Source organism: Anopheles moucheti, chromosome 3 (genome assembly GCF_943734755.1).
Source record: "Anopheles moucheti chromosome 3, idAnoMoucSN_F20_07, whole genome shotgun sequence".
Classification (NCBI taxonomy): domain Eukaryota; kingdom Metazoa; phylum Arthropoda; class Insecta; order Diptera; family Culicidae; genus Anopheles; species Anopheles moucheti.
The window spans coordinates 4,283,249-4,569,841 of NC_069141.1; the positions used below are offsets into that span (position 1 = coordinate 4,283,249).

The 286,593-nt window shown below is 44.3% G+C and overlaps 20 protein-coding genes across 24 annotated transcripts in view; 6 read left to right on the plus strand and 14 right to left on the minus strand.

The window, feature by feature from the left end:
• Positions 1-494, minus strand: part of LOC128301406 (outer dense fiber protein 3-like) — a 1,563-nt gene extending 1,069 nt beyond the window's left edge. Inside the window, exon 1 of the mRNA XM_053037856.1 lies at positions 1-494. This exon is cut by the window's left edge and continues 182 nt beyond it. Coding sequence (XP_052893816.1) covers positions 1-160 — 160 coding nt within the window. The 5' untranslated portion in view covers positions 161-494.
• Positions 495-503: 9 nt separating this feature from the next.
• LOC128301405 (uncharacterized) lies at positions 504-6,754 on the minus strand. Its single transcript, XM_053037855.1, has 10 exons — positions 6,632-6,754; positions 6,317-6,530; positions 5,128-5,430; positions 4,328-4,426; positions 4,152-4,250; positions 3,875-4,075; positions 1,571-3,646; positions 1,283-1,381; positions 1,103-1,204; positions 504-887 (listed from the first exon to the last, which is right to left on the minus strand). The coding sequence occupies exons 1-10, from the start codon at positions 6,632-6,634 to the stop codon at positions 526-528; spliced, it is 3,558 nt and encodes a 1,185-aa protein (XP_052893815.1). The 5' UTR covers positions 6,635-6,754; the 3' UTR covers positions 504-525.
• Positions 6,755-16,571: 9,817 nt separating this feature from the next.
• LOC128301931 (tyrosine-protein kinase Btk29A-like) lies at positions 16,572-82,442 on the minus strand. Of its 2 annotated transcripts, XM_053038608.1 has the most exons (14): positions 82,128-82,442; positions 71,637-71,732; positions 71,425-71,557; positions 71,213-71,356; positions 23,998-24,416; positions 21,968-22,096; positions 20,932-21,012; positions 20,598-20,857; positions 20,325-20,518; positions 20,079-20,250; positions 19,841-20,009; positions 19,534-19,771; positions 19,323-19,456; positions 16,572-19,241 (listed from the first exon to the last, which is right to left on the minus strand). In XM_053038608.1, the coding sequence occupies exons 1-14, from the start codon at positions 82,281-82,283 to the stop codon at positions 19,143-19,145; spliced, it is 2,424 nt and encodes an 807-aa protein (XP_052894568.1). In that variant the 5' UTR covers positions 82,284-82,442; the 3' UTR covers positions 16,572-19,142. The 2 variants fall into 2 exon arrangements, with proteins under 2 accessions (XP_052894568.1, XP_052894569.1); XM_053038609.1 differs by lacking the exons at positions 71,213-71,356; positions 71,425-71,557; positions 71,637-71,732; positions 82,128-82,442 and adding an exon at positions 37,615-37,782.
• Positions 82,443-85,900: 3,458 nt separating this feature from the next.
• On the minus strand, positions 85,901-87,292 carry LOC128303643 (dolichyl-phosphate beta-glucosyltransferase). The gene is made up of 3 exons (XM_053040681.1): positions 87,056-87,292; positions 86,817-86,991; positions 85,901-86,758 (listed from the first exon to the last, which is right to left on the minus strand). The coding sequence occupies exons 1-3, from the start codon at positions 87,125-87,127 to the stop codon at positions 86,022-86,024; spliced, it is 984 nt and encodes a 327-aa protein (XP_052896641.1). The 5' UTR covers positions 87,128-87,292; the 3' UTR covers positions 85,901-86,021.
• Positions 87,293-87,496: 204 nt separating this feature from the next.
• On the minus strand, positions 87,497-92,820 carry LOC128301711 (putative RNA-binding protein Luc7-like 2). 3 transcript variants are annotated; one of them, XM_053038306.1, is made up of 6 exons: positions 92,662-92,820; positions 92,429-92,523; positions 89,601-89,699; positions 88,936-89,519; positions 88,815-88,859; positions 87,497-88,752 (listed from the first exon to the last, which is right to left on the minus strand). In XM_053038306.1, exons 1-6 carry the CDS (start codon positions 92,720-92,722, stop codon positions 88,596-88,598), a joined length of 1,041 nt encoding a protein of 346 aa, XP_052894266.1. In that variant the 5' UTR covers positions 92,723-92,820; the 3' UTR covers positions 87,497-88,595. The 3 variants fall into 3 exon arrangements, with proteins under 3 accessions (XP_052894266.1, XP_052894268.1, XP_052894269.1); XM_053038308.1 differs by having other exon boundaries at positions 89,601-91,537; positions 91,652-92,523; positions 92,662-92,710; XM_053038309.1 differs by having other exon boundaries at positions 89,601-91,346; positions 91,423-92,523; positions 92,662-92,710.
• A 301-nt stretch (positions 92,821-93,121) lies between these two features.
• Positions 93,122-93,992, plus strand: LOC128301713 (uncharacterized). Its single transcript, XM_053038310.1, has one exon. The coding sequence runs from the start codon at positions 93,396-93,398 to the stop codon at positions 93,894-93,896; it is 501 nt and encodes a 166-aa protein (XP_052894270.1). The 5' UTR covers positions 93,122-93,395; the 3' UTR covers positions 93,897-93,992.
• A 2,694-nt stretch (positions 93,993-96,686) lies between these two features.
• Positions 96,687-99,899, plus strand: LOC128302262 (TBC1 domain family member 20). The gene is made up of 7 exons (XM_053039045.1): positions 96,687-97,323; positions 97,393-97,512; positions 97,920-98,164; positions 98,237-98,430; positions 98,753-98,969; positions 99,052-99,161; positions 99,234-99,899. Exons 1-7 carry the CDS (start codon positions 96,945-96,947, stop codon positions 99,448-99,450), a joined length of 1,482 nt encoding a protein of 493 aa, XP_052895005.1. The 5' UTR covers positions 96,687-96,944; the 3' UTR covers positions 99,451-99,899.
• Positions 99,900-100,298: 399 nt separating this feature from the next.
• LOC128305001 (phosphopentomutase) lies at positions 100,299-156,726 on the plus strand. Its single transcript, XM_053042270.1, has 9 exons — positions 100,299-100,456; positions 100,621-100,638; positions 151,071-151,470; positions 151,589-151,851; positions 152,512-152,757; positions 154,278-154,688; positions 154,761-154,966; positions 155,250-155,796; positions 155,944-156,726. The coding sequence occupies exons 3-9, from the start codon at positions 151,405-151,407 to the stop codon at positions 156,044-156,046; spliced, it is 1,842 nt and encodes a 613-aa protein (XP_052898230.1). The 5' UTR covers positions 100,299-100,456; positions 100,621-100,638; positions 151,071-151,404; the 3' UTR covers positions 156,047-156,726.
• LOC128305004 (acylphosphatase-2) lies at positions 100,446-104,149 on the minus strand. Its single transcript, XM_053042273.1, has 3 exons — positions 103,867-104,149; positions 102,349-102,475; positions 100,446-101,195 (listed from the first exon to the last, which is right to left on the minus strand). Exons 1-3 carry the CDS (start codon positions 103,934-103,936, stop codon positions 101,081-101,083), a joined length of 312 nt encoding a protein of 103 aa, XP_052898233.1. The 5' UTR covers positions 103,937-104,149; the 3' UTR covers positions 100,446-101,080.
• Positions 108,523-112,451, minus strand: LOC128305002 (uncharacterized). The gene is made up of 4 exons (XM_053042271.1): positions 111,402-112,451; positions 110,254-110,406; positions 109,698-109,881; positions 108,523-109,616 (listed from the first exon to the last, which is right to left on the minus strand). Exons 1-4 carry the CDS (start codon positions 111,945-111,947, stop codon positions 109,153-109,155), a joined length of 1,347 nt encoding a protein of 448 aa, XP_052898231.1. The 5' UTR covers positions 111,948-112,451; the 3' UTR covers positions 108,523-109,152.
• On the minus strand, positions 114,938-121,862 carry LOC128305841 (uncharacterized). The gene is made up of 5 exons (XM_053043459.1): positions 121,427-121,862; positions 119,623-119,777; positions 117,642-117,644; positions 116,370-116,852; positions 114,938-115,003 (listed from the first exon to the last, which is right to left on the minus strand). The coding sequence occupies exons 1-5, from the start codon at positions 121,860-121,862 to the stop codon at positions 114,938-114,940; spliced, it is 1,143 nt and encodes a 380-aa protein (XP_052899419.1).
• LOC128305003 (START domain-containing protein 10-like) lies at positions 123,694-142,987 on the minus strand. Its single transcript, XM_053042272.1, has 5 exons — positions 142,856-142,987; positions 134,800-135,101; positions 126,715-126,853; positions 126,337-126,607; positions 123,694-126,146 (listed from the first exon to the last, which is right to left on the minus strand). Exons 2-5 carry the CDS (start codon positions 135,089-135,091, stop codon positions 125,649-125,651), a joined length of 1,200 nt encoding a protein of 399 aa, XP_052898232.1. The 5' UTR covers positions 135,092-135,101; positions 142,856-142,987; the 3' UTR covers positions 123,694-125,648.
• Positions 149,580-150,170, minus strand: LOC128305006 (uncharacterized). The gene is made up of 2 exons (XM_053042274.1): positions 150,053-150,170; positions 149,580-149,955 (listed from the first exon to the last, which is right to left on the minus strand). The coding sequence occupies exons 1-2, from the start codon at positions 150,114-150,116 to the stop codon at positions 149,747-149,749; spliced, it is 273 nt and encodes a 90-aa protein (XP_052898234.1). The 5' UTR covers positions 150,117-150,170; the 3' UTR covers positions 149,580-149,746.
• A 252-nt stretch (positions 156,727-156,978) lies between the features above and the next one.
• On the minus strand, positions 156,979-201,307 carry LOC128305000 (cGMP-dependent 3',5'-cyclic phosphodiesterase-like). Its single transcript, XM_053042269.1, has 12 exons — positions 200,481-201,307; positions 198,648-198,764; positions 186,420-186,515; positions 179,477-179,736; positions 179,279-179,388; positions 168,361-168,491; positions 167,066-167,208; positions 166,050-166,116; positions 159,051-159,209; positions 158,644-158,978; positions 158,141-158,558; positions 156,979-158,074 (listed from the first exon to the last, which is right to left on the minus strand). The coding sequence occupies exons 1-12, from the start codon at positions 200,790-200,792 to the stop codon at positions 157,715-157,717; spliced, it is 2,508 nt and encodes an 835-aa protein (XP_052898229.1). The 5' UTR covers positions 200,793-201,307; the 3' UTR covers positions 156,979-157,714.
• A 2,019-nt stretch (positions 201,308-203,326) lies between these two features.
• Positions 203,327-207,115, plus strand: LOC128301033 (serine/arginine-rich splicing factor 7). Of its 2 annotated transcripts, none has more exons than XM_053037332.1 (3): positions 203,327-203,602; positions 203,693-204,186; positions 205,709-207,115. In XM_053037332.1, the coding sequence occupies exons 2-3, from the start codon at positions 203,795-203,797 to the stop codon at positions 205,992-205,994; spliced, it is 678 nt and encodes a 225-aa protein (XP_052893292.1). In that variant the 5' UTR covers positions 203,327-203,602; positions 203,693-203,794; the 3' UTR covers positions 205,995-207,115. The 2 variants fall into 2 exon arrangements, with proteins under 2 accessions (XP_052893292.1, XP_052893291.1); XM_053037331.1 differs by having other exon boundaries at positions 203,789-204,186.
• A 51-nt stretch (positions 207,116-207,166) lies between these two features.
• On the minus strand, positions 207,167-207,933 carry LOC128301034 (thyrostimulin beta-5 subunit). The gene is made up of 2 exons (XM_053037333.1): positions 207,544-207,933; positions 207,167-207,465 (listed from the first exon to the last, which is right to left on the minus strand). The coding sequence occupies exons 1-2, from the start codon at positions 207,931-207,933 to the stop codon at positions 207,355-207,357; spliced, it is 501 nt and encodes a 166-aa protein (XP_052893293.1). The 3' UTR covers positions 207,167-207,354.
• A 1,699-nt stretch (positions 207,934-209,632) lies between these two features.
• LOC128301035 (thyrostimulin alpha-2 subunit) lies at positions 209,633-210,221 on the plus strand. The gene is made up of 2 exons (XM_053037334.1): positions 209,633-209,726; positions 209,800-210,221. Exons 1-2 carry the CDS (start codon positions 209,633-209,635, stop codon positions 210,069-210,071), a joined length of 366 nt encoding a protein of 121 aa, XP_052893294.1. The 3' UTR covers positions 210,072-210,221.
• A 349-nt stretch (positions 210,222-210,570) lies between these two features.
• LOC128302373 (elongator complex protein 3) lies at positions 210,571-212,463 on the plus strand. The gene is made up of 3 exons (XM_053039184.1): positions 210,571-210,655; positions 210,721-210,962; positions 211,030-212,463. The coding sequence occupies exons 1-3, from the start codon at positions 210,634-210,636 to the stop codon at positions 212,410-212,412; spliced, it is 1,647 nt and encodes a 548-aa protein (XP_052895144.1). The 5' UTR covers positions 210,571-210,633; the 3' UTR covers positions 212,413-212,463.
• LOC128302374 (uncharacterized) lies at positions 212,272-213,738 on the minus strand. Its single transcript, XM_053039185.1, has 2 exons — positions 213,090-213,738; positions 212,272-213,018 (listed from the first exon to the last, which is right to left on the minus strand). Exons 1-2 carry the CDS (start codon positions 213,728-213,730, stop codon positions 212,544-212,546), a joined length of 1,116 nt encoding a protein of 371 aa, XP_052895145.1. The 5' UTR covers positions 213,731-213,738; the 3' UTR covers positions 212,272-212,543.
• An 8,093-nt stretch (positions 213,739-221,831) lies between these two features.
• On the minus strand, positions 221,832-228,590 carry LOC128304863 (uncharacterized). Its single transcript, XM_053042102.1, has 4 exons — positions 228,142-228,590; positions 224,840-225,140; positions 223,568-224,017; positions 221,832-223,499 (listed from the first exon to the last, which is right to left on the minus strand). The coding sequence occupies exons 1-4, from the start codon at positions 228,588-228,590 to the stop codon at positions 221,832-221,834; spliced, it is 2,868 nt and encodes a 955-aa protein (XP_052898062.1).
• Between the last annotated feature and the right edge of the window lie 58,003 nt (positions 228,591-286,593).

The window sequence follows — 286,593 nt, forward strand, 5'->3', positions numbered from 1 at the left end:
TGTAGGCTGGCGCCGAACGGATCGGCCCTTCCTTGCTCGAACCGAGCACGTTCGGGATGTGGTATTCGTTTGGTGCTGGTAACGTTCGTTCAGACATATATCGGAACAGGAGTACAGAGAAATCGGAACGGGAATAAAAAGAACAGTCACGTAAATGCATTATGGGTCCCAGGAATCGAATCCTGGGACATCGTCGAAAGACCCCTGGAGAGGAGTGGATTTCCCTCCACACAATAAGCCAATAGGGTGGTATTGAGAACTAGACCAACACGGGAAGATGCAGGTGCCAATACCACGATGCACGTAATCACAATCGGGTAGCAGAAAGCGATTAGGAACAAACGAAAGCACAGTACAAACTACAACAAGGCAATATAGGGCACTTTGCCTTCAAAACGCTATCAACGTAAACTACTAACTAATGCAAGACAAACAAGACTACTGTAACAGGAGTTCGTGCGTCCTTGGTGGACATATCCGGATGACAAACGTCGCAATGAGGCACGATCGATGATCGAGCCGTCTTTAGGCCCTGAAATGACCGGTGCACACCATGCGCTGATGCTGAACGTTGGCAAGCTGCTTGACGCCTGCAATACAGTTCGGTACAAGCCCTTCGCCGATCGCCTCAACCGTGCCCGACGAGCGTTCCTCGGTAGTGGTCTTCCGCTCGCGGACCATCTTCATCGAACCGCCAGATGTTCTCGTGGTTGTGACGGTCGTGAACGTGGCCTCTCCATTGTGACCGTTCTGTACCGCGCTGGTACTGGTGCTGGAGGTGTTGGAGATGTTCCTAGTTTCGCTACGATTGGCAACGGTCGCGCTGCCATTGCTGATCACCATCGCTTTCATAGCAGCAACCGCTGCCGATTCATCACTGGTCACAACTGGACATGCACGAAACGTTATCACAAACATTCACATTCAGAAACGGAAAATCATACGGAATCGAATACAGGGAACCAAAAAAATAAAATAAAACATAGAAATAGAAGAGAAAAGATACGAGCATTCGATAACATTCATGCAGACATCGAAGTAACGACAAATCGCATGCGCAAGACAACGCAACGGATGTGAAATAAGCGCAAAAAAGCATTACCTGGACCGTCGTGAGTGATCGTTTCGTGATTTACCTTCACGCCGAAGCTGTACGCTGGGGAACAGTCGGTTTTACACTTTTCCGGTTGATATGCCGATGGTGCTGAGATTCAAGGCGAAAGGAAAGAAAAGCATATTAGTCACCAACGATCAGTAACGTCTGTGTGTTTCTAACTCTTACCCGGTGTATCTCTTAGCGTTTCACCTTTATGCTTAATGCCAAAACTGTACGCTGGTGAGTGGTCCAGCTTAACTTTATCAGGATTGTAGGTACCAGGAGCTGTAAAACATGAAATGATGTAGATTAAAGTATATCCTCAAACGATTTGCTTCCTAATGTGCATAATTCTTTCCAGTAACAAAAACTCTGTAAAACTCATCAAGCTCTACGAGGTAAGCTCCAAAAGTGGATGATGAAGATGATGTTCTAGCTGTTCTTAAACTACAAAGCTACTGCCTATAAACCTACCTGGTACATTATTCGGCTTCTCACGGTGAACCTTCATTCCAAACGGATATGCTGGCGAATGATCCAGTTTAACCTTTTCCACCGAGTACGTGCCCGGCGCCGGTGTCATATCAACTTTATCAATAACCGGTTTCACACCGAACGTGTAGGCTGGGCTGTTGTCCAACTTGACTGCTTCTGGATTATAAGCTCCAGGAGCTGGAATAATATCGATCTTGTCGATATGTGGCTTCACACCGAACGTAAAGGCTGGATGGTGACAGACGTACTTCTCTGGTGAGTATGCACCTGGGGCAGGCGTTGGGTTCACCTTCGTCGTCTGAGGCTTCACGCCAAAGGTATAGGCCGGTGTATTTGAATCCTGCACCTTGTCGGTGTCGTACGCTCCCGGGCCGGGTATGGCACTAGGCTTCTCTACATTTGTCTTGATACCGAACGAGTACGCTGGACAGGATCGTTCGATGACTTTGTCCGCATCATACGCACCCGGTCCGGGTATAATGTTGGGCTTCTCAACGTTCGTCCTAATGCCGAACGAATATGCCGGACAGGACTTGTCCGTGACCTTGTCCGCGTCATACGCACCCGGGCCGGGAATAACATTGGGCTTATCGATGTTTGGCTTAACGCCAAAAGTAAATGCTGGGGAAGACTTGTCGATCACTTTATCCGCATCGTATGCACCCGGCCCCGGAATGGTGCTGGGCTTTTCGACGTTCGTTTTAACACCGAACGAATATGCAGGTGAGAACGTATCATTCATTTTATCCGCATCATAGGCGCCTGGGCCGGGAATTACATTCGGCCTCTCTACGTTAGGCTTCACCCCAAAGGAATAGGATGGAGTTGATTTATCGATCACTTTGTCGGCGTCATAGGCGCCTGGGCCGGGAATTGCGTTGGGCTTTTCCACGTTCGTCTTTACACCGAAAGAGTATGCCGGGGAAGACTTGTCGATCACTTTATCCGCATCATAAGCTCCAGGTCCTGGAATTGCATTCGGTTTGTCCAGGTTGTGCTTGACGCCGAAGGAGTACGCTGGTGTAGTTTTATCATTCACTTTATCCGCATCGTACGCTCCTGGACCGGGAATTGCGTTCGGTTTCTCCAAGTTCGTCTTAACGCCGAACGAATACGCCGGAGCTGATTTGTCGTGCACTTTATCCGAATCATATGCTCCCGGTCCCGGAACTATGCTGGGCTTATCCACGTTTGTTCTGGCACCGAACGAGTACGCTGGTGACGTTTTGTCAACCATCTTGTCCGCATCGTACGCCCCCGGTCCGGGTATTACGCTTGGCTTATCTACATTAGTCTTCACACCAAACGAATAGGCTGGAGATGAATTGTCTTGCTTGTCTGCATCGTAAGCACCCGGTCCGGGCACTACACTCGGCTTCTGTGCGTTCGTTTTCACCCCGAAAGAGTATGCCGGGGAAGATTTATCCATCGCCTTGTCCGCATCATACGCACCAGGTCCAGGGATTCGTTCCACCTTGTCCGTGTTAGTCTTGACACCGAACGAATACGCCGGCGTAGCATGATCAACGCGATCCGCATTATATGCTCCCGGGCCGGGCATGTTGTTCGGTTTGCCAACCTCTGGCCGCAATCCAAACGAATACGCCGGTGACTTCCCATCCACCATCTTGTCCGCATCGTACGCTCCCGGACCGGGATTGGCACTTGGTTTCTCTGGTTTGGAGCGCACACCGAAGCTGTACGCTGGACTACTATCTACTTTGGCCTTCTCGGGAGAATACGCTCCAGGAGCGGGTATATTGTCCGGTTTGTCGATTGTCGGTCGGATGCCAAAGCTGTACTTCGGGGTAGAATCTTGGTTCGCCTTCTCCGGGCAGTAGGCCCCCGGGGCCGGCGTAACGTTCGGCTTGGCCACGTTCGTGCGCAACCCGAAGCTGTAGGCCGGCTGGTGATCTAGGTTCACCTTCTCCACCTGATATGCGGATGGTCCGGGCGTGTTGTTGGGCTTGTCATGATTGATACGCATGCCGAATGCAAATGCGGGTGAGCTATCGATCAGCTTCCTGGCCTTTTCCGGCTCGTATGCGCCCGGTGCTTTGGTGGCGATGCGTTGCATATGCGGATGAACGATGTGCGCGTGCCGGTTATGGATGAAACGTGCCAGAAAAAATCAGCCAAATGAAGCAGCCATGATGATGGACAAACGGAAAAGAAACATAATCGTACCAAATTGTTAAGCGTTGTTCAGTTTAATGCATCTTTTCATACTAGTGCAATGATCTTCTCCACAAACTCCGCAAGCTTCCACATTCACACACTTACCAGGGTTGGAGTTCGGCTTTTCGATCGCGGACCGGATGCCGAAGCTGTACGATGGCGTGTTGTTTATCTTCACCTTCTCCGGCTCGTAAGCTCCCGGGGCCGGTGTGTTGTTCGGTTTCTCGACGATCGTCTTCAGCCCAAAGCTGTACGCCGGTTTCTTATCCAACGCAAGTGCTTTTTCCGGTTGGTAGGCACCGGGTGCTAGAAGATACGGCAGGGCGAAATTAAAACACCCACTCAGTTCACAGTCCCAAGAGATCCCAACACCACAACTTACCCGGCGTTTCTTCAATCTTTTCCGGTATTACTTTCAATCCAAAGCTATACTTTGGTGATTTGTCTTTCAATACTTTCTCCGGCGAATAGGTACCGGGTGCTAGAAGGTGAATAGGTGGAAATCAAAGCCAGACACTAGATTGCGTACCTACTAGCCTTCCTCGTCTAGGCGCTTACCTGGTGTGTTGTTGCGTATCTTACTCTCGGTTTTGATGCCAAACGAAAACTTCGGGGTGCTATCAAAGGTGACGCGTTCTGGCTTATAGTCTCCGGGAGCTAAAAGATATGGCACGGTGTATGTGGATTTTCGCATTCTCAACAAATGAAGAGTTGATAGAACGTGACATTCGGTTAGGCATAGGCAAGCGACCTACAACATTAATCTTCGGACGGTGAAGGTATGGGATGAAGGGTTACTTTTGGATAGGAAAATCTTTTAAAACCCACCTACTATCTACTACTATCACACAGCTACGCAATACTATGCTACAAACGGGTGCAGTAAATCTCACACCAATCTTCAACCGAAAAGTGCAAATTCATGTCTTAATACAGCTTGTTTTGGGGGAAAGAACACTACTACTCTCTACGGTATCAGATAAGCTAGCACAAACCAATAGTATTCATCTGTCCGCTGCATTGTGTTATCTAGTTCTCAGTTACTATAGGCTTATGTGTGGCAAAAGGACCTCAGGGCGGATGAGGGTGATGATGACGAGTGTGGGTGAGTGAAGCGATGACATATGAAAATGCTTCTGGGGATGCACTAATGTAACGAATGTCTAATGACATGAGACTGTTCGCTTCGGTATGGTTCTTTAGCCGTTGTCTGTGTCCAATGAATTCCACAATGAATGAATGGTGCGGCATGGCCTTTCCTGAACAGTTGTGATATGATAAGCGAAACCTTGGACTCCCGCTGGAAGCAACAGTGGAAATCATCGGAACAGTCCACGTCCACGGGTACGAACGGATACCTGGTGTTTGGCTGGTCGGATTTGGCGGCTTCTTCACGCCGAACGTGTACTTCGGGGCGGATTTCACCAGCATTTTGTCCGCCTTTTCGATGTTGTATTCACCCGGTGCCGGTGTTAGATATTTGGGTATCTCCTTCGGGCGACTCTGCAGGCAGTAGGCCGGTGGAGCATCCTTTCCCTTGCAGCCGAGCCCGGTGATGTTGTAGAGCGGCCCCGGGCTGAACGATTCCGTGCGCGGTTTGTGTCGCTGGCCGAAGCTGTAGGCGGGTGCGGCTTGCCGTTTCGAGTCTACCACTTTCGTACCTTTAGAAAAAAAAAATGGAGAACCAAAGGTGTTTTGTAAGAGTGCTTCCTAAAACGGATGCTCGCTCGTCATCCATCCGGCTAATCTCTCATTGTTTTGCAGAGCTGTTTTGCCTTTCGCGTTTCGTGGCGATGATAAATATTCGCAGCTAGTTATACCAACGGTTATATTGCAATATCAAACACTCTTTGATCGTGGGCGGACCGCGGTCGTCGGGCGGCGTCGCGCCTAGCTTTACTCATCCATTAAGTTGTAGATAATTTCACAACAACAAAGCAAAAAACGATCGTCGTTGCTCGGTCTTTTTGTATAAATATGGTAGCAAAAATAAATATTTATTACCAAATGACCATATAGACAGGAAGCGAAGTCCGACGCCACCGAATCCAGATGGATCAATGCGTGAGTGTGACGTCGCTCATTTGTGGTGTGTTCGTCGCTCGCCTCACCTTATAAGGCAATGTGGAACTTTTTTGCCGAGATCGAGATTGCGGCGCGTCCATACTCTCGGGGGTATTATTGCGCACTTGTTTACTCTGTTTTTTTGACTGCTCCGATCATCAACACACGGGTTGCCCTGGTGGATTCCCCACACAAACACACAGTTCAACGCCCACCAACCTCCAGGGGTTGAAGTTTCTGTTCCGTTCGGGTTAAGCCAAAAGCATGGCCTTCACACAGAGCAGGCGAATCACGGATTGATCTTAATTCGATTGGACACCACACCGATGTGCAGTTTGGAGCACATCGGAAGAGAAGTACATGTTCACTCCGGACGAGAACCTCGATCCCGGTCCAACCGCTATTAACCAGCTGCGCAAGATGCTCGGAACGATTGGGTCGTGGCAGCCCACGCAGCGAACTTCAACTCCGCCAGTGACTCACCGAGTAGTTGTGGTAGAAGATATTGTGGCCCTGGGCCACGGTGTTCCGCCGCGATCGGTCCCCGCCGCTTCGTCGGTGTCCAGGGACGCTGCTCAAACCCACCCATCACGCGATAGGAATCTCTGTACCGCTTCTTGATGGTAGTGCTCCTTTGCCGGTAGGTGGTGGTCGTTGTCGATGACAGATGTTTCGTTTTCGTGCTGGCTAGTACAACCTGCGGAAGTGTCCGGAAGCAGAACATTACGCGTGAGCAAATATCATTGGAACCGGGGTGCTACTACTGGGAAGGTGGCAATCTTGCACATAGACTATTACCATCTCGCTTGGAACACGCGGGCGCAAACGGGTCACAAAGAAACTTTTATACTTTCACAAAACTTAAACTTTCGTAAATTCTGCTTGATTATCCCCTGCAACAAGCTGGAATAATTGTGAGGCAAAATTTAGACAAAAATAAAAACCTGCAAAAACGAATTTGTAAAATTTTGCTATTTTTCTTGATATCTTGACAGAATGGCCTGCTGCGATTGTTAAAACAGGTTTGTAGTTAGTATAGAAAGGAGTCAATTTAGATCGATTCTCTATCCATCTGTCATTAAATTAGACATAAAATAGAGTAACACAAGCTGACATAAAAAAGTATAGAAACTGAAGTTAAGAAGATTTTGTACGTCATTCTTTTATAAATTTTCCAACTCTTTACCTCAACAAAAGGCGTTAAAACCGTAGCAAAGCATAAGGCACGAAACTGTAATCGGCCACAAATCATGAGCATGGTTAAAATGGATGAAGTTATAATTATGGGAAACACACGACGGGAAACGGGCAAGGTTTATTGCTTCCTTTACCCGGAAGAAAGTCCCCAAGGAAACTATGGCTGGGCGTTGCATGTATATGCAGCTATAAGAAAAACTTTTCCCACTCCATTCCGTCCTCCTTTCCTCCAGATCCCCCATGGAGGCATGGTTCAAGGATGTTTTAAAAAAGAAAGCTTCGGCATGCAATCTTGCAACAGTGGTTCTGAATGGGGCAATGGCATGGTGCCGTAAACAAGTGCAATGATTAGTGTGTACTGGTGCACAACGAACGGCACAAGCACGGAACGAGTTATTCTGCAGTTATTTGTAGAACGGTGAGAATGGCGAGTGTAAGCATGTCGTGATGTTATATTTATGTTTCGTGTTTGCAGTAAGTGGAGTGGCTTTTTTCATGCATCTTTCGCAGCGATCCCGTTTTTTAGCTCATAACCATGCTCGTGGTGAAGAAAATGGCAAGTACAAATTTATATTTGCCGTATCAGGCTTTACATTGATTGCATCTCGTTCTTTATCTCCGGAGTAGCCTCGAATTCTTGGCATTCCATTCGTATCGGCGCACATGATTCCGTGAATTTTCACATGTTTATAATTGAATTGCACACGTCTCATCGAAGCTGCCGAATGAATGCACTCAATTGTAGCCGTTCCGTGAAGGGCCGGTTCGGATAAATAGGTCACGAAGTCATCGGCGCGCTGTACAGATGCCCTTTCGTGGCGTCACGTCCATCGCGTTGCTTCTTGTTCGTCTGCTACAGGCGACGATACACAAAAAAAGTCGACCCAATCAGACAAGCGCACGTGCACGTGTACTTATACGATCGGTCGAGTCCCATCTTTCATCTACCGAGACGGTTACCTTCCATCAGAAGAAGGTTGAGCATCGTATCGAGTACCTTGGCTTTGGCTTTGGTGAATAAATTATTGCACCCAGCATAATATGTCTCAGAGGGCAGTTTCTGTTCATGTAGCTGCTGATGCTGCTGCTGCTGTTATTGGGATATTGATTATGTCACCTCGCATGCGTTCAAAGCAGCGCTGGAGGTCTGCTGCCAGCCGATCAGTCCGAGCCACGACGCTCGAATGGACAGGTCCGCACACACCATCGACGGTCACTGTGCATGCAGACAGATCATACGGCTAGTGCCGGCATTTGTCCGTTTGCCCTTCTGGTGGCTCCATACATGGCGCTACAGCTTCTCAGCCAGTTCTGCTTCGTCCAGTTCCCTCCCGCCCCCTCCCTCGCAAAGCACTATCATCCGCGTGATATGTCCGCACCTTTTCGTTCGCGTACGAGACAGCGTTCGGGTATGTTTCGCTGCTCTTTTGATCTCTTTTCGAGGTTATTCTTGGAGCTATTCCTATTTATTCGATATTCTTTCCTTGTACGGTGAGGGCACGTTGCGAATAATGGATATCTGTAGCCGACCGAATATAGGCAAGAATGGTTGGTGTGGGTTTCAACGGTGGTGTCGATGTGGGGGGTGTTTTTTTTCAGTATTGATTCGAAAACGTTGTTAAGAAAAACCGAAATCATCCCAAAAATAGCTAAAGGTTATTGTGAATTTAATGGAGTAGCATGATGAATGGAAGCTTCACGATGTAAACAAACATGGCGAATAGGTGAAGTTGGCGAGAGCAAACATTGAAGAGGAGTGCAGAAATTCGTCCAATGATTTATGCAACTCACCCAACATGCACCATAATTCTCACGCTCGTGCTTACATAATACAAATCAACACCGATTTCAAACGACAAAACCAGAAGCCACTCTGGTCTCAATATGGGAATTCTTCGAAATTACGTGTGGTTATGCCTCTGATTGACACAACTTCTCATTGACGAAGACATCAACGGCACTTTATCGCTCCATTGCTGTAAGCTCCCAAAACCGGCCAAAAGCAATTACGGGCGTGAAACAGGTTGAAATTCTGCACAAATTCTCACTAGACGCAATCCGTGGCGCAATCGCTGTCCAACGATGCCCTCAGGAGATAAACGGCCTCAATTTCTTCGCAACCATGTTTTTGCTTATCACCGAAATGTGTTGGTGTTTGCATTTGTTGGTAGTAAATCTCACTTTGTAAGCAGCATCCAGCCATGCACTAAAGAAAAAGGAAAGGCATCGCATTGTAAGCGCCCACCGTACAATCTCGGTCAAATGTACGGCCACTCCGATTGCATTACCAACTATCGACAACTCTTTTATTGGTGCAATTAAGAGAATCATTAGCAGTGGGAATACGCCAATGGTTGGATAGCGCACTATAAAAGGAGAAAAACAATTGGAGACGAGTTCTGCACCTTACCCCAAAACCTTCTGTGACTGATCATGTTTCATTTTCTTCGCGTGTCAAGCCGGAGGTTTGTGTCGGTGAGGTCAACAGTGATCCAGACTATTAAACCCCAAGCAGTACAATACACGGGTGACTCCTTGCCGAAGGACACCCGGTTTTTTTTTGCAAAGGGAAGCGTGCCAATACGGTGAAACAAATGCCATTCGGGCTGGTGCAATGGTGCGGTAGCAACTTATGGCCCCATGGTTACGATGCCGTCCCAGGGGGAGAAAGCCACACGAGAGTCCCAGGTGTTTATTTATGTAAATAAGAAATGGTTTTCTTTGCGCAACTGGACCAACAGAATGGAACATACGGTTCGTCCTTGGTATGGGGTCCGTTTGGGGTAGCAGGACAGCAGCGACAAGGTTCAATGTCGGATGGGAAGAAAACAATGCAGCCCTCATCAAGGTTGACACGCTGCCCTGGTGACAGGAAGTGGATAATTTATGCTGGGCCCTCCGTGACAAAATATTCTCGCTGCTTTATCACGCTGAAGGAACGTCGCATTTCCAATGCGGTATAATACTAGGGAGGTATGGTAGGAGCGTAGTACACCGAGAGCAATACAAAGAAACACCGAAACCGAACATTAATTGATCTTTGACGTGCCGAAGGAAAGGCATCATGTTCGATTCGGATTGTGCGTGTCGGGATCAAATCGTGTAGGATGTAATTAAAAGCGTGTTTGTCAAGCCTCACTTCTTGAATCGATTAAACCGGGGTCCTTTTAAGTTGTTGACCATTTGGCCAAAAAATAACTCAATACTATTTCGTGACAGATGTTTACCACCTCCTTAGTGTGGCGTGATTTTACTTCCCTTTTGCAGTGATTATTTGCTCACAGCGGACGAATCCATTAAATCCCACGCGACCACAAAGCGAACGCACCTTCGTTCGGGGGGGTATAATGCCTTGCGGCACGCCGTACACAAATACCGTCTGCTAATTACCGTTCCCTACCCGCATTCGTTCTTCCTGCTGACTGCAGATTAATCAATCGAAATTAGTCTCCAGTGAGGGTGTTGTTGGCCGGGCGTTCGGGTGAATTCGTCTCAGCGATCAGCGGCGCGACTTCCGCAATGCAGGCGAACTGCAAACAGCGGACCGGGCTGTGAGTGAGCTGATCCTTTCAATACCACCGGGCATCGTGGGCGCACCGCCAGCCATCACCACCAAGTGGCCACCACCCGCGTGTTGTTGTGGGTGGTCAGTTAGCATAAGCATTGCGCGGGTTTAACGCCGCCGAACCGATTCAACCACGGCCGCAGGAGGTTTGACATTGATCTTGACGGGCGCAATGCACAATTGCGTGACGGTCGTGCATGTTTGCCATATTGCTGTTTTCCTCTTTTTTTGTTATTTTGCTACTGCTTGAAATGGATTGTAATGCCAACATGCTAAATTTTGATTGCCAATTTTGGTTGGAATTGGAGTGGTTCCGGTGTTCATAAAAAGGGAGCAAATTCTAAAGGTTTTTTCTCCTTTCATTAAATCATTTTTCTTCATTTCTTGATACACAAAATAAACAAGATGAAAGACCTACTTTTTAGTAAAAAAAAATCACCTTCAACTCCAACTTTCAACACTGCATGCTGATCAATGACCGTGTTTGATTCGTGAGAATGTTCTGACCTCTTTAATTGTAATGGCTTGGGGATGTATTTCAACCCCTGAGACGACTGGCACTAAGTTGCAAAGCAACTAACCATGTTTTATAGCCCACGAGCACCCACACGCTACTGATCACGTACGACGGCGCACGCAGCAACGTACTTGTCAAGTGAAAAGGTGTTACACAGATTTTGCCTTACGGTTATGATTTATTCATTTGGATGTGTCGCCACTTTAAACGCTTTCCCCAATTGGGAAAGGATGATGTATTTAATTAAACTTATTTGGATCGTTTTCCGTAATAATTGTCACAAATAAAAAAACTTTTTTTCCACGGGAGTTCGTCGCTTTCGCCCCCGTTGCAGTCCTACCGAATCTGTCGCCAGGTGGCGATTTACATAATCTCCTCACTGTCAACGTTCGCCAGAAGGGTTAATTGGAAACTGGAACGTGTGCTAGGCGTTCGGAACTGGTTTGCCAACTCCACGGAAAGCCTGTGGAAAGGAGGGGTGGTTCTACGGTGTCCAATTCTAGAGCAAAACCACCCGCGGTACGTTCTAAATGCTGTTCGTGCGTTCAAGTTGAGGAGCCCATATCGAGTCTCTTCACCGAGCGAATCATTTACATGGGCGATTAAAGGGTGATAAACAAAAAGGGTAAAATTCATTAGTGTAGTTTCTGAAGTATCATCGTCCATTACTAATCGACTAGCGAGCAGAAAAAACAACCTTTTACTACTCCACTATTTCCCGAGTCTCTTCCCTACAAACGGGACTGTTTCACTGAGCAAAACAAACTCACGGTTTCCCTTCACAACTTTATCTGCAAATGTTGCGTAGGTTTTGCCTGTGTAACTCTGACCTAGTTCCACTGTTCCCGCAGGCAAAGCAAAAAACCACCACCGCCCCGTGTGCAAAGTGCAAAGACTAGACCGGAAACGGGAATTGCCATCCGCAACCTATTCGAAGGTCGATCGTTTCATGTGTACAGCCAACACACACACTCTGCACCCTTTCGATTACCAACATGACAAGGGATGCCAGGGAAACCACTGTAAACAAGAGTGCCCCCTCGTTAAACCAATTCCTGCAGACAACCAAAATTGTCTGGCTACAACATTTCCCTACGGCCAGAAGCAACAACAACAAAGCAAACAAATACCGATAGAGTAATATATGGGGAGCAGAAAACACATTTGCATCTGCTTACGAATGAAACATGCTAAACCGGTCACCGCGCCATAAAACCGGACTGTGGGATTGATTATTTGCAAACAATTTTTAACACCAAAACAACCCCAAAATTTTAACAGTTTCCTTTCATTTACCCTTATCGCGCTTGCTGCTTTTTTGTTTGCCTAATGAGATGAAACCTGTTTCGAGCAGTTGTCGAACAACTTCCACCATCCCAAAAGGCACATCGCGAGATGTGGCTGAAGAAAATGTTTCCATTTACGGCCCCCTGCCATTTATATGATGCAGCCGTTAAAGCTCCTCAGTTTTTCTTAAAGAAACTCGTGAAGAAGAGAGATTAGAATACTAATTTTTTGATTCAAATCTTCATCCATTTCGACAAGGTTAATAGTCCCACCGATAGCATCTCACTGTCACGGGTTTCCTCTTGGCAGGCGAATAAATTGGATTAGGCAAACGTTTGGCGACATAATAGCCTGAGAACAGTACCGCCAAAGGATACCGTCACGAGAAGGTGACTCCAACGCTCGCCAGAGCTTTACTGCCTTTAACAGACGGTTTACAACACGCCACAAACGGATCCGTACGCGTGTTGAAACATTGTTTAGATCGCTATCATTTTGCACGATTACTTGCGGGGCAGAAATGTTTTTCCCCATTAGCGCTGAGAAGCTCCCCCACGAACTCGCGAGGAAGTTTGGGTGGTGCAAAAACAAAACAACGAAGGAGAGAAATTTAAAAATTATGAACGTTCAAAACAACATAAACCACACAATGAAATCGAAACCAAAGGGAGACAGACGAGCCTTCGCTTGTCGATTAAAAATAGACGCCATGCCTTTGGCGAAAAAGCCAAAAATACTACCCACTCAACGTACGAGAAAGTTCGCGTATTGTAGTAGATTGCTTCGTGTTTTTTTTTGTAGCTCGCTTTGGCTCATCAATGTTCCGCTGTCCTGGCAACAGGACGCCGTGTTTTCGGTTCGGTAGGTCGATTTGGTGTTTGGCCTACCAGGAGGGTCTTCCTTTTTTCCCCTTGCTATTCGCTGCATTTTTTTGTACGCTATTTCGCGTATTTTCATAAAGCTCGCGTTCCTGTATCCGTGACATCAAGATAAATCGATACGGAATTCCGCTGGCAGTAGAACCTCCCTGTTGGGGAATGCCTTCCGTGCGAGCGCCCGCTCCAACGCGAATGTGTCTCTGCGGGTGCACAAAATTGCACCCCTAACGCTGCGGGTGATGGAGGCAACCAGATCTTTTGTGCGAAATGCCTACGGTGCAGGCAGCTCGCAACGGTGCAGTTTGGTGCAGCCGGTGTTAGAGCATTTTCGGTTAAACACATTTGTTGAACACACCGAACACGAAGGGTTTAGGGCAGCTGTTTGTTACCGACACGAATGCGCACACGAATGTTGCAAGCAGAAGATGATGGAGTTTGTTTTTTGTTTTAGCAACACACCGCAGTCAATGGGGAGATGGGTTTGTTGTCGTTTTTGTATGAGATAAAGCGTCGTTTTTAGTATAATTTCCATCACTTACCACACTTGATTGGGCGGTGGGTGTGTGCGTGTCCACCTAGGTTTTCTCAATATAATCTTTCCTTCGTCTGTGGCACTGTGAAGCAAAAAAAAAGGAACACAAAATCACGGTAAGTTACTAGCACTGGATCGCAAAGTCTTTTGTATCTGACTATGGGAATTTCTTTCCATAATCCACTCCTGCACAACAGTCCTCCAACACACTTTGCAAGCTATTTGTTTAAATCACCTTCTATTGCTTTTTAACACACCTCTAGCACACACTATGTTCGAAAAGCACTAACACACTGGGGTTCGATACAACCGTTTCCAACCGTCACCAAGAGAAGCGTTTCCGTCGATTCGTTCGTTTCCGTTCGCAGTGAATTCAAAAATGAATCGCGGCCCTCGTCGGCTGAGTACTAATATAGTGGAACTCGCGCGCTGTATGTACACTGCGTACGGTATGTTTAAGATCGTCTGAGCGCGTTTGAGATGTCTTGTTTTGCTTTTTTTTTGCAATATGTGTTACATGAACCATAATGCTTTTTAATTTTGGGTTGAATGGTTTTATAAAAAAAATATTAAATTGCAAATAAAAAAATGTATTATTGATTTGTTATTTCTGTGACGGGAACGTTGTATTCAGATGATCGTTAGAAACCTACAATTTATTCCCTTACAGGACCCGATGGACACATTGAGGCCTTGCCCAAGGGAAGGAGTACACCCTTTGGTCTTGAAACAAAAAATATGATTGGTTAAGAAAGATCTCTCTAGTCCCAACGTCTGCTTGATAACAACTGATGATCGATCTCGCGCCCGGGGATGTTCAGCTTTATTTACAACTTTATTTTTAGTTAGTATTAAAAACTCTGAAGCAAACAGAATTAACACGAAAACTCCGCTTACAACCTTAAGCATATTTCACACAGTGTAACAGAGCATCGCAAGGAAACAGCAAGCAACTCACGCATCGAGAAACGGTTCTCACTGTTGCGTGTATACTAGAGCGTGATTTTATGGTCGTCCCACAGTGGCGATGGTACGCAAGACTTTTTCAAGCTGGCTTTCCATACCCGAAGCAGAGCAGAAAGGTGGCTAAAAAGTCCAAAGTGGGTAATTCGTGGGGAACCGGTTGTGTTATTTCGTCTTACGAGATTTGTTGTTTCCAGTAACGCTTAGGAGAGGAAAAAAGCGAATGCGTGAGAAAAAGCCCGTTGAACGTGAGTTGCACTGCGGGTTCTCAGTTGTTTGAGTCATCGCAACTCAGCGCTGAGTGCTGATGTTTACTTATTTGGTGATGTTGTCGGAATTCTAAATATAGCAGCAAATAATGCAAAAACTTCTATTAAAAGTACGTTATCACTGCAATATTCCTGAAATTTTAAGGTAAGGTATTCAAAAAAGTACATGAAATATAAAATTCAAAAAAATCTTTAATTCAATAGAATTCTTATAAAATGTTGTATGAAACTGATTCTATGAAATCTAGTATTGGTAACTATATGGAAACAAGAAATCGTTTAAGTAGAATGTTTTCTGGAGGAAGAACATAGTTTATTCCTCTTGCTAAATTTATATCGTTCCATATATGGCCAACGTTTCTTCAGTTTGCAATATAGAAACGTGTAAGTTTCGTCTTCTAATTGTGTCTCCCTCAACTAGATCCATCGTTTGTTTTGTGCCATCGAAGGTAAATACTGTTTTATGGACTTCCTACCCGTCACACCTACACGATCTCCAGAACACCTTGGTGCGTTGGGTATGACGAAAAGTTACCCCGTTACTGCTTAACTAGATTTAAGTCAATTTTACGATCAGACGACCGCGACACACCGAAATTCCCTGTCCAACCCGAGTGTGGTGGTGTGCATTTAGCAAAATGCGCGGTCAGCAACCCTCTCGGGGGAAGCCAATATGCAAAAACCTGAATTAATCCAAGGCACTTCCTTACCCTGCAGGGGCCGTACCGTGTCTAATAACCGTCGCGTGTAGGTGGAGACAATTCCGTGGCCGGATACTCGCACAGTTCGCCTACTACGGCTCCTAGACATGTGGCCTCCTTCTTCGCGGGTCGTTTTACACCCCGGGCACGGCGGTTCCGGTAACGAAGTGTAAAGTGGTTAAGCTTTTACGATCGTGGTGGAAGTGTGGCTCGCGCGTTCCAATCTCATCAACCGGCCAAAAACGGATCATCCTGGTGAAATCAACAGCTCGCATTGGGCTGGGAAACGATTTTCTAACCATTTTCGGCAATTTCTGTCGATACGGTTTCCGTTACGGTTCCCTGTCGGTAACGAAATGTTTCGTAGCTCTAAGGGAGCAAGAGAGATGAGTTAGACGCATGATGTCACGCGCACATTGTTGGTCCGTTTTGAGTCGTTTGGTGCATCTTAAGTTATACACGCCTCTGCAGCAGACAGGTTCACCATCCCACTGCGACCGGCCTTATGTGAAGGTTTTACCCATTTCCTTTAAATGAAACGATGTAGCAAGTTTTGCATCGTGTGTATATCACTGGAAGATCCAAGTCACCGTGAGTCGATGTCACCTGGGTACCATAGGTTGGGTTGGGACTTTCTACAAATGGATGTACAATAAATCATTTGTATTGAACCAGTACACACCCGCAACGTTGACCCACTTATCCACGGGGTTAAAGTTCCGCAAAACAAATCTACTTTTCTATACAGATTGGCTCTGTAAATATTATAGAATAATGTGATTTTATCACCTTTCGTTCACGGCTTCATCATTCGATTTTTTTCTTTTCATTTCATACAAGACATTTTGCTTTTTGTTTATTTGTAGTGTAAAAAAAATGGATCGACATCTATCCAATAAGATTTCCATCGGTATCGGCATATTTTGTTTTGCTCCGCTTTTTTAAACCCTTATTTTGCATTCGAACGCTCTAACGCTACAGTGGTTTGCATTGTTCTGCAGGTCGGCAATGTTCCACCGCAATCCCAAACGACAATCGGTTTGAGTATGCGTTGTTAAACTTCCTGTTTTGCATAAACAGAGCCTGTCCACTTCGGGTTCGTTACAATTACTCCGCCAATAATTAGATTAGCTCTTTTTTGTTGTTTTTTGCTCCTTTTGATATAGTTAATCCACTGCATATGTTTTCTGTTTTACTGTTTCTTTGCCTATCTTTTCTTACTCGCTTATCCGTTGAGTTTGTTTGAGTTTTGTTTCCTCGATACCTGCGAATGCTTCGTACGCTACTCAACACAAACGAACGAAAAACGTTTTAACGACTATTAGCTGATTAGCTTGCTTTCACGTAAATGGTTTTGTTATTGTATTCTGCATTGTTGTTTTTACCGCGTATGCTGACATTTTGATATCTATGCTAACTGTAGTTACTAGTTTATACTACCAACGCTTTAACGGCATTGGGTATTCTCGTGTGTTTCGTGTGTGATTCTTTTCTTTGCATTATTACTATTACCTTTCGTATCGATATTGCTATCTCACCGTTACATCCCTCTCCTAGCGGATATTACGTTTGTTTTTGTTCCTATGTTGATTTCAAATCCATTTAACACCATCATCAGCGGACGTAAATTACAAACCATCGATATCTCTACTGGTTGACCTGGATCTGACTTGTGTCTGCATTATTTGCTGAACATCAAACAAAACAAAACGAATGGCATTTCGGTTCCTCGCTCAACAGCATCGTAGCGATCGGTACGTGTTTGATTTGATATAAACGGGTTTGCTTAGTAGTAAAGGTAATAGTAGTAGTTCATAGTAATAGTATTAGTAGAAGCGGAGTCTTAACCACTCTTCTGCCAGCTACGATGATGGATCGCTCCACTAGTTTGAGTTTCATCGGTAAGTTGTATCATCATATCGGGCAAACGTACACTCATGCCATTCCTATCGAACGAGTACGATGATTAAATAATAAAACATAATTCTATCCATGGTAGTCACACCACAGACAACTTGCTCCTATTTTCATCCCTACTGTCGTTTGCAAGTGTTTTGCTAAATTGAATGATCAAACGTTTACCGCTATTATCAAGTAAATCAAATGAGAAAGATACATTTCGCTAACGGTTGAGGTGAGAAGTTAGCCACAGCACAGGACTGTGAGCACAAGAGAAGTTTGTTACATTAACTAAATAAAAGAAGAGAAAAATAACTAAGTCAGCTCATTTCGCATTTCCCAAATCAGTAACCTATATACAATGAAGTAAACTCAGGATAGGAAATGCATATCCAATACAATACACCCTTACGCGTGAGATGAAATTGAGAACAGAGAAAACAAACGTACTGTTTGTCAGCGCAAGGGGAAACAGGTAAATATAATCTTAAATATCACTTAAATACTTTCCTAGAATGTTCCCATCAATGCAGCATTGTGGCTGCTGGTTTGCGATTAGTTCGTTAATCTAGCTTAGCAGCGCTTAAGAACAGCAATGGTGCTCCGCCGCATACGTTTGATTTCACTTTTTCCTTACATTTTCCACGCTTTTGTTTAGGTTTAAGAGAACTGGTATGTTACGATAGGTTTTGTGTTTTTTGTGTATGTTTTTGTTAGGTTACCTGCATAATCTAGTACCGCAACAACGGTTGGAATACTCGCAGCATCATGTGATGTCGTGTGTTGCTCTGTGTGCCTCCCTTCCAATCACTTTATATCACTCGCGAAATTCCCAACATGTGCCCACCCGTCGCATTCGCAGCGCAGTTGCAGTTGTGTATGTTATAGATAGTATATCATAGCTTTACGATATAACGATAGTAATGTATTTAGATGCAGACTTTGCCACATAGGAAGCAAGTATACGCACACGCATTATTATTGTATTCGCTATCTTCCGTTCCTACTTCAGCTCTTAGCTTCGCTCAGTCATTTTAATGCTTCCATTAATGTTTCAAACGCCCATTCTCTTACTGCAAATCAACCGGATATTATACCACACAATGCCTTCACCCGTACACACGGAACCCAAACGTATACTAGAACATATAAATCTGGCACTCTGTCTTCGTGTTCACTTTCAATTCCTCCACCCAGTGTCTTGCTGCAACTCTGTAAAAAGGTTACGTTAAGAGATGGTAAGCTAAAATAAACGGTTTACGGTAGCAAGATCAACTCGGGCTGCCAATTACCTCGTCAAGAGATACTATTTTTTACAAAAAAGAAGATACTCAAATATTTGTAATCCAACAAAGGAAGATTAAAGAGGAGATTAACACTTGCCATCGCTTAGTTATCGCTTCAGACATTTTCGAGCTAGGAGCTTATCGAACTAGCTTAAACTTAGACGCATCCAGCGAAACGTAAAATGCCACTCTATCAAATCAAGAACGGCTATTCTCTAATCTGTGAGTCCTTGGGCGACGGCAGCGAGCTGATCTTTCAGTATTCGGAATCCGGGACGATCCTCGGGACTGTGGGACCAGCATTTTTTCATGACCTAAAATAAAACAGAAGGGAACAGGTATTGGTACAGTTTCGTACAGAAAGAGTGTAAGCTTCGCGTTATATCAATAAGTACATCATAAATTTCCTTTGCGCACGCTTTGGGCTTCTCCAGTATGATGCCGCGCTGGACACGTTCGACAACTTCAGTATTTTTTAGGCGACCGTACGGCATCTTGCCACACGTGAACACTTCCCACATCAGCACACCTGTTGAACGAAGAAAAAAAAACGTACTATTAGGAACATGTTCGTTACACATTTCATCATCACCGGGAGTAACTTACCGTATGCCCAAACGTCACTCTTGGAGGAGAATCGCGTGTAGTTGAGTACCTCCGGTGGGGCCCATTTGATGGGGAACTTGGTACCACCGGAGCTGGTGTACTGATCGTCCAGCACATACCGCGCCAGGCCAAAGTCTGCCACCTTTACTGTGTTTTCCGAACCGACCAGACAGTTGCGTGCAGCCAAATCGCGATGTATGTAGTTGTGACGCTCCAGATAGGACATGCCCTTGCAGACCTGTGGATGAGGATGTGCAAAGGGTTCGTAGAAAGCCATCGGTTTGAACATGGCAAGTCTCTATCTTACCTGTATACACATATCCAGCAGCAGTCCCATGTTTCCAATCAGCGATTGCTCGTGCCTTCGTAGGTAATTCAGCAGAGATCCATGCTTCATGTACTCGGTGATGATGTAGATGGGTCGATGCTTGGAGCAAACACCATACAGCTGCACCAGATTGGGATGTTGAAGTTTACTAAAATCGAATGATGATAAAAGCTATTAAATGCATTCTTCTATATTGTCACCGGTTAAGAACACTTACGTCATAACTTTTGCTTCCTCTATGAAATCATCCTCCGACATGGTGCCAACCTTCATCATCTTCACTGCCGTATCGATCGATCCACGCCATTTGGCACGCCGTACCACACCGAACTGTCCCGAACCGAGCTCCTCTAGGATCATCAACTCCGAGGGATGAATTTCCCATTTGTCTGTGGGATTTAATTAAGGTTACTATTTTTCTTCCACATTACGGCAACTACTGCAAGGGAAACGAGTAACTTACCATGAGATAAACCAGCCGTCGGTGGCACTGGACGATCGCACGGTGACGTCTTGAGGCGACAGGCAAGCCCACCGGAGTTATGGCGATGGTAGTTTATCAAATCCGGAATCGTTTCACAGCAGTGCTTTTCGGATAGGTAAAATTCACTGCGAGCATTCTGTTTGATATGGTAATGCTTCACGTGCGATTGTGGTCTGTGATGATAAGGGATGCAAAGAGGAAATTGCATGTTATGTACAACTTGACGAGATAATGTTAACGAAAGTTACGTACACTTTGGTATGTAGCGATAGTGTGTAAAGACCCTTGGTGGACGATTTGCGCACAACAAAGCAGCCTTCCTTGTCGTTCTGCTTCAGGAGCGATTCCGCACGCTGCCGGGACATATCGCCCACGTACCAGTCGTACTTTTGCAATCCGAGCAGCTCCTTCTCCTTGACGTAGTTGCTCGGAATGTACCCGATTGTGCCATGCTGATCCTTTACCTTCCACCAGTGCTCCTGGGAGTCGTCGATCACCTCATATTCGGCATTCTGCGGAGAAAAATGCCATAGACGGAGTAGTTAGATATCGTGTTATTTAACTTGTACTACGGTACGGAACTCACCTTTTCGAGGGAAAGATCACCACTTTCGATTGCCTTGAAGGGGTAGAGCGCAACGACGATCTTCACCCGTGGTGATACATCCTGTGTAGAGGAGAAGTTAAAATGAACAAGATCAATTAAAAAACCGGAGAATAATAATCTCGTTCCAGTCGTGAAACATTTTCAGCATATTAATTGCACTAAGTAGTGTATCCGCTTGCATCAAAAGTCAACCAAAGCGAATTATATTAAATCAACTCAACTCATCATGGAGTGTTGAAAATGGAAAGAAGCATACATAGCAAGCGAGCATCGCAAAATGTAAGCATCAGCTGCACCACAGGAAATTGCAAATAACGAACGATTAATTAGGAGTCAGAAGTTTTTTGTTTGTCTCTTATATTATACAATCTTCTTCTGCATCAAACGAAGTGCATCCACAAGACGCTCCCCGAAAAAAAGATTCAGCTTTAGTGGAACAAAAAATGAAGGGCATTAGTTCGGCATGATGCGCGCTTACAATGCATCGTCTCAGACACGCGTGACGCGACGATCGGATGATGATGATGATGATGATGGGTATCGCCCATCTTAAACTGACGATGACAGCCGCGCCTCGATGGATGGACATCTTTTGCAAAAGGCTTACATCGCGCGCTAGCTGAACCGCATCCGATTCCGGGCGTCAGCGTGTGAATCTTCTCAGCAAACGAGGGTCTTCTTTAGGCGGTGGCACAGCCGATTTGAATGAATATTTTATATTTCGGTCATCTAATGCCTCCTCCTTTGCGCGATCGCGATAAATAAACGCAATAGTTACAATATTATTAACGATGAGAAACTTTTTTTCTGGATTGTGAACCAAAAGGGTGTGTCGTTGTCTTTCTGTGCTGAACGAGCTGGGCAGTTGGAGGACATTGGGTTCAAAATTCTGCGTTAGGTTAACGCTATATCAAACGTTTTCCGTTTCGTTGCATCGCGTGAGTCGTGAAATTGAAACCGGAAACGGATGACTCGGGGACATACGCAGACACACACGCACACAATCAACACTTACCTTTGCCTTTGTGTTCGGTGTTCCAGGCGTTACTGTTGGACCACCGGGCATATTTAAATCCCCTCCTCCGTTCACGTGCAAACCAACACCGTTGAGGGACGCCGTTTTAAAGGAATTCACAGTCGGAGACTGACGGGATGATAATGCCGGGAATGTATGGAATGAGAAGACAGAAATAAAATTAAAATTAGAAGAGGAGGCACAACCGTAAAGAATTTCGGGTGCCGTGCACCGTTGCGCTAGAACCCGGTGATTATAAACTTCACCAGTGGCAGCACCCGTTTTCCCACTGGAATCAAAACACAAAACCCATTATTTTGTCACTCGCTGGTATGGTCGAAACTATCATTTTCCAAAACATATTCGTGCAAGTCACACTGCGCAAGGTTAATGTGCCTTTTCCCCATGTGCTATGATGCTTTCCCGAGGAGACTTCATAATTGTTAACAGCAAGATGCACAAATTTGGGTACATTTGTTCAGTTTTTTTCTTGATAGCTTTCAACAACGATAATCAATGCTAATGGACAGAGAGGGTCCACATCATGAGGGCGCATTTCAATTCAAATTATATGCACAAAACGCCCGATTGCTTAATTGATATGAAATTCGATTCAATGATGCAACCGTAACAAAAATATATCGTAAAATTATGTATCGAAGTAAAAAAAACAATCCGTCGTAATTGGTAGCTTTTACTTCCATTCAAACGAAACTATTTCCCTACATTGGCACAGACTATTAAATCGACACTTGAAAACGCATAACCAACATAATTCCGAATAATATTCACCCACTGGAAGGACGATATCATTAGAATAAACGGAGGAATAATTGAACGTTTTACGACTTCGGAATGGCTGAAGCCAAAGATCCTCCCTTCAACATTTCATGGGTTTTTGTTTTCTGAAAGGGGATAGGAAAACTCTCCAAACCCCCAACAACAACAAAAACCGACCACCGAATTAACGTTCGAACGTGCCATTAAAAGTGCTCACCAAAGGCAAACGCAAGGCCAATCCCTTAGAACCGAACATAATTTCAAGTGTTGTACGGTTGCATCCGATGCGTGCGATAAAACCATAAGTCATTCTACCAAATTTCCAAAACCGATTTCCAAACGAAGCGAGACAACATAAAACCCGTCCCAAAAGACGTCGCGACAAAATGACGGTACGCGACCGACAGCAACAGCATTAACAAAACAAAAAAATCCTCCTTCCAGAGCTCGCACTAATAAAATCGTGAGAAAAAATTCTCCCCATTTCGTTATTCGCTCCACTTGCAACCATTGACGGTACCCTGATGTTTCCTTCTGTGCAAGGAAGGATAGACTTGGAAACGAAAAGACGCACGAATTTAACGAATTTAATAACACAACCTAATCGTCCGTTCTCCTGGTGCTGGTTGTCGAGTTGGTGCTCTTTTCTTTTCTTGTTGATGTTTTATGGTCTGTTCACTTTTTGTTTTTAATTCTTGCACAGGAAAAGAACATCATTCGCATCGCGCGCGAAGAATTGTAAACATCAGCAAAGCGTTATACACATCTAGCATCATTTGGCACGATGCGCGATCCGAAATCGACAGTAATTCGGTGACCACTCCCCTTGCCAGTGATCGGTGATCGCTCGGGAAATTAGGCACCACCATTAGGCGGGAGCGTGGAAAATCAATCCCGTGCGCGGTGCGCAATTTGTAGTAGGAGATGCGAACGAGATCGACCGAGAAGACGAGATAACGATCGGACACACATATTCACCATCGTTCGGTTTATTATACGGAGAACGATCACGCACGGGGTAGTTTGTGTGTATAAATATCAAATATCACCCTTCCGGTGCCTTATTACGATTCCCACCCCTAAAGGGCAAAAGATGAGCATCCCGCAGAAGTTCGTTTCATGTGATCCTATAATAATGCGTTGCTGCCACTGCCATTGTGATGGCCGTCTGTGCCGTCCACAACGTGAAGCTTTGCTTATTTTTGGGAGGTCAGTATATTGCCTAGGGGCCATTTCTGTCCTGCCCGTACCTGTGGCTGTGCGACGAAGGTGGGCGTTATGTTGCCTAAGCTGCTCGAGCTGCTATTAAGATGATGGGATGACTGTTGCGATGTTTGCTGCTGCAGTTGGGGCGGTTGCTGCTGCTGCTGCTGGAGGACTGCCTGTAGGGCCGCCTGCTGCTGCTGCTGCTGCTGTAGGTGCACTTGCTGTTGAGCCGGATGCTGCAGCGAGGGCGAATGGGACTGGGAATGCTGCTGCGGCGGGTGCTGTGTGGGCTGTGGTGCCTGTTGCTGGTGCGCCTGGAGCACCGGCACCGTGCCGGAGTGATGCTGCAGTTGCTGCTGCTGGGGATGAACCTGCGATTGCTGCTGCGGCAACGGCAGGTGACCGTTCGGCACGTTGGGGCTGGTACTTCGGGTAGAATTTTGGGCAGGAGAGCTTCCAGTACCTAAAAAAAAAAACACGAGAGCGTAGAAAATATTCTATTAATAAATGTAGTCTTTGATATGGGGTGATTAAGCGTTACGATTAATCGATGCTGCGCTGCTAAAATATGAACAGGAAATAATTACTTTTCTGCGGACCATCATCAAATTTCACAATCATTTCATGCCCTTTTTATGGATGCAAAATAAAAGGATGCATCGCGGCAAATGCCCCCAAGGTATGCACGAAGTTTGCCTCCCGTAATCGGAGGGATAGGCGGAAGGAGAAAAGGTAAAAGTTTGGAATGTTTTAAGTGGCACCTCGTAAAGGATTCATAAGGCATCCTCCGAACGGAACGAGACAGTATCATAATGCACGATTAGACGACGGGGATTTCCTTCTCATCCGGGTGTTGCTCCGCTTCGTCCCTGCATTCATTCATGGTATGCATCCGTACTAAGAGCTCGAGTTCATTCATTGCCTCTGCCCAACTATCAAATCGCAAAAGCTGAACGATCACGGTCCAGCACGGTTCTGCAGTGAAGCAGAAAAGAAAAGCACGCACAAAGAAATGTTTAATGCCCGGCGGCACCAAGTTATTGCGCTCCCGGTAAGAGGGAAATACAAGCTTCAGGAGTTCTTTGTTTACCGTGATTCGAAACATCGCACAAATCCCCAATGCCCGGGAGTGCGTTTCTGGAATGGTAAGATTTTTCATTCAGAATTTTATTGCACCGCAACTGCGTAAAGTCCGTGTACCGCGCATAGCGTTATTACCCGTCCAATTCCACACCGTGGGAAGGAAAGGGCGTGGCAACGTAACGCTCCTTTCGTACTTTTCGATGGGACCTGCTTGCAATTTAGACGATCTTCAGCTCCGGGACGACATCCACGATGCGTAATTGCGTGTGGAATGTTTACATCGCAACATGCAACCAATATCCTGTGGACGTTGGGGCTCTTTTCTTTCGTGCCTCCCGGGGGTGGCAGGTGTGATTGATCACTCAGATGGTTCGAGTTTCAAACTGGAACCCCTTGGTGACTGTGTCGATGAGTCACACCGTTTTGCTCTTCAGGACGCACACACTCGGGCTCACCCGAATGCAATTGCCATGCAGTGCAAATAACGGATCGCCACATGCCAGTGGAAGAAATCACCCTTTGTCCATCAACGCAAGTACCCCCGCGAAGGAAATGCCAGTGAAATTGCATAGTTTTTAAAGTAATGGTTCATACATCTCTACCGCACTGTGGAAATGGCACGCCACATACACCTAAAACGCTGGCTAGGCTCTAACCAAGGCATCTTCTCCATCTAACTGGCCGCGGGGCAGTTGTTTTGGTCAGTCGGCAATTAAGATCTAATTTATTATCCACACGGGCAATAATGGCGCCTTTGCGAGTAGTTGCGGTACGTGGGAAAATTTTCTTGGCGGAATCACAACCACCAACACGCGCCGGTTTACCTAGAACAATGAGCACAAGAGTAACACGCGCTAAGAACCGGAGTGCGCCCTTTTTTTTTCCTCTTCGGTGTGATGGATACTTCATAAACACCTCAGGAGTGATAAACTAAAGCGGCCGCTGTTTATCATGGCAGTCGCTGAGGAGAGATTGCATTATAAATTTCGTCATATTTCATTGCACCAATGAAGGTTTGGTTGTTTGTAGCCTGGTGGTGTTCGTATGCAACACAGAGGGCTTAGTTCTAGAATACTTAAAACAAAATTATGGCAAGCGGTAAAGATTTCGAGTTAATGTAGCGTGAAGAGCTGCTCGTGTAGCAATACAACCATTGCATAAACTATAAGTGAGAGTTTCACCGAAACAATTGCCTATGAAGACTGGTAAGAAAGCTGACTTAAGCCATTGGAAGGTGTCTGTTTGTACGTCACCGGTTAAGTGTCCATCCTGACATGGTTCGTCTAACTGAGGTTAGGAAATAAGATCGCTACCCTAGAAATAAAGCGAACGTAACAAACGCTACAGGCTATGCTAGACCCCAAGCAAGAACTACCTCGGCAGCATTCAAGCATGCAAAAGAGACTAAATGCACCCAGCACGAGCGACAGAAAGAGAAGTGGTTTCAACAAAAATCGAAGTAAAACACACCTTAGCATATTGGACGTGGACGCAACTTTGCTACATCCGCTGCCAGTGTGTCACGTTGATGACCGGATATGTCAAACAGTGCGCCGCGGATGGATACGCGCGCACCAATCGAAACAATTTCTATTTTCACCCGAAGAACTTCTCGCTTTCAAACGGTGTATTAAATTTAACTACGTCTTGTTTGCTGCTAGTGATTGAAGTCGCACGCATGCATCGAGAGGGCACGGTAAACAAGACCGGGGGCCATATCCGTGAGAGGTTGAGCTATGAATGAGCAATTTCGTGTTTCCTGCAAAATAGAATCCACGCGCGGCATAATCACGCAACGCGCGCATCGTAAATCGACCGTGGCTTCCTGTCGGAACTCGATGGTACCAAAGTGCCTTCTGGGCGAAGAATACATTGGTTTATACATTTCGTTTGATTTTAGTTCTAATATATGAAGTAATAGTAATACCTCAACGATCATTTCATAAAATTGTTCATGATGAATGAATCACATTAAAATTTATTTTGAATATAACAGTTTGAACTTCATCTTAATACTTTGAAAAACAGAAAGAAATCTCAGCCCTGGGGCTTCTGTACCGAAATTCTTGACTCGAATCTTATCTGGACGTTAGTTTTATCCAAACAAAAACTGACCTCAAGCCTCAACACATAAAAAAAATCCTAAATTGATTCTCGTCTAGACCAATCCGCGCTTTTGAGATCTTCTTCAAGTAATTTCTGTTGCATTAAGTTATTCCCAGTTAAATACCAACTTTATCTTTACCATCGCATGCAGTTTCAAATCTTTACACCTTCAATTTTATTCCCCTTTTATACTATTATCAACAGACACAGATACAGCTCCCCCCGAAAGTATCTTCATTTGTACCCACGTTTCCAAAAATACGCACCCGCGCATCGGGTGACGGTAGACAAAATTGCTTTTAATTGTTTTTTGATTGCATCGTACCCACCTCCACCGGCTTCAACAGCGCGTCAAGTAATAAATACGGCACACGGTGAGCTGTGAAAATCTCCCATGCTCAAAAAGCAAAACAATCAACAACAAAACCCAAAAAACACAGTTTTATCGCGATCGGAATGTTCACGAGACTAGAACACGTAAAGGTGACCGCACAAAAATGCGAGAAGCATCGCAGACCCCAAAAGAAACAAAACTGGAATAAAATAAACAAAACTCGCTGGAAGCAGCAGACATGAGATCGAGGATCGCAAGCAAGGATGGTTTTTGTTTCGTTTGTTGCTCCCTCGGTCATGTTTCGTACGCGATTGAGGGATGGTTTCTGTAAGTCGGACGAATCGACCGTGCCGTAGAATGTCGACAGCGAAAAGACGACGATGCAAAGCAAACGGGGCGAACTTGAAGACAGAATGGTAATTAAGCTATTGATGGCCGGAAACTGCTATCGCGAGGGTTTGATCTTCAAAATTCATTTGTTTCTAATAACGCAACCAAGCGAAGTAACGAATTTCGGACACCGCGTTCGCACACATACCTTTTCCCGTATCGAGGACTTTTTTACCACCTCAACCACTGCGGCGGCAGTTTTGATGGAAAATTCTTAGAATGGCATCGGAAAGGCAAAAAAAAAACAGGGCAACGAAGGATGAAACCAACTCCCGTAACAAAATGTCCAATTTGATGGAGTCGATGAGAAAGTGGGTCCTATCCGCCCGCGAACCGAACCCATCCAGTGGTTGGGAGCGAATTTAAATGGGCACGATTAGATATGCAACCATTTTTATGCCATGCCAAGTGGACAGGTCGCAAAGGGGTAACAGAAAACACAAAGCACACAAAATGAAGCCATTCGGGTGCGCCAGGGATGCGTCCGCGCGAATGGATCTGCCCCCGTAGCGAGATAATTCGAACATCATTTCATTTAATACGTTGTTTTGGGTATTATATTTTTTATGTTAACAAACAGTTCACATGGTCGTTTTTCTTTCCTTCATCTTACGGGAAACTCGCACACAACACAACGCCCGTTCCGGGTGGGTGCGCCTGTTTAAGGGTGTGATCCCTTTTCTTTCATTATTAAAATTTCCTAACGTTGATGCGTCCAAATGGAAAAAGAAGCAAATTTAAAATGCACCTTAAAAACATCCACACATCCATGACGAAAAGCTTTGTTAATCGTTCCTACGCCGATGATCCACCCTAATCGCGGGTTTTAAGGTGTCTAATTTAGCAAGCGAATGACTGGTAAGAACGCATTCGTTCTGCTTTACTTACGACATGGAACATAACTTAAGCAACAAAAAAGAATAGATTGCAAATTTGTCACAGAAGAAAGAACAGAAACATTGAATAGGTGGAGCCCTTTTAACCTTGCGGCGAGAACGACGAGTAAGGTGTGAACGTTCCGCTTTCACACGATGGCAAACGATGCGAAGGAAAAACATAACTTGCGCCACACTCTGGTAATAAAATCAAATCCAGACCAGACCAACCAACGTAAAGTTCATGTGAACGCTTTCAAAAGATCCTGTTCTTAGCAGAGATTAAAACACCGCACTTTACGAAGACTACACATTACGATCATTTGTTTCGTAATAATTAAAATTCATACAAACTGTGCGACTGGACGCAAAGTAATGGTCACCGGGAGACTCGAATGTTTCGATGCTCTTAAACTTCAACCAAGAATAGTCAGATACATATTTTCTTAAAGAATGACTTTTAAATGTGCACCACTCGCCTAAAAAAAAATAAATGTACACCGATAATTAACCGACCAGTGAAAGGGAAATGTGGCGAACGAGAGTGAGTGAGAGAGAGAAGAACCCTTTTGCGAAAGACAAAACGAAGGAAACAAGTGACAACATGCCGGTAATTGGCATGGTTTCGGTTGGCCGAGAAAGTGAACACCAAGAGGCGTTATCCTTGGGCAAGGTGGTACGCCCATCTACTATCCCCTTCTTCAACCACAGGGGGAAACATAATCACGCAACCTTACAGCAACAACATCAAAAACCCCTCAAAAGCCGAAAAGGGGTCCGTTGTGACATATTGGGCCAGCCCCAAGCCCACATTCATCATGAGAAGATCCTGTTTCGGGTGGTGCACCAGTTGGAGAAACCTGTTAGCAAGACAACAAAATGGTAGAGTGCACGCGCGATCGTTTCACACCAGATATGCGTCCCATTTGATTGCAAGTGGTTAACCTTACCCGACAACGGGAGCTGTAAAATGGCTAATCCGATGACAATGTGCATGAATTTGGGGAGGACATCTTTTCAGAAAGATTGGATCGTAAAGCGATTGAAACGTCTGCTTCCAGTGGACGGATAGATGATTAAGGTATAGACACCAAGCCAAAGCGGTGGCTAAATTTTAAACCTTCAGCAAACATGCATCAGCTTGCGTATAGGTTTGAGCCGGTTTCAGGGACACGTCAGAATGACACTCATAATTATGCGTTACCCAGCCAACAGTGTACGGCGGCATTGCAAGATGCAACCTTCGCATGGTGCTACATTCTAATTTAATACCATGACGCAAGTGACTTGAACACAGCAGGGTGGCAGCAATGGTAACCGAAAGCTCATGCCAGCAAACCAAATGGAGAATACAAACAAAAAACACACACAGAAATCCCCACTCAACAGAGCGGTGATCGTGGTGGATTCGCTGCGTTCTTGATCCTCTCGCTATGGCTAAAGACGGATATAGACTTTTGGCGGTGATCGGATACACTCGCTTGGTAGCACCCAGTGTAGGCAGCAACATTTATTGCCCCCTTAATTGGGATCAGCTTTTTTACGATCGTCTTGATCTTTTTTTTCTGCTGTGATGCTGCAACAGTACCATCTACGACTAGGATCACCATCCATCTCCCGAACAGGTACTAACGAGTAATCTCTTCTTCGGCAGTGGTTCCAGTATCACACCCTTTGTGTTGACCTCGGGGCAATATTTCTATGAGGAGTTGCATGTAGCAAGAGATATTTAAAAGAAACAAGTTAAATTTATGAGAACCTTTTTATTTCTGGGCACATTTTTAGCTTTCGGAAAATATGACCTAACCTGGTTAGTAAAATGTTTTGTTTTGACATAAGCATTTTAACTTGGCTTGCCAGTTTGTCTGGGAAGCTGACAGCGACAGTCTCTAAACGTCAAAATGCATTTAAAAAAACTAGCTCAAAATATCATCTGGCCCAATGTTAACATTCTATGGCAAATTAATCTAATCTCGCAACCAAAAACGCTAAAACCATTCATTCGCTCAGAGCTTATTTGCATCAATTATATCACAAGTCATTTTACTGTTTTATAGCTTCCAAAAAATGAAAGACACGACGTTATCGATTGTGTCCGAGCCCGAAAGAAACTAATAAAACTTAAAGATCAAAGGTACAGCACCTGCCAGACATTATAATTTTGACTATGCCCGCGTATCGAAATGTCAAACGTTCACGCGCTTATTGGGAACGGCTTTCCCAGAGCCAAATCTCCGCTCGACCGTTCGGTTCTTTCTGTACCGTTGCAGCGGTGGGGTAGCAACAAAAATTAACTAACCGTAATAAAATCGAAAACTATGAAGAAAATGTAGCTTTAATAAGGCAAAAGAAGCGAAAACGAAAAAATCGACCGCTAGACTTTCTTAAGGGTGGCAGCTACAAGCTACCGCTACCGTAAACAAACCGAGTCCACTTTACGATTATGCGTGATAATCATACCGAAGGAAACGCAGCACAGTAACACAAGAAGAAAAAAAGCCAGTGGCCCTCGTAAAGGTGGCATACGTATTCGTATGAAGCCGGCGGGTCTACTACTCGAAGGCCATAACGTATGGAGGCTGGGAAGGTGCGAACCACCCAACATTGCACCGCCAATCGTCGTCAACGTAGCCAACGCCGTCGTGAGCAATGGATAAGGGAGTGAAATGAAAATCGTTTCCACGAAAGTGGCTGTAATCCGCTTAGCCGTGGGCTTTACGTTCCGCAGTCAGCGAGCCCTACTTTGGGAAGGTGTTGGAAAATTTCCGTAGTGCGCTGTCTGGACGACTCATCATGAAGGAACCTAACGGCACATATTCCTTCATTTTGGGGCAAATAAATACGGCAGCATTTTACAACCGTGGGAATGCACCGGGTTGGGCAATGGAAGATGATGCGCCCACGGTGAATTGGGTGAATGATTTATCATCCTTACCTCATGGTGAGTGATCGTTAAAGCTTCAAAAATTGATGATTTACAGAATGTTCTACAGTCACCTTTAAAATGGGCACACTAAAGCAGAAACATTTGATGTAAATTGCATTTGAACGATTTAATATGCAAATTGCTAGCATCATTCGCTTATATTTTTAGCATTATACATTAACGTTTAATAAATTCAATTCATAATGATGGAGTGGATTGCGTGTCGCTTAAAATCGTTACCCTGCAGCACGTGCCACCCAGCAATCGTATTATTCAAACATATTAATATAGCCATATTGCCAAACTGGCGGTAGGTAGGTCAGCTGGAGGTCACACCCAGCAGCAGGTGGAGACCCAAACGAAAAGGGAACCCAGGCGAATTTTCCACCCAAGCTAATTTCATTCAATGTAAATGAAAAGCAAGCCCTCAAGCGAAACGATACGAAACGCTCAGCAGCTTTAGCAACACCTCTTGAAGCGCTTGGCGTGCTTCTTTGGCATTAACTTTTGCCACCAGATTTGAAGGTCTTGCGTACTAGTGGCACTGCTACTACGTGCCCGCAAAACCACCCGAAACAGGTTGCCCACTGGTGGGGCCGGTGTGTCCTAGTGATGAATTTTGAATCTTAATAAATCATCATAAAACACTTCAAACTCATTAAACAGCTCCGTCTTCTAGCAACTCCACGAAGTCCACTGCGATATTGAAACATTTTCAATGTAAACCACTCGGACACAGTAGCAATCGGACACAAGTGCTTCATCTTCAGCTTTTAATGCGTTCTCCTTCTGGCTGAAACGTTTGTTTCTCTTTTATGACTCTGATTTGAAATTTCAAATCGATAAAACGATACTGAGGATCTAGGTCTAGGTCTGAAGCACCATTTAGTTAAGCCGGAAAAGTGAGAACTTTCGCAAACATCGTCGCACCCAACAATGGACCAGCTTTAAAGGCTTAAGGCGCTAATGCAATCAACACGTGTGTGAGTGCGTCTTGAGAATGTCCTCATGGGAGGAATTATTGGTCATATAAACGTAACACAACGTGATCATGCGATCGTTGTACTCATCGTGGTGGAAAAATATTTGAGAAAGAGAGGAGAATTACACCAAGATATTTTGACTTCTTTAAGGAGAAGATTTTTTTATTTTTTGTGATAAAATACATACGATGCAAATTGTACTCATACTAGAAGATGTCATATTGCTTCCACCTAAATTGAATAAAATTGTAGCAAAAATAAGTTGCTTTAAGGCATCGATTTTCATTGGGCATTTAATACCCTTTTACGTAAAATCCTCCCAGCATATATTGATACCCGATTCACAGCATATACAGCACAATTTCACCATCATCCGTCGTAAGAAAGTACAACCTGCACGATGTTAAATGTTACTGTTAACAACGCACAACACCACCGGGGGATGTAATTTTAACAAGCCTCATTAAATATTTGTTTTCTATTGTGCAATTGGTGGACGGTCGGCGGACCGCCTGCCTATACCCCCCGGATACATTCCCATATCGGTGTAGTACCGATGGAAGGTGCTATTGAATTTTCATTCACATCCAAACCCAACCCCGACACACCCCACAGGTGCCTGGGTTACAAAAGCCTATGGTAGGCATTCGATTTCCAACCGTTAAGTGTTGTGATGGGTGAAAGTGAAAATTAAATGCCATAAAGCAGAGGAGCCAGATATGCGCAGATCCCCGGGGTGAGGTTATGTACACACACGTGCAATGCCGGTCAATATGCTGGTTCACCCCCACACAAACAACACAACATCCGAGCCGCGATCGGAGTGATCGAACATGAATGAAGCGAGAGAAAAAAGTCTGTTTTTTCCGGCAAAGGAAATTTCTCCAGCGTTCCAATAAAGTGACTTTTCTCCACAAGATGCGGTGGATGATGTACGCCGGGGAGACGAAATCAATTGTTTTCTCCTCTCGATCGTTCAGCCGAAACCGCGAGTGTGTGTTTGTCTCGAACAAGCCATGTCTGCTTCGTTGTTACATGAAATGAAAATTAACACAGCAAGACATAAAACAGCACTCGCCGCACAGCAAAACGGCGAGTCGGCGAACGGCGTCTGTGTTTTTGAGTGTAATTGATGCTAGAATTATAATGCGGGCTTTACAGGCAAAGCGCACGGGTTGGCTGGAGGTGCAATCAGTTGCCAACTTCAGCGTCGTACAGCGAACTTCCAACGCTCCCTACTCCCCGATTGTCAGAACCGTTTAGCACACCGGGGTGGTGGCTTTTCTTCTACGGTGGAATTAGATGCGGCTTGCGCAATTTATATGCACCGCTAAATGGATGTTGGTAGCGGCTTCTGGCCCTACCCAACCGTGATGCGGGTGTTAGTTCCCTACTGCCACATGCCACCCGGGGTTCCCGAGACTTGCACACTGTCGCTCAGGCTAACTATTAAGCGCGTCACTCACAAGGGCGTGGCTTAACGATGTAAGCGTACATGCGAAAGGATGCGTGAGTGCGTGAGTGCGTGAGTGGATGCGTGCGAAAGGAACAGGTGCGAACGACTACTCACGCATCTACTATACGTTACTAAGCGAGCCGACTGCATCGGAAGTGCATAGGCACAACAAAGCGAGCGAGCTTAGCGCTAGGGATGTGCAGGATCAAATCCGGTAATTGTCAGGAGTTAGGACGAGTTATTTTTGCCGAATTAATCGACATGAAATTATTAAGAAGGAAGACAGGAAGGAAAATGTTTTTCCTTTTATGTTAAAGATACACATCACTAAAACAACATGTGTAGAAATAATGACTAAGTTTGGAAAATAAAACATAAATTAGTAGCAAGGAGAAATTGAGTGCAGCTAATTATTTCGACCGAAATCTTTCGCAATCCTCGTAAGCCCTCTAATCCAGACGAAACCCTACCATAGGTAATTTTGTTTGGACACTAGTCGGCGTTCAGGCGGTGGTCACTCTCCTCTCCTTCGCAACCAAGGAGCTCGTCCCGAGCGTTCCGACCTGCTGTGTTCGACATTTGGCAGGGTTCCCCTTCCGTCCGCATAGGCCCCCGCAAGCTTGGGGCAACTAGCTGGAAGGCAGTCGCTGCGAAGCGCGAACCCTGTCGGTGAAGACACCGTAGAGCGGCGACAATCGGCGGGCAATCTTGTTGCTCGGAGTCTGGCGGCACCGGGAGACCAGCAACCTTCGCGGCTGGTTGGTGCACGGCGGAACCCGGACAACACACACCGTTCCCACAGTTAAGTGATGTCACATTATCCTATTATTATTGTTGTCAGTCACCGGTGCAGCTGAACCGCTGAAGGCACGGCTTCGCTAAATCCACGGAACACACGCTTCCATTGGTCGGTCCGGAAGGTTGTCACTGCTCATTAAAGTAAATAGAATTAATTGCCCGGCTGGTAATGTGTTCCATAAAGGATTGTCTCACCTGTTGCGCACAGGTGTGAAGGTGATGGTCGGGAAACGTTAAACAGGCCATCCGATTAGTTTGGAAAGATTGCCTTTTAGCGACCGATCCGAAGAACCACGGTGAGCCAAATTAAGGCAAAACATGACATTCAGGACATTGACTTGTCGTGCTGGACGTGCTTACACATGTTTTTGTAGCCATAGAATAGGATAGGTTTTACATGTACCTGCATCTGCGATCGAGGATCGATGTTTTCGTCTACAGTAGATAATAATGGCGTGCGTACAGGATAAACGGTCTGAGTTTCTGTCCTGCATCGACACTAATTGCAAGTCGTCTCCAAGGTTTCAGGAAGTGTTGGAAAACGATCATTAAAAGGACGATAAAAACAATTTGCCCTGCAGCTATTACATGCGGAGAATAAATTCTTGATTTACGTCACATTGTTTGACAATTATTTCTGAGCAATTAGTGATTAAGGAGGATTTGTGCCCATAGATTGATGTTTGTGAGCTCTCAAATAAGCTTCAAAACAAACAATACATAATTTCTATTAGAGTATAGTAACTCTTTACAAATCTTATGTCCAACAAACGACATTTATCGTTTATAAATGTTTTCTATTGTTGTTGACCGCTCGTAACCTCCACAATAAATCTTGCATCGAATCTTTTGCCTGTTGGCCCCGGAATCACCGCTACAGCCCTTAAAAAGTATCGAACAACCGCTAACGAGACGTGATGGACAGAATCAATTAGGGTAAATTGCACTTCATTAGCTGAGGGCATAAGTAGAGGATCGCTCACCTAGGCGTTCAGATTGATTTACCGAGCCGTGCCTCAAAAAGCTAGCAATCGAACGGAAAGTGAAACAAGCGCGCGATCGCGATTCAACAAGCCATCTAAAATGCTAGCCTGGCACATCGTTCACAACAAACAGCCACATACACACACAAACATGTGTTCGAACGTTGATGAAATTGGTGGATACAAAAACAAAGGTTACCACCGTACCGTAGTACCTTCCATTTTCCATCGCCGTGCCGAGATCTCCCTGACGCAGCTCAAAACTAGCTTTTAATTTCTCTGCACTGAAAGTGAACCGTTCATCGGGTACGATCTCATGACCCTACGATCACTCGCACCGCAGCCTGATGCGGCCGTCGTTGCCGAATGGCACGGGAAGCCACACTGACGGAAGCCCACCGCAAAACATGGACGATGGTAGCATTAAGGGACGGCGAAACCATTTGACCCCGTGGATTCGGTGGGGGAGTAGCGTCGGGGATTGGAAAATTGGCACACTCATAAATCCTATCGATCTTGAATCTCGGCCAAATCTCGGCGCACACGGCGACACCGCAATCACAATTGATTGGTGTACGAAAGGCGAACAGAAGACCCACGACGCGTTAGCTCATCGGAGGTCAAATCGTGGTGGTGATGGCGATTGCGATGGCCCATCGATTACTGTGGGACTTTCTGAGGTTCGGTTCACGGAGCAGAGACACCTCACCTCCTCTGTCAGGATCGATGAACGGTATGTGTGTGTGCAGGCAGTTGGGCGATCGAAGGGAGATTATGAAACGGAGTCGTGTTGTAAGGAGAAGCTCGACTCGAGCTACTCTGTCCTATACGGAGACGAGCTGCCTTCTGGAGCTGAAGCTCACGCTAGAACTCAACACTGGCAAGACGCATCGAACTCGAACTCGGTATGCAAAAGGTTAATTCGTGATTTTGATTTCCATTCCAGCATAGCGGAGTGGCCGGACATCATCGCTGTGGGAGCGTGCTGAAGGCAGCGCCAGCAATGCCCGCTTACTAAGCGGACCTATCTGTGGCAGAAGTTGCACGTAGTGGCATACACAGACACGCCACCGTATCCAATGCAAACGCGTCAAGGACTGTTGTGCACCCAACACGAACAGGTTGTAAGGTGACTCCAAGTGCCGTGTACCAACGACACCTGTGGGGTAGAGCATGCAGTCGGTTGCATTCTGAGATGATACCCGCTCAGCACCCGTACAGGGCCTTAGAAGGCTTTGCGCCAAATGCGGATCACCGTGAGATCGAGGTGCGACAGCTCGGAGGTTGACATTTTCCCCTCCGAGTACAGGCAACCCTTCGCCGCGTCCTCCAATTTGGGGGGAAACTCTTGTCGAAACAATGGCATCGTGCACAAGTGTCGCTTCCAACAAAGTGACTGTGTGTTGTGAGGCGTGAAACAGCGATCGTGGTGGCTTTGTTGGCGAAATTAGTAACATTGTTGCCAATAGTCTAGCTAGCTGGACGCCTCCGGGTATGGAGGCCCCGCACGTCACGTGCTGGGGTAAATGAGTTAAGTTTTGTAGGATACATTTGCATTAATTTGATTTCGAAATGTCTCGCGAATATGACGACTTTGGTGCATATTTGGAGCACCATTTGTTTCTTTCTTTCTCGCTTTTCGTAGCTCCGCATCGAAAAGCTCCACTTGAGGTGGATGTTGCTGTCACCACACCGTACAGTTGCGGCACCTTCGCGCACAGTCTTACCTAGTCTCCAGACCGAGAGCAGCGTCATTGCTTCGACGAACGCTCCGTGCGCACGGTTACGCTTGAGCACTGGGCGCCTTCCTCTTCACCTGTTCGTGGACCACCACCGGTTCTGCCCTCGATGCGGAACTTCTTCGCTTTTGCCGCACAACACACTGCTCACAGACGGCGGTGCCGTATCGCTTGGATATTGATATTGCAACAGCGCGGACCCACGGAACACATATGCAACACAAATGCACGTACACAAACACACACCAGCCCCCCCCTTCGAAACACGACCACCCACTTTCACAACGGTGTGTTGGTGGTTTTGGAAAAAAAACAACACAACAGCAAACACAAAACAACGAAGAGATAAATATAAAAAAGCACACAACCAGCGCGACAGACTGCAAGAATAATGATACCACCCTACACTACACTACCGAGACCCAGTTGCTGCTTTTAATAGGGCGCCGATTCGCCAACAATAATAATGTGCGGAGGGTTGTTTACTGCGGGCACTTCTTATCAGTTTGCACCACTTTACGGGACGTCCAGCAGACGCTCCTGCCTGTCAGGGTCACCCCCGTCAACTACTGCAGTTTGTGGAGGCGCACACACCGCACAGATACACTGAGAGACAGTTACGTTATCGCACAGCTAGTTCTGTAACATCTGCCTCAAAAGGTGATGGCGAAATGGTTCCAAAACTTCTAATACTGGATGTCCACGAGTTGTACCGAGTTGCGGCAAAGAAACTCTGACGTGGGTAACTGCATAGTACACCAGACGACGAACGACTAATTGCCAATTGCAAACACACTGTCGCACGGTTCCCGCCAGCTTGCATTAGAACATCCACCGCACTAAATGGGTATCCCCTTCACTTTCCAAGACCAGACACTCGCAGCTGACCGAGCGTGCAGGTTGTCGCGGGCAAACAGGTGTAACGCGTGTGGCCAAACCTCAACACGTCAATCTCTAACACTGACTGGTGCGCACAATTGCGGGATGGCGCACCGTTCAAGAACTTTTATGATACTGGCGACACCTCTCGCTGCTCCAATAAAATTTTCCACTTGCTCTAGAAGGTGCTGTATTGTGTGAGTGTTTACGTGCTCGTACTCAAGGGTAGCAACCCCCGGTAACACTGGGTGATGTTGGGATGATGTTGGAACAAAACGATCAAGATCGCAGTAAATCTAAAACATCACTTTCCAGATCGTGCACAGAACAGATTGATACGGTAACCGCACGGGAAAACTAAGCCGAATCCGAGCTGAAAGATACACCAACGTCGTTCCACACGGTGGAGTCGCTCGGTGGAAACTGGCCGAGTGCTCACCAGCTTTTACTTTTCGACATGGCATTGTTTCACTCCCTTCTGCTGACGCTAGATATCTCTCTAGGCGCTTGCCACTCGTTTGTTCCACTTCTCGCTCACACACGCCAACAGCACCCACCCCCTTCCTTCCCACTCCCCTCGATCAACCGTGTCTTACTCGCGCATCCAATGTGCAAGATTTGGTTTGGAAAATGTGCTCCACCACCGCGCGCACGTTTATGTATTTCCTTTCTGGAAGGGGAACGGCGAAGCTGGCCCGAAATGTTGCGCACCACGGCTGTGGAAGGTGGTAACACTACTACCAACAGAGCCCACGGTAAGAAGCAAGCTAGAAGACAACAACATGCATTGAACAACCAACTCGATCGTGATGAGAAAATGGATCGTGCGTTTAAGGGAGAACAGAAAGAAAAAAAACAACAACACAAGACAACCCAAGATGCATCTGCAGTTCGAACGGTTTTGGAGCACCAAATAGCAGAGCAGTGCATAGCAAAACACTGGTACCCTGGTAGTGGTGTAGCAACAACCATCGAAAAGAATAGGTTGATGTTATTGAAATGGCTGTTTGGTAGTGATGGTTCGTTCGTCAGAAGGGGTGCGCGAGAGGTTGCTGCTGCTGGAGTCTTCGGTAGCGAAATATGGCGCCATCTCATAATGGAAGATGTAATTTTTTTTTATTCGCTTTTTTGTGTGCGCAACTTGGGGGTTGGTACTCAATCTAGATACATTCGGTGTAGTGGGTATTGAATTGAGTGCGCGCATGCATTGCTACCGAGTGTTCCAGTGGAGAAGATATGCAAAAGCGTACGCCAACCGGGTAAAAGTGAATAGGATGATGCTGCTCACCTATCTATCGCCAGCAAAATCTTCAACATACACCGTGTCTGCGCTGGGTATGAAACTGGACATGAGTGGTGACGACACGGGGGAAAGACATTCGAGATATCTCAGACATCTTGAGTGGCTGCTCCTACTTGCACCGAGCAGACGGCGCTGGAGGGAGATAAAATGAAACGGAAATTGGCTTGTGCTAGCTTTCCTTAGCTTGACACAGAGTTCTTGAAGAATGTTTGAGTACATCTATCGAAGCGGGGCAAACCACTCATCACTCCATGACACCTTACCACTTTACGACGACTTCACGGGGAGCAAAACTATGCATTAAAGGATGTTAATACAGGGCAATAAATTAGCGCCCCAACAGCAGAAACAAATGCTTCACATGGTGTCCTCATTAGCCATGCAATCACATCACGTATTGCCAACATTCAATTTGATCTGCGCTCGATAATGTAGCAACAATGTGTCGCCGCTTTTTCTGCGAACCACTTATACCGCTCCGGACGGCTTCGTCACAGATAAAGATCTCTATTCATCACGCCAATCAAAGCGGTTGAATAAAATAATATTCCGATTGTGTATCGCACACCACCATTTTATCAAACTGATTACACACCATCAATCGACGCATCTGCGAAACCGAAAGGATGCAGTTCCGGAAAAGAGAAGCATTGCTATTGCTATCGGGAACCGGGAACCGTTTTCCACGGTATGTCTTCCCACTTTGCGAGGCGTGTTACTGTGTGAACATAATTAAGCCGCACCTCTGTAGCTGCCACAAGTTTGTCCTCTTTCTTCTGCTTGCAAACTGCATCGTTAGCATTATGCTGCACTTATATTTTCTAACCCCAACCGCTTTGACTGAGGTTTATTATGATGCACAGAAGAAAGGCACCGCAGGAATGTAATGAAAAAATGCCGCACCTATTGCACATCCCTACATTAGATGGACCTCGTGACCCCAGGAAAGTATGTCACACGTCCACTCCGGAAGATGGTTGATGGTATCCTTTTGGTGAACACTACACCTGCCTACAGGTCACATTCGTGCATAGCTCTAACGAGATGCGCCGGTAAGATACATGACCCTCATCAACAGCGAACGTACAATAAAAATCTGCACCGTGCACTTGCAGTGCAGTGCAGTGCAGAAATCACCATGGTGTCCTGTTGACCTTTTAAATGGGAAGTTCCCGCGTGGGGACATCAGATGAGATTAAATTGAGGAAAACACACATATTGCAGTTTACGTTTGGGTGGAGGAAAATTAAAAATTCTCCCTCCAATGCTGCACAACCCCGTGGTGCACAAGTGGACTGATAAACGTGACGTAAGCCGCTTAGCGTCCGCTGACGCGCTCTCAAATCCTAAACTGGTCGAGGAACCATGGTGACCTAAAATTCGGGAAAATAGTTTCAAAGAAAGGTGAAAAAAAACATCCACCATCCACAATGTCCAGCACCCCATAATCATCGCTTTCCACAACGGTGGAAGGTTTCCAACCATGGACATTGCCAGAAACTGCTGAAAAACCACTTTCCCTTTCACCCGTGCTCTTTTCCAGGTGCGTGAGTGTGGTGTGGCGGGGTGTTTATGCCAAAAAAACCCCGAAAAGGTCTTTGGCATGGTTGGATACCTGATGGAAAGGCAAACAAAAAAAAAACAGCCATCCATCGAAGCGAATGCCAAAATAGCAACATCGCATTCATATGCCCGCGGAAAAACCCCGTGACAGCAGAAGCAGAAGCCATGCCAAAGTCGGTAGAAAATTGGCATAAATGAACCCGCTCGAGTGGGGGGGGGGGGGGGGGGGGGGTGTGGCAAGAGTTCAAAAGCACTCCCGCCTTTATCAGTCGAATGTATTAAGCACCGAATGTGCGCCCCCAAAAAGCTACCCTCTCCAAAAAGCACCCGAATCACACTCACACTCACATCAGTTCTCTGCAGTGGGCGCTCACACGCTAATTGGCATCTTGAGGGGGTTGTTTTTCCTTTCCTTCTTTCTTTGTCTACTATTTTTCTCGCAATGTGTGTTGCTAAACGTTAAAATCGGTCCGGTCAGTTCATCACCACTGCCGGGAGATGGTTTCGGGCGGACTGTTGGAGTTCGAATCATCCACCGGTCCCCGCGTGGAGAAGAGACTTGAAGGTGAGTTACAGCTCACAATAACGCAACGCACACCTTCACCCGGCGAGAAGAGGGTGAAGATGTTGTTGTTGAGGTTGCGTTTTTGTTTGGATGCTTATTGTTCACGCAACACCTCACCCCTCATGGGTGAAGACTTTTTTTTACCTCACGGGATGATAATCACCAGTCAGAGAAAAGAGCAAACCGTGGCGGTCACTGGCATCTCGTATAAGAGACTGAATACATATTACAACATGCTGTACGGGTGAGCAGTGAAAAACATAGATACACTCCAGTACAGCATCAATCTGCAAACCTCCTGTTTGCATATCCCATCTGTCATTTGGAGGAGCTTACAAGTCACAAGGATGAAGAAGCTACCACTCAATTACTAACATCTTCAACTAAAAATGCTTAGGCCGTCTCAACGCCATCATTTACCTTCAACTGAATCAACGCAAATGGATCGCAAAACGGTGCCTAAACGTCAGTTTATCCATCCTCAATGGTACCGGAGGACAACCTCCGAAAAGTGCGCGCGCGAGAGCTGGCCGCGATTGCCGGCAGCCAGATTTGCCAGGCCAAAACACACATAACGTTCATTGCAACAGATTGCTTACAAATTGAACACCCCGAACACATTTGTGCCTATATCAATCTAAATTACTTTTTTTCTGCAGGCTTCTGTGCTGCTGGGCTCAATTGTGACGTGATTCCATCTGCAATGTGAGAACTGTGTCGTGATGAAACGCTCTCATGATTGCAATCAGACAACATTACGGATGTTGTGATAACGCGGTGCACCGGGAAGATTGGAATGGTAATTCACTGCCGGACTTGAGGCGATGGTTAGCGCAATAAGAAAATAGTGTCCTTACTTTCGCTTACAATGTTTAAACAGCGTCCGATTTGTATCTGGAGGGTATACGATACGCTCACGATCATTGCCGATCGTAAAATGTGTCGATAAAGATCGATTGAAGCTATCTTAATGTGACCATAAAATGGAAACACAGGCGGCATGCCTTGTTGAAGAAGCATTAAAAATGACATAATCGGAAGCATCTTCACAAGATTTGGACGAAACTGGATCTCTGTTGAACGAATTACTTAAACCGGATGGGAATCTCCACAAGCACAACGTGAAACTGAACCAGATAAGGGATAATAATCATTCAAATTCTACCGCACCGATGGCGTTGCTTCTTCCGTTCGTCAGCTGTCATCGGAAGAAACACATTCCGACCTTAACAAAACATTCTCTTCGATCCAGACCCCAAAAAAAACACATCAATTCTTATTCTTTTGTCTGAGCTCCTTTCGAACGTTCTCCAGCGTTCGGCAAACGAAGTTATTTGCCTTCCTTGGGATAAGCTGACCTTTAGGCCAGTCCGCCCATAAAAAGCAACACCAACCCAGAATACATGTTTCCCCGTTTTATGTTACTTTCAGTGGAATCGTTCCAGGAACGACCCGATGCATCCCGTTAGTGTTGTTTCCTCCGCGCTTCGATTCTGAGATGTAAGACAAGATTGCGACCCTGCCCGAGTCCGGCTTTTGTTTGGATTATGGAGATCTCATAGCTCTTTTTAACGCGCAGCTTTCTTTCACCCACCATTTAACAAATGTGAATCCAGGGTCCGGTTGTGTTTCTCATTGCACGTTCTCCTGCTTTTTGTCATGACTTTCTTCACATCGTGCTCCCGCGCGCATCGACACGCATCTTATTTTGAAAAGTAGATTGAAAGGTGTCGATATCGATCGACCCCGGATGGTGGAAGCGTACCCCGCCGGTACCGTTCGGGGAAAAGCATCCCCCCAATTTTCCTCCGTTGTGTGACGCATATCGAACATGCAGTTGGCGCTGCAGTCGTTTCGATCGCGCACACCATACACTCGCACGCACAATAACAACGTAACGCGCAGAGCGAAGCGCGATGATTGATGGATGAATGGGTGTTGTTGAGGCTGAAAGCAACAGCAGAAAAAAAATCTCACAATCTGAAACCATTCCTTCATCTCGTTTCCTTTTACTATTGAACACATGAGCGCCTGCCGCAGCGACCAACTGTCCGTCTGAAGCATAAAGAGAGGTCAATGTTTGTTCTACGGATAACGAACAAGAACATCAACGATGCGGGGAAAAGGATTCCAACACACCGAGCAGAGAAGATTACAAGACAGTTTCTCAGTGCCGTAACCTTTCAGGTTCGTTTCCTTGTCAGCACAAAAGGATGAAACTAGAGCTGCCGAGTAGAATGATATCTTTGACAGCGAGTCTGTTCCTCACCTCGCTTGGATTTGTTTTTCACAGACCAAAAAATATGAAACATCATCGTTGAATTTCATTCATAATAGTTGCTCCTTTCGGACAAGACTTCACTGACATGAGTTTGCAATTAAAAAAAATCCATCCAACTGTCGCATAAATCTTGCCTTAAACTAAGACCCAATGAATAACCTCAAATCAAAGAGGATAAGGAATACAAATCTCCAATAATGCTCCCCCATATACTGGCGACAAGCGCACATGCTTTACATTAGCGCCATACACCACACACTGCCGTAAAATGATCGATTTATTGTTTTATTGGGTTCCACCGTCGGACACGCTTCCTCGCACCCGGGTTTCGGTTCATGCCTGTTATCAAGCACTTCATCGACGTAGCTATCACCCTTTTCTTCAAAGTTACCCCAATTGCCCGGTTTGCCACACCGCTATTTTCTGCAAGCCGTAAAGGTGTAGGATGTAACATGACTCAACAAGTCAATCAAGAATCGCCAAGTTTACAGTGCCACACGACTTCACGGTAAGTGGGGATTCCCTTATTGCAAACCGAGAACACGACCCCCGGTCGAACCTGTCGATGCGTACGCGGTTACCCTCCGCGCTTCAAAAAGAGTATGTCAGTCAACCCGATTGGGTCGAACCCAGAAAATAGAACGTGAGGGCAAAGCGGTGACATTTTTATTGCTTGCACCGAAGGCTTTTTACCTTTGCTGTTCAGTTGCCCTTACCTTTCTGCCCCAAACGTGTTATGTCAGCAGAAGACTCCCTGCAGGGGTGGCCACATGCGTAGCTGCCACTGCCGAAGGGTGTTGCTACAGGTGTCAGCCGAACAGACAGCGGAGCTAACCACCGTTGATTGGATTTATTGCGCTGCAACACCTGCGGCGTGTAGCAGGTGCAAAAACCCTCCAAAACACACCGTGCCACGAAATGCCTACATTTGGGCGTTTTTTCACATTTCATCGCTGGAGTTACATCGAAATTTTCACCGAACGGGCGCCGGACGTCGTTCGATCAAGGGGTCTGCTGATACACGATACCGACAGGTGGAGAGATTGGTGGGTAATGGTGGAGATGGAACAACGCGATCGGCGGTAAAACCGGTGAACGTTTCAATCGCCTTCATCATGGGTGTTACAATGCGGTATTGAAAATGGTACAAGCTCTAACGAGCCGCGAAGCGTATCGTGTGGAAACCTACGTCCACATATATGTATATATGCGTGAAACCTGTCCGGTGCCATCTATCATATTCGTTGCATGACATATAAACCGCCATTAACAGTAATTACGCATAGCGGCGAATCGGAATGATGCCGTGATAAAACTAGCATTTTACGACCGACATTCGGCGGCGATCGCTGCTCATCCTTTCATATTCTACCGAACCTGTGCTATCCTTCGCTCCGTATTCTTTGCATCCCCTTTTTTTGAAGCACCCCGGCAGATGGACATCAAACTTACCTAAAAAGAGAAAGATCAATAAAAAATATCTACGTTAGTGCTATTCAAGATTCAAGGCAGCATCGTACGGAAATCAACGTCCCAGCCCAGCTTCTCAATATAAGCCACCCCGGTCCCGCAAAAGGGGTTAATCGTAAAGAACTAATGCCTGCTGCTAACGAGAAACGCGATGAGCTTCAGGCACGCGCACGATAGACACCAGACCGGCACGGTTACATACGCTTTTACCCCGCCCGATCCCTATCGCTGCATACATTAGCATTGGAGCCCTCCAGATGCAGATGGAAGCCCGTCATTAACCTCACACGTGAAACGTGACAACTGCAAAATGATGCTTTGGGGACTCCAAAGATCTACCCTTCCCAGGTACCTCCGGGGAGGTCGCTCATTCGGCTGTCACTTCGCTACGGGATGAGGACGTGTCTGCGTTGCTGATTGTTCTCCCCACGCTAGTGGCATCCGATTTGCATATCTTTACCGCTCGGTCCCGCATTGATCGGCCAAACACTGGGACCCAAACGCGATCGATACACCGCGGGAATGGTGTTGTTAAGTGGCTGGTTAAAAAATAGACACTTCACACCAGGTGCATATCTGCTGCGCATCTCAGTAAATGGGGAATTGGAATGGGGAAGCTGGATGCCTGGAGGATAAGATGATGGGTGCGATAAATTTACAGCGATTCATAAAACGAAACTAAGCGTGCGATGAATGGCGGCTGGGAACAGCTCAGTTCCCCCGGTGATACACCGATCGCTGGCATGGCTGTGGTAGAGTTACAGCGTAAGCAAGCAACAAGTAAGCAACAGAACGCTTCAACCCGATCCGAGACACAACCTGTCATGGGAAATGAGTTAATTTGCAGTTGCTTCCAAGTCTACTCCTTATTCCACGCCAAGCCGCTGGGATTCTACATCTCCGGTTGGTGCTCTATAAATTGTTTTTTATTTGTTAACACACTGCTCGACGGAGTTCCCTTCATTAGACAACACGTTTCAATATTGAATTTAAGTGCCTCAGCCAAGGTACAAGAACGCATGAGAGCATGGAACTAATCGTGCCACTCTGCCAGGTCGAGTAGTAGACACTGGCAAAGGCTTTAACACACACAACATTGTGCCACACAGCTGTTGCAGGATGTGGGTGTTTCTAGTGCTATCGATTAAACAGCGTTTAGCTAGGAAGCGAAAGAAAATGAACGCGTCCATGGTGAAGGATTGAAGCGCACGCCATGGAATGAATTGAGGATTTTTGAACAGGACCAAGGCGAAAGGTACCAAATGGAACCATTTCTACGCGTTTGCAGTAGAACGACCCAAGCTAAGCCTACGGATTGCCACTGTAGTTCGATATTCTACGCCACAGAATGACAGGGCATGTTTTAACCTTTACCTCGTTACCGAAGGCGTACCACTGGAAGCCTGTTCTGGTCCGTCATTCATAATTCCAAACCATGCATACGGCCGCTCGTCATTCATCGACCATCGTACGTTTCCGGTCGAAATCAGGTAGATTGGAAGGCACACCATATAATAGCTTTACATTAAGTGGAAATTGTTCTACATTTTGGTTCCGCTACCGGAATACATTTAGCGGCGGGAACGATGTAGATTCATTCGAAAAAAAAGAACGTGTACAGACGGGAACGAAGACCCTGGTATTGTTGGTGATGGAGCTGAGATCTTCATTTCGGGAACCTTCAAGTGTGAAGGGTAATTTGAAAGCAACTTACTGAAGATTCGGTCTGTTAAACACGTTCAAATAAACTCAAAACTTTCAATTAGTTTAAATATTTAACAGCTGATGTCTGAAAAACAAAACTTACGTATTGACAGTTATCACTGGACGTGTTTGCTTCTTCTTCAGGTGTCAGTGCGCCCTACTAACACTTTCTAGTTTTGCACCTCATCTAACGGCGCCATTTGGTAATGGAGCAAGAACTGATCAAAGAAGCTTCGACGCGCACAATTCTCCACGGTTCATCGATCCGCTGTGTCCAGTCCAGGTTTAAATCCGACTAAGAGATGGAGTACCGTTAGCGTGGCCACGATTATGCAAAACATGCACGGTAGAGTGTGGAGCGATTCGACCACACAGCCCGCCGCAATTTGCCACCCCCCACGGCAAACCCTTAGCAACACCGTGTGTGTCAGCTATTAGACAAGACAACAGACGTCCGCCGACAGATTCCGCCAGCAGGAATATATCTTGGGCTTTGGCCACTAGGCAGCTGATGTGCACACGGATGTACATACACACATGCTCTTTCTCTTGTTCGATTTGTGTATGTGTGTCCCTTTTGCTCCTCAGTCCGAAAAGACCGCGGGTGAATCGAATCGACCATCACACTGGGGCACTCTACATATCTCAGGCCAGACCGGGAGAATAGGGCCCTTCTTACCGAAGCGGGCACCATCAGTGTGCGCGCACTCGATGAAATCGTAAACCATGTTTCCCGATGTCTGCATCGTGAGCATGGGTAATTGATTTCAGATAATTAATGACTGCATCGCACCTTCCTTTTGACCTCCCGCGCCCGAGCCGCACGCGGAGAAGCTTAACGGGTCCTCAAGGGAAGACGTGTATTCGCTTCCAACCGAACCTCCGGTTCGTGAAAGATCGATTCGCTTGCGCAATGCCAGATCGAACATGGAAATCATGGTTGATGGTGGAGGTTGGAAGCCATCTCTCCCTGTAATGCTCCCGTTTATGTAGGCACGCCTGGACCACCCTCTCAAAGACGGCTCTCAGAACATACGTCATCGTGGCTATTAATATCAGCAAGGGTATTTAGTCTTCCCCCTTTCGATAATTGAAGCTCGCCCAGAGAGACCTCAAATGGAGGCTAAATCTAAGCATCAGCTCAGAAAGCACATTAAATTAATCCACAATTACAGCGGTATGGAGGCGAAGATGTGCACGATTAGTTTATTTTCATTGTACCCATTACCAGACGCTTATCGATCGTTGATGATACCCTTTGAGGAATGGCTCGTCTATTCGGCATGATCATCACGGTGATCGGTTTTACCACAATTAACTGCACTCATCAATATCTTTTCAAAAGGCTCTAGTTATATGTCTACTTCCTGAGCACTACCGTTGCTACTTCCTGAGCAACCTTTCCTTCCGGGACACTTACCCTTATTGCTACCGAAGTTCAGCGTTACATTGTTCCAGAAATTTAAGCGACACCCGAACACGCGCATCTCTTTAACGCGTTCTTTCATATTCCCAAGGACACTGCTCTCCGTGAGACTCACGCACGGAATCATCGGAAGTGTGGGTTTCTGGTGCCCAACAACCACCGGGGCCACACTAAACCAAACCCACTACTCTGCACAAACGTACACCTTCTGTATGGTTGAATTTTTTCCACTTCTTTCGTTCACTAACGCACTCGGACGATTTGATGGAAGCTGGCTCTTCTCATACGACGTGCACGTTCGTTGTTCACAAACAGTAACACACACTACGCACACGCTCGATCCTTCGAAAGCTGCTGCCTATTCCGCTGCAAAAGTAAAAGCTGATAAATTTGTGGTGCATAGCACTGAGAAAGAAGAATTGAAGCAGCTACCGAAAAATCTTCACATCATTCTAACACAGCATGAAGATCACTTGATGCACCTTTGATTTTTGCGCACATTATTGTTAAGAGTATAAGCTGGCACATTGTTTCTCGGCTGACACACAAACACGCACACACGGTTACCGTTCACAACTAGTTCCAAACGAAAAGAGTGCTGCGAAAACCTCCCCCCCTACAAGGAATTGGTGCGTCCTTCAGCGCATCATTAACACATTCTCACCGACGTGGTGGAGTTCGATTCGCGAAGTTCTTCTGCACACCGCGAAGTGAACGCTCCCGATTTCGCAAACCACTGTTGCACGCTAATTATGCGGATGGGGAACCAACGATACTGGGCAATGGGCAGAACGTGCGCATAAAGGAGTAAACGGGAGGTTCACGAACCGAAAACAGGTTTTACAAAAATTGCTTAATCTCCGATGCCTTTTCTGGTGTGCGGGGCTACTACTCCGCAGTAGATCGATCCCGCTTGCTGATCTGGCGCGCGAGGACCGAAAGAAGAGGTTGAGTGTTCTTCACAGCGAGGATGCTGGTTTTGTTGTGGATGGACGAAGATAGGACATGCGCATGCAGCATATCTCAAACCACCTTTCACAAATCTCGATCGCCTTGAAGTTTCTTCGCCATGTCGGTTGGTTGATACAGAATCTTTCCATTGAGGGTGGATTTGTGGACAAGAGAGGCACTGTGTGTCGACCTATCGGATCCGGTTCGATATTCTCTGGATATTCGTTACACTTGGCGCTGATGAAGTTTATGCATTTCGGTATAAACCGTAAAGCAGTTCGAATCAGTCTTGAACCGACACTAATAAATATTACTGCTCCTGCTTCTTCGCGACGCCAAATACGAAACTAGAACTTTCGGTCTGGAACAACAGATAGGTGTGAAAAACTAGTCTCTGCTGGTACTGCTGCTACTGCACTAGCTGTCTACAACACCACCAAACCGATGCATTGAGCGCTAGCACACTTCGCATCATCTCACCATTCGACACGGGGCTTAAGAGTGGTGCGCCACGTCTGGAACGGGCTGGATTGTAATGATAATGCCCGCACTTCGCACTTCACTAGACCCTTGACGAAGATGGATTGATCGTATACGCCACGGGTGGAGTGTTTCGTGAACGCGCACATGTGGAGTAGCGGATTGCGCGTGCTGCATCACTTCACGCGTGGTGTTCCTATTAGTTCCACATTTCTCGACTTAGTTCGGTCATTAGCTCGCACAAACCGTGTTACCATTCGGTGAGGAAACGTCCGAACTCTTCACCGGCGACAGTTTGAAAAAGAAACGGGGATCTAGCACGCGATTAGGGCGCTGTTGTGGTTTAGTGGTGACACTAGCATTCGTTCCCGGTGTAAAGCCAACACCTTTGGAGTTTCAGTCTGCAGTCCCCAATGGGGAAACCCTTGCCCTTAGCTATTAAGCGCAATTTAGACGGAAGGTTCCGTGTAAATAATGTTTAATTTTATGTAACGCTTGACGCGCTACAGAAACACCCAGCGGTGTACAGTGATGTGCAAGGAGCGATTTGAAGAGATATGCTGTTCTGTGTTGTAAGAAGAGCACCTGTTTCGTCCGTTACATTAATGCAGCTTGCAGGGCGATAATTAAAAGCTCGTATAAGGTTGGTTTGGTTGGATGATAAGATTAGAAAGAATGCATGTAAACATAACCTTTTGCTGTAGAAATGGAGCACGTGGGTAAATAGTACTTATCGGACAACGACACTTTTGGAACGGTTATTGTTTTTCATTTGCGTCTTGTTCGTTGCATGACGAGTCAGTTTTGGATGTACGCAGGTGTTACTTCTTTTATTTACTTCGGCGTGAGTTGTAACGATAATTGAGTTTCCATTAGACCTTTCGAAACTTTCTATTAGAAGATCTCTGCAGCTAACAGATGGCTAGCAGATGCTTCAAAATAGTAGCATAAACCTTCGTATCACTTCGAGACAGGTGTGTCTGAGACTTTTTTAACATTTTCTTTTAAGCGTAATAAACAGATAGCCTCACCAAATTAGCTATAATATATTAATCATGTTATGATCAACCTGTTCATGCTTCACTATATCCTCAATACAGAAAGACACTTCAACCAAGCGTTCGTTGATAGCTTTTCCCACCAACATAATCAAACGGTACAGCTGCAGATCAATCATTGCAGTCGGTCTACACCTTCCGAAACCCTCCGGGAGTAATCAAGTGCCTTTTTTCCTTGATCGCTGCAAGTCCGTGCACTCCCATAACCATCACCTATCCTTGCCTCGTTTATCTTACAGGGAGTGACTCTTTTTTCAACGCCACACACAATCACTCGCAACAGAACACTCATCTTGAAGCGACCACTCCCCCAAGACCCCTAGAGGTGGTATACGCCGGTAATGGTGGCCTACTTTCGGGATTGATCTTCTTAGACCAACCGCGCCTCGGTACCGGTTCTGTGCTGATGCAGGCGAACCTACCACTGGATTAGCCGCTTGTGGCGATGTGTACACTCGACAGGCGACACGCTGGCGCAGACGTCCTCCAAAGACTCCAAACATCTTTAGAAGAACGACGTGGTGAGAACACACAGCACAGGGGTGGTGGTGTGCAAAGCAGTATAATAATAGTAATGATAATTATATTCATTACCCATTAGCTAGCTTCACAGCCCCAACTGAGCAGTGGTTGACTTTGGAAGCTGCAGCAACGTACACATACACAAGTAACGCATGGTACTTGTTGTTCCCTTTGGGCCAAGAGTCTCGGCACAACGTGCGACTTCGCCAGCTGCGTAACAACCGAGAGCTGAGCGGTGGTTTTGCGAGTCTCAGCTAATGCCAGCAAGAGGTTTTTGCTTGCATGGTGCGTAAATTAGTATGCACTAGCTGCAGGGGTATAGACCGATGTGTGTGCCACATCACGAACAGTTGGAATAGTGAGTTATTGACTCTTGCCGGGGGACTCATTTCGTGAAACGTTTAGATAAAAACAGACACCATCTGCTCCACAAAGAAGATCATTGTAAAACGTTTTAATAACAACGAGAGTTACGTAGAAAAGGAGAAACCCTTTATCGTTCACATTTCTTTTCCATCTGATCGATTGAATCGCTTGTAAAACATGATCTATCTTAACGTCCAATCAAGCAGTGTGTGTATTGTAGGAGATTTTTCATCCTCGATCGTGAGATTAGAACATCTCATCTCAGCTAAACGGAACGGGCGAGACATCCATGATAAAATCGTTGCGGTTTTATGATTATGTGTTTCCATCTGTTTTACGACAGAGAAAAACGCGTCCAAGATGCACAATCTTGGAGACTACTATCTGGTGCAGCTAACGCTATTAAAATGATGGTTCTCGCATATGGTCTTGTGCAAGACGTGTGCAAGAACTCGTTTTTGGAGAAGGGAGCTCAAAAATTAAGCTATGTAAACACATTCACGCCAGCGGAGCAGAGTCGTTCATCAGTACAATACACCTCCAGAAGATGAAGATGAATACGTTGTACAGTGTGGGGAGAGGTTGAACAACAACAACTACAAAAAACACAGGGAGCTTCAGGAATTAGTGAACGTGATCGAGCAATTATGAAGCGCGTGGTCCGCGGACGGTACCGGCACACGATACAATCACGCACCCGCTAAAATAAAACCCGTTTTTATTAAAGGTGAGCGTTTCAACCGCACACAATCTACATCACACGAACCCCGGGTGCCCATTTATTTCCAGTAAAACCCCATAAAGCGCGGTACGGTACACGATCGCCCTTAAAGAACGCACCGTCGTCCGGGTATCGTTGCATCATTGCATCACGCGCAGCATCTAAGCAACATCGCAGACTCGCTGCGTTCGGACGCCCGTTGTGGCGCACTACTGCAATGTCCACACCGGACGGGGTGGTCTCGTAAAAAGGAATACTACAAAAAAACTTAATTGGAAAGCTCCCCATAACGCGTTTCAGGGAGTTTTTATTTCTTTGAGCAATGAGGGAGGACGAGGTGGATGGGGAAACTTGTCATCACCCCACAACAGCACCAGCTAGAACCGATGAAGGACGTGCACGTTGGAGAGCTGTACCGTTGAACTGCACAGCCACCAATTTTATGCACCACGAATATTTATTACCCTTCACCGATGCCAAATCATTTGCAGCTCCGTGCTAGTGGTTGGTTTTATTCGCGTCGGTTCGCCCGGTGCACCTTTAATCAGGGCTCTCGCTCATTGGGTTGCTGGTGCGGAGATTTTGCGAGATTCGCGACAACCACATCTCCGTCGCCATCATTCATCACGCAAAACAGAGAGCAAAAGCAAGTGGCGCGAGACACCAACTGATCGTTCGAACCCGTCGCCAATGGAAGTGAAGATATTGATCTTGCTGCGAGTGGTGAAATGACTTTTCACCAAGACCGCAGTGTACTTGGAATGGCCGAGAGATTGAAATGCGATTAATACGGGAAAAATAATGTAACACCGAAAGAGTTACAGGGTGTTGCAAAATCTTACTGATCGTAGATTGGAAAAGGGAGTTTGCCCAATTATGCAGTCATTTTTGCTTTTTTTTATTTAAGAACACAAGTGTTGGGTGATACTGATACAAATTCATGAATTTCTATGAATCTTTGAACTGAAGCTATCAATCTGAGTCTCTATTCAGTCGAATATATATATGAATCATCTGGAAGCATTATTTAAGGGTTGTTTTTATTATTTTGCTTCTGAAATAAGATGTTTTGAACAGAAGAATTAAGCTCGGTTAATACAGAAATTCATGATTCTTTGAGGATTTATGAATCCCTAGGCATTCTTGATTTGGAATCAAGGATAAAAAATATTATCCGAAAAGGATAATATTGAAGAATTAGCAATGGACAATTATCCTTTGTTGGTAACCAGTACCCACTAGCATCTGTGTCGCGTATCATCTGACACGTTATTATTTTAACAAAACAGGAACACATTAAATGTATCTTAAAAGGGCACTCCCTTTTCGTGCCTCGTAAAACCACAAACCAATGAATCCTTTAACCAACACGCAATACAACCTTCCAGGCAACCAGCCAGAGCCGATCCTTGCGTGTGGTGCAATTTAGCGAATCGTTTCTTCGCCAGTTTCGTTCGCTGTTTGTTTACACACACACCCGCCCGCTTGTGCATATGGACGGTCCCACTCCAGAACAACAAAAGAAAAACCACAAAACGCACGTATTCAAATTACAGGTTGCATTAACACGCTTTACAATACGGTCGGTGCCATCGATACTTGATCTCCATTAGCATGCTGCGTTCATAAAGAAGGGAGGGCTTTTAAACGAGACATAATAACCCTGCTGCACGTCGGTGATCGCATTTCCGCCACCAAGGTCAACTGTGCGCGCACGGTCGGTCGGTACGCAAAAATATTATTATTATTCTTTCACTCTTCGGCTCACCTTGTATCATGATCACTTCGCAAAAGTAACAACCCGAGAGACAGCTGCCACAATTGGATCTTGTGGAGCCGTACCAACAAACACACCGACCACGAGCCATCGAAGAACGAAGGTGACGATGAAAGCATCACCACACCAATCGGGGGGATACCGGATTTGAAGGACAAGTGGAGCGAGTTCTAGTGCCATGATGAGAAACAAAACATCCGAGTACGCACGCGCATATAATGATGGACTTTCGGGTCGGATCTAAGTGACACCGTCCGCCATCTATTCGGCCCACGGAAAGGCACCGCGTGGTAGTGTGGGGTTCGAAATTCGAAACGTTCCCTTTTTCGAATGCAAATGCAGAGGACGATCGAATAAATCGAGCCACCAATTGAAGGTCGGTGACGGTTGCATTCTGACCCGTTTCGAGCTGAGCGCGCAGGAGACGCAGTAAGACAAAAGATTTCTTGTCTACCTGCTTATTTGCATAACAGCCGATATTTATTTGACATGCATCCAATCGTCGGGGTGTGTTGAAACGCACAATTCCAACCAATACCACACCCATTTGCTTGCTCGCCTAACATCCTCAATCGCTCACAAAGCGTGAAAAGCCATTTCGCACCGACGAAATGGTGAGGACCCGTACTTCCCCATTAGCCCAAATAAACAAACCGGCACAGATAGAGCATCCATTGAAACGCACAGTGAAAAGCTAATCTTCCGCAATATCCGTATTTAGGGGTGCTGCGACCGCACCGATGTAAACAAATCGGCAAAACAACGGATGGAGAAAGCCAAAAAAACGACACCATTTGGGCCCTGTTTCGCAGTCGCGGACTTTCTTTTAGACGGATGGGATTGAAAACGTAAATTACTTTTACTTTCCTTCCTTCCCTATCATTGGCTTGATGGTGAGCGTGTGTTTGGTATGGGTACTTCCCTTAATTTTTCTCCCGACAACCGTGAACTGATCGCTACCGTCATCATCATCATCATCATCATGTCTATTAAGGGGTGGGATCAATCGAAACTACCACCGGAATCAGCAAATCCCACTAAATTGTCCACCCCCGGAGGTTTGGATTGATACCCGACGTTCCAACACCTCCTAATCCGGTAGCCATACAGGGGTTCAACGGACTGTGGACAATCATGGCGTTTCGATGAACGTTGGCGTTGGCGGAATCGATTTACAGTGAGTCTAATTTCCAATCTAATCGACGTGCTGGAAGAAGCAGAAAGAGTGAACGAAACGAAATTTTGGAGTTCAAAAATTAACTCCAACTCCCTCGAATGGTAATTCAAGGTGGGGAAAATCGGTATACCGATACTACCCACAGAATAGACGAAAAACCCACCAGCTCCAGGAGGTAGACTTGCCCTACGTTCAATGAACGATGGTGGCCTCTTAAGGCCTACGGGAACAATTTTCCGTCTATTCAATGCTTCACCAAGAGTATGACACGTTGTTTATTTTCCCAACCCCAATATATCCACAGCAACGACCTACTTTCAGGGCCTGCGGAAGCAAAAGAACTCCCGTCCACTAGGGGGAAGCTATCTGGGACGAGCCCGGGTGCGAAAAGTGTCCGAATAGTACGTAGTTCTTTTTGTTTGGGGCGTTGTTTTGATTCAAGAAGAACAGTTTTGTGAGCGTCTGGAGCAAAAAAAATCGGGTTAGACCACAACTACCCCAAACAACAAAACTTCCCAAAAGCATAAGCGCAATTCAATCGAGCTGCTCGCTAAAAAGCAACTTAATCTTTTCTTCCCCTGCAAGAAGAGGGAGCTGATGGAAGAGAGCGTAAGACAAGTTGTTTGGTCAATGTATCTACCAGCCGACTCCCGGGCGAATGGTCACCACTTTCAGGTCGCGTACGATTCGTTGTGGCGAATTTTCGCGCGTAAGTAAGGCTCTCTCCCGCTCGCCAAAGTTCGTGAAGTTGTTCCAAGGCTTCCTCCCCCCAAAAAAAAAACCCCAATAGTCCCGAGGTTTTACGTCCGCTCGAATGCTTCCCGAAAGACCTCCATCTGTAGACGTACAATACACATTTACACAGTGTGAGGGGTTTTTTAACTGAATCACCGTGCAAAACTCATTCCACCACCTACATTCATGTCTAGAGATACTGGATGAAGCATCAAAGGAAAGCAACAAAAAAAGCCCGATTTCAGGTTTGTGACCAGTTCATGAATTTTGTCAGCCAAGAAATGGGGTCAATCCGGAGGGGATTTATCTGGTAGGGATGTTGATGGTTTTTCGGCTCTACAGAACTGCCAAAGTGAAGCCCCGCGAAGCAGCTATTAAATAAGAAGTGCTTTATTAACACATGTAAAGCAATCACCTTTTTAAAGCATTCGCTGCTACATAAATCACTCACTAAGCTACTCGTATAGGCAGTGTACTTCGGGATAATTTATTAAACAGCGCACCACATCTTTATTCACCGCATCATTACGGGATTGAGAATTTATAAAATCCCATCATTTGCCGTACGTTAATGTTGAGTTGATAATTTTGAGGAACTGTTTTATTTAAGCTGTCGGCGCCATTGGTTCATGCGCAACTTTCTCTCACTTCCGCAACGAGCAGAAAGTGAGAAGATAAAAAGCGACAGTGTGTCCACCAAATTTGCTGACACTCGAAATCAACGACTCAGGCCCGCGAAGTTGAAAACACACATACATCAAGCAAATCTAAACCCAAATCAATTGCACACCAGCGTTCGCTGTAGCTTAACTTTTTTTTCCCGAAACGACGATCGTAAAATGCGTTAGATTAAACTGTGTGGAGAGTGAAAAAAGCAACATTCAAACCACCATCCAATACCACCAAAAATCCATTTGCAAAACCCGCGTGCTAATAAACCGTGAAGCGTGTCCTAATTTTCCACCTCGCCTTATTCGCGCCTCCATCCGGATGGATGGTTGAGTTTTTCATCAAAACACAAACACATTTACAGGAAGGGTGCAATGTGTGTGTGGAGGGCGGAGACATTTAAAGATTGAGGTTGAATTAAACATGATCGAAACAATCGAAAGTGATTTTCCGCCCAAGCGACCAAAATTGCATCGGGGAAATGGAAATGATCGTACGCAGCGCGGTAGTGAATCGGAAGCGAAGCAAAAGGGAAACCGCCAAGTCGAGATGGAAACAAAATGAGAGTGTTATATTGAATAATTTTCACGAGTGGTAAACGAACAGTGCCCGAACGATCATCATTGGTGGATCGTTTTTAATTTCCACGTGCAAACAAAAATGTTCCGATGATCGCCGTTAATTAAAGAAGAGCATTGTTGGCAAACGTTTTATAACGATTGTGGTTTCAATTGCCCGAGTCTTGCATCATGGCTGCAGGTAAAACGTTTCACATTTTGTAACGAAACGAAAGCGGCCAGTTCAAGCTTTCCTTCCTTGCGTACAGCATCTGGGTATATGTTGTTTTCTCCAACGTCTTCAAGTGTCTTTCTCGACACGATGACCTTCAGATTTTGCGCATCAACACCGCACCAGACCACAATCAAACCAGTTCCAAGATATCGTTTATCGGCCAGCAACACGTTTTTGGGGTGGTTTTGCTTGCGTGTTCTGCACCCCATTTTAGCTTCGATGACCGGTTTGGTGAGATTTCGTGAAGATCCACTCAGACGCAGACAGCAACGGAGTGCGTCTTCTGCTTCGGAATGAAAACCTGTCGCATGTACCATCCGCTTTTAATTTTGGATGCTGTGCTGGTGTGCCGAGGGTTGTTTTTGCTTTGCCATCGTTATAAGGTGCGTGACCTTCACACCAGTCGTTTGTGGGGTACGTGATTGGCATCTCGAGGCGGTTGAGGATGGGATTTCCATACGGTTCACATCCACTTGGCCGGTCTGGTTCGGTTGAGACGCTCAAAAAACCCCATCTCAGCTAGAGCATTATTGTTTGCTACGGCTAGGTGGCGGAGCTCGGGATGGCGCACACTGACAGCACTATCCTTGCACGTTTCATAAAATACCAAATAAAGCGTTTCGTGTTATTATTTCTTAAGTACACCTCAAGTATTCTAGTGACTTTGAGGGTTTTATTTTTGCCATCCAACATTCCACAGGCTAGCATCAGTGCAATAGTAATCGCAGTAAAAGGGACTTTATTGCAAACATCTCACCCCCATTTGACAGGTTTCACTCTTTTTTTATTGCAAACCCTGCTTGCAGCATTCAATTCCACGCATTTGCTTATCTCAGAATCGACGGGACTGTAGCTCACATCTTACCAAACCGCACCACCGACTGACAGAACTGGCTCTTTCAATCAATTATACCTACACCATGGTCATCTGAAAAACATGGCCACGATAAAGCCCACTTACGTCCAGTTTGCAGGTAAAACGTCACCGTGCGAATGCATTTTGGGTCGCTGGTCCGAGCTGGTCCCGATATCTTGCAGCGGGGTTTATTGCGGATCGAATCGCCAAGTTGCTAAGAAAAAGGCTCCCCCTCCCTTTACCAACCACAGCTGGTCCAAGCGTGGCGAAAGAACCTCAACCACTGCAGCGAACGCAACGTCCGTACGCAAAACACACCTTCCCCCGGGTGGGTCACTACCAATCGGACGGGGTGGTGGGGGGATGGTTACCTGAAGCACACAGTTCCCTTCAGTTCACCCTTACCCGGCAGTTGTCACGTTTGTCCCGTCACATAGTCCCGTGTGCTAAAGGTACGATCGCCGGCGGCAAGATCATTGCTCAAACGCGATATCACTCACTGTCCGCCGACTCCGGGCGGTTAAAAGGCACAAAAGTGCGCATTGTTTGCCCTACGGAGCTCCTAGCTGGAGTTGGAATCATTTCTCAAAACAGCCACCACCAAACGGGCCCCTCGTGGACAATTGGCCTCTAGGAGGGTTCCACTCGCAATGAGCGACACCAACGACGCTAAATGTGCGACACCGTACACTGCACGGGCCGCTCCACACGGAGCCACGATCTACGAATCTTAATCGTCTTATAACCCTCGCGGAGATCGCGTAATGCAAGGAATGGTTTTTTTTCTTGCTATTTGTTTCTCTTACCTACAAACAAAAATATTACATTCGCTGAGCCGCACACAAAACCGGGTAAACCGCGCGGTAACGAAAATGATCACCCCAAAACCAAAAAAAAAAACATAAAGAAACAAAACCTTTTAGTCTTATGGCGGTCAATTCGAGCTGACAATTATGAGCCAAACTGCAACTACACGTTGCATAAGCAATACGGTGGAGTGTTCGAACTTTTTCCGCCCCTTGCTTCGTTGCACTTGAAACTGCACTCCGCTGCAGTTGTGTACTGCACACGAACTGGAACCGGATGGTCAAAAGCAACGCTTAAACGCGCGCTGTGTAAATTTTTATCACGCAACACCTTCCACGCCCGGCGCGAGAGCCTTATGACATTTTCCGAAGATCATCTCCCGGCAAAAAAAAAACAGACGGCTCGCAACAACCCGTTTTGCGATTGCGTTGTGCCAAAGCGATGCTTTGGCAAATTTGCATACAGAACAGATCCACCAACCGTCTAATGGTGCAAAGGTAGCCAGGCCATGGGGTTCTGCCCGCTTCCTCCGGTAAGCTCCAGAAGCGTGTTGTGCAAACAGGTACGGTGTCACCAGCAGTGGGCCTGAACAAACGCAAAAAAGCAACCCGCTATCGTTCTCGGGGCGACATTTGCCTACATCTGCCTCACCTCCCCAGGGTTTTCGTACACACATTAACCGGTTTGCTAGGTTGCGCGTGTTTCTGTTTGTGTACTGTTTGGAATGGTAGAATTTGAAGTGGCAAGAAGCGGGGCCCTGTAGTGCTGATGTGTGCTAGAAAAGAAAAACGGTGCTTTCACCACTGTCTTTGAGCTCTTTGCCATTTTACAGGACTTTACACATTAAAAAACTTTTATAAGTTTTGTGTATGGTCTTTCCTAAATTAACACGTATTTTTAGTGTTTTGAGTATCCTAGCGATAAAATCGATCCTCTGAAGCCATCTTTCGGTGTGAGAGTTGGGAATAATCATCAGAAGACTAAGCTCAGAATTTTAGTCTTAAACGAATCTCAAAGATTCTTGTTGACAAGGTTCTTAATTCTTTATTATTATAAACTTTTCAAACAATACTCCCTAGAAACAAATAGTTCGCCTGTGTCCAAATCGACGTCATACAAAGACATTAGCCTAACTTGACCTGCTGAGAAAACCTGTCCCATCGTTTCGGGGGTGCTATCGCTGGTGCAACAGGTACGACCGACGCAAGTTCGCCACGCATATACTCACACGTACAGAAAAAAAAACCGGCCATGTAGCCCGCACACACAACTCTAAACCTAAACACACGTACCTCGCCAGCAAGTGTGGACAAGTTTTGGAAAAGAAAAACAAAATAAACCCAACGATCGTATAAGCGCCAGCTCGAAGGGAAGAGAATGATCGACTTCAAAAAGGAAGATACCTGGCTGGCTTTAAAACAGTTTGAACCAAGACAGACGATGGGGAGGAGGGGAGGGAGGGATAACGACAGGGTGCAACAGGGGTTTTAGGAACAGTCTCACGCTTAAAACTACACATCATGCACTCTTTTCGCTGGTTAATCGTGTCAGCGCGCCGCAAAGCTTCAAACTGTCCGCAACGCAACGCACGCAGTAAATAACACCACTTTCATCTGTTTTTTTTTTCCAGCCACCCAAACCCACATTGCACTTTGGAAGGTCTTCGCACACAACCTGCAATTAGCAAGCGGCTGCGGCGAGGGCCGTTTTTGTTGCGGAAGGAACAGAAAACTTCAACGACCAGACAGGCGACGAAAGCCAGCGCAACACGCGCAAGAGAGGGCGTCGCACGGCGAATCGATCACAATCTCACGCGAATTCAATCTGCATTGCTGGATTGACGATTTTGTTGTCGTTGCTGTTTGTATTATGTGACACTCTTTTCACTTTGTACACATATTTGTGTGCGTGTGTGTGCAACGGCAAAGGAGCGCGAGATGATCAGTGTGCCGATCTGGACTTTCGAAATCGAATCCCACAAAATCTTGATCTTTCCGTTGTTTTTCGTCATCAATTTTCAATTCGGGAACACTCCACGGTTTGGTGGTGAGGTTTTGACACTCGAGGTGGGCCAGGTGATCGTCTGATCATCACTCTCTTTTTCCACTGGATCTCTCTCCCTCGCCGATGCACCCAGCGCGCCGTGTCACCAATTTTATATTCACTTGGGGTAGCTTTTCTACGCCTGCTTTCGTTTGCTAAACATGTTGTCACACAGTTTCTGCAAGTGGTTCTAAGTACCGAGACATGCGCGCACACACATACGAACACAGAAACTAACCTAACTGGGAACAGGACCACCAAACGAAGGGAACTACACCACGATCGACAAACAGACGGACCTCGACGGTAAGTACGTCCGAAGTGTACGGCAGAAACGCAACGACTAAGCCCACAACATCAAAAACCCGTGCCATCAAAACATGGGCACTCGTTCGCTTTCTCTCTCTCTCTCTCGCTCTTGGGCTCTGTATTCCCTCTCGTCTATACAATCATGCTTAAACATGAACGCGTGCGAACCACTCACACATATACATAGGCAGACCCAAAACCCGTACCCGGAGCATAAAGATGGATGGTAACGTCACAACCACTAGTTCGCCGCGGCAGCAGCAGCAGTCAGAGAGTGATCACCGTGTTCCAAAACTACCCTCTTAAGAGATCCCAAACACCAAACGGCCCACCGTGCAATAGCTCCCTAAGATGTCTAAGTACTCCTCAGGAAGAATCGAGAATTGGACAAATCGCAGGGGTCCAGGGGGTAGAATCTTCCTCGAAGGTGGAGAAGTTGCCGAAGGCTCCCCTTTCCCAGGGCTTGGAAGGGAGATCAAACTCGCTTAAACAAGTCTTGTTCGATCGCGTTCGATCGCGCTTGGTGGTGTATGTAGCAGGGGATGAGCTCGTCTCTTTGTCCGTGTGAACGAACCAAGGCGACGGCACTGCCTGCAACAGGTCGATCTTTCTCTCCCGTAGGGGTTCGTTTGGTGGCATAAGGGTCACACACAGTGAGGGTGCGCGTTTTGCCCCCTTCGAGGGTTGCTCTTTCTTCTTGGCCCAAACAAAAGAGCATAGCACGGGTTCACGAAAGAAAGAACGAGCGAGCGAAGAGCGGAGAGTGTGTGTGTTTGTGACCGAATTAAACCCAATTTTACATAGCGCGGGTTAGCATACGCGGTGTGGAGCTGGTGTATGCGTGACTCCCGCGGTACTATCTATACCATTTCAAATGGTTAACCACCCTGTCCCTGTAAGGGCTGCACCAAACTGGCGTGGCAAACGAACACATGCAAACGAACCCGCGAAACAGAACAGGTCTTCCGCGGTCGAAAGCCGCCGCAACGAAAAGTAAGTGCACCGCGCGAAGAAATGATGCTCCGTCTCGCTTGCACGCGCATTAATACGATCTGGAGGCTGCGAAATGGGGAGGATAGTACGAGGGGGTGAGATTACAATAAAAACATGATCTTTCATTGTTGTTACCGCTCACAACGAGAAGTAAGCGCTTGCGTAGTGAAGTGTGTGGTACGAGCATGATTAAGTGATTGTCACACAAAAAAATGGTCAGAATAAAACTAGACACGTAAAGATAAATAGAAGCATGGGTACAGCGAAACATCCACGAACCATTTATCTTTTACGAGTGATTTTTTTAGCATTTTGAAACTAGCTTGAAAGGGTCACTGTACTCGACGGATTAAATGTGTACAAAACCATTTACTAAGCATCTCAATAAGTGTTTTATCTAAAACATAATATTTTTGTACGCTTTTACTGAAATAAATGCCCAAAAGTGGTATAATTCTCGTATGCCACTCTAACCTTAACCGGGAACCTTAACTCATGTGAACACAAAAAAACCCTCGCGAAAAAAGGGTTCCATCCCGGCGGTTCTTTGTGTCTGGAAAGTATGAAGATTCCGTCTTCGAACCAGGCCACTGACCTAACCCGCACACTCTTCGTTTTGCAGTTACGATTGGGAAGGTTTATTTCCTTCTTAACTGAACTCGGCAAAACCCGACACACGCACGCACAAGGTAAAGCACAAAAAAGGAACTCAAATGTGCAAATATTATCATCCTCAGATGTTCACCAGCCCAGCCCCAGCAACCACTCGCATACCGTCCCAAAAACCGGGCCGAACCGTTGATCATTGTTATTAACGGCATTGGAGACCATTCGTTGTGCAATGGTGACGCGCTGCATAATAAATAATCTTACCGTTTGTGACATTTATTCTTCAGTGTTTGAGTTGTGAACTTTTACTCAATTTTTTTTTTTGGCAACTTTTACTGTAGTGAAATTTGAGCCCTATAAAATATGGCACCCATAAATTGTTATTAAGCTATTATGATATGCCAAATCAATTGGTACAATGAATCTCAATCGAACAGTATAACCGCAGTCAGCTGAGCATTGCCATTATATTGTTCACGATCACACTTAAGGATCGACTGTAAATTAAGTGCTTATTGATGTCCTTTAATATACTTCAAGTGGCAACAAATGCATTATGGTTATGGCATCCAAACAAACTGCTGGTTACACAAAGAAAAACTATCAATAAAAGCTAGTAACTGGTAAAGCGAATAAAGTGTGCACACCTGGGCAAAACATTACGGGGTTGTTGCAGCAAACGAAACCGCTCTTGCAGCTCTATAGCCCTATACACCGTGGCTGAATAAGAACCAACAGGACAAACTAAAGGTTGCAACAAAAAAAAAAAAAACAACAGCACCAACCGGTACAGGCAAATAATTCAAACAAATGTCTTGTGCAGTAATGCTGAAGGTTTCTGTAATTGTACGTGTAACTTTCTGCTCGATTCGGTTGTCCGGGGGCAAGCAGTGCTGGAGCTAACTAAATTGTTATGAGCTGCTAATTGGGAGGAAAATGCGAATGTACGCGGTACGTACCGGACCGGACTGTGCCCGCTGGGTGATCGCAATGATAAGGCACTTATACAGGAAGGAACGGTTTGTATGGTTAATGGTAATAATGGTAAAAGGGCGGAACTGACAGAACAACAAAGAATTTGCACAGCCCGGGTGTTTAGGGGGTAAGGTATGCTTATGCACAGATCGGACCAGTCCAGGGGTTAAGATAAGTGGTGTCGGCGAACAACAGGCGCTGTATCACAGTGCCGAAGAGAGAGAGGTTCTTTTGGACTAATTTACCTCGCAAACAGACTGATGTTGCCGACGGGAGATTTTTTCGCAAAAGGTTTATATCGAATTAATTAAGAACAAAAGTCGACAATGATATAATCATGCTCTTATTGGTGGGACCAATATAGTGTTGTATATTATGAGGCCAACAAAGAGTGTGAAAGAGGACAAATATTAGGCGCATAATTGTATTGGACAATCTCTTCTTTCTTCCAAAGAAATTGTAATCCTATCTTCTTCTATGCGCTTATCTGCCTACTTCATACAGGACCATAAGTGAACGCATAAGGTCAATAATACACTACCAGCGACAAGAAGCAACAAACCAATCCTTTCTTCGTGTGCTTTCGTGCGAATCTTCCTCAATGCAACCGCAACCCAACATCACAAATCCTCGAATGATGCTGGCTGACGTCAATATTCAATACCGAACGATCTGCGACAGTCCGGGGACCCCGCTTTGCTTCGTTCAGCCCACTGTGTATCCCACCGTCGAAAACCGGGTCGATCCACACGAGAACCGGACCGGGAACATCACGACTAACCGTCGGGCCACGAAAAACGCTCCAACCGAGCCGACCGGGAAAGAGTATTGGACGATCATTTGAATAATTTATTGAAATTGATTTCACAACACCTTGGTGTACGGTGCAGGTCCCACGCCTTGATGCTTGGCGAATGGAAAAAATAGCCCCTGCAGTCGTGCAAAAACCCAAACGTTTGCGAAATAGAAAGACACAAAATCACAAACGAATTCTCATGTCCGGCTGGGTTTGGTACGAGCGGGACCGGGTTTGATGGGTTTACTTTGAATCTGGGCAGATTGGCAGAAGCGATATTGTACGAGAGCTTATCGTGTAGAGCAATGATTGCAGAGTATTGGTACGTTGCTAAATAAATAAATTATCGGAAATCAGCTCGGTAAGAATAATTTCAAACATAAATTTAATTTTGTCTTCAATTACGTCTATTCATGACTTGTAGGGTCAACGGACCATTGAACGACATATGGCTGACACGTGCACTAGGAAACTTCCACTTCGTTTCGTTTCGTTTCGAAATATAGTTCCCTTCCGATGGTAACTAAGCAGGAACGAAAAACGAAACGAAAAACACCATCTTCCAACCGGTAAAGAAGGAGAAACATAAAGAACAATTTCCATACAGCTTTATTTCACTTCAGTTTCGTTCTGGTGGTATCGGAGATGGGGAAAAAGACCCGATTCAAACGGGAAAGAAGCACCATAAATGTCGATCTTCTTCGATGATGCGCAAGAATGAACTTTCTTCCCGATTCGTCAACCCCGTTTCTGCCATTCCATCGCATTACATTCTTCTCCCTCCATTGCCAGCACTGTTTTTAAAACGAACTGATAATAATCTCACGCGTTGCACAGGTCCACACTTAACAGCTCGGCTTTAAAACTTCGCGAGTCGGTCGCTGTATGACCGTGGCGGTATTCGAATTATCCTCACCAAACAAATCAACTCGCCCGAAAGCTTATGAAGCCTTCCGGATAAACACCAACTGGCGTTTGGCCTGTTGGAACGAGGACGCACCCGCACGGATGCCCATCAAACAGCACAACACAATATCCCGATGCTTTACCCACCCAACAGGCAAAAGGGAACAGCAGTACGGTAAGCGTCACAGCATGCATCACCCCTTTGGGGGAAGAACAAAATGTGCTATGAACAAAACATGCGTACAGTCCCTCACTGATCGCGCCTTGGCGCAAACCACAATGTGTGGAGAAAGAATAAAATATATTACTACCACCCGTAAAAAAACCCTTTTTCCCGGGGGAGCGACAGTTGGAATGGGACACGGCCGGAGACCTCAACGTTGACCCGAACGAACGATAAATTTCAAGGCATGCATCAGTGACGAACCCCACCAAAAACGCGAGCGAAACCCTCAAACAACCGACCGGCCGACGGTAGTAAAACTCATCGCATTTAAACATTTTCGATTTTATTCCACCTATCCACCTCCGTCCGGGGAGTTCACCTGAACACCTGAACATACACGGACTCCCCGGATTCGTCTCATTTATTGTCGACGGGTAAAGGCGTACCACCGTATTTCTTGGAATGATTTTCATGTTTCAATTCCATAAAATACGATCAAACCTGGAATCGTTGAACTTTGGTGGCCGCTTTGTTTTGTGCAGAGCAAGAAACGATGAAGATCTTCCGATCGGGCAATCAACGCAACAAAATGCTGGGATTGATTAATAAAGGCACGGTGAAACATCTGTTATTTTAATGGGACTTGATCTAAAACGATATAACACTGTGAATTAAATTTAATAATATGCAAATCGTTTAGACTTTATGAGATGAATAACGAATGGATGAGCTTGTTGACGTCTTCCCAAGGTAAGTCATTTCGGTTATTGGGGTTAAGGTATTTAAATGCATTTAAAATTAAGCTGATAATTACGTCGTCGAATGCCGAAATTGCTTACAAATTAACAACAACATGCGCACTGTGAAGGACTTTGTTCTGGTGCATTTAGGAGCTGCACTGATGTCGTCCGTGCCAAACCCAATTAACTTCTAACTTCGCGCAACGCTTCCGGCAGTGGCAGAACTGGCCGAGAATAAAATGCTAATTGAAGCAACGCAACAGGTGCACACACAGAATACAGTTTCCGGTACTAAACATCAAATCACGGTCATGCATAAGAAACCTTTTCTTCCTTTCCCCCTTGCCTTCGCCAAAAATTTCGATGTGCAGATGGTACATAACATTGTTACGTACTACTTGGTTGTGCCCTCCGTGCATATTCGTTTGGCCAAAAGTAGACGTACGGCACTGCTCGCCATCATTAGGTTTTGCCGACAGCATCAACGGACGCGCTGGAATCGTTGGCCCAAACGCCTAATGACGCTAATTAGAAAAGCCGTGGCTGGGAGACAGCATGTTTTGGCACACGACCCTTTTCCGGTTTTATGCTTTTGCATGCTCCTCCAGTGCACCTTCCTGCCGGGTTGCTGGGTGCGAAACGAACCCACAACACATGTTGCCCTCAATGATGGACACGTTCGTCAACGAGGTTAAAGTCGTTAAAGCTTCTTTGCGGTGTACCACCAAGAGGGAAAAGGAATTTCGTCCAAATAATCGATCGACCCTTGAGGTACGAATCGGTTGTTTCCGGTTTTTTTGGTGATCGAGTGGATGTGACTGATGCAGCAATTTGCAAAAAAACGCAATTAAAAAACGAAACATTGCAGTATTCATTCTTAACATCGTGCAATTGTCGCCCAAATGTATTCAATTCGCACTACAGTTTTTGATTAGGATTTATTTTTACATAATTAATGAAATAAATTATTGAATTCCGGTCACTCCTTAATGTGATGTACCATGTAATGTAATCTGCACTTTGTTCAAATCCTCTCTCTCTCTCTTCAACTACTACTACTACACTACTTTATCGCCAATTGATGAATGAAAAGGCAGAAAGACAAACAAAAAAAAAAACACTTTCGCCTCTAGCCATGATTGATGTAACGTACAGCTAATCAAAACGCACGATGATGACTTCCTCTCACGACTCGTTTCTGACCTGCTCCGAGAGCGTACGATTATACCTTTTCCGTGCGTTGTTGAACAACACCGATCGGGACGGCGAAGGATACGGTTGATGCGCACGATTAAGAAGCAAATTACTATTCATTGCTGATAAACTTACAGCGAGTTGATTTTTTTTGCTGCATCTGTTGCATTTCGGAACTTAACTACTTCCCAGTCGTGGGCACGTGTGTGCGGTCGTGAGTCATTAGGAGGTGAGAGAAAAGAGCAGCAGCGAAGTTGCAAACCCGCGGTTTTCATGTAGTGCGTGCATCTACAGATGAATGTTCGGCTCGTCGTGGCCACCTGTGTGTGCCCCATAGATGGGAAATGGATATGCCAACAGACCCGTTCACTCATCACGAACCAGCCGGCAAGCAACCGGAAAATGACACGATCAGTCGGAACAGGGACGGAAAATCACCCACCGTCCTTTACATGCGCGCCGCGTAACAGGCGCAACAGTGCGCGAACGGGGAAGTAAATAAGCTGGAGTAGTTACACTACAACCGGGCGGCACATTGCATGGTTGCAAACAATTTCAGAATTTATGCCATTTCGGCCGCATACTACAGATCGCTTTGGGTGGGAAACGATCACGCCACCGGTTCTGGTGCGTACTGTGGGGAATAAAGTGATACATTGTGTTGTGCGCTATTATCAATGCAAATAAGATACGCGTTAATTGGTTTATCTGATTGCAGGAAGCAGCACTTGACGGGTTCATATGAATATTCAATCTGAGACGCTCAAAAGTAATTCGATTTATCTTGTTCGTTAAATGTGCCCATTCAAGTAATGGATTCATTCAAAAGACATTGTAGTTATGGCATATTTCTGTGAAAAAAATAAGGGCACAAGCTGTGACTGTAAAGCCACACCTAATTATCCACATTCCTAAGTTATCGCTAGGAGGCTTCTTGCTTTCCGTTGCTTTAGGAATCCAGGGTACCATGCCGAATTGATGTCCAAAATCCATCAGCAAACAAGTTTTTTTCAATTACTGCGAGAGAAAGAAAATGGAATTAGTGATTGAAAACTTCTTCAAACGATCCTTCTTTCTTCCTTGAAAGAAGTTCGTATTTGGAAAGACATTTGTCACGGATTCTTTGCATGTTTGGTGCCATTTCATTATGGATAAATTAGTTCCGTTTCAGGATAACGAGTAGGAGAATAGAAAAAAATGCGATACAATGTTCAGCCCATCATTGTTCATTCAAGGAAGAATGTCTACCAAGAATGCGTTTCTGTATATTTTATTCTACTTCTGGGCACATTCTATAGCAGCGAGACAACATGCCGTGCGCTTCGGTACGGGCACCTTAGAAGCAAACTTTCCCCTCACAGGCGAAGAACGGTGGAGAAGAGAAAAAGGATTTCCTACGCTCATACCTGCCGAGGATAAACGGTTGCAATTGCCGCACGATCCTCTACAAGAGCAATATATCTAGAGGTTATGGCGAGAGAGAGAAACAAAAAAACAACCGACCCTGTCAGTAGGTCCACACTCAGCAGCCCCGTTGACCGAATACCCCGGAAAACTGTAGAACGGTTAAATTGGGTCTAGGGTTCACGAGAAGGTGCAGATAAGAACCAACGCCTGCGAACGCTACGAACACGGCGCAGTACCAATGCGGTAAGAGAGCCTACCAAAGCGATGCACTTGAGCACGGTGCAATCTGCTGCCGGGACATCCGGTGTAGCAAGAAATAGTTTTTTTCATCCTTTTTGCTACAGAGGCCTACAGCAAGAAGAGTATGGATTCGAAGAAAGAAAAACGCACGAGCGCACTACCGAGCTGCGGTATAAATTAATCCCTCCTGTTAGATAAATATGGTGGCACTGGATGGCCGGTGGGTAATAGAGTACACACTGCCAAACTGGTGGCACTAATAGGAAGCAGCCAAGCAGGCAGCTTCTGCAGAGGACAGAAAAGAAAGCATAGAAGGCAACTGGAGAAGCAATAAACTACACTTCCAAACGGAGGACAGAACGGCAGGTAAGTGGTATCGTAACGCCACCACCTACAAAACAAAACACAACAGGAATAGGGGAATTAACCTGTCCGCCTGAAAGGTTCTTGCCCATTCACCTTTTTGGGACATTTTTCGTATTTACATTCGGTTGCTCATAAAACGTCCACGTCGTTAGAAGGCGATTTCGCCACTGACCTTGAGGGCTGGCTTTGGAATAGGGATGAAGTTAAACAGCTTAAAAAAAGCTAACCCCAAAAACCTATTACTACACGTGACAGGTGGTAAAGCAATTGAAACGTCAGTTGGACGCATACAAACGGAATAACAAACCAGAATTCTCAAGAGATGTTATGTTTTATGTCCACGCACGCAGAATTGGTGTTGAAAGAAAATAAAACAATTTGCTGTCCTTCAGAGACGATTTGGCTTTTATGTTGACAAACAAATGCGAGATACTTTTTTCTCTACAAGTACAGAGATCCTTTTTGCAGGGTATAGAAATCAGTAATTGTACGAAAAAAACCTGTGAAGAGTGTCAATATTTTCGGCTTACTGTTAGTGGTATATGTTTATTCTTTGACACCCTTCAGGTGCTATTTTAACTGTAACTCAAATAAAATATCCAATAACTCCAATACATGTATGCACACATGAGTCTCTCAAAGATTTCCCAACAATCCAATTAGATTTGCCAAAAACCTCGGGCATTGCACATCAACCCTCTAGCTAAACTTAAAACAACTGCATCATCGGGGCCACTTACTTGGATTATTGTTGTACTCCGGCCATACCGTTGCCACCTGACATCCGAGTGCTCGTCGATTTAAGCTTCGGCAGCAGGACCACTTCCTGCCCTGCCAAAGTCCCAGATGGTAGCTGAACGACTTCGGGCTATACTCTTCACAGACTACGGATAGAAAGAAAGAGTAAATATTGCATTAAAACTAGGCACCAAGTGGCAGAGCCCATCCTTACCTTTACGTATCGACGAGATCCACTCGGTACGTTCCTTTTCACTATCCGCCACCAGATACAGCGTATACTGTGGCAGTGTCGTTCCAGGGAAGATGCCGTCACTTTCGCAGTAGCCTACTTGAAAAGGATAGCCCTGTGGAGAAGCCGAAAAAAAGGAACGATGATAGTAACGGTTGAATTGTGATGCGGCAAAGAGCACTGTGAAAACTTACATCCGGTGCTGCTGCATCACCGCCTTCACCGTGCAGTAGAGCTGGTTCCACGAGCCGCACTCCCTTCACACTGATTCTGCCCCGTTCGCGCCGTTTCTAGATGGTCGGAACCATAATCATGTTTGTCATTTCAAAGTGGGAAAAAAGAAGTTAAACAACAATTAGCAAAACTTTGTATTTTTTGCTTCCAAAAGTTTCATTGCACTTAATAATGCACACGGCGCGCTTGCCAATACCCAAAAACCGCAGAATTAGGGCAAAGTATTGTTAGAGTGAACATTAACGCAAGTGATATTAGTAGTACTCGGTGCTCGGTTAAGTTAGCTGAGGCGCTGTGAAGCAAAACAGTTGTGTGGTGCAGTGTTTTGGAAATGATGCAAGATGAAAAGCTTGTTTAACGCTCAAGCACAGTACTTGATGTCACATTGAAGCGGAAGCGAAGAGCGACAGATACACCAACAGAAGCGATTACATCGGATAGCGAAAGTGAGAGCGAATAAAACGGTACACGGACAGTTATTGAAGAAAACATATAAAAATTATTGAAAATAAAATAATTAAAAACTAACAAAATTATAACATATTTATGGAACCATTAAACTATACGAACATTAAAACATGCACATGCACTAGATACAGAATGATGTTCGACTAGAACACAACCAGGACTACAATACGTATATTCAACAATCCAAGAAACGATAAAGTAATTCCTCGCAATAAAACTTCTCGTCCGGAAAAGCACCCATCAAACCCATCCCAGCACGGACATCTTCGCAATTCCCTGCATATTTCCTGCGAGCAATATAGAACAGTGCCGGAAATATCACTTTTCTGCAACGTTCGTGCATAACCGAACGTGTCTTATTTCCTGTCTTCACTACGTAATCGAAACGAAGGCGTTTGTGCTTTGCAGAACTTGCTTCATGTACGTGCGCGCCTGCACGTACAAGGTGCAAGGTGTGAAGGCATGAGGCATGAGAGAACCGCTTACGCTTCATCATATTTTCTAATGGACGGTACACGTCACGCTGCCACCGGCGGAATTGTTTCGGGTGGAACGAATAAGGTAATATTTTAAACCGCAGCCACAGAACTCTATCCGTTCCGGGCAATCTATCTAAATTATTCACCGTGCACAAGGATTAGAGTCCGATGACCTTTGCGGGGTGAAGTTTTCACCCCTTACCGGAATGTGCTGCCGATCATCGCGGACCATTTATTTCGGCAAGCGTCAAGACCGAAGGAACGGTTCTCAGGCGGGTTCTCGTTCCAAATCAAGGAGCTTTACGGCTTGCATCCTTTTAATCATTACATTATTTCAAGTGGTCATCAAACGTACATTAATTATGCTGGTGGGATCCTTCAATCTGAAGGCAGAGAGTACATCTGGGCTGATCTTCTAACCATCCAATCGGTATATTGGGACCAACATTCCATTCAAACTTCTTCAAACCCCTCAATTTGTCACTCAAAAAGGGATGTTCAATAAAGCCCGACCCGAGAAGAAACAAAGCAACGGAATACATTCTTGCTGGACAATATCCCTTTCGGAGGTCATTCAGGCTACAAATAGAGCGCTAATGCAGGTGTAGAAGCTATACACACACACATATCCATCGCTCTCAATCAGGCCCTGAAACGCGACATAAATTAATCATCGTTTCCATCTCATCCTAAAGGGATTCATTTTGAAACCGCTTGTTCAATTTGGAATAAACGAAAAAGGCCCGTCCGTCCGTCCTCGGAGAGACTCCGTCTCCAAATACGGCAAATGAAATGTAAACTGAATGTAACAATAGTGTTAGAAATACAGACTCCAACCCCAGCTCCATGTCTTCGGTATGTAACAGAAATCCAAAAGGTTTCCCTGTGAGGGCTTCCAGCGGATTCACCCATCCCTTCCCATGCCCACAAAAAGGGATGTCTGAGAAATGGGACACTAATAAAGGCGAGGATCTATCGAGACCTCTTTAGCTTCCATTCTTGTGCTTCCATTGAAGATTAAATTTAACCTCCCGTCAGACACAATCCTTCCGTGCATTCGTCTATCAACAAGCGCATCTCTCTATCAACTTCTATTACATTGTCAAACACACAAGATTTGTAGCGTTCTATAAATCATGCTGCACAGTCCATCCTCACCCACCCACTGGATCCTTTTCACTCGCCGCAGCAACACAATCGATCGACGGAGCGTCCAAAACTCAAGCACGGCATAGGGTGTCGTGTTACGGGACCATCCCGTCCCGCGCAGAGTCCCGTGAAAAGACATGCATTAGTCGATTCCTGCCCTGAGGGTGGTGCCGATGCATTGTCGATGGAAAACTAGGTCCACTCGGCGGATGAAGCCATTCATGCCTCAAGTTTATAAAACGAGGGTGAGAAAGAACTTTTGAGCTACGGTGGGCTTCCGGGCAGAGTGGACATGCACTCCACCCAGGAGGGTTTGTTGTTCCAGCTGATAGCTGATTTATGTCCCCGGACCGTAGGAACGTCGCGGTAAGTGTAGGGAGACGGTACAATGCCACCGGTTCGGGCATCACTAGTGATCCAAAAACAAAAGATGGTGTACTTCCTCCTACTGCCTACATGCCGACTTTAGGGATGCCGATTGCGCAAAAAGTGGGCTACGAGCGAGCCATCGGGAACGATTCGTTCAGAAACAAAAGCCTTTCGATTTCCGATCAAACGACGTACACACATCTGTCATGCTTTGTTGTGGGCTGGATTCAATTAATGCGGCAGCATTCAACCAGCATTGAGACCAATCGGCTCGAAAGAGGAAGACTTTCCCTGCTTGATAAAGGAGTGCCCTCAAAGGGGTTAATATTTAAGTGCCAAATTCACAACCATTGAAGCACATCCGAGTGAAAGTTTCAACTGTTTAACTGCCTGAACTTTAATTCAACAAAGTTAAAACACTATAATCACCAAACTATCGATACTAATGTACTTTTAAATAAGATCCACCACCAACACACGTATGAAAAGGCACGTATCTGGGTCGTTTGCCGTACTGGAGACAGGTCCAAGGTTCTCCGCTTTCGTTCGGGCAGGTTGATTGGCCAGCTGCCAACACTGTGTGCCCGGATAAGCAGGGTGAAACTTCTTGGAAGAAGATTGAGTGCCTTCCGGCTAAATAGGGTGTTTGCAAGTGCAAGCTGCCAACAAAAATTATTTTCCACTCCGTGCGACTGCGACTGGATAGGATCATGCAGGGCATCCACAAATGCAGCCCGGAGCAGGCTAAAGCTAAAGGACTCTAACCAATAAAACAAAATGCCTTAAACGGATGTACGAGATGCGGATTGGCTAAAGCTGCACAAATTCAATTTAAGCAATACATTTGCCGTACACGGGAAAGGAAGATGAAATAAATTAAAAAAGTCGTTAAATGTTATAGCTTGTTTTCAAAGATTAAAATTAAAAACCTCGTTACCACAATTAACAAAGCACCCGCACGTCTAACATACCTCTTTAAACCCTAATCAAGTACGCCCGAGCACGCCTGCACGCGCTCCCGTCAACAGTTTCGTCTCGTAATCCAAATCCCAAATCGAAAGTTCGTTCGAAACGCAGTTCCAAAACCCAGTCTAGCCGGCCAAATACAAACACACACACACTGCCGACCCGCAAACGACCCTTTTTGGCTTGTTTTGAAGGGTGGTCCAGGGTGGAAAACGCACCGTACTCTTGGGGGATGAATTCTTGTGTGTCCACCCCGAAAAACGGAACACAAACACGCACACCGATGGTCAACACACGCACTAAATCTCTCGCACACACACACACGCACAAACACAGATCCGTATTTTTGCGTATCGAAAAAAGCGCACACACACACACACGCGACCTCCACACACAGACACACCCACACGGCTTGTCAATCCCAAATCCTTTTTTCGCTTTGTTTTGCCTTTACTGCGTTAAAAGCCGCTTTGTGTGAAATTTGCAATTTGATTTGGAAAGAAAAGCACGTACCAACTCATGGGTGGCTTGCGTTGCTGCGTGATGAAAATTTCCAAAAACCCACTTCCACACGGATTACTGATGATTAATCCAATTTATTGAACAACGCGCGTATGCTACTCGACCGCTGATGAGTGAGATCCTTCGTTTGGCGCTTCAAACTTCCAAGCCCAACATCTGGAACCACACGGGGAAAAATGGGAGAATGAAGATTTTCCACAAGCGTAAGGACAAGCCGTATCGGAACACACCGCCCAGAGGCTTTACAACTTCACACCAACATTCTCTCTACTTCACCCGCACCAAAGAGACTAAATCGAGCCGGAAAATTCTGCTCACTTCACATCAGGAAAGCATAAAATCACCACAAAATTCACACCGCATTGACGATGTTTGTCGGGAGGAAAAGAGCTCTGCCGCCTTGTCGCGGATTACAACAAAACTAACACCTACTGGGCCGACTATTCGTGCGGCGTACCGTACCGAACGACGTTTTGCAACGTTTGACGCTTCTGGGTGCCCGTTCCAACACGCCCGTCTATCCCGTCCCGTGGTCACGTAAAAACAGGATTGGGCGGCTCCTGGGCAATACCGTGGTACGGCTGTTTTTTCCCGACACCACCAACACACTCGCATCAGCGGGCACGCAAACGCGCTTTTCCAGTCTCGATGGATGGCCCGCTAAATGGGGGAAAAAATCGGGAAAACTCGGTTCCTTGCGGAGGCGCGACCATACCAATACAGGAGCGTGCGCGCGCGCACTTTCTATACTGCAACCAACTACCAGCTGATGTATGGCACCAATACAGTGTGCCGCTGAGAGAGGAGTGTCCCGCAAAGGATCGAGCGCGTCTGTGTGTGTGTGTGCGATGGGAGAGTTTTCCGACCCCGCGAACCCTTACGGTGGCGGGCGAGAAAATTCTACATGCACCCATTAAGGGGTGTTGAACAGGAATGCAACAAGGGTTGGTACGAAGAAAAAAAGAAATTAGTGCGATGGGAGGACGTTCGGTATTTATTAAATTTAATTATTTTATAGCAAACATTCAAAAATAAAGGTAAGAAATTACATTAAACAAAACAACTACTTTAAATTATGCGTAAAGGAAATTCTAAAACATAAAACAAATATTCACACATTGAAGAATTTCGACGACGACGTACTTTTTCGTTTATAAAAAAGGGGAAATCCCGACTCTTACTTTTTACACCCCTACCTAAGGGTGTGGTGAATCACAAAAAACCCGGCGCCCCATTAATCCCTTACATCAACAATAATGCGGCCCATCCAGCGAGTGCCGCATCCTTAATCAAATTCAACCAACACACGCTGGTGTTGGTGGTGTTCGCATTCATCAGTAGGGCCATCGATACTAATACAGTGCCCGAGTATGTCTGGATAAAGCATATATCCGTGTCTTATCGTCACCCATACGTGAAACGCAAAACTAGACTCGATAGGCGAAGAAAGGATGCGCAATAGCGATGATCCTTCCGCCGTGAAGAACTTGGGTCTGAAAAATCACATTAAATTCATTTATTTCTTTCATACTATTTATATGCTGTATGATATTTTAAGGATCTTGTTAATGTAATGTGCTTCAGTACATTCACGCTATTCCGCAACCATGCGACGAAAGTTCATAAGAACTTTATCAACTTTATTACACCAAATATAACAAAGTATTAGTTTGTATCTGTTAGGTTTCCAAAGTATGCTGAACGATTCGCATGCAATGCAAAGAATTCCCTTCCTGATGACTTTTCCCTCCCTTTTCCCATCCTCTTGTCCCTTTTCCCTCCCAAAAAGTGTTGACCAAGGTGGGAAAACTTCCTAGCGCTTCACTGTCTATCTAACCGTTTTGTGTTCGAGTATCCTCTCCCTGTATTGTTTGCCAGTTTCGTTATGTAGCCCCAGTACAGTACAGCAAAAATGAATAGAAAAAAAAACAGTGTGCGACACAACCATGCCAACACCATAAGACCGTCGACCTCATTTCATTTCTACTTCTTCCAGCAACGACAGTAGTTCCCGCTTTTGCCAGCGCGCTTCCTGGTTCAAACTGCAACCGGTAAAAGGGACGAACCACCACTTATCGCATAAATTGCGCACCGAGTGTGCAGTTATTATTACTGCTGCTGGGCCGCGCTTGGTCTGTTCGACGCATTGGGGTGGGAAGAGAAATGCCACCCGGTCGGTTCCACCCACCCATTGGAGCGCGCCCGGTCCGCACGTGAAACATAATGAACGGCACAACATTGTGACGAAGGGGCATTTAAACCTCAGCCCCAAACAGGGAGCACAAACACACACACACAAGACACAGGACAAATGCGCGCCGGTGGGTCAAAAATAAAATACAAGAGAAGGTGAGTTTTCTTGCACAAAACGAAAACAAAAGGATAGTGATATGGTGTGAGATAGAACGAAGAAGATGTTTTTTGTCCAATAAAAGTAGTGGCAAAAATAAAATAGAGTGAAAATAAAGTTTTATAAAAAGCGTTTTTTCATGAAGGATGATGTTTTAAATTTGAAATGATAAAGGAATGTAACGAATGATAACTATATAACAAACTGCACAAAACATGATTAATGACAGGACACAACCTTAATAAAAACTGAAACCAATAAAATCAAAGCACCAATAACATAAATCATACAGAATATTAACAATAACCATAAAACATGAATGAAATCAATTTGAAGAAAACACCTCACACAGTTCAAAACTAAAAGACCGCCGTTTAAAACGAATCTGTCCATCATAAATCACCATAAACAATACGAAAAAGGGTACCAGGGTTGTTCCCGAAATAAGCTAAAACTAAAATAAAATGCCCCGCTATTGTTCAGCGAAACAATTAAACTGAGTATGTTAATTAAATTGCATCGTTCGACAAATATTTAAATGAGCTCCGTGTGACAATAAACATGTCCACCCGCCGCCGCGGCCAATCGCGGGGTGCGCGGATGAATCATGGCGCAAGATTCGTAGAAAACTCTCTCATCACCCATCATCATTCCCAATGCACCACGCCAACAACACGTCCGGCCGATCCGGCCGATCGTAAAAGTCGATCGAGCTGTTCGTGGGAATGTGTCGCTGGCTGAGATCACTCCGGAATCGAACCGTAAGCGTAAAGAAGGGGATAAATTATCACCGACGAAAAAAAAATGTCTTGTCGTGTCAAGATGTGTCCTTTGGTGTCCTCCCGGTTCGCATCACAACCACACACCGGGGCCGAAAAGGTAAATACTGGCCGATACATTTAAACACAATCAAGGCGCTGCTGCTCGCGTGCAAAATTCCTCCCTCTCCGCGTGGCCGGTTCTTAGTAAACGGGGCAAATTATAGGAAACAAACAAACTTCGCATATCGCCGTGGCGGCAAAACGACCAAAGGAAACAACAAACCGCATCCGCTAAAATATAATCACCGCTGACACTCGGATTTGGACCACCGGCGGAACGGAACCTGGGTTTCAAGTACAGCGTCCAACGATGGTTCGGTGGTTGCGTTTTGTTGCTTCTCTACCGCCATTTTATCGGTGCGTTACGATCACCGATCGCTGAGCTAAATATCAAATTTATTAAGCCGCACTTTTCACACAGCGGATCCCGGTTTCGTGTGCCTTTTGCCCCCGCGTCGTTCATGATGATATCAAGATGAATCATTACCATTACCGGGGCGACTAAAATCTTGCCGATTGTGCAGATTTCGGAGGGCGGCAAGTTGAAAACAAAAGCTTCCTAAAGGCAAATAGACAAAAAAAAAAGGTTGCATCGGTTGGTGTTGCGTGTACGGGGCGAGCGTGCCTCCACAAACCAGTGGTTCTCACTGAATGCGGACACCCAAGACAGCCCCCGACAAGTCCTGCGGGGGGGCGCGATGGAAAATGTGTGTGGATTTTGATGTGTGTGGTTATTCGTTCGTTCGTTTACTTCTGATTTCACCTTTGCCTCCGCCCAGCTCGATTCCGCGATTCATCCGTTGTCGAATAATGTGAATGATTTGTTTGCCGTTTGTTGGGTTAGGGTTTTGCCGCCCCTGCGTGTGTGTGGGGTGAAAGCGGATAGCGAAGCAGAACCGTATGGGAAGGGCAACAAATATTCCAACAACGTCAAACGTCTTGTTGCGGCGTCTTTAATCAGCTTGTTATAAGCGCGCGCTGTGCTATGCGGTGGTCGGGGTATTGGTGGCGATCTATGGGAAAACGCTCTATCGCGCCATACGCTGTCGGATTGGCTTATTATTACAGGCAAAGAACGTCCGGAACACGCGTTCCGCCGCGATAGTGTGTGCGAAATTTATTCTCATACATGCTGTTAGAAGATATCTCGAGCGAAACCCCCCGGTAACATAATACTTACGGCAGTACAAAACTACCGCACGATGGAAGATCAACTCATCTACAGCACAGGGAGGATGTGAACAAATCGGACCAATCAAAACCGAACGAGCCGCGATGTGGGTCAAAGCGGCAATGGAAGAAGGATGTGTGAGGAATATTGAACTTTTGCTAAATGAGACTATATTTTAGTAAAAACATTGCGCTCTTGCCTACGTGCAGATATAATAAAATGAAGTTATAACAATTTATATCAAAACAAAAATGCCTAAATAAAAACGATAAATGTGTACAGTGGTACCTCGAGATATGACTCTTGGGGTGTAAATGATGGTTCCTTTGTTCTCATTTGAGTTTACGGAAAACACATGTCTATCCTTTCGAGAATCCTGAGTCGGGAGTTCGGAAGTCCTTAAGAATTATTGTCCAGTTCTATTACAATATGCACCTCAATCTCAGCCTGGAAGTTGCCTGAGGAGTTACACGTGAAGGGGACTGTATCTAGGCGAATCTGCAGTAAAGGATATTGTCCCAATGAGAAAATCCACAGGATTTTAAGCGCCTGGGAGACACATGAACGGACTCGTCGAGGATCAGTCAGAGCAGCTGACTACCGAGCAAATAAGGGAGACGATCGTTTAGTCGTAACATACATCTTTTCTTCTACGAGTTTATGAAATGAAAAGAAACACGTATCTAGAGGTACCACTGTACAACTTCTCTTTGCGCCTAAATATATGCACTTGATCACTTTGCAGTCTAAAAAACCATAACTGTGGAGTATTTGGCTTAGATCAACTTTATATACACGATGCTACGGATTGGATGATAAAAAATTGTGTAACATGTGAAAAAAACAAAACGTTAAACATTCATATTACATACCTTAATTGTAAACAATCCGAAAAAGGAGCTATTATATTTTAAACCTTCTAGGGAGAAACTAGACTCTCTGGCACATGCAACATCGCGCTGTTGCCAAATGCTTGTCTATGGCTAAAACTATACTCATACACATTTACCACACTCACGCACTAACTGTAAATGATGGTTAGTAAATCAATTTGGAGCACAGGCTTTGGATTTATCAAACAAATTGTATAAATTACTGTTTTATAAAATCGCCATGAAAAGAAACTAAGTACAGGAAATTGTTTACAACACAACGAAAAAAAAAACGATAGTGAACAGAATAAAATAAGGAAACAATAACGAATAACATATGAATAAATTCGGTGCAATTTTATCGACTCTGCACTCTAATATCGAAGTCTTTTTGTTTTTGCACATCGCTCCTCGCAAGAACTTGAAAGAAGAACCGTAAAACAAATCAAATGACACTGATTGATGACGGTTTTGTACGGCAATCGGTGGTTATCGTTGTGCGACCACGTCTGTATTAGTTCGGGCCGTTTTGGGTGGTAAACATCTTGCCAAGATTAAGATACCCTACTTCCGGTACGGGAGGGTACATGAGCGGAACAAGACGGAGAAACTCTCGAATGCACAAAAAATCCATAAAAAGAAACACAGCACACACATACACACACACACACTAAACACGCAATTAGAAGCACTACAGTTAATTGAACGGGGCGACGACATGATTGTTTCACTCCCCAAAAAGCTGATGACAATGATCGATGGAAGGTTTCCGATGATCATGCGCTGATGATGGTAAAGCGATTAAATGACTTGTTGTGGCGCACCGATGACTGGTGAATTAGAATGATGATGTCAGCGAGCATTTGGGGTTGTTGTTTTGATTTGTGTGTGTTTTTTTTATGTTAAGAATATATCGAGGGTGTCGTTTTTTTGAGGTTTATGTTATGCTCCGAATATCCACAACTCTGCACTTCCAATGCAGCATAGTGTGGGACGTTTATGAGTGTGGTTTTAAGACTAAAAGCATATCCGTTAAGTCGAATCGTCACCAGACGGTTTTATTAGTAATTTTTTTTTTGGTTTTAAGTTAAATTAATCGCAAGAGGACACACACACACACACGATTAATATGTTAGAAGACATCACACATCAAAGCACCCTTGAAGCGGCGTTTCGTTGGACGGGTTAGATGCATTTCCTTCACTGCTCATTCGCCAGCCCCATTGACCCGACGATGGTTATGCTCCCACGGAGGGGATGCCCGCGCAGACAATGCAAACTTACCTCCAAATTTCCAATATCATAGTAAGACAGATAGAAACGCGTCAGCTCGAACCAGCGCGTCTTGTAGTTGACCGGTGTGAAGCGTTTTTTGTTTTGGGATCGTTTCACCATATAGCCGGACTTTAGCACGAAATCGCTCCGCCGTTCGGTCATCATCTTCGCGCACGTGGACCGCTGCCGATGGACCGATCGCTGTTAATGGCTGCTGCTGTACGACGACTCGTGGCACTTGTTTGCGGCATCGACTAGCTGAGTGTAAGGCCCAAGACCTTCGTATAATGGACTAATGCCGTTTTGGGTTGTGTTGAGCTAGAATGGTTTCCCTACTGCACGGCTTTCCACATTATGGCCACCCACTTGATACGAGTTGATATTAAACTAAACCAAAATTTGACGAAACGTTGAACACACTGATGACCGAAACAACACACACACACTTGGAACAGAATATTCTCAATCTGGTTTCATGTTTCTAAACTGCTAAATCAACTGCACTGCACTTAGTGTTACCTTCAAACGAATTCAACGACAAAGCTGATCAATCACGCTTACGACATTACTTTCGCAATTTTTTGGTTACCCATAACCCTATGCTTCCAACGTCATGATTTACGGGTGATTTACAATCTAATCACCAAAGACCTTAAAACCGGTAGATAAGATCAAGTTACACGCTTATGTTCTTCAGTATGTCACATTGCAATCGAAGAGCGCAACTGAATTTATACGGAGGGTTTGTTGTTTGTTTCGTGAACAAAAAATAACTTTTAAGAACGAAACACAAATTTCATCAAACAAAAACACATTACTCCACAAATGGACAATCAAAAAAATTGTAGAAAAACAAAACTTAAATTATAAAAAAAAAACCCCATCACAAAAACAAGATACGCGACAAAAAGAAAACGTTCCCGCCACCGGAACGCAGTGCGGAACCGGTTCATTTGCATACAGACATTAGCGCGAAAAAGGCAATGGTCAAGCCGTAAGTTTTGTGTGGTAAAAGCCCGGGCACAACCGGTGGACCTCCCGCCCCGTGAATGGTCAGCGATTCGGTTGCGGTGCGATGTAGGAGACAACCGTAGGTAAAAACGCACAACAAACACCCGCTCCGATATTCCCGATACAATGGCATAATTAATTCTGCCAACGTACCCATCGGACCGATCGTACCGATCGGCAACAGGACGCGTTACGCGTTGCGCGTTCGTGCTGCTTGCGCCAGCCGTAGCGTAATGGAAGCACGAAACGAAATGATCGCTTTTTTTGTTTTGTTTCGTTGCTGTCGGGTGAGATTTGCTTTCTTGTTTCTTCAGAACCCGTCATCGCTTCGGTTCTCAGAATCCGAGGGGTTGGGTATGCTGTGGATCCGATTAGGAAGTGTCCAGTATTTTTTTGCTTATGAACAAAGGATTGCAGCCGATTTAAAGCGACTAAAATTCAAATTTGTTGGCAAAAGAATGATGTCGCCTTGAGACTGGGATGGAAATAAGCGCGTTGTAAATGGTGCTAAAAAGAGGAATAAAGCTAAGATTAGTTTTTTTTTTCGGGATCAAGATGAACTACAAATTAATCACCTGCACCTCTCGGATGACAACTTTGCCCATATTGTTCCATTTAATTGCCACTATTGCAATTTTGTAATCGAAATGATTGATCGTGAAGTGTACTCCTTCGAGCAAAATTCATTACACCACGTTCACACTTTCTCGCCAAGATGATTCACAGAACATTCACAGCTCTGGTTGGGATCCTCAAATTAATACGTCCAATATTTAAATTATTCACACCAAAGTACTTTCGAAATGGCAATCTAAACCACTTCAAGCTTGACCCACAGAAAGTTATTTAAAAATCAAACAAAGAAGGTCCCCATGGTCCCTATCATGACTCACCGGGATCCAATCGCATGCTATTATGCCCATCCAACATAACCATATCCCGGATCGTGCCCGTTGTTGATGGAATTTATATAACCACACCGCACCTGTATCCCGGTATCATTGTGAACCTGTGCAGAAATGCATTCCATGCGCATGATATCACAATGTTAAGGTACCCGTCATAAAATGCCCTTCACTGCCATCCGGTTCTTCGGGAGGCGTATTTTGAGATCAATCAAGCGTGCCACCGGTACCGTGGCAAGAAAAAAACGGTGCCGGTGAGTCAGCTGGGTTGACAGTGAATGGTGTAACCTGCCGTCCAACAGCCGCTTTCTTTGCCTCTTCTCAATGAACCATATTTTGTGACCGCTTCTGTCCACGGGACAGTAGGGAAACCGGTCGGTGAGTGATAACATCCGGAAATGTTTGCCATTCCGTTGACTGTCAATCCGGTAATACGGTGCTATACCGAATGTCCTGCCGAGCCCCTTTGTTTCTACTCGATATTAAGCGATGATTAGACGGATTCTCTTTCAAATCTATAGGACAGCTAGGGTGAAGAAACACCTTGGAAGATAATTACTAAAAGAGAAAAAGAACAAGTGAAAGTGATCTGCCTTAATTGAAGGGAGCTGGTGCTGGAGAAAGAAATGAGTGCGATGCCAGCTAATAACTCATTATTTACAGCTGATTCGAAAGGGGTTCGCGAAGATCCACAATCGAATAGAAACGTTAAAGGGTATGATCAATCGATCGGCTTTTCTTAAACGTTTCCGCGCCTACTCTTCTCATGTTTTCTCTACTCTCTACTGTCTTCCGGCACAACACTTTGCACATGTTTCGCATGTGTACGCGCGCTTGCCAATGTGCCGATGTTTAACTAGATTAAGTGTACCACAACACTAGCTGCACCGTCTGTACACGATCGTAAATCGTCACAATGAAGCTGATTGTGCTGCACGAACCCACTTATCGCCAGACGAACCTCGCACCGAAACCTGCGACCCGCGACCCGCCGAAACCTTGTGATCCTTCGCTATGCCCTACGACCGGCCTTTCCGGGGGTGAGTTTTGCGATTCCCGAGGCAAACCGGAACGCGGCGAGCGATCGATCGCGACAAACGCGAACACTTACTGTCGTCATCGGCGGCGACCACGTTCTCGTTAAGGACTTGGTTCCGCGGTCAGCCTACACACGCAACTGAACTTGGAGAACGACAAGACTTCACCGAACCGCGACCGAACGATTTCTTTTTTCGCGTTCTGCTTGTATGGTACGATACGCGACACGGATGGGTATTCCCTTGATTTTTCTCTTCTTTTTGCTACTGCTATAAACACACTCATAGCAATACCGGAACGGAGTTCGGAGTTAAGTGTAATTTAACATCACATCACATCACTCTTTCCTGCCTGACATCGTGTACATGATCGCATGTGCTGGAACTTACGCACAGAATGCAACAGATAAGGAATGCGTGCGGGACATTCTATGCCATTACAATATCACTGCCACTTACACGGTACTATTTGCATTCTCACACGCATTCGACCGAAGCACTTTGCTGCAAAACACTAATTTATCGTCACCGAAACAGGCATCTTACCGAAAAATGCAGGCAAAGAACAATGTTTTTCTTCGCTGCGGTCGCTGTACTGAAGTCGCGGTCTGTTTTGACAGCTGCTGGCCTGGGGGGTTTGTTTACGTTTGAAAGAAACGTCAAATCGGACCCAGTACAGAAGGGTTAGTTTTTGGGGATGGTAAAAGTTTTCTACAGTTAATTTGAGAATGGGCATATTTTTTTTTAATTCGGACAGATTGATCATCTAGCTGAATCTGCACATCTCAACATTCGTCCAACATTAATCACTTAAAAAGTTTACAGAAGCTACCATTTCGCTTATGTTTATTCCATCTGTTTCATCTATGTCTACGTTTAGATCATTCTGTTTCACATAACTAATCTATCGGGAAAGAAAATGTTTAAAAACTAAACCTCCTCTACCATCTTTAATTCACATGCTCTTTTCGCAACTGCCACGCACCGATCGCGTACCGGAACCAGATCAGCATCAAATCTCGGCCCATCTGCAACCAGGACCAGAACGGCGTCAGTTTCGAGCCCTCGATCTCCGTCCAGTTTACCGCAACTTCCTCGATCGGAATATTGTACGATTGTGCAATGAACAGCAGCTCCACATCGAATGCCCATCGTTCAACGTGCATCACCTGAAACAGCTTCCGGGCGGCCGAGCGCGAAACCAGCTTAAATCCACACTGTGTATCCCGTATCTTCTTCACCGCGAATGTCCACACCAGAAAGTGAAAACCGTGCATTAGGATCGTACGGAAGATTGTTCTTTGCGCTGTGGCTTCCTTCTCCAGATGGGCACGCGAACCAATCGCCAGCGCATCGCGCTTCCAATCGGCGTCGGTCATTTGTACCATGCTGCGTTCAAGTTTCGCATAGTCGGCAAACTTTGTCGCTCCATCCGCATCGGCAAACAGTAGAAACTGACCGCGACTACTAAGCATTCCGAGACGAACCGCACCACCCTTGCCACGGTTTTCTACCAAATCCAAAACGCGCACCTTTTGTACACCATGCAATTCGACGTACTCCAACGCAACTTCCACCGTCCGATCGCGGCTACCATCGCTTACGATGATCACCTCGTAGGTGAAGTCTTTCTCCTTTTCGGCACGTTTTCCCAGATAGTCTAAGCATTCATCCAGCATAAGAGGCACTGGAAAAGAAAGTCATATTACTGCAGTCCATTTCTACCATTTTTGCGAACCACTCACGTCTGTTTTCCTCGTCAAATGCCGGAACTATCACACTCAACTTCAGCGTAGGTTTGTCATCTAAAGACGCGAACAGTCGATCATCTCCCGTAGCCGGATCGATGTAGTACTCTTCATCCCTGTGTCGCACAATTGTTGGAAACGGTGTCGTCGTCACCTTTAGCACTATCCCTAGCTGAAAAAGGGTTGTTTTATCAATCAGTTTCCAAGTACCCTTTCCGCTGCATCCGTTTACTTACCACAACGAATAGAAAAAATATAGATCCGGAACCAAACAACAGCGCCAGCTGGACAAACTCGGTGGTCAACATCGTTGCAACTTGCAAATAATCTTGATCAGGAGTTTCTAATGTTGCATTATCTTAAAATTCCGATAAACTAAGGTAAAACGCGTCAGTCTCGCGTTGGAATAGTGCGACGCTTTGTAGCTTTACACTTGTTTTCGCCACAGCCACTGGAAAAATGCCGACGCCGACCAAAACATTCAAACGTCAGCTGAAACACGTCAGACACCAGCGGCCAGTGTTGCCATCCGTGATTGTTGTTGCTTTACAGTGGCCAACACAGAAATTCACACGCGCCACATATTGCCAGATAAATTTATCTAATTTTCGGAACCCTCCACAACGTTCTGTGGATAAAAATACAGCGCAGAACAATGATTGACATGTATTCTCGATTTTATTTCATCTATACAGCTACAAAATCTGTATGGAATGGTACAGACTTTTTTATTTAGGGTATGGTTCAAATGCTTATCTGCTAAATTTGTATTTGTCGTAATGCTTATCGCTATACAAAACCTTACGTGTTGTGAAGTTCCTTAATAGAAATAATGATCCACCCGGACAAGCGATCCACTTTGCCATAGAGCAACAGCAGGCAATGGTTGTCGTTTCATGCAAAAGGTGAAGAAATAATCTTTCACTTACCAAAAGTGCAAAAGCACAAACATATTTGAAGATCGCAACATTAAAACGCTGGACAGTGTCTGACGATAAAAGGATAGACTCATATGGGTGAAATGTACATATTTTAAATTTCTATTTACTTGAAATCAGAACTAGGACAGAACATTATACCAGGTTCAATTATCGCTCATCCGAACGAATATCTACTATTCTCGGGTTATTCTTTTTTGTTTGTGTTTTTTACAGTTGGTTCTATCCTACAATTAGACACTTAAGATAATTTTGTATAACACGCTTTGAAATACGTACTCAGAAGAACCGCCAATTTTGTTGCTCACCCTCTAGGGTCGGAATCGAAGCAATTTTCGACGATACAGCACAATATGCAATACACTCTCGCAACTAATTTCGCACTACAAATATCGTATTGCAGCGTTGCTCTTAACTCATTTTCACCATCAACACACTTCGCCCCGGGAAAGGAAGATAATTAAATTTTGAAAGGAAAACAAAGAATCATCATTCTATTAAAATCGCTCTAGCGAGTGAGAAAACATTCCCAATGGATACTTCGCACTGCTTCCTATTTGCCAAATCAGCATGTAGTGTGTGTGTGTGTGTAACAAATGTGTTAAAAGAAACGTTAGGTTTAAAAGAATGACAGTAAAGAAATACTATGCTTACAAATTAAGCGATGCTCCGGTCCATTCACGGCACGATCAGATGGATCATCCACCGCGTCGTTAGTTGTTGCAGATAAGTTTGTTTATTAATTGTTGCGTCCTACATCCTCACGATCGATGACATTTCAGCTACCTATCCTCTAGTACCTGTTTTTTTATTAGGATGTCTACATGATTATAGATGCTTACCGTCTAGATCTTTCGCGCGAACGCGATCGTCTCCGGCGATCGTTGTGACGATCGCGCTCGCGGCTACGATCCCGGCTTCTGGACCGCCTGTTACTGCGATCGGCTGAACGGCGTCGTTCACCACGATCGCGTTGATCACGGTCACGGTCACGACTGCAAATGGAGAGATATTATAAGTGTAAATGATATTTTGAACCACTTCTATTTAAACTAACCCTTCATTTCGATCCTTCCGCTCATCTGCAGGTTTAACCTCACGACTATAGATAAAAGAGACAAAAAGCATTACAACAAACTTTACAGCTAAAGCACTTTGTTAACTAGAGCCAAACCTACCCAACTGTGTCCTTGCGATCACGACTACGAGCCAATGCACGGGAACGACGATCGAGTTCCCTTCCACCGACGTACCGCGAACGACTACGATCCTCATGATCGCGATCTCGACCCGTCTTGCGTAACTCCTTCTGACGCGGCCCAGCCGTTTTCTCCAGCTCGGCCAACTTTTCGCGAATGGCTAAAAAGCCAAGATGAAGCTTACCGCCAAAATGATCCGCTAGCCGTATATCGTTATCGTGTATCCCTAGATAGGCAGAGCAAACTTCACACACGCGCAGCTTCTGCTGCTGGTAGGTACTGGCCGGTATCGAACTACGGTACTCCTGCTCGGCACGATTCTTCTCCGATCGGAGCTCTTCAATTTCCGACATCAGCTTCATGCTTTCCTCCACCTGTCCCGCCTCACCAAGTGCCTCCGCTTTGGCAAGCTTCTTGCCTATCTCCTCGGCAAGCTCGTGAACCGCATTTGCCTTCGCAGCCACTTCTGCAGTCAATTCTTCCTGTGTTTCAGCGAGCCGTTTCTTTGCCGCTTCCGTGCGACGGTCGCAATCGGCGATGAAAGCTTGCAGATGTTCCATGGCCTATAGGGAAGATCGAAGAACATAAACAATATATTTGTTTGCTTATACGGCAAAAATGTGCGTATGCGGTAAAAAACTTACATCAACATCATAATAGTAGTCCTTGTTCTTTGACGCATTTTCGTAATCAGCTCGCAGGGCCAGATCGTGCACCTTTGGACATTCGCCAAGGTCCATACGCTACACACCGTCAAAGAACGGAGGGAAAAGATGGAAAAGAGGAAAGAAAAACAAAACACTCGATCGTTTAGTACGGGCGGCACAAACATACATTGACACCAACAAGGCCAAGAGACAACGCGACTTAATTTAAATTCTATTCTTATGTAATGTAGCCATTTGCGAATTGCATCGATAAAATTTGCCCTTGCACTGCACCATTCAATCGCATACATCAAACGATTTAATAATTCATTCGAAATATGGTACAAAATTATATCACTCGCATTGATGGTGCAGCCATGCATGGAAAGCAATAGGATGAACCTGAAAATCAAAAAGTAGCTTATTTTGGAAAAAAAGAAACACAATACTACTATCGAAGGAAATCGATTTTGCGTAAAATCAACCTAGGTAAAATGTACATTGGATGATGGTTTGTTACTCACCAAAATATTTAACACCACACAGCTAAATAATGAAAAAAATACGTCCACAAATCAACGGTGAAATTGTTTGAAGTTTATAGATGTTGAGATATTTTCCTGGCAATTTACATCCTAACTCTATGCATATCATCAGCATTATTATTAAGGTTGCTTGAACAATCAGCAGATATTTCAATTCCGTCGGTTTTCTGCATTTCATAATGCTATTAAATTGCTATTTAAGAATTAAAAAAAGAATTCCGCAATAGATGGATAAGCCGAGCACAACTTTTTGAATCGTGCAAACGATTAAGCTGGACTGAACGATTGATAGCGATACATAAACAACTTTACTGACTTAGTAAATCTGCATACGGAAGTACACAGCTTAGTGAATGCCAATTCGGCCAGGCATTTTACACATCGCCGTTGCCATTTCTTATCCAATGAATCTGAATTAAATTGTTTGTGTTTCCATAAAAATCGTTTCGTTTTTATTATTTTATGTGCGCGCCATACCATATTTATTGCGGATTCCTGTAAAGGAAATAAAACAGTAAAATGTTTGAAGGAATACGTATAAAAATGTCTATGAACTCTAAATTATTGTAAATTAAAATATGAATAACTTGTAAATCTATCGCTGTCTATCTATAACTTGAATTGAGATAAAATAAAAAAAGACATACAAGAAAAGTGTCTGCAAATCTTTTGCAATCGATTATTTGTAGCATTTCTATGGAGCTTTACTATCCTCTCCTATTCTCCTGTTGGTTTCATTGGTCTTTTCTGTACGCAATAGCAACGTTTAACAACGATTGTTCTGTAAAATTGTGTATCCGATCCATTCACGTATACACAATGTTGTGGTTTCAGTCACATAAATTATTTACGTACCCGTAAGCGCACCAAGGACAGTACCCGTTCGTCCGATGAAGTCAATAGAATAATCTCGCGTGTGTGCTTTTGGTTTCGTTTCGTTATTAATACGTACCCAAGGCCGATTGATTACACTAAACGCAGCCCAATGAACAATACCTGGGAGGAGTGTAGGAGGGTGCACATAACTAGTGACACCCATACGCATGATTCCTCCGTGATGCGTTCAATTTGTACTACTAATACGGGGATATTATCTTGGTTTTTACTTGATGATTTACTATGGGAAGAAGGTGAAATCGATTCGCATAATCCGCATCATCGGGCAAAATACAACAAAATCAGATTATCAGATCTATCGCTGGTAGAGTAGGTTGAGAGAATAAGGAATATTGATATGTTGTTTTTGTTTGCGTCAAGTAGTAGGAAACACTTACGGTACACGGCCAGGAAGCAGCAGCAGCCTGTATACTAAAATGACCGCAACCCCTGTTTTCGGTGGTTTTTCCTGCACGAAACCGCCCTTTGTGGGCTAGTAGGTAAAGTAGGGAACTAAACGGTTGGCCATCGTTGGAGAGCGGTAATGAGCGGGTGAACAAGGTGGTACTGGTTAAAGGAGTTCTTTAAGTAGCACAGGTGAAGATGAGCTGGGTACAGTGTACTTACGACTCTGCTTCAGTATATTATCTCCTATCACCAACCATCTCCCCCTCTCTCTCTCATCAAAACCAGTGCTTCATCACTTAACGTGCGTTAGAGTAGCTTGTGCTTTGTCGGACGGACAAGAACTTGTGTGTTACCACCCTGGGGCTAGGAATTTGCTTTTCAGTTTTCGTGTTTATCATACGCATTAGTCAATCGAACGAACCAAACGACAACCAAAACACGGACCGGGCTCCCTAAGCGAAAGATGAGATTGATTTTTGTTTATATATGCATGGCACATGCACATCTAGAATTCGACAGATTTTGATATTTAGCTTACGGATTGGTGTCCACGTTTGCGGTGAGAGCAACTTACCAATCACACGCACCTTCACTTTCCCATTACTCATTTTTAGTGTGGATATGCTTTCTTTGCTTTAGGAAATGATTTGTTTGTTTATTTGTTTGCTTGGAATATGAGGAAAAAGCGACTTGTTGTGACCGTCTGTAAAATAGAACAGAACCGACAAGAGTGGGAAAATAGAGTAGTACGAGCAAACTGTTCATAAAACGCGCAACAAAATACCACAACCGTCTCCGTGACAAAAGCTATGGGTATGTTTATACATGTAATCTACTTGTACTTGAATCTCGTTTAGACGATTCTGGACAAACACTTTCAAGTGGGAAGAGATGTAACGGCATCGACATGGTTGGATATAGTGTGTAAAGTAGTGGAAGACATTGATACCTAAAGCGTACAAAACGTATCGGACCACCCCGTTAGCCATTACTTACCGTAGAGGCCAAGATCTCGTGCGGGCAGCAGCCTAATAAAAAACTCTTACATACTTTGCTGTCGTAGAACTTCACCGAGTACCGATTGGTTTCGCCTGATGGGGATGGGAAGATAAATTGTTGATAACATTAAACAATCAGCACTTCGCACAAAAACAATCGCCACCAACACACATCGCCATGGTTCCGCCTCCCGGAACCACTGTCGTGTTGATGGCACAACTTTAGCTTACCATTTCTAGCCGTTCCCATCAGCTGATCAAGCATTGCCCGCATTTGATCGTGTGCCGACATATTGCCGTTTGTTTTTAAGAATCTTTCAGCAACAGCAACACAATTTTAATGTGAAAATTTAAGTAAAATTAAGCACAACACGATTGGAACACAAACTATCTTTCTTCGCTTGTGAAAATTATGACAGCTGCCAGTTGTGTTGCTTCCCCATGTGACAGCAGGAAAATGCAGGGCTAGTGAACTAGTTTAGTTTATCGAAAGATGACATGTTCATGTTTATAAATTTTTGTTTGATTTATGTGGATTTTTAAATTATATAAACGATACATTTCAAAAGCAGAACAGAACAGATAAAGCAACAAATTGTACTTAACAATAACAGTTAAACAAATTTTGCCGTTTGCGTGCTTCCAACCCTGTATTGACGAACGATCTGAAATTTGACATTTCACGCACGAAGCAATCATGTTTACAATCATTGTGGATTCTGTTTTCTGTGCTTTTGCGGGCATGAATTATTGAAACTGGTCAAGAGAAATGCTGTTTGGATAATTTAGATGCAATAAAGGTATGATTTAAACGCTATGCAGCTGCTGCTTCTGCTAATGGGTGTACAGGACCTTCACCGATGATTCACACCGATTTGTTTACATCATACCGATGAAGCGGGGCGCGATTTGCATGATAACAAACGAAAGTGAAAGTGAGCGTCTTCGATAAGAAGAGGGACACGATGGAAAGTGACGATAAAAGTGATATCAAAATCAAGGAAAAACTCAACCTCCACGTGAAGAAGCGTTTGCAGGAAACGGTCAAAGATTCGCCACCCGATAAACATGAACCCAAGGACAAGAACAGCTCTACGGCGGGAGCTAATGCAACCGGAGCTCCAAGAACGAAAAGACAGAAAACCAAGAATGGATCTAAAAATACATCAAATACGCCAACAACGGCAGTCGTTTCATCTACCCCTGCTACGGCTATTCGAACAAACGATCTGCTTCTGTCGCCTGGTGCAGCAAACAGTAATGATACAACCAACAGTAGCATCAATTCCACCGATCAGGACGGAGAGTTGAACGACCGGGAAGCGTGTGACAAGGGTGATAGGCCGGCCAAGTCCAGCCAACGAATGGACATATTTGCGATGATATTAAATCAAAAGAAAAGCTCACTGATGTGTGATCCTGAGGTGATCCAGTTTATGAAAAGTCTCACCGAAAGCAAAAAATGAAGATCTTATCCTTGACATCGCTATGTGTTCAGGTTGCCTATGTAGCCGTTGCTTTTGTACGCAAGTCATTATGCTGAAAGGCTCAAATATAAACAAAACGGATGATAATTTTTATATTGGTTTTATTTAAGCTTAATTAACAAAACTAACTCACGATCGCTTCCAGACGTAGCATAGATGTTTTCAAATTTATGTTTCTACGTCATTTACAGGGTGCCTCAAACATAATTCCCCAGGTAACTTTACATTAGGGCTCATACAATTATTACGTAACGCAAAAATTGTCAATTTTCGACCCCCTCCCCCCCAATTGTAACAAAACGTAACACTGGACGCAACCCCCCTCCATTAATTACGTAACATTACGTTGACACCCCCGCCCCCCCTTGTTTAAAAAATAAATAAGTTTTCTTAGGTAATCTATGTAATCCAATCGTGTTTCGACTAACGCATAAATATACAAACATACAGCCTATTAAATTTACTACTCACGCCAGGTTGACTTGCTTGATCGTTGCTAATAATTTAAGCGGTTTTAGAATCTACTTCAATCTATACAGCTACGATTCTGCATACGATACTTCATCAACCATGTTTATTTTCAAGATGTCCGTATCTTTCATCAATATAATTCATAATTGGCATGTACAAAGTGAACTAAACCTAGGCTGGATAGGTTCTGGATAATCTTCAACACCACAGATCCCAAACGAAAGATTCATTCGCTAATCATACATTTAAAAAGTTTAAGAAGCTGGTTTGAGAGTTTACATTACAGTTTACATTACATAGTATCATGGCGAATCGATGTAATCTATTAAGAAAAAGAATTCGTACGTAAATTATTTATCAGTACTATTCATTTCTTATTTATCCAGCAACCTTTCTTTTGCCTAGTTGTCTTCTGTTCATTCTCATTATTCATTTACTTTACTTTTGACTAACTATTTTTTATAAAACACAGATTTATAGGATCTAAAAAAATGGCGAATGTATTTGTCGATAAAGTAGATTTAGTAAATAATTTTCAGTTGAACGAAGCTGGGAGTATATGGAACTTATATAGCCCTAGTACTTACATACACCAGTGAGACATGGTCTTTGTCCAAAACCGACTAAACCCTCTTAGCCGCGTTCGCGAGAAAGATGCTCAGAAGGTTTTTTGGCCCCGTATGTGTGGAAGGACAATGGAGCCGCTACAATGATGAGCTCTATGAGTCTGAGCTTCGGTGGGCTGGTCATGTCATGAAAATAACACGGGACGACCCTGTCCAAAAAGCCGTTTTAGGTCATCTTCATGAACAGAGGAGGCTTGGTAGGCCCTTATTAAGTTAGAGGGATGCCGTTGATGAGTCCAACAGACATATCGGGATTATGGATTGGCTAACGACAGCGCTCGACCGTAGGTGGTTTAGAGGACTCCTGCAGCAGGCCAAGATCATGAAGTGTCAAAAAAACTCAAAACTCAAACCCATTGTTATCATTTAACACCCAGTTGATCATCATTAATTTATAATGTCAGTAAAACATTGCATATGGTTAGGATAAAATCGGTTAAATTGAATTGATAAGCATCGTAAAATTCAGCAACATTAAAATCAACTATTTTAGGTGGTATGCTGACTTCAAACGCGGTCATACAAGCACCGATCATGATGCAGCACGTTCTAGTTGTTGAAAGTTGATCATTGTATCGTGAATGTGCGTCCGAGCACTAAATGATATTGAATTGAACTAATGTGTGTTGCAAACTGAAATTCTTTGAGATAGCGGAAATCTTTGATGCATCACGTGGCAATATTTTTATAATTTTGAACATTAATTTGGATATATGTTAGTAGATTTAAAATTTTTTGCAGTCGATACGACCAGGCCGTTCTAACGAAACAAAAAAATGAAAAATTTGCTGCATTTGCTTAAACGCAAGACGATTCTTAGACTATTTAGAGCTCTTCAAGCTCAATACTTGTTTTACGAGTCGACGATGCTTGTTATATGACACTGGGTATAAACTGCATCCACTGTTACAAACCGGAATTTAAAATCACCATCTTAGTGGACATCAGTATCGATGAGTTGGTATCAGACAACATCAAGAAACTTTACCTTTAAACAATCAACAAGAAGATAAATAACATGGAATTTGTATAAAAATCCCTAATATAAGTTAATTTTTCATACATATAGTATGAAGCGGGAATCTAAGTATAATCTTATTGTATGTTACGTAACAAAAAGTTAAATCCCCCCTCTCCCCTATGTAACAAATCGTAACGCTGGTACTTATCCCCTCCCATCCCCTATCAGCGTTACGTATTAATTGAATGAGCCCTTATAGGGCTGTCAAATCAACCCCAATGCTACTTCTTGTTTTTCCCGTATAATATCCCACTCTCTAACCTTGCTAAACTAAATGCTGTCCTTTGTGTTCGATTTAAGGATGCCCCCGTTACGTTTTAAGGACAGACTGTGTTAATTTATGAACAATAACTTAAATTTCAGCTATTTACCTATGTTAAAATCCGTTGAAATAGCATAGTTTTCGCACGTTTAAACCCTAACGAAGATGTAATTTTAGCCGTGCTACCTAGTTATCCTGCAACTGGCGAGTCCTTATGTTCACGGATAATCGGGGTCCATTGTAAATTTTCCTCAAACCGAAAACGAACTTTTTTCCCCGGGCGAAATTGTTGTCAATCAACTCAAGCAGAAAATGTTGCTTGGGTCATTTTGCTTGAGGAAAAGATTTGTTTTGAAAGGTTGTCGCGTAGAAAAAGCAAAAACAAAAAATATTAACAATCTCCAACACCAAAGCTGCAAGAGAAAAAAGAAAAACAGCTGCTCTTCACAATTTCCTTCTTGGAAAATCGATAAGCTTCGGTTCGTAGGAGCGGCGTGAACATTTTCCCGTGTTGCCGTTTTGCGACTGGAGCGCGTTGGAAGTGGTAGTACTCGATTACATGACTCAGTGCTTCGGATAAGGGGCCGTACAGTGACACCGATAATTTAATAGCGTACCGTAAGCATTGGAATGTGAACGGCAGCACTATGGAACGGGTGGAACAGTTTAATGGGCCATTGGAAAAGCGTACTACGTCCTACCGTGATGCAGAAGACAGTGACGAGCATCCTGAATCTTTAGCGACGCCAGATAATTCATGTAATCCCGCACCGACCGCAAACGGTGATAACGAATCCGGAATGCAGGCTCTTGGAAGTGACACCGAAGGTTGTAGTGGGGTGCAACAGTGCACCGATAAAATTGATGATGAAATTAACGAATCAGCGCGCCTTACTACAGTGAACGATGAGGACAATTCCTCCAGCGGCACAACATCTCCCGGACTGGCCGGGAAAAACATTGCTCTCGTACAACCGAACAATCATCGACGGTCTGACGAACCGACCGAGCTAAGCTTCGAAAAATGTACGTACAGTCCCCGTTCCATTGTGTGTCAAACCGATTCACTTTATTTCCCGTTTGGTGTCGTTTTAGTTCCGGAAAATCATGAGGAAAAATTAAAACGCATTAAGATCGAAAACGCACTAGATGACCCGAAGACGCCTTTAGAGGCCTGGCAGCAGTTTGCCAAATCGGAGTACGGTCTTATAAATGGTAAGTTGGCGTGTTCGAGTGTACATTTATTGTCTGCGCGTCCATACAGACTTTATTTTGCCAAGGTCGAACCATAAGAGTGAAACTTGAAGCGCGTGAAAGTTACAGTTAACAACTCCACGAACGGTGTTCATGCGCGAACATTCATACGCGTGTGTGTGTTTGTATACACCGAGGAAGGAGTTTTTTGCGCGTAATGGAAACCCGCGTATAGCGAATAGGAGCACCAAGGCGTAACGAACGTCTTTATTGCATTTCAAATCTTCAAAATGCACTCTAACATGAGCTTGTGTTATTGTAATATATTAATTAATGATGGTTTATCTAAGAGTAGGTTTTGGAGCGGAAATGCTTTAATTGACGTTAACGTTTTCGTCCAAAATACTTTATTTCCCTATCTCCCGCAGATGACTTGCGACGTAAGATCTGGCCACTGCTGGTCGGTGTTGACCCACAACAGGTCGATCCAGCACCCTCGCTGGAGGAATTGAATAACCATCCCGAGTATAATCAGGTGGTGCTGGACGTGAACCGCTCGCTGAAGCGCTTTCCACCGGGCATTCCATACGAGCAGCGTGTGGCACTGCAGGATCAGCTAACCGTGCTGATTCTTCGTGTCATTATCAAGCATCCTCATCTGAAGTATTACCAAGTGGGTGGACTATCAATTAAATAAGCTGCTCTTGTTACATACATCTAAACGTTTTTTTTTTCCTATTTTAAGGGATACCACGATGTAGCCATCACGTTCCTGCTGGTCGTGGGTGAAGAGGTTGCATTTCATGTGATGGAAATACTGTCTACGAACCATTTGGTCGAATGTATGCAGGAAACAATGGAACCAACGCAGCGGCGATTGATGTTTATTTATCCGCTTGTACGCCGGGAAAATGCAGCACTGTGTAGCTACCTGGAAAGGTAAAGATTAATGCTTAGAGAATCTTTTGAGAAGAGTCATTCATATGATACTTCAAACAGGAGTCATTCAAATCAGGAGACGACTCTCAAGAGATTCCATTCCATGATGAAATGCATGATCTCTCATGAATCTTTGAGGATTAATGGACCCTTGAGGATTCATGAAATCTCAGAATAGAATTTGAGATCCATATATTCAGTTCAAAGATTCATCCCGATTTAAGAATAAGAATCAGACTCACTCAACACTAGAAAAGATGTTAAAGAAAAACGTTTGTTCGCGAGGACCTCACTATTAAATTTAAACTAAATTCCCTTCCAGATCTACGGTAGGAACACTCTTCGCCTTACCATGGTACCTGACCTGGTTCGGGCATAGTCTCAACTCGTACCGTTCGGTGGTACGATTGTACGACTACTTTCTGGCGTCCGATTTTCTCCTGCCAATCTATGTTACCTCCGCGATCGTAATCTATCGCCAGAACGAGATATTTCAGGAGGACTGTGATATGGCATCGTTGCACTGTTTACTCTCACAGGTAACTACCATTAGTAGCGCTATGTCAAAAAAGGTCACAATAATAACACATTTTATGTTATATTTTCCGTTTTGTGTTTTAGCTACCTGAAGATCTCCCCTTTGAATATTTGCTAAAGAGTGCCGAAAATTTGTACCGAAAGTATCCTCCCCGGGTAATCGAAAAGGATGTCGAAACGATGATCGCCAAAGAGTATGCAGCGTTGAATTTACTCTATCTACCTTCCGAACCTAATAACCTATATTCCATTTCCATCTCGCACAGGAAACAGCAACGAATTAATGAAGAATGTGAACGTGAATATCGAAAACTCTACGGCAAAAAACCACCCCCAGTCTCGAACTCCATCATCAGTCGGTTTCTGCCTCATCTGCACCTGTCCCGTCGGTCCGTCTTCGTTACGACCGCATTCTCGATACTGGTCGGGTTCTGTGCGTACTACTATCGGGCGCACTACATACCGTTGGCAGCGGTCAGATGAGTGGAGCTCTTCCGAACGCGACTACCGTCGTCGTTCGTCGTATGTGCCTCGTTTAATCCACTGGCCGTTTTCGGACGTTCGTGGCATGCGGGTGGCAACAGCGCACAGGTGCAGTAAACCGATGGATCATTTATGCTTTCAATCGGCGAATTGTGATGTATTATTTCTATACCCTTTTATGCGTATCATTGAGCTACATATTTCAACATGTTTCATGTATGCCTTCAATACGTTCCGATCGCTCGTTTTCACGCTCCTGTTGCAATTGTTTTATTAGGTTCGTTTTTTTTTCGTTTGTACATATGCTGGAAGATTGTTCGCATCTCTTATCGTGATGTTGATGTAACAGTAGCGAGCCTGTTGCGAGCCAGATTGGGATCGTTTGCTGGCAATGGGTGATTGGAGCTGGTGGGGTTTTTCATCGAATAGCTTAAAATATTTCTTTTTGTTGTGCGATATTTTTTGTATCATCAAGATTTATAAATAAAATTCTTTCAATTGCGTACACCGGCAGCTAGAGATCTGTTAATTTTTGAAAAGAAACATGTCAAGTTAACTTTCAATGAAATGAATATTCCATAAATTATATGGTATCAGGTTAAATTCTCTGGTCCCATTTAAAATCTACAGACTGTGTTTGTGCAACTGAAATATGTGTTTCGCAAATTAAATCCACCAAACTGGCAACACTGCACGGACCGGCTGTCAAATACGTTGTTTGTTTACAATTCACTTTTTTAGCGCTTGTGCTGTGGTAAACTGTGTGCTTTCGGCTAGTTTGTGTTTCAATGCGTTCTTTCTTGCCACGTTTCTTCGAGTTATAACAAAAGGGTGTGAAATCTCTATTTCTCTAATCCCGTGATCCTCCCAAGTGAGACAAATTGTGCAAAAAATTAGTGTGGGTCGGTGCTTAGCATCTCCCCGAACCTATCTTTCACAGGAAACCGGTCGTACCTTCTCGGGGAGCCGCTGTGTCGAACAAACAAAGGATCGAATAGCTTCACAGGTTAGATTGGTGCTTTATTGCTCTCATCTTCATCTTTCTTCTCATTCACAGTATTTACAGATCAATATAAATATTCTTAACCTATCGAAGACTTCGTTCATTGCGGATGATAACACTGCATGTAATGAGTAATGTGTGTTTATGTTTTTTTCTACTGCTTTTAGGTGTGATTCGTGTTGAGCGTAAGTACACTTACTGGTGACTACCGACTTCGAACGGAAGTGCCTAGCGAACGGAAACGGATCCCTACACTTGAGTACAATTATTGATTTGCTGTTCCTACACTATCGCCCTGTCAATTTACCTCTCTTCCCATACCGGTAACTCGAATACAGTGCAGATACGTCCTGTTCTGCCAACTGGACAAACAGTAAAACATACATAGAAAACACATAATAATAATATCATCTAAACAGCTTCTCACACGTATTCGCGCTCGCGAATGAACATTGTTCTGTCTCTCTCAAGAAGCATTCTCGGACCAGTGCCACATGGTTTCTCCTTCCATGCATGTCTATCATAGAATTATTATCCAAATTAAAATAGAATACATCACTGCTTAGCGTTTAACGTGTTTATCATCCCACGTTGTGGTGCGTGAGTAGGTGGCAAGGGTGTGCTAACTTAAAATCTAATCGCAAAGTCCGTAAACGCCAACCGCGAACAAGTGCCCCAGTTGGTGAATTCTGCCTTGTCGATTTTACATCCGGGCGAACCGGTTTTGGAAAGCCAATCGACCCTGAAAAAAGGGAAAGACCATGATGAAAACATTTCGGTACAAAATTTGAAACATTGCACAAGATATAGAAGTTAGTTGTGCGTGTTAGTTGTTAACTCCGTAGCAGGTTCATATGCAAACCTATAGAGCTCTCGCGACACTCTCCCGATCGTCCGAGCAGCACAATTAGGTCAAGCACATCGTAAACAAGCGCCTATGTCAAGGTTGAAATTTCTCTGAAAATCCTGTATTTACAATCAGTCTTTACTCCTCTTCTTGCACTCCTTGCCAGCACCATAGAAAATGTCGTACGATCATGTGATGGTCAACAAAAATCTTTTATCATACGATTGCATACGTTGACAGGTAATTTATTGGGCAATATTGGGTGGCAACGAGCTCTGGTAGTCGTTTTTCTTCAAAGCGCAATTCAGATCGGTTTTGCAATCCGTTCTCGTGCCTGGTGTAGTGATAAAAGAGAGCATCACGATGGATGGCGGCGGGCGATAAACTTCACGATTGTCTTGGCGACGGGCAAAAAACCCGTCATGAAAAAAAGTTCATGCCTTCTGTCTGCGGCCTGTAGTGTCACTGTACGCTAACGCGGTTACTGTACGTGCGGCGTCGCCGTCTGTTGGCTGTGGGTATTGGTTGGTTGAAAAGTAGCCAACATCCTCCCAAGTACTATAGCCCCATACACTTTCCTCTCCTAACAAGTATACTTATTATGATTGTTTATTTTTAGAAAAAATACAAGCGACCACTACTGGCCCGTGTATTCAGCGATGCTGAAATTCCTTCGTACGCGCAACGCATGCAAATATGCTCGTCGGCAAGGGAAATCCCCGTTAAGAGCGTATCCTGTTGACAGTCACTTTCACTACAACCTGCCGCAGTTAGTTTTTTGGTCATCTTTCCCATTAAAAAAGCTAGTTTTGCGCTAGGTCATCGTGATTTCCGGCACCTGAAGTAGGGCAACAAGTGGGGTAATTAATTTGTTCTCTAACCTTCACCTAGATACACTTCTACCAGTGTTATTCCCGGTGCATTTTGCCATTGCGTATAACGAAAGTCCTTGCTTCCGTTGCATCTTCGGCACAGCTACACGCCCGGAAGCCATATTTGATTTGTACGCTGTGGTTAGTGGATGGATGAAAAGAAGCGGCATACTTACATTTTACCGACATCGCCCTTGGCACCCTGCATCTTGCCCATGATGGTACCCTGTTTGGAGTTTTTCACCCATCCTTTAATGCTCAGCGCCAAACAGTTGTCCCGGCAGTGCTTGGTGAAGCCACATCCTGGAAAACAAGGCAAAATATCATGTTTCTGTGTTACGTTTTATAGTAGCAAATAAGATTCTTTTCGTTTGTTGTGGTTAACATGTATCTGTTCGAGAAACCATATGGTACCTAATCGTATGCTAATCTAAGTCTCATTTTTGACACGTGCATCCCGAAATTGATGCCGATCCAATCCCATCACCGTAGGGCATCGTCAGTTCCCAGCACGCCCTTTGAACGAAAGCAATCGGCACGAGACGTCCGCACAGCATCGTATAAAAGACGGGGCCATAAATAACGCTCTCGACACAATGCGCGGCGTCCCAAACACAATTAAGTAATAGGATACACATGCGACCATGGGAGGGAAGCAGTGGGAGAAAATTGCGGCAGCAGATCAACACGCGGACGGGCGAGGGCTAAAACTCGATGCTAAAAATATGCAACCGGTACGACTTTCTGGTACGTTCGGGGTATATCTGCCCTGAAGACGCTGATGAAGCGTGATAGCTAATGTGTGGGACGATTACCCCCGCCCGTGTGCGCCTGCACTGTTCCGTTAGCTACTAGCCAACGGTTGAAGTCATTCGATTGGATACGATTTCGGTGGCGTATCGTTTGGGTCATCGAAATCTACGTCTTTGATCGAGCGAAAGTCTCCGATATGTATTGATCTTCACCATTGCAAGGGAGGCGAACGTTCTAGAAAGGCGCTAAAAATCGGTCAAACTGTTCGTTTGGTAGTTGTGAAGTAAGCGTACCGTTGGTTTAACTGCATGTGCTAGAGCTGTTTACAGTTTCCAGGTAAGACAGTGGGCAACGTAATATGGTTTATGTAAAAATAGCACAACTCAAACCTTGTCACTAAGTTAACAAAGTCCTGTTGACATATTTCACGGTTGTCAACATCAGTGCAACCGAGCCAGCATCGTCGAACATGCTGACAGACAATTGACCGATTGGAGAGTAAAAGTAAACAACTGACGGAAATAGGGCAGAGAGATATTATTAGTGGCTTCATTGCTTTTTGTTCTGTTTATCCTTGCTACTTTTAGAGGATGCTGTCTGTCTGAGCAGTTTCTAGCAAGAAAGGCTATGTTGGTTCCTATTTGTTTTATTTTAAGAGGGGTTTAACTGCTCTTCTGATCTTTTGAAGTCTTTTCCAGTTTAAATACATTATATCATTTATCATTTTAGGTGTAAGCGTTTTCCTTGAAGAAACGATCCATATTGAATTAATGATGCTGCCAACACGACCATTAAACATCAATCAAACTATGGCTCGATCTGCTGTCCGTAACATTCATGCAGTGCTACACGCATTTTCACACACGAATCCGTTCAATATTCACACCCTGATACCACGGAATGTCTGATTTCACCACGTGTTTTCGGTAAGAATAACGCACCTTGCACCTGACCGAAGATTTCGAAGTCACACTGCACCAGCACATGATCCTGCAGATCCTGAACACCCATGATGATGAGAGGTTTCTGTTTTGGTTTGTTGGTTTTTCGTTGCTTTACAAACGGGGTTGCTTTAGTCGACCTTTCACCCGAGTAGTGTTGTTTATTGCGCACTATACGAACTTTTCTACAGTGAACCTGTAGATCCACCTCTTTACTGACAAGGTCAAACTGTGTCAAGTAAGACAACTGTCTCGGTATGGAAAGGGGCTGTACCCGTTTCGCTAGTTCCGAATGTTGATTTCCGTTCCGTTGGGCAACTCACTGGTTACTGACGATGGTCGCGTACGAGGATAGCTCATTTAGACTATAGCAACACCACCATCTCACGGAGCGTTTGGTAGGTATTCGTGCTTTCCCGATGCTTCTTCCTTTCGACACCGGGTTCGGGTGGTGCGGTGGACATGCGGCAGCACGTTGGGGGGATATGTATTCGTTCTCTTTTTACACTTGTTTGTTAACATTTTTTAACCAATTCCCGATAGCAATTCCGATGCCCAGCAGTGCGATTGCGCTGAAGGCTCCCACCGTCGTGTTGGCGTTTTTTTTTCTCTCTCAACCGATCGATTTCCCCGTGGGACGAAAATATCCACTTGCGATCGTCTTCGGCACTCTGGCACTGGTTCGGTTGTTATCATACCACCACCAACACCAATCCCGCCCAGAGTGGTGTACGCGTTGTGGCGTTTTAGTTCTTTTTACAATGTCACATTATTTGTTGCCCTGTTGCTCTCTGTTTGCCGTACGTTACATGTCTGTTTGGTGGCTGATGCAAAACAAACAGAGCCAACTGGCCTAGTGTTGGATGGACGGTTTTTTAGGCTAAGGGTGATGCGCAACTGTGGTACCGCGCGCGGGGGGCACTTGAAAATCCATTTTTATGTCATATATTTTGCTTGTGGTAGTTTCTAGAGGGGCACGTAAGTGGCGTTTGTTGCCGGTTAGATTGGAATGCTAACATTTTTCAGACGTTTTCATACACATTTTCGTTATGTTTTTTGAGAACGAATACAAATACAGTTAATTTGTTGTTTTTTTTAATGAGGATCATGGGTAAAACAGAAATGTTTCTATCTGCTAATTTCGAATGTATTTTTCAACATCTTATTCTTTCGGCATCCATTTTCTTTCTTCAATATTTTTATAGCAACTGTTAGCAACATCGGGGTGGCGCAAGAATTAAGCCGTGCTCCTGTAATAAAACTGATGGAGGTGCCTGGTGTTTCACACTTAGTTTAATGGAGGCGCATGGTCGGTTAGGACATATGGTTTCGATTTTAGTAGAATTAGTGTAGTGAAGGTGAAAAAAAAAATTAACGGCTACTGTTAGCAGCCGTTAAGCTAAACCTATTGGCATATTTCATCTGATCTGATATCACTGTGAGTATACTTATTTTGAAGTTTATTTGGAAACAATATAGTTAATTGAATAATCTAATTGTTGTTAAATAATTTCTTGTTTTTCTCTCAAGTTGACAATTTATATGCCGTAACAATAATTTGATTCCAATTTTAAGTAACACTATCACCATCATCAAATCGCTGTTCTCTGTATTGTGATGTGCAACACTCACATCAAAAGATTATACACATAGGTCAATTCATATCAATAGTATTTCACGAAAACTTATCGTGTGTTTGTGATTTTAACTCATTCAAACGTTATATGCCAATACGCATACCATTACCATTATACTTGCCCGAAAAAATGCCAAAACGTATGCCAATGTAAGTGCCGATGTGCGTGACTGAGGCTCGAAAAAAAAGCCAGAAAAAACGAGCACATTGTCATTGCGTTGCAATTATTTGTGTGTTGGCGTACAATTAAAGTTCAACGAACGAAAACTAATGTGTTGGCACGAAATTGCACCGTGTACAGTTTCAGTTCACATTAACCTTAAGATTGATATTTTTAATTCCCTTTTGTTCGTGGTGGGATGAATTTTCACTCAAGGTTGATATTATGAGATAAATATTGAGATTTATATTGTTCTACTGACCGTTGAGAGGTCATTTTAATATGATTTTTTTAAATTTTTTTTATTAAAAAAACATAGTCCACATGAAGCTTGAGATCCTCACAGTCAGCCTTGGTCTTGTCGTACAGGTACAGCAATTCATTCACCCGCACGATCTAGAATCTTGGGACCATGCCAATACGTCCACCTCGACCATATGCTGCGTATTACAAAGTTTCTACCGCTATCCGTAAATATGCTGCTACGCGGCATTTCATTAACATAGCATCACTTCCGTAACAAGCGCCACCGTTGGCACAAGTGCCAAATAAATATCGGTCGTGTATTTTGCGACACTTGCACTTCGTTCCCGTTTCCCTCGGTACGAAATGATTTATAGAGAAAGGGCCAAGCGTTTAGTTCCGGTCGTCGACTCAACATTTCGGTCTTGAATGTGTGTGACTTTTGCTGATAAATGCTTCGACTTTAACCTTTCCTTGCCGTTTTAAAGCGCAACAGCTTCATGGCTCACTTATCAAACTCCCTTTTTCTAGCGTCTCGATATATTAATTCTACTTCAAAAGTCTCATGGTGACAGATTGGTGTATGATTACACGTAAATGTCGCACTTTTTCAAGATGTATAATTTTTCTAAACTGGACCACAGATGTGTACCTTTCAGCATCTGTCCACGGAAAATCCATTAACGGTCGAACGTCACTGCCGAGCGCAGTCCTGTTGAAACGTGTTGTTTGATTTGCGTAAATACGAGTGCTATTTTTAATGCTGCGTGTACCAACATATCATAGTATTGATGAGATGCCTATCTCAAGGACAAGTTGTTAAGAGGGCTTATTAGCATAATGAAAATTGCTTTATTTTTAGTTTTGGATAATTTTTTATGTAATGTAAGCTGTAAGTTGTAAGCTATGTTTAGCTGTAAGTTCGACATGGATTGATTTCTCGTTTGCAGCGCCCTATTTCCTTGGTTGCATTGACTACTTGGGCATTAGGGTAAAATTAAGATGATGTTTTAGCATGAGAATAATATAACAATCGACGAATGACGAGCTGCACGTCGAAACTGAAAAAAACATACGATTAGTTAGATCATGTTAGTTGTTAAGAAACAAATTCACAATTTCTTAAGAATTCTTTCTCCTGAAAATGCAAAGGAGTTGATAAAAAGTTGATAATAACTAGCAACTTTCAAATTCCTTATAGGTCCATATAATAACCAACATATTTTACAACCAAATAAGCATGATGTATACTTTGATGACCAAATTTTTTGAAAACGTCCAGCATTCTGGCACTCTGGTAGCCCGTATGATGGTTTTAATAGAACCACTCCACTCACTGTCCCAGTTAAGACCCTCTTCTCGGAATGCTAATTAAATCAAAGTAAATTATGAAACGGACATAAACAAATAGCCCTTCCGACGGAATCGCAATGAAAATTAGCTCATTTGCGTTCATTCATTTTGCCCAAAGCGCAGATGGAGCGTACCAACATTCGTGGCCCAGAACTGATCGCGTTAGCGTTTTCAAAATTTCTATCAATAAAATGTGCGCATCTCATGTAGAACGGGGCCGCCGCGTTGGTTACCGTGCGGGAAGTTAAATAAATGACAGGAAAGCGTCACAACGTGGTACAGTTAAAGCTAGGGAGAGGGCCACTCCTTTCCGGCGTTTAGACATCGACATATAGGGGTATCCGGATGTGGCTAATACTTTTCCCTACATTTCCACCAACACCGCAGTGGCACGTCGTACCGGTGCACACGAGCTGGCGTATGTCAATTTATCAATGAATGCCTGCCAGCATGTTGCCAATAAGTGATTTATGTTTGGCCGGCTCCATCCAAGCGGGCAAATTCTAATGACGAACAGTTTCGTCGCCATACGGCCGGTGTGGTCCTAATTGTGTGACATTGAAATGACTATCGCTTATATCCGCTTACGAAATGAATGGCGCAAGTGTATGAATATGAAATGAAGCTTCCCATACCGTGGTCTACCACTTCATCGCAAGGTCTCGCACTTAACGCAACAGCGAGAAGGTCAAGAACCCACTCCAAGCGCACGGTTCCAAGGAACGGTACGTGCCGGGTTCTGTCCGAATCGGTAAAATTAATTTGATCTTACGCGTTTGCTGTTAACGAATTAGTTGGACTTTTGATTGGATAAGCTGCGGTACGAGTTCCAGTGACGCCATGTGCCTAACCAATCGCGCAATCTCGCACCGTTTCTTTGCTATTCGCTCCAGATGTCTCACGGGCAAGGGTTCTAGAACAAGAGCCTTATCAGTATTGCTTTCAATTACGTCAATTGATCCTTTTTTTTCCTAGTCGGTTAGATTTGATAGTTTCAGCTTCTCTTTCTTATTTGTAGTCATTAATTAAATTGGAATGCTTTTCCGTTTTAGCTCTTGGTTGCTGTTGCTGTTACTTTGGCAGATTGTCTTTATGAGAGATTGTATTTACGTCTTTTATGCTTTGTTGTTAAAAAAAGAATGAAAAGTGAAGAGCTGTTTAAAAAAAAAAATAACTAATCAGTTTCGGATAAGGTTGGTGGAATGGTTTGAAGCACTGATACGAACTTCAATTCTAGCAAACAATGTACGATTTGGAGTGACGATTTCGATTCTGGGCTATATTTACAAAACGAATTAGGTTCCATTCATAAATAGGAGCGTCTGTGTCTTAATACTCAAGACGCAACACGATCGCTAACTTAATGGTTAAATTTTAGTAGCGCACGTACTTCAGCAGAGCCGGCCTATTTAGCGAGTATGAGTCCTTAATCGATTACGGAACAAAATAATAAAACACATCCTAATACGCCTAATGGTCACTTACACGGCTAAAACATTCATCTTCATTCAAGGTATACTGCTAGGTTTTCCGAGACTTAGGTCTAGGGTGCTGGGTTTTTGTCTTGTGTTTAAGGACCTATACGTATAAACGACACTACATGCATAAATGTTGCGAACCAGAGTTCATTGCTGGTTGTATTCTTGAAGTGTGGGAAGTGGTCTTGTGCTGAAGAAATAATAATATTAATTGTATTTAAGCAATTCAATACTTTGCGTGGAATGCATAACCTGTGTAGGAAGTCTCGGTATTACGCGGTAAGAAAATACATTATACAAGGAGAAGTGTTTGGTTGCTGTTCTACATGCGGTTCGTGCTTCAATAGCCCGGCTATTGAGTTAACCTCAGTGCTTCTTTTAGGTTCTAGGGTCCAGGTGCTTCTTACGGGGTAGGCTTACATTCTAGGCGCTTGACTACTGTGATCACCATTACTCTTTGGATCGTCTATTATCGTTAAGGGCACGGCTTCCAGGTTGCGGATCACCTGATGATTCTGGTCTGCAGTGATGTGATGATGATGCTGGGGCTCCTTTTGTGGCTCCTTTTGCTGCTGCTGTTGCTGCTGCTGCTGCTGTGGGAGCTGATGCTGTTGATGATGATGCTTCTTATCCTGTAGCACACCGCCGGTACTGTTAAGATCCGCCCGCTCGAGTGCATCGAACAGACGCCGTTGCTTCTTCTTGCGCTCCTTCTGGAAGAACAGCCTGATGTAGTAGACGGGGAACACGACACACTGGCCGGCTGGTTCTTCCGCGTCGATGTAAACACCGCGCACCAGCACGGAGTTGGAGCAGTTCAGCAGTATCAGCAGCAGTAGCGCAGCACCGTGCGTTATCCAGTTGCTCAGCAGTGGTTCGTCTGGGGAAGAACGTACACGGACCAAACAAAAGATCATTAATATCTCTCGTGATACAGTGATATGCATCGCTGTGAACTTACTGGGCAGAAAGAATGTATCGAGCGCTTGCCAGATACCTCGCCACACGTTGATTGTGCCAATGAAGCTGAAGAATAGGAACATATCTGCGACGACCACGCGCCAGAAACCGGTCAACCGGTCACAGGTCCACCGCATGAGCGGCTGCAGCGAGAAGGTCACCCCGGTCACACCGTAACCAATAATCTAGCAAAACCATAGAATGGTACAGAAGGATGAGCAAAATCGACCTTTCGTTCGGCTGATTGTACAGCTCTTACAAACATATCTTGCGCCTTTTGCAGTGCAATAGTGCGATAGAATTGGAGATCCAAAATAGCTTCCGCTTTGTTGGTCCGATTGATGGTGCCCATAAAGGTGACAATGATGAACGCCTTGATTCAATTACGAAAACCGTGTAGTTCGCTCGATTGGTTTTCTTTTGTCACTTCATTAGCGGTTTTCGCTGTTCATTTGCTGTTGTTAGGCTGCGTTCGGATCAACCAAGGGAGCAATTTTACATCTCCAACCAGTTTTGAATGCGCTATTCAAAGCCATCTGCGGTGTGCGATTACTTACTATGGATGCCCAGGCCGATGTGCCATGATCTTCTGGGAAGAGCTTCATGTCCAGAAGTACCCAAAGGCCACGCCATACGAACACCACCAGCGAACCGATCACCAAAACGCTAAACATGCAGTCCAGCACGTAAAGTCCTGGATCTTTCGAGCCCTGCGAAAAGGAAAGACAAGCACAGATGGATGTATTGTTAGTTTTCTCAAGGCCTGACAGATGCTTAACAGCGATTATCAACAACCTTAAAGCATGTGTAAATCAAGACGGGGTGTGGAATGCTACAAATGATTTCCATCACTTGCTTATCAATAGCCTCAATAGCGTGCATTTCATTGGGGACTTTTGTTATCGCTGCAATGTTGTAAATTCAATTAAATGATAAGAACCTTTTCATTTGATTGAATATGTTTTATTAATAGAAGGTTTTAGGTTACAAGTTTTGCGAATAGTTGTCTATATTGTTATTTTCGAAATTTATATACAAATTGTACAATATTATACAATTGTATTGTACAAATGTAATTGCAAATGTAAAATTCTTGAGCCACTCTTCAAGAAACCATCAGTTATCCCTGCAAACCCTTTGAAATTTAGACATGCGATGTCTTCCGTATGCAAGATAGAATAATGAACGGAATTAGACGGAAGGTAGGAATCATCCCGAAGGACAATTCTATTTGGAGAATGGCCTGCTGCACGTGTTACCACAGATCCGATGTAATGCATGCAGCTATGGCACGGCTTAACGGTAAGCGAGCGCCTGGTATGCGAGTCAAACAATTAAAGGCACTACCTACGGACATGATAAGGAAGTAAACACTTAAAAATGCTTAAATGATTAGTGATGAGTAGATTGGCCGTAGGCAAGGATGCAATTTATTTGCAGCTGTATAGCCCTAACCCCTGTACTCGGCCAACGGTTTGTATTGTTGATTCTTCCTATTTTGTGGTCTGTTGTTTATCACGTTTTATTATTCCGGTTATCTGTTTTGTAAAGTGGAAAACATCTCGCTGTAAAGCTGTTTCAAGTATCGTTTGATAAATATAAACACTGGTTAATGAATTATCTAATACGAAGAAGAGTTCCACTGGGGGGATTTCAGTGAGAAGCGTGCAGAATCCTCGCGGCACACAATGTACATGCTGCTCACCGTTAGCTTGAAGTACGTCGGTACGTCAAAGTACTCCCGTCTCGAGTCGTTGACGATGAGAAACGGTGTCCCCATCACATTGCGCACACCCTTGAGACAGGCGAGGATAAAGAGGCAGCCCAGCGTGATTAGCACCACGTACAGGACGTCGTGTGTTGTGTACAGGTCGATCAGCTGCCAGCCGCCACGCCAACAGTTCACGCATACCGCCCCGTAGATGGTGGTGTACATGCGCGACCCAATGTAGTACGCTATCCGGTGCTTGTCCGCGTTCAGATACTGCCGCAGCGTCGACTGGAAGATGTTGAACACGATATGGCCCACGATGCCGATGGCAAGCGACACGATCAGGCTGGTGGTCAGGTCGGATGGGTAGATGTACTCGCCCATCAAGTTCCAGGTCCCCCGCCAGTAGCATACCACTAGCGGGGCCACAACCAGCGACGCATACAGGTAGTCGATCAGCTCGAGCACCAACCCGTGGTAGCTAGGTTTGAACGGTATGCCGGTGATACCGTCCTCAATGCCGGCGATGCTACCCCGCATACTGCCCCCGCGTACCGTTCGGAAGTGGATGTACTCGGAAACCCTGATCGTGATCTTCTTCTCCACACACCACCGTACGCACTAGGAAACACCCGTCGGTGCCGACGCGTACCCGGTAATTAGTGCAGTAGTAGCGTGGCGCTATCGATACGCCACACCGACGTTCCTTGCGTCCGAGTTGTACATTCACTTTTTCTTATCCACTTGCGGCACAGCATACGCTTACCGTAGTTCCGTGGCGTTGGTACACTACCAGATGCGCTCGCAACGATACTACGTTTGGACAATCGCGACCCAAAACCCCGACACGTTCAACTCATTTCCAGCCCGTCTGTTTTGTCGCTAGCAATTGTACCGAGAGCACGTCACAGCACCACCAATCAACCAACACCTTCGCAACGTCATCCAGCGCAAACAAGTACGCAGTACGCACTGCCAAGTGAGTCACTGGAGCTGTGGAGTACGAAAACTAAGGCACATGATGTTTTTTTTCGACCTTTCTGGTGTACTCTCCCTGTGAGAACCGTGGCGCGCTACATTTCACGGTCAGGAAGGATGTCCGGGCTTGATCATTACCACCATAAATGACAACAACACTGTAGGAGTACCGGTACGAAAGAGTGTATTTATAAGAAGGTGCAAGGCAATGTTTCCCCAAATTTGATAAGCTGATAGAGTGCTGATAAGCGTAGCGTATGATTTCTTCCTGATGTGGAGTAACTTCCCACTCAAAAAAGACACCGATGTTCCGGGTAAAACGAGCAAACTGGAGCGAGATTTTGGGAGTTGTTATCAAGGTAGGCTAAATAATCAAGTCCTCCAGTTGATCCTAGTAAGATCCGAATTCAAGATCTCATATGGTCTTTTAAAGGTAGCCTAAAGTCAAATCTTCCAGTTGCAACTGAGTATGAAATACTGGATAAGATTGGAATGGAAGATGGTCTTTTAAAGTGGTATCTTTATGACACCTTTTCAAAGCTGTATCGATCTGTTATGGAGCGCTTTGATTTAAGAATATACCAATTGAGCTATTCAGGTATTTGTTGCTATCGGCAACAAGTCACCGAAATGGGCTTCCCTAGTAGCGGCTGATAACAAGTCTATATAGCACGATAAATATAAGTATGGCGTGCAATAAAACCTGGAACGATCTAAAGCGTTATCGGTTACTTCACTAAACAATTCCCACCGTGAGCTGCTGTGTGATGGTAATGATCAACTTGTCATGCTGGTCGCATTAATTTTGCACTTTTCACATCAAATCGCACTAGTACACTACCTTTCCGGTTGAGATCTCTAATTTCTTACCAAAGAAAAAAAAAGAAACACTAACTAGTATAATCGCATAAAACGCAAAGAATGCTTCCCGCAAGCACCGTTTAGAAACAACCTTGGGAATCGCACAGCACACCGGGCTTCGGACCGTTAGGCGACAGTGTGTAGCGCAACTTTTTGCGGCTCATAATTTGAATAAATCACTTGTAATGGGCACCCTGGGCCCCGGTGCGCTAATGTGCTGCGTTCAATTTAATGCTAATCCAATTGATATCCGTACGCGCTTGGTCACTTTCGGCGCACTCTGATGTCACCCGACACGCACTATCCAGCGTTACAGAACGAACGACACAGCGATGGTACCGACACACTACATGGCGTTCACGGGTGAAGGCTCAAAAATATGTTTGCTACATCCGCACCGATCGTATCCTTGCTCGCTAGAATACGCTATTGGCACGCAGGATTTCGCGGTAATGGCCGTTAAACGTAGCCCACGGGCAGCGTCCGATGCGGTACCGATCGGTTGGCAGCACGGGATCGAGTAATCAGATTAGCCCGAATCATCCGAATCAGCCGTAGATCGGGAATGGACTGTTATCATCCAAATTGTTCTAATCAAACTGGACGCGGGACTGGTCGGGTTTGGCTTTTGCCGCACGGCGTACAGTTCCCGTCTGCTTGGTACACGAGTGTGTAGGACGTTTATGCGCCACTGTCGCCAGAATGCGATCGTAGTCGTCATCGCAGCTGACGAGAGAACTACCACCGCCACCGAACGGGTAGGGATCTTCGAGCTAAACATCCCCATTCTATCCCCATTGTTCCACACCAGTGTCGAATGTGTGTGCGTGTACGAGTGAGACAAAATGGATATAGTTGATCTGGAGTGATCTGACTTTCGCACACACCGACAACTGATGGCGGTGTCCCTTTCCATGATGTGCGTGATTGCGTTCTAGCGCATTGCCGCCGTCCCGTTCAGTGAGACCCCATGTTGGTCCGGTTTAGTCGGCTTCAGTGCTACACTACAGCACCACCGAGTTACTAGTTCTAGATCGGTACAAAACCCTACCGGTTGGGCAGCGGTAGTGATTATTTGTACGCCTTGCAACTGCAAACCATGCCCCGGGGCAATGCAACCATATCTGTGCACCGTGCTACTGATGTGTGTAACGCCATGCAAAGATTTGTTGACGTTCCGAAATGTGTTGTGGTTGGATCTTGCGAAATTTGTAACGATGTTTGTCCGAGGTTTGCACTTCAACAATCACACATGGAGGTTCGTCGGCGTATGAAGCGTTTTTTTTTTTGGAACGGTGTCCAAATGCGTTTAGGGGAGTCTGAATGCATCTGTCGTTGCATCGTGCAATTCTCCTCATTACAGCTGGATCTAGAACCCTAGAGATCGTCACCTCCGTTTGACATTTGATTCTTGAATGCTCTTAGAACGTTAGTGTATAATTCTTTAGTGAGATGAGGATTCTTGAATGATCTAAGAATATCCGTGAGCAATTCATCACCGAGAATTAGTTACATTAATTCTAAAGACCTAAATTTGGAATCTCGGACAAGTTCCCATGTCTCAAGATGCCGAAGTGGACAGAGGCTTCTAGTTATTAGTCTCTGTGTTGTCAACAATTCTTACGGAACGGTTCTTATTTAGCTGAACGCTTGATCTAACCTAGAATTTAGCATTCCAGGTTCTGTTAGAGTCAGGAATTTGGTGCTACATGCCGACGCAACTTAACCTTTTTCTTAACCTCCAGTACCAAATTAGACTAGGGTTAGTGTAAGAAATTCTAAAAAAAAGAATCTTGGTGTCTAGATCTGAAGTGGCAAATGTCAATCCTTGCGACAATAATGACAATTACTTGTTTAGCTTCTGATAACCTCTACAACTCCGTGGTTCAGAAACATAGCTTCATGGGTACATGAACATTCTAGATGAAAAATAGTTGTTCTGACTGAAAGTAGAATATTCCAGTGCTTCCCGTTGTAAACTTATTTTGTGAAGAAAAATATTTGAACAAGGGATTTATGCTCATCTCATCCCGGTGAAATAGCACACTAGTGTACAGAAGATCTCGTGACAAATTCTCGACGAACCGGAGAAACGTTCCGACCGAAAACGGAAGCTTTGATTTGTTTGGCTTCATGATCGTGTGTACGCAATGGGTCTGTGTTGGGTCACTCGATGCCGCAGATGATGCTGCGTCCCTGTGCACCGAAACGAGCGCAGGAAGGGCCGCGGTAACGTGCGTCGTCTCACGCATCTGATGAGCGGCTCGGATGTGCGCGTGACATCGCGGAGAGCAAAGCGAGAGCATCGTCTAGGTCGTACCCGACTATCAAACGCATACTGGCGCGTTATCAGGGCAATAAAGCGATCAGTCCCGCCTGCACACTGCCGGTGTCGAGTGAGTGTCGCGTAAGGGAGCCCGTGCAGTGCACGCACGCTGATGCGTTCTGGGTGCCGTGATTTGGCGTAGGTCCGGTGCGCCGCGGCTGACGAACCGGAGAATTTGACAGAGCGGTTTCTTGCCCCGTATCAGCACACCACGCACGAACACGGTGGCCAGTTCCCGATAGCCGGAGATGGAAAATTTTCCATGTTGATTACAAATACGGCGCATTGACGGTTTGATGATGGGTTGGTAGGGTGCATCGGTGCATGTGGAGTGTGATTAAATACTTTCAAGGTAAAATTCCACTCGGTTCATTGAATGTTTACAACGGCATGGGTTGCAGTAATATGTAACTGTCCTATCACGCATACTATGGATCATCGCTGTGTGTCCCTTTCACTAGCAAGATTAATGTACATTTCATTGCACAAGAGGCCTTAGACACTGTAGATTATAAAACATTTGAGAATTCACCGCAGAACACTTGTAGTTCTTCGGTCAAATAAACCATCAGCCAGCTCGTCATAAACAAATCGCAAAGTAGATCAAGTAGGTAGATATGTATCCCTCGGTAGCAACCGATTGAACCAATAGCAAAATCTCCTCCCACATCGAACGAGTGGCAGCTTAAGGCGTGCAATAGATAAGGGAAAATTCCCCCGCAACATAGGGATGAGGGCCCCGGGTTTGGGGCTTCGGGACGTTAGCGATGATCGACACCTCGCTGGCAGAAGCTTACCTTTGATTTGAAGTACGTCGTAACGTCAAAGTAACCGTCCGGTGAATCATTGACAAATGGTGCCCCGGCAACGTTGCAAAAGCTCTGCACCGAGCCCAACAGCAGCAGGGCCACTATGGATGCCTCGATAAAGAACACCAAGCTCGGTGGTGAGTAGCGATCGATCATTATCCACCCACCGCGCCAAGTAGCGACACACATGGAACCGTAAACGTATGTGTAGATGCGCGACAGCAGGTAGAACGATACCGGCCGTTCCTCGACATCGAGCCACCGTTGCAGTTTCGTCTGCAATAGCATAAACAGCAGATGTCCTCCGAAACCGGCCACCAGTAGGGCGATCATGCGCAGCTCTTCATTCTGCGGGAAGAGCAGCCTGTCCATCAGGTTCCAAGTGCCACGCCAGAAGCATATGACTAATGGACCGATCACGAGCGCTGCATAGATGTTGTTGACGATATCCGGCACCTTCGGATCATCGTTCTCGAATGTCTTGCGGGCACTGCCGGTGATCTGGTCGAGCCTCAGGAAACTACCACGCATACTGCAGAACTTATGAAGACACGCAGCGACAACGAGATATCCGGCAGAGACACGCGAATAGGGAACGAACTTTCGACGCGAGTGAGCTTGTTCAGGTATCTGGATCTTTCGACCGGTACTCTTGCCCTCCGCACAAAAATGTCCCAAATCTTTCACGCACTCTAGCACTGGTTGGGCGTGTTCTTGGCCGTTTAGTCCTGTTGCTGTACATTCACATGCACGAAGGTAGCACTATCGCTACGGAACACTAGACGCAATGGCGTCGCACTGACTTCTCCAGCGTACTTGAGGCCACACACTGGACACGGATGTTTGATGTTCGCTGCCGAGCGTGGATGCTTCTTCAGACGCACTGTTGTCACTGACTGCGCACGCTAATCGCACTCTCGACTGCTGCTGCACCCCGAGCCGACACCGATTGGAAGACTGACGGTCGGAAGTATGTCAATGGTTTTATAGTTTCATCGTGGTGGCTTTGTTTATGTGCCAACGTATGGGCAGTCGGTGCCCTTTCCGTGGACCTCGTGTCCATTCGTCTACCCAACCGAAAGAGGGTGTCTGACAGAGCGTCTCTAGAGATGCTGTCAGGTGCCGAGGTGTGTAAGATGCAGCTGTCTTAGAGATCTGCTACACCCAGATGGGTATCGATAAGATTGTTGTGGCCACAGTGTGCGGTTGCGTCCGCGGTCTTATCACCGCGAGTGGCTCTGCATCCCACGAGCCTACCACGCCCTGAGCGTGACACTTCGGTGGATCCTGGATCCACCCTCCTACGCGATAATACCTTCTTGAACAAATGCGATTGGAGAAATACGAGGCGGAATGATAAGTTTCGAAGCGATAATGAGCAAATTTGTCAGATTCATCGGTGCGTCACTATTACGTACCTGGTACACAGTACATAAAACAAATTTCGTATCGATTCCATACTGTCCGCAACAGGAAAATTTTGCATATGGCTCCCTTCTCCACCATAGAACTATCTCTGTCACGACAAAAGATAAGCTTTTTCGCACGCGAGCATCTGCAATCTCGCACAGCGTATGGTGGCGGACGCAGACACAACTGTCGCATTGTTCCGGGTTATCTAATCCATGGCATGATTTGATTTCCAACTGGAAAGGTGTCCAATCGGTCGCTACGAGCGGACACTACCGATGCGCACTCATTAACGACGTCGCAAGGGTCACAGCTGCTTGTGCGAAATTTTCCAACAAAAATGAGCACACAGAGTGCGAAACAAAGCAAATCATGACGAGATCGTGGCCTGCTTGGGTGATTGATTTCACGAAGGTTCGTTTACGAAGCACTTTCTATCGTCAAACCATCAAGGCTTAAGTCTGTCATTGGGTTTTCATACTTTGTTATCGGCACGATAATAAAACCCCGTAAAGTAGGCAATCAGGAGATCAATTTGGATATAATAGAAGAAAAAAGGCCAGACTTTCTCATCTGAAGAATTGTTTATATTAAGAAAATACAAGAATGTTCGACTTGAGGAATGAGTTGCTGATTATCAATATCATGATTTTCACACGCTTTTCCCCATTTCATTGCAGGTGAGATATCACACAGCAACACAATCGATGGTTGTGGGTTTAAAAATAACGACGCTCCTTGGAACATTATAGACCCAACACGTGATCGCCTTGTGTACCTCGGGGGGAATAAGATGCCAAAGAGACAAAAAGCGAACCGTACGCGGACTGTTTTACGCGCGATGATAAACCCTGGTCGGCGCCTTTTAATTTAGCATCATTGTCAATCGATCTGTTATCTGCCTCACCGTTTATGATCGATCATGTTTCACTGGAAAGCGTCATGCATTCGGTGCTTGTCGTGTATTGTGTGTTTGAGATCCGGAAGAAATTGACGTCGTTCGAGTGTTTGCCAGGGAGTTTATTTCCTGGCAGTTAACGCATTGGTCCTTCTGTAGAGTGCAGTATGTGCAGTGCTTTATGGGTGTTTTATGATGCATTGAGAAATGTTATTTTCACCCCAAGAGTTTCATGAGATTTGTTAATTGATCATTAAAAATTAATTAATCAAACGGAGGAGCTACTGCCAGCGGTATAGTGCTCAAGTGGTAGATATTGAATATAAAAGCTACGATAATTTCGAATACACATTTGTACGTCATTATCTTCTGCTTGTTTGTTTTTCTCAGCACAGTGTTCAGCAGGACGATGTACCAGAACGTATGAGAGTTTGGTCCAAATACGATTTCTGAACGACTTAACCAACTTTTTGAACGTAATTTTGTAGACTGCTAGCTGCCCGGGTTTGAATTCCCATGCAATTCGTGCATGTCGCTTGCTTCTGGCTAGAGCAACGTGTGAAGCTTATGAAGTAATACAGAGAACGGGATTTTTCCTAAAGGAAAGTTACATACGTTCTGTATAAACATAGTTATCCTATGTTTACTATGCTGGTATCTCCTTTAATGTATGCTATTTAAACTCCTTAAGTAATATGTTTATATCGACCATAAGAGCTAACCGGTGACTGATGGCTGTCTTAATTTCTCTGATGAGTTCTGCGCTTCAAAACAAACGTTTCGAGGTCGAACCATAGTCTGCTGTCCAACCCTATCTTCCCACTCCCCTCACGACACACAGAAACCCAAAACAAAAGCCAAAAGCTGTGGTGGTTCCTCTCGAGGCGCGTTTTCGATGGCGCGTAATCGATTTAATAGTTTGCTAATATTTACCTTCATCCTGAAGCGCGTCGGAAAGTTAAACAGTGCCTCCTTTCGATCGGTGAGGATGATGAATGGTGGCGCTAGTAAATTTCGGACCGATTTGGCCCACACCAGACCCACGAGACAGAGCGCGGATATGGACAGGGCCGGCAGAAGATTGAACGCTGCGAATGGAAGATGAAAATGAGAGAGGGAGAGAGAGAGAAAAAACGCACCACGTTAGGGTAAGAGGATGATGATTACACAAAACCGACAGCTGAATGGAAAGGCAATCAAATGGCAGGATGCACATAAAATGCGAATCCATTGTATGTGTGTGTCGGAATGAGCTAAACAAACTAGAATTGTCACCACGTATGATAATGGGATAGAAACATCAGCACGCTGTAAGGAAGTGCACTCTTTTCCATGCCAGCAACGCGTTCTCAAGGGCCTGCAAAACGCACTGCGTACATATTACATATTGGCGATTTAATTAACGATTAAATAATCGATTAGAGATCGCTAGACATGGTATGGGGACCCCCCCTGCGCCAATATACCTTCCCACCGGCGTTTGAACCTCAAACACGCGAGCTAAATGGTGCTAATGGTAGCAATTGTGCTCGAGACCTGCCAACAGCGGAGTCGTTTGTGGCGGCCGGCTGGCCGAGAACGTGGCTGCAATTACACTATCGTCACGGTATCGCGTAATTGTGTGTACGTAATGTGTGTAAAATAGCCACAACGGTTGATTGGCAGCATACATTCAGCTGCGTTCTACGCCGGATCGTACCTGATAGGTGGTTGTACTGTTATTTTCTCCAAAGCTATCCGTTAAATGCAAAAAAAACAGGATAAAAATGAACGCGTTCCGGGGGGAGGTAAACTGGCAACCCTGTTGAAAGCTGGCACTCAATCGAGGATGAACAATGACAACAGCAATGGTCCACGCGCAGGGAGTGGAAATTCGTTTTTACTACTGCACGGTGTCACTATTTTTAGCAAAGCGAGAATAAATGGGAACCAGCTATAAAATGGATGTAGCTTTTACAGGTTAATTTATGATGTCATTGCAAGCGGACAGTTGGAACGAGTTGTGCAGCGAAGAGCGCTCGCGTGGGTGAAAAATGGGCGTGGGAGGTGGGGACGAGATCGGCGAGAGGAGATTTGCCGTGGATTTAATCTTCCAGCACAAAAACACCCGCGTTGATAAATACTCATCAAGTGTAAGGGCTGCTGTTGGGCTCGTTATGCGTTATGAATGGTACGGCAATTATAAATGGAGGCGGGTACAGTTCCCCTCGGTCCTGCTGCTTTGCCGGAGCTTTAACGTTATTTGATTTGCCTAGAATGTCACGTGTATAATATTGCGCAACTCATCAAAGTATCGATCGTGCATTGCTGATATTAAGTATTTAAAAAAACGACTCCAATAGTTGTTTTACAATTGTAAAATTCTTCACTGATGACAGTTTGAAGATACAGTGCGCTCCAAAATTATGGCACTTTGAAATAGAATTTATATTTTAATTTTCTTACTGTTTAACTATTTTATATACATTTTTATGTAATAGAGAATGTTGATCGCATATTTAAATGTACACAAGAATTTTATTCTACTCCAAGCGTTGCGTCAACACCTGGAAACACGTGGTTAAGTGCGTTTGCTTGATATATGTATATATTCCACTAATTGCTCTAATGATCAAGCTTGTCTATGATTATGCATACATATCCATTACCGGTGCAAACCACTAATTTACATTTTAGAACTCTTCTTGTCTTGCTGTCGGACGGGATTTTACCCGCTGGAGGCGATAAGGTAACTCACCAAAGTACAACTCCATCACATTCCATCCACCGCGCCAATGCATCAAACAGGCCATACTGAACGCGTACGTGTACATCCGACTGACCAGCCACTGTTTCACCGTTTTCCAGCGATTTTTCGGTGCATTCCGGGCAAGGGCTAGCGCGGCATTCAATGGTTCCCGCAGCAGTGCGAACGTCGTGTGCAGGGTGAACCCCAGCACAAAGCACAACCAAGCGGGAAAGTGTGACCCATTCAGATCCATCCAGCCCCACGTTCCGCGCCAATGTGCTACGACCAGCGGCGTTATCACGAACAGTGAAAACAGACTGTCCCCGAGGTGTAGTAGACGCTTCCGGCACCGATTGCGCCGGTGATCCATTGCCGACGGTTGTTCGGTGGTTGGTTCGAGCGGTGTCTCTTCTGCAACACTTTCCGACTGCATTGCGGGGGACATTTGGCACTTGATACGCGTCGCACAGTTGCGTGTCCGGGAACACACCGGGAAATCCGAAAATCACGTATTCTAAAGCACTCCTGGGAGAATGCAACAAATGGAACAGTTCCACGCACGGGTGACGATCAGATCGGTTGGTCTACATCGGTCGGCGTTGTGCCGGGAATTGGTCGATGTGTACTCGTTACATCGAAGAAATGGGCACCGCTACCAACCTTCACAATTGCACGCGAATTAGTTAAGGTAATTGTTAACGACAGCATTTGTCAGCGGATCTAATTATCATCTCGCATCGTGGAAGCACTTAACGCTACTGTCATATCACCGTAAAACCACTGTCAGCTGTGTTACACTACGCCGGAATACCCAAAAGAGCAAGATCGTCAACGTACGCAACCTTCAGACGACAACCCGTCGCACCGGCCAGCTGGCCGTCCGTCTTCCGAGCCTAGGTGAATAGTAATCTCGTGAAATATGATCCACCATAATCCATATCTCTCTTCCCGCGTGTGCGCTTTTGCATATCCACGCCGGGAAGAGATCGCGCGTACGAGCTTTATCACACAAATCCACCGACCGAAGTATTGCTGGCGAACGGTTTTTGGCCCTGGCACAGCTGCTTGCTGTATCCAGATCCGGACCTGTTGCTTGCCGGCCGAGTACTGTGCCCGCGGCCGCGGTTTGACACATCGAGCACACAGGACCCAGGATATATGGCTAGGCGCTTGACGGTTTGCTGTCAACCGCTTTTCGCGCCCGTGGCCAGCCATTTTGTTACCCGTTCGGTCGGTGGTAACGCGCAGGCGAACGATTGGATTGAAAAGATTCGGCAAGGCATGGTAACACACGCGGTGGTGAGTAAGATGACACCATTTTTTAGCCTGCGTTTCCAGCTGGCGGCCGATTGCAGTGCGGCGGTTATAACGGTCAAGTGGGAAAAACTTGTGGGGTTTGCCTCGTTTATTGCGCTGGATATAAATGGCTGCACTCTTGGGGGAGATAGTGTTAGGGATTAGGGATTTTATTTTCCTTTCTTGCGAAGCGCGTCTCTCTCTTTCTCTCTCTCTCTCTGTCTCTTCGGATGGTCGCTTAGTTTGCCGATCGACAAAGGCCGTCAATATTAAACGACGCGTAGCATATTGTTGCAGAATTTGCTCATCTCTGAACTGTTATCACAGGGTCTCTACACAAATATTATCATTCGTACTCCCAAAGGCGTTTGACACTTGAGTGAAATAAGGTGTATGCAGAATGATTAACAGCTTTGCAATAAATGCTTGTTGCTGTCCTACCAAGCACCTTAGTATCTATACGTCGTTAGTTTGCCATCTCTCCTTCGTTACATCGAAAATATAAGGTTGTTGTTGATAGAATACGCAGTCTTGTTTCGAGGGTTTGTCGTGTTCATTAGATCGATAATGCTGTAGGTTGTATATGAATCATTTAGTAATATCGTTCGCATTTTATAACAAACATGTTTATAAAATTAACGCAATGATAATGGGTATAATGACGTAAAATAACTGTTGAATTTAGTTTATGTTACAAACTTTTACGCATCTTTCGTATAGTATTTTTAACGATTTGTATTTATCGTTGAGCCTTCGAAATTTACTCTTGTCGCGTACTTTAAGAATTTCGCTGCTGGTGGCGCCCTCTTCTATGAAACCAGCAGAATCATTAAAGTGGCAGGCATGAGGAAAATTGTTAGACAACCGAACCGAAACCTCTTGATGTTTTGTAGTGCTAAATAAGGAGAAGTAGAAGAATGTCATCACACATATTAAAATAAAGCTTAAACATGCCGCTCTTCAATTTAACACAATCGGGTTTTGACTGATTTTATTTCAACAACCTACAACTCCAACGTAATTACAGCAACGTGTGGTTTACATACGCACCCGGTTTAACTTTCATTTTTCGACATATCACTACCAACTGTCAGTGCTTACTCCCCGCCCCAACCATAACACATTCCACTACGGACACAATTACTATCAGTCCTGCTGCTAATCAACGTCACTAGTGAGCATATACTCACACGCCAAAAGTACATAACTATACATACCAACATACACACATACACTTATAAACGTACGCACAAATAAAAAATCCATTGATCGGAAAGTGATCGAGAGTTGTTAGAAAAAACGGATCAACTGTACTGCAACAATGTGTTTTGCTGATGGTTGTCACTCACGCAACATGTGGATACGCGCTACGCTACTAACTTTCGAATGATTGACACACCGTTGCGCTAAGATCGCACACAATCGCGATTTGGCTATTGTTATGTGTCGAGATAATGTACACACTACTGCCAACACCAACATCAACCAAACCGATGGTTTGTTTTAACTTTATTTTTGTTGTTTCCATACTAATCACAACGCGACAGTAATTGGTTCATGGTAGATAAAACTTTCATTCCCATCCTAATTATGTTTCTTCACATATTTGTTAGCTCCTAGCTATAAGGGTTCGTCTCTTCCCGTCCGTATGCTTACATGTCTATAAGTCTGACGTTTTTTTTGTATGTGTTTTAGTTAATAATTTACCCAGCTCAAAGAAAGAAGGAAGAAAGGCCACAGGAAAGGGAGGGGGATTGCAATTATTGTAATTGTAGTAGTAGTAGTAGTAGTAGTAATTATTTGCGGTAGCGTAGTGAAAAGTCTTACATTCTAATTGTCATTCGCCTCGTTTTGTTGTGTGAGCTATCTAACTAACTCTTCTAGCGTTTAGTTGCATAGCGATCGAGGATTCCGTACTACGGTTGCCTTTGTATGCATACGTAAAACTAATAAGAAAGTTTCTTATTATACGTCTCACTCAGAACGTACAGGTTAGCTTTAGTACAGGTTTTAGCACAATGTAAGCGTTGCACAAGTAGGTAACGGTTAGCAAAGGCCATTCTAAGTATGTTATCACTTTGTTTCCGATGGCTGTTTGGTTTTGTTCGTTTGTGGTTCATTTTCAAACAAGATGTACAGTTTTACTTACTATCCTAACGGTCTAACAACACATTTACAAGTAACACACCCCTAGGGAGCAATCAAGCTATTGTTCATGGTTCGTTTCGGTTTGTGTATTTGGTTTGGTTAATGCTTATTTACACATCGTAATGAGGAGTGGAAGCTGAAGTTTTTTGTGCAATTACTTCTAGCAGCTAAACACATATTCGTTGCCAAGAATTGACCGCAATGTTGGAATGTGATGAGTATTATGCAAATAAAAGTTATTTAGAATTTTCATATCTTGCTTTCCTGTTCCGGTTCGATCATCCAATGTTTCGTGCGCTGATGAATCATTTCATAACCTAACAAATGCTTTAAAGTGCGATAGATATTCCAGCTGGATGTGATTCAATGCGCCAAAGTACAGCGGGCTACGTAAACTTACAACCGACGCTGGTTCCACTGTGTCCCTAGCAGTTAAAGAGTGTCTGTCTGTACAACATTTCGATTGGTAGAGGCTCTATAGGCTGCAGTAAAAATCGTAACGATGTATTTGGTTTACGAGCGTTTAAAACTTATCTTTGCTTTCGTATCGTCCCATTATTGTATTTTGTTCCAATTTTATTTCTCCGCTTGGTTCGAAGAAAGGTTCGATTCGAGCTGAATTGATTGTGCCTTTTCGCCTTTTAGTCGATTCTTCTTCGATGCATAATACTGATAAAGTCTCAATCAACACCCTGTATGTAACAACAGCTAATCCAGTTTTATCGCTTCTGTCATGTTCTTTGTTCTTGGTTTTGCTGCTGTGTCAACCGTTTCCCTTCGCCACTAACTAAAACTTCAAGTTCAACAAGGACCTCCGCTTGGTGAGTCCTTTCTCTTTTTTCTCCTTTTTCGCGACTGCATTTTCGGCCGCTGCCGCCTCCTTCGCCGCTGCCTTGCTTAGCTTTTTGCTCTCTTTCGCCGCTGCCTTTGCTTCCTTTTCCAGCTCCTTGGTGCTTTTTAAGCTTTCCTTGGTTTCCTTGCCTTTGGCCTCTTTGGAATCTTTTTGCTTTTTCTTTTCGTCCTTGCGCTTTTCTTCGAGCTTTTCCTTCAGCTCGTCTCGCTTGAGGAACTTGGCTTCCTCGACGACGGGCGACGACGGTGTCGATTGGGCCTTTTTGTGCAGTATTGGCAGCACGCGACCATTGGTTTGCGTTTTCAGCTGGGGTAGCTTCCGTTGGGTAGGGGTTTGTTGCTCGGGTTGCGGAATGGGTTGCTGTTGCTGAACGCTTTTCGGTGATCCGGTTGCTGGTGGAAGTGCTAGTGGAACTGCGGCCGTATCAAGACACTGCGGGTGGAAGAAAGGAATTGTTTTGTAATGATCGTACAGGGTTTTCAAGTTCAAGTGGTTAAAGGTGGAGCCATATCTGGATTATTTTTTGATTCGAGCTTAAAAGCTCAACTTCAAGAGTCTAGACATTGCCTCAACCTTACCACTTGAACTATGTTTCCGCAGTAGAAAGGAACGTTTTTCTTACATCCTCGATGGATATCCTTGGACAACGGATCTCTTCCGGAAAGCGCCACGGTTTCCGCAGGTGCGGTTGCGTTTGTTTCCAGCTCACATACCCAAGGGCGGCCTTCTTGAGGTCCTTAACCATGCGCGGTCCGAGCGTGTGCGTTACCTTGTTCACGAGCCAGGGCGGAAGCGTACCTTGCGGGTCACAGTGCGCTACGTACTTAAGTATACAACCAGTCTTTGAGTTTTTATTCGTTCGCAGTACGAAACCGGTAATGTAGGACATCGCACTGTAATGGGGAAGGAAAAAAATCAGCAACAATAACTCATTAGTCCACTGAAAGCAGCTAGTTCCACGAAAGGGGAAGGGAAAATCTGCCATCAATGGTACACTCACCGTACGTAACCCTTCTTGGGTGGATAGTTTTTGTGGGGTACCGAGCGGGATAGGAGCATCTGTTCGCCTTGCGGGCCCGTATCGAGCCAGGATCGTTGCAGGACAAAATCTCGCGGCTTGAGCGGAGGCGGACAGGACACTGGAAACGAGCAAAAAATGAAAAGAAAATTATTCATAATACGCTTTCCACGCTGTTTGTACTTCGATTTAAATGATAAAACACATGCAACGTGAGAAGGAAGCAGTTGTGATCGAGTTTCATCGAACGAACCTATTCACTTTGCATCACAAATGAAGTGTGTGGGTTTTTTTTCGTCGTCATTGCCATACGAAGGCTAGATAAAAGCACTTGGAAAGACGCTAAATTTGCATCGAAACCGATACGCAACAATGGAATGGGAAACATTTAGTCCCGTAGTTCAACAGGAGACTTACTGGAAGTGTGTACATTCACCACAAACACAACGTTCGCAATATCAATAGCACGAGATTGGGAATAATATTGATACACGCTAGTGCAATGGTGCACAAAATGGCTCTAAATAAACGTGCCCTTGTATAAAGAAGAATATCCAAATATGTGCTTAAATTATGTACACAAACTCAAAAGTTCCATAGAAATTGCTCAATATTCATAAATTCGCAATGGTTTTTTTTTTGTGTATTCTCGTCGGTTCAAACAAAAAAAGGAACGACCACCCATCATAGCGTTACCACATCGTCATATGGGGATGTTATGGGATCGTTAGGTGCAAAATAAACTGCTGCCCGGGATGGGGAAGTTCAGACAATCGGTGTGTTTTTTTATGAAGCATGAATGAAACATGAATTTACTGGTGTACATAGGGAAGGCTTCCTCTATCAAGCTTCACTTGTGTGTGTGTGGCTATGTGTGTCCTTGTCCATTTCAATGCACTGCACTATGCGCTGGTGAAATGCTAATTCATGTAATTCAATACAGTGTATAGTAAGGTAAGCGCAAGAGCGCACCGATGAACCTTCCCTACCCCAGTACTACCGTGCCCGTAAGGTGAAAAGTCAAGCTGCAAAAATAATGCTTGCGGAGAGTTTGAATGTTGCAGCATTTATGTGTTTTCCCACATGTTTGTGAGCAGGTTTTGGAATATTGGGGGAATTGTTTGTTTTGTTTGCTTCCAGCCCACCGCTTCGTTTACAGTCTGTGAACCTAATGATGGAGTTTAATTAAATTTGAATACGAATAATTGCGTTTACGTCGTATAAAAACGGTGATTTGATTGTTGACGCGTGTATTTACGTTCGATCGAATGACGTTTCAATAAAATTAGTTCTTGTTCTGGTGAATATTTATTATTTTGTCGAAAAGATTTTTTGTTTTAATGCCTTAAATTTAGTTACTTTTATTGTTTTCTTTTCTCCTTAAGTGACTATTCAAGTATGCTGAAATTACTTCTGGTGTAATCATTTTGCTTTAAAAAAACTTATAATTGCCACTCAATATTCTGGCATGTACTGCAATTTCCCAACTCGATCATACCGTGCAAATACCAGGAAAGTATTTAATATATGCACCCGGTCATGCTTTAGCATTCCTCACCTTACTTTACTGCCTAGTGGTTTCATCATGAACAGGAAAAAAAATACAAGACCCCGGAGCGCAAATAAACACCAGGGATATTGGCCCCAAAGGCTCGGCAAACGCGCGGCACGCTAGAGAGAGGTTTAATAAACTCGTAAAATGTTTTCCAACCTCTGGCCTGTGTTCCTTCCCACGACCAGCTACCGCACCATTTTCTGCTTTCTATTATCACTGTATTTCCGAGGCCTGCAGAGCCATTCTTCAAGTGGCTTTTCTTGAAAACCTCCCCCCGTCGAACGGGATGGCGCATACCGCAGCGGGGTAAATATTGTTAAATGGTTAAAAACATGGTTGAGATTTTTTATATTTCCCGTCCACCATTAATGAGTGCCGTGGGAGTAGTTTCGGAAAGGGAGTGTGAAGTGATATAAATACTTCATCGGATATGTACCATGTGTAGGGTGTTATTAGTTGGCGATGAAAAGGGAATGGATTAAGTTTGGCTGTTTGGATTTAAATAATCGTTTTTTTTTGTTGTTGTTACACTTTGGTTGCTTATTTTGCCGCAACCATAAAGCTTAAAACGATTTATAATTTAATCTTTAAAACAAGCTATTAACATAGGATGTGCCTACATGCGAATAGATCGAATCGCTAAAGTGAGATGTGCATGTTCCTCTGACACACTCGTGGGATGATAAAAGTAAAGCTTTATTGCAAAAGTTTTCATTTCGCGTGTAAATTATGACATGCACAAGTTTGGAACTTTTTTTTATTTCAGTTGGTAAAACATCCCGCAGGGAAATGACGGACAGTTGCGCACGTATTCGCGATGGTTTCTTTCCCTTTGGATGGATACACCGTGAGAAAGAAAGGGAGCGAGAGACATAAAGAGACTAGAAGATAATGGAGTCTATGATGGTTTAAGTTGAAAAGCTTGCATCTTAAGACAAACATCTGTCAAAAAATCAAACAAATGTCGAAAAAATTAGTTGAAGATATCATAGCCCAATGCTAAACTTTAGGTGATTTGATGTTCACTTGGAGTTTTGAGTAAAGATCAGATGCACTTTTTGTTTAAAATATTGTTATTAAGTTATACAAAATAACGAAAACGTAATATTGATGGTACGAAATATAGTTTAAACTTCGTTACAATAGCCTCCATGTGAGTATGAATAATACCGTGACCTGGTGGTTCAATATGCTAATACAGTAATCAAACCATATTATTCCGTTAAATTCGTTTTCCTTTCGGCTGCTGGTAGAGCATCATCTTGCACATCTTCATGAAAAAAAAACAAGAGCAATATAAAACCAACGCTAATCCACTCGGAGCGTGAAATATGAGGCCCCTGGAGAGGCGATCGTGTATCGCACGTCGAAGTGTTGGTAAGTCCGTACCTCGAGGGTATGGAATGGAAATGGTACAAGTTTTCTTTTCGCTTGCAAGTTTTTTCCATTAAACAACGAAACACCCTGGAGGGCGATTGGGGTATAATTTTTCTTTCGCTTTGTTTTACACATTATATTCATTTCCATCGCGGTGGCATATATAAATATTGTACGTATTAAATTATTTTTTATGTCATCTTTAAACCAGCGATATCAAACCTGTTTGACCACGCGGACCAAAATTGGTTTGTATCAACTTTTTTTAACATTAACAATTAATACATAATTTTAAAATAACATCAGTATTACTCTTGCATGAGTAAAAACTTGTATGTAGAATACTGTTTTATTTAAAAATGTTTAACTCGCTATTAGCAAGCTGGAATAGAGAGAGAATTCTCTTGCTAAATCAGAAGTTTATTCACGCGTTAGAAAAAATGCAAGCCGCGTGCAGTTGACAACATTTTCTTCGTTTTGTCTCAAATGTGTCGCGGTCCGCATAAAACGTTGTCGGACCGTATGTTTGACATATCTGGTTTAAACGTTATCGTTATGTAAAAATCGTAGAAAAATTCGCTAATCCCAAAAACTAAAACTTTAATTTCTATGCTTTGTCGCTGGTAAAGTTTTATCTTGCTCAGGAATGTTCATTCTACCTATCAATTAGTTCGGCGAACTGCAAATTTCGTTTGGTTTCTTAGAACTTTGCATACCTCTTCCCTAACAACATCAAACATTTGGCTGTCCTTTTACACCTTTTTTGTCTCTCTGCACGGCTGCACAGTTCAAATTGTTTCGCCCGGTAACACAATTTGAAACCTTCGGACGGAACGTTCTGATTCGGCTGTGCAATAGCGTCGATTTGCAGGGCACAGCAATGCTATGTAGCAGTAAATTCAATTTGTGGTTTTCGTTGGCTTCGCTTCTTCGGCCCTCCTAAGCGGTCGGTCGCTCGGTTCAGCTCAACCGTCCTTTTCAATCCCGAACCTCGGGTTTTGATGTTATTAGATTCTAGCGGTTCCAAGAATATTCTGCTCCATTAATCGGTTTACGGAGAAACCTTTTCGACGGGTTGGGATACTCGAAAGCGGGAAAATTGGCTCACTCGCACCGGACACGGCGGTTATCATGGGCAAACCTTCGATGGTGGGGGTGAAGTAGTCGAGGGGCTAAACCTACTGTAAATTTGTGAAGTTACGTACTGAAACCGTATGTCACTGATGAGATAAAATCGGTGCTGCAGTTAGTGGGATTGATAAAAAATCGAAGCTTTGAGGGAATCTTTTTGAGGACTTTCATTCCAAAAATGTGCATGATTAGGTGCGATTTTTGGGATTTTTAATAATTTCCAACTCTCTTTAAATATGTATAATAGATTCCTTCGCATTTATTGAGAAAGCATTGTGCTAGGACGTTTTTTTTTGCTGTCCAACATCTGCGTTCTCAAATTCCAAGTATCCTCGTCAGGCTCTGCCATCTCAGTTATTGCTCATTATGTGTACATTTATCTTGTGATGCGGGATTTATACCGTGTTTATCACGAAAATTGCGATCTCAGTGTTTTTTTTTTGGCACAATAAACAAAATGCCATGAAACGGATCAATCATGCTTTGCTAACAAGACGAGTAATTTCATACAGTAAATAATGTCTTCTTCGTTACATGCTGGTGGTTATGACAAAACGTATAACAAAAAATAAAATCAAGCCCACCCTTAAGAAGCGGCACACTTATCCACGGCAAACGGTATCGTGTAACCGCTCGCGGTGTAATTTTTCCTATGGTTTGATGTTTCATGTTCGCTTGTTAAATCCCCCAAGCGACAACAATATATCGTGCGGTGAAGAGCAAAAGCCTCTTCACCCGCCCCGGTAAGTATGCTCGAAAGTTTCCAGGACGGAAAGGAACGTGGGAGCTTTATGAAGCGTAGAAATGAGGACAAAAGTAAACTTCACGCTGATTCGCGGGCGGTAACGAAGCGCGGCCCTGGTTTCAATTAAGACAGACCAGGCCGGTTTTATCTTTAGCTCTCCGCTCTAGCCAAGCGCTCGGTGTGGTTTATATTTGATATTTTTAGATTTTCCTTTCATCCGGAAAGATTTTCCGGCTGTAGATTTTTACCCCAAAAGTGCTGGATCATAGAACATTCTTACCTCACAAGTTAACGACGAGCAAAGTTGCTGTTGGATGTGGTCCAGCTTTTTTCCAGCTTTTCTTCATCCGCAACATTTTGGGCTCTGTTTTCACGAAATCTGCTTCACGCGATTATCCTTTAAATCAGAACAGAAATGGACGATAGCAAAGGAGAACGGGCCACATTTTCATCACCTCATTTGTCCCATAGGACGACACGATCGTTTGCCGAAAATAATCAAACCATTCGAGTGGCCCGGATTAGGATTCCCTGCTCCGAAGGGATGCTTGTGATCGTGCCACCCTACAATATTGAGCAATGTTCTCAAGAAGCTTTCCACGGTAATGGTTCCAGGTTATGGGAGAGATTCTTCAAAGACGAATAAGCAGGATCCGTCCAATCAAGTCATTCACCACCTTTGTTGTCCCACGGGAAATTGGAGTTATAAGATGTCTTTTTTATGCTAAGAAAATGTCTCAAAGCGATAGGCATCCTATTGTTTAGAAACGAACTTAATAACAAACATAAAACGAACGACCACTCCATATTGACTGGCATCGCAATGGATCCGTCTAAATCGTCAAAATAATGGCCTTTCTCTTGTTAGTAAATGATGAAAATAATTTCATTTTTAATAAGTTTGAATGTTGTGTTAATAGGCAAAGAATCACTTTACAGATTGCTGATTATAAAACTATTCTTATCTTCTCATTCGGGGCTAAGTTACTTTCAAAGCCACTAGCCTTCTTTTCACTAAATCACTTAAGTGGACGTAAAGTATGTGATTGTATACTTTCAGGCGTAACTAATGTACTAAGGGCCTGAAGACGACAATACTGTGCAAAAAGAAAAGCGAATTCGAATATCCACCGTACTATTGTCGGGAAGAATTTGACGCACCATTAAGGGGGAACCGCTTTCAACTGCTGTCATTATGTCGGCTACATTTAGGGCCCATTTGTAAACGATTTAACCAGACCAAAACCAAGCGCCGGAGTGCTTGCGCACCTTCAGGCTGTTTATAAATCGGAACATTCATCAATTTTCTTCAACAATAATGGAACTCTTCCCGACGGTTTTGGCCCGTTTGTACCAGCACGTAAACGTTCCGCAACATGCTTATCCGCTTCTTAGCCAAAGCATATTGGCGCTTAACGTTCTTTCCGAAGCGTTGCTGTTACAGATGCGTATTATCGGTGTGCACTGATCCGATCCCTTCAGGGGTGGATGTACACGGTAGGTAAAGCAAAATCCCAAGCAATTTAAACCAATTTACATCTTCTTGATGCTGGCCGGGAAAGCGGATTGGATTCCCTGTCTGTTGAACAGTGGTGGCGCACATTTACACATGCTTCCGGGCCTGCACGCAGCTGGAACTTTCTGTGCGCTTTTGTTTTAGCGAGTGAGTGTGAATTTCTGATTAGTATCTTTGCTCGGGGAAAGGCAAGTAAATACGTACAGGAAACCGTGGCAGTGTTCGGAAAGTCACCCACCACCCTTACCAGCTGCGGTGAGGATGTGCTGGCAATGAAAATCAAAGCATGTCAGCCGCTTTCGTTTGTTTTGGAGCCATGTTTGGTGAATTGGTTTTGTTTCGGCGCGCGATGTGGCGCAGTATGGTAATGAGCGGTTACAAGTTTTCGCTATACTTTCGTTAGGGAACCAAAAGTTTAGCCAAGCCAGAGGATTTCTTGTGGCAAAATTTTGCTTCGCTCGAAAAATTTTTCAGCACAAAGTTTGCTCCGGGTTTTCCTAACGGCAATAATGGCTCAAATCCCAGCGAAATTGTATGATCCAATCGTTTTCAATTAATCTGAACCGTGGAGTGTGTGCGTTATGAATAAAGATTAATAGATTTCTATTTAATTCGTCATTCTACGAAAACAGTGTGTGTGTGAGAGAGAGTTTATGTTTGCTCAGATAATCATCGCAAGCAGGTTAACAAGTTATACGTCCCAAGCCGCTTAAATTCATTGCCATTAACGTCACGTGTGACACAGGTCAAATTACAGCTCCGTGTGTTGTGCACCAGGCTGTAGTAATGGTTTTCCCGCCGGAAAACCGTGCCTGATTATAAATACACATCCTGTTGATCTTAAGACGATCTTAAACCGCCATCGCGGTTTTTGCGCATTAGCATAACCTGCTCACAATAAGCTGCAAATGTTATTACCCGTAGATAAGCGAATATGATGAAGGTGCCAAGGCCCGAACTGCTAATGGGTCTGTAAATCTGCTCTAACCAGCTTTGCTGAGTATGTTTGCCTCATACACACATCCAAACATGGATTCGGGTGTTATGAAAAATTAATTTACTCAAGTCCCGTTTCAGTGGGGCTTTTTACGCTGGAACCTTCCGCGAACTCCCGAGACCAAAAATGGTTGGAAGTTGAGGTTAAAGCGAGGTCAGCGTACCCCTTAGCCCCGCTGACGTAAGATGGGACAAGTGAATAAATAAAGCAATCGTTACAACACCAACACCTCTCCCAGGTAGTTTGCACGCGCGTCGTGCCCGCGCTTAACACGGTGAAAGTAGGCTTTACGACCGCACAGCGCACGGTAATCACCACGTGATACGGCGAAGGGCGTGATAATGCCCGGAAGGAAATACCCGGGCGTGAGGTGAAAATGGGCTCTCATGACGTATTAAAGGCGTTTGGGCTTAATGTGACTAACAACCAAAAAAAAGAAAAGGGGCATCACGCGCCCCCAATGCCGGGGAGGGATGTTGAATGGAAAATAAAAGATCCGCCATGGGGATGTGGGGCAATATTTACCGTGGAAAGTGAAGGTTAAATCAGCGCGAAACGGCAAGCGAAACGAATGCGGCATTTTCGGTTTATAGCCCCCACCCCGTCAAGTGTGCTATCGAACGTTTTATCGCGTCCGTAGCCGAACAACACAACACAACACCTCCCATCGGCGTCAAACCACCATCCCACGCACCGCGATTAATCAAGCGGGTTTTCATTTGCGGAAGTCCACACAGACTACTCACTTGCGTAGTAACCGACGTCATTGTTGACGTTCAGTATGCCGATTTCCTCGCTGGCGAGCATATGCGAATCCCAAACCTTCCGATAGTCCGGATCGTGCAGCACATCGAACACGATGTCGGCCGTGACGTCGGCAAACTCGGTGTGGATCTTGACCATGTTGAAGTTGCAGCCGGGCACTGGCCGCGTGTATACCTCCGTGTCGGATTTGGACAGCTCCAGCGTCCAGCCGTCGTGATTGTCGACCAGTCGTTTCAGCGCTTCGAAGTCACTGTCGTCCGCTATTCGTGCCATTCGTGCCTTGCTGCTTGGAGCAGCGTGTGGAGGAAGAGAGAGAAAAAAAGAGCATGATAAGAAATATTGGATGACTTAACCCGGACCGAGAAGAAGACCACAGGACACAGCGAATAGAGACACGAACGAGAAAAACAGTGTGATAAAAGTAGAGCGATGTCGTCAGCAAAGGAAACCTTGTGGGACGTCTTAAATTCCTAATCGAGTTAAGATATTAATTCCTCGCGGGTTTTTTTTGTGTCTCCTTCCCTTACCGACAACAACTAAAAAGACCGTCACCAAATGCTTCATTACTTGCTGAATGGGAACGTTTATGGGAATTAGCTAGGAGATGGAAACAGAAGACGATTGAGTGAGTTGACCAGGGTTACAAGAAGTGAGTGGTCCGCGTTGGCACTTGTCACCATTACCCGTGCTGATTTCGTAGAGAATCGCCGAAAAGCTCTAAAGCTCTCATCTGGCGTCATTTCAACGGCGCTCGCTTGCGATTGAGAGGAGTGGAATAAATTTTAATTTATTTCATCACAGAACGAAAGAGTTATGGCAAAGATGTGTAGGAGGTTTTAAATTAGTAGATCAGCTATTTCTAGCTACGATTATTTCGATCTTGCAAAGGGAAGCGGAATTGACGAAAATTTAGTATCCCACGTGGAAAACAAAATGGCTGACAAGCGATTGTTTTCCTTCTTTTCCTTCACGAGTGACAAATCACAGTATGACATTGGATGTTTGCTGGAATGGTCGTTAATGTAATTAGCTTTCATTGAAGTTGAAACGTTCAGGGCCTTTATATCGGAAGACAATGACGATTCGACGAAAATCTAATTGTCCGACATGTTACCGCCCGGGGGGGAGGAATACATACGAATGTGTGTTGATTCCCTTGTTCAGTTGTGTGACGTGAGCCGGTTGTTTGTCTTTTGGGTGCTGTTGCGATTGAGCCGAATGACGTTTGACAGTACGTGGGTAGTAAAGGACGACCGTAGATTCATTACTTAAATGGCGTTAATATTGCATCATGGCTCGTGACGTAATGAATTTAGTGGGCCGTTTGGTACCGACTCGACATTTTATATTGGGTTTGACGTGATCCAATAAAATGCTCTGCTTGTTTATGGTTATTGCAACATTTCCAGCTTTATTAAGCTTTTTATAAACTAGTCGGGCGCCTTTCGGTACTGCGTTCAAAATGTTCCATAAACTTTAATTAAGCCCCACGACGTTGGTTTGTGTATGCAATTCATAAACACTTCCGTTTCCCAAGCAACTAGTGGTGCATTGGCAGTTGAAAGAATGCTGAAAAAAGCATGGGGACTACTTTTGCGAAACTAGCATAAAACCAATGACACCGGGCGCAAAATGGCGGGAAACTCATTTTCTGGATGGTTCTCGTCGGAAATGAGAAAGGGCCGCACATACACCGCGCCGTGATGGAGGGTCACACGATACGCTGAAAACCCATTTATGATTATCTGTTTTTTCCCACTCACGGGTTTTCCTCTATCTCTGTGTGTGCATACGAGGAAATTGCTTAGCAGTGCAAAAATCACTGAGCTGCTCCAGCTTTACCCCTTCAAGCGAGTCTAGTGTGTGTGTGTGGTATTACTGACACGGTGCAATTTTGTTCTGCACAAGTTTTACACGGTTCGTTCTCCTTCCGTTAAACTTTGCAGCAGGGTAAAGTTCATACTAGCATTATCTAAACCACGAACTACATGGAACGGGAACCGCACCGTCACTACCAAAATAACTGCAGAATTAAGAGCCCTTTTTACACGGTCATTTTAGGAAATCGTGTCGGTTTGGCGAAGTGGTAACGGGCAATGTTCAGCAAATTTCCACCTGTGTATGCCAGACTTATTTTGACAGTGCTTCAGATGGGTTTCAACAAGATAGGGCTTTTTTATTGAGGTGTGCGATTTTAGGTCAGGACGATATAAAAAAACGCTAGCCTGGCTTTACATCATTTTATCTTGCATCAAACTTCAAAGAAGCGAGTTTAATTTCCTAAAATGTACTCGAGCAACTCCATCACAGCTAGATAGAGTTTTTAAACTTTTTACAAAGATTTATGATATGTGGGCCGTTGTGGTTCCGCAATCATGGTTCTCTTATGTCATCCTTCAAGTCAAAATGTTATATACTTCATGAAAAATGTCAGAATAATATAACCTGTCGTGTTATGATTTAAGCTTTCTAAATTGAGGTATGGTTTAGGTCATTCGTGATAAATAATATTTATAGTAACAATTCTACTTCTAAGTTCCGTACTAAAATTCCTATGTTAAGCATATTATAGGACCCTTTTCCGAGATATCTGTGCAATCTGTGTCATATAAAGGAAAGGTAAGCACACGTTGGAAAGTATTCCGACAGCCACATGTACACAGGGGCAGAAAATGTTTATCCTGCAGGTGACAGCTTCCGCATGTACTCACGCATTAGTACCCTCGAGGCAATGTGTGGCTTTTCCATTCTTGAAACCTCACATACCTGATGCGATTCTTGGTAGATGTCACCCGGTTCTTATACTAGGCTCGGTTGTTGGCTTTAGGGACTAGCGGCTCGTAAGAAAATGTTGTTAAATCTCACCCTTCTATTCTCCCTTTGTCGTGGAAATACATACACGCATACGCATAGCATGTCTTTAACCTATGAGGGTGAGATTTATTTTCCCTTTGCTTAGGAAAATATTACAAACGAGAATGGAACAGCTTGCGCACTGGCTGGCTTAAAAAGCATAACAAAACAAAAATATCAAACTCATCGAAAACATTTGGCCACGTGTGTTTTGCCAGTGTGTGTTCAACCAGGTAGAAAAAAAGCGGCTTTTCACCGGTATGTGTGGTTTTACCCCGGTGACATCATGCACAAAATTGAATGGCTCTATCCATGTCCCATAGTCACTGTCCGGAAATGGAGAAAAACGGCCCTCGAATGGAGCAAGGCCACACACACATACGTATTCTGTAACATTATTTTCTCGCCCACGAGATTTCCCTTATACTGATAGCGGGCGAACACAATGATCGTGACGATGATGATGATGTAGCAGATACATCGATAATGAGCCCGATTATGTTGTCCCCGGTTCGTCGTCCATTGGCACGTCAGGGTGGAAATGATTTCAATTGGCACAATCAAGGGGAAAGGGTTCGAGCATCCGCGGGGGTCAGTTTGATACGACCCCTTAACCGAGAAAGACGACAGGACTGCTTTGCTTGAAATTCAATCAAGAGATACGATTGGTTTTTTCGTATCTTCCTTATCCTGGGGATAAGAATCGGTATGGCAGCAACATGTTTGCAACATGTTGTGAAACATTTGTCATTTAAAGGCAAGCGTTCTCTTGAGCCCTTTTCGCTGAGCTTTTGTGCCTATGTGTTGTCTAATCAATTCAATCATTAATTTTAATGTAACTCCATTACTAGCCAGTGTGCGCGCGTTACTCATTTTTATTAAATACTTTCCTTAACCACTTCCGTTCTCTGCTATCCGGGCTGTGGTCAAGCGTCAAATGTTTGTTATTAATATTCCAAACCTCACCACCAAACACGGTTAATGGTCCGTACTGATCCCATTAAAGGTGGTTCGTGCCAACTTCTTGCATTATTTTATGGTTCCCCGTTTTCTAATAATGCCGCCAAGGCACGCAATGCGAATGGAGCAATATGATGGAATTAATTTTTGCCAATATTTCATTCCATTCGTTCACCCACCTGCCGCCCTTCCCTGAGCATGTTCCCCGAAATGTTCAAAATTTATGAACACGCATCACATAGCCTCGCATCCGGGCTGGGAATGAAAAGAAACCAAATCTCGTTGTGTGTGGTTTGCTGCGAGAACGATGAAGAAGAAAAGCATGAGCAAAGAAAGCTCATTTTCAAGTGCTTGTGCACCGGGACTTAGTTAAATGTTTGTCGAATGTTCATGTTTCCTTTTCTTGTTGATCAATTTATCATCGTGCTTGAATTGGCACGGTGGTTCTAGCCACCGCTCTAGGCAAGTTCTGACCAATATTTATGGCATTGTTCGACGAGCACAATAATTCAAACGAATCGGCCCATGCTGTAGCACATCCGCGTACAAATTCTGATTGTGTGCGGAGGATTGGAATAAAAATCTCATTATCCTACGGTGAACAGTTCCATTCGGAAAATGTTTATGTTTGCTTTTTGTTTGTTTCTTTTCCTTCTCGTATGTGAAGATGTGAAGGTAAATCAGTCATCTTCCAATAGATTTCGATTTTCCAACTTTTACTACAGTGCTATATATTTTCAGACATTCACCTGCAGCATACCTCTTTTCGTGTACTTCCGGGAAATTGTTACGAGAACGTGTCGAAAGTATTTTGTCCCCCTCCCTCGGAAGGACTTCCGCTGCTAGACTTTTATGTACGTGTTCGTGTGCTTGACACATTGTCACTCAAATCGGATATCACTTCTTACGGGGCGAGCATTTGGCCTCGTCGCTCCGGGGCCGCCATGTAACGAAGGAGCCTGCCGGTGCTCAACAACGACGTAAGAAAGTGTAAACTGAATTTTCATACTTCCGTAGGATGTGAACGAGATTCGCTCGGGTTGTTGAAAGGACTCCGACAACGTTGATAAGTTTGTGATGAAGTTTTTTTTTTCACCTCTTCTTCTCTGTTGTTGTCGCCTGTGAGTGAGCAATAGAATTAGAGCAGCAATTCCAGGAAAGGAAGGCCGAATGGAACACTTCATCGTACACCGTCTCACAGCCAGGTGCAGTGCCATTAACAGCAAACCGCATCACATACACGCCAGCACAACGTACGAGCTGGCCTTAAAACTTGGCAAAGATGGCACCTCTGTACCGGTTGCAGGTCTGTTTTAATAGTGACAACATCCCAGCGCCATAAATGATGCAGAGTCTTTCAAGTTTAGCTTGGCAAGGGGTGCTTGCTTTTCTTGTCTTGGTTCTCACTTTTCCCAACACGATCGTCATCCCGGTATCCTGCAGAAGCATGATAAGGATAAGGATAATGTGTGCGCTTCGTTTGTGGATGGAGATATCCTCTACCGGTTCTTCTCTTGCAAGATTTTCAACCGGCCATTGTGTGTGAGAAATTGTTCTGGAAAAAGCTATTATCTTCCCTGGTGGAGACGTACAAGACGCGTCTAGTGTGGGTGTGCGACATGTGCGACAGCTTTTGCAGGAAACTGATTATCAATTCCGGCGTTTTGCGATAAGCAGGAAATCGATAATTTTGCTTCCCACTCGTTTTCAACGCTCTCTAACGCGTCCGTGATGTTAAACAGCCATCGATGTATTTTTAGAGGGCAAAAATAATTCTCCTGATTCGCGTTTGAAAACCCGCTGCTGCTTTTTCCAGCACCAGTTGCGCCAGGAAGGAAGTTTTCCAATCATGGTCAATATTTGTGGCACACTTCGTTCTTCATTAGTGAACACACACAGTGCAAAATGGCCACCACACAGTTCACTTCATCGTGCCGTGCGTTGTAATATGATTCAAGGGAAAACTATATTTATCTTCCCATTGAATTGCCAACTGATTGTCTTCGACTGTCAACTCTTGGTCGTCTGATTGCCGCAAACCGCAATCAGGTTTGCTGCCTCGTTCGGAAAGAATGCCCGGGAAACTCGATGCCACTTGACGGTCAAATGTTGACAAATCAAGTAGCGCTGACCGGGACCGGGAAGCGAATGTGTTTGTTCCGGCTGGTAGTAACGCTTCCGGCACGAAAGAAATAGAAAAATAGCTATATGATACCAATCTCCGTATGTCCTGGCTGTGTGTCGGGGCAGGACATTTTCTTCGTTACGCTTTCCATGGTTAATTATTTCGCGATAAGCAGTGTATGTGATGATCTCACCGATGAAGTTGCCAGCAGTTACTTGCACGCGGTCATTATTTTGCTGTTCTCAATGCAATGAACAACTTGCTCCATTTTCTTGTCGGGAAAACTATTTGTCAGACACGTCTTGGGAGGAAATGTTCTTTTTTTCGCTCAGTAACGCCAACGGTACTTACACGGAAATCATTCACAGCCTATCACAGTGCTTCATAAATCATTCCGTTGTATTGGAGGTTGTTTATTTTATTTTTCTTTCGTTGCGTTTCAGTACAACTGGTGGGTTGTTTTACCTGAATGGTTAGTTTTCATCGTAAATTCATTATTCCTGGAAGCTTTTACGATATTGAACAAACAAGAAAACTGCCCTCAAGAGCCAAAATGGAACTTACTTTTTCCCATAAAATAAAGAGAAGAAAGCTACGTATTCGCTCTATTGTAGCACAAGTATTCACAATGTTTGATATCTGATTCCCTGTAACAGCCCACACAGTGTGCTTTAGCGTAACCGATACACACCACTCCAGAATGTCCCACGGTGGAGACGGTGGGACGGTGTCAGGGCGGTGTCAAAAGATCGATACTGTTTGAATAGATTGATTGGAATTATGAATATTCGTTTGATCGCGTCACGAAACAAAGGACGCCGCTGTTTGTTTGGGGGAAAAAGTTGCTTATCGTCGATACGCTTTGTGCATCGTGGGAGTAATATTCCTTTTGTTCGCCCGTTCCGTCACGTGTTTATGTCCATTCTTTGCTGCTTTCAATAAATTCCCACCATAAGATTCATTTTTCTTTTACAAAAACAAGTACAAATTTTTCCCATTATTTGTTTCGCACTGTGGCGAATACAGTTTGAATAAATAAATTCTAACAGTAAAGAAAATCGCTCATCAAAAATTTAATCGAGCTTTAATGCCCGTTTCCCTGCACGGCATCATTATCCGTACGTTAGAAAATATTACTATCGATGGTTTAAAAATCAAAACACGCAACTAGATGACAAACACACCACCGTGGACCCGCTTGTGGGACGGTGAACCATGTGCTTTGCGCAAATGGAGGCGCCTGGTGCCGTGGAGACGCCCAGTAATTTGATTCTCGATAGCTTGCGCTCCATTGGACCGGAATCAAGTCTCATTTTCTCACTTATGTTAATCAACGGAACAGAGGGGGTTGGAAGGGGAAAAAGGGGAGGAGAGAGAACAGAAGAAACCTTCCCGCGTACAAGTGCCGGAATCGAGGGGGCAAGTTTTTCCCGGGGGAAACCATTCCGAAAGAGTAAGGAACGCTTTCGCCCGCTTGCCGATGGTTTCGATAAGAGCAAGAAAAAGAAAAGTTTATTAGGCCCTGTCGAAACGGGTGCAAGAAAGCAGCAGAAAAAGGAAACAAAAAAAACGTTCGTATTGCCGATAGTGTTCTAAGCGAAAGTTACTACCGTTGGGGGTTCTGCTTTGCGTTCCTTCACTATTTCACTATCGCAGACACAACTTTTCCCGTTTTCCCTCGGGGAATAAAAGCGTACAACCAGACGAGGCCAATGGACTGCTGCCAATCGTGGCGTGCATGTGTTCGCGAAACAATGAAAACAAAATGCGATGGAAAACGAGAGGCAACCAGCCTCGGTACTACGCATACAGTGATACCGTGCCCCGGCTTGGTGCAGAACCATGTGACGTGTTTGCCGTGGCGTAAGAATGCTATGGATGGGTTGTTTTTTTTTTGGGTAGAAAAAGTTCCTTAAACGGTAAACGTGCAACAGTGTTGCGGTGTGGTAGCGGTGACCACGTGAGAACGTGACGATGTAGTTTCATGGTGTGTGTTTGTGTGTGTGATGGAGAAGGAAAATTATACGCTCCCTTACTCACTCTCTCGCGTGGCTTGAATAAGGAACTGGTTTGGGATACTCTTAAATCCTAATACTCACTGGTGGAACCGTTGTAGTCGGGTTATTCTACGCTATACGCCTTTTGCACTCACGGATGAGCCCGTCCGAGGCGGCGGGAGGAGGGTTTTGTTTTGGGTGGCCCCGTTTTTCGCACACTTGCCACAATCGTGCTGCTCTCGCTCCGCTGCCGTTTGCTTTCGCAATGCAACACACTCACACACACATACACAGCTCACACGTACACTGCACACGTGGTACGGTTTTGACGGGGAGGTTTTGTGTTTCCCTATCGTCGCATTCCCACTGTTGGGCTGGTTCCCGTGTGTTTGCTCATTGCAGCACCATCCTTTTGCTTTGATCTACACCACACCACCAGTAGCCCGCCGCACGGCATGCATTTCTCGAAAGCTTCAGCCCGGAAAATGGAAAATTCGGTTGATTAAATGCAGTTCAACAACAAAACTTGTCTGCATTTATCCGCGTGGCCACGGAGCGTGTATTTTCGGTGGCGTGTAATGCATGGGAAGCGTTTTATCGTTAAATTTGCCGTCAGTTTGCATTATTTGTTTCACGCTTTATCTGTGTAACTTTTGATCCTGTTGTTCCTGTTGTGAAGGATGCTATAATTTGATTAATCGTTCCCGAACGACACTTAACACTAGCGTGGAGTAAACATTCAATTACCTTTCGCTGCCACCACACTGATTGTGAATCATCTACTACTAGGGTTATTATTTTATATAGGCCTCTTTAAAAGCTCAACGTAATGCCAAGTTTATTAACTATCGCACTGTAAGAACCTCCCTAATAATCACTCTCTGCAGTATGCGGACAACCGCCGTTGCGGAGGATGCCGCTTTTAATCCCCATAAACTTCTACCGCCCCGAGTACGATGGTCACTTTTTTCCCTCTAGCTTTCCGAATTATCAGTCCGTCACACCGTAAACGGTCCACCAAACTCCAGCTAGAATAAGGCGAGCAGAAGAACAACACTCAGCAACAACAACAACAGAAAGTCCACACAATCACGAACCGCGAACTGCAGCATTATCTTCGCGCTGTGTGTGGCACACCAACACCATCACCGAGTGAACAACGTGAACAACGTGACGACACGTCGATGCGGCGATGTTGCGAACGCCACCACGCACAAAACCCCGGCAGTTGATCCGAACGCAACGACGGTTAGGCGGTTACTCCGCACGGGTTTGCTGCAGCACCGAGCAGTTTGTGTGCTTTTTACCCACGGAAGTATGCTTTCCGCCGAAACCGGAGCAGCACCCCGAGAGCGAATTCGCTTGCCGTTCGAGCAGTTACGCTGCTGCTCGAATTGAAATTTTGTAATGTTCGGTTTGTGTTTACTAGCACGGTTGCACGGAGAGTACTGTAAGGAAGCGAGTACTTTCCGATAAGTAGCACTGGGAATGTTTTGTTTGACCGTTGAGCAGGCATCCAAGATGGCTTGCTCTCTCCGTGGCTCTCCGGGCTATTCTCCTCGCTGCTCGACCGGAAGGCCCTTCGCTGTGGCATATTATGTTGAGCGTATTTGCCATTCATAAACACACGAACCGTTTGGAAGGGATGGTCGGGACCGTGTAGCAGCGCATGCCCGGTACGACGGGAGCGGAAAGCACGGGTAAACACTGCACTGCACTTTTACTGCGGCCTCTCCAAACAGACACTAGGTTTTTTTCCACCCTCCAATCACCCTAGAGTATGCTGTGCTGGAAGCAGGGTGGGGAATTTATTGAAAGATAATTTTGTGTTGTTTTGTATATAATTTATGTGTCACAATATGGAACGTCAATCCATATAAATTTATTTAAATATTTGTTTATCATTTGCTTCTTTTGACAGCTGTCAAAAATGGAGCTGTACTAATACACTATAATTGAGCCTATAGTAGGCTGTGATATGTTATTGCAGATAAAAAATATTACTAATTTTATTTTATTTGATAACAAATTACTCTTCTTCGCGATGCGTCACTCCGTACACCACTACGAACGCTCGAAAATCAATACCGTTTGGTGTGCTGTAGATTAGGCCGATGTTTTCGTTTGTGAGCAACATTTTTGTACCGCGTGATCACATCAGTTCAACGTGCTTTCGTCTGTTCGCTGGCCGTATTTTAGTGTACGCGCGCGTTTGACACTTCCAAATCGAAGGTAATGCTTTTCGCGACCTTCTGCCGAGATCGCTGTTCGCTGTGTGTTCGCTTCGCGCTGAGAAACGGTTCCGAGCGTGTACTAAGAACAAGTTTGTTGTTTGCCAGCTGTCAAAAACCGGGTACCAGCTGACACCACTCAAGCCAAGCCGCTTGCTTATTGTGTGTGCCCGAGTGTGAGCTAGCGTGCCTGGCTGACGTGTTCGCTGTTAGTGGTAAACAAAACATTCAACCAAACGCACGCATTAGTGTGACCAGTTGATAGTGAGCAGATTACCAGCAAACGTCGCTGCTGCCGCTTTGTTGGCAAAAAAACCCCCAACGCCACAAATACTTGGGCTTTTCTGTTATGTTATTTGTTTCCATCAGCCCCGACTACGCATTATTTCTGTCAAACGCAGAAACTGTCCCGGTGTCACGTCGCAAGGATTTCGGAACGCTCGTTCGGCGGTTTTTGTTTTGCGGATGTAGGCAACCGGACAGCACGATTTGTGATTTATGACGATGACTGTACCGGTTCTTTATTTAGGACTTTAGGACTTCCGTCCGGGGAAGCCTACCGGGACGCTGATCCTGTAACGAGCGATGATGACACAAAGGCAACAGAAAATGGCACAAATGATTTTGGACAAATGGCATCACGCAAATTGATCATTAATTATTAGCCCAAGGTGGTAATGCTATCGTTAGTGGAAGGTTATTTGCAATGCTTCCAACGACAAATAATGACCTCCCAACGTAGGCAAAATGTATTGAGAGTTTGCTTTAATCTTGTGTTTTATTTGCGTTCCCTTGTGCTTTGATAATGTTTGCTCTACATTGCGAATTAGGTCGGGCGTTTTAAAGTTTATGATATCCTGTTTTGTTTAAGTTGCCCATAACCTTGCCGTTTTATCTTTCTATGGCGTTAAATCGCTTTTCAATCATGCATGAAGTTCTAATTTCCATTTTTATTTGGCCCTGCTTGGGGACAATACAGTTGTGCCACCTGGAACGGTATCAAGTATCGATCTGAATTCTGTTCGATTCGAACACTGAGCGAATGTACTGTTTATGCGCTCCTTTCAGATCGTCAAATTGAAATCTTATCTCTTTTTTTGGCTTATTTTCCTACGACCTACATTGAGAGGAATGCGTCCCATGGTACAAGATCCGTGTAGAAAATGTGGTACGAAACATTTCGATACAGGCCATATCGGCAGTGAAAATAAGCCGCCAGGGAATAACAGGGAATTAGATCGCCTGATGTCGTTACGCAGCCGTAACGTTCGTGTGATTCTCTGCTAGTGGGAGTGAATGGTTTTTAAGGGCAAAGTTTTCCACCCTGCCTGAAGTACGTGGGCCCTTCCTTGTGTGTGTGTGTGTGTGGGGGGGGGGGGGGGGGGGGGTGGGTAAGGCACTACACCGGTAGAAGTTGACCGAGCCAAAGATCAAAGTGTTTGGCAACATTTAGAAAGGTACATGCTAAGGCTCCCACCATTTGCATGAATGTTGATCGGCTGTGTATTTTTTTTTTTCGGAGCTTTTCCCTAAACGAAACGCTTATCACAAATGTTTGGCTTAATATCCATGTAAGGGATGATATTGCATCCAGACAGGGCGGATGTTTTGGATTTCGGATCATTTTTTTATCTCGCTCTGTATCGGATTCTAAATACGTGCACTTGTTTTGAGTTTTTGCCTTTCCCAAATTGTTAGTAGTCGAGTCAGGAGCAGTCAAACGGTACAAGTGCTTAAACTTCGTCTCGCATTTTTTGTTTGTTTGTTGCGTGGGTGGATCTTGCATGAATAATAGAATAGGGTCGTTATGGCAAGTATCTTCTTTAAATGGGCCTGGCTGTTGCCGGAGGCATGTTGGAAGATGAAAAACGATAAGTAATGCTTTGAACTTGACAGTGTGGCTTATGCTCAGCACAATGGAGGGTGCTAGAAGTGTATTACAATGTTAGCGATACTGGATTGTGCGTAATTGAGTTACTATCAGCCAATAGTATGTTAAAATGTAAAAATAAATTAAAGGCAGAAAAATGACTTTCATCATGTCAACTTATTTAAATAAGTAAAAAATTTAAGTTATAGTTCATTTTATGGATGATTAAAAAAACTCATTGTAATACTCTCTTTTGTGTAAAAATCGATTTAAATATTCCGTTGTCATTTTGTACTAAAGGGTTTTTTTATGAAATGAATTTAAAGAAGATTATTGTTATTTATCTATCTTTCAAACCAAGCGGAAGTTCACATCTCTAAATCTGATGGGAACGAAATTGACGTTAGGATTTAATCTCTTAAAGCTAGTCCATCTTTTTCTTCCAATCTCAACGGCATGGATGCGTATAGAAGCTTAGTCATTCTCCTTCAAGTCAATGTTTATGCAAAGGCAGAAAATGAAAACCCTACCAAACGACTGATATCTGACCTTTACGAAGGGTCCTTCGTCAGTTCGGCCCTTATCAACTTTCGGTCCCACCGTACGACAACTTGCTAATGAATGCAAAAAGAAAATGCGGCTTGCAATTTTGTACGGTTCAAGCCAAACAAAGTTCCCTTTTGTCCCCCCCTCGCGTCACTTTCGCTGTTACTTCACCACCACAGAGACCACATCCCGTTTCTAAGCATCCTTTGCGCTGTGCATTCTGTTTGACTTGACGGCTTGTACACTTTCACTTCAAACAAGGCACTGTGGCCGCCTGTCCGGGTGGAAAATGTTATGATAAATGGGTTCCAACCTCCTGCGCGGACCAGTTGGCTGATTAATTGATCAGCTCTCGCTTCCTTACATCCTTTCTTCTGCGCACACATTCGCACATTCCGCACGTGGGACGCACAACTAATTATGAGCAAACGGAGATGGGACGGCCGGTGAAAACATGGATCACTCTGTACAATGTTTTACGGCCGCGGCCCGCTAATGGTGACGATGAGAAATAATTGGCGGGAACACAGTAATTGAAAAGAAATTAATGAGTGTTTGCTGGGTGATTGATGCGCCCGTTTAACAGTGGATTTTTGTAGTAACGATACCGACCTCGTAAGTAGTAAGCAGGCTAATTGACACTTTCAAAACTTCTGTTCCATTTGTCGCAGGGAAGCGCTTGTAATTCCTATCCAACCACAGTTTTGGGCACAAACCTTTTGGACAGTTTTATATCTGATACAATTTTTTTTTATTGTTGATGGGCTATTTATTGCGTGCTTTTTACAGAGCTTCACAACTGACTAATGAATATCTTTTGTACAGTAAATGTAATCAGCCAGTCCCTGTTGAAGGTCAGCCGATCCTCGCTGTACGACCAAACTGCAATCTTTACCCGCGTCTGGCCGCTTGCATTCTAAAAAATCTCCAAATTGATCCGAAAGGCGATACGCTGCCAGCTGAAACAAAGCACTGCCGCACGTTATCAGTTCTGTGCGCGAATCTGTAAGGTGGAAGATATTGTTTATTTTTACAAAAAACTACTATTTTATCCCAACAACATGTACCATCAGCTTCAACTGTTAGAACTCCAACCAATAAGACTGCGAACAACGCGTACCAAACTCTCATGATTATATCTTCCTTTGTTGAAGTTAAAACAGAACTGTTGCCGCGTACTGGCTAGTGTAGTAAATTGTGTACTCATTTTATACTGCTTGGCCTGTCCTGTACTGGCGGCGTAGAGTTTACCGGGGGTAAACACAGCTGTTGCACAAAAACGCGGTTGCAAAAATTCAATTTTAATTTCCAATTTCCGTTTCTGGCATGGTGTTTTCCATTACATATTCAATTACCGTGAGTCAATAGGAACGATTTTGCAATCATCATGACGTGGGAGAAAGTTTTTCATGATAAATGTGGAGAAGTAATCAATCGAAGTACGATGACGTCTGATACTTCTTGGATTACTTCTTCTACTTTTCCACATTTTCTTCTTGTCAAATATTGTCTAAACTTTCACCATTATTTATTCTACCAGCTTTAAAGAATGCCTCAAAAATCATTCATCACAAACTTCAAATAAATGGTAAACTGCCAATAATAAAACGGCATTGAAAGCGCCCACAGTTTAAGGTTGGGTTTTTAGGGTTTATCCAAACATAACAAGCCGAACAAACAACGCTCTGTTGCGAGGAGAGAGGTTCGATTATGTGGGAGCTATTGGTGTACCATAACCACAGAAAGCAGTGTTTTTGCCTTGAAATGTCCTGAGGTTAGGTTAATAAAAGGGGTTTACCCTATAAATATTCTCCAAAGTGGAAGAACCGTGATGTTTATCAAGACAAATATGTTCTTCTATTTTTTAACTCTGTTTTGAGCACGTCAATCTATTAAATCTCCGCGAATACAGTGGTTCATAACTAGCTATCCTGAGTATCCTTGCTATCCTCTGTCCATGTGGACGACTTAAACGCATTTTATTCGAGTAGGAACTGCATCCTCCTATGGCTGGCTGTACTATGTTCATCTGTCCACACTTTATTTTACCTCTCGACTTCAAAAAGTCTATATTTGCTAGTGAATAACTTTGGCATCATAATATAACACTTTAAATATAATAATACGCGTCAGATGGGATCAGTTTCAGATTCCATATTATGAGCCACCAGAGGCCTAAGGCCTAATGCCTTTAGTGTTTGTATTTTTAAGAGGATATTAGAAGCAAATTATAATTACAAAGCGTTGTGTGGAAAAAAACAATCCCTTATATTTAATTTATAACACATGCTAGTTTTATTCAGATTATTTATTGTTTTTCAACCATTACTGACATCATGGAACTAGTTATCGTATATCCTTGGTACAATCGAGGTAGCTCAGCAGCTCGTGTTGCATGTCGACGATCGCACGTTGAATACTTTCGCTGCAGTTATAATTGGAATTGTCAGCACTTAGCTGTTGACACGCAGTATACTCTTCAATCTGTTTCTGAAGTCGTGTCATAATGAAGCTGAACAACTTAACACCACAACTTTCCAATTGCTTGTACGCATCTGCAACGAGCACAAATTACGCCTTGTTTATGACTTCTGCATTTTTTTTATCTTATGTTTAATTTTGCTCGCAACTTGATGTCCGGAGCCAACCTACCGTCGCTGGAAATGCACTGGCCAGACAATAGTGCACCGAGTAGTAAGACGAACCAGAATCTCATGATTATCGCTGGTTAGGTGAGGTTGTTTCCTCGTGACCGATAGTTGAAATTAGTTTACTGTCCGGTGAGAAAGTTGTGCCTTCGTTTTATAGCACCCTTTGCAGTACAGGCAGCTTGCGCTCAGCTGTGCAGGGCCAACAGTAGGCAACAACATGCAAAAAAATGCAATTTAAATTTCAAATCCAACTTCAACAACAGTTTCGTGCTGCTTTTTTTGTGCTCTCCTCGCTCATCCAACACAGATGGTTCGAGGAGCGTTTCATTTGCAGTTTGTTTGCAATGGAATTTATTTTGTTGATGTAATTCAAGAAATGGTTGCACAATAAAAATGCACTCGAATCGAGTAACTTTAGAAATCTTTTTTTCCCCTGCAAAGCGAGGTCATGAACTCCACCTTTAAATAATTCTTTGAAAGAGTTTGGTTAAGTGTCCATTTATTTAATCGTCTTGCTTCTTCTGCCCACTCTTGACATTGAACCATGGCCATTTGTTTGATGAATAGTTATGCTAGCGTCAGGCGGCGACTCGAAGGTAAGCCGATAATCCATCCCCAAAAGCGGTCCCCATGGTGCCGGCGGCACACAATACCGACAATTGAAGCGAAAATTTGATAAGCTTATTATTGTGCACAGTAAAAAAAAACAGAGTACCACCGCCGGCTATGTAGCTATGACGAAGTGTCTATAGCAGCAAGTGTATGTACGCCGGTCGCGTCACCATCCATAAACGCTTGCGGCAATCGGACGCATCGTAGTTCGCGATCGAAGCGCTAACAAAAATACGTGTCCAGCGTTACATTTGATAAGAGAGAGATAGACCACTATATTCCTCCGTACTGTCCGGCTTTCCTCTCCGTTCCCTACGCGTGGCTCTTTGCTCCCAATGCTAAGCCAAAGACAGACACAATTTCTAATCTATTCCGATGTGCTTAACTTGACGTTATTTATTTTTCAGTTCCGCAAAACACGACGGCCCTAGGCTTTAGCTACATCATCGCATCATCGAGCCGCCCCACTCAACATAAGATACACATACACAGACAATCGGCCAAGCGGGGGGTATCAAGCCATCCGAGCGACTGCTCCAGTGCCGTACGATTCACGAAACGGACGTGAACGAATTGTGACATAATCCGTCACATACGCGACGGTTGAAATTTCACATCCCAAGTACCCGCCCGGCGGGGTAAAGTCGAACATAGTTTCCAGTGGCGTCAGGATACAAACGACCCACACACTCCAACGCGATCCACAGTGATCCAGGCGGACGAATTTTTGCGTGCAAAAGGATGGAGTTTGATTCCGGTTCCGCTGAGCTGAACCAACGAATAGCCGAATGGTTGCGATGGGATAAGGTAAGTGAGGCGTAAATTCAATCCGCGCCCGGCTACGGTGCTTTTGTGTTGTTTTTCTCCCCAAAAGCTGTCCTGCTAAAACGACATTTTGTACGCTTCACTCGTCTTCTGCTTTCAGAACGAAAAGACATCGGAAGAGATACGCGGGCTGGCGCAGCGTGGCGATTGGAGGGTGCTGGGAGATCGGTTGCTGCAACGGCTCACCTTCGGGACGGCAGGATTGCGCGGTGTGATGCAGGCCGGATTCAATGCGATGAACGATCTGGTGGTAATACAGTCGGCGCAAGGATTGGCCAAGTATTTGCTGCAGTGCTACCCGACCGCGGAGGAGCGGTCGCGTGGCGTTGTGCTGGGATACGACGGACGGTACAACAGCAAAAGGTATTGGGGGTGGTTTCTTTGAATCGCGTGGATAAGTTTGTGGTAGTACATCACAATGTGTTGGGTGTCGGCAAGAGATGTTGTTGTGGCGTTGCTGTCTATGGAAGGTACTGACTTTTCAAATTTCGCTTGTTCCCCGAGTACAATCCTCACAGATATCCCTCCTGAAGGTTACAATAGACAATATCCAACGCAAAGAGAAGTGTCTGTTTCAGAGTAGGTTTCCATCCAATCACGCGTAACACTGAAGGATGATCGTTGCCACTCTCACGTTAATTATTCATCATAACTTTTATCCGTGTCTTCCGTGATTGAACAACATCAATATTTTCATAAGTAAAAAGTTCTGTTACTATGAGATATTCATACTTCTAGAGCTTGTTGATTGCTCACAGTTTAGATTAATATTCAAATTTTTGGACAAACATGCCTCAAACAGACTTTAAGGTTTGTTAAAGATAAATTTCAAGCTAAACTCCGTCTATGGTGGTAAAATATACCGGATAAATATCTCATTTTGGATATGAACATCGAAGTGCGCCTTAACGAGAGTAGTGAAATAATTTGAAAAGTGTTAAATAGATGCAAGGTTACACCACCCAACATTAGTACAATGAGCATTCCAATATTAATATTTTCCTAACGTTCCTTCCTTCGCAGGTTCGCCGAACTAAGTGCATGCGTTTTTCTCAACGAAAACATTCCGGTCTGGCTGTACAGCCGCACGGTCGCAACACCGTTCGTCCCGTTCGCCGTACTGGAGCTAAAATGTTTGGCCGGCATTATGGTAACGGCGTCACACAACCCGAAGGAAGACAACGGCTACAAGGTGTACTGGACGAACAGCGCACAGATCATACCACCGCACGACAAAAACATTCAGACATCCATTATGGACAATTTGGAGTAAGTAACCGCATGACATCTCGGTACTAATAGAACACTTTAATATTAGCGTGATTTAATGTTCGCTCGCTGAAAGGGGACGAGGAGAGCACACTATTTACAATGGATGGTTGCCTGGGTCGGAAAGTTTACTTTTCGCTTTATCCGGGTCTTCACTCTTAATGTACGTAAATCAAACCCCTGAATTGATGTTAATACTTTAATTGAAATGCAAACGCCAAACCCCGTTCCGTCGTTGGAACACCATTAACCATTCCGACAGTAAAAGCACATTCCTATTTTCCCCCGAAACCACCCCTTTTTGTCCTTTCTTCCGTTTGGTGTGCCCACTGCTCGGTGTGACTTTTACTTAACTGTCGCCATCAGTATGCTGCTCTGCTGGTGAAGCCTTCCGTATCCTAGCAACGAAACATCGGAAAAGGATGAAAGTAAAACTATGGCGGTGGGAAACGAATGGCTCCTGGTTTTTTTTTATCTTTACATTTTCCAGATACTGTCCAAAGAACAACCTGCTCTGTCTGTGCTGGAAAAGGATAAACCTTTGAATTTGAGGTAAAGAAGAAGAGTGTGAACGAAGTTTCCATTCGCTTGGCGTGCAAAGCAAAAAAGAGCAAACGGTACCGGCTTTTACTTTACACTGCTTGCGAAGTCGGGGACGTTTGTCGTAGATCAAACGAAGCGCAAATTTCCTGTGGCTTTTTACAGCCAGCCGGTTGCCTCGAAACCGTACAGAATTAATTGCAGAATGGGATTTTCAGCACTATGAAAATTAGTTTCGAGTGCTACGGCACAGAAGTTTTGATCCCAAGTGACAGATTCTGAACAAAAGTATCCGTCAAACTATTGAAAGTGACTGATAAACACTGCCAGTTTCTATACTCGGTCGATAGTGCTAAAAAACGCCTTCAAGTATGCAATCGGTACAGCAGAGTGGTTTTATTATAGGTTTGTTTAGTAGCTTGTTGTTCGGTTTTAAAGAGTTGGTTACCTGGGTGTGGCAAACTTTAGTACGAGACCGGTGGTGTCGCTTACTACCCGTAATGGCCAACAAAGGGAAAGTTATGTCGGTGAAAGTTGACAGCAAGCGCATTCTTTACACTAACGAAGACGTTGGCTGAAGGAATTTAAGATGAGACCCGAACAGAGCGATGCTACAAGAGTTGTTCTTCAATTGTTTTGTAAACGGTGAACCTTTTCACCGAGAAGGATCAGGATGGAGATTATTGCTAGTTCTAAGAAGGATGCTTAAAATGTTACAAAAGCAGAACTGGCTCTCTGACATCGAGACTCTTTATTTCGAGGAAAGCATCAATCTGTTGTTCTGCACGACATCAGTAGTGTGCCTTCACATAAAGAACGGATAGCGATGCAGCAAACAGACGCGTATAAAAGTTCTCGCTTACTTCTAGCTTAAAACATCCCAGACATCCCTCAAAACAGTATCAACTGCATCCAAAGTAATTTCAAAGCAAAGAGCTAACGAACGCGTCTCCGGCCTTTATTCCCTTATTCCGCAACAGACCACTTGAAACGTCCTGGAACCTGGAGCTGCTGCTGTCGGACAAACTTAACGATCCGTACGACCAGATGGTGGAGCTGTACTTCCGCAAACTTCAGGCGAACGTACCGCAACCGTTCATCAGCAACTACAACACCGCCAGCCCGTTGCGCTTCGTCTACTCGGCCATGCACGGTGTCGGCTATCCGTTCGTGGTGAAAGCGTTCGAGTGTGCCCGGCTACCGGCCGTCCTTGCCGTGCCGGAACAGCGCGATCCCGATCCGGAGTTTCGCACGGTAAAGTTCCCGAACCCGGAGGAGGGCAAATCCAGCCTGGTGCTGTCGATGCAGCTTGCCAACGAAACCGGATGCGACGTGATACTGGCTAACGATCCGGACGCCGATCGGTTGGCTTGTGCCGAAAAGGATACAAAGTGAGTGGTGGGACTAAGAGTGCTGCTTTGGGTCATGGTTCTGTATTGCTTTGTTTTGTTTTCATGCTGCAGAGGTGAATGGCGTGTTTTCAGCGGCAATGAGCTGGGCGCACTGTTGGGCTGGTGGGCTATACGGTGCTACCGGGAACAGTATCCGGACCGGAGTCTGTCCGACTGCTATCTAATAGCGAGCACGGTAAGCAGCAAGATGTGCCGCTCGATTGCCAACGTTGACGGGCTGAACTTTATCGAAACGCTGACCGGATTCAAGTGGATGGGTAAGTTGACCGGTGGAAGTAGCTAGATTAAGCGTTTAATTAGATTACATTGCTTAATGTTGGAGAGTTAATTGACGGTAATCGTAGTATATTTGTTCGAGTGAAAGCTCGCGTACTCATAAACACTGTTGTAAAACCCGGGTGTAGTTTTAATTTAATTCCATTAGCAGTGGCAGGAACAGCGGTAGCAGCACGCTTGTTCCATTAGTCAATTAATTGCCATGGTCTAGTGTGCGTCTTGAAAAAGCGCTTCGTTTAACACGCTTTCCAACCTTACTTGCAGGCAACGAATCGGTGGAATTGCTTTCCCAAGGCAAAACGGTACTGTTTGCGTTCGAGGAAGCGATCGGGTTCATGTTTTCCCGGACCGTGCTCGACAAGGATGGCGTCAGTGCGGCCTGTCATCTGGCCACGATGGCATGCTATCTGCGTGCAACCTCCAACCAATCGTTGGCCGACAAGCTGAACGAGCTGTACGACATATATGGGTTCCACTGTACGTTCGCGTCGTACCATTTCTGCTACGAACCACCCGTTATTGAGCGTATCTTCAAGCGCATCCGTAACCTGGGCCCAGCCGGGGAGCATACGGAAGGCGAGAACTATCCACAATCGATTGGCGGTGGACGGTTTAAGATAGCGGACGTGCGGGATCTTACCACCGGGTACGATTCCTCCCAACCGGACGGCCGTGCCGTGCTGCCGACGAGCAAAAGTTCGCAAATGGTAACGTTTTCGTTTGAAAATGGTGCCGTCATTACGTTACGTACGAGTGGTACCGAGCCGAAAATTAAGTATTACGCGGAAATGTGCGCCCAGCCAGGACAACGGTACGTGGAAGTGCTTTTCACGGAAAGCTCGCTGCAAAGCTTCCTGTGAGTGATTCGAGCAAACTGCTCGAATCTTCACAGGGTGCTTGGCGACAAAATGGCGGGAAGGGCGATTTATTTTAATTAATTCATTTTGCTTCATTTTAGTGATTGGAACGGTTCAAAAGCGACACTACGCGAGATGGTGGATTGCATCGTAGAGGAATTGCTGCAACCGAAAGAAAATAATCTCACTCCAAGATCCGACTAAGCGAATGGTGGGGCTAGATTCATTCAACACAGCTGACACTTGCTGGTCTTTGCCGGCTGTTCCGTCGCTACTGTCCCATCATTCCGTTAATTGAAATAGACCACTCCACGTACAATGTTAAAGTGTACGTGCACACTGTGTACACACACATTGGGGATAAAGAACGTACAGCTGGCTGTAATCTCGAATCGAGGTACACACCTCGATAGGATGTGAAGCTCACCGAGGCATGCATTAATTGACAATTATTATTCTATTATAACTACTTCCTACAAAGAGACATCTCCGTCAACCGTCTTGAAGTTGAGTAACATTTTTAAACCCATTTCTTTAAGAGCAACTACTCTGTATCATTTTAGTTCCTTATAGAACGAACGAATGTGAGTAATAGATGCAACACATTTTTAGCGTTCATACGGACTGTATAATCAACTATCCATGTACAAGTGTTTGCAGTTGGGAAACAATATTCCCATAGAGGTGTTACTATTTATTTATGCGTTTTAATGAGTTCCAAGTTAACAAAACCAAACGAACATAATTGTAACCTGGTTCACAAAGGTTTCAGACACCACAGCCGCGATGAAGAAAAATCAGAGCGCGTGGAAAACGAAACGATATCTCAAACCTTGGCTTGTAGTTTATATTACATTGGTAAACGTGTACAATGGTTCACAGTAACAAATAAATAAATAATACATTAAACGGCATTAAAAAAGCTGTTGATAGCAGATGAAGCTATTTCTGGCGTTAAAGAAAAAGTTGGAAGCCTGCGCTGAAAATGACCGAATCAATGAATGATGGCGGAATACGGAGGAACACGAATGACACCCACAAGAGGTCGTTCAATTCAATTGTCATCGCAATCCTCAGTGATCCTAAGAAAAATATGTTAAACCTTGACCATCAAAACAATTGTGAAAGTTTTAATTTCTTACTATCCTTTTATTCTACATCTATTATCCACGAAGAAATTGTTCTCTTTGCTTTCTCATGGCTCATTCCTTGGTTTAGCTAAGTGTTTGTGTCTTCTCTTTCGTTGAACATTGTTCATCGTACCTGCTCAGCTCGTTGGCTTGCTAACACATCGAATGGAATCGCTACAGGGTCACCGCAACCCATTTATGGCCTGGTTCGATTCTAGTACAACATTATTGAAATTCTACTCTACCCTTATACTGCTGCAGCCTTTGCTTCCGACTAACACCAACTTCCACTAACAACGCGTTTGTCTTTTTGTGCGTTGTATCGCAGCATCGAGCGTGCACAACTGGACACGCGTGGTGGTGATGTGCAAGATGAATCCGAATCCTTTGGTATCGTAATGTGATGACGGTGGTTGTGTGCGGGAGTTTGTTAGTTGTTAGTGCATTAAAGGGACTGTGCGAAAGTGAACAAAACGTAAACGATCTGTTTGCCAGCAAACAATCCTTAACCCTTCTCCTCCTTGCATTGTTCGATTGGGGATTTGAATGTTCGATGTGCGTCTCATATCTCTGTAGACCCCTGTAATCTGTTGCGCACATCCTACGCACAGGAAAGATACGTAACAATATGCTATTACAAATACTGTCAAATAAATTAAAATTGTCTTTCATGATGTCGTCGCCAACTAAACCTCAATGTTCTCCTTAAAAATCGTTCCATTCTGATACAAATCGTCCGCGCCTAATCGTTCACCTTCGTGTAACAGGTAAAATCACAACATTCTGCAGTCGCATTACAACCGTTGCACGATTCGGATGTACCGTTGCCGGATGTTTCACTGTCATTGCCTGCTTGCTGCTGTGCGGCCCGGTTTTGTACCCTTTCCCATTGTACGCGATTGCTATCGATCGTGTCCAGAAATGAACCAGTTTCCGGGAAAATTTGCACCAGTATTTCAAACGTCGGCCGTATGACGGTGGTAAGGAATTCGATCTGAAGCATCGGTATGCAGGCCTTCTTGCGATCCATCATGGCGTTCGGTCGGAGACCCATCTGCTTCTCCAGGTCGCCTTCGGCGAAGAATTCCGCATAGACCAAGTGCTGTTTGAAGGAGAAACAAGTTTCGATTAGAAATTGTTCGCTGTCAAGATAGCGCTTCTCACTCACCGCTACGTGTTGCACCGTTTTCCAGGATTTGACCTGATCATTAAGATCGCAGCAGGTGATCATGAGGGATAGGAGCAGCCGCTGGTTGGAACCCTCGGTCAAATATTCTGTCCGCAACTTTTTCAACCGTGGCAGAATGCGAAAATGGTTCGCTAAATCGGTGGCCAAGATAAGCTCCCGGAGATAGTCGATACACTCCTTGAACTCCGTCGTCGATAGCCCGTCCAGTATCTTGCTGCTCGAGTCATTCAGGATGCAGATAGCCTGCGAGAGATGGTGACGCTCATTTACACTTCCCTCGCTGCTGTAGAGCCGAGCGAGCGGGCTGCTCGTCTGCGTTTGATACGAATTGCTAATGCCCCGATGATCCAGATCGTGACAGAAGGCCGCAATCAGAAAAGAAAAGCCCTGCATTTTGCTGTTTGTTGGAAGGACGAGAAAATAAAAGAACGGGACAAATTAATTTTGGCACCATCAAGATCATGGGATGCTCGCACGCTTACGTTATAATGCCACGCTCAATCAACCGAAGATTCATCATGAGCGAGTACGCAAAGTGCGCAACGGAGAATGCATGCCACCAGTTGTGGTACGGTGTGTCCCGGTATCCCTTCTGCACCAGCAACACAAACCGGGCCAGCTTGTACTCGTGTATCTTGAAGCTACCGACAAAGTTCAGATCGTAGAACATTCGCATCGCCAGCTGCACCGAAAGGGCATGATCTTTCACATCCCGCGGGCAGAAGTCGAAGCGCGGAAAGGTCCGATAGAGTTCGTCCTGCTCCCGATCCGGTTCCTTCACCGCTTCCAGTGCGTGATTTACCTCCATATCCGGTACCTTAGGAAGGGATAGAAACGAATGTAAAATGTTACTACATGCCTCAGTTAAATGGCGACTCGGCTTGCATACCTTCATGTGATAGAGCAACAACTCCTGGGACAGTTTGTAGCGTGCCTCAGCCTTCTGGACCTGTTTATGCACCAGAGCGTGCATAATACTGATGCCACAGTACACGGAGAATGCGGTCGCCACCTCTTCGTCGCACTTGTCGAAATGAAACCCGTTCAACTGTTTTCGGAATGGAAGAATGCAACAATAATTAGTGTAGAGTTCTACTGATTATTTCGCACCCGCAATGGTTCTACAACTGTCAAACAAGTTTTTTTAAGTTGGACAACTGTCATTCCTAACACTGGACTACTAGGATCCATTTTCCATGCTTCCACGTGTTTGTTCCACATGTAGTTAATTAAAATCCCCATCGAATTGAAGATGAAAGCAAATATTCATATCTAGCCATCCGTGCTCCGTTCCTTGCTAAGTAGCTACAGGTCAATGGAGTTTGTTTGTTGCGGAAGTCTGTTTTTTGCCACCGAACAATCATCACATCTAGGCAAGAATGTATCGCTATACAAATTTTAGTTGGAGGCGACGCATAACGTTGCCATGTTACCATTTCCCACATCCTTGGATCATTTTTTTGGTGTGAAGCATTTTTGATTTCACATCTCTTCTTTAAACTGCTTTCTTTCGCTATGCCTTCTATGATACCCTCGCCAACAGCTTATTTTTCCATGTATACTATGATTTTACCAAATGGACCAATTTTTACACGTATCTACAAACGCGCAATTTGAGAATGTTTTTAATTGTTGTCCTTGGGTATTCGCGCGTTTTCTTGCGTTTGCAATCGGATCCTTTACAAGATTTTCAAAAAGATTTTAATGTTGGTCGGTGATGCAATGTGAACGGTTTCTTAAACGACAAAGCTGGTACAAAATCCTATTCGAGCCATACTCCTGCAGCAGCACTCACTTCATCTTCTTCCATCGCAACAACAACCTTAATAGGTCTGGGCCTGCCATTTCTGGCTTTCTGTGTCTTTATTTACCAGTAGCTGAATAATCAGTCTTAAGTACGGGGGATTGGAACCGGGAGTACGTGTACAACGTGACGACGAAAACCATGACCGCTCTGTCGGACCTTGAGGACTACTGGACTGGTATTGTAACGCACGGCACCGGGATGGGTCCCGGTCCGTTCCTGTGAAGACCAGCATCGCTACCATCAAGCCACCGGGCCGCCCCAAAGCTTCCAAGTACCACGTGAACACAGGACTCACTATCTTGATTAATACAAATCAAGGAAGACCAGAAATGGTCATTGATTCCACGAAGATAGCAGCATAGAAAATAATGCCATGTTTTACAGCAACTTATACAGCACTATACTATTACAGCAAGCAAAAGCTGTTTTACTGCTTGATTCGCTGCAATTTATCATGTTTTTTACTAACAGATATGCGAGACTGTTTCAGGAGCAGTTGCTGTTGTTGTTATGCTGTGTTGTTTACTTCCCTGTTTAAATAGAGAACATTTTATCAAACCAGGTAACCAGGATTCTTGAACGCAGAATTTTGTGGAGTCAAGTCCCAATGGCTAAAACGCCATCAAATTCAAATAGGAAACTTCTTTTGAATGAAAAGCTCGGCAAAATCATAGGCAACAATCGTCAGTTCAAATCCGACATCAGCCAAGAGAACTGACTTCCATCATCATCTTGATCATTGTACTTCACCGGATATTTCGGGTTTGCGATTGCACTCCATGTTTGAATTTTTACGGAACAAGAAGATATTTAGTATGGCAATTTTTGTAAATCGCCTGTGCTTCAATAATCCATTACACAAGCTGAGCACAACATCCAGAGAACTTGGCCTGCTAATTCTGGACTTTTTAAACTTTATTTACCCGTAACCTGGATAGTTGTTACTGGGAACGAGGGATTGGTCCAGGTGAAATTTTATACCAGTTCTGTGCCGCTACCAAATACACTCCCAGGCACATCTGATAAAATGGCACCGTATGAAATCTAAACATGTATGTGCCTGTTACTAGAAAGGCATGGCTCAAATATACTAATCTGAGGAAAAAGTCAGAAAAAAAAACTTGGATAATCTGTGGTGCCTGATAGTAAAAACATTGACTTTAGATGAAATTATATGCGGAGCCTACGAAAAGCAGGAATGCATAGTAAACAACAAAGGGTATTATCTGACGCAAGATTCTTAAGAACTGCTGAAGTGTAATTTGGAATACTCCGGTTAAAATTATATGATGCATATGGGCATCACAGTCCAGGTGGGAACTGAACACAATCAGGAAGTGTCGTATATTTTTGCGATACATTTCATTCTTGATAACTGACCAACCGGGACTTCGGGTTCGGCACTAATCTACTGCAAGACGAAATATCTAAAACACGACGCTAGATGTCCACATCACACGAATGGTTTTATTAGACTAAGAGACGAACGAAGCCACTAACGTTCAAAGTCTGTTAAATCCAATAACAACAATATTAGCTCCATGTGACTTGGAATATGCTTTGCCAAATAGTTTTTATGACAGCTGAAGTGGCCGGACAGAGAAATTTGATAATTTATTAAACTAAATAAAGTAAAATTAAAAACTTCCACCAATTGGGAAGAAAACTATTTTTTAAACATCTTTTAGTTTACGTACACAACGGAATTCTGTTGCATAGCCCTGTAACCGGGCCGATTAGCTAGTGCGAACAAAACCGGACAAGTTACTGTGAAAAGGTAACGGTTTTGCGTTCGATTACCATTGAAAGCATTTTCTACCATGTTGCCTTTTACTTTCAGGCGGTGCACGCTGCCACGTTTCCGGTCCGCGCCGATGGCAACTCCATTTTCGTGCGATTTGAGGGAACGATATGCAGCGGTACGTCCCGACTGGAAAACAAGTAAGCAGTACCGTACGTAGCATGCACATCCTATCCCGTATCTTCCTATGCTACCGATAACCTTACGAAGCGTAAAAGGAGATACCGACGTATGCACACAACTTCCTCGGTATGACTCCGGGCGGCCATGTCAAATCGCGTACATGCGACAGGGGATTAGGAGTGTGTGGCTTTCGCGCCGCTGCCGTACATGCATCCTGAACGTTTCAATGTTGTTCTACTGCAGTGCACATTTGCGGTTCCTGTACGTTGAGCTGCTGGGTGGGAGAAATTCAAAACGAACTGGGATGAAACACAAAATCGCAACCCCTTGCCTGCCTGTTCCTTCCAGCCGGGCCGAACAACATTCCGTGATTGTACTCCCATGTAAAATGGGAACGCATTGAATGTAAAAGCAAAATAGAAGGGATTATTTAAATCGGGCGAGAAAAAGTGCCTACGGGGTTGGAAAGAAAAGGGAAACAGTAGCAGACTAGGTCTTTTTTTTTGCACATTAAACTTTACAACATTCGCTCAAAGGCGATGGGATGGATATCAAACTGGTGTCTGTGATTTTTTTTTTTGTATGCACGATTTGTACTACACTTTTCCATTTGAAAGAGTTTGAAGGAGTTCCAAACATTCCAACAAGTGCTCCCTTGGTGGTTCGAAACGATACGGCAGAAGTAACGAATAAAATCACATCACTCCCAAAAGGACCCTCTTTCGGTGATCTTTAGAGAATTTCTTAAATTGAACCATCAAATGGATTGGAATGAGGGTTTCACCTTCTGTCCACGCAAAAGCACACCTGTGGTGTTCGCTACAGGTGGGAAGCGAACTGTTTCTCCTACAACCCACATCTGACAACGAAATGCGGTGGGACGATGGTGGACGATGGTCCAATAATCATCGCATAACAGTGCACTGGGTGTTGTGCACCCAATCGATCGATCGATCTAATCGTAGTGTGAAGCTAATGCGAGGTAATACGGATGAAAACAGCAACTGTCCGGTGGGAAAAGCGCTGGCAAAAAGGGAAAGGGAAAGAGTAATTAAAGTGGAATTGTATCTCCAGTTCGAAGAATCAACATCGGTGCCGGGTTATAGGTTATTTGTGGTGCAGGTTGATTTCCGTTGATGATACACACTGTCGCCCTGTCCGGTACTATTAATGGATGTGATTGGGCAGGGATGGGATAATCTTGATGCTCGTTCCGGGTGAATTGACAATTAATGCTGTTCACACATGAACCTACATATTACTGGGAATATGTTTTACAACAATACACAATGGGCGAAAGGACAAATTGCCGACAGCTGTAGATAAGTGTACGACTCAACAGAGGAGTTTTGATTGTAAATCATAGGTATATTATATGCTTATCAATATTAATGCATATAATTCAAGCATATAATTAAGCTAGAATCTGCAAATGTTCGATTTAAGGGTTGAATAGCCGTCCACAAATATAGTTTTGTGATTTTGTTACGCATATTGCAAACATTAAGGCGTTTTGTTTTGCAGCTAGCATTTATTTGCAGTTTGGAAGACAAAATTTGCTCGCGAATATCAAATAATTAACAGATATCTTCAGAAATAGTATTAAATACATTTAAGAGTGTTAAATATGAGGGGTAACAAGGCCTAAGACAACATTATAAGTTCCGCTAGAATTTTTTCAATAAATCTCCCACACTTATATGGGCAGATTTGAACCTTTTCCGCTTAAATTGGAAAATGTCTGCCACACATAAAATACTGCCACTTCCTGCCCACACTTAGAACTCCATATGATACCCTTCCGACCTACCGCAACACTCGCACACACGCCTCCAAAAACCAGGATCTTGTCCACACCCGGAAGACTTCTGATTTGATTGCGATGGTACAGCGAATGGAGACAGCCGAACTTTTACGAACTGTGAAACTGAATAATATTTCATGAGGCGCACGGAAAGTTTTACATACGCACATGCATTGGAACGTATCGCTTTTCCGCATATCAGACGACACCCTCAGACCAGCGATCTGCAAGGATACGGTTTTGGTAGAGAAAAGTCCAAAAAAACAGGAGAAAGTTTTAAGTACTATTATTTGTGTGTATGGGTTTTTTTTCTCTCTCTCTCCGATGCTCTTTTAGTTACTTCCTCCTGTTCTGTTCTTGAGTTGAGAAGGATGTGCTTTTTTGTATAGCAACGCTTGTGGTAAACTTTGAGCCGTGATGTGCCCTCTGGTTTAGCTTTTTCGGATGATCGGCATAGCAATGGTAATAAATATCTTCTGATGTTATTTAGCCTGTGAATAAGTTAAATACAGAAGATTTATAGCGTACGATGGTGGTAGATTTATTCAGGCAACAATTTATATTGCACCACTGAGTTTAAGTGTCCTTATCAATTCAACGCTCTGTGTGTCTGCGTGAAGTTGCAATTGCAAATTGAACGCTGAGAAGCAACGGAAGTAACACCTGCGCTTTTCCCGACAATAACAGGGAGCACCTGTGACAGCTTCAAGACGGTGCCTTTGAATTCACTCTCAATCCAATCTTCTTCGGTGTGAAAATACTATTAATGCTTTCGGTTGGGGCTTTTGAACGAGAAAGACAGCACCTGTCAAGCTTGAAATAAGTTCATTAAATTCACTCCATATGGTATCTTCAGGGGGTGAGATGAAGAAAACGACAAAAATAAGCTTTATTTTGCTTTTTGGGAAAACTCCCGTTGAATGTACTCATTGTTTCAACAACTTTGTTGTGAGCTTTACAAGCTTACGCCGTTGGTTCACTCCCCAGGAAAAGCAATGAAAACGGTTGCTACTACGAACAATCTCCATGGCAACTGATACGGGTAATGGAAATCCCATTCCGCAGTGTAGTAAAAGTCGGACCAAAGAACATTAGAAGATACTGCCCAGACACCCGGAGGACCCGAGGAGGATTTTCTTCAGGGGGCGCAAAAGCGGCAACGAGAGGTAGGTAGTATGAAAAATCATAAACCATCTCGGCTTCCAGGGCATAGGCCACGGCATGAGTAACCCTTGCAAAATTGAATTACAGCTGCTGAATACAAATCGTTTCAATCATTTCCGCTAGGGAAGCAAACCAGCTCGTATCGCCTACCGGGTTTGGCAGTGTGTCCGGAAGTGTCCTGTGACAGAGAGGCATCCAACGTCACTGCAGGAACGCAATTTCTGCTCAATCTTGTATCTTAATGGTAATCAATTTATGGCAAGTGTACAACTGGTGATTTTTCTTGTCCATTTTTGTATGAATGATGTTTTGCTCTTCCTTTGCGCTCCCATCTTTGCTTTGATGGCACTATGGATAAAACGTACCCTCTGGGAATTCCTCTGGGAATCTTGTTCTTTGGAATGTTTACCGAACGCCATCCTTGGAAATTCGGATTAAACAGTATTTAATATATTTTCCACGCAAGCCTCTCAAATTCTTTCAATCGATTGCAGGAAATGGTGTTTGAAGAAGAGAGTCCTTTTTTGACCTTTCCAAACGGATCGTAATCGCCCAGCGTGCACCTGATCCTGATGGACGGTTGGTAAAACGAAGCTTCAGCAATCTTTGTACCACACCTTCACATCTTGCCGTAGAAAAAAAAAACACCCCGGAAGCACACAGAAAACGGAATTGGCATATTAATACGAACGAATAGTGTCTGCGTTTCAGCCCGAGGCAGATAAACCCACCCCGGTTCGCGCACTCGGCCTCCCCTCAGTCCGGTGACCACACTTGACTACTGACGCTGACGGAGAGCGATTAAATCAATCAATCATTTCATTCTTCTCGGCCCAGCTGAGCGGGCGCTAGCTCACACAGCCAAATCTGACACGTAAAGCAACACGGAACAGGAGCATGTTTCTTTTGCGCCCGCCCTAAGTGAGATTGTCAGCTATTTTATAGCAGTTGGATGAAAGATTTGCTTATCGATTGTTTCCGTTATCCATCGTGGGGCTCGGTATGGGATTAAGATATGGCAACACGGTCCCGCTCAGCGTTTCTTTTCCCACTTTACACTGTTGGAGTCCGATGGAGACGCCTGGTGATTAACAGAAGCTTGTCCAAAGTGCAGCCTTCAGCGGTGAAATCTTCGCTGGTGGACGATGGCGTTTTTATTTCTACTCTTCATCCCTCACAACTATCTTACCTTATTGCACAGCTGGGCAACACCGATAACGCCTTCCTCGTCGCAGATGGGAAAACACAGTATATTCCTGCAATAGAGCCAAAAACGAGACGAGTGAACTTTAGCGGCATTCATTCATTTTTGTCAGTTGAAATTAGAGGCACAAAGTTCCAAAGGGAGTTGGATTTTCCTGTTCATTTCCATTTGAGGTTGATGTTGAGACCACACACGAACGATACGTGAAAGAACAGGAAGCAAGCTTCATCAACGGGATGGCGAACCTTTCTCTCAACTTGTTGGCACTAATTGGAAAACTTTGCCAGTCGCGTCTGATTGATAAATGAAAGACTCTAATCGGCTTTGTTGGCCCGTTCGTGGGAATAACATTGACACATTGCTTGTGGACACAGAGGGCAATGTGTTTTGAACGTTTCCAGAGGTTGCAAATGATTTGAAGTTAAACACGACGAAGTAAACTCATTGATTCTGTTATGTTTTAATTTCTCTCGTAGATGCTACTTCTAGCTAAGCTTCCCTTTAAATAGCTCTCGAAACAAAGTTTTTAGCAACAACTTTAATGTTATGTCGAGTAGTAAACGTTGCGCAACACCAGTGACCTATCAAATGGGAGTGATCCATCAACATTAACTAAACAGCTTGTTTCTTTAAACAAACAGCTTCTTCCTCTAGTACAAACAGCACGAGACGAGCATGATTTGCATTCAATGAACACTTCAAGCTCCAGCTACAGAACCAACTTCTGCTTCGTTTGCCAGAAATCGCACGCTTTTGCCGTGATTTGGTTTCCGTAGACCTCGCAGCCCTGGCGCACCGTCGTAGCCATGCACCCTGAGCAGGAAAAGAAATAAACGCGTCGGGTTTTCCCGTGCAAAATAGACAACCGCTGAACAACTCTTCGACGTCTAGCTCGCATCCGTCGCAAAAGTGCTTTTCCACCTTGCCTTCTTCTCCTTCCTTTTGCACTCCAAAACGGATCGCTTGTACGGTGTGTGTGCGCCTAGAATAAGGATGCTTACCTCGTTTTGAAGCCGGTCGACTCATCCACCCCTTTGTAGAACAGTGGATGTTGGTATGCGTTGCGAATGTTTAGCAGTTTGCCAGTTTGTGCGACGTAGCCCGCGATCCCTTTGCCGCTTTCGATGCGTATCTCCTTCGAAGCCTTGCCGAGAAAACAATGAAAGAGGGATGTTGGTTTTAGTGCCTATTTCGCGTTACGTGGCGAGATTTGTGCTTTTGATGGTCGTCATTTTCTGCAAGGGCGGTTTATATGGTATCGATCAAACCCACCCACAGACAGCACGATGGCAACATATCAGTACCTCCCCGAAATTAAGTTTTAGTCAGCGTTTTACCTGTGTGGCAGTAAATTTAGATTGCGGTGAAGCTCTTGGAGATTTGGTCTACTGTATTGCCAAAACTATCCATGCTGGGAAAAACAATCTCTGCACTTATTCTCCAGGAACATATTGGCTTAACACTAGAAGGACCAACAAGTCATTTTGACTCGTTCAGTGTTATAAAAGTGAAAACGTTAGGAACGGTAACATATTTTAAACATTGCTTCAATTAATGAACTATTACAAAAGTGTTTAACTCAAACATGACAAGTCATTTTGGCCCATTCGGTGTAAGTAACACTTTTCTGACTCCGATTCTTCTATTGTTAATTCCATATTGCTACTGAATTTTAAAACTTATTGTATTTAAATCTAATTGTTGATATTTTAAATAAACTGTATGAATTAATTCGATTCGACCATTCGCGTTGCAACAAATTTTCAAGCAAGTAAATAAACAACTTTTTCAATTAAAATTACTTGGAAAAAGAAGTCGACAAATATTAAGCCTTTTTAAACAATTTTGCAACATATTGATCACTCCGATTAGCATGAAAGGTTTTAATTAAATAGCCCATTCTCCGATACCGTTCCGAATGTTCGATGTAAGCGCCAACTTTCGACAGTTGTTTACACGAAAGGGATACCGATTAAATGACACGGCTCGTTTGGTGCAAATGGCGCAGAATGGCAATCAAATCGCTGCAACCATAAATTAAAACGTATCCCCAGTATCATTAACGTTCGATCGATCCATTCCCGTTAGAAATTAGCCTCCTCATGGGTTAATGCAAATTGGAAACTATTTACAATATTTCATCAATATGAGTCCTCACTTCCAACCAGGTGGTTCAGAAGCAATTTCCAGCAAATACACCTTACTCCAAGTGAGTGCTTGACACGACATCGAAAGAGCAATCGCTATTGAATAGTTTTATTAATTCTACCCCCGGTAACGTCCCCAAACAACTTACCTCATTGCCATCGAAAACCTTCGAAACCAGTTCGCCGGTGTGCTTATCGAGCAGAAATAGAGAGCATCGTTCTGCAGCCGCCAGTTCCTTCGCCTCCGTCATGACGCCCCGCAGCAGCTGCCCCAGATCACCTTTTGGAAAAGCACAACGAAAAGAAAAGCGTAAAACTAATGTTAAACAACTACTCTTACATGATGGAAAATGCTACAGGGAGAAGTAAAGAAATGATTAAATACTTCTCGGTAAATGGTACACAATTAGACGCGAAAGTCACTTCATGGAGGGAAAAAAAAGTTAATTAAATAGAGTCTCGATGCAACAGGACGGAGGGCTTAGATCGCAAAAACGAGCTGCTTTACCCAGTGCATTATGAAAATGTAGCCCTCTTTCTTGTGCTATTTGTTCTTTAATGTTGGATGTTTAATTAAATTTGGAAGATAAGATAGTGATTCTTTGTAAAAGTATAAACTTTTAAGTCGGAAACGAATTGAATAGGAGAATATTGTTGGCTTCCAAAGAAAACTTACGATGCTTCTCTTAGCAAGCAAAGATTAAACTTGTTTGACGTATAATGAAAATTTGCATTTGAAAAGAGCCTGCCGCTGTTGCAAGCAGTATCATAATACACAGCCAAAGCTGCTATTCCTGAAGGACTTTTCTCCGTCACTGAACTGAACGACTCAACCGCAATCTATTCCACCACTATTACCGGGCAAACGCTTGCAAGTCTATCTTAATTGGAAAATTTTCCCATCCGCTACCGAACGATGTATGGGGGATCAGAGCCAAGTGACCGACGAAGCGTACTGGCCAATTTTTATTTTGCCCATAAAAAGACCAGCAATGTTCAGGGCGGCCAGGTTACCTCTCCCCGGTTGCTATTCCCCGTAGCGAGTTGAGTTGAAAAGAGTGGACAAAAAGGCAAAATTATAATAGAGAAACTAATCATTTTAGCAATAAGCTCGTGATCGTGATCGCTTAGGAGATTTTCATTGCCGCATCTTTTAAAAGGTGGCGCGGCCAGAGTCAGGTGAACCTGACCTGACGAAGGATGGCTCAAAATGGTGGATAAGAAATGGAGGAAGATAGCGACGGGAGCAACAAAAATAGGAAGTAAGCAGGATGTACGGAAGCAGCCAGCCTTTTATGTTCCACACTTCCGACACGGTGCTGTATTATCCGACCCGCGTCTGTATGTGCGCCGTCGTGGAGCAACATTGCAACAATGCGCCATTGTTGAGGTTCCGTTGTTGTGTTACATTGTGCCATTGGTCGTAAAGCAGCGTCGGGTGTCGGTGATGAAATACAAACACACCCTTCGCTCCCGATGGATGCTTTTTAACACAAAACCTCAGCTCGACCCTGGAAGGGCTGGGGAAGGTTCAGGGTATCCCGAGGAGCAGTAAATCGTGGCAGCTATACACAAAAGGCTGCCCTTTTGTGTGGGAGCTGCCACTTTTTTCCGTCTACATGTGTGTCCTGTGTTCACTGTGTTGATTCTGTCCCCCTTTCCTTCCGTTCAACAACATTCTGTCGTTATTATCCTGATTATGAACACGTGTACACGTTTGCTTCGCCCGGCTTCCTTCGGCGTTTCTTTGGCGAAGTTAAAACAGTAAGCATAATGTTGTTGCACCCAATACGCTGCCAAAACCAAGGCAGGAACACCGAGCGCGAATGCATTTAAAACACATTCTGTTATAATGCTGGGGCATCGTTACAAAGACGCGCTACAAACTTGGCCAACTTCCGGAACAAACGAAATGGGAGGTGAACACAGGAGCACCCAAATATGATGTCACAAGAAGTGAGGGATGGAAAAAATTTACTTGGATTTGCCGCATTGTGCGGCTAAGTTGCAACGGCGGCGGAGGTAAGATGGAGTTGGTAAGCAATTAGGTCGTGTTCCTGTTGTTTGTAAAACAACAGGCCAAACTTGTTAAAGCGATTTTGTAAGAATAAACGCTTTGGATCGGTCTGTTACATAGGTACGGCTTACAAATTGCATACTTTTAGGCGGATTGGAATTATGAAAGTTATGTTTAGATTAGCGCTAGAACCTTACAAAGGTCCAAAGGAGGTAAGGTTGTAACTGTTAACAGATATGTAACAGATTCTTACAGATACATTACCACCGCTTTAAGTCAGCCCGATACGATCAAGCACGACGTCAAGCCAATCGTAATTAACAAAAGAGAAAAACAACTCACCCGAAAATAAAATATAGATCACATATTGCTTTGGCCTGCTGCTAATCGTCGGTAGAACGAATATGGAGCAGTGAAATCTGTCTTTACTTCCATCGTGCTCCACAACAACACAATCATTTTGACGATATGGGCTATGGAGTCAGGCTCGAGAAACAGCAATAGAAGAAGTGAGGCAGAGCAGCAACAGAAGGTAGGGCAGCTGATATAACATTTGCTCAAACATCACAGCCGGTCGAGTGTGTACGTTGATGGAAGTGCGTACCGTCGCTTCTTGATGCTCTGAGAAGGCGCTAAAGCATCAACAACAGCACCGTACACTGCTGTGCTGTAACGCAGCAGTCACTACTGACCAATCTACTGGTAGGTGTCAATTGGTAGGGGTTGTTTATTTACGCACTCCATGATGCAAACTAACCCTCTTCAGACCGTTGCGTCTGGCGGTGGAACGAATTTTCTTCCGACGGATGTGATGTGATCGAACATGCCTCAGGAAGGGACAGATGTTGAAGGGGATTATTTTCACAAGAACCAACAACGGGGAGGTTGCTTTAAATTTAAAGTGTTTTCGATCAATCGAGCACTTCCAAGATGGCCACTAATCAATTGAGTGCGCTCAAATGAAGAAGTCCTTCAGCATAATAAAGAGCTACTCAGAAGAAATGGTGATTGAATGAAGCAACTACTTGCCAATAGCAACACAATCGATGCGATCGCAATTTGTTCCGCACATTTGGCACATAAATTAATAAATCGAACACGAAAACATTACGACTCCATCAGCGCACCAAACGATTCGGACAGATGATATGCAGACAGACGGATAAACAAATAGTGAAACCAGACCGAACGTGTTCACCCTCCTCCAAAGCGTGGTCTGGGCGAATCCGCGTCAACTAAAAATGGGGCACAATTTATTATTATTGCGAGAAATAATCGTAAAAATAAATCACAATTTATCACTAGCACATGTACTACGAATAGCTCGGCCAGGCCACACGCTGTGCGTACAAACGCCAAACGGCCCGATCCTCGCCGGAGCTGGACGAATTGTTTTCGAGTCGAGATTTAAGACGTGCGCTCGTCCGGCCCTTGCAGCCTACGACTGTGTGGCTGGCGGTGTGAAAAAAGGGACAGAAATTAAATAAAATAACGCAACAGCAAAAGCACACCCAGTGCCGTGGCTATCCCACGTTGGTAAATTCTACGTTCGGAGCGCTTTGTGATGTCTTTGGCCGGAAACGGAAAAAAGGGGCCGGAGACGGGAAGGGTTGGAAAAGGACCTAAAATCACACACGAAACAACATATACAGACTAAGGCACACGGTGACAAATTTGTAAGCTGATTTATTAAGTGCCAACAAAGTCGCTCGTTCTGGTATGACACATCGACCATAAGGGACGCAAAAGGATGAAAGATTATGTGGACCCCGGGACCGATACCGAATGGTCATTAAATGGGTCCCCGGAACAAAAATCCATCCCGATTTTCCTCCGACGCAACAGGAAGCCGCCGAGCAGCGGGTGAAGGGTTAAGGAAAATGAAATAAAAACATACACATTTAATATGTTGCGACACCGACGAGGAGCGTGTGCCAGGGCTGGAGTCGAGAGTCGATTTGATGACGGAAGGATCGCCCGTACGCCGTTCGGGAACGTGAAACGGTCTCACACGTACGTAATGGGTTTTGTATTTTGCTGAGTCAATTATATTTATGAGCTATACGATTCGATGGAAAACGGATGGATGGAAGGTGCGTCCCGTTTTGTTTGGGGCCTGGTGTGACATTTTTTTTTTTTTGAGGGGGGACATTGGGACATTCGATCGTACACAATTTAATTGCGATTTCGTTCGGGGTTTTTGGCACGTTGTCATAACTCAGACCGGCCGGCGTGCCCGGGCCATCATTATCCATCATTTATCGTGCGTTTTGGGTGCGACGAAGTTGCTGTTTGGTTTCATAATAAATATCCATTCGATACAGGGCGGGCGAATTTGCTCCCTGTGATGGTGAAATGCAAACCATCGCCTTCGGAAACGTCCTTGCAATTGGTTTAATGTTTGATGTTAATGTTGGCGGACGATATAATTAATTACCGCAATGGCTTTCTTTACGACGTAACGCCTTATGGCTATGGCGAAAAGGGATTGCACAATATTTCTTGTGATATCTTCGGGTTGCGTCTTTGCCATGAATCGATCAATGACAGTTTGGAGTAAGCTTATTAACTTTGAGGTCTAAAAGGACGATACATTGATGTCATTCTCACAACATAATCAGGTCATCATCATCCTTATCATAATTAGTCTTATACGCTTTATAATACTTCCACTCTTACTACTTAGAACTGAAATATGCACCAAAGTTCATAGGCAAGAAACTGCTGATCGTCCGATCATTAGGTTGATCGTATAACGCTGCTCTGAATGACTCTTTATAGTTCGCATCAAATGTAGCTAATTGAGCACGAATTCTTCTAAAATATTGAGCACGATCGGGTTTAAAATATCAATATATAGGTATGTAACAAGTATATATAACAAGTGTATACACAACTGTTTGCCGTTGAGTTTCGAGTCTTTAAACGTTCAAGTATCATTGGAGATTTAAAATAATTCCGGTCCGAATATCGTGATCTTCCTCTCAAATAGCGATAAGAGAACTCTGTCATTGTTGAACAAAGATCAAGCTCAGAGGCATGTGTGACTACTTCACATTTAACATTATAACAGCATAAAACTTCTCTTCCGTGCTCCACGGAAACCCAGCTTGTCGTAGCTAATTTTTATTTATATCAACAAACAAACCAGTTTTTAAACCGCTTAAAAATAGTTTCAAACCCGGTGAACAAAACAAAAAAAAACAAACAACAGAATTCACTCCATTACGTGCCAACTGCAGTTCCATTCCACCATATTCAACTACAATTGTGCAGTTTTAGCTTTGCAAATGATAGTTTTTTCCCCTTCTTTCCCTTGGTTTGCCGGTGCAAAAACTTTCGTGTATCTCGATGAAAGTGATTTACGATGCAAAACGTTGGAGATGAAGCGCAGTGTGCCAGTTGGAGAGGAAAAAAACCTCAGCGAAACTAACCACCGGGGCAGTAAGGAAGGAACGAGAAGGTACAGCAGATCGCTTGCTCTCAGGGGTGCCATTGAAAGGAAAGTTTTACCGTCCACCAATACCAGTTGCACGCAAAAATGCCCCTTAATCGTATTCCTTTTCTGTGCTAGTGGAACAATTTTCTTGTGGTAAGTTTTTTTGTGTATCCTGGTTGAAAAATGATTGCAATATAAAAAAAAGTACAATCCAACTTTCTTCGCAACTTATGGCTGTACCGTGAGCTCGAAAGGAAGAATGGTTATGTTTAATTTTGTTTTTTTTTACAATTTATTCTCATACTTAAACGTATCCAATTTGAAAGTACGAAGCATTGTGGTAAATGGAAAATTTTTCAACACCACCATATTGTCCCGAAAATCCGATAGGTAGCCGATGTGTTCCGTGGAAATAGTTTTGTTTCCCTGTTGTTTCCACAGTTTCTTCACGAAATTGGCTTGCAAAAGTTTTCCTTTCAAATTTTCCAAACCATTCGAATGACCATGATGAAAGTTCTTTTTGTTTGCCATGGTTCAAATATCAAAGCTGCTAAAGATATTTTTCGTCAGATATATGTCCATTGGAAAAGTTTCCCATTTTGCTTTCCCGTGTTAGCACTCCCGCATTAGCACGACCAGCATAACATGTTTGATCTCTGCGGTGGTCATCTCCATCCGATGAAGGGCAAATAGTTGTTTTTATTGTACAATTTTCACACAGATAACATACGGCGAAAAGTTGACCCTAATGTGTTCCTCCCTTGTGGCCACCCTTTGAAACAGAGGTGAACCTAAAGGTTGGCTGCTTTATGACCTTAAACACTCGAGCTCTTTTTTTGCTTGTTTTTTGGACAGGAAGCAATTACGGCCTGTCAAATTGGTGCATTAAAAGCCATAAATTTATACAAATCACAACCGCACCCAGTGGGCATGATTTAGGGGAACGATAATGCGCAGCACAGTTTATTAGACAGCGCTAGTCAGTCAACGGCGAGGGCAATTATATCGTTTATCTGCTGGTGCAGTTGTTTAAGCAAATGCGAAATAGCTGTTTAAATTTAATCAAAATTGGCAAGTGAATGCATCCAACGATGGGATGATAAGAGTATTAAGTCTCTTTTAAAATTAGATTAAGGTCTAAGATTACATTTTGATGCAATTAATGTAAAACATTTCGTATTTTTCGGAGAATATTATCCTATTAAACCGAAGCTTTTCTTCTAAATATTACTGTCTTGAATTATGTAGTTACATCGATCTAGTAGGCTAGTGCTTGGCAAACTTCTTGAAGTACAAAATCGAGTATCATTGAAAAAAACACATGAATTTTGTTTTTTTAATCAAAATATGAACATAAACGGAATCGTTATCCTGAGAGAAAATAAGCCGCTGATGGTAAGGAAAAACCAGAATAAGCTTTTACCATTCCTCCCAGTTCATGATATGAATAGAATAATATCAGAATGGGTCTCCATTTTTTGTGTTTGTCCAGTGGTGTATTGTTACTTTGTCGACCCCTGCTTTAGGTAGCAGATGAGAAACCTTTTTAGAGGAACGTTTTCATCATAAAACTTCATTCAACCTACAGTACGCTAACCGAGACAATGACTCGCGTTTGCATACGTCATATTTGAAATTGCCAAAGCCGCGCCTCCTGACTTGCCGCGCCTACTCCAGGCAAACAAAAAATGCAATCACTCCAACGTCCCAGCGCACGTGCAGTACGTGATATATATCAATCGAGCAGCAACCGAAAGTGCATATAAATCCGCTCCAGCACGAATTGTTGAGCAAACATAAAATAAACCTTTGCTTTATAACAAACAGCGGCACATCCGACCGTTGTTAGGCTGCAATCGGCCATAAAACCTTCGGTCGGAATCGGCTACCGTTGCTCCACGTAAAAACACGTTCTGACGAACACATCGCCCCACTGTACTTCGTAAATATGATTGTTTTAGTTCGTTCAATTTTTTCCTTTGGTTTGGGATATAAAAATTCAAACTACGATCGTGCAGTGATACAGGACTTGGATGGTACCAGACGGGAAAAATTTTGATTCTAGGGATTCTGGTTCGGAGCGAGATGCGATATCTGCAATTTCGCTTTAAATTATATTTCTTGACAAAAAACCAACATCAGTCCTGTTGGGAACTATTCTAACTGAACAAATAGACAAACAGCCTGCGTTGGGCTTTATTTGTTCCTTTTGTTTGAATCCCGTTCGTGCGGCCAATTGTGCCACATTCCAACCTTAACAACCCTGCACTGATAAAGCGTTAACTCACCATGTAATGGCCAAGGGAACACAAACAAAAGACAAAATGCGCCATCCACAGCTGGCATGCGATGGCCTCGACCATAATTCATACGCCCCATGCGGCGAGCGCGGACTCGGCTTCCGCCATATGACAGGAGGCAAAAATACAGGTAGTGATATGAGAGTGCCATTGTTCTACCGCCACAACACCCCAATCGTCCCCCCTTCTCATGCAAGCTAACTCTATTCTACGGTTTTATGATCCATCAAAATAGTGTTCATCATCTACCTTGAAAAGGAGCGGGTGATTCGATTCGGTTTCAGCTAGGTTAGGTAAGTAATTAACCGCACCGGTTCATTGTCTTCGAATTACGCGACTCGCGAAACTGCCGCCGATAGGAAATTGAGTTAGGCCGGTGAGCGGAGGGATGGGTTTGCCAACCCATTCTGTGTTGTTGAATTGATTGAAAAGTTATCGCGAGACGAGGTTTTTGCAGCAGAAGTTTATGCAATTTCATTAACGCTGTTGATGTAACGTTCCGTTGGGGATTTCATACAGCAAGGGAGTAGGTTTGTATGTGATGCAGTTCATTCAACTACTGTGAACTAATAATGATACAATATAAAATGTAGTAGATTGTACATACGATACAAGAATTGTTGAACTACATTACAAGGTTCAAGAGTTGAGACATAGGATATTTTTCTGTTTTAACTATTTGTTTGTATTAATTACAAACTAATTATAATTATTATTATAATTATTAATTCGTTCCTCGATTGTCCTATTCATTTGCGCGATTCGGTGAATTGTGCTCGCTATATCTTATCTATTGAAAATCCCTGTAATACTATTATCTGAGTAAATTCATTCAATTTCCCCGTAATAGCTCGGATATCTTTGCTCCGAGAACACGCAACGACACAATTATAGTCTTTTCCGTCCACAAACCTATTTCTTGAAACCCAGTTAGTGACTGGAAAAACTGTGCAAGAGCTATGTCGCGCCAGTGATAAAACTAACCACCTCCCACCGCCCTATCGTCTACCACCCAGTTTTCCTTCACTAAAACGATCGAACAAACCATCGCACAACCCACAACCAACCAAACCGTCTGCTATCGCATCCAGTGCGGCGACGCGGTTCCGATTGTTAATTAAATCGAATTGAATTAGTTCGCGTATGCAAATGAATCGTTGCCCTGCGGCTGCTATCTCCTACTCTACCGCTCTCGCTAGTGCTGCCTAGGGAAGCCCCCACCCAAATCTCCCACACGGGGGTACACACATGTGGGTAATTTTCTACATGTTATTGCGCACATCAATGCACTGCGTAAGAAAATGCCTTATGACTCTTTTGCTATTGAAATGGTGAGGTGCCTTCAGACTTTCTTACTGTAATCGTTTCGGTGAAGCTTGAAATATTATACATTCCATTTTCTTACCGTAACGTTAGTTCATCTGGGCTATCTGAATATCATGATGAAGACCGGAAGGCAAAGAAGTCTAGTATCGTGAAATAACATCGAACACATGTACGATTAGATAACCGTTCGCTGCGTGCCATGTTTGTTCCGATCCCGCCACCTTACGTCACAGCTCCAAAGTGTGTGTTCCGCTGACAGAGGCGATACAATAAAGGTATTATAAGTTTGATAAGCGAGCGTGATTCCGTTCCGTCACCTCGCGCTGACTTATTGTCGGACACCACACGGGAACGCGATAGGGTAAGATACCGTAGCCCCTTCAACCGAACAGAAGAATGCTAACGAGTAGACTTAATGACGACGATTGCCGCGCGATAAACGGCGCAATGTTCACTTCAGCTACCTGACCCCGGTGTGCGGGTGTACCGTGAGTGCGCTGTAGATTGGAATCGCATTTGCACGATCAACATGACACGAAACGTGCCTAATTGCTAAGAAGAAATGTCGTCAACAGCTGTCCCCCCGGTTCAGCAACCGTGCCTCATCAAGCCTCATTAGCGATGACGTTTTAACTGGGAATTCAATTTTCCTCTCAAAAAACTGGAACTCACGCAGACCTGTTGGGAAGGAGAACCGTTCTCGGGAGGATAAGCCGTGCCTGTGTACCTGATGACGACAGGTTAGTTGGTTGCGCCCTTCTCCTTTGGCGAGCGCGTCGTCGGATCCTTCCAAAAACCAACCATCGACAACGGTGACAAGATTGACACTTGACATTTGGGATAATTTGTTTAGCATTAATGAGCGCGTATACTTCCTTTTTTCTTCTTCCTCTTGTATCTGTTCCAAATATTTCTAGTCCTGCTATTTCTGTCCGGATGTCGGATCATCGGAAATATGAGACCGGCAGAAGGAGGGAGAGCTATGGAACGTGTCGTTTAAACTAAATTGAAGATACCAAAGCGACCCAGGCATTAGCATTCTTGCGGTTTAGGTTTAACCATGGTCTGTAAAATGTCGTCTCGGTAATGGCAGTACCTTCTCCATTCATGTCGCTGAAAGCTGTCGAAAATAGCGCCCCGAAAACTTTTCATTAAGCGACATTAATTTCCCGCGTGGGTTAGATTAATTATTTCTCATTTTGACGATGTCTAAATTAGAAATTGTTCCATGGAAGGGGTACCAGCGCCACTATTAACACTGCCGCAACCTCAAACGAAAGCAAGCCATGAAATATAAACGATCTATTCGTGTGATCGCTTAATACCCATAATCAAGCATTCGATGGTTACAGCTCGCATCTGATTAGAAGGTAAACACGCTGCACGCTTCCATTAAATCCCGGGAACATGGTGTAAATCGTTATCAAATGATCAATAGCATATGTTTCCAGGGCCGACTACAACCACTCGAAGAAGTGTGCGGTGTGCGACGGTAGTGGCCGGAGCCGGAATCATGCGCCATTGTACCGGGAATTGTGGCGAGAGAGATTGATTGATTTTTTTTCCTTTTCGTGTGTGCGGCGTTGTTTACGATAAGATAATTGCTGTTGACAAGTGCTATGTTTTTATTGCTATCGGTTTAGAATAGCGTGGTATTTGAATAAAAATTAAAGTTATAAAAGAATCGACGGTAACCGTGATTAAAATGCAACCCATTCCAGCGGACGATTTCTGCGGTTTGAGGGTTTGATTGAAATGAAATAAATTCCAAGCGTAAATAAGGTGCTAATATGGAAAAAATGTCATGCGGTTGGTGAATGGTGTGTCATGTGGACTCCAACTCCAAAGCCATTGGGAAATTTCCACCCCAACCTACGACCTGTTGTTGCCGTATCTATTTTTGTACCAGCTAATCAACACATCATCAACAGCTCCTAATGGTTTCCAAAATGTTTCTCCATTTAGCACCACCAGCACCAGCTTACCTATTTTTCCCAGCAACCGGCGAGCCACTTGTAGCAAATTTTGGCACTGATCACGAACGCGCTTCTCCTCGTACAGCTCGAACGCCGTCACCAGGTGTCCGAGTACGTACCTACAATCAGAAAAACAACAACCGTTCGGTGAGATGCCGTACCACAGCTGGCACAATCCCGGCCCAGCCTACCACATGCTACACCTACCGGAACGTATCGTCAATGTAGAACTGATACCGCGATCGGGACAAACTGTCACCGGCAATGCAGACGAACAGTGCGATCTGCTGTTGCTGGTGCGGTGCGGCCATTGTTGCGCCATTGTGCGTCTGCTGGGCGGACGTGAAGTTCAGCTCGTTCAGCGATGACGTCGAGGAGGCCGATGTCGTCGATGTTTGCGACTGGAGTTTGCTTACCTTCGGACCGAGGATGTCGTAGATCAGGGTGTTGTGCTTGTTGCCGACGACCTACAAAAACCGGGCGTGACGTCAGACGAATGGGAAAAGAAAAAGGAATCCGCTCGTTAGTGACGAAATCGTAAGCTGTCCGTCGTCATGATCTTGGAAATGGTAAAACATAAACGCCGCATGCGCACGGTGACGTCAAACTGCGCTGCTTGAGTTGTTTGCCACGACCGTGACGAATGACGAGTAACACCTGCCCGTGATGGAAGGTGTTAAGCGTTGTACATTAGGTTCCCACTTAGCGGACGTAGTGACTCGACACAACGACCCACAAACCCCCGAGGGGTTTCGCAGAACTACGCGACGCGACAATTGGTTCACATTTGAAGATCACATCACTGCAGACATTTAACGGTCGAAACCGTTTAGCGCTCGCTTAGCGCTGGCGCTCGAGAATGCGAAGACGATTGGAAAACAACGGCTGGAAAATTAATTACACTTTCAAGGACTCTCCGTCCAACGTTTGCTCTAGGCTTCATTCTAATTTCTGCTCGCGCGTGTGCCGAGCCTAATGGCGGTGTGCGCGTTTCACGTTTCGGTTCGGAGGAGGTTTTAATGGTGCTCGGTAGAGGATGCTTATAAGTGGAAAGCGGAAGCAACGACGCACTAGGGAACCAGTCCGTTTAGCGTTGATATTTTATTCGAAATAAATGTGCCTCTTACACCATCGCTAACTAATGAAGTTAGAGACCCGAGCGAAGCGTTTCATATTTGTGTGTCTCCGGGGCATTTCTTTAAAGCGTTTGATGCCGATTTATCCGACGAAGCTCATTATCCTGAAGTGGAACTGAAGGGTCCGTTTTGTATTTAACTGTCTGCTTGTTTTACATGTTCAATATTAATTATTCGCTCGTAATTGTATTTCCAGCCGGGTACATATGATCACTAGCAAACGAAACTCTCAAAGATGGCATTCGCAGAAGAAGAGCACATCAAAATAAAAATATCGCCATTAAAAGGAGGGCCAAAGTGTAATCTAAGATGCTAAAAACTCACCTTCACTCGTTTACCGGCCTCAAAATTTAGCCACGCAAAATGGCCCCAAAAAACCTCACCGAAGGCTAAGATAAGATAAGCACCCCGTTGGATATTCCCCACTCCCTACGCAATGCAGCAGCAAATGCGGCCTCGTGTCGTCCATTCAGGTGACCACAAAAGATACGGCGAGCGAATGTTCACAAACCGCTCGGTATTGCATCAGAAAAGTATCTGCCGAGTTTCTCCTATGAAATCATGAGTATAAAACGACCCTGATGACGCTGGTAGCTCCAAAATGCTTTCGCTGCAGTAATTAGCGACTAGAAACGATATTAACCTACGCTCAATTATCACCCACTGGACTAACCAAAAGAGAGTCTAAAGCGATGAATCAGACCGCACAGGCAAAATGGAACCGGAACAAACATACTTGACGTGTGAGATGTTACTTCCGTAGAAGAATTCGTCATGAAGTCTCAGGTTGTTTCAGGTAGCGCTTAAAATAAACAACGCTGAGCAAACTGTGCACGAAATTGTGAAATTTGGAGCACGTGAACGAACGGATCAAATGTTCAAAGCATTAGTCACGGCCGGTAGACTCTTCTCCTTGAAGATCAATTTTGCCGAATTTCAATGAGAAGTAGCTAAATAGCAATTGCATTGTTTCCAAACAAGACTAAGCTAGAAAATTATAATATAATTAATAATTAATGTTTCTCACATTGAGAACAACTTTACTTGCCGCTAAGTGGATAAACGGGTAAATTAATTTCCCCCAACTCCATAAAGATGTCAAAAGAACCCCAAAAAAAACCTTAACATACAACACTCGGTGCAATGTTTTGCGAGGAATTGTTTCCCTTCACAGTTGACATAAATCACATTTTCCCTTTGTTTCGTAACAAAAAAAAATAAACTACCCCCAAAATAAGGGCAATCTTTATTAGGCAAGTACAGATGGCAGTGAGCAAAACACGAAACCTTCATCCAAACGACCTTCATCCATCGAAGCTCCACAACGAACGATGGCTGGTCATTTGCGACGTCCACTGGGTCAATGTTGACAACGAACAAAAAAGTGACAGGAAACACACAAAAACGTCTCTCTTTTTGGGGGGGGGCGGAGGGGGGTTTGGGGCTGACACTGTTCACTCTTCCGGGTGGCAACAACCCAACATTGGCAGCATCCCCAATTACAGTTGTCCCCCCTTCGCTTCCTTCCCGCGGGGCGCGTGTGTCTCGGGGACAACTTGCAAATTGTTATCATATTTCACGCCAGACCACGTTACAGAGGCGCTTCCAAACGCACAAACCCCCAAAACATCCACTACGTTCGAGAGCGTGGCAAAACGTACCGAGCGCGTCTTTATGGCGGCAGTATGTAATGTAGGGCACGAGACGCAATCGTCGCTGCCGGTTGCGTACGTATACGACGATGGAGGAAAAGTTGTTGCAGCATAATGGTTCGATTAAGCGAAGGAAAAGTAGTACAAGGAGCAGCATTTGCGGTAAGCCTTTATTCGCTTGCACCTCCAGAGAGCAACAGCATCCTTGCAACCATGTGTTGACCGAAGGAAGACCTTGCCTTGTTTGCTTCACCTTTATCCGGGAGGTTGTGAACCGACGTACGGGTTACGTACCTGGCAAAACATGAAACAATCTTATCCGTTGCATCTTACACCGGCAATCGTGACACCGTAAGTGCCCTTTCTGTGGAAGTTCAGGTAACAAGGATAAAAGAACGATAGGAAGAACTAGGCTGCAACAAACAATTCAGCCCCAGGGGAAGATCACAGCTGAAGATGCCACAAAAGAGGACACTTGTTGCAAGATGGTGGACCAAAACGGTGGTCTGAGAGGTCCATATTGTTTCTATTGTGTAAACGAGTCGAAAGCAAAACAAAAAATCCTTCAAACAGAAGTGCATTTGAAGTCACTTCAAGCAGCTGCACTACTGGAAACCGTTTGCTGCTTATAATGTCATTGAGTGTTATTGTTTGGTGCCGTAAAATGAAATACAAACGCCATCACAAAAAAACGCTTTGTTAGAAAGCACAATATCATCCTCTCTTCTGCTACAATTACATCTCTTCTGATTCGCGATCCGGTAGAAGCATCTGTTTCTTTTGCTTCTGCCCGGAAGTGTTCCATCAACTTTTTAAAGCCACAAAAACAAAAGTGCACCGAAAAGTTCACCGGAACACACAAACACACCGGAAAGCGTTACAGAGCGTTACATTTGCATAGCGCTGTACGCTGCAAATTATTTACTGCTTCCAGCCCATTAAATGGCTGTGATGGTACGATTTATTCGACGGTCGTCCCGTTGTGCTGGCCTCGCACCCGTACGATCGTGGCGCACATCGCGTTCCGAGGGTGATATAATTTATTAAAATCCTTCTGTTTTTTTTTTCTAATGCCGAGAGTAGGTAAAAAGCTTTCCATACCGAAAGGAAGGAAAACGTTACGCAGAACTTTCGCCTCTTTTTTTTTGGGAGGGGAAGGAAATGCTTTTCTGTTTTATGTTTTACTTCACTGTCTTTAAGATGCTTTGCGGAAGATTTTATTTCTTTTTTCGTTTTTCCTTTTATTAATTATTGCAGCAGCTGCATTCGTTTACTTTACTGGCATGACGGTACGGTAATAAGGAAGCTAAATGAATGTTAGTATACCCAATCACTTCGTAACCATGGTGAGGCTTAAGAAGCTTTACGGTAAGATAGTGGAATGAATAAAAGCTTTAAAAGAAGCAAAATGGAGGAGAAAAACAGAAGCGCCAAAATGTCAGCTCACCCCGTTAAATGAACAAATTGCAGGAAAAGCCGTCTATTGGGAAGTGTCATTTTTGCCGGCAATAAACTCTTAGGGATGGCTTTAAAAACTTTAAACTCTAACTTCTCTTAGATACTCTATATTTTATCATTTGAAGGTATAATAAAACTTGTCACAAAAAAGCAAATATAAAACATTCCCTAAGGCTATTATCGGATGAAAGGAAGCAGATTTCCGTCGAGCGAGATCCACCTAACTTAGCCACTGTCACGTAGTACCTTAATACCCAGCCACCAACCAAGACGCCCAGCATCGGTGCGCGGTGAGGTGGAAAAAATATCGAAAAATTCCCCTTACCGGAATCTCATTTCATGGCGGTTGCGTTAATGTGGGATCCAATTTGCGATTAAATTCCTCCTAAACTCTGACACGAGCTAGCGACGAACCAGTGTGTCTATGCAGGGCCGGTTTTCCGTGTGTTTATGTGTGTTTGAAGCATCTGAAACCCCTCTTTGCATGGCCTTTAGCCTGCGGTACTACCTTGTGTGTCCATCGAAATTCTATCATTACACAGCAATGGCTTACACATGGGTGAGCTTACAGAAGGATTACCATGGGGACAGTGTGTCGCTATATCCGCTCCCCCAGCAGGACATACAATGCCTTCAGCCCCCGCTTTACAACCCCTGGCTACCGATCGTGTGCACAATGGCCACACTTAAGGCATTGGGTTTGGTCGTAAAGAAAAAAAAAACCTCCACGTAATAAATATCACATTTCACACAATTTGCTCAGCCGCGTCCTTCCCAGTACTAGCTGGAACCCAATGGCTACGGTGGCTTCAACCCACACGGCCACACTGGTGGTACACCAAGGGTTGAGCCACTTAGTAACAATAAATGGTTTGCACAAAAACCCCGGAACAACAACAACAAAAAAGAAAAGCCATGGAGTGAGATCCTTTTATGACGATTGCTGGTTTCGAGTAGCCAGTGACAGGTGGCTATATTTCAATCAAGTAGGCGTGCTGGGTGTGTGTTTATACAAGCGAATTGGTTTTGTTTTGTTTCTGCGCAAGACAAGTTGTTTAGTTTGGTGTTGATCAGTTATTAATATCGTTCAAAGGAAGGCATTTGTTTTGTTTATTGAAACAACTAATAAAGATAATTGCCCACATTGCTTGCTGCCTGAATGTATGCAATCAACAGGACATTGAATGAAAAAAAATGAAACATCTGCTTTTTAAATGAGGATTCTAATGATGATACTAATTATGAATGGGAACACGTTGAGTAATTTATTTTCTTATCTAAAAAATGCACTCTTTTAATTTAATAACAATTTATGCTCAAGAATTACAAGCTAACCACTTGCGCTGCTTTGCCTTTTCCAATACTCTCAATATCAATTCCAAGGACAAGGATCTTAAACCAAAAAATAATTGGCTCTTGTTTTGTTATGGCCGATGAACCGTTTATTGATGTTATAAAAAAACACACAGAACATTAAACCAAACCAACCCGGCACACGAAAAACAATTCCGACCGATTGAACGATAGCATCTTGGCAGCTTTATCGCGTCCTTTTGCACCACTTTCTTTTCCCATAAATTCGATCATCATCGGATGAACGTCACTGTTTTGATGTTTGCCACTGGTCGGTTTTGTTTTCATTTTTGCTGCGCGTCCCCTTTGCGGTTGGGCACATTTATCATCCGCTCCGCAGTTTCATGTCACAGTGTGTTATGACCGGCGCCGCGTGGTGGTTTTTGACATTTTTCCTACCGTACCGTACCACGCAAATGCCGGGCAGAAAAAAATGGATGACATAAATTAATGACAGTGTCAACCTTTTTACACAGAATGCACCCCGAAGTGCACGTTCGCACGCTGTTGATAGACGCGTACTATCGCGGTATCGCTTTTCATCGCTTTAAAATCACGTTTACGCAAAGCCACACCATTTTTCGCGTTTCGCTGAGATCAGTGACGCTGATATTGCGCTTAATATGCGTTGCCTGTGTGTCGTCTAGTGTGGTCGCAAAACGAGAGAGAAAGAACGCGTGTGTCCTTGAACGCACGCCGCATCATGTGCGATGGTATCAAATTGATTCCATAAACTACCGGGCGTCTCCATTCGACTTCAGAAAACGATCTTTTGCAAGGACATCTTTGGCAACAACAAATAAAAAAAAAACTCCATTTCAGAACCGACCATGGAAACTCGACACTTTCCAATGGAGGACGAGATTTCGTCTACGTCGCAGAAGAGATAATATACCCGCTGCTCACATTCACCCGTACCATTTACCCAATGTTGCTGAATGTGTCACGTGGTGAGGGCAACGAGTTGCGCCAGTGGAATTGCTACAATCTACCGACCGTGAGTCAGCCAGTTTTAGAGCCAAGATTCACCACCGGGGTTTTGCGTTGCTGTGTGCGTGTGTGGTGGTTTGTGCGTGTGTGTGTGTTTTTTCTTCCTGTAATGGCTCTTTGCCAAACGCCGGCGTGGACCTTGAAACTGGGACCAGGTTTCTACTTCGTCCCTGACATTGAGCGTGCAGCATTAACGACGTCGGGACAGAGCCAACCCAGATGTGGTGGATGATCTATTCCGATGAGCACTCGCAGCACAGTATATGGGCAAGAGCATTGTTATTTTATGATCAGCTTTAATAAGTGAACAGTTCGACTGGCGGTATAATTTTCACATTTTCGAAAAGAACAAAGGACATGATGTGGAAATCAGAATGAATAAGTAACACGATATTAGTTCGATGTATGTGCCTGTTGAAATTGATTTTAAAGGTCACGGAAGCGTTTTGATTGTCGTGGAGTGTGTAGTGATCGAAATAAAAGAAAAAAAACCGTTGTGATGTGTTTAACTTTGTGCACCAATTAAATTATAAAAATATATCGTCAATACACGCTACCTACCATCTCGATCACTTCGGAAAAATCCTTGTTAAGGTCATCGATGACGAACGGGTAACCATTGTGCTGTGAACCGCTGCGGAAATGTGACGAGTTGATCTGTGAATTAAAAAATCGGACGAAAGTGAATATTAAATTTAATTAAAGCATTGAAGCATAAAAGCCCCGGTGCGTATAAAAGTAACCCTCCGGCCAAATTGCCCATAGAAAATATTATAACGAATCGACACACCATTACCACCCATGGGAGGGGATCGTTTTAAATTTCCGAAACCCCATCATCATCATCATCAGCATCGTCGGTACGAGTCGTTTCCTTATTGCGTATCATGTTTTCACTGTACAGCGCGCTGTCGGCTGAGCGACAGGAGAAATACGCTTCGAACAAACCCCTTTTTTCCTTGCAACCGGGTGGAATATATCGTGTCATTGAGAAGCGGATATCCAACGCGAGTTACCACTGGATTTCCATTGATCCGTACGATGGGATAAGGCATTTTCTGCGTGATTTAGCTCCGTCCAGATGGATGACATTGGAGTTTGCAGATGATTGATGTTGATCTATGCCCACGGCCCAAGTCAATATTGTGCTGATGAACCAGCTGATGATTGGGGATTGAAGGAATTAAACACGTAAAGGTTAATGTAGTTTCCCCGCATGATTCAGGTGGTTTCAATCTCTGCACAAAAAAAATTGCCCCATATCAACATAAAGGGAAGCCAACATCTACTCCTTACATTACTACATTCCGTATTACTTACATTATTATTTAATACGGAAGTAATGTAATAAATTGACATCAAAGGCCCTTAGTCACTATCTTTCTGTTATCTGATAAAAATGAATAAAGTCATCCGAATCTGTCAACAGGTCTCCACATTTTATCTCTTGGAAATTGAAGGAATTCAGCACATTCTTCACAGGAAAAAAGGTTGAGTTGAAAGGAAGCTTGTTCATAAAAAAAGAACAGATACGTAAAGTACTATTTAATGAAATTCGAATGCGCATTCTTGAACTGATTCATTACGATGACTTCATTTTATGTTCCCCATTTGTAGCGTTTCTTGGAAAGCCTTAAGTTATTGAAATTCTTGTTCGTTACTGCCGCGAAATGCTTTACTTTTTTATTCCCTCACTCCGATATTAAACATTCTTGTAACAAATTGTATAAAAATCAATTACTGTTACGAAGATATGTAAGCGAAAATCTTTATATTAAAAAGGAACCAATTTACTGGTGAACCATTTCGGAATGAATAATAAATTACACCCCTCCGAGCTTTGGCGTTTCCCAATTGATGGCATATCATTTATACCAGCAAATTGGACAAATTTTAACCACGCTGCGCTCTTTGCCGTGGCCGCACTTTATTCTACTCACCAAAAGTGTCCATCAATCTATCCACAGAAAATCCCCTAACATGGTGTCCCGTCAATTCATAACCACACGAAGGCAACAGCAGCAGGAGAAAAAAAAACAGCATAAGCTGTCAGAATAAAAAGGCTTCCAGCGTCCGTCACTTACGTTTAGGTTACTGTTTAGCCTGTTTATCACTCAAACATGCCGCTGTATACTTTAGAAAAGGCGTACAGTACCCTCGTCACCGTAATAATGAGATGGCACTGTGTACAAATGGGTTTTGTGCGCTAATCCTCGCCGCCGAACGAACCGCACTCACGATCGCGCGTAACTAAAGCGAATAATGCATTTCCCACCTAACCGAGGCCGACCTCCAGCCCCCCGGAGGCATTGGGTTTTGTTAATGGAAAATAATTCACACAAATTGAAAACTTTTTCGGAAGAGATTAACGTTTACCTCTACACTTGATACTGTGCTCCCCATCCCACCCAAAAGAGACCGTCTCCGGACATCCATTTATAGCGAAGGGCTTTGATGCCTTTCGCCGGTTTTGCCTTCATCACTTCGGGATGGAAAACAACGCGCCGCTCGCCGAATAATGAGCTAAATTCTGTGCTTCCCAAACGGCATCCGAACGGTCGTCGGGAGCGTAATAAAACGCCATCCCCTTCAAAATGCAAACAACGCACCCAAATTTCACCCGATGTCCGACGATGATGAGACATAATGACGGTATTATTAAATGTCTTTATTTATTTTTTGCTTGTTCTCACAAGAGGAAAATCTTTCTTACGAAATCTTCGTGTTTTTTGAAGCTTAGAAGCGATTCTTGTGTGGCCTTGGAACATCAAACTCTAGTGCTCGGGTTTTGTTTTCATTTCTATAATGTTTATTTTGAATGCAACGTCCCCATCACCATCCAACGTGGAATGGCATCTAATGGAGAATGTATTTTATTTCTTCTTTCTTTCATCGTCTGAAATCCGACACACGGATCGGATCGGTAAAACCGGCCCAACCATACCGGACCGACGTATCTGTGCAATATAAGTGTGCAATATAACTTCACCCAAGATTGTCCCGCTGTTCTGCTGAGAGCATTTTTTTGGAAATGCAATGCACGTCTCTCCACGAACAAGCATCCGGTGACCGGACCGAGCCAAGTGCCAGATATCGTATGTTTTTGTGGACTGTCCAACATCCCCACAAAGCACATCAGCAGGCAATAAAACGAAACTAGCAGCTGCTACTTCACCAAAGCAGCCAAACGAGCCAGGGAAAACACATCCAGCGTATCCAATCGGCATTCATCGATGGTCTGCGATGGGACTCATTTTCGACCGCACACTGGTGTTCTGGCACGTGAGCGTGCATGTGTGTGTTTGAGAGTAAGTATTTATGTTTCGGGGTTTTTTTTTTCTTCTGTGTTATCGAAAAATCACTAGTCTTGTCAGCTTGAAGCTACTCATATCGATGAAATATGCTGTGAGAAAAAAAAATCGATCTTACAGTTCCCCCCAATAACGGCGACGACCACGTGTAGGGAGATACTTTAATTTTTGCCACGTAGACAAAAATGACACACAGCGTAGCACTGACATCTTTATAGAGTATCGTGTAAGAACGAAGCAGAAAAAGCCTCTGCCGTCTATGATTGATTTATGGATTTTTCTATCGCTTCGCTTCAAACGCCTCCCATTCTTTTGTTCTGTTCTGACGTTGACGGTTTGGGCCATAATTCAAAATCCTGAAGCGTTGGTTAGGAATTTATTCCCCTTTTTGTACGACTGTTACGAACTTTATTGTTAAAGCATTAGAGAACTATGTTCTGAAACGATTTGGACGGATTTTGTTCGAATGTACTAGGGTATTAGCGTGTATCAACACTCCAACATAAAGCAAAAACCCTCAAGCAATCACTCCGATCCATGGCAGCAGCAGCGCAAACACGCAAAACTAAAGGTGGGAAAGGAATAAAAAAACCTAAAAACATTCAACAAATTCCCAGTAGCGGACGGAAGTGAAAAAAAGACAGAGACATATCACCAACACCCACTGCAAAAGTCACTATACCGCATGGTGTACTGTGTGTACGCGCCATTATTGCCATCACCGTGTGAACCCGCACCCCCGAACCCTGTTTATAAACTCCCGTTGCCATTTCAAAGAGCTTTTGAAATGCGAAACCGAATGGAAATTAGAGTTGAGACAGCTTACTGGCAGCGTACCAAAAATTGCTTTCCTGCTTAGCCATTTGCTATCGGTCGGTCACAATCTCCGACACCGAGCGGCCGAGGGCAGGGCAGGTTAGATGAAAAGATTGCAACCGGTGGTTTGATGAAGGGCCAGGTGAGCAGAGGGGAGAGAAATCAACAAACGGAGCAAGTGAGGAAATGTTTTTGACAACGTTTATGAGAAATTTAGTACCTCGAAAAACCCTGGTCAGGAGCGTTTCGGGGGTAGTTTTGATGGGGTTGGTGCAGTGCCGTGTGAAGCTAGTCGGAAAGAGGATTCATAAATTTTGCTAAAAACTTTCCACAGTGCACACCTTTGCGTCCGTGAAATGTGAAACCCCGAAAGGAATGGAAATGTTGCGGTACGATAATGAATAATCGTTCGGTGTCTAGAGGGGATGTGGATTTCAAGCTAAACGGCTAATATAAGGCACTTTTCGAAAGCCCACGGCATGAATATTTATTTAGTGTTTAATGATTGCTTTTTTACATTCAAAACGAAAAGGAACAGGTATATCGTGATGAAATACATTTCCGTTTCAACATAAAACGAGCGCCCTTTTTCAAACGGGGGAAAACACACTAACGGAATGCTTTAATTTTTATCCCATCCCAATCTATTGCATCATGCGCAATACGCTGCTAGGACGGGAACGCGATGCAACAGCAATTGCACAACGGTTTTTAGCCCGGGTACGTCACCTACAATAGAACGATGATTACGAAACGTCAAACGAAATCGTTCTACCAGTTGCATGTTGCCCCGATCGACGCCCCTGTCTGCCGGAGCGTTCGCTCATTTTCTCCACAGTCCATTTGTTGGCGCGGAAAATGCACACCTTCTCAATCCAGAGACCGATCGGTCGGTTCAACGTACAGTTCTGTAGCGAACGAGTGGGTGGCATTTTTTTGTTGTAGCTCGATTTAGTCTACACACGCTATCTACACGCTATTACGGTGAATAGGAGAGGTGGAATTTGAACCGAATAGGGGGTGTCAGTGAAAACAGGTGGCGAATAATGCAGAGAAAATGGAAAGAAAGAAAGAAAGAAAGAGAGCAAAAGGTGTGCATTATTGATTGCTGAATCAGAGTAGTTTATCAATTTTCTATTCTTCTATTAGGCAATCTTCAATAAAGGTTGGAAATAGCGTAACGTAAGAGGGGTTGTCGTCAGCAATGACCATTCCGAGCATGATTAGCTTCTATCGCTTTTCTTAACGAAAGTAATGTTGATAATTCTATCATAAGATTTTTTTTTACGGTCACGTCATACACATGACACCCAACGATCATACAGCTCGTGACATAAAAAAAACGGCCACTTGGTTTGTTGGACATAAAAGAAAAAGTTATGAAAGTCTTGGGAATATTAAATCATCGATGAATATAAATATTAAGAAAGATTGTAAAGTAACTTAATCTAGTGTACAATTCACATTTGTTTGGAGACATTCCTTTCTCCAAATAGTGAAAGGTCACCTAATCCCGGGTGTACTTGGACGAAATAAAGATATGGTAAAGCTAAAAGAAAAATAGCTTATCCCCTTTTTTATTAAGCTTATTGCTTAAGCAGAATGCACCGCAACAAGGTGCCCTTGAGTTTCGCCGTTTGATCTAATATCCTGGAATTCGTGCAGGAACTCTGACCGTGTCCTTTCATTGTGAACGGGGCTTGTTATTCGAAACACCACAAGCGACAGGTAGGTGGTCGCCAACAGCAGTAGGTGGCGGGTCACAAAAAACGATAAAAAGGAAAGTATTCCGTTTTAATATGTGTGTCGTCGTAAGCCCCCAAATGCTTGTGAAATTAAATATGAGGTGGTGTTGTTTATATGAAACTGCTATGATATAAAAACGACAAATATTTTATTGCAGCCTTTATTAAGCTTGAAATCCGCTGCGTGTATCCATCGTAAAAAGGTTGACGGATAATCAACGTCTTATGATATCTAAAACCGCCCCATAAAGAATGTAATCGAAACGATCGACGTATGGTTTTTGCTTCAAAACATTTGTGGCTCGGTTTTAGGTCGGATAGCATCAGGCAGCAGCACCGAAAGAAAAACAAGTGTCTTCATCAAAATTTCCGAACAAAGAATGAATTTTTCCATTAAAACAAAAATGAAAACCCTCACTGACATTTCATTTCCAACATTCCATCACCGTGAACGTCGTGTAAGCGGCTTTTCTTCTCGTGCGTTTCCGCTTTCTGCTGCCAAAAATATCGTTTCATTCAAAATTCTCCACAACAACAAATCCACAAGGAAAGAAAGGAATCCAAATCGAAAGGATCTGAAATATTATCATATTATGTGTTCACCTTTACGCGATGGCACCTTCGGAGCTTGATGCCATTGCGGTACACCTGGAAATCTTGACGTTTATCTTCTGGAATCCTCACCATAGCGCGACCCACAACGCGCACGGTTCTCAGGCGCGGTACACACTGTGCGGTTGATATCCGTCACGGATAGAGTGATGCTATGCTGTGTGAAGAAGGTTTATGTACGTTGGCGTGAAATGCTGGCCAAATGGAAAACCTTTTTATTGTGACACGTTATGATGGATAGGATTCGAGTGAAATATGTTTGAAGTGGTAGCCATTAAAAGAAAAACGCTAGAAAGTGGCGCAAAATCTTGAACAAAATTTAATCTACCTTAGAACAACCTAATGTCCTTCTAAAGGTATCGAACCGATCAATAGGGGAAAGTTATCAATCAGCTCACATTGCTCACGACTCCACACTACAATCGCTAACCAAGCAGAAATGGCTTAAAGTGCTCGACAAACAGAAAATTCAGCGTTACAAACAATCGAAACGATACCAAGGTCCAGTTTTCGGCAGGATATTCACGCTTTGCAAGGAACCGCCTAGGGAACCAATATACATTCCCCAAGCGAAAATAGAAAACAGAACGAAAAAAAAGGCTCGAACAGGACACGGTTACGAGCGTGCCTAACGGACCGATTTTCCCCGATTCAGTTCCACTCAATCACGCAATCGGGTGCCTACATGAAGGGTGCTTAGCTGGCAACTTTCGAGGTGGTTCTTTATCCACTATTATGCCTAAGATCGCTTCGGAAGCTGAACGGGACATGGACAATTACCTTGTCAACTAAGCGCTATATCAGCATTTTATCAAGAATGGTTCATTATCAGTGGGGAACAAAAAAACACGATAAGCTTCGTGTAATTAAAAAGCAAATAAAAAATAAACAAATATCAAACTCTTAAACCTTGCTCCGCCGCTGTACTGTAATTAGCCGCTCGCATAATAATAAATATTCAAAGAAAATTAAATTTTATCCTGTGCTCAGCTTTCTTCTTTCCGTCAAAAATATGACCGACCATCTCTCTCCATTTCCCTCTCTCTTTCTCTCTTTGTATTGCTTCTCTGTATTGCACAAATTCGCTTGACCCAACGACGACCTTCCCGAATTACAATTTTATCCAAATTTGCTACCAAACCCCGTTGAATCCGTAACGGCAAACGAGACAAACCCTTGTAATTTGGCTGCAAACTTTAACGAACGTAAGCTTCAGGACAAAACAGGGCTCATTACGCTACGGCCATACTGTTGTGCCCCGCAAAAATTATCCTTCCAGGCTGTGCAATTAAATTTGCATCGCATTAAAGTTTTGTTTGCACAAAGAAAAGAAAGAACTGAATATTGTTGTTGACGTTCAGTACTGTCTTTCCTAAAGCTAGCTAAAGCTTTTGGTCTAATGGGCTTACGAGTACGAACATCGGACAGTTTAAAATTCAATCTCTTCGCGTCTACGACACTGCAAGAGAGTGTTGCTGCATGCTTACGAGTAAATGGTAAGATAAGAGAGAACAACAGACCCGACATTATGTACTTTATAGTTCCTTTTTGGGTGAACAAATAAAAACAAACACCTACTAATGACGTGGCTTTGCGGCCACAGCTTTAGAAGGACCAAAAAAAACCATTCCAGCCAATTATCTACGGCCATCAACCGTCAAAGAAGCGCCACTACACGATGATTATTCTTTTCCGATAGGAGCTCAGGAAGGGGGAGCTCTTCTGTGTTGCATATATTTGCAGGATCCGTGTTGTGTTGGAATCTAACTCACAAAAGAGACACAAAAAAGATAAAACAATTCACGCACAAAAAAATGCTACCCAGATTTTGCAAACTCCTTTCAACCCCCACCATTTGCAACCCGACCTACTCGTGTTTTTTTTTCCTCAATTTTTTGACCCTGCGACTTTTGTAAATGCAAAGAAGTTCTGCAATGGTTCCGGCTGACGTCAATGGTGGGGCTATTTATTGCGATATGAACAGATGAGCCGATGCGATAGACACAGCAAGCAGTCTCTGCAGTGTTGCCACCATGTGACTCTACTTCCTTCCTTTGCCAAAGAAAACGTCGTCATCAGACGTTGAGAAGGTATGGGGAGACGTGTGTGTGTGTGAGGACGGTTCACCCCTCTCTCCCCCTCCTCCGATTTTGCGCCACCCTATCTCTAAACCTTGGATTTTCGAAAGGGTTACGGTACACGGAACATCACTTCCGTCTAGGCGGAAGCGCAAAATGGACCCCGCTCTCGGTCCACGAAAGAACGAAACAACAACAAAAAATTGTAAAAGAAAATACCTAAGTAAAGCAGTAGGATCTTGCTGTGTGCGGTCTGGTCGCTAGGATAAACTTTACATCGATTGCGATATTAAAACACACACACACACTCAAACACACCGCGCGAAACCCAACGGTCGTCGGCTCATCAACCGATGATGGAATTGAATAGAAGACGCAACAACAAAAAAGCGAAAAGAAAAGCGGATAAAAGCGCTCGCCGTGCCATTATAATGCTTGAACAAGAGAGTAGAAAAAACAACAACGTGCAAACAGACACAAACACACAGCGAGAAGGGAGAGAAGGGTTTTATCTTTATCACCGACCGAGGGTCTTTCTTGTTGCGATAAGCCCAATGATGTTTTAGAGGTGCAGCTTTCGGGTGCGGCAGTAAAGAGCAGACTTTCGGAAACGCGGAGCAAATGGAAGCATAAAAGACAAATGTTAACACACACTAAGCTGCGGTATGGTATATTGGCGCCCAAGCCAACCGTATTATATCATGGTAAGGATTTTAAAAGGTAACAGTGCCATCAGCAAACTATAGTTGGGTGATGGGAAATATGAAATGATTTATATGCTTTATTTTTAATTTTTTTAAAACTGTTTTCCTGGCTTAGCATTAGAAATAGAAATTAGTACAATCAAATTCACCAATACACATTACAGATAAAGGCATGATAATTGCCTTGCTTTATAGCCGTGAACGAGAGTCTCCGATCTCTCTGCGACGTAAACAGGGGCACGAGTTCGAATCTTGATAAGATCGTACGTATACTCCGTTACACTTTTCGCGCGAGAGAGAACTGCTCGTTTTGCTTTTCTCATATAATTTTCTCTCTCTCTCTCAGTATATCTCTACAGAGTGGCCATTCTAACCAAAATTAACAAATGTATACTACAAATTGCTCTTCTTTTCTAAGAAACTTTTGCATAAAATATGACGTACATTTAATCATTTCATGTCCTAACGTTTAGCCCATGGTGATGAAAACTACCTACCAGCACCGAACCCGAAGTAAAATAGGTCAAAATCATCGTATTTCAGCTCTCTCGATCTCTAACCGTTGACGGTGCAGAAAACCTTATAACATAAGTCCCATCCCTCATAAGCGGAAAATACGGTTCCATTCCATCAAAACACATATTCCTTCTTCGTGCGGTCTGTGTATAACCACTGGCTGTAACGAATCAGCTACACCATTGCTCTCTAACACTCATGACACGAAACATCTTAAATACATTTAATTCCTACCGACGGTGTATCGATGGAGACGCCACTAGGGAAACTTATTGGCAGATGGTATCCCCTTTGCCAAAAGCGTTCCGCAACGCTAATTGTTTATTCAGTGCCGAATTGGAATTATTTCATTCTCCAGGTTCCGGAGGACCCAAAACGCTGTGGATTAACACCACCAAACGATGAATGTGCTCGGTGAAGGCAAACAGAACTAACTTATTACCGAACAATTAGCTGAATGGGACCCCAGTGAAGCGAGAAATTAGCGGAAAGCATTAGGGCAAAGATAGCCCCAAGCAACGAACGGCACTGGCAGTGTGCCTGGACGTTGGGGTGTTAGGCTGGAGTAGGGCAAAACACACGGGCGGATGGATTGCGTTGCGGGTGGTTCGTAGTAATTGCAATAGTATGTTTAGTTTTTGCACGCTGGGAAATCAAGCACTATTTAATGGCATTGATGGAGGATCATAAAACTCGGGTGATCCCGCAGGAAATCATATCGGAGAACTGCTAGTGAGTATTACATTTACAACACACTCGTCTCGCTTCGTCTTATTAACATTTTACGCAAAACAAAACATATATTCTCTTAGTGATTGGAATTTACAACATTACAACAGTGTATCTAAGCATGGGCAAACCACTAAATCATCTTTCTTCAATATATTTTCTCGCGTGCGGTAAGAAGCTCATCAAAATTCATGCCAAACCGACACGTTTAAGGCCAATCTTCTCACTTGTGGTTTTCATCTCGGTTGGTAGAAAGCGTCAAGCAGAATGTTTCCGTTCCCGTGTCAGCAGCAAACATCTCTCCGTAACATACCGTACCGCCGTACCTTCTGCTACCAGAAACCCAGAAAATATGGAAAAGTAGAGCGTGTACCTATGGCTGCTGAGGAAAAACTCCGCCAAACAGCCACCCACAAAACACACTCGCTTCCCGAAATAAATAGCTGCACATTTGGTAAAACGATTTGTTCACACCGTATGACCGACTCTACGCCGAGTAGCAGCACGCGACCAATGGCGGAAGGAAATCTATTCGTCCAAATAGAAATTGATTGGAAAAGTAATTGCACTACACATGTACGAAAACAGGCAGGAGGAGGACAGCGAGCTCCGGGTCCGTCGGTGACGGTGATGGTACAAATTGCACCAGGGGTTATGGGTAAATTACATTTGCCTTCATTAAATGCTGGGTGGATAGGTTTGGATTTTTTGTGCGAACATTGGAAGCTTTGGTGGGCATTCTACGAATTCCACGCTTTTGGTAAGTGATGATCATTTTTATACAATGCCTAAATTGGATAAATGAAAGTATTCTTAATATATTTACCGACCTCCAACACAAAATTTTGGAAAAATAAGTGAAATTCTCACTACGACGAATGGGATTATGAATAGCAATAGTCAGATGTTATAACTGTGTTTGGGTGAATCCTGAATCATGAATCTAAATACATTTTTGAACTTAATATTAATCCGAATCTCTATTTCAAAGATTAATGAATTCTCTAAGATTTGTGAATCAGTCAAGATTTGCATGTCCGTCATGTACCCTCCGTTCATAAGTTGCCAAAAACGGACACGAGTGCCAAGGGACATGATCCGCCATTGCTATGCGGATTCATGAATCTTTTGTGAGTCTTTGAATGACTCCTCACTCAATAGTCATATGAATGACTTTTCTCAAAAGATTCATGAAGCACAGCACTATTTTGTCGGCATAACACGAGGTCTAGAGAGGCCAAATTTCTTTGACTATATTTACCTCTAACCGGATAATCATTATTGCGCACGGATGATTAGTTTGGATAGGATTTTGTACCGGTTCTGTCGTCTGAAGAACGGCGCCGCTATCAATACACCAACGGGCGCCGGTGCAAATAACACAATTAATACTTCATATTGATTGCTCTCAACGACTTCCGCATTCTGGAAGCATTTCATACCTTTTGCAACAAGTTCCCCAACAATCGTTCTTGCCCCAAATCTCTGCCAATCTCTCACGAGACATGTGCCATTCCCTTTCCGTTCTCGCATTCACTTCGCGGCACGTTTTCAACCAGTCAGTCTGACACGAGAATAATGGACAGCTGGTACAACATCTGGCACACGCGGAGAGGATGCTGTGTGGTGTAGAAAGAAAAGGCAACCAAAACACGGGAACAACGCGCTGCCAGACGGAACGAAAATCTGCGCCATCTAATGACAATATCATAGAGATGCTTCCCATGATATTGTCTCGGTTGAAAGCGACCGCGGAAAGGGTAGGGAAGAACGCACACATTCGCTGACATTTACTAGCGATACAGTAAAAAAAAAAAAACACAAAGGTATCTCCGTTCGATACCTTCAGCAACAGAACCAGTAGCTGCTTGAGGGATAACCGATCAGTCTTTAAGCTGCTAAGCTGTCGAGCCGGGTGTGACGTAAATTGCGACGTCAATCTCAGCTCACCCGAGAAAGGTGAATCACAAGAATTCACGAATGCAGACGAGCGAATCAAGTCGCGCTGTTTTTTAAATCTTTAATTTTTTGTTTTGGTACTCCAAAAGACCTCGCGCCGTTGTCCCGTTCAAACCCGTTTTTTGGTGACCCCCAGTGTGTAGCGAAAGATTGATCAATCGAACCGTGAATGGTGGCATGTACGCGGTTTTTTTTTGTTTGGTTTGGTTATCACGCACATAAACACTTTAAAACCGACCTCGACCCAAGACATTAAACGCATTAAATGCATACATAAAAGCTTTGAGACGTTTTGCGCCATGGGAGGGAAGCTACTTACGGAAAAGCGAATCTCCTTTTCGAGCACGTTATCGTTAATGACCTGTATGAGACCTTCCTCGCTGGAATGCAGGATTGGCACGAGAAAGACGTACGGCGATTTCGTGAGGGCCTTCAGCTGTTTGGGAGAAAGAAGAGAAAAAATAAAACACATTCAATACCATTAGACGTGCTTGGATAATTTGTAAACAGTTAACACAAAATCGTCACGCTGCTAAGCAGCTCTTAAGCAGCATACAAGATGCCTGACGGAATGGAAGAAGTAGTTGCAAGATAACCATAATGTGTTCATCTGGATTGTTTTCGCTTCATAGCCCACGCTGAGATACTCCAATCATACTCCAATAATGATGTGCCCATTCTACATCAGGTTTTTATTCATTACTCAACGCGGATCTCCCACCGGAGACAACCGTGTGGCGCACTTCCGGATTGATTAATGTGTACCTTTATCTCTAACCATATACACCATGCGCTCGCTGCTGTTTAGTAATATCGTTGATGAGTTTTGCCTGCTCGAAATTCGCCTGACATTCGTAGCGATCTGACTGTTCTGTATCTCTGTGTGTAGGGCCATTTTACGCAGATTGCATCAGCACTTCATCAGCACTTTGCGCGTACATTAACCATACCGACAAAAAAAACCGGACAGATTCTGTAATGATGATCGTTTTTGGCGGGCGACACTAACGATGTCATTTGTGTTGCTGCTGCTGCTATTTCGCAGATGAACGACGAATGAGGAGAGCACGCGATAAGCGGAAAGCCCATGGACCATTAGCAGTAAAACGTGTGGCTCGGTGGCTCTACCAAACACGCTTTTATGACCGATTTCGTGCCTGAACGGGGCGGATTATCATTGAGGTGAGTGGGAAGCTTCAAGTGCGATGCTTACTCTAGTGGAGATCGTTCGATAAAAAGGGTGGTACGATAGTTTGATAAAGATTATGCAAATAAGACGTATTCAAATTGGTATTAGGGTGAAAAATGTCTAGGCTTCTAGACTTTCCACTGGAGTTTCCAGGAGTTTCCACCTTTAACGTTGACACATTCCCAATTGTTTCAAATCAGTTTTAATTATGTAAGCAGTGTGTAGTTACTATCCTTTTTTAACTGACTGCCTAAATTTCTTAAATATACAGTTTAAACACGTTCAGTGCTGCATCATCCACCCCCATTTGGGTAATGTTCTATGGAAATTGCCTTCAACGTTATTAACACGGCGCTGAACGTGTTAATATCTCATCAACAAACAATGAAGTCTGTTAGTATATTGCGTATCAAAGACACATAACTCACAGATTTTAAGATCACTTATAAAATCAAAAGAAGAATGCAATTAGACATTGAGGTGTCGATACAAAAGCATCATTTTGTATGTCTTCCATTTGGAAACCCCAAATATCTAAAGATCCAATGATGTATCTAACTGAAACTTTATTCAAAACCGTCCATTTTGACCAGTGCAGTTACGAACTCTATCCAACACGAAAACAAAATCAACAAACCAGACAACCTCGTATATCGTATCGCCATGTAATCAACGCTCGGCTTCAGAATCTCCTCAAAGTTAATTAAGTCCACTACTGCTTCCTTTTGCGCCCTGCTATGCCCACCGAAACTGGATGGAAATACAATCGACCATTGCGACCGACGCACAATCAACCGATTGATGACAGCTACTTCCAATGGGTTTGGTTGGTCACTTTCATATCCGTGACGCGATCCACCCGATCTGTTCGCGCGACCAATGCCAGTAGATCCGGTGGGAGAAAAAAGCAAATTCACAAACGCACGCCGAATAAAAACACAAAACAACCCTGTGGCCACTTACGTGAAGATTGATTTTCATCTGCAGCTCCAGCGAGTTGGTGGTGGCGGAAAGGGATTGAAATAGATTCAAGATAATTAGCGGATCGCATGGCTCGTAGCCGGCCATCGGTGGCATACTGGCCGGATCGCCCCCATCGATCGAACCACCGTCACCGTGCATCACCACCGCGTCCTGCCGCGTCATCCCGGGTGAGGTCGGTGTCGCGCAATTTAACTCGCCGGTCGTGCCACCGCCACCAACTGCTGCCGCTGATCCGCCACCGGTCCCGACCGTATCGCCGCTATCGGGACAATCATCTGCGTTGTACGACATTTTGCTGTTTGTTTCTAAATTAACTTATATTCAACAGTGATAGCCCTCTGCGTTGCGCTCTCTCCCGCTCTCCCTCTTTATCACTCTTTCTCTCACTTCCTCTGTACACCACACACGATCTACTATCTTTGGTAGTATCACTCCACAAACGGACTCCACACGGGGCTACTGTTATGCACAGGCTTTTATTATTTTATCACCAACCACACTCACACAGAACACGAATGCCTATTTGGGCAGCTATTTAGCGCGACTTTGTTAGTTTATCGTTTGCTTCCTTTATCTCACTCTTGCATCCGCCGAAAAACCACCGGAACACTCGATCCTTCCCGCAGCAAAACGACACATTTCACGACTATCAACCTCCGGCATGCAATCGGTTCACAAACAACCACACGCCACGCAACAACAGCACAAAAAAGAAATACGACAAACAAATACATGCACGAGATAACACTGCGTGATAAAGTGCCGATAGCTTGCAAACCCGCAGCAACAATGAACAACAGCACACAAAAAGCGCACACACCGAGTAATTAAATTACACCTCCTATCGGAGTGCTCGACGCATTTCGGTTACAAAACCCCCTGATTGCAATCAGTGCGCGCCCAATTTGGTTGCAAGATTTTTCGCACGTTTTTCCGGCCTTTTTATTGACTCACGCTGTTGCTGCTACACCGTGGGGCAGCAGGATGTATTATGTTTAGGTTAGAAGCACCCGCAGGCGGAGTGATAACATTTTATGTTTTGATTTCGCATCGGCACTACCATGTGACAGCAGTGACACATTAAAAAGGGCGCGAAATGCACGTTTTGTGCGAAAGACTCGAATACTATGATCGTTTGTAGTCGGTTACATCGATACGCACTGTCCGAAGTTGATTTATTCGAATTTTCGAATCTGTGTGTTCTTTTTATATTGAGGACTGTTTAACGAACGCCACAATAAATAAACCACAACGACGAAGTAATTGATCGTTGTTCGATCAATTTATGTAACGACACACACAGAAAAGGGCTGCGAGAATAAAACTGCCAAGAAACGCACGCACGTGATGGGATAAATATTCGGCCCCGTGGTGTGATAAATTAGCCAACGCTACAAAACCAGCGTCCGCTCCGGCCGACCTTTGCTTTCGTTTTTATCTGATTCGCGGTTTTATTTTTGCCAGCTTTAGCACGCACTTTCTGCTGTGGCCGCGCTTTCTTTTCTTACACCACCGCTAAAGGATTCGTCCGTGCGCACGATGAGATAACTACACGCTCGTGGCAGTTAAGTAGCCGAACCTCTTCACGGTCACGGTCGCGATGCAACGTTTATGCGTTAAAGCGTGGTGATCCTTTTTTCTTTTGCACATGGAGACGCACACCGTACAACCGGAGCCCTTCGAGCATGATCTGAGGGCTGCCGGACCGTCACAACCCAACCGAACGGAAGCAGTAAACTCGCGAGACTAAAGCATTGTTTTGGTTTTCCGTGCTCTCTTATCAACTTGGGAAGTTGTTGCGTAAAAACACGGAGCCGTCTTCGCGGTGAGAGCGTGCATTTGCGCTCTGGCAGTGCGCTCTCGTTCATGCTCCGCCAGTTGGCGGCTTACGACCGGAGACCGGTTTCTTTTCCCATGCAAACGTGTTTAACGTGAGCCGTGTTTTGGGGACATCCGATGCCGGATTTTCGGTGCGTAAGGATGCACTAGGTGGGAGAAAATGTTTTTGAGGATTTATTTCGCTGGATACAATCAATATGTTTGGTAATACTGGAAGTCATAATACCATACTTTTGAAGTGTTTGAAGTGCAAGTGGAAGTGTTTGAATGGTCTAATCGTTATTTGAATTTAGAACGAATTTGTTGATGAGTTTTCCTTCATGTAGCCCATGTGGTATATGACAATCTCTTGAGTTTTAGCTACTAACAATGGTATTAATATTGGGTCGGCAGACGACGGCACTCGACCTTGGGGAGTTAAGTAAATTTTTCTCTGTAATCATGAAAAAAGTTTCTGAAAATATCGCTTACAAAATTGTAGTCACTTTACCATGTGGTTACTTATTTTCAATCGTTTTAAAGACGGTTATTAAAACGACCAGGTCGTATAGACTTATTTTACCGCGTAGCTGGATAGTCAGACCTTGCTACGAAAGAACGATCCGGATGGGATTTTGTATCGGTTCTTTCGTGTGAAGGTCGACGTCGCTACCTGATGTATTGGAAAGCGCTCTTATTTATTGACAAACACAAAATGTTTAAGAATATTTTTTAATGTCTTCTTTAGTATAATAATAATTATTTATGCAGGAACCTTTGAATTGCACTCACAATACAACAAATTTTTGCGCAAATGATTAAAAATGTTTCCAAAAATAAGACACATAAATTTACCACCGTAAAAGTCACAATTTTTTGAGGAACGGGCGAAAACGGTGTCATCCGGAAGGCGCAGAACCGTTTGACAGCTGTCAGTGTCGATTTTCTACCCAGCACGTTAATTGGGCAGCGGCGAAGCGGACATCTTTTTTGTTTGGTGTGAAAGAACAACGACATTTGCCGCGTTTCGGCCGAGTTGGTGAAAAAAGGCAAATTGACCATTTTTATTACTTCACAACCGTGCGAAAAAGCTTTCCCGGGCTTGGGAAACAACGCACAATCAGTTTGCTGTAGAAAAGTCGCCCGTTGCTAAGCTTCTTCGAGTGTAAATCAGCGTTTTGGTTGGGTCTCGTTGCGGCTTGGGGTGGAAGGAAGCGGTAGCGTCGTCGTCGTCGTCGGCCGCAGGATTCATTTAAAGAACCCGTTCCGGTTTGCAAAGTATGGTATGTTGCTTACGCACCTCGTTTTTCATTTTGTTGAATTACTGCTGCATGTAACGATCCAAGTTCCGTGTGATTAATGTAGTTTTGTAGTAAACATTGTTGTTTGCTGACTATTCTCTGCCAATCCAATTCTCTCGCTCTGCAACAACACGCGCCGGCTCGGAACGCAACGTTCACGAAAATCAGTCAAAGATGTCTCGCTACCCGCACGACGCCAAGGTTTACGTCGGTGAGTTAGGTAACAATGCCAGCAAACAGGACATTGAGGAAGCGTTCGGATATTACGGTCCGCTGCGCAACGTGTGGGTCGCCCGCAACCCGCCCGGTTTCGCCTTCGTGGAGTTTGAGGATGCACGGGACGCCGAGGATGCAGTGCGCGGCCTAGATGGACGTACCATTTCCGGCCGCCGGGCCCGGGTGGAGCTATCGACGGGACGAGGCGGAAGGGGCGGTGGTCGTGGTGGACCACCGCGCGGCGGTGGCAAAGGTGGCCGGTTCCAGTCCGATGATCGATGCTACGAGTGTGGCGGCCGCGGCCACTTTGCACGCGATTGCGCACGTTCCGGGCGCAGGGGACGCAAAAGGTAGGTTACATGGATGGGCGGAAAGCGCGAAAACCAAAATGGGGGAAAGCATATTTGCTTGTTTTTATTCGACGGGGTGGGATTGTTTTGTACTTTTCGCACCGCAAGTCTGTCAATTCATCTGTTGTTATTTTTGCGACCGGGTCATCACATATGAGTGCATTTGCTTCTTGTTCGCTTTTTCCTCATTGAAGTCCATGAAAATTTACTTGCCCGTAATGTGTGCCTCCTACATTTGAAACATCCTACACCCCAACCCGGCCCCGGTTCCTTCAAAATTACACATTCAGAAAAAGCAAAAACAAACAAACTCCATCCTTATTGCTTCCACCTCTCAACAGTAGTCGAACCCGGTACAGCAACAGCGAAGCCACCGCAGGCAGCGTTCCGCATCGAAGCGACTTGCTATCCATCGTAGCTACTAGAGCCGACGACGGAAAGATAGGAATCGATTGAAATCCAAAACAAAACAGACCAAAAACAAACAATAGAAACAAAGAGGCCAAGTTTTGCAAACGGTCGAGAGAGCTCACCAAATCGATAAAAAGATAAAAAAACCCGTCCCATGGCCGGACTAAGCAATGTTTGGGGAACCACAGCGCGCGCGTCCACACCGAGCGTCCTCTCAGCCAGGTTGTTTCGACAGCGTGGTGGTGCGTCACAGTGCGAAAGAGAGTAAAGAAAGGGGCCAGAGGCTTCTGTTTCGGAGTTCTGGTTCCGTCGTCGAAGGCAACGCGATCGAACGCATCTTCTCTGCCATGGTTTTGCTTGCAATAATAGCTGTGTGCCTACTACGACTTCACTGTTCTAGAGACAACTGCTAGAGCGCTACTAGAGCACCACTTCTTGAATTCTGCAAGTGAATCGCGTGAGTGTTTCCTGTTTAGTTAAGCCATTCCAATTTTAACATGTTTCAACCGTATTTTTCCATTGTTATACACCCCCCGTTATCGCATTATCGGTACGCTCGGTCGGGAAACGAGCGGCAAGGAAGCTGAAGAGAGCTGTGTCGGAAAGTTGGGTTATGCGTTTCTCGAAAACCCTATCGGTTTAATGCGCGTGTGTGATGGAGTCGCAATTTGGCCGTAAATCATACAAACATGGAGTGTGTTTGTGGTAAAAATTAATCCCTTGCGCGGATAATCCCTCTGATTTGTTGTGTTGCCATCTTTTATCTCTCACACCATTAGCAGCAGGAAACTCTCGGATGTCCAAGAGGTTGTGAATGAAAGCTAAACATCACCTCCTTGAAGTATATGGTTGTAATGTTTGAGGAAAAAATCTCTAGATGATCTCTTTTACATTATCTTCAACGATCTCTATACTACATCGCATGCTACCGTTTGTAAGATATAAACAAAACCAAACTCACACTCCAAAAAGCCGTTAATATCCATCGCGTGTTCTTTTTTTCTCAATTCGATTAAGTTTGTCGCACGTTTCATGCCACAATACCACTCACCGCGCAGCAGCCCACATACCGATCGATTAATTTCCATTTTCCTTTTAACTCCTCACACAGATCGCGCAGCCCACGGTCACGATCGCGTGAGCTGCGTACACGCTCGCGCAGCTACAGCCGTTCCCGTTCCCGGGATCGACGCTCTCGGTCCAAGGCAACGCCTAAGCGCGGCGGTGTGGCTAACAACCGGTCACTGAGCCGTGATGTTAGCAAAACGCCACGCCGCAATGTATCCCGCAGCCCATCGCGTAGCCGTTCCAGGTCGGCCAAACGATCGATCACACGCTCACAGTCGCGATCGGTGTCGAGATCGCGCTCCCGCCATCGCAATGGAGATCACAACTAAGCGCTATCGAACTGTAGAACGCCACAAGAACTTTCAGAACAAAAACAAGCAAGCAAGCAACATCATTGTGAGGGACGGTTCTAATTTCTCTCTACTGTAGGTGTGGTATGATGACGAGAAAGACAAAAATAAGAATGTGTAGCAACTTACTTACTTTAATCACGGCCAGAGAGGAACGCGAAGAAATTATCCGTATTCTTACCTAACAATTCATTCTAATCGCGCCTTTCGGTGTGTGCAGCGGACTAAACGGTGGTGGTTGATGCGGACCAACTGTTTACAAAGATACTCACAAAGCGAGAAGGCAGGTTAAATAATGATGAGATTATGACAGGGAAAGCATACAGGCGACATTACAATTAGTACGCACTTTCAGACCACCGAGTATGTTCGTAACACAGGCGTAGTAACAGCAAAAAACAGGACGGGAGGGTAGATATTTTCAACCCTCCACAAAAGCAAACTCTGCATACCGGCCCGACCGCATGAAGGGGAGGAGAAGATCTTTCATTACTCACTCTGATACAAAACAATACACAACAAACAAATACCAGATATAAGGACATTCTCTATCAAGCTAACGCGTGTGCGTGTGGATTTATTTGCATTTACTTTCATTCTATTACTTTCTTCAATATATTGGGCGCCTATATTCTGCGGTGGGAGAGGGTGTGTGCGCATCGACGAATTAGGATACGCGTAGCATGTGTGTTTGTGTCACTGATTCTAGGCTGAATTTTAGTTGCATGGACAAAGCGTGAACCAATGTGTCACAGACAACATTACAGACTCAATAGTTCCGTTTATCAATTGTATGTTAAACCGAAACGAAGCGAACTTTACGCGGGAAATGATCGAAAGCAGGAAACAAACCAGGACGTTCAGTTAACATTTTCGTATCCAACACAGCAACGCGGTTATCCATCTCCGCTCCCCCAAAAGTACAACAATGGAGTACGTTTATATTTTATGATTTGTAATTACAATTAATACCTTTTTTATTTGTCTCGTGGCGATTAGATAAGTGTTAAGCAAAAGAGTGTATGTGAATAAATTTAAAACGATACTGTCTCGAAAATGTGCTTGGGGAGAAGATTAGACGAACGTATCCGTAAAGCGAACACTGCGATTCATGGTTGGCATAAAAATAACGCATTTATTATTATATCTCTGTCGCGCTAGCTTTAAAATACATGTTGCGTATCGTTCTGTTCCTTTGGCGTCGTGCTGCTGGAGCATGTGCCTGGGGTCCCGACTCGTCACGGCATATGGAAGAAGGGCTCAATTTTACACACCTACACACGTTGAATGGCTACCAATGTGACGGGGTGGGAATGAAGGAGCTTATCCTCGGTACACCTTAAGGATATTCCGGTTCCGTGTCTTCTTCATCGATCTGAAATATCTTTGTCACTGCTTCGGTGTTGAGTTGTTTCGGTCCTTCGCAACTCGTATCCGTACTGGAGCAGGTCTGATGGAGGAAAAGTTTGAATTGAGTGCTTTGAAGGGAAGGATTTTCTGAATCCCGCACCAACACTACAACCCTTACCTGACAGTTGCAAGATTTCGGTTCCATGTACTCGTACTGGCGTGCCGCAAGGTCCGCATCCGGATGGCAGTGGCGCAGCAGCGCTACCGCTTTCGTTCGTCCGGCATGCACACACACCGGATGGTGAGACCGTTTGTACGGGAAGCGCCAGTCGGAGATTTCGTTCGAGTCGCATCGACCCCAGCAGGACAGTACGCTGACGTGATCCCAACACTCACGTCCCTTACCGTCCGTCTGGGATACCCGGTACGTGAACAGCCGCTTGTGGCAGCCCAGGTACGCGGTTTTCGGGCGATCCGCCAGCTCCGCTTCCGGCTCCGATGATGTACCACCGAGCGTGAGGATCATACAGAGCGCCGACAGCAACAGGCGCCCGTGACCTCCGGCCATCTTGTGTCACCAGAGTGTGTTTGGAACCAAATTTGAACAAAGCAACTTAAAAGCCACACACTTTCTCACATGTACACGCACGGCAAGGTGGATTGCTGGTGGAAAAGGATGCGTTTGAAAAGAAAGGAACAAGGGGTTAGACGAGGGACTGTCGGTCCAGACTTAGGAACTGGTTAACACTTCTTTCAAATACGGCATCACTACTTCCATCACTTCCGTTGTGCGGTGCTCTCCAATGTACAATAGTGCTGTCGTTTCAAAGATGGCACGGTTTTATACGTTTCCGCCCGTTCCGGAGTGTGTGTTTTTCGTTTGGCGAACACATGCGCACATGACCGTGTCCCGCCAGTTGAGCAAAGTGACAACTCATCCAGTAGCCGTCGCGTGGGCTTCGCTTAATGCCGTTCCCAGCCCGTTCGCAATCCACAACGGAGCTTAATCTTCGACATAGGGACACCAGAAACAGCTGATTCTCGTACAGCATACAGCTGAGGTTCAAGTGTCCTACCACCACAGGATGCAGTGGAAGACAAAATGCAAATGCCCCTTAATCCGATTGGCAGTCAAGTGAGCAAGGACAATTGGAAAATTATTGAAATTCTACGAAGCTGACAAAAGATATGGCAATATCTCTGAAAAAAGGAGTCCATTGGTGTAATGATAAAAATAAAACTGGCAGGTTACGTGTGCTCTAGCTGCAGGGCGCGTCTTGCGACAACAATTGGCGTTGTTGAAATAGAGGCAAGATGAAGTAATAAAAAAAACCATCGTCATCTCTCGAGAGAATTTGATCACCATCCAGGCAAGAAATTGTTTGACCGATTCACTTCCCCAAAATTTCGTTCCTTTGGGACTACGGTGGGGTGTTTTTTTGTCTTGTAGGGCGATATGAGATTGAATCAATGCAATTGTAAATAATAAATTAAAGTGGTTGAATCATGTACGTCGTGTGTGGGTGAAAAAATCGAGTAAAACTTGGAAGTTCCTAAACTTTCCCGAGTCTTTAGTTCCTCAAGAAACGTCCCAAAAACCAAGGGGACCATCCAATGTCATTGCCATTAATTTGTTTAATGATGTGTTTAATAACGAGAATGTTTAATTTATGCTGTTTGTATCACCTCGTGCTTTTGTTAAATTGTTTTCATTATTCAAATCACCGTTTAAAACGTCTCCAACACGTGTCTTGTACATCGTCGACATCTGGGAAGTGGACAATGAAGCCTTATTTTTAGCAGTATTTGAGATTACTGATTCGCAAGAAGTTTGTACATCAGCTGTTTCCCCGTTAAGGACAATTCAATCTCGTTCCTGACCGTTATAATCCACCATTTTTTCCCCAGCTCATGCACGGAATAGTTTGCGCATGCTCAGCAAAGACACTGAAGATTCAAGGGGGAATCATCTTCCCGGGAGTATAAAACGTTGCGCCATCGCTTCCAGCGGTCATCAGTGTAGGATTGAGCGACTTGCATATACTCCAACAAGTGCTGCAAGCCTTCTGTGTCCCAAGGCTCCCAGCATGAGGATGAGTTCGGGTTCCTAAAAGTAAAAGTCCAGTGCCAGATCAGTTTGCCCAACGGGCTGTTAGCTGCTATCTGCTGTAAACGTACTGTACGTGTTGGTACCTTAAACGTTAAGTGTAAGGTGGTCACCAGAGACCTAATAACTAGAGGTGTTCCGGGCGTCCAAGGTTGGAAAAATGTCATGGCTTCGCCTCGTTTCGGTTATGTTCTGTGCGTTCATGCTGGTAAAGGCACGCGAAACCTGGCAGAAGCCGGGATGCCATAAAGTGGGTGAGTAGTGATTGTTTGCTTGAAAGTGGTAGGCCGATTTTCACGAACGCTCCGTTGCGTCCACCATTTGCAGGACACACGCGAAAGATAAGCATTCCGGACTGTGTCGAGTTTACCATCACCACCAATGCGTGCCGTGGGTTCTGTGAATCGTTTGCCGTGCCGTCAGCTCCGTTCGCACTCGTCGGCCACAAACCTCCGCAGCCTGTCACATCCGTGGGACAGTGCTGCAACATCATGGAGACGGAAGACGTGCGGGTGCGTGTGCTGTGCGTTAATGGTATCCGGAATCTGACCTTCAAGTCGGCCACAAACTGTTCCTGTTACCATTGCAAAAAGGATTAATTAGGGCTGGAGCGGTCCGAGATCGGGGCCGCCAATCGTTCCCTCGTCATGAGCATGTGAATCGGTGCCATTCGTTCGATTCGTTTATTTACCTCTGAGCCACTTGCTTCGAAACCAAAATGGGATGCTATTCGCTGGTTCGTTGGGATGGTGTACAAAATATTACATGATGTTTTACCTATATCTCTGGATAAATAAATCTGTATCTATAAAACTGTAATTTGCTTGTAACTATGTATCATTTACTCCCCAATTACAGGAATTACTTTCACAAAGCTTATTCGTTTGTTAAGAGACGGTACAAAACTAAAATGACGAATTGCAATGGCCAACATTCATCTTTTTAAATTTTATCGCCACTTTTACTGACAAACTCGCACGTGTTCAAATGTTTCCTGCTGGTATTGCAGGGTTGAATGGTAGTGTGGTGTGTTCATAGCCATGGGTCGAGGGTTGCAAGTGACAACTGTCAATAGGCACAATAACAAAATACTGCGTGTTGTTTTTGGGCGATTGCCGCACATCGTGCAAATCGAATCTTTTTCATTTCACCACAATAAAAATGACGAAAAAGAAGCCGTTGGGTAAGTAATCTAGTTAAGTAATCCTAACCTACACAGCTACTTAATATTCCTCTTCATCTTTGCAGGAGTTGGACTAAGCCGGGATGAGCGGATGCTGATTGTGGTTGGTGAGATCATACAGGAACTGCTGAAAGCACATCACGAAGGCAAGGATGTAAATTTGAACCGGTTGAAGACGCGCATCTCATCGAATTATGGTCTGGAGTCGGCACCGCGCCTGGTCGACATTATTGCGGCCGTTCCACACGAAGCCAAATCGATTCTTTTGCCGAAGCTTCGGGCGAAACCGATTCGTACCGCGAGTGGTGTAAGTTGGTTTGGTTCTTTCACGTTACACGTGTACTTTAATACTACTGCTTCTCGTCCACACACAGATTGCTGTTGTTGCTGTTATGTGCAAACCACACCGGTGTCCACATATCAATATGACGGGAAACATTTGCGTGTACTGTCCTGGTGGACCGGACAGTGATTTTGAGTATTCTACGCAAAGTTACACCGGATACGAACCAACATCGATGCGCGCAATTCGTGCACGGTATCATCCTTTTTTGCAAACTCGCCACCGGGTAGAGCAACTGAAGCAGCTGGGACATTCGGTTGATAAGGTGGAATTCATAGTGATGGGTGGTACGTTCATGTGTTTACCTGAGGATTATCGGGATTTTTTCATACGCAACTTACACGACGCCCTCTCGGGTCACAGCAGCTCCAGCGTGGCAGAAGCGGTCAAGTACTCGGAGAAATCTCATACCAAGTGTATTGGAATAACGATTGAAACTAGGCCCGATTACTGCCTTAAACGACACCTTTCCGATTTGCTGTCGTATGGATGTACCCGCCTCGAGATTGGTGTGCAATCCGTCTACGAGGATGTAGCGCGAGACACGAATCGCGGTCACACTGTGAAGGCAACTTGCGAAAGTTTCCAAATGTCGAAGGATGCCGGTTTTAAGGTGGTATCGCACATGATGCCCGATCTGCCGAACGTGGACATTGAGCGCGATATTGAACAGTTTATTGAGTTTTTCGAAAATCCAGATTTCCGGGCGGATGGATTGAAAATCTATCCTACGCTCGTCATCCGCGGCACGGGGCTGTACGAGCTGTGGAAGACGGGACGCTACAAGAGTTATCCACCTTCGACTTTGGTGGATTTGGTAGCGAAAATATTGGCCCTGGTGCCTCCCTGGACGCGCGTGTATCGTGTACAGCGTGACATTCCAATGCCGCTGGTTACGTCGGGTGTGGAGCATGGAAATCTGCGCGAGTTGGCTTTGGCACGCATGAAGGATCTTGGCACGGACTGCAGGGATGTGCGTACACGCGAAGTTGGTATACAGGAAATCCACAACAAAGTACGACCCGATCAGGTTGAGTTGATTCGACGGGATTACGTAGCGAACGGTGGTTGGGAAACGTTCCTTTCGTACGAAGATCCGAAGCAGGACATTCTGGTGGGTTTGTTGCGTTTGCGCAAGTGCTCACCGGACACTTTCCGGCCTGAGCTGATCGATAACTGTTCGATTGTGCGGGAGTTGCACGTTTACGGATCGGTCGTACCGGTGAATGCACGCGATCCTACGAAATTCCAGCATCAAGGATTCGGTATGCTGCTGATGGAGGAAGCGGAACGTATTGCACGGGAAGAACATGGCAGCAGGAAGCTAGCAGTCATTTCCGGTGTCGGTACGAGAAATTACTATCGAAAGATTGGTTACGAGCTAGATGGGCCGTACATGTCCAAGACTTTGTAACGAGAGCGAAGCAAGGAAAAAGTTAAATAAAGTTATTCAATTCAAAACGCGTTTTAATTCACAGTTTAAGATTTCAACAATATTGCGAGGCCAGTCTTATATTAAAGGGCTTTTGCTCTTAGCTAGTCCTATCAGAGCAATGCTTTGGGTACGGATATTTGTTCCACAAAGTTATCAAATGCCAGATACGATTGAAACAATTCTTCGTTGTTTCCTCTGTTGCTATGGATCTGTCCTAGCAACCACAGAAACTCCTTGCACACTGGGAGCATGTCTTCTTTCGCGCAGCCGTTAAAAAGTGTCGACAATTTTAGTGTCCTCTTGTGTAGCTGGTGCTGAAAAATTTCTTCGACGGAGTTGGCGCTTGCCACAACGTGGTGCACAAGTATACGGATGGAAAGCAAAATCGAGGCTGCATATGTTGGCAGATGTCGGTCCATAATGCTTGATAGAAAGTTTAAACATTGCCGAATAATGTAGGTAAAAGAGCCGTGTAGGTTGTTGTGCAGTAACCCGTAGCATTTGTACAGCAGTCGAAGACTACTGGGATGCAGTTCCTTTCCTTCGAAACATTGCACTATTTGTGGGATCGTACTCGGTTCAATACTGTGGGTGGAAGCAAGGAAAGAACTATTAGAACAAATTTAAATAATAAGTAGCGAGCACTTCGTACTTACTCCTGCTCGTAATTAAGTGCTAATTCTAACGTTAAGATGATATCATCCGCAGCTTCCTGATCCGTAACGGTTGAAAGTAATCGCACCATCACTACCACCAAGCCTTGGCTGAACAGCAGCTTGCTACCCTTCGGGCTAGATCCGACGATGTTCTGCAACGTCCAAAAACATGTCTGCTGCAGTGGCCGACAGTTGGGATTTTCGGCCAGCGCAATCAGATACGTGCCGGCAAAGTTGGCTATCTTCTCGCAGCACACATCATCCCCCAGCGACAGATTGCACAAACATTCGGCGGCCAGCAACTGCAGGTTGTAATCGTGCCCAGTAAGTTCCTTCACAATCACATTGATGGCACCGGTGATTCGGATGAAGTGGGAAATGTTTTCACGGCTTTGCTGAAACCCGTAGCTGAGGCGTACCAGGTCTAACGCATCGCAGCGCTTGCGGCGCTTGATTCGACCGGCCAATCCTTTGATTTCCTGCTCGGAAATGTGGTCAATCACACCGATCGAATGGTTCAGCTCGCCCAGACCGGCCCGGTTGCGGTCGAGTTCCTTTTTGCGGTGTGTTTTCTGTTCCCATTTCAGTTCGTATCGTTTTTGGGTCCGAATGTGTTCGAGCGCGGTTTCTTCGACGTTCATTTTTGTTTAATTGCTATGGGTTTTGTTTGCCGCAAAAATTACAGTCTGACGTCCGGGCACATCAAATGTGGGGCTGCTCGAAAATACTGCTCGAAACTGAGCTGCTAGTTTACAGCTGATTTGCGGTATTCAAAAAGTACGTTGGTTTGTACGAAAAGTGCTTTTGTCCTTTTTTTGGCTAATAATTTTCAGGATTTTCTTGATAAACGATATGTGCATGCTAAAAAGGGTAAGTATTGAAAACTGCCGGGCACTCCACATTATCACAACATAAGTAAATTCAAGGCCGCTTCAAAACTGCATTCAAGAATCTGCCGCTTTTAAGCAGTTCATAAACAGCTTGCCGACGCAAAAGAATTCAAACGCACAACATCATTTCATCATCTTTGGGCTTTTATTTTTCACATATCAATTTGTAACACACTCTGTACTGCCACAAGGTCCGAATAATGATCTGTGTTTTATGTTTGTTTCACATTCCTCGTTTCTGCATATTGCTGACGTCCGGAAATCGCACATTCGTTTCATTTTATTGGCTTTTCATCTCATCTTGTTTTCCCCCATTTCCATTCGCTAATGCTAGTGTTGAAACTTAAAGTGGGTTCCTTTTTATTTTGTTTTTCTTCGCCATTTTTTATACAATTTATACAGCACTAAGTATTAAGATAAACAACTTGGATCTTCATGTGTGTGTGTTTGCTTTCTTTCAATTTCTTTTGTTGTGTTCCGTTTTTTCGGCATATTTTGTTTTTCCTACAGTTATTATACGCAATATTATTATTATTACTTTTTCTTTTAATAGTTATTATGCTATGAACTATATTCTCCGTTCGATTCGTTCATTGTGTTTGTGCCAGATGATTTATGCATGTTTGCATCTTGCTGCTGCTTTGCTTGTTGGATTTCGGTTGGTATCGCGCCACTACATGCAACCCTAAAATTATTTATTGAACATACTCTCTCCGTCCGTTTCCGCGTTGTTTTCTTGTTTGTTTTTGCACAAGTGATGGCAATTATTTAGCACTACTTAATAATAGTTTCAATTAGGTTTCAATTCAACTGTACTTACACCTTTGTTGCAAGGTGTTTCGTTTGTTTTGGCGCAATGATACTGCAAGCAACTCCCTCGAGTAATGATTACACAATTGCTAATTTAACGTACTAATATAAACATCCGGGATTTATGTCTGTTACGCTTGAATGTGTTCAACGGCTAAACAATCAGTGTGTGGGTTTTTTGTGTATTGTTTTGTATTTTTTTGGTTTCATTTTCTTATTGTAACAGCATTCCACCCGCTACACTACAACAGGAGTGCCATTCAATGGAGTGTACTTGTGTGTGTATTTTTTTTGTCACATTGTATTCGCTTTATCCTATGTAATAACGATTGTTGTGTTTTCTCTCCTTCAAGCCTTCATCAAGGAGATGAATGTGTTTGCCTATTGATAGTATGGGTATTTGGTTTTGCTTTGCTGAACGTCTAATTGTTTGCCTAACATGGGTGTGCTGCTTCCGGAATTCCGTATGCACTATTCGTAAGCTTCGTACAAGTAACAATGACGCGTAATGGTTGCCATCCCTTACTCGCTGTGTAGTTCTGAGCATCGATCCATTGCTAAACTCATAATGCGTTCCCTAACGCCCTGGAGCCGTGGGTACTTTCGATAACCCAGCGTTCCAGGGCTTCTATGCCACGGTTCCTTTCGGGACATTCGCGTTCTTATACCACCCCAGGGATGTATGTCTATTTATCTGCGAATCGAATTCTCCTCCGACGGATTGTAAGCTCAGTTGTGTATTGTTACAAAGGTTGTGCTAAGATGTTTACGCAACGTTTTGGTTCCTACTCGTTACATGCAAAGGGGTATTCACAAACTAACGTTTCTGGGCTTCCGGGAGAACCTCTAGCACAGTGAGAGTTGGGTTAAAAAACAGACAAAAAAGAACCTCAGAAGCGGTAGGGTGTTGCTTTTTAAAATGTCTGACCGTTTAACAGTGTTATTTATTGTTTCTCTTTTACGCAACGTTGCTATGCGTTGCGAGAATTTAATTCTAACTTGCTGATATTGAATCAAAAACTGTACGGAACTGTGTCGTGTCATGTAGTAATGACTTACTCTTCCATTATTATAACATGTGTATAACAATTTTACTTATGGTTTTTGTTACTTCCTCTTTGATTGGTTGATTTCTCTCTCTCATTTTCTCCCTCTCTCTCGCCCTCTCTCTTCTCTCTTCTCTCTCTATCTCGTCTCAGTAGGTTTGTTCTGTTGGTTTGTTTATAGCTTATCGGACATGAAGTTGATAATGTAATTCGTAAATTTTGCAGTTCACTCGTTTTCAGTTCCTATTTGACATTTGGGCTAGATATGTTCAAAACCGCTTACATTCATTGAATACTAATCCGGGTTTTTTTCGTTACTAAACTTTGAACTTCTACAAACTGTATATGTTTCGAGGCTCAGCTAATATGTATGGCGCCCTTCGTTTTCTGCTCAACCTGTTTGGACAACCTGTATAGTAGTGTGGTAAAGTGGCTACGACAATAAAATTGGGGGTTTCACTACCTTCCTTGCTGCGTACTAAACGGAGCCATCCGAGGAGCTACAGAGGCTCGATAGATGATCGTTTTGTTACGAGCGTTTTGTGAAGGAGTGAGAACGATAGGGTGTACCAAGAACGGCACGAGAGGTATATTCGTCACTAGGTTGACATTGGAACGTTCCCAGCATTCGGTTCGTAGTAGTAGAATATATAGATCAGCGCTACGAGGACACGAACACTGTTATTGGACAAAACAAAATCGAGTCGTTCTATCACAAATCCTTGTCTAAGACACGCAGCGCAACCATTTCCATTCGTTACGGTGCATTCAGTGATCCGACCACGTTCGTTTGATACCCACTGCATTGCATTTTATCTAACCGTCAATTCGTCGTACTCAAGCCGCAAGTTCAAGCATTTGCCACAATTTAATGTTTTGTTTTACCCTATACTCTATTTAAAGCTAATGCATTGATTTATTAATGTTTTTATGCTCTTCTCTCGCGTTTTTTACTCTTTTGTTCTAGTCATCGGGGTATGCGTGTGTGTTTTTCTTTTTGTTTTCGTTTCTATATGCGTTTTTTTGGGGTTTTTGCTGTTTTGGTAATGTTTGCGATACAGTTTTGATTTCCAAGTGGCGGTTGCACTACCGTAGATATCGTTTCGTTTCGAACTTGGTTTTCTTCTCCGTGTTTCCCATTTGTTGTTTTAAACTTCTTTCTTTCTTTTCAACCACCCTATGCCCATTTCTAGTTTATGTTATGAATTCTAGCTAAATATCAATCGCACGCCTGTTCGAAGCAGTTAACAATTTTGAAAACATTCTTATCACCAGCTAGTTTGTAACGTCTTGCAATAGTGGGGGCCTCAACACATTGTGTAATCGTGGTGATTTTTCGCTTTGCTTTTATAACGCACGGTAACCAAAATTGTTTCAGCCTTACTTAGTAAAGGTTTTGAAGATAAAAAGTAGCTGCAAAATGTATTTTTTTGCTAATGAAAATGTAACAAGAAGTAACGAGACGTAAAACGAAACCAATGCGTGCAGAGTACAACGACAGCAACACGACAATTGAGTGTTCTAGAATTCTTGTATTCGACTGCAGCAGTCATTTCGTGCCTGTAAACACTCTAACGCTTGTAGCCATTTGGTTTTGTTTTTGTAACATCGTTAGCCATTTTGGTTTTGATTTTATCTGATTTGTCCTGTGCTACTGTTAAGATACCTGTTTGCCACTACCTAAACTTCGCTTTCCGTTGTTTTGTTTGTCTATTTGTATACCGACGCTACTTGCTATTGTGCGTTTCATCGTTAGAACATGCGATGCACAGCTAGACATTTGCCACAACTACACCACAGAAGAGAAACCAGTAATGATGTTCCCCGAAAGCAGCACTAATTATGGGCGCGCGCGCACACACACCACACAGGCACGCAATCCCTTTTGCCCACACCAGGGATCCCTAGCTGTGTCCCTGGTTAAATCACATTGGATGCCGACCTAACGCGAATCTAGTCGTGGAAGTATAGCTACGGTACAGTACAGTCAGTGGTAGTAATACGTGTAGCAGGTAGTAGCATTAGTAGCAGTGCTACTACCACCTATAAACAGCTAGTGTACCTATGATTCTAAGCGTTTCGACGTAAAATAAGATCGTTATCCAATCTCTGTATCTCTTGTTGCGTTTTTATGTGCTCGAAATTGACATTCTGATTATCGATCGTTACATCTGCTACTAATTCCTACTCCAGCACCTGTTTGAGATTGAGTTGTTTGCTGCCGTGCTGCGTGATTATGTCGCAGTTTTGTTTGTTTGCTCCTTTTCCTCGATTGCTTCCCGCGTGCCACAGCAAACCTATGCACATACACACATATACACGAACATTATCCTAGCTCAGTTAAAACAGATTTGGTCTTTCACAGTTCAACTCCGAAGGCAACATAGAATAGTGTATAGTACACCGAGTTATTTGCTGGTATTTGTTTGTTTTTTATTTTTTATTCCATCATTCCAATTCCTACATGGCCTAGATTTCTGCCGCGTGTGTGATGAAGGTTTGTAAAATACTTATCTTTTAGTTTGTAACTTATGATTGATGTTGATTGATTGATTGGGTTGGTTGGTTGATTGTTTATTAATTTTTTGTTTAGTTCTTGTTAGTTTTAGTTTCGTTTCTAGATTTTTGTTTGTTTTTTGCAATATTTTGTTCAAATTTACTTTCCTGATGATTTTTTTCGTTATCAAGATTCGTCTTAACATTTTAATGTTTTATATCATCAAATTTTTCGTTCTTTACGTTTTATTTGCAAAGAAGTTGGCCAAATAACGATTTTTAGTATGCTTCTTTTATGTTCTTTTGATTTTATCTTTTTCATTCGTTACAAGAGCATGCTTTCATTTTTATTTTGATGCAAATATTTCCACGTTCGGGAATTTTGTGCTTTAATTGGGGAAAAAAATCATGGTTCAGGAAGAAGTTATAAAAGCAAACATATCTGTCATAATATGGGGAAGTTTGATCATAATAGCATTTTTACAGTTCTAAAGTGATTTTAAATGAGCTTCACACACCTTAAAACCGCCCCAGGAAAACGAACACACCCAGCTGAAAACATTCTTCTGCAAAGCGTGAAGTAATCGGTAAATAATGTTACCTTCAACACATCTTCAAACGAACCTATAAATGTTTTCTACCTTCCACGAACCACCAGGATCAGGGGAACGTAGAAGGTCGGTCGGAATGAACAAAATTTAATTTTCAATTACCACCTGCCCGGAAATGTTGATTTACCAAACGCTATCAACAGTTACACGAAAATAGTGATTAACTTCCCGCTTTTTTCTCCATTCATTGCAGCGAACGTGAGGCATAAGAGATGTGAAGTTTTTATTGCAAAAATAGATATGACACGCCAAGGTGAATACAGAGCAGCTGTTCCAGTAAGTTTAGAGTAAAAGTTTTGGAGAATTCCACAAAAACACTCCAGTTGTCTTTGAGGAGCTGCTCTTGTGTTCTCGTGATGGGAGTGACGCTGAACCATGTTTTCCTTGGCAACTTTGCAGCAGTTCTTCGCTAACCTGTGCGCATTCCGTGCACGTATTACGGATCCGTTACAAGGTGTCTTTCCTCCAACCAAACCAAACGATCCTGTCGGCTATGATTTGTTTCTGACCTGTTTTTTTCCAATCTTATTATCCAGTACCAACATGCTTTCTGTGATTGTTGCACCGTGCTTGCTGCCATTCATAGTTCGCTCGTGCAAAGTTACACATTTGCGGCACATTCAGAGCGTAACGTACAAAGACACACACCCACACATCTGCTGTAACATTTCGGCGAACCGAAAGACGGAAGATTCGCTCGGTCGCTCGGCCCGATTCAACAAAACTCATGAATATTTAAATTGCGTCAAGCTCTCTGATGAGCTTCGGTTTTGATGCAAGCTTTTTTTTTCTTCGTCGGGTCTTTTTGTGGGTCTCTCGCCATGCAATTTCTTCCCCAGCTCGCTCTGCTGCCTTCTTCGTGTGGGAGTTTTCAATTCACCTTTTTCATTGCACAATTTCGGTTAAACATTTACTGTTTCGCTCTTCACACCTCACACTAAGCAGCAATTTCGAGGAAAATGTAACGTTTGCCCGAGCTTTGGCGGTGTGCCGTATAGCGAGCGAAACCTCCTCGCGGGGTAGTTTCATCCGGTAAAGGAAAATGAAGCAAAATTTCGTTGTGTTTCGTGTGGTGGTGAGTTGCGACGGAAAGGAAACTCTTGCAAAAGGAGGAAGAAAAAAAACCCTCATCGAGATACTCAAAATGAGCAGTAAAATAAGTGCTTATGGGCGAAAACGATCGCCTAACGGGGCTTGGCACAGCGAGGCAAATATTGTTTGCCGGAGTGGAAAGGAGAAAAAACAAGTTAACGCACACAAAAACATTGCGGTTATTTCAATTTTGCATGATTTTTTTGTTGCCAATTTTCTGAGCTGCTTCGGTGTGGCACTCCGAACCAAGGAACAGCTGTAGCTGTACGACACACCATCATACTCCTGCATTGGTAACTACTGATTGCTTTCTACAGGTGACATTTTACAACGACATAAAACTCTCCCTTTTGCATGCTAAAAACCCCACCGTGGCATGGCTTTTGTTTCTTGACGGAGAGCTTTTCCTTTCTTCGCTTTTCTTTTTCTCAGAAAATTATTATTATATTACCGATTACTATTTCTGCGTGTTGCTTTCTGCCTAGAAGATAGATTGTTGCCTTTTTTGTAGATTGTAGCTCGTTGACCTGTAGTATTTTTTGTTTGGTTTCTTGTCTCACTATTGAATGACTACATACATCGCTCTAGTTGGCGTTTCCTAGTAGAATCAAACACTATCCATGTGAAAGGTTTTTTTGTATAATAGGTAAATGTGTGTATGCAGTTTTCAGCTTGTGTGTGTGTGTATTTTGATAGAAATTTCATACCACGACACGACTTAAACGTTCCGGTTCGATGCTGTCCCCCGGGGGGAATCAAACGTTTCGTCAATAGGCACATATTTGCAATTACATAATTGTGTTTAAACATTCGATCCCATCCATAGTTAGCTTTCTTGTCAATTGCCGTTGGATTATCTTAATTTTGACATTACCTTTATTGCTTTCGCCTAAATAAAAACCCGTGACGACGGTGTAGAAAATGGGAGTTACATTTTTAGTGCAGAATTAACTACCACAAAATCAGAGGACACATTTTCAATGTGGTGCGACTGCATCTCGCAGATTTGGCAGCCAGTCCGTTGAGAGTGGACATTTCGATAAAGGTCGATAAATAATAATCCAACCACTAACTACCGAGCCGGAACGCTGAAACATGTTCAAATCGTTCGCTCTATAGTATACACGCCGTGGGAATTTAGCAAAGCATTGTGTTGGAAGGAATGTCCTGTCGCACAGTCCGTCCGTCCGTCCGGACGGGATATTGTCACGAGATGAATCGATAAGCTTTACGTTTTCGGTTCGTTCCGCCTGTTTCACAATATCTCTCCGATTGGTCCATTAAAGTTTGAATGAGTGAGTGTGAAATGAGTGGAAAAACGGTAGAAGAAGGTGTAGTATATAGTGCGCTACTCTAGTGAATCCTTTTTCTCTGTTCTACTATCTACAGCATCTCGACATCACGAAAAAAGAGAGAAACGATCGCATCAGGTTGGACCCGAAAGTGACAGCTACGCGGTAAACATTTGACAGACTAGCTCTCGTTAGGTCTACTAATCGTCTCTACTTAACATCAACAACAAATCAACCCTTTCATAACACTGTGGTGTTGCGGAGCAGCAGTTCCGGACCGGTTTCGTAACGAACTCATCAACAAGTTGAATGCCACGGGGATGTGGACAGGGAAGCACCGAGCTATAGGGAGGACGCTCGGTCGGGAGTTGCCAGTGAGCGGCCACGGGCTTGGAGTTTCGCTGGACGGATTGACAGATCGATCGGTGTGTGGTGAAACAGAGGCGCTAGCGCACCGTGGTGGTGTGGCCGTGCGAAGAACGAACGCACTGCTGCACGCCCGTGACTAGAAGAGTGTTTCCTTGGACCACTTTCGCGAGGGTCCCGGAATGCAGGGATCGTTCGCCGACAGGGCTGGCGCGGACGAGGACGGATCATCGTCCTCGTCGATCGCCAGTATCGGTAGCTCCAGAATCACAGAAGGACTTTTAATGGTGGTGTTGCTACTGCTACTGTTCTTAATGATAACATTAACCTCGACGCACTGTTGCTGCTGCTGTCGCGTCACGTCCGAACTCCCCGGCCGGCTGGTGCCACTGTCGGCTGGTTCGCTAGTGTGCCGTCTACTGCCGCCACTCGGTCGATCGTCATCCGGCAGATGTACCATTACGGTTGGTGGAACTGCGGCGGACGTTGGGGTGCGCACCGAACCGGACGCTCGCCTTCGGTCCGACTCGAGCGGTACCTTCGGTATGGCCCCGAGCGGTGACTGCCTTGGTTGATTGCTGCTGCTGCTACTGATGTAGCTGGCACCGTTGTCATTTGGTTGCTGTCTTTCGATGATTGCTTTCGTTTCCATACGTTTCCCCACGCCCGGTCCGCCCCGTTCGCTTGGCCGCGTGCCCGCACCGGTTTTGGGGCCGGTGCGATGGCTAATTGAAAGACTACTTAAATAACTAGTATCGGTTGTCGGCTGATGCAGCTGATGCTGGTGCCGATCGTTGAGCTCGTGCTCGATCTCGTACACGGTACGGTCACTGGACCCACCGGGCCGTTCGTCCCTTGGCAGCAGAGTGCCATCGTCTGCATCTTCATCGTCACCCTGGGCCAACGTGGACTGTCTCCGGTACAGTGCACCGCGGCTGGAACCACCCCGCTGTACCCGTTGGTGAGGATCGTGCGATTCTTCCTCATCTTCGTACGGCATGGTTAGGCTCAGCTCATCACTATCCGTGCTGAACTGCTGCAGATCTTCGTCCGTGTCCGCCCCGCTATCCTCACCGAACACCGAATCCGAACCGCAACTCTTGGGCTCCGTATCCTGACAGTCTATCGACGACATCTTGAAGGAACTGAGCGATGCTAGGGGTGCGCGTCGCACTGCGCCACCGCTAGCATGAACCGTGGTGCTGTGATTAATATTTGCGCTATTACTACTGGTATTCGTGTGTACGGTGGCGTTGCGACTTTCGGCAACGTTAACCGTACGCGGTTGGTGCAGTGTGCTGCCGTTCGCTAAACTAACATCCTCGGACTGCCGTCCGTTGGCATAGTGGCGCGTCGAAGCGGTGGACGCCTGTTGCCGTTGACGGTACCCGAAGCCGTCCTCTACGGTGCATCCGATCGGATACTCCGAGATGCAATCGATCGAACTGGCGTCGTACATAGAAGTAACAACACGCGGCCCCCCGGAGGTCGAGGGTTGAGCGGTGAGCAGCTGTGCCGACCGTCCCCGGCTGGTGGAAGGCCGTTCCGAGTCCATGGAGCTGTGGTTCCGATGGGCGATTCGTTCGCTTGGGCACGGTGACGATTTTGGCGTTGCTTCGATGATGTTGATGCCGGGATAGAACGGTTCCCAGTCGGTCGTATCGTCGCGGCTCTGCTGCCTCGACGGTGACCGCGATATCGGTGGTAAGGAGGAAAGGCCGAGCGTGATGGCGGAACATCGCCGCTCGAGGAAGGAGCTCTCCGTACTGCAGCACGTCATCGCACTGCTGCGGCGAGATTCGTTGCACTGCAAAAAGGAGGGAAGCACCATAGTTAATCAACAGCCCAATTCGCCGTGTAAGGCAATCATCTTACCTTGTTCGGCACCGATAGGTAATTGCTCGGGTATCCTATTTCGGCGGTGGTGGTAAACTGATCAAACTCGTCGTCCGCCTCCTCACCGTCGCTTTCCAGCACGTAGTCGTCCTGGCCGAAGCTGCCCCCCATATTGTAGGCACTGAGTACCCGCGAGGACACCGAAACGCTGTTCCGGTGCCCCCGCGTACTGCTGTACGAGAAGCGTCGCGAAGGGTTGAGCAAACTGCTGTAGCCACCACTAATGGAGGACATACGGCGGCCCCGGCTTAGCATCGGAGGTGCGCTGATGTTACCGAGCGACAGTAAACGGTCCCGCTGCAGTCCTGGATAGTTGATGTTTAGCTCTTCCTGTAGTAAAGAGAATGCCGTCGCCTCTATTGCCTCCTGTAGCTCACGTTCTTCTTCCTCCTGAATGACAGCTGCTGCCACTGCCGCTATCGTTGGATCCTGCATTGGAAGGATATTAATGAAGCATTAAACTAAATATTTGCTAAGTTTAAAGAAACACCAGGCGTCTCCATTGCAGTTAATTTTAAGCCCTACCAGGCGTCTCCATTAATATAGACAAGTAAAGTACTGGGCGTCTCCACCAGAATGTACCTTGTGAAGCAATACTTCAATTATTGCTTCATAATTACGTGTAGCCACTAACGAAAAATGAGCTACACTCAATACTTATCATTCACGAAGATACAATTGAACGGAATCGCAACAAAATTAAACACAATTTTAAGATAAAAGGTAGGAAGTAAACATTCAGTCAAACGCTATTAAGCAATCGAAGGTGAAACTTGCTGCAAGTGCCAGAGTGGCCAACAGGAACGGTTGCATTTGAATAAAAACTTGCTCCGACAAACGCACCCAACTCTAACGAGAATCAACATGTTGTGAAAACAATATGCTAATTAATGTTGCCCGACCTTCCGCATACTCGTTCTCGTTCGCTTGGTTTGAGTCTGTTTGTTTTGCAGCTTTTTCCTTTACCTGTCGGGTTTCTTCAGGTACGGTCGGAAATGTTTTCACGGTTTATGCAATTCAATTGTTTGTTTGACCTTGTTTTGTTTTCCCGGTGTGCAGCACGGTGGAATTAGTTTTATTTGTTCTGTTTTGGTAACGACAGGTTTTAATAAGTGTTGAAATGCGATTTTTTTCATAAAAAAATTGACAAAAGTTACAAAGAGTATCAAGGGATATTTCAAGATGAACAATAGCATTCATTTTTTGTAGGCATGTGTCATATTAAATTATTCACCTCACGTCTAAGCCTACCTTGAGTGCTTTAGCCGTTGACCGCGTGCGGCTCTTGTAGATGACGAGGAACACCATTAGGCCGAAGAAACCGCCGAGCGTGGCCGCTATCCGAACGCCAGTCATCACATCATACGTCGCGTAAAACTCCATCCTGAGCCGCTCCCGTTCCCGGTCGACCTGCGTTTGGTTGCTGGAGAGACGAAATGACGGTAACAGGGTGGCTTGGGTGGGCTGGATAGGCTCTGTTACCGGGGGTCCGGTCTTGCTGGGTTCGCTTGCGCGGGCAGCAAACGTAAGGGGGCTGGTTTGGGTAGTGGGACTACCGCAAGAAAGGACCCACCGGTAGAGTGACCGCAACGTATTAAACGAGGAGTCGGGCGTTTGAAGGATTATGAGGAGTTTTTTTTTGTATGTTGTTGTCGAGAGGAAATTGGCAGGTAACAGAAATGGGTTACACAAACAACGAACAACGGGACAACGGGAGATAGCCGGGAACGTTTCAGTTCAAAGGAAATTAGATTCAGACAGAGCGGATGAGAGAGCAGTGATAGAACGATAAGAAAAAGAAAAGAGAGAAAGAGAGACAGATAGACATGTAGAACCCAATGACAGACAGATACGACAGTACGATGAATAGGTGATGGACTGTAGGGGTCAACGCAGTACAACGAGTTGATGGGATTTTTTGTTGCTGCATCTTGCGGTCATATCTTTGCTTGGAAGTAAAAGCAATTAACGTGTGCGCGTGTAAAGCAGGTCGTGTGTATGTGGCGTAATAAGTAAGCATATCCTTTTTGGGGATAAATATAGCGTGTGCCGTCATCTTGTCGCAAAAGATTAACATTGTCATTCAGGTGCACGGTTTGTTTGGTGCCCGTGTGCTTATTTGTTCGTTTTCGTTCACCTTCTCCGCCCGGCATCGTGCATCTCTAGTGCTGGCAAGGGATAAAAAGTGTATCATACCCTTGTTTTCGCTTGGACATAAAGATCCCCAACAGCTGCGGATACCGTGGAACCCGCCGGTTCATTCTTTCAACAAAACCGACAACGCTTCAAATTTTTTCGCTCTCCCTTTACTCAAAGCGTAACAAACGTTTTGCCGTTGATGATCAGTGGGTAAAAAGAGGGTACTCATTCCGAAAAGGACGATGATGAAACAACGACATGGGCTTAAAGTGGAAAGATTTATGGGACAGTAAATGGCAGGTGGAGGTGGTTGGTACCGGAGGTAAATATCACAGCTTGATGCTGCTGCCATCGGGATACAGCAAGAAACATAAAAAATACTGAATGTACCGAGAAACAGAAGGCAAAAGCATAACGAAGCGCAGCCTATTATGGTAATGGGGTATTCGTGGATAAATTTGGAATTTTATTTTGAGACCCATTGCGGAACGGTGGAAAAATTATGATTGTAATGCCTAATTTATTGACCCCAGACGTTTACAGGGCAATACACTTTATTGGCCGTTGGCATGGAAAGCAAATTTTCGAAGGGCAGTATATTACGCACTAGACTATGTAAGCGATATAATTTGCGAAAGTCTGTAATGCAAGCTGGTCTAGACGGTCAGGTGACCGAGCGTTACGGTGGTCTTGATGGGGTAAGAGGTGATAAGAAAGATAAAAAATAGCATAAACAAATAAATTTTCATTAACATAATGCCACTTTGCTGTTACGCATTTACTGCTTTTTTGTAAAATATTTATTTGATGCGCATTATTCTTTTGTTGTAAAGTGAGCTTTTAATTGAGTTTCAATATAAAACATAGTTAAAGAGGAGACTGCGCGTATTTCGTTGCTTTTGTTTCAAAAATTAAACATATCAATGAAAATACTATTTTATTTTCTATTATTGATAATTTTTGTGCAAATATCAAACAAATTGTTTGAATTTTTTGGCAGATTTTGAAATCAACCAGGCGTCTCCATTTGATTATGATCAATATGATTATTATTTAAATAATCTTATTTTCGCGTGTATACTAACACCTTTTAATTCCATGATTTGTATGTCGGAAAGTAAGGTTTTCGATTATGTATAGATCTAAAAACTTGATTTACGAAGAAGATGATGTAGAGAAAACTAATACACCCTGGCAATAAGCACGAGGACACTCTTATTCAATCCAGTTATTAATTGATTAATTAATCTATTTTTTGCTACCTCAAATATCCATTAGGAACACCGTGAGAAAGAATGTTCTACTCACTCACGAAACGAGTTTCTGCTTTATCAAAGGCAATCGAAGTAACAGGCGTCTCCATGACAAAGTTACTTAAAGTACTAGGCGTCTCCACCAAAAACAGTTTTTAGCATTTGATGTTAAAAAATAATTCATTAACATGATAATGGTGGCGTAAGAATGAAACATACTAAATACCTGTACGTTGCACACAACCAATCCGGTTAGCTTATGCGTGTAATGGAGTGGAACGATCCATACCTAGCGCTAAACCATCAAACCCAGAAACACAAGCACAAATTTTGAGCACGAAATACGCAATGACCTTCACACCGTGCGGTGATGCGCAAGGTTGCACTAATGAGATCGTATCCGTGCAGCCGACGGTACGGTGAAATGAACCAATCGACCTCAGCGGGGTCAGCGGGTTCAGCAAACGAACAACATGATAATCTATCCCGGCACCGCAAATACGGTGTGCGGGATGGAACGAAGATTAAATTACTAACCATTTGTATCGGACGTAGAGCAATGAGTGCTCCAGTGCGAGCCGTGTAATGGGTGGCCCTCTCGACCCACCCCGTCGGCGAGCGGTCATTAATTTGTTAGCAAGGTCGTGTTGATGAAGGGAGTGAGAATTGTGTTGCCGGTGTGAGTGGTACGGAGTGGTTCGTGGGTTTCGGTGCTGCTGGATGCTAGTGAAAGGATGCACTCGTGCAACAGGCCACATCGTGAGAATGGAAGTGCAACGTAATTAAAACCGCACGAACAAATCCATAATTGATGCGAGATAAAGAGATAAGATGAAAGGGAACATTTCGAGCAAGTGTTGGAGGGTAGGAAAATTGTCTGGGGAGATTTGTATTTTTCCCGGTGAAAAGGGTATTGATTCCATAACTTGTTTTTTTTTTGTTATGGTCCCAACGAAATGAAGACAGAGTGAGAGTTGCATGCCGTATTAATAATGCAGTGAACTACGTCATTTTGAAGCGAAATGTGAGAAGAGTGCAAAGCCATCTGGACAGTAAATACAAATTACAGGATTGACATGCTAGGACCGAAAAAGGATTAATAAGTGACAACCAAGTGCACTCGGGAATGAGGTTTGGTAAGCGCTTTCCGTTTTCCCGTACCTGAACTCCGGTGTGATATTGCTGTTGGGTGTGGCCGCGGTAGACGAATGGATGAAGAGCCCGCTCGTACCGGACCCCGGTTCTGGCCCTCCCGGTGCTAGCGACGAGGAACCAAAGGCCGGTGGTGCCGACTGGAGCGTGGCGGTTCTCGGTGCCTGCAGCTGTGGACCGGCAGGGGTTGAGGAGAAAGCGAGGGACGGTACCGGATAACTAGCACCGGTGAAGGAGTCCGCTGCCGCGTAGGCCGACGACGGTGAGGACGGTGACGAAGGCGTGTAAGAGGAGTAGGATAAGGATGAGGGATAGTACAAGTGCTCTTGCGGATGCACTTGCCGTTGATGGTGTTGTTGTTGCTGGTGCTGCTGCTGTTGATGCTCTTGTTGATAGTGGTAGGGTAAGGTCGGCGACGACGGATCTGACGCAACTGACCGTCGCGCGGCTTTTCCCATTGCTATGGAAACATTCTCTGTGTAGGTGGCAAAAAGAGAGAGAGAGAGAAAGAGAAAAAGAGAATCAGAAAAAAGATCCAGGTCAGCACAGCGAGATTACACTGGAGGATGTGCGAGTTAATCAGTGACAAGAACTGCCAACGGGTGAAAAAAATAACACAAGTCAAATGTCAGTCAACACGTGGTTGGCCAGTAGCGCACCCAAGCCAATGGTTCATGAGGATGACGTCATGTCGTTCGCGTAAGGTTGATGTTATGATTAAACGGTACACTCTCTCCTTCCTTTTCTGCCCATCTCGGCTGTTTTCCGCACAGAAGGCCGAAGTCATAACAATTTTCACGGTGCCCATGGAAGCTGAATGCCTGTTGGTTTGTTGATTAGCAGTTGGTTTTATATATTTTTTCATATTGTCTGTTTTTTTTTATTGGTCGCTTCCATCCCATACGCGAAGCTAGCCCGCTTGTTAGGATCGTTTGTGTTCCCGCTCCCTATCACTCACCGATCGTGGGTCTTCAATCTGTTTGGACAGTTGCAGGATGTTGCGGTTTACCGTACTCGCACGGCCAAACGGACAGTTTGTGGTGTGGATTAACGTGTTGGTGTAAAACAGTGGAGCTACAACATGCACGCGGGTTGGAACCAAATTGGTTTAAACACGCTGCTACGACCTCCGTACCCTGCCGGCCACTATCGCCGCACAATCGATGTAAACAGAACAGTGCCTTTTGTTTATATCACGGCAAACTATGTCTATTAACTTCGGTAGGAAATGAGCTTTGAAGTGAATATTTTTCTTGCCACTGCTTGTCTGGGGTTTTTGGACGGTTCGTTCTTGGACCGTGAAGGAATGGACCTCAATGAGCTGTTGCGGTTAGCTTGAAGTATGTAAAAAATACGAAACCTTTCTCCCTGCTTCTCGGTTTTGGCTTGCGAGTGGGTTCGTTTTTCAACAAGTTCAATTTGTTGTGAAAATAAACTTCTCGCTCGGAGATTGTTTATGGACACTTCAAAGGATTAATTAAGGTATGTTCATATTATATTATTTTATTTCTTATTAACGTTTAAGGGCATTTCATTTTCCAAATACTAAAACGTTAACATTTTAACAGGTTTGTTAAATACCGACAATAACATTGATGTTGAGATACGCACTAGGGTGCTGGCTGTTAACCAGTATTTCTGCAGTCTAAGGAAATTTCTCTACTCAAACACCTATTAATATTGTAAAAATTCTACCACTGCAAATCCCACCCTAAATATTGAATTTTAATTGGTTGAAGGTCATGGCGTTATAATACTATTAACCCCGTCAAGTGATGAAATACCATCATCACAGTGGACTAATTAAAGTGGAACCAATTAGCAGCGAGAAACTGTTGGAACTCAGCAAATCAGCTCAAATCAAATCAAATAATATACCCATTCTAAGCTTACATTTACGTTTCCAAGTCCCAACCCCAAAAAGACAGATGTTCCGCATTCCATTCTCACATTATCGAACAGAAACAGGGTCAACATTGTTGTCCATTTGGTACTAAATATTCTTCTTTACCGGGTTTGTGGGAAGAACAGGTATTCAAAGCAACTTTCGAGCTAGTTCCCCGTTAGATAGCCTCCCTCACAATTTGAGATAAGACAGCAGCAGAAAGATTCGTGTTTTTTAAATTGTGCGTTACTAGTTACTGTGCCACAGCAGTGCGTTGCGTAACATTAGGGTCGAAATTCTAGCACAAGGGGTTGCAACTGGTTGTGATTCTGCATTGGTTTAGCTTGCCGAAGAATAAACGCATACAACCGGTACGGTGTGCTCATAAATCACGTGTCCCGTACGATGTTCAACCGTACGGAGACTATCTGGCTATAAAACGTTTGCACAACTATGCACCGAGCCCAGCCCATGGTTTGTTAGTGCAGCTAGTTATCGTCTATCCAAAAGTGACTCCGTTGCAGCTGGGGACTTTTGTTCTCGTTTTCGATGTCACGCTAAATTACGAACAGAAGAGAGCGAGCGTGCTACATTCCGGAACAAAGGCCTGCTCTACTCTGCGCTACTGTGCGTGCTTCCCGGATGAAGTAGCTATCCGATATGGTACGTTTTGAGATGCTGCATAAGTGAGTGAGCCAGGGAATGGCGGAAGTTTTAGATCCGGTGAACAGATCAAAGCGAGAAAGAGAGAGTGTACATTGGGCTGAAGCACCTCTTACACCTCTCATGTTGCTGTGCAGGTCTCTTGGGTGCCTGTTGATTTTTGAAAGTACACCCAATGTACAAATTACTGCAGCTCACCGTTTCTGGTTTATGCTTTCCCAAACCCCGGTAATTGTGCCGGAGGGTTTTATTGATTTATATGAATATTCAACAGCTCTGGCAGGAGAGATGAAAACGGCTCACGGGGTAGAAGGGTGACCGACAATGGTGATATGAGCCAACCCCCCTCCTTGTGCGGTTTGTACTTGGTTTAAACATTACGCTACACGGTTATTAATTCAATTATAGTTTCCATACACAAAAACACGTCCACCGCCGACCGGTAGCATGTTAGGCTGTTGGGCGGGCAATGGCGGTACGATAATACCAGACGATCGGGCCAAATTAAGGGATATCATCGGTCACGGAATAAGTCAATTAACTCCAGCTGTTTTAGCACCGCTGGACCGTCGAGCGTGCGAGAATGCAAAACAAAAACACCAGTGCGGCTGTCAGGGGAAAGGCGGCACTTAAATTGTTGCAAATTTGATAATGACGATAAATATACATCGATAAACGTCACCGCCACACTGAATTATTCATCGGTGACCATTTGCCATTTGCCATTTGCAAATAGTACCCCGAAAATCCAACGCAGGAGAAATTAATTGCATTAATCAACCCATTTGCGTTCCCTTGCTCTCTGCAAATTATTTAAAAAAGGGTTTTGTGATAACATATTCAGCAAGTAAAAAAAAATGGTTGACAAACGGGTTAAAGGTCAATTCCTTTTCAATAACATAACTGTTTTGTTGTCATGTAGATGACATTTATTGAACTCCGTCACGCTGAAGGTGTCAATGGCCATTTTGCTAACGAATCGTTTTGGGTAAAATCGATCTTACTCATTCGTCATACTTGCCAGTCACAGGGTAACAATGCAACGTTACTGATTTAATTTCACGTTCCAACATTTCCGTACCTTCTACCACATTCCGAGTGGCGTTTCGGTTTGCGTGAAAGTAGCTAGCAATAAATCACATCGGTTCGGATTGTGCCAATTGTAGCAATCACATATACTCAACCATCTTGCAATCGTTTGCTTGATGTGGAAAGTTCTTTCTGTGGTAGAATGGATTGTGAGTAACCTTCCTTCCTCGTGCTCTATCCCATACAGTACTCGGTGTATGAGGATTTTCCACTTACTTTGCGCTATCGGGTAACCTGACATGAGCTCCGAACCTGCCTGCAATGCCGGAGAGAAAGAAAGCGAATGGTGTACTTGTTAGATTGATCACCGGCTAGGATGAAGGTTTCGTTCTGTTGCGAGTGTACGATCTCTCGGTTTGCGAACGGATCCGAATTGCATTACCATCCGTGCGGTGTGGCGCAGAAGGGTGGCGAAAATTAAATTTGCCACAAAATCCTGTAAGAAAATCGATAACATCCATCCAGAGTGGTAACGAATGGGAAGTGTTATGGGAATTGGTGAAATTGTTCAACAGTTGCTGTTGTATGGGGATATACTATCGGCATTGGCAGCTTTAATAATACAGCATTAAAAACATAATGCTCCACTAACCGAATTTCGTACCAAAAATATTCCTTTCTAAAATGCTTTTTATTATAAAAATAAGAGTGCAGCTTGTTTTAATGATATCAAATGAAAATTAAGAAGTTGCTTTAGTGCTAGTATTACTTTGCAGAGCAATTTTGGTCGGTTATGTTGCGTTTCGTAATACGCAAAGTTCGAGTAATATCGAATGGATGAAGTTAGATCTCGGTATCGAAATAAATTGTCCTAGAACCCCAATTTGAGACCCCTAAATGTATTATAGAGTATCATGCCATTTGGATAAGGGTTTCATGTTTCATAAAACGGAGAGATCAACCTCAATGAGTGATTACAGATACTTCTGCTTCCTCTGTAGCAACACGAGGACCCTATATCTCTTAAAATTTGTTTAATATCTGATGATCGATGGATGGACCATGAATATTAATTTTAAGTTAGAAATTTGTTGGTTTTGGTTATTGAATTCGTTTACAATAATTCCAGCCTTACAGCGAAAGGCATTCCAAAAAACTTTTGTAAAAATACGTCACGTTAAAAACAAAGCTTAATTAATCATAACAGAACATCCGGAAGGTAAACAACAGTCGATGTGAAATCGTAAACACTTCATTCCATCATTTAAATCAGTTATTTAAATCGACTGGAATTAATTTATAGACACCGGGCGAACTGGCACACAACCTGACTGACCGACGAAAACAAAATGACTCGAAACAATCGATGTTTTACTCTTTGGTTTTTGGTTTCCGTTGTTCTTTTAATTCGATCGCTGTTGTCATTCCCGCTTCAAACAACCCGGCGGCAATCGGTGGTAATGGTAAAATCGTGTACGCTCCATATCCTTGGTTGATGTATATGCAAAATGTGCATTCCAATTAAATCTACTATAACAAATTTACCTCCGCCGACGAGACGGTGTTGGTGTGCGATTGTTCTTCATTTTTCCTTCGCCGGTTTCGTCAGTGTTTTCAATTCAATGTGCTCCAGGGATTAAGCTGATTTCACAATCCGAATGACGGTGAAACTGATTGGCTTGAGTTTTAAGTTCTTAAACAATGGCGGCCAAACTCCAACATGTTCGTGTGTGGGCCCCGAGAAACCCCCCCGGTGAAAAGTGGGTCAGCCAAGTGGTGGTGTGTCGCGGGGAGAACGGGCGGCGTGCCCGGGGTTTGAATAAATCTTGAACGCGAACCCATTAATCATGCTTCCATCAAGCGAGCAAGCAGTAAAAGTCGTACCGAAGTCGCACCGAGCCGGCATGCGAATGGCAACCGAGAAACGTTGCGGAATTCAACTTCAACAACTGAAACGACGGTATCGGAATGGGGTGAGATCGGGTGTTCTTTTTTTTTCTTGGTGCGGTGGAAAACAATGGGATGCCTTTTCGTGTGCGGCTGATGTCTGCAGTTAACGAGTCACGAGGTAGTGAAGGCGAATCAGACATTCACCGGGGAAATCAGGTGCATGATGGGAGACAAATTTCCTTCCTGCGTGTAATGTGTGCTGGCCAGAGTAATGGCCCTACCAGTGGTCATATTTTATTACGAATCATCCCGGTTGCCGGCACGCTGTATCTGGGGTGATTCATCTCGCGTGAGGTGTTTATGGTTGTGGCGTCATTAATCTGCCGAATGGTTTCCACGAAATTTCCCAAAAGTGTTTGGAGTTGTAAAAGTGGAAGTTCCAAGTATTTTTGTTTCTTTTTTTAAAGTTTTGATGCACCTTATTTCAATCATTAAAAAATACAAGATACTTTTATGGGCAAAAACATTACGTACGTAGCTTGCATTGTGAAAGTCGGGAGTAGTTTTCCGCCTATAGCAGCTCTTAAAGCACCGCCCAACGAGTGGCGTAATCACCTGAGAAACGACGGATGACAATTGGATCGAAACTAATCCGAAGAACACCTTATTGATCCGCTCCTTCCTTATATACTTCAGGCACATGGTTTCGCGAATCAGAACGAGTGACTCCACCATGAAATGAGACATGGGACCGAATCGCACATTGCCGAACAAACCACCCTACTAATAGCGTCTGTCAATTTGACACCACCGATCCACGTCACGTCTGTGCACCATATCGCCGTGAAACAAAACACCCCAAATCCCAAACGGTTCCGGTCGGTAGGTCTATATGTGCTCCCGTGCAAACGACCCAACCAGTCCCCGATCCGCGTACCAGATTGGAACCGATATCGAAATGCGTAAATAGCCGGTGAAACGGATCGCAACGGGTCGTGCAGAAAGAAGGGGAAGGGCGTACAAATCCACTAACCACAAAATCTCGATACTCGATCTTCTGTACACCCAAAATCGATGGCCACCGTCACCGTTTTATTGTCGCGTGGAGCGAAAATTTCAGCTCGGCTGATGTAAATACAACGGTAAGAAAGGTTTTTCCTCCCACCCCCAGCAGGGGGTAGAAGGTGGGTGATAGAGGCGGGATGAAATTGAGATTCGGAAAATCTTTGAATATTTGCGGGTAGGCGGAACAGCTGCGAGTCCCGGGGAAAGCATAGTTTATTCTTTCCCAATCACCATTTCGACCGATATAATCAATAAATATGGCAAATGTTGCCGCGCTACCGTTCCGAGGGGTTTACTGATGTGACTACGCCGTAATGGCAGGAGCAAGAGCAGCAGCAGGAGCAGCATCAGCAGCAGAGGCATGTCGGTACAACGTGTCGATTTTACTTTCGTCTCCGTGAATGGTGCGAAGAGAGAGAGAGATCGTCGTGGTACGATTTGGGATCGATTTCTATCCGTTGCACGGCGTGGCAGCAGCAAACTTTCGGGTAAAGCGGTGATTTCGTGCAACTCATCCGAGAAAATCCACACAACTGGGATTGATTGTTACGCCGGTAGTAGAAGGTATGGAAGCAAGAATAAAAAAACATAACAAAAACATGGTGCGCACAAGAACGACAACGACGGTCGGTTGTTTGAATTTTCATTTACTTTCCACGGAACAAAAAATACAAAAAAAAAATAGACGAAAGGGATGCGAAGATGCAAAAATGGCACAACTTACGAACCAACGAACCGAAACCCGCCAACAAGAGAGGTGAGAAAATTGCGAAAAGTTCGCTGCGAGGAATGGACCAAACGAAAAAGCCCGCGTGCAAAGCAGATGGTAACCTAGCTGGTATATGCGAGGCAGGTGAAACATTGAAAAATGGCACCAAAGGGCAAATACGGTCGAGGTTTATCGAGAAGCAATTTCGAACGCTCGAAGTTTTGTTGCGAAATGTGTCCCTGAGCACGTTTGTCGGGCAGATGGTGGTTGCCTCATGATGGCAGAAAATACCCTCTACGCCATACATTCCGGTGCGCTTGTGAGGAACCGTGAAGAGTGAACTGTCATCGACAGCTTAATCCACGGCCCCGGGGAGAAGCCGTCTGTCATCGGATTGATACGTGCGCTTTGAGGAGGTCGTAATCGAGCTGCTGGAAATTGAAGCAAACCTATAATCCTGTTGTGTGTCCGCTCGGACGCGCACTGACTGTTCTATTGAGAGTCGCTGTTTGCGGATAAGTGGTGGTTCAACGCTCGAACCATAAAAAGGACGCTCCCATTGTTCGGGCCGCAATAAACATGAGCGTGAAATTATAAATCATTCATCGATGTTGTGTTGTGCAGTGTTGAATTTGGAAGCGAACACATTCTTTTCATTTATGACCATTAATCACTGGACGATAGGAAAGAAAAAAAGTTTCCCGTCTGTCCTGTGTTAACTTCATCCGGCCCTGTGGAAGGACTTCCACGTTGAATAGAACGAAAGGAAAAAAAGGATCCGAAAATCAATCTTCATGAAATTTATGGCTCACTGACGCAGCATGCCCAGCTGAAAGGCAAAATCAAGTCGACGGCGTCAAGATTTCCTTAGCAAGCAGCGACCCAGACAGATCATAACGAAACCAATCTGAATCCCGGGGGCTGTATAGGCTTACGGCATGTCCCACTGCTAGATGACAGCTGGTCGAGCGTAGAATGGATGTAATGAAAATAGTAAAAATAATGATAATAAAGCAGGAATAAATTGCACGAATTTGACAAATGAAGTCCATCAGTTTGCCGGCGAAAGACGGAAAATCAAATAACGATCCAATGCCGCGACCATACCCACTTGACCCACTTCACTTTGTGGTGGGTTGCGATGTTGCGGATGTTCCTTTGCTTTCTTGCCTTTGGACTGGTGGTCGGAGGCGCTGACAGCTGTCAAACGGTGCTTGCGTCTGTCGAATATCCATCATTTCGCACTGCTCCACTGTTGCAGATGGTGTCTATTAGGAAGTTGCTCTAAACATCCGAAGTCATTCGAGTTAACGAGCTCAGGGCTAGGTAAGTGAGTTGCGTTTTTTGTTTGTCGGATGTCTCCGAGATTTTTCTCAGAATTTGCTTTGGTTGACGTCGCTTTTATTCCTTCCGGACTAACTCAAGAGATCCAAGAATGGTTGATTGTAAATGAGAAGTTAAATCGATCCAATTTTTACACTAAACACATCGAAGACATAATCAAAAACTTTAATAAAACGCCATTCTTCTGCAAATAAAGATCACCAAAACGATCTTCCAACAATGATACAGTGCACAGAGTTGCGTCAACTCCCATTTGCCAGCACGGTAACCTCATTAAACCATTCCCTTCGGGGACAAATTATGGTGGGTGCAATAATTTATTAATTTAATTAGCTCACGAGTAAACAACTACCTCTTCAAGGTCGGTTTTTCCAAAGCTCCCGCTGAAGGCGTACCGAATACTCCCAGTGCGTCACATTAATAACTTGTGTCTTGTGGACATTGTGAGTGATACAATGCGAAAGAAATAGTAATGATGTTGCAAGAGAAGGGAAAAGTAAGGGCAACAAGAACAAAGCAAAAAGGAACCTTTCGGTAATAAATCTTACTTCTGCCGGATGTTATTGGATCATTACTCACGTCGGTAGTGAGTGATTCCGGCGATAGGTATTCGCTTCATGTTTTCACCTCTCACGTGAATGTGAGAATGTAACCTTGATGTGGGAAATGACAAATTCTTTCTTCTTGTGATGGAGTGCAGTTTTATAGATTTTTCGTCGTATCAGTAAGATGTCCCTTTGTACTTTTAATCAATGATTTTCCCAACACTGGCACCTTCCCATTTGACGTAACAGACCGAAGTTTTCCAGTTATGAATAAAGTTTTTCTTTAACAAGTTATTGTTTGTGCAGCAATGTGGCAAATTTATCTCCGGGTCCAGTACCCAAAGGAGGGATCGAAATGGACGGTAAAGTGGCAATTTCATCCATCTTTCCCTATCATCGTCATGCCGTCATGCGTATTAATACAATCTGACAAATTGAACGGATTCATTTCCGCGGGGGTTTCCGGTTGCCTGCCGGCGAAGGTTTAAAGCAAGGCGAAAGAGCGCTACGCTGTTATCATCCATTGCCACAAAACAACGCCACACTAGCGGGTGCTTTGTTCGTAGTGTTATTGTTTAATTTCTGCAAGCTCTAGCTCGTTTCGAGCGCTTTCGATGGCGAGCACACAGCATCGTTGCGGTGGGATTTTCATGCTTCAAGAACGGTGCCAAGATTTAGCGCCTCACCGGCAAAAACGGTTGAGAGGTTGAGGTAAAGTTTAAAGAGCAAATCTTTAGCCAGCCAATAAGCTGCCTCCGCCGAGAATAGTCCGCAAAAAGGGCTCAACTTTTAACCCACCCGAAAGCAGGTCCATAACCGCGGTTGTAAAACGAGACTATGAGAGTTGCTGAGCCAAGTGTACTCGATAACCTTTTTTGTTGCCAATTCGGAAGAGATTTGGTGCTGTGTTTCGGGGTGCGTTGCGATTGCGACACATCCCACACGAGCTGCAGTGAGATTGAGGATTTTAAATAAGTAAAACCGGTTGTTTAATGAAATATTAAGTGAGTGGCGTTAAGCGATGGGTACAGCGAAACGACGTCTGATGTAGCGCACTTCGACCCGGCATGCGACAATAGCGTGCTGTACAATAGCGAGAGTTACCCCGGTGGGATTGGGACCCGATGGTGGTGGTGGTGATAGTGGAGATTATCGAATTAAACTTAACGATGATTGGGTTTGGAGTGTGTTTTCGACCACCATAAGCATGATGACGTTTTGCGGGGTTTGTGGTTCTACGCACGGAGCGGGATTCAATAATCCGATAAGACTATGTTTCAATACCACCCACAGCGATTCCCACAGCGAGAGCCGTCTGGTTTTGAGCTGTGGGAAGCGTCCTGAGGGAGAGAGAGAGAGCGAGAGTGGAAAAGGAAAAGCACAAGTTTCCGATTTTCCGCATCCGGTCGATTGAAAACCAACGTCTGCAACGTCTTGACGGCCACTTTAATGGCGACATCCGCCTGCTGACGCTCAGTCAGCAAAATCCCGCTCCAACGAACGATTCCCACGCGTTTGAAATGCCCGCTGTGCACGATACGGCCGGTGGGAGGGTGGGTTGGGTTTTAATATCGGCCAGCACAAGTCATGCTGACGGGGCAAGCCAAATCACGTCAAACGATTCCGGGTGGCCGGGCAGATCCGTGGGTTAGACCTCGCACCGCATCGCACCGTTCGCCGTACGCGCGGTGCTGCTTCCGGTATTGATTTCCGGGGCAAATTAGTGTCAACTCATCCGGTGGCGGGTGGTGGCACTAGTGTGGGACGACCGTTCTTCAAATGCAACCGTTCGGGCTCTATCTTGTTATTTCAGTGGTTCGGAAAGTTTTCTTCTGCAAATGGGCACCGTCTTGTTACCCTCTAGCGGGAGGTGGTTTTCTTTTCAGTATGTCGCGGTGTTGGTTCTGCTCATTCTCCCCAGTTCCAATCCATCTCACCGGAAACGTTGTCTAGGTGCACGGGCGAAGAACAGGACGTTTGGGAAAATTACACAGGAAAGAGATTGATAGACCCAATATTACAGTGTGGTACCGATAGTCTTCGTTACCTCACGGAGGAAGTTTTCATGTAAAATATCTCGTCGTCAGTGCCGTTGCAGTTCGACAGGAAGCGCGGACTGAAGTGACTTGCCGGAACAGCGATATTCAATATCAGGCTCGGTGTGCCGGAAGAACGATGGGAATAGTTTCTAATTGGCTGTATCGTCATCGATCAAGCTTCCGTATTGTAGCGTTCATTTTACGTAATGAGTTTACAGGAAATGGCTGTAGGTGCTGTGAAAATTTGGAGAAAAGCATACAGAGAACTTTGTCAAAGGTCCTGAAAGGTGACGGTTCCCATGCTGTACGCGGCATTAGTGAACGATCGATCAACGAATGCAGTAAGATGCTTAAAACGTGTGAAGTTTAGTTAAAGTAGTTTGTAAAGCACAGAAAGGGGAGAGGGAGTAATAGTTATGTTCTGTTCGAGCTATTGTTGGAGTTTATGGAATTTTTGTCAAGTATAAATTGATATTGATAACGTTGCTTTATTGACTAGAAATAGTCTTGAAAGTCCTGTTTTAGTTCCAATTCTTATGAAGCAACTATATAATTCCAATAATTCCAATAATAATTCCAATTCTTAAGAAGCAACTATATACAAAATAGATTATTTTCCAACATGATCTGTTCAGGATCTTTGAGGATATGTCACACTTGCATCACAGCAAGTTCAGTTAGTGTTTGATTTTTCCAGCAAAATTCAACGTTCTGGAGGATTTTTGACGATCCTTCGCGAACAGTTCGATAACTTTGTTCGATAAGAACAGCAAATAACTGAAAAATTAAACAGTTGTCGTAGAGATTGTGGTTGTAGTTGGGCTACCATTTTAAGTAAGTAACCTTATAGTCCAGAACAGCAACAGTTCCCATCTAGAAAGTAATTCGTAATCTTCCAATGATTACGCAGTCCATGTACATGAACATCTCCTTGTTGATTCACTGCGTTTGTAGGAAGATTTAACCGTAGTAACATGTTTACAATATGCCAACCAGGTCAATCCATCCCTTTCCATCCATGTCCGGAAAGGCAACCATATTAGCAGCAACAGTGGCAAAGGAAATTGATGCAAATCGATCCGGCACAGCTAAACCGGGTCCACATACGCAAAACGCAATCCATCTCTGGTACGTTGTGCCTTTGTACGTATATATACGTAGCACCTCCGCAGCTGCTTTCTACAATGTGCAACATCCAATTGGCAAATGTAAAATCGATTTCCAATTACCGGATGCGGATATGAATCGAAAATTCGACTAACTGGCCGGCGTGTACGCATGGCGCACTCGGTTGCAAGCTGCCGGCAACTAATCAGCGGGGCTATTCATACGGACCAATCGTGCCCGGGGGATGCAAATGAGAAGGACATGGGAAGGGAGTGAGTGAGCGAGGGGGTGAGTTTCACCATCCACACCATACCATACCAATAGTCATACCGGGCACATTGGCTCGATTGGCCGGATGTTGCTTATCCTTCGCGTTTCTGTCCTCGATTGGCAGAAAACAAACCACCTAATTCGAACCGCGGACTGCACGAGTGAAAGGAATTAGTGTAGCGGAATAAATTCGTTCGCTTTGCATCTCATTGCTTTCTTGCCGTGCATCGGTCGGTCCAGCTGATCTGGTTTTTAATTTATGCCCGATCGGGAACGCGGCGGAAAGCGAAAATTGCCGCCGACACTGAGCGCGCTAATTTTATTATGGAACTGTTTTGGTGCAAAATAAGTAATTTCCAGGCGACGTTAATTCCAGATTTTCATCGACACGCGAGAGAACGAAAGGTAAAAGGCAGCATTATCGTTGGGATTTTTGTTTTCATTTCAATGTTTCACTTTAAACTCTTATCCTTTTGAGCTTCCGAATGTCCTTCGTTTTTTATTGCGTCCGTGCGATTTAATTTCCACCAGCTCGCTGTTCCATCCACGCAACGGGAAAACCCCGAATGGTCCGATTAATTAAAAATGAAAACATTTCCAATTATCCTTCTTCAATTTTCATCACTTTTGCGATCGCGTAACGGGGCCGCAATATAATGGGGATGAGAAGCGATGCAAAATACAAAAAAGCCCCCAACGTAAAAATGGGCCCGGCACTCAACAGTTCAGCTTCGGTCAATTTGGCGGTAGAAAACAGAAAGGGCTCAAATGTGAATGGGATCTTGTGAAATCCTTTTACGACTTCAACCCCTATTGGCTAGCTGAATTGTTAATTAACCCCACCTTTTTCACGGACGCTGGCAAAAAGGAAGCAACAAAACCGCTGAATAAAGAAATGGATCACGCGTATCAACGTACGACCTAAAACGGCTACAGCACAACATTTTGGGCCACAGTTCTTTGTCGCGTGCGGTGTGGTTCTCGCGACTCAATGTCTGTGCACTTTGCAATTCAACGCAGTGCGCGGTGCAGGTTGAAAAGTTTCTGCACAGGGTTTTAAACCCGTAATAGACTTTTCAATTGCAGCTCAGCAACCCCTGCTCGCGCCGGAACGCAAATGGCGTCAGGCTGTGAGACGCCGCGTTGTTTGGCGTTGTACTTCAGGTTCAGTTTTGCCGAGCTATGGTTTCGTTTCTCTTTTTTCGTCCACTATATCTCTTCATCTGTCTCTGGCAAAACTGAAATATGAAACATTTCATCCCCTGTCTCCTCGTGACCCGTTTCGGTGCAAAGTTTACGGGACGGGCTGTCATGGGGGGTGTTTTTTTTTTGTTTGCTCATCTCCACTTTCTCATTTTTCTATATTGAATTGAATAGTCAGGAACCAGGACGATTACCCTTCACGGGGTTTTGTGTAGAACCGGGTGCGGATGCGGGGCAAAACTAGTTTCTGAAGTGAGATTCAAGTTTTGGAACAAAGTTTCCTGCACCGGTTGTGCTGGGAGATGCTATTTTAGTTGTGAAATGAAATTTTACCATCTACCTGGACACTGCTTGCTGCCATTGGAGATGCATAATTTATCACGGAAGTTTAAAAGTGGGCATCCGGAAGAATGCTGAGCTGTCCCGGAGCTGGCTCGTGTTGAGTCTGATTGCTGGTCGAAATTAATGATGTCGGGTGTAGTTAGGGAACGTAAATTCAGATGCATACGTAAATGCGGCATGTTTTCGGGAAATAGAAGCACTTTGTAATACAAATTGTAAGAAATGCATTTATCTGACTTGGAAATATTCTTACTAATTGCTCCAAAAACTCTTGGCAGTTCAAAGAGAACACTTGTGTGTGCTTTAATTGCTACCAACATCCACTAAAATCTTCAAATAACCTCACCTTTGTACTGAGTGACCAAAAAAAAAAATGGCATCCATAAATTTCATATCATCTCTTCGCATCTTTCTCCGCACCATCACGGTGATCTCATTCACTTAAGGCATATGAGATTTTTAAGGTGCAATATGCTCCGTACGTGTCCGCACTGCCTGTTGAAAGCTGCTGTCAGCGTATTGACCTTACTCTTTTGCATTTCACCACCTAAGGGACGCAGCGCAACATTACCGACAAATTTCATCTTCTCTAAAGTGAACCTTTTTTGTTGTGCTGTGTTTTGCATATCATTAGCTCTTTGGCCCCTAAAATAAAAACCATATTCTTAAGCCAGAAACACCATCGCCAAGTGCTGGTTATGGCACCGGTACACTAGGGGAAAGGCAGCAACCGCTTTGTGTGCAGCATAAAACGTGCGACACACGCACACGAAGAACTGGGTCGTTAAAATTACATGCATTCTCCTGGGTGGATGGAAATGTTTATGATCTTATCACTTTGGTCCAGACTCCGTACCGTGCCTCAGCCATGACAGCATACCGACCGCTTCAGATGAGATCGGGCTCTGGTTGTGTGAGTGTGTGTGTGTGTGCAATTTCATCCGGTTGATGTGTAATGGAAAATTATATATTTTCCCTTTTACAAATGTTCATCGTCCGGGTGTTGTTTTTTTACCTCCTCCTACTCCACCACGCTGTCATTACATCAGAGCCCCCCTCCCAGAGCCAGCGTACATATTCCACTGCGGATTCTATTTTATGCGCTCACTTAGCGAGCCACTTTTATTGCAGCAGTCACCGGTATCGAGACGGTCGGTTCGGTTTTTGGTCCGAATCTACCAAATAATGTCTCCTCTTTGAAGAAAGTGTGCGCTTCCGCCGTGCGGCCGGTGTGTGCGGACCGAGTGGTTTAGCATGCTGGTTTGGGGCCAGAATTGGATTATTTCGCTCTCCGTAGCATAAAACTTTCATTATCATTTCTTGCACAGACTCTGCTGTTGGTTCGCCCGGTGTGCCACAGTCCCGGAGTTCATAATGTTCCATTTAATTTCTTTATTTCTTTGCGCACCTGTCCGTGTGCCGCCGTTCCCGGTATTCCTGTCGCTTTCGCATTCCAGCAAGCTGTTCATCTGAGGCAGCTCTGAGGGGATTCGTTTTATGTATTTCATCCATCAGGAACATCTTTGGAAAGTCCGGTAAAATTTAATGAAAAAAATGGCAACTGGAGCGATGTGTTCTTGTAAAGCAGAGACCAATTAGTTAAACAATTCATTTTTTGAAAGTCATAGAATATTTAAAATAATTGTTGTTTGTTATAGTTGTAATAAGTTATTTAAAAATATTTCAATGCTCCATTAACGAACAAATTAACTGTTTATTGTTTGTCAACCGTAATGGACCAAAACAATACTCTCAAAACTTTGCAGTACGGTCGGTTTGTCTCAAGAGGACCTTATTTTTAACAACAGCAAGGCGACCAGGAGCTAAAAATCCATTGTGTAAGTATCGCAATTTAGCACGACACTGCTCTAAAAGTATTGAGCATCGGGATTAAATCGTCATGACAAAACAGGCAAAATGGGCCAGACATACCTCCTTCCATTTGGTAGGCGTCGTTCGGTGTTGTTACGATGTGTCACTGAAGTCGCTCGGTGAACTTCAAACACCGGCCGGTAAAGCCTTTTGTAAGGAACAGTAAAGACAAGTCAAGTGGTTTTCGTCTCTCGACAGGGCAAACTTGTCAGCTAATGCCACTCGAACAACGTATTCATCCTGATGGGGTATTGCAGGCAAACGAGTCCGACACTCCAAACGCTGGTAGGCGAGGATAAGAACCTGGACTACTCAACACAGCATCGGTATGAAGTTTCTGCGGTTGACCAGAACCGACCTATAGCAGATATAGGTAGGCTTGATGAACTAGCTTGATCGTGGTTGATTGTATCCAGCGTTTGAGGCACGGGCCGAGTTAGTTCGTTAGTTGGAGTGTGCGTAAAGGGTTGCAAGCGAGAAGTCACTAATGATGAATGTCGAAGATACTCTCAGACTCTCAGAGTGAGTTTCTAATCCAACTTATGCTTGGTAATTGCGGTGAACCTTTTCTTGTACGCATTTACAATTTTAAAGAAAAGCTCAATTTTCGTGCAGAAAGGAGTCATGTTTTTATCATCTTGTTTCCATCACTCCATTGACTTTAATTAATTAACGATCCTGTATTAATAATTAACTACAAAATTATCACCACAAATCGAAATACTGAAAAGAAAATACAATTCCATTACGCAAACAATCTCTGACTGCTGCGATGAATGGTTTATTTTCTTCTCTGCAGCTCACCGCACCAGGCACGGGTCATAATTGTACGCGCACCAATTATCAACGCGATGAATATGAATGGCGTACGGTCAATAGTAGATGTACTTGTGCCGACCCAAGTTTCAGTAAGCTAAGCGAAGTGCATTGTTTACGGTGGAAGCCGAGCTGTTGAGTTGCTGCAACGATGCACACACGGTGCAGCGACCCATCCCTTAATGCTCCCTTTGTGTCGTTTTGAAGTGTGCTGATCGCCCAGTTACACCCAGTTGGAGGCTGATACACTTCACATTCCAGCCCCGGCACTATTGGCTCCCAGCCAGGGAGCAATCCGAAATGCTGGGAGGAATCGAGGGGTGAAGAAATGTGAATGCGGTATCGGCTACATCAAATAATCAAACCATCACTGCTGACTATGAAAATGGAGTGAGCAGACGGTAGATGATTTAATGACATTGGAAACCCTTTTGGCATGTAACCGAAAAGAGGTTGTAGGTGTCATATCCAAGTGCAAAGATGAAATGCAAGGGTCTTTAAAGATCCATTCCATTCCTTACTTCTGCAGGCGGAAAGTGTCTTAAATTAATATTCCCCTCACGTTCTAATTTCCATTTTTTTTGCTAATGCAAGGTAGGTGAGCATCCAAAAACATGACCGGTCCATACCTCAGTGGCTTCAAACCTGAAGATACTTTGATACTGAGCGATGGATTGTACTATTTCCAATGTAACGTTGGGTAGCATCTGAAATGAACATCGGTGCCTAATTGATGGGGTCAGTATTTGAAGAAGCATTTTTAATTCCACCATACCTTTCGACACACCATCACGCAACGGCACAGTGGCAACTAATTGAGATCGATGTCTCATGTCAGGTGGTTTGAGAATTCTCACTCAATTCGTAACGGAAGCGCGTGTCAACCGGCAAGGTCATCTAATTGGCTTCCGCTATTTATACATCACACTGCCTATTCGCGGTTCGCGGACGATCAAAACACAGTTCGCGGGCCATCTGGTTCGCATCGTAACTGCCACACGTGCATTCCGCACCTACCTCCCATCGTGCTGGACATCGTAAGTTGTCAAGTAGGGATTAAAAGCGCCAACCCTTCTGGTCCGAAATGGGCAAACCGAACCGGCCCTTCAGCTGCCCAAAGTGAGTGAATTAATATGCACGATGATACTTTCGACACCGTGGAATAAATTGAGAGCTTATTAACGCGATACACGGTACGGCGCTTCCCGATCCCGGGAGCAGCGCAAGGACCGGGCTCTCATCGCGCTTGTCATCACCGTGAAATTTATCCGCCCGGGAAGAACGGCAAACCGTCAAACGATGAACGAAGTGCTGGTTTGCGGTGAGGATAAAATTAACGACCGAATGTCAAACCACCACGGTTGTTTGCATCAAACGATAGTCGCGTCCATTCGGCAGGTTTGGGACCTAGGTTGCACCCACCCCCATCATTGCTGGATCGAAGGATCGTAGGTAAGTACGCGGGTGCGAGCGTCGGGAAAAGGAATGAAGAAAATCAATCTTCCTTAGCGTACTTCCGGTGAAGATATTTTGCGCAACGGGAGGGCGCCTGTTTATGCCGCTGACAAATGGTGTTAAAATCATGAGGATAGATAGATTGATAGCGCGAGTGAGTACATAATTTATTTTGGCCCTCAAATTTTGGAGCATCGCCCGGTGGGGATGTGCAAGGCTAAGCGTTGATGTGAAGAGTCGTAATTAAATCGTTTCGGCATTACTTCGGCAAGGGTGGGCCAATGTCAGCAGTGAGCAGTTTGGAGTTTTATCGATTTGCCGCGATGGGATGAGGAAAGATAGCGATTTTTAAGTAAGCTTCAAAAAAGATGGGATTGAGCTATTGATGAGGCTCGATGCTGACATTTATGTTGTTGTAAAACTACTTATTTTATCGTTACTGCGTCGGTTTAAAGTCTCAGTGCTGTCAACTACAGCTATGTTTAATGTTACTTTTTAATGTCTTTACTAATGACTCAATTTACACAAACCAGCGTTCACCTTCGTTCGTTCATAAAGAAGGATCTTTTGTCAAGCGGATTGCATGACTCTGGGCGTTTTGTGCAACAGATTGCATACTTTGCGGCGAGCTAGTTGAGTAAGCGAGTTAGTGAGTAAGAGAGTATGCAATTATCATTACAAATTGCATTATGTCATGCAATTCGCTTGTTCGTATCAGTGGAGGATCAATCCCCTTGGAGGCCTAGGGCGGAATTATAGTTGGGGCCTCTAATTTTAAAAACGATGCAGGAGGGAAGGGGAACATTGAGGGGACTTGAAATGAGACAAGGCGAAAAGCGCAGTAAGAAAGGGTCTACTCCACCTGCTGTTTGATCCGCCGCTAGGCCGCCCCTAATCATCTTCTTCAAATGGTCCGCCAGGGTCATCACCATCTTCGAATACAATATCGGAACCGGCTATATCACCACCAACACCAGTTACCACTGTACCTGTACTCTTCTAAATGGAACTACAATCATACGTGGTGGAATTTACAACTACAGCATCCAAGGAACACTTTGCCATCGAATTGGTTCGCTCGCTGTGCTTCCGGGATATTCGCCATGCAGCACTCAGGTATACTTCTTCGATCTTAACTTAATTTAACAAAACACTCAAGCACCAGCATTTGGTGGTGAACTTAATCGCTATTGTTTATCCTGCAGCGGGTATTTATCACACGCTATCTCCTAACATGAATGTTCAGTCATACGTATGAACGCATATCTGTTCGCGATGAGCTGCGCCTTTGCTTCCTTTCACGTATACCAGGTATTGACCAGTTCCGGAACAACACACCGACTGCAGGTGAGATGGGTCATGTGTGTTTGTAACGATATCACCGGTAGCACGGAATATACACGGGAGATTGTGCTGCAACATCATGCTACATGATCCTTAAGGCCAGTGTATGAGACCAACCAGATGATGTGTCCACTACAGTACCCGTTCCTGTTTCCACGGAGTGAAGAGGGTTTCCCGCCACTCATGGTATGTTTAAGATACACCGCCGAGGAAGACAGCCGAGACCATCGAGCACGAGGACAAACACAGATAGTGGTGCCGTCATCAATGAGGATGATGCCCAGATGGAGCCGAATGCAGAGGAAAACTCATCCAATCAAATTACTCCACGTAAGTATGCCGCGTATACATTGCATATCCTGGCGGGAGATCGCTCATTCTCTGATGCATTGTGAGGGGTAGTCACCCGTCACACGTTTTGCAATACAGAATGAGCGAGTTACTAAGTTGTGAATTTCGATTTTTTTGTTTATTTATTATTTAGTGGATTGTTTAACATTGTGTATCCCATTAAACAAACAACGCAAATTTTATATAACAATAATAATTTGTGTTATGCTAAATTTGAAAACTAAAATGCTAGGTCAAGTTTTAGTGTTGAAAGACTACCTCTATGATCATTCGCTAACGTCGATGTTTTAGGCAATGAACAAAAATTAACGGTTGATTTCTGCGGTGAGCTTCTACTTACTGAACTTTTTCAACAATTGATCATGTTTTATAGCATTCTTTAATCCATTAGGTGCAGGACCACGAGAGTTGACAAAATGCTGACAAATTTGTCCATTGACCAAATCAGCTGGTCAACTGTGAAAACCACTATACCGTTGCCGCGCACACAATTGTTTTCAGATTTCCGACACCAGGAAAGCATGTTTTTCATGAGGTGGAATAAATTTGCGCTGCAGGTGAAATAACCTGCAGCGTGGAATAAATTTGCCCATGACTATTGCATTGCATACTAACAAACCCGTGAGAGCGTTCACTAGTTTAAGGAAGATGGATGAAACCGAGAGCATCCTTCATTTCGCTCAAACTTGAGCTACCGGCACTCATGAGTGACTGAGTGCCTGAGTGCCTGAGGGTCACCTCTTGAGAGACATGCTCTCCTGGTATCGGAAATCTCGAAACAGCTGGTTTGTATGGAAAGTTAGTGTTTAAACATTGCATACCTTACGGCGCATTACATTGCAAGTTGGTTGCAAAGTGAGTGTATAAACATTGCATACCTTACGGCGCAGTACCAGGAGCTACCTCTTCCGTGGATGCTCTCCTGGTACAATACATTCGAAAACTGGTAGTTTTCGAAGAAATTTTTCTCCATCAACGGGAAAGTTAGTGTTTAAAAATTGCATACCTTTCGGCGGTTTTCGACCAAAATTGCTGTACTAGGTGCTACCTCTTCCGTGGATGCGCTCTTGGTATCGGAAATCTGATAACAGCTGGTTTTGTATGGAATTTCGTACCAGCCGACGGAAAGTTTGAGCGAAATGAAGGATGCTCTCGGTTTCATCCATCTTCCTTAAACTAGTGAACGCTCTCACGGGTTTGTTAGTATGCAATGCAGTAGTCATGGGCAAATTTATTCCACGCTGCAGGTTATTTCACCTGCAGCGCAAATTTATTCCACCTCATGAAAAACATGCTTTCCTGGTGTCGGAAATCTGAAAACAATTGTGTGCGCGGCAACGCTATAGTGGTTTTCACAGTTGACCAGCTGATTTGGTCAATGGACAAATTTGTCAGCATTTTGTCAACTCTCGTGGCCCTGCACATATTAATGTGAATTTCGATCGTTCGCTTGATTTTCGCGTATGAAGTTTGATGCTCCAATTTTAGGTCGGTTTTCCGTGCGTTAAGAAATCCAAGAATTTCTGGGCCGATCTCGTCGCTCATTGTGAAGACACTTGCGATCATTTCGTAACATTTACACTTGCACATATACGTCAATATGTAACACACTATTTGCTCTTCAGGCACAATTTGATAGTCGGTAGCAAATTATAGGGATACAACACCACAAAGCACTCACTTATTTTTCTCAAACAAACTGAGTTTTCAATGCAAAAAAACGAAACCGCTTTCAGCACACACGATAATGTTTTAGCAAGACTACTATGATAGGTTCTTCACTGAACACATCGTTTTCATATCAATGCATTGATTTCTTCAAGTATCTTTTTTGGTGTTTTTTTTTAATTTAGATCAACGATTTCGTGGTGATGATCTTAAACCGTTTGGATTTAGAATTGGAAATTTTAGATCAATTTCAGTCTAACAACGATGCAAATGTTACCGAGATTACAACAATGTAGTTTGAACAGTATTCTACACGGGGATATGATGAAGTGTTTGGACAGTTTGGGATGGGTGGACATAAGCTGGACCTACAATCCAGCTTCGAATAAGTAATAATCAAGAAAGACAGAAATGATATTCCAAGAACCATGAGGTATCAAATATCAAACGGAAAATAGAGTTCTAATGATTGCAATATGATTTTGTTCATATTCTATGACAATGCTAGCTATTTCGTAGTACACTGACAGATTGTGTCGGTTATAACATCAATACCGGCTTGCAAACTTGCAGAAATTGTGAAAATCGAAATACTAAACACAATACTCCAATACTGATCCGAAACACGCAGGCCGGACATTTTCACGGTTCAATCAGTGAGAGAAAACAATACCACACCACGAGTTGAAGCATGGCAAAAGCTGGCGAATATTGCGGAAGTGAAAACAAGCATGGTTTCAATTCTAGCATCTAACGGTAGGATCATTTACGAACAGATGAAAAAATCCCGTTCAAGAAATAGAATGCATGAATAGGTTGAAGTAAAGGGCATATAAAGGTTCACGGGGCGGCCAGATGGTGTATTGGTAGCGCAGTCGATCTGTACAAGACAGGACCACGGAAAAATTTCATGTGGACCACCAAACCTCCGTACGCAGCACTGACTATCCTACGGGTAAATAAAGTAAAAATAAAAATAGAAATGGTAAGCTTAAACATCCTGAAGATGTCGTGCCGATAAAGAAGAAGGAGTTTGAGTACACTGCATATTTCTCTTGCGTAGCCGTGTAACCGGGCCGATATAGCTAATCAAATAAAAAAAAATTCTAACCAAGGATATATCAAATCTAAGGAGATTTTCGATCAATTTTGTACCTTTTTAATTAGATTTTTTGCTATAAATTAACTCTGCTGTTAAATTTCCAAAAATCGCACAATCGGCACAAATTATTTGGGGCCCCCAACACGGCGACCGCCTACTCCGCCTACCGTTTGATCCGCCGCTGGTTCGTATAATTATGTTGTAATGACATTGTTGATGTTGATGAAGTGGTTGTTGTAATGTCAATTCTTTAAAATACATTTATCGCCATAAACTCAACATAACATAAACTAAAGTTTGTACGTCGCAGTTTTAAGTGTAATTTTCGATACCAAACCGCCTCGATTTGGTAGTTCTTGTTCGAAGTTGTATCCTTTATGTCAGTAGTGTTGTAAACAAGGACTAGTTTGAAACACGAAACAAAAGATTCATGCTGTCTTATCATGATGGATGTCAATTGGATCACCGCTCGTGCTCACCACTTGTTTCAGTCGATTTCACCAAATAAGGAATATGGCCGGAGGATAGTGAAACGCAGCTCGCGTTGTACTCGTGGATGATATTCCAAACTAGGGCAGAACATTATCAACCCTTGCGCTGTATTTACTCGCAACTCCCCACCAGGGGGTGAGGGTGAAGAAAGAAGCAGAGGTACCGAACGGCTCCAGAAACCGATTACGATCATTCGCTGTCACTCGCGTGCCGAGAACATGGTTGTAAGTACAGCTTGTAATATAATATCATTGTCAGGGCAAAGATAGGGCAAACAGCACGGGCAGGATGTATAACAACATGTCCTATACTTCCGAAAAAGCGAACCATTCGGAAACGGGTGGACAGAAATCGAACAAGGACTTATTTTATGGGTTATTTCGCACGTCCCTGTCTCCACGTGTCGGTTGTGGATGGGACTCACTCTACCGGTGCTCTTCTTCACATCCGTTCGTATTTCACTATGCTTGAACCATAGCATTCACTGTTTTAGCCGGGCGTTCAACGACGCTGTCGTCCCGTCCCGTGAACGGGAACGATGATCGGTGAATGCGGAATGACGATGTGCTCGTAAAACAAGCTTCCTAACAATGTCCATAAAATGTACCAGCGCTCGAAACCGTACCAGACCCAGATGATTGTTGGCCTTGCTAACTCTATTAAGAAACTGGCATTGTTGTCTGTGTCTCGAGGAAGACGTTGGCGGCTCGCGACACAACTTGTGAACAGCGACATTGCGTGCGCGGTAAAGATTACTTCGAAAACGTTTGAAACGTCCTGCCATGAATGAAAACGCAATATTTGACTCACTGGCGCATAAATAAAAAAAAACGACAAACAATTGCACGCTGGACGAACGGTACCGGATAAAGCGATGCGAAATCAAAAATCGATAAATTTTATTTCTTCATCGTCTGTGCGGAGCGGAGATTGCTGCGCTGTGTACTATCGGCAAATTCTTACGATGTCGATTTTTATCGTTGTTTGATTTTTGTCGATTTTGGTAAATGATTTTTTTTCTGTCTGTGTACTCGGCGCTTCCTGGTCTGAAGATCTCTGTACATCGAGCGAGACAAAACGACCAGATTATATTGGATCGTTTGATTGAGGAGGGTCCTTATTGCCGTGATTATTTGTTTCTTTTTTTGTCTTCCACCGAATTTCGGAGCACTTCGCAAGTTGGGCGTATGATTTCATTTCAATTTACTCGATTATATTGTTGTTCATCGGTTTAATTTAGGTTGATGGAGAGGACGCACACCCGTCAGTGGTTGAATCCAACGGTTGAAGAGGAGTAAATTAGGTTTACACAATGAAAGCCGAAATATATTTAAAAAAAAACCTCCCCGAATGCAGCCGAACCTTCGTGGTGCTCCAAAGTGTAACTGGCCCCATTACGATTGTAGGGTTGGGCGATGGGTCAAGCACACTGTTACAAAAAATAAAACCTTCTGGGACGGGTGTTATCTTGTCCGGCACACTCCTCGTTTGGGGGTTTAAAAAAGAAAAAAAAATAACGCCGACAAGGTCAACATAGAAATTTGGGTTCATTTATCAAAAAATACTCCCTGCCTCCCTTGAAAAAAAAAAAACATACATAATGGCGAGATTGTGTCAGCAGCTTCTAGTAAATCCCAAAAGTGGTGCACCACCGTGAATGGATGCCAGTTCGCTGCAGTTTCGGTGATGAGAGCATTCGGGTAGAATTTATGTTTTAGTCAGTCGTTTGCAGTCTGAGTGCACGCTATTAGATAAGTGGTTTCGGGATGGTCAGTTGAGTTTTGACTGCAGGTTTCAACGAGAATCCGTAATCATTGCATGACATCAGACAATGTGCAATTGGGGAATTTGTAGCTGGGTCAGATTATCATGACAATAGTTAGAGCTGCTGAACTTGCATTTCAGATTAGCAGAATAGTTATAATATTTAAATGCATTATTTTATTACCAATCAGGGATATATACCTCAAGGGTTTTATATTAAGTACAACATAGAAAATGCTACTCTGAAAAAGTTGTGTTTATGGTCCGTGATTAATAACTAAACCAATGACAGATATTGCTAGTAGAATAGACTAGTGAAGCAGCAATATTATTGCAGTGTTTTCCCGTTTATTGCAATAACTTTATTTTAAACTTTTCAGTCCTTTTAAAACAGTTCTCTAGCAGTGATTGTCTTTTTGGTAGTGATAAATTGATTGAATCATCCCGAAAAGGATCGTACCATACACCCCAGGCGCCATTTAATCACTTGAAATACCGTGTGACCTTAGGCATCTTCACCGGCGTAGATGGGATTAGGATGAATCCCGGCCTCACTTGCTTTCGGTTCTGTGATTCCACTCAGATAACGAAACGCAATCCCCCTTCGCGTGTGGGAGGGGTCTCTGCACGGAGACACCCATCACACCTCACAATGCCCTCACGCGGCTACGACGGTCCGGGCCACGTCAGTCAATCGCGTCAGCCGAGTCAGTCAAGCCAAGCCACGCCGGTGCCGGTACTGTAAACAGTTTTCACTGTACGGTAAACAATTCGATCAATATTGGCACGCTCGCCTAGTCAAATATTGACAGTAGTTCGGGTATCGCTCGTCCGAGTGGCTAGCCCCGGTGGTGTATGTTCCCATCGTTTCCGGCGCAATCGATGTTTATCCATTTACGGTAAATTGTGACGAAAAAATGGACGGAACGAACGATTTCAAAAAAAATAAATTCACCTCGCCGAACCCTGTAGACGAGAAGGCGGAAAGGTACGGTTTGGGGAGAGAAAGATAAGAGTTTTCACTTCCCTCAAACCAACGGAGCCCTGCTCCGGAATCAGTGAGGCACGAATTTGCACGATGGCGGTTTTTAAGCTCATAACATTAAGAGGCTTTACGGTGGGAACCGAAGGTTTTTTTTTGCTTTTATGTTGTACTTTTAGTTGGGCATTCGATCAGCTGAAGTGATTTTTGAGCCAACGACTTCCAACGTCAGATTCCGATATTTATTGAACTGATGCTGAACAAGAAGAAAAATACCAGCCAAAATGGAAAGCTTTAATGGCAGTGGGAGCAAAGAAAATGGAATAAAATCATACCGACGGAGAAGCTCCATCGACAGCACAGACACACGACAGCAAACGCACTTCACCGCGTGATGGATGGAATTGATTTTATTTTTTCCTGCTTAAAATGTCAAACCGAACAGCTTACTAATGCATTCTTATGCTGCTTAGTGCTGGATAAACTTTAAATCGGATTGAAAGAAAGGAAAACGTTGCCTCTTCAGCTCGAACCACCCGCGCCCGGCTGTGTTTCTATTCGGTATTTCTATTATTCTTGCGCATCTGCTCGAACATCCGTTGCAGTGGGCGTGGATCAATGATTCCCGAAAGGTAGCTTGCTGTATTTGGTTATGTGTCAGAGTTGTTTTTTTTTTCTTATTTGGTACGTTCCACTATCTCGAAACGATACACTCCACACGTTTCATCGCTCTGTGGCTCAGAGTTTTTAATTTATCAACAACGGCGCCTGTTGTTGTTGCAGTTTGTGTTGCGCAAAAGCTTATCTGGTTGATCGGTTGCCTGCTCTGTGGTGGGTGAGCTGGGAGGGAAGTTTTGCTGATTGAGTTTCAGTTTGTTTGACAAGCAGCTTTACGTATTATGTATGTGGAAGCGCTTTTGTTTCGTGTTTAAAGACGGGCGGTTTTCGGTTTCCAACTACCTCAGTACTAACAAATATTAAGCAGTGTTAGCTCGAACGATATATTTTACCATCAATCTTCGTTTTGTGTTTTATCAAGAGATTATGTTTTCCTTTTCACGGCTTAACATGATTACAATGGTCATTTCTAAGAATACAATTTATTGTACCGTCAAGTGTAGTCACCGAATGTGCAACGAGACTTTCATCATTATCGCAAACAAAAGGTACACGGTTCGCAAAAGGAGCATAAATGTTTGCTTCCAGCAGTTTCATGCTGGCGGTCCCGTACACCGTACGTGAAAATCGTGTTGATAGTGGCCGAACAAAAACACCAAACAAGGTCTTTCACATTTCTCAGCTGTGACGCAACGGTGGAGCTGTGAGTATAGGAGAGAATGAACACAACACCACACGGTAGTGCACCATTGAAAAGCTTATTGTGAATGTTTCTCGTGACCGGTGGAACGACGAAAAAAAAAAAAACATACATGACCACTCCAACAATGGCTATGAAGCAGACGTGTAGAAGATGAAAGTAGGAACAAATGTACCCCAACAAGGTAGGATCGAATGAGGTACGCACTAGTACACACGGTTAACGAACTGGAAATGAAATGGTACTTGTGAAATGAGGCAACCGTTGAAGATGCGGGAAATGCAATTAATTGACCATGGGTTAGGTGCTATATTTATGAATGTAGGAAATTCATGGAAAAGTGTAGTAATTTATTAGTACTATTCGTTGAGTTGGATTTAGTGAGCTTGGCAAAGGCTATAGACATGTCATGTTTAATTGCTAATAATCACATTCATCTGTGGGAGCATATACAACTTATATAGTTTCAGTACGCACGTACATCTTTGAGATGCTTAGAAGGATTTTTGACCCTGAGTATGTGTGGAAGGACAATGGAGCAAACGCTACAATGTGCAGCTCTATGAGCTGTCCGGCGCACTCACTATTGTACAGTGGATTAGACTCGCCAGACTCCGGTGGGGTAGACACGTCAAAAGAATGACACCGGACGATCCAGCCCGCGAAGCAGTTGTTGCGCGTGACAAATAAGTAAGTTAGTAATCACTTTTAGCAGTAAGGATATTAAATATTCTTTACTTTAACTTGCTATTCGCCCTGTCAATACTGTTTTGTTTGTCAGATGTTATTCAACTGTCAAAATTTTGATTGGTATAAATACGTCTAAGTTATGCAATCTATGCATAATTTAACATCAGTTACATCAGCAGTATTCACAAAAGTCTGGAGGTAAGTAGACGTGTAGAAAATAGGAAGCTATTATGATTTATTTGGTTCTTCAAACCCCGTTTCATGTAATGTAGACATAAGAAATATTTTAGACGAAATGTCATTCTGTTAAGTATGAAGTTGTAAAGATATTTCAATGAGAACATCATTCCTCAGTTTATATATTGTTCGGCGCAAATCCTTATCGTTTTCAGCGCTTTTCACAGTCCTGACTCTTGAGCGTAAAAGGCAGAATGGCGTCTAGCGTAAATAGAGAAGAATTTCATAAGCATACAATTCCCCGTTCCACATTATGTATATTATTAGGGAGAATTGTTCTGACGGAATGCCACAAGCATCGTTCAGCTTCCAGAACCATTCGTGACAGACAGCACGAGAGCAAAACCTGGTTTCCTGGTCCAACAGCGGCTGGCATACGACCTTTCCTAGCCAAAAAACCGAAACTCAACACACACAATACAAGCCATCTAATCCATGTGTTCACGAAAAAAAAGAGAATGAAACACAAAACCAACCATAAGCTTATGACGATTCGCGTGCTTTTGTGTTGTGTGTGTGTAAGAGTGATTCAAGATGTGGTGCGGTTTGTCGACTGGACGAAACTTCCTCGCCCCAGTTGCAGGGCATTACTTTTTCTTCCGACACTGTGTCTCGCTCTTGAACCGCTGCTTGGGTGTTTGTTTGTGTAGTTGGGCCCTTTATTTTACCTTGACGGTAAAGCAAACCCAACAAAAACATGACGTGTTTGGACGTTTGGCCTAAAGCAGTATCAGATGCTGCCACAGTAGATGACTGTTTTTGTTTTGTGTCATACAAGCAGAAAAACGCAAGAAGGAAACAACACGAACGGTCGGCTGAATAGCCTAACATAATATTTCGCATTCCGAAACGATTCGCTTCGCTGTGTTTCCCAACCCAAAACAACGCCCAGATGGTGGATTGGAATAGTGCAGATGACATTCATTTCGCTGCGAACGCACTCATAGCCCCCCGGAAACCACCATGTGAGCCATGCGGATTAGCACGTGCATTGAACGCACGTCACTTCCGTTTGTCAGTATTTGCCTTCCGGCGTAAAGGGGAAACAAGAAACGCGTACCAACAGACACAACACACCTGCTCCCCGGGACGGGACGATGAATAGCACCGGTTGTGGCCAGTTGTGGAGAAAAATCAATATCCATTGTGACCAACGTAAGCAATACTTTCCACTGCGAGCGGCAGGAAAATAACACCCTTTGGGGTTTTGTGATTTGATAGTGTGTTTTCGCGACCGTTTCTAGCGCTTCTGGCAACGAGTTTGATGTTAACAACGCACCGTCGTTGTTGTGCGTCGATTCCCTCTCTCATTATATGGAACGCATCTCGATCGTGGAAATAGATGGAATGCAGATGAAGATCAATTTATTTGTCAACGGGTAAAATTCTTCAAATCAAATCAGTTGACACCACATACGGCCATTGGCCATATTTGCCTACCGAGGCATGGATCCTACACAACCCAAAAACGCAACACGAACTCCAACAATATTGTCACAACCGATGACACACGCCACTATCCACCAGTGCAGGTGCATCTTCATCCCCTGTCGGGTGGGATTGCCGTTGCAAGCATGTTTCTTTGGTTGTTTGCTGTCGATTAGCGGCAAATGAATAGTGACACTGTTTGCCAAAACCACGCAGAACCTTGCTACGTCAACTCGTTCAAGGGGTTGATTCTTGTGGTTTTGTTGTGGTTTTCATTAGCGTGTCATCCTTCGCTCTTTCCGGGACTTTGGTCACGACTCACCGTTCGGCTGACAGCATGTTTCCGGATTGCCAAAGGGATGGAATTGATGGCGTGCGTTCCTGGGGGTCCATATCGAATGAAGATTTTTGCAATAGACGTGCTGCAATAGAAGCTCTATCCATCCTGCACACCCGGTAGCAGACGAGAAGTTCTTAATTCTATTAAACCACTGTGAACCATTATCGTGTGGTTCTATAAAGTGCTGCAAATAATGGCAGCAAAGGCGGAAGTTGTGGAGTGGCCTGAAGTGGCGGGACACAAGGATCCAACTTTCGCTGCGACAACAAACTTCAAAACATGGCCCACCTTGTGGTATACTTCCCTTACACGAACCAGCAACTGCACATCCACTGCAAGGCCGCATCGGGTGCGCTCGTGTGCTAGTGCGGAGCGAGAAGGTTCGCGTGGGCAAAACTTTCCACCTGAACCCGTTTGCTTCGAATGCTTCCGCGGGCGCATCGTTTGCTTTGCCATCGTTAAAAACGACCTCTCTCCGGTGCGTTTCGGGTGTACGTGCAACGCAAATGAGTGTCGACTTCGTGATGAGCACGTCTCGGGCACATTAGAAGGCACCGTCACCCGAAAGGTGGAACAGCTTTCCTTTATGTTCATTTTAAGGGACCGCGGCACGCACGGTTCCCAACCTTGCACGGAAGCGTTACGGGCGCGGATCCGTAGAAATAACGATCGTGGCAAACTCTCGAGTTGACGAGAGTGAATTGTGCCGGATTAATTAGATTGACGTTCGGGGACTCGCCAACTTAATCACGACACTTGGCCCGGGTTAGTGTTGGGGTTTTGTAATAATAACTCGGAAGAGACACTGTGCGGGAAATGTGTGCCTCGTGGAGCGGATGCACAGTGGGTGCTTACATCGCATCGCAAGGTTGGGTTTAGTGAGACAGGTCGAGAAATGAGCGGTCGAAAGATTGCGCATTGCGTGCGAAGGTATGTAAACGAAGGGGTTTCTTGAGATGGATGCCGGTTTGTTTGGAAGCAGTACAAGCTTAAGGACATCTCTTGAAGGGCATTGTTTGGTGGTAACACAGATTGTAGTAATGCAATTAAACTCAAATACTGTGTTTGGATAGGTTTTCTAAATTGTGTAAAATTTCTTCTTCCATTCCACATTTATAAACTTATTCAAGCTTTTAAATAGTTCAGTGTCGAAGTATCAAACAGACAACATACCTAACACTTGAACTACCAGACAAGTCATTTTGTCTGGTACGCTTAATATTCATCGCTTTAACTTTTTGAGCTGAATAATTCGACCGCAGTTGATGTATCACTTTTAAGTATCTATTGTGCAGTAAGATCGCAAAAACATGTGGATCGATAGCAACCCTTAAAAAGCTTGAATTATCTAGTGTTAAACACTAAATGCATACACATTGCATAATTTCAGGCGACTCATAGTGAACTTTTAAGCACCGTTGTATGTGAGCTATTAAAGATGAGTTTGACAACAGCCAGGTGTCGATGTTAGCTTTCCCATCTCCCAGAGAAGAAGTCATTTAAGACCGCTTTACAGCTCACACAATGCCTAACTCGATTACGGTCCCGACCTAACTTCGTTAGCACACCCAACGGGGTGTCTGGTTGCATGTCACGAAGCATGTGCTGTGGTCAGTTCGGGTGATGCTGCATTAAATGGGTTGAATTTAATGCTTTAAATTAATTTGAAGATGCGTTTCCAGGATACCTCCAGCAATTGAGAACATGTGCCTTTGAATGTGGGTTAAACAATGATTCAATAAACTTATTATCATTAATGTTTATTGTACGAAGGCTGAGGTAGTTATTAAATTAACAATGAGGACCTCGAAGTAAAAAAAAATCTACAATGTAGCTTATGTTCCCTGCATCGATACACGATAATTTAATCATTTGCGTTCGATTTATTGCCGCGGGTCAATAAATTTGCACCAATTCGCGGACGTGCGCAATTCGTTCCCATGCCATGAAATTCAACTAATCGTGCCCGAGCTCGTGCTAGACCGAATTATTTGCAACTCGTGCGTGTACAATGCGCGTGAAACGTAAACGGCATGTAAGTGTTCCGATCACACCGTGTAACAGCTGCCACGATGCTTTTTTTGTGCTCTTAGAAAAGGTAAGTGTGTCAATAAATTTACTCACGACTGCCCTTGGTATTTGCGATATAAAATAAATAAATCGTCCAACTTGGAGCTTAGTTCAGTAAGATTTTCCAACCGGAAAATCACTTCACAGTCACGAACAAGCGGCTTCCAGAAACGCTTCCATGTAGGTGATTATTTATTCTATTTGCATCATGTACGATCGACGTACGCGGAATCGGTTCGGTTGTGTTAGGGTGTTTTAAGTACAGTCCTGTTCCAGCCCAGAGAAGAGGTTTCTTTCTGTGAGAAGGATCCTTTTAGTCGAAGTCTTCACTGGAAAAGCTACAGAAAAAAAATGACGCTTTACACTGTCAAGAGCTTGACGATAAGCAAATTTCATAATATTATGCTTCCTTCCAGTTCTATCCATACTTGCGAATGGAACCAAGGGTTGCGAAACAAATTCATTCTGCGCCATCCCTCCGAACACGGGACATTTACGGTTTCGCGTTTGAAACGGGAAGCCACACCGGCAAATCTTTTCCCGCACTCGGGCTCCTCGGGAGTTGGAGGTTGCAATAAAACATAATTTCATTACCAACGTTTGTTGTTGGTTTGTTGGCGGTTTGCTGATGGTCGGAGCGTGGTCGGCCGGTGTTTTGTGAAGATAAATTTCCGTTTCTACTTTTTCAACTACGATCGGTTGCGGGATGAAAGGCACCACGCTCGGCCCCCGTTTTGCGGTACACATTTGTGGCCGCATAGTTGCTTTTTTTTCTTCTTCTCTTCACCAAACAACAACAAAAAAGCCGCCCCGACCAAACGGTGCCGTACGCGATGGTGTACCGTTCCTTCCATGATACGGAGGCCTTGCTTGTGGTATGCCTGTGTGTGTGAATGTGTTTATGTTGTTTTATAATGCTTCAATCACAGTCAACGATTACCCACACGAGGAAAAAGAATTACTAACAGAATTATCCATCCCCTCGGTGCTATTTTTCCACCATTTCTCGTTTATCGCATTCTGGTGGGTGTTAGGAGGGCCATAAAATGCAGCAAGCGCTACCATCCCCATACTTCGAATGACTTAGCAGAAGGGAAAATGATCGATATTCGTCAATCTACCACGTTGGTGGCCAATCAATCGTCCCTGGAGAGTGGAAGGCGCACGTTTATGTGCGTGCGTGTGTGAGGTTGTGGTAGAATTGATTTTTTATTTTTTATACGCAGCGATTTTTTATTTGCTCTAGTGGCATTCATTACATCCCGCGGGATAGTATCCATGAGGGGTGTTCTTTGCACTGTGCGAACGCGTTCGTAGGGAAAGCCATCGAACCGAGCGGACAGTGTGAAGAGTTTGATGAAGTGGATTTTTATTGAATGGTCATAAATGCTTGCTGTGTTGCTTAGCTAAGTGGACCATTGAGCTCATTTTGTGTGCGTAAGAGTAATGGAAATAAATTAATAATTGTTTGCATCTTGTAAGTTTTGTTTAAACTACAAAGTTAATTACAAATGGTGCTTTAAGGGGAGTTATTGCATATTGGAATATTGGAAATAATGCCACGGAAGGTTCGTAATAGATACCAAAATGGCATTGATATCCAGTATTGTTTTAAAAATACCATTCAATAGTTCAAAAACCCCAACAGACATTTCTTGCCATCAGTTTCAATCTATTTCCAAAATCACTCCCAAGTAATGGAGGCGCCTGGTCGTTTATCGGTTCTACGCACCCTCTAATGCACACCCACGGGATTGACACTGTCGCAAAGTACTTAACCCACTATCAATGAGGGAGAAAATGCAAACCAAAAACCAGAGGTGAGTATACACAAAACAAATGCTCACATTCCGGTACATCCGTCGGTTCCATTACCACCACTCGGGAGGCCATTCTTGTGTTCTCGGCAACAACAACAAAAAAAAACTCTCTCCATTCTAGCCATCGAGCACGAATTGTCCAATTGCTTAAACACCGCCACACAGTGAACTTTCCGACCACTGGCAGGGACCAATTGTGCAGCTTGACTTTGGTCGGGTCTGAAATAGAAAAGTGGTAAACCTCATAAAAGCGTTTCGTTGTTGCCGACCAAAAAAGTGGATCCTTTACGTATGGGGAAACGGCGCTTTCGTTACAGTTTTTTGTTTCGTTTGGTTCGCTTCGCCCATGAGGTCTCCGGAGAATGTCGCCTCTAAGTTCGGTTCGACAATGCAAAAAGAAGGCTGCCTGCCCCCGGTTATGCATCAGCGAGGCAAAGAAATCTGCGCGCATTCGGTTCGTTTGGAAAAGCTGCTAGCGGAGAGATACATTCGCTGGCGCAAAAAGAAAACACCCGGTCCGACAATGGTGTCGTCTGCCACATGCCCGTATCCTGCTTCCTGCTGTCTCTTCCGATGTGTGCTTTGCGAGTACTGCGGGTGCCACTCTCGAGTGTAGGAAATCTTTTGTGTAAATTGCATTTGACAATTTTATTGTTTGTTATCTATTTCCGGTGCCGTTACGACAACGACGACGGCAGGCACCGTGGTACAGGGATGATGTTTTCTTTCCGTTCTTGTTTTTTTTTTTCTCTCGTTCACTCTCGTCCTGGTGGTGGTGTGGGTGCTCGGGTGATGGCCGGATACCCAGCAGGGATTTGTTTGGAAGCGGTTGTCGCCTCCAGTTCGTTCGTGCCGCTTATGATTTGTTGTGTTCCATGTCGTATGCCCAGCAAACGGAAGGAGATATGCGCTGAAGGAGCGTGTTCTCTGGGGTGGTATTTTTGGTTCGGATGGGTTGTAAATGTTAGTTCAATATTTGTGTAACCCCAAGTCACCCTACCGGAAACCAGTGCAGTTGTCGTATTTTTGTTCCGTCTAGTTATTACGACAATATCTCTTCAGTGGAAGCAGAAAAAAACACCACATTAGCCAGTGAGAAAAATGTGATTCGGTTCGCAAAATGAACCACATCCGACCAAGCGAACGCGTCGTCATGAATATTTATATTAACATTACGATTCGCATGATGTCGGCACCTCCGTATGATATTAATCATGCCAGCTAAGCGTACGGTGGCCGCACAAACATGCTCTGTGTACCATCATCACTGCGGTGTGGCACGTGCGTGGTAGAATACAGTCGAGTGACCATAATTCGTTCATAATGGTTCGCTCATCACATGCTCATTCATGGTTTGTTAGGACAGGCACACAGCATTGCAGTCACGTTGTTGTGTGATTTTCGGGGCTAGATTCGTCCGGTTTGGAGGGAAAAATTGAATTACTACACGAAGTAGCAGTAGCAGTAGCAGTAGCTGTCGGTCGGAGTGGATTTTATTTACCCATTCAGAATGTTTGATTGTAATTAGCAGCTGTCTGGTTGTGTGTGTTTTTAGCGATTGATGATACAGCATACGAACCTAGTTCATATTGATAAGATTACATTTTATTGCCACTTGCCGCTATCAAAAAAAACCTCCCCAAAAAACCATATTCCGATACAAAACGACGCGAATAAATTGCTCATAAAGCTATATAGGTGACATACACGCACATGAACAAACTCATGCGAAAATGGAAACCTTTATCTGGCGCACGACAAAAAGCAAAACCAACGCTCAAATCTCAAACGCAAGCCAAGTAATCTGATATTCGGCAGGCGACAGGATAGGTTGCCTCGTGATGCCTCATGAAATTTCATGTCGTGTTTATGGGTAGCACCTTGGCGCATGTGTTTGGACGGACGTTATGCTGGCGTGACGTTTGCCGCTTGCTTATTCGTGATTTAATGTAATCTTTTTCCAGTTAACTGTTGGGGCAGAAATAAAACCGCAAGCCGATAAGCAGCTGTGGAGTTTTTCTTGGGGAAATTAAGGGTATTTAATGGTTTTTGAGGAGAACAATAAGAGGTCGTGATTTTATTGATCAAATGTTGCTGTTTTACACTTTGCAATCAACTCTTAACCCGATAAGGATAGATAAATAAATTATAAATAGATTTTTATATAATTGTGAGTAAAATGTCAACACTATTTAATGATATCACAAAGTGTTTGGAAATAATAAAAAAAATATAAACTTTTTTGTTCACTACTGAAATAGACCACTTCTTACCTCCTTAGAGTCCTTGCAATGGGTTTATTCCTCCGGGAGCATACCTGCAATGGAACGAGAATGAGAAATATGTATCAGTGGAAGGCATCTCACTACGAGAGGAGTAATTTTTTGTTGCTGCATGTTGATTAGATTGCTTGTAAGGTAATCTATCCCGCAATGTTTACTCCTATTCCCACGCCCTCCCCCCCGAAACCCGTTCAAGATTCCCAATTTCGACGAGCATTCCATCCCCGCCACCCCCACAACCACTACAAAGAGCAAAGAAGGGCTAAGTAAACCCATTAATATCACTCAAAAAGGTTACACTTTCACGGTCAAAGCCAGCTAACCTGTGCAACGATCAGTCCACGTCACCTCCATGGTACGTGTGTTCCCCTACAAGGGTACCCGTTGAAGGTGGAAAAGCAGGACGATGTGTGTCCGGTGTTGGTGCTATTTGTTCTTCATTGTTTTCTGTCTGATAGTCCGGCAAACAAGGAAGAAAAAACGGGAAACCTAACCTTTTCCCCGGTGAAACAGCATACACGAAAGGCAAGCGGGACACGCAGCGTTAGTTGGAACTTGCTTCCGGGGTACAGAGGAATGGTATCGAATCGGATTTCGGATCGGAAGCGTGATCGCGCGGAGGAGAAAGGGTGAGCTGAGAAGGAGGTAAACACATTTGACCAAATAAACCTTCCCCCCGGTAGCCCGTTAACATCACCCTGTGGGAAGTTTCCCGAATGGTCAAGCGAATGGTCGAATCGAGCAAAGTTGAGAAACGAGTGGCCATAATTCCTGCCGCCCTTCAGGACCTCCTTCACACACCTTTCTACCCTTCTTCACCTTCGGGTTTTCAATGGAAATCGTATGTAGCTTCGGACCCAAGCACCCGCATTCGATGGCAAGAAAATCAATAACGAAAAATCATCTGCTTTACGCTCGATTCGTGCTGACGATGAATGGAACGGAATTTATAGAAAGTGTTTTTATGTTGTTAAAAAGAATTGAACCAAGCTTGGAGTTCGTAGAAAACATGCACAAGCTTATGGAAAGAAAAATGTTTCAATATAATTTAATATAAAAATGTGCATGGTAGTCGTCACCGGTAGCTTTTGCTTTGCTGCAAAAATGCTCCACAATAGAACGTTTCGCTCCCCACGTTCGCTCTAGAACATATTGTGCACTGGAACATGATACCGGGATACTACTCCGGAGGCTGGTTCCACTAAGATAAACCCTTATTCGCAGCTAGACGTGTTGTTTGGTCCCGGTGTAAAGAATTGGCCTCGGGTTAGAAAGGTTAGCCATAGCGACGAAAACGAGCCACACACACTCTCGAAGGGTACCGTGCTTCGTTCCTGCCCGACGTTCCCGAATCGATAGTGGACGTGGTCTTGCTGTGGTGCTGTCGCAGTTTGCTGTCCGTTATGTGCGCCCTCCGGTAAGAACCCACTTGAGCGGAGAGATAGCTCATAATCACGGCACAAAATCGATTAATCTCTCCGGTTGTTGTTGTCGTGAGTGTGTAGCTGTTGTTCTTTTTTTCTAACATATTTTCTTGCTGGTGCGTCCTCAACGCCAAGTCCTACACCAAGCCGGAACGGCACGAAGGGCGCAGGAGAAACTGACAGTTTATTTAACGACTTTTACCCACATCAAACGTGGCAATTCTGGTAGAGCATTCCCTTTTACCTTTTCGAAGGTTTAACTCCACCGGAAGCGCCATCCGGCTTCAAACATGGCGTGTTTTTCCTACTTTTTCCAGGCGAGAAAAAATGTCAATATCGTGAACGCCTTCGAAAAGCGCACAAAATAATGCTCCGATGTTGTCCCGAGTGAATATCCTTGAAGGGACACAAGACACCACGCTTGCCAGCGCATTCCTTGCCAGCCCCATCCCGGGACGAGTGGTCGCTCATATGATGCGTCACACACACATATTAAGAGCACTCGTGGATCGGTGTAATTTACGATAATATTAATTACCCCTTGCCCCGTGTCTTGAAGATGTCAACCGATCACCCGGTTCTCTCCTCAATGTCAGCTGTTTGACATTGTGACATAACCTTTTCAAGTGTCAACGAACAACTTCCGTCCCTAGTGGGGATCAGCCCGCCGAACGCTCAGAAGGAGCGGTACCAGGTATTTTTAATGGTGTTTCCCTGTAACCACACATACTGTGTATTTGCAAGGACATTTTTCTCCAACAAAGTTCCGCCTGCATTCAGGAGAAGCTGCAGCAAGTGGTTCAAACACGGAGGAGCTGGCGAAATATTGAGAACCGTGTCGCAACTTTCGTAAGTGAGCAATTAATTAAATTCCCCAAAATCAATAACGCCAAAGTAAGTTTAATTTCTCTTCATCCGCACTGTTTTACCCGGCCCTTTTTGCGTTCATCTGCCGCCCGTCGTTGTAGCGGCATCTGAGCGAAAAACGGCTGCAGGTGAAATTTATAATATTCAATTTGCCAACTTTGCCTTCGCTTCGTGATCATCGTGCCCTGTCGTGCCTTTTCGTCTGCTATTCGCAAAGGGGAAGAAATTATCTTGTGTAGCATTACACCGTGGAGGTATTGTTGGGTAAGGCTTCTCCGGACTCTTGTTTTTTTTTTTTGAGGGGCATAACCATAAAGCATTGCCTTACGCGCCCTAATCCAACGCCATGCTTGACGTTTGCCCACCGGGAATCCGTACACCGTCAGGACCTCCTGCAGTGCGTGGGTGTGAGGCTTTACGGAGATCGACGTGCACTGAGGCAGTGAGCAGTGCGATGGGAAGGAATGTGAAACCAAGCAGAGGAGAAGAATTATTGACCAGGTGACTGGGTTCGTTGTTGTTGTGGTTAGTGTACATTTTTTTGTACCAACAATAAGACTACCGAAGAGTGCAGACCGACGGCCGTGAGTTATGGTGGCCTTTACCAGTGGAGCAACAAATACACCGAATCACCAACACCACCACTCGAGCAGCAACAAATGGTTCACGATAATTGGTTGGTTTTGCAGATTACAAAATAAAAGTTGTCCCACCGTTCGTTTGGGGCACAGTGGGTTGGACGAACAGGCGGGCTGGGCTGGCGTCTTTTGCAAATGTTTGCCTTGTTTCTTGAAGTTACACCTCAAGGTAAGGCACGTTTCGATCATACTTATACAGGATTATGGTCTTAAGAAACCTGCACGGAACTGCAAATGATTTGTGATTCGTTTCGATCCAAATGATAAACCGGAACCCCGCTGACTCTAGTGATTATTTAATAGGTCTGGTACTGGTACCGGCAGGAGGAAGACTCCATGCGCAGTAGAGTGAGGAAAGAAATGAAACAAACAAACAAAAAATCAATAACGAATAATTTCTCACCGGTTTTGCGGCAAACAAGATGAAAAGGATGTTGCTGATAGGAAAAGAAATAAAAGCCGAACGGCTTCTTTGCCAACTTAGTACAGGTATGATGCAAAATTACGATCATTGGAAAGTTTATCGGAAGTTATTAATTGGTAGTGATTAAGCTTCCATTTGCGTTGGACGCGTTGTGAGATAAATGGGGTAAGGATATATTCAACTTTGTTTGCTTATTGATTTCAAGTAAATTGAATGATTTGTTGTAAAAAAATGGCTTATTTTGTATCACAAAAATAAATTGACTAACAAATTAATGCGCCCTCCTGACGGGAAATTATTAAAATATAATTTTAAACCTAATAGTCGCTGCTTGTGGTACAAGAGCAATGATGCACAAAATTGAAACCCATTTTAATATTCCGCACACTCACACACACACACATTAGTTACAAATTATCGTGAGAAGCTCTCAAACATACTGCTAGAGCGAATAACATTAAACAAGTTCATTCATCGCAGATGAAAAAATCACTCCACACGGTAAACGATTTCCCTAGAAACCACTCGCCAGCTACCTTGGCCTTCAGCTACAATGGCTTACGCTGAGTTCTCCAGCATCTTGCAGCATGTACGGAAAATACGCACAAACGTACAGTACATCAGCTTCATGCTTCATGGCGGTCGGGATACACACACACACACTCACGCTCAGCACATTTCTCTCATACACAACTTTCGCGGGAAATGGGATCTTCTTGTAAACAAAACCGAGCACCATTAACTTTAATATTCACTCCCTGCGTAGCCATAAAGTTTAACTAACTGAAACATACGATTTTTTACGACTCCGGCACCATCGTTTCCTTTCCTCTGGTTTTCACAGCCCACTCCACCACCGCCCCAACCAGCCTCTAGCGGCCAAACCGGGCGTAAGCTGACAGATGAGATTGGGAACGAGCTGCCCGGTTTGAGTGAGCGTGAGTCACAGATAAGCGAATCTGATGGCAAGATCTAAAAGAGCGTGCGACAAGTCGACTTTTAGGCACTTGCACGCATCCCCATTCTCGAGGTTTCCCGGGGGTTCCTTTCGAACTTCGGTTGAAAGAGTGAATTTTCGCTTCCGTTTGTATGTGCGACTGCGGAAAGGAATTATGTCACCACAGCTCCCTGCAAGCGAAGGGCGATCTGCGTCAGTTTCAGGGAAGGACAAATTGAAATGGTGGCAAATTGAAAACGGCAAATAATAATATAAATCACTAAGTAATATAAATCACTCTCGAGCACAGGGCATGGGGTGCGTAAGTTTTCCGATAAGGCAACGAACGGCTGGAACGGGATAGTTAATGTCCGCAAGCAGAAGTGAATTGTACCACGGCTGGTTCCATTAGCGTTTCGTTTGGTGGAGAGCAAAGACGGTAGAGTTCTTTTTCCGCAATCGAATCGTAGTTCTAAAGAGTTAAAGAGTTAAAGACCAGCGGTAATGATGTCACTGAGGGCCACTAGGGAGCTAACTTAACCAAAGAAGGCTTACAGAATTTTTCCTCACTTTTTCAAATCTTCTAGCCAAGAACGCGAGCAGAGAAGTACGTTCGAAAGCTTAGCTCATGGTAATGCAAATAAAGTGCGCGAAGTGCATAAATCTGGCGCTTCTTATTTCCGAGTCAATTGAATAAGAGGAACTTTCCGAAGCGGATAGAGCTTGTGTTGAAACAAGAGCATGGAGCACGGAATTAGATTGAATCCAGTTTGAAGAAGGATATAGTAAAAGAGCATCAAAGAACGGAGGAGAAGTTTGCATTTCACCAGCAGAGAATTTTGCAGTGTTCTTTTGACGAAAAGGGATTGTCGTAGGTCAGTTGATTGTTTGCATAATGGAGTGGGGCTCTGTTTTGCAAGTTGGATCACATTAAACAAAACAGGTAGGATAACCTTCTAGAAATGAGAAAAAGTTTTCACCATGTCGAACATTTTAAGTCAGGTTTGAATGTCGCTTTAAAAAATATGAAACATTTCCTCTTTGTAAATATAATAAAACAGCATCTTGCTTTAATTTCTAGCGATCTTCAGAACTCATGCCGACGCGGTCTAGTGAAAACCGAACGGCATGATTATTTTGTTGAAAAAAATATTGTCCTTAATACTCATTCTCTATAGAGCTCGTTAGCTCCACGGTTTGTTTCGGATACGGAGAAGTTCGTTGTAGTGTGCAGATAGGGAGCCATTTTCATTTTAATCGGGCTTTCATCACATCAAATTATACTAGATTTCATAGAATAGGGTCGTGTAAATGAGAACATGCTACTCTAAATTTGATAGAAATTTTAAAAGCTGTATTACAGAGTTTTGTTATAGAAATGTTTAATTCATGTTAAAGCTCAAGTTATATCTTTCGATGAAACAAGTTTCAACCCCATAAATTGGCTCTTCAACAGTGTCCCGCGCATTAGAACATTACTGCAGAATGATCCGCAAAACCCCATTACAATCAGCTGGCCAGGCGGAAGTTTACTAACCTCAAAAACTAACCATCAAGCTACCGGACCGAAAACGGCTGAACGGTTGGTCAGTGATATGGTAGAGCAACTTACGACCCGGCAGCTCATTAGCTGACGTTTAAGTACATCCCCATAGTGGCGTCGCACAATGGCAAGGACGTCAGCAAGGACGCCTAGTGTTCGAAATGAGGCTATCATGCGAGCGGGTAAATGGGAATGGGATAGGCTGGAAAAAAAAACAAAACCATTTCCCATCTCATGCGCTCAGAATGCGCTTTAATGGAATGGTACAGCGTTCGCTTCTAGTGCTCGTGCACAATCCACCCACCCGTTGGATGGACGTGGCTTCTTGTGGCCGACAGGCGACATGCTCTTTTGTTTGCTGTCACCGAATGAACGTTTGGTCCGGTGGTCGTTCGGGCATGAAAATCTGCTCCCGATGGCAGACAATACCGAGTGAATCTTGACGTAATGATGTCCTTTATCTCGTAGAGTACCCTTGTATGATACTGGTAAGCTGTTGTTCTTGCGATTGTTTTACTAGTTACGAGTGTCCTTAGTGTTCCAAGGTTGAGGATAAAGATTGGATTCGCTGAAAGGTTTTCAAAGCTGTTTGATGATGCTTTAAAATTTCGCCTGACACTGAGATCGTTTTTGATATATTTTATGGTCAATTTTTAACATTTTATTACTTATTTCGAAATAATAATCTCCTTTCTTGCTTTTACGTCTGCACTCAACTCGATACAAACTCAGTAAAAATATTTCTTCACAGTATCACAAACAAACATGCTTCCCTGTAGGAAAAGTGCATTCTTTCGTATGTGAGTGTCCTGCAGAGCGAAGAAAAACTAATAGAGACTGGAAGATATTCAAGCTGCAGAACAGATAAAAGTGTCAATACATTCCGCTTTCGAAGAACTTTATTTCCGTGCCAATTCGTAAAGATACACACTTACAAACCCTCGAAAAAGAGAGACAAAAAAGCTCAAACTAAATCGTTTAACGACAAACCTCTGAGAGCTTAGACCCATCGAAAAGGTACCGAAGATTTACCAGCCACGGGAAGGTTGATACTGGAACGTCTCCTGGGAAAGGAGGATGGGACTATGCCATACCAGGACAGACACACATCCATTAAGCTCCATTGCCATTTTGCCAGATGGGTCAACAAAAACATCACCTCACAACCCTCAGCACGGTGAGCTTCAACCGTGGGATGTAGTGCTTCAATGAATAATAAAAACACCAAGGAAACGTAAAATGCGGGCAGAAAAATACAGACGAACCGGACATTGTCGAATATTTATAACCCTATCCCACCATCGAACTGTTGTTTAGCCTTGCTTTTCCACCACGGCACCACTCGCTGCTAAGGATGGCTCGTCAACGGTACGCACATTTGGTGTTATTTTCGTTCAGCGATAGATCGTTCCACTTTCGGGGGATGGCTGGAAACAAACATCCATCTTGCAGGACAGTTTAAAAAAACATGTCCGAAAAAGTGCTGCATGATTCATACGCCAGCGAGCGCACGAATGGTACATGTTCCAAACGAAGAGTCACACCACTTAAGAGGGAAACTTTCACATTCCCAGCGAAAAAAAGGGAGGCGCCTTATTCGCCACTAGACTATTGGACACATTTGTGTGTGTCCTTTCGGCTTTTGGGGGAAGAGTCGAAGACAGCACCACCATGCTGTCGGAGAGTGGACAAAGTTACAATTTGCAAACAATTTCAATCATCTAGTTACCTTCTTGAAAATGGTATGCCTTCCAGCAAAATAATGGTTCGGAATTACACCGATGCATAAAACATCCTTTTTCAAACAGAACTCTTCACTCCACTGCATCGTGTAATTTCATCACACCTTTATTTTTATGATCATTGTTAATACTTTTCTACAAACAATTGAAATTGGAAGAACACAGCCACACAAGTGCAGTTTACACGGTTCATCACCATGCCATCTTAAAGCACCAGGCGTCTCCATCGTTTCTACCATGTGAACTACTGGGCGTCTCCATCAACTGATAAAGCGCTTTCTACAGCTCCCAGCAAACCATTGCTTAACACATTTGGCACAAAATGTTCATCCTTTCCCGCGCTAAAATATTACTTCATTTCGTGCGTACATCAAAGTCTTCCATAATTAATGTGATTAAAGGTTTAATTTAGAATCCAAACAGGTTGGGTTTAGCCGAGCACAACTTGCTCCGTTTTGCTCGTCGTCGTCGTCGTCGGATTGTTTGTTCATGCAGAAATTTACTTCGATAACCGATTAGACCTGGCCGTAGCATCATCAACTCTATTGAGAAGTGGCACATTTCGGATTTGATGGTTCCCATAAAGACGGAACGAATGTGTCTGCTGGTTCAAAAAGCGAAAAAACCCACTAACCTAACTTTTTTGCTTCACACATCCCATCGGATGGCGGGGTGAACCATTTCCCAGGAATTTGTGTACGTCTATTCGCCATATTTCGATGTGGGACCTTTGTGGAATGTGTTTTTTTACTGGAGAAAGTTATTCCAGGAAAGGCGAAGGAGACGGAAAGAGAAGGAATTCAATGTGACCCACAACCAGCTGCAAAAAAGGCACACCAGTGACCGTATCATGTCATATTTAATTGAGCGTGTAATACGAAGAACTTTTCGATAGCACCACCACGACAGCTATTTGTAAGCGTTTCGGGGCACCATCATGACGGCACGGCATGTGGCCAGGGCGCGTATTGAGCATGACGGTCTCACGGGACCAATATGTTGGACGTCCCACCGTGGGAAAACTCCGGTCGGATGGGTGCGAAATTGCAAATTGAAATCCAAAAATCACTTGCCATGCCCATATTCCTGCCAGGGAGATTGAAGCAATGTGGTAAAGGAATGCACAGACACACAAACAGTGGATAAATATGTTGTTTACCATTCTGATTGTCCTGCCTTCCTGCCACGGACATAAGGTACGGAAGTACGGTAAAACGGAAAAATGGCACAATGGGAATAGATTTGCTCGATCAAAAATGCAATTCACGTTTCGACCGGGAAGACATTCAGTTCCGGGGGGCACGTTTTGCTACCATCGATGGAAGATCGTTTGTTATCCGCTCTCTTTTTCTGCTCTTTTGCTGTTTTTCTTTACATACTCTTCCGGGCGATAGTACAACCACCGGAAGTACTCGTTTTGTAACGAATGATTCAGTATGGTGGAAAATTCTCCCACCATGTTTTGCTTCTTGGCCGTACGTGACCATAGATTATCTCCGGTTGTGGGAGAAAAATATACCATCACGATCACGAACGTTCCATTCACTCACTAAGTGGTGTATAGTTGCTGGACGTTCCAAACCTCCGATGACACGGCAACACTTACCACAATACACACACACACATTCACCCCATGATAGATTTTCAATCACGCTAAAGCTCGGTTGCTTCAACCACCTGGGACACTGACATCGAGCTGCCATGCCATGGTTGTAATGCAAGCAAACGAAACGATCATGACGAACATGAGTGTTCCTACTTTTAATCAATGACGCTGCATCCCCATTGTGGTGTAAGGCACACAACGAACCAGACACGAACCGATCGAGGCCGATGCTGCCGTTACTATTACTGACCATTCATGACGATGGTGATGATGATGATGCAGCCACACGGTAGCAGTTCAATCTTTACTAGATAAACTACCGAGTGGGAAAAATAAATCTCGTCTTAAAAATAGCATTTGTTTTGACAGATCATATTTTACTCCCCCCTCTCTCCGGCTCCGGTGGGTTGGTGCTTGTTCTTCCCTTTATTTTGCACCTCCATCCATGGACCTGCACACCCACCGAAGGTTCGCGGTACGGTTAAAACGTTTGCCAAACTGTAGCCGTTCTATCGAGTGATTATCCCAAATGCAATCACCCCACACACACACACACACAGCCATTACGTTCGGAGAATTGTTTGTGTGTGTTTGAGTTTTTTTTGCATTATACCATAAGCGAATTTTCCCACCACCGAGCGCTGTGATACATCGCGACGGGGTAAGAAAAAAAGATTGTTAAATCGGTGGAAGCGATTAGTTTATCGCATGATAAATGCGATTCCATGCCGAGGAATGGAATTTAATAACATAAAAGAGATATTTAGGTCAAACAGGGTGGAACGAACTGGATGAAATCACTTTTAACATGTTTTTTTCATTATTACAATACACTTACTGAATGGTTCATAAACAAAAGATTAATTATATTAATTAAATAATACATATTGCTATTCAAGACTAAATAACAAGCATTAGGATTAAACCATTATCAATTACATTCCCCACTCGACATCTCAAATTAATCTTAGAGCGATTATCCTCATTTGCATACGTGCAAGCCTTAAGTGATTTCATTATGTACATTAAAATGTTCATTTTTATCTAAAACAAATCTCCTATAATCCATAAGAGGGAGGGAGTATTTGCAAAACCTAACTCAAACGCTGTAGAGATTATAAACAAACATGGTTCAGCTCTGCTTGATATGGATTGATTGAAACAGAAGCTTAAATGATCTGTATCGACGACAATCTCCTAGTTAACACCTTCACGGTTTAAGTGTGTATCGAAACGTAACAAATGGAATGACGATTAACACCGGACATCCCACCGAGACGTACGTTGTATCATGGTGGGTCGTAAATCGATGGTCATAATGTGCCTCATCATCATACCAACAGTAGTGCCCTAAATCTAAAACGGGGTTCCTCTGCCTCACAAAACCTCATCGCAACCAGCTGATTGGTCGCTTTCAACAATCTCCATCGGCATTGCTTCGGCATCAAGGGTGAAACGCATCCATCATCCGAGCGAACTGACACCATAAACGTTCCGGTTACTAGGGACGTCCAGCTGTCGAAACATCTCACCGTAGTTACAGAGTCGCCGATTCATTCTCACCATACTCTTCTCCGAGCTGAAGGTGAATGGAATGGGGATGTGAACGGATGGGTGAGAGGCCGCAGCGGATCAAACGGTAGGCGGAGTAGGCGGTCGCCTAGGGCCTCGCCGTGTTGGGGGCCCCAAATAATTTGTGCCGATTGTGCGATTTTTAAAAATTTTACAGCAGAGTTAATTTATGGCAAAAAAAATAATTTAAAAGGTAAAAAAATGATCAAAAATACCTTCCTAGGTTATATAGGAAGACACATTTGTTTCTATGTGATAAATTAAATGCAGAGAAGAACATCGACTTTGTGACTTTAAAGTATGAACGAAATTGCACCAGGATTTCCGAATGTATAGTACCAGGAGAGCATCCACGGAAGAGGTAGTTCCTGGTACTGTGCCCGACGAATCGTTGTGCTCTGGAGGATGACTATACTGGTGACTTACACGGTAACTATATACACGCACACCAATAAACTCTCAATTTGAAAGACAATGGAAAGAAAATGGGATGATAATGCAAACACCACGATCGCCATCACTGACTAAGCTTCCTCCCCGGCTCGGTAGAAATGTCATTAATCGTGGTCTATAAATTTTCCAACCTTCGGAACGTGCGCCAATTTTACTGTAAACATGCGTAAAAATATTCGACCCGAAGGGAACCTCCAGCTCCCGTTCCACCCATCGAGGTAGAAGCCGGGAAACCGGGCGTCAGATACCCGCGTCCATTGTGGGTGGTAAATAACAATAACATAATCCGAACTCCCGTTCGAAACTCGGTGAAAATAATGGCGTGCCTTTAGCGACTATTTCCGCGTCCGCGTCCGTGTCCGTGTGTGTGCCGCAATATAGGGACATAAATTTCACGTGTGCGCGTGATTCGGTGTGTTTATTGTTCGGTTGGGCAAGTTTTGGCAGTAGACAACGATCGTCCGCCACACAACAGCGACCTTAGCGCTGGTATATCGCGTTTTAGTAGAATACACGACCCTCGACCGGTTCAGATTGCTTTACGGTCGATATATTTTGGAGTATCGCTGTCAATCAATCCAACGAATGGTGTAGGAATACGAATGCATTTTTACAGGTGAATTAGAACAAAGCAAAGCCAATCAAGCTCCTAAATGCCATCTGTCACTCCTAGCCGAAGCGGTGCTATCACTTTTAAAGACTGAAAGTAGAAATGGATCAGAAATGTCATCTCATTGCATACATTTGGGCTCTATAGAATTTTCCCCAAAGTCAAATAACAAAAGGAAAGGTTTATTCTCAATAGTTTCATTCTGTGGAACAGTTTATCATCGAGTCGGAGGCAGAAAAAACGCTCCTATCACTCTAGGATATTTATAAAGGATCTAAAAATGACACAAAACCCATTCAAATGGCCCTCTCCAGGGATATCTGCCATCGAAAAAGACCCCTCGAGCAATTCATTCTCAACAGCTCGCCAGCTTCCCTGCCGGCTAACCTTCAGCACCGTAACGATCGGACGGAAACATCAGCAAAAATAATGTCGTCCATTAGTGAACGAAGAATACACCACAGTCAGCAGCACCGTTCGGTCTGGTGGGGGTCCCTACGGCTTAAAGGGCTCTCGAAATGTTTCCTCTTGAGCATCTCACCCGGCTTGAAGCAAACGCTCCGAGATACACGAAACCAGGGGGAAATTGTTTGGAAGGAAAGTTTGACGAAACATTCGTCCATTGCGGAAAATTGAAATTTGTCTACCGGAATGTGCCCTTTTCGGAACCGTTGTTCGTCGGCTACCAATGATGATGCTAATCGTCGATGGACCTCCATCAACACTCCTGTCTCCAGCATTCCCGCAACCCCCGAAGCGTTGTAATCGTTGTCCGTATCGGGCGTATCGGATCTCTTATCGGTTGCCGATGTGTCCCAAAGGCTGAATCGGGCCACTCCTAAATGGATGAATAAAAATGTAGTCACGTCATCGGAGCCGCCTCGAGCCGTTGTCCCTGATCATTATCGTGTTTCGCATCGTGCATTTGCTGACACGGTTGTTTGCACGCTGGGATAGATTCGGGCCCGACCGGTCAGGATTGACGCAAAGCCTGTGTCCGATTGCGTTCATTTCGGTTCGGGTTTTGCAAACAGATGGGCCTCTCGGGCACACGTCAAGGATAACAAATCCAATAAGTCAGATCTTCAGTGCTGGAAACGGGCACGTTCAATAGAGGAACCGGAATCGGACTGGGCGAGCGTTACGTCCCAATCAGTCGGTGGGTGAGAAGTGATAATGTCCGAGACTCGTCCAAAAAACGTTTCCTTTGGTTGTGCTAATGCTTAATGTTGACACGTAGCCGATTAGCCACAACACGTCCGCAGATGCTACTCTCCACATTGCTGCTACAAAATCGAACTATTTTCGGACGTTTGTTGGTAGTTCATCTTTAACAGAGGACAATCATCCTAGAAGACGGACACAACGAGGCATCAGTCTATCATGCCTATTAGTCGCTGGAAGATGAACTGACCGCACTGGTAAATAAAAAGCGGAAGTTATTACGTCGTAAAGCTACCAACGCCGGCGTGTCTCACAAGGCCGAGAAATTCACCCTCAATGCAGATGATCCACACAGACGAGGGTCTTTTGCTACTCCACCCCACAGACTGATGTCGCTCGTTCATGGTCTGTTAGCGCCCCGTTAACTGTTTATTAAGAAGATGTTAGATGTTAGACGGCTTCTTCTCTGTCCATTTCATTCCATCTCATGCGTGATGGTGACAATATAAATTTCCTTCATGCGACCGTTTGGGTCTGGGCGGGGGATTTTCCTTTCGCTGGGAAATCTATTTCCGTGGCCTTAGATGGTGCGCGCCTGGACCAGTGTAGGAAACGGCTGGCAAAATACGCCCAATTTAATAGCCAAATAAACGATGTTCAACGAGCTCCCCGTTGTTTATGTGCGGATCGGTACGGTCACGGGAGCGATGAACATGTGTTCGTAGGATTTATTACACCATCGTGAATCGTCTTTGGCAACGATCATTGTCGCTGTCAGTTGGATTGTCGTTCACCGAAGCGATGAAACCCGCCCGATACTGATGTAGCTTGAGGCTTATATCTTTCCTTTTTATGGTAACAAATGTTTTGTATTAGATATTCAACGAAAGAAAAAAACAAACTTCTCTCCCCGAGCTTACAACATAAACTAATGTGCACAGAAAAATAACAACATAAAAACACTATTGAGGTCGTTAGCTAATTCACAAAACGACTAGAACAACCGCCTCACTAGCGAGAAATAGGCAAACGCTAAATAGATTGACAGTTGACATCGCACCGACAGACGAACAGCGTTATTTCATAAGTAACGAGATTACACGCTCGTGCTGCAGTGGGATGAATTTTTCAAATGCACAATATTCCACTTGCACTCCACACGCGAGAATGGGAACGAAAATTTCAGCCACCATTTGCCACACACGATTTTGACACACGATCGTCAGTCATTCTCCCGCTTTTGTACGGCCACGTTTGGCACGTGATTGTGCGGGCCCCGTGCAAAATGGTTTCTTTTTTCTCTTTGTCTGGTCGCTTGCTGCTGCTACCGTTGCACATTAATCATTCAAGACAGTGTGCTGTGATAAATTTCATTCTTCACTTTGAGTTGGATAGTTTTGCAGGTAGCGAGGTTTTCTTCAATGCAGCTAGAGTATTCAGCAAAAAACGCCATTGTTACGATTGGTTAATGAACTGAAGATATATAAATCATTTTACAGCGTTGTACAAAACATATCTACATAAATAAATCAATTTTAAAGAAGATTACAAATTTTAAACGGTGATGTCTCAAAAATCGTTATAGATAATTAAATGCTTTGAAATTTGCTTGAATCCTATGCTTAATCAACATTCAGAGAGTCCAGACCAGAGTCTTAGCTAACGCCATCTAAAACAAAATGGCAATGTTTTCTTTTATTTGGCCTCAGAGACAAATCAAAGAAATTTTATTCTCTGATTGAGATATGATCTTAAAAATTATATCCATCACTTTCCAAAGCCATTGGTGGGGTTGATGGTCTTCTCAAACTAGGAGACTGCCTGCTGCTCAGATGCGACTGGTCTTGAAAAACAATTCCACGAAACAAAGTTCAGATTCTTTCTGACTGTTTAGCCGATTGTTTCCATTTCCGAGGATAACGCAGAGTGGCAATTACACATTAGTGGCAATTACACATTAGTGGCAATTACACATTAATAGTGGCAAAATATCGTAGTGGCAATTACACATTAATTGCTGATGTTGTCCAATTTTGGCTGTACATAAGATGATAGCGACAATGCATCAAACAATACTGAGTTTTTCTGCAGGTTTCAGAAATTTATCCATTTTTTATGTTCCAAAGCAAAAGTCTATCACCTTCAACAGTTGTATAATACATGGCAGACATCAGAAATTCAAAATTCTTCGTATGATCTTCTCCAAGGATTCCAAATTCCACCAAACATTCAATTTTTCACAACCCATTTAACACGTTCCCACCAGTACGGTAAGTTTCCATCTCACGCTCACCATTTTTTTTACAAGCAATTTCACAACCCTATCACCCGTAGGACAACTTCCTGGGAAATATGGCCCCACGTTCCGCGGGAAGATCCCGCACTAACGAGCCACCGATAAACGGTGCCACAACCGATTCCTCATGATGATGATGCTGATGGTGCTGTTGATGTGTTTTTCGATTACCAATACGTACTTCGAGAGCGTTTGCCGTAGCCGTGTGTCCTTTGCGGAAGTTACCTAGCCACACCCGACACAACAGGGCCCGGAACAGTGTTTTGAAGGTGAGTCGCGAATGGTGTGTTCGTGGAACACCCGGCCAAGAAGTCGTGTCGTTTCGTAAACGTGGGCATAAAGAGAAACGCTTGACGACGTGTAAGATATAGCCGTTCCCTTCGTCTGAACGAGCGCATGGTTTGATGGTCGTGCACGATCGGTGGTGGCAAGGCTATCAAATAGCTTTCAATTCCTTCCCAACCCGCCGGTTTTCAGTATGATTTGCATATTTTTATGCCACTGTGCACCACTCGTGTTCCACCGTGCTCCACATTGTGTGTGTCTGTTCCAGACATGGTTTTTTTTCGGTCTTCATACGAAATAAGGACGCCAAGAACCGTAAACCTACCACTACCGATTGCGAGACCAATAAGATATGAATATCAAATCGAGTTCTTGGGCAAATTGGTCCAAGCAGCAGCCCAGTGGAGTGGAGCGTGCTGCTGTGCTATTTTCTTTGGCCGGTGCACTCGTGCCATTGAGAGTCCCGACTCAGTACTATTGAGAAAGGAAAAACGACACCCAAAACATGATTCAATTTCTCACCCTGTTGCGCTACCGGCAGCAAGCTACCAAAGTGCCCAAAGTGGGTCTCGCACGATGTGCGATACTGCTTGAATACGAATTAGCAACAAAACCACCCCCAGCATGCGGAGGGATCTCTTGGGCACCTCTCTGAAAAGGGTACCTATTGAGGTGGGGAACCATCCACCATCTGAACCAGCAGTAAAATTGGACCCATTTTCCGAACCGGAACTCGACCTAGACACAGCACATGCTGCCGACGATGATAAGAGATCGACGCTCGTAATCACTTGTGTCAACAGAACAGTGAACCGGAAGGTTTGCAAAAGTTATTCGATCGTGGTTTTTGGGGTTTGAGTTTTTCTCTTTCTGCGCTGGGTTCATCTACACCATTTCCCAATCGCCTGTTGCTGCTTTCGGTTTTATCGGGAAGTTACAGCTGAATGCAAAAGTTGCCACGGTACCATAGCGGTGCGATAGTTGGTTACGTGAGTTTCCTTTCGCAATCCTCAACTCTTCGGGGGTTTTCATCCCCTGTCCACTCGGAAAATGCCATTTAGGTAAGTGTGTACTATCGTTCCAGCCATCAGCTCGTGTGTGTATGTGCAAAAGCAATGAAATGTATATAACTTCTAGCCGTGCGGCAATGAAGAGAGGAAATTTACTGTAACCGAAAAGCGCACGTCGTGGTGGAAAGTTTGCGGACAGTTTTCCGACCGATTTGCAGGCTTTTTTTAGCGATGGCGAAAACTTTTCCTCCACGATAAGGAAGGCGAACTTTCACATTCGGTATCGGGTAGTTCGGAACAAGTTTTGCCATTGTTCCATTACCGGAGTTTCACCTCGGAGTTCGATTGTGAGTGTCACTTTTCTCCGGGTGCAATCTGTCGGTACATTCAGCGGTTTGGCTGTTTGATTTTGTTGCTTGCCTTACCGATGTGTGTCTTTCATGCTTGAACGGGTGTGGTGTACGAAGTTCACTGCACCTATAAACATCCGCATCAAGCAATAAGCTCTTATTGGCTGAAGTAATCTCGACCGGAACCATTAAATGGCTCAAAAGATTAGCGCGCCCCCACACACACCGTTGGGCAGCTAAACAGATTCATCACTCAACGTCAATGATCCGCCACGACCGCCGGTTCGGTTCACCATCGTCGAGATACAAATCTGACACGATTCGGTAAATGTGAAAGAAAGTATCGTCGCCAATCGTTAAAGAGCGCCAATTTCACTCACCCCAACGGGCACAAGTTACACTCCCGCTAAATCTCGAGCTGTCAATGACCAATCACTCAAACCGTAACCGGATGAAGACCGTATACCGTACGTCTCTACCAGACCTCCCATTCCGGGTCCTTCCCTCCCAGAATGGACCCCTTCCTAATGACAGAGTTCGTTGACTAATTGTGCTACCGTGTTTTGAAGCATCGGCGAGACGGCATCCATCTGGTTCGTGCGGAAAAGCGTGAGAGGGTGTCTGGGAAATCTGATCTGGGAATCCGATCTTCGGTTCATTGGCGCGTGGGAAGGTGATGGCAACCAAACACACATCCAAAATGGACCGTAACAAACTAACCTCAAAATGGACGGATGAGATTAAGTGTACCCGGGTATCGTGTGTGGGTGTGTGGCGAATGGGAAGTGGGAAAATGTCAAATGTGTTTTCGTTTCAAGAAGAGCTATCGAACACAGCACATGAGGAGAAGAAGACCCACAAGCCGCACAACGCACACACTGAGGATGTAAAATAGAGTAAAGGAGAACGAAACATTTGCCACAAATGGTCATCTAACGGCTTTTTTCCGGTCGGCTTGCCATTTGTTTTCCCCTCCCCCAGGTCCCCATATACCATTTCCACACCATGTTGAGGTTAAACGCATCACTTAAAAAGTTGAACTCACAGTCGCTCACACACACACACACGCGCGCCACCGAAGGTCGTGGCCGGTCGAACTCTGGAACGCTTAGTTGGATGATTTGGAGGTTCAGCAGTGTTCAGCAAACGGATAAGTTCCAGGAAGCCGGAATCTGTTGCCTTTTTGGGGGGGGTGGAGGTCGACTTGTTGAGTGTGTCTGGTTTTGCTCGCACGGTATTTTGCCCAGCATCTTGGTGTTATTTTTACAATCGTCTCCCACAACTTCCACCCACCCGACTTCTATCGCGATAATGATGATGGCCCTGATGACGGTGGTTCCAATGTTCACTGGAACAGAATTTCCGCTCGGAGTTACAAACTTTTCCCCTTTCCCTCCCAGACCCGTAGGCCATGTCTTTGTTTGTTGGATTATAACATTAGTTTCTTCTATTCATTCATTCACGGCAAGAAAGACCTTTCCCATTGGGTCATGCTTATCGCGCTCCGTTTGGCGAAGACGTTTTCCATCCCCATTATTTGGCTAATGGTTCGGATTAGGCGCTGTGGTTTTTTTGACTCCGCCTCGCTACCAATTACTGATGGTTCACTTCCATGCACCATGAAAGCGATTGATAAACACTGCCATTAGCTGATAGTAATTAAAAGCTAATTTTAAATTGAAAACATGAAACCAGCGTCCAAATATTTGCACACCCTGACCCCGATGTTCCCGGATTTGTCCAGCCGTTCCATGTTGCGTTGGACGCGTAGGTGGTGGCGTCCGGCCGCATTCTTTTCCTGCAACATCTTGCTGCTATTTATAGCTCCGGCTGGATTTTGTTTTAGTGTTGATTGGTTGCTGCTATACCCCTACCCAATCGGTGGAAGAGTTCGGCCAAATCCACGCCAGAACTCCCCGACTGCGTGTCCGTGTGTGTGTGCCCAAGGTGAATCGATTGTTTGAAGTTCAGAGTTCAGTTCAGACCCGGCGCCCTGCGTATGGCCCTGCTCTTAGCCCTTTGGCGCAGCAGTCGCTATTTAAATCTTTGAATTAAATGCGATACCACACCCGATTCGGGACGTGGCGCGGTGTGTTTAAATTTTGCCACGCGCCCAAACAAAATACGATGTACGCGGGGCAAGATGTTTGCATGATTTCGCTCCATCGGCGAGTTCGGTACGGGAAAATGACCGTTTGTGAAGTTGGCCAGAAGGTGCAGGGAGGAAAATATTTCAATTCTATTTCGGCTCGTACCGTATCGGTGGTCGATTGTGTGTTGTGCCGGATGGATAAGAAATTATTTGCATTCCACGAGGTGTGCTGAAAGATTCTGAATTCCATTTTACTGAGAGAAAACCCTGAGGTTAGAAATTGATCTAGACAGTGGAGGATCAATCCCCTTTGAGGCCCACGGCGGAATTATAGTTGGGGCCTCTAATTTTAAAAACGATGCAGGAGGGAAGGGGAACATTGAGGGGACTTGAAATGAGACAAGTCGAAAAGCGCAGTAAGAAGGGGCCTACTCCGCCTACCGTTTGATCCACCGCTGGGCCACCCCAAATCACCATCTTCGAATACAATAACGGAACCGGCTATATCACCACCAACAACAGTTACCACTGTACCTGCACTCTTCTAAATGGAGCTACAACCATACGTGCGCCAACTTCGAGAAGCTGCACGTGGTGGAATTTACAACTACAGCATCCAAGGAGCACTTTGTCATCGAATTGGTTCGCTCGCTGTGCTTCCGGGATATTCGCCATGCAACACTCAGTTATACTTCTTCGATCTTAACTTAACTTTACAAAACATTCAAGCACCAGTAGTTGGTGGTGGACATAATCGATATTGTCTGTCCTGCAGCGAGTATTTATCACTCGCAATCTCCTAAAACGGATGTTCAGTCATACGTATGAACGCGTGTCTTTTCGCGATGAGCTGCGCCTTTGTCTCCTTTCACGTATACCAGGTATTGACCAGTGCCGGAACAACGCACCGACTGCAGGTGAGATAGGTCATGTGCAGTGGAGGATCAATCCCCTTGGAGGCCCAGGGCGGAATTTTTCAAGGGGGGCCCATAATTTTGCTACGGCATTATCGGTGTTAGGGAGATGTACTTCAAACATGATGTAACAACACCAGCAAAGTCTCGGAAAGAAAGCTCCCTTGCGTACATCTCAGAGTTCTGTTGCGTAGCCCTGTAAACGGGCCTAGTAAGCTAGTCTCTATATATAAACGTTTGTATGCGCTAAGGAGAACGATAACGCCACTACTTGGATCGCCATTAGCTGGTACGAAATTCCATACAAAACCAGCTGTTTTCAGATTGCCGATACCAGGAGAGCATCCACGGAAGAGGTAGCTCCTGGTACTGCGCCGTAAGGTATGCAATGTTTATACACTAACTTTGCAACCAACTTGCAACGCAATGCGCCGTAAGGTATGCAATGTTTATACACTAACCTTGCAACCAACTTGCAATGCAAGTTTGGTGCAAGCAAGAAACTTGCAGCAAGATGGCGCCCAACTTCGTACTTGCATGCAACAAACTTGCATGCAAACTTGCATGCAAGTTCTTGCAAGCAAATTCTTGCATGCAAACTTGCATGCAAGTTTGTATGCAAGTTTGCATGCGAGTTTGTATGCAAGTTTGCATGCAAGAACTTGCATACAAGTTCTTGTATGCAAGTTTGCATGCAAGTTCTTGTATGCAAGTTTGCATGCAAGTTCTTGTATGCAAGTTTGCATGCAAGTTCTTGTATGCAAGTTTGTATGCAAGTTCTTGTATGCAAGTTTGCATGCAAGTTCTTGTATGCAAGTTTGCATGCAAGTTTGCATGCAAGTTTGCATGCAAGTTTGTTGCATGCAAGTACGAAGTTGGGCGCCATCTTGCTGCAAGTTTCTTGCATGCACCAAACTTGCATTGCAAGTTGGTCGCAAGGTTAGTGTATAAACATTGCATACCTTACGGCGCATTGCGTTGCAAGTTGGTTGCAAAGTTAGTGTATAAACATTGCATACCTTACGGCGCAGTACCAGGAGCTACCTCTTCCGTGGATGCTCTCCTGGTACTATACATTCGGAAACAGGTAGTTTTCGAAGAAATGTTTCTCGACCAACGGGAAAATTAGTGTCCTGGTCCTGGTGCAATTTCGTTTATACTTTAAAGTCACAAAGTCGATATTCTTCTGTGCATTTAATTTATCACATAGAAAAAAATGTTTTATATAACCAAGGAAGATATTTTTGATCAATTTTCTACCTTGTAAATTAATTTAAAAAATTAATTAAAATTTTCAAAAATCGCACAATAGGCACAAATTTATTGGGGCCCCCAACACGGCGAGGCCCTAGGCGACCGCCTACTCCGCCTACCGTTTGATCCGCCGCTGGATCTAGAGAATAAAACAGAAATATAAGTTGACTCGAAAACTCGTTGAAAATGTTCACTAAATCATAAGATACTCTAAATGCTTGAGAGTAACTTTAGAATTATTGTGTGGATAAAAACTTGGACTGTGATTTTTCATAAAATTTCCCAGCCACCAAGAGGACAACCTTAAACACATTTTCCATTTTTAGGGCATATGTCAGATATTCCTGAGTTGACATGATTTATCTAAGAAAGTTCCTTAGAAACAGCTCAGCAAAAACTTCAAGAACCTTTTTCTTTTCATGCTCATGCTCTAATTAAAATCAATTCTTTCTCTCTGTTAAGGCGCATCATTGAGCTTCAGAAGAAAAGGAAGGACGAAAGAGTTCGTCATGATTCGATTTTTGTTTCAAAGAACACTGAAAACAGTGGAGAAAACCGAACGTGTTGCGCATTTTCCCACATTTCAATTTATCAATTTCGTTCATTAATTCGCCTCTTCACGTAACTTGTAACTTCCAAACTCTAGACTAAACCAACTCTGTTTTGTGCGTTTTTTTCTTTTCTATTCCCGACTGCTTCATCGTATCATAGCGGTGGTAACAAACCTGGGTACCTTTTGTTCTTTAGTCGTATCGTTTTCTTTCCAATCCACTTGATGGAAAATTCAATTTTCTTCAAACCCAACACAAACCATCCGGGGGGGTCGCATCGTGGATGAAACTCCAAACCCAACCATCGTCTATCGTTTATCGGTTTTGCGAGCGAAAGAGTAACAAAGCAGAAAAAGAACCGCCCAAAAGCTGTCTTTTCTTTGCGATCCAATGCTCCGGAGGGCTTATAATCTTTCGCCGTCGCCAACCGCCGGGCGATGCATCGCCGTAGCGAACCGAGCTGATCAAACATAATGACAACTTTGAACAACAATCCCAACCAGACGGTGCTTCAGGGATGACAGCGACGATAAGACGAATCATTGCGCAACAGATAACAAACACCATTGAAACCACCCCGTACCGACCACCCCGAAAACCACCGGTC

What these genes read in the sequence shown, in the direction of transcription:
- LOC128301931 (XM_053038608.1), bottom strand. Translation starts at nt 82,283, where the DNA reads ATGATGACCGAACGGCGGAGCGATTTCGTGCTAAAGTCCGGCTATATG. An exon ending in GTGATGCAGCAGCACCGGAT is followed by an intron (nt 71,558 to 71,636) that starts GTAAGTTTTCAC and finishes GCTTCTCCACAG; the next exon opens with GGCTATCCTTTTCAAGTAGG. An exon ending in GAGGAAGCAAAAGTTATGAC is followed by an intron (nt 20,010 to 20,078) that starts GTAAGTGTTCTT and finishes ATTCGATTTTAG; the next exon opens with TAAACTTCAACATCCCAATC.
- LOC128303643 (XM_053040681.1), bottom strand. Translation starts at nt 87,127, where the DNA reads ATGTTGACCACCGAGTTTGTCCAGCTGGCGCTGTTGTTTGGTTCCGGA. An exon ending in TATTTTTTCTATTCGTTGTG is followed by an intron (nt 86,992 to 87,055) that starts GTAAGTAAACGG and finishes ACCCTTTTTCAG; the next exon opens with CTAGGGATAGTGCTAAAGGT. An exon ending in ATTTGACGAGGAAAACAGAC is followed by an intron (nt 86,759 to 86,816) that starts GTGAGTGGTTCG and finishes TTTCTTTTCCAG; the next exon opens with TGCCTCTTATGCTGGATGAA.
- LOC128305000 (XM_053042269.1), bottom strand. Translation starts at nt 200,792, where the DNA reads ATGTCGTACAACGCAGATGATTGTCCCGATAGCGGCGATACGGTCGGG. An exon ending in TTTCCGAAGTGATCGAGATG is followed by an intron (nt 179,737 to 186,419) that starts GTAGGTAGCGTG and finishes CGGTTTTTGTAG; the next exon opens with GTCGTCGGCAACAAGCACAA. An exon ending in ATTGAGCGTGGCATTATAAC is followed by an intron (nt 158,559 to 158,643) that starts GTAAGCGTGCGA and finishes TCCAACAAACAG; the next exon opens with CAAAATGCAGGGCTTTTCTT.
- LOC128301405 (XM_053037855.1), bottom strand. An exon ending in AAAGATTGAAGAAACGCCGG is followed by an intron (nt 4,076 to 4,151) that starts GTAAGTTGTGGT and finishes CGTATCTTCTAG; the next exon opens with CACCCGGTGCCTACCAACCG. An exon ending in AACGCTAAGAGATACACCGG is followed by an intron (nt 1,205 to 1,282) that starts GTAAGAGTTAGA and finishes CTTGAATCTCAG; the next exon opens with CACCATCGGCATATCAACCG.
- LOC128305006 (XM_053042274.1), bottom strand. Translation starts at nt 150,116, where the DNA reads ATGAGATTCTGGTTCGTCTTACTACTCGGTGCACTATTGTCTGGCCAG. An exon ending in CCAGTGCATTTCCAGCGACG is followed by an intron (nt 149,956 to 150,052) that starts GTAGGTTGGCTC and finishes TGCTCGTTGCAG; the next exon opens with ATGCGTACAAGCAATTGGAA.
- LOC128305003 (XM_053042272.1), bottom strand. Translation starts at nt 135,091, where the DNA reads ATGGCACGAATAGCGGACGACAGTGACTTCGAAGCGCTGAAACGACTG. An exon ending in TGACGTCGGTTACTACGCAA is followed by an intron (nt 126,854 to 134,799) that starts GTGAGTAGTCTG and finishes GCTCGTTTCCAG; the next exon opens with TGTCCTGTCCGCCTCCGCTC. An exon ending in CAAGGATATCCATCGAGGAT is followed by an intron (nt 126,147 to 126,336) that starts GTAAGAAAAACG and finishes TTCCACCCGCAG; the next exon opens with TGTCTTGATACGGCCGCAGT.
- LOC128301711 (XM_053038306.1), bottom strand. Translation starts at nt 92,722, where the DNA reads ATGTCGGCACACGATCAAATGCGGGCAATGCTTGATCAGCTGATGGGA. An exon ending in ACGAGATCTTGGCCTCTACG is followed by an intron (nt 89,700 to 92,428) that starts GTAAGTAATGGC and finishes GACGGTGTGTAG; the next exon opens with CGTATGGACCTTGGCGAATG. An exon ending in ACTACTATTATGATGTTGAT is followed by an intron (nt 89,520 to 89,600) that starts GTAAGTTTTTTA and finishes TCTTCCCTATAG; the next exon opens with GCCATGGAACATCTGCAAGC.
- LOC128305004 (XM_053042273.1), bottom strand. Translation starts at nt 103,936, where the DNA reads ATGGGTGTTCAGGATCTGCAGGATCATGTGCTGGTGCAGTGTGACTTC. An exon ending in AATCTTCGGTCAGGTGCAAG is followed by an intron (nt 102,476 to 103,866) that starts GTGCGTTATTCT and finishes CTTGTTTTCCAG; the next exon opens with GATGTGGCTTCACCAAGCAC. An exon ending in AAGGGCGATGTCGGTAAAAT is followed by an intron (nt 101,196 to 102,348) that starts GTAAGTATGCCG and finishes CCCTTTTTTCAG; the next exon opens with GGTCGATTGGCTTTCCAAAA.
- LOC128304863 (XM_053042102.1), bottom strand. Translation starts at nt 228,590, where the DNA reads ATGGGAAAAGCCGCGCGACGGTCAGTTGCGTCAGATCCGTCGTCGCCG. An exon ending in AATATCACACCGGAGTTCAG is followed by an intron (nt 225,141 to 228,141) that starts GTACGGGAAAAC and finishes TTCTTGCGGTAG; the next exon opens with TCCCACTACCCAAACCAGCC. An exon ending in ACCTATCGGTGCCGAACAAG is followed by an intron (nt 223,500 to 223,567) that starts GTAAGATGATTG and finishes TCCTTTTTGCAG; the next exon opens with TGCAACGAATCTCGCCGCAG.
- LOC128301035 (XM_053037334.1), top strand. Translation starts at nt 209,633, where the DNA reads ATGTCATGGCTTCGCCTCGTTTCGGTTATGTTCTGTGCGTTCATGCTG. An exon ending in GCCGGGATGCCATAAAGTGG is followed by an intron (nt 209,727 to 209,799) that starts GTGAGTAGTGAT and finishes CACCATTTGCAG; the next exon opens with GACACACGCGAAAGATAAGC.
- LOC128301713 (XM_053038310.1), top strand. Translation starts at nt 93,396, where the DNA reads ATGGAAAGTGACGATAAAAGTGATATCAAAATCAAGGAAAAACTCAAC.
- LOC128305841 (XM_053043459.1), bottom strand. Translation starts at nt 121,862, where the DNA reads ATGTCCCCCGCAATGCAGTCGGAAAGTGTTGCAGAAGAGACACCGCTC. An exon ending in TGTGATGGAGTTGTACTTTG is followed by an intron (nt 119,778 to 121,426) that starts GTGAGTTACCTT and finishes TTCCATTCGCAG; the next exon opens with CGTTCAATCTTCTGCCGGCC. An exon ending in CGACGTACTTCAAATCAAAG is followed by an intron (nt 115,004 to 116,369) that starts GTAAGCTTCTGC and finishes CACTAACCCTAG; the next exon opens with TCTAATTTGGTACTGGAGGT.
- LOC128301033 (XM_053037331.1), top strand. An exon ending in GGGCGCAGGGGACGCAAAAG is followed by an intron (nt 204,187 to 205,708) that starts GTAGGTTACATG and finishes CTCCTCACACAG; the next exon opens with ATCGCGCAGCCCACGGTCAC.
- LOC128305001 (XM_053042270.1), top strand. Translation starts at nt 151,405, where the DNA reads ATGGAGTTTGATTCCGGTTCCGCTGAGCTGAACCAACGAATAGCCGAA. An exon ending in AATGGTTGCGATGGGATAAG is followed by an intron (nt 151,471 to 151,588) that starts GTAAGTGAGGCG and finishes TTCTGCTTTCAG; the next exon opens with AACGAAAAGACATCGGAAGA. An exon ending in GGACGGTACAACAGCAAAAG is followed by an intron (nt 151,852 to 152,511) that starts GTATTGGGGGTG and finishes CTTCCTTCGCAG; the next exon opens with GTTCGCCGAACTAAGTGCAT.
- LOC128301034 (XM_053037333.1), bottom strand. Translation starts at nt 207,933, where the DNA reads ATGGCCGGAGGTCACGGGCGCCTGTTGCTGTCGGCGCTCTGTATGATC. An exon ending in CGAAATCTTGCAACTGTCAG is followed by an intron (nt 207,466 to 207,543) that starts GTAAGGGTTGTA and finishes TTCCTCCATCAG; the next exon opens with ACCTGCTCCAGTACGGATAC.
- LOC128305002 (XM_053042271.1), bottom strand. Translation starts at nt 111,947, where the DNA reads ATGCGGGGTAGCATCGCCGGCATTGAGGACGGTATCACCGGCATACCG. An exon ending in CGACGTACTTCAAGCTAACG is followed by an intron (nt 110,407 to 111,401) that starts GTGAGCAGCATG and finishes TCCTTTTCGCAG; the next exon opens with GGCTCGAAAGATCCAGGACT. An exon ending in CATCGGCCTGGGCATCCATA is followed by an intron (nt 109,882 to 110,253) that starts GTAAGTAATCGC and finishes TGGTTTTGCTAG; the next exon opens with ATTATTGGTTACGGTGTGAC.
- LOC128302374 (XM_053039185.1), bottom strand. Translation starts at nt 213,730, where the DNA reads ATGAACGTCGAAGAAACCGCGCTCGAACACATTCGGACCCAAAAACGA. An exon ending in GCACTTAATTACGAGCAGGA is followed by an intron (nt 213,019 to 213,089) that starts GTAAGTACGAAG and finishes TTCCACCCACAG; the next exon opens with TATTGAACCGAGTACGATCC.
- LOC128302373 (XM_053039184.1), top strand. Translation starts at nt 210,634, where the DNA reads ATGACGAAAAAGAAGCCGTTGG. An exon ending in GACGAAAAAGAAGCCGTTGG is followed by an intron (nt 210,656 to 210,720) that starts GTAAGTAATCTA and finishes TCATCTTTGCAG; the next exon opens with GAGTTGGACTAAGCCGGGAT. An exon ending in CGATTCGTACCGCGAGTGGT is followed by an intron (nt 210,963 to 211,029) that starts GTAAGTTGGTTT and finishes GTCCACACACAG; the next exon opens with ATTGCTGTTGTTGCTGTTAT.
- LOC128302262 (XM_053039045.1), top strand. Translation starts at nt 96,945, where the DNA reads ATGGAACGGGTGGAACAGTTTAATGGGCCATTGGAAAAGCGTACTACG. An exon ending in GGAGTACGGTCTTATAAATG is followed by an intron (nt 97,513 to 97,919) that starts GTAAGTTGGCGT and finishes TATCTCCCGCAG; the next exon opens with ATGACTTGCGACGTAAGATC. An exon ending in CTGTGTAGCTACCTGGAAAG is followed by an intron (nt 98,431 to 98,752) that starts GTAAAGATTAAT and finishes ATTCCCTTCCAG; the next exon opens with ATCTACGGTAGGAACACTCT.